This window comes from Perca fluviatilis, chromosome 1 (assembly GCF_010015445.1).
Source record: "Perca fluviatilis chromosome 1, GENO_Pfluv_1.0, whole genome shotgun sequence".
Taxonomy (NCBI): domain Eukaryota; kingdom Metazoa; phylum Chordata; class Actinopteri; order Perciformes; family Percidae; genus Perca; species Perca fluviatilis.
Genome location: NC_053112.1, coordinates 18,080,719 through 18,332,847, shown reverse-complemented (window position 1 = coordinate 18,332,847; position 252,129 = coordinate 18,080,719). Strand labels below are relative to the sequence as shown.

The window sequence follows — 252,129 nt, the reverse complement described above, 5'->3', positions numbered from 1 at the left end:
CGCAAATGCTGTATAAAAACAGGGCGGACCCGTTGCTCTGCTCCCAACATCAGCTTTTTCTTCAGCTAATGCAATAGGAGCAGGTGGCCCGAATCTTAGAGGGCTACGCCTATACTCATAGAATCTGGAGTTACAATAACGTAACTATCGTTCTATTTCGTATAGGCTTCGCCCTCTAAGCCACGCTATGGGTTAGGGCGAAGCTGATGTAGTCAATGCCACCTGCGACAGATCCCACAAGTGGAACATAGACTATAGACTATTTTCCCTTACTGTCACTTATCTCTCATGTGCCGCCATGGCAACGACCTGTTAGCTGGCTGAAAGCCCAAGCCGGAAATGCAGGTGCGCTGATTGATGAGGGAAATACATGATTGATAATATGGGACCGCCGAGTTCCTCCCAGACACCCAGAGTGGGGGAGGGAGGGGCAGGAGAAAACATAAAGCGGCATATGTCGTGATTGTATAATAGTGACAAAAACATATACATATGTACATAATATATACAATTATACATACGGCGGGGGGCCCTCAATCGTCCCGTGAAAAAAGAGAGACCAAGTGAGTCAGGGAGGGCTCAGACACATCCCGCAAATAGAAGCGGATGAAAGGGCATGGAGATGCCCAAGAGGCCGCAGCACAGATTTCAGCCACTGACATGCCTCTGAACAGGGCTGTCGATGCAGACAGAGCCCGTGGTAGAGTGTGCCCGATGCCCTGGGGGCACCCCGGGTGTTATAGGCCTGGGTGATAGCCTCGCACAGCCAGTGGGACAGGCGTTGTTTCGACAGGGCCGCCCCTTGGGAGTGTTCCCTGTAGTGAACAAACAGCTGCCGTGTCCGCCTTATGGCCGCCGTGCGTAAAACATACTGAGATAACGCACGCACCGGGCACAATCTGTGGGAAGCCTCCTCCGCGTCGTTGTTATGAGGCGGGGGGAAAAAACCCTGGAGGGAAAAAACCCTCGACCGAAAGGAATTTGTTAAAATTTTTGGTGTGAAGGAAGGGTTGGGCTGTAGGGTGGCTGCGCTCCCGTCCCCTCTGATTGAGAGACAGGATGGCGATACTGACAGATAAGTCGCTCACTCGCTTGGCTGATGTCAGTGCAAGGAGGAGCGCCGTTTTTAGAGACAGCAACCTGAGAGGGGCTTGTGCCAGGGGCTCGAAAGGGGGCTTCCCCAGAGCTCGGAGTACCAGGGCCAGATCCCATTGGGGCGTGAGAGAACGCACGGGGGGTTTCTGCCGTCGGACCCCTTTCAAAAATCGTTTAACTAGGGGGTGCGCAAAAACCGTTCTCTCTCCATAGCCTTCGTGGCAAGATGAAATGGCCGCCGCGTAGGCTTTGACCGTGGATGGGGCCAAGTCGTTATCTACCAGTGTTTGGAGATAAGTCAGTACGACGGGCAGGGGGCACGATATGGGGTCTGACTCCCTCTCTGTGCACCAGCGCTGGAAAGCGGACCAGCGCGCCGCGTAACACGCTGTTGTAGAGGGGGCTCTCGCGCTCTGAATGGTGCGCACCACGGCAGGTGGCAAGCCTAACCTCTGCAAGCGTGCCTCGGCCACAGCGCAGCCCCACAGCCGCTGGGTTATCACCGGGGTGGGCTATCGCCGCCTCCAGCTGTGACAGGGCGCCCTCTTGCCACGGCAATTGCCAGGGGGAGCCGCCAGCAGCTGGACCAGCGTCGGGAACCAGGATGCGGTCGCGGCGCTCCGGTGCCACCAGGATGACCGTCAGGCCTTCCTCCTGGGAATGCTTCCAGGAGGCGCGAGGGATCAGAGGGACCGGGGGAAAGCGTAAAGGAGGGTTCTGGGCCAAGGATGGTGGGAGAAAGCGGCCGCCGCCCCAGGGGTGGGTTGTCCCGCGAGCTCAAGGAAAACCACAGAGCGCACTGTGTGTTTTCGTCGTGAGGGCTAACAGGTCCACCCCTCCGCCTCCGAACCTGCTCCACAGCTTCCGAACGATAGTGGGATTCAATTTCCACTCGTTGTGAGAGGGTCCCCCCCTCGACATTAGGTCTGCCGCCCGGTTTAGTATCCCGGGGATGTGGACGGCCCTGAGGGACAGCAGATGACTGTGAGACCACAGCAGGAGGCTCCTGGCTATTTCCAATAGCCGGGCCGGGCCGCAACGCCCTGGCGATGGCTGAACGCCGCCTGTGACATTGTCTGTCTGCACCACCACATGTCTCCCCTGCTACCTTCGGCGAGTGAGGCTTCAAGACCTTCAGCACCGTGGACAGCTCCAGGCAGTTTATGTGTTGGAGGGAGGAGGGGGCCATTCCCTCCCCACCACCTGTGATTCGCACATTCCTCCCCAGCCAGTGAGGGACGATCTGTGTATACTGTCACGTATGACGTCACTTCGCCCAGGGGAACCCCAGCTGACAGGGTCTGGGGGTTTCCCAGTATGACAGGTCTGACTGCAGAGAGGGAGGGATAGTCAGCATTCGCCACTTGTGGTGGTGGGGGCGACGGCTGACGAAGGAACCACCTCTGGATTTTCCTTATGTGGAGAAGCCCCAGGGTACTACCATGTAGCCCGCCGGACATCATGCCCAGAAGGCGCATGATAGACAGGCGCCTGACACGGGGCGCGGGCGTAGTGCGCGACAGGAGAGAAAGCAGCGTTTCTTGCCTCGGCGTTGACAGCCTGGCCCTCATAACAATCGAGTTAGCACTACGCCCAGATAAACTATCGATTGTGAGGGAACCAATGCGCTTTTCTGCCAGTTTATGGCGAAAACCGAGTGTCTGCAGGTGCTGCAGGACTGACACGGTGTGTAAGCGCCGCCGTTTCCCGAGAGGGAGCCAGGATGAGCAAATCGTCCAGATAAAACAGGACTCTGCGCGGTTTTTTCCGCAACGGCTGAAGTGCCGTCTCCATGCACTTGGAAAAGTGCGAGGGGCCAGTGAGTAACCGAATGGCAGTCGGTTGTACTGAAAATGAGCCCCTTGGAAAAGAAGCGCAGGAATTTCCTGTGTCTGGGGATGACTTGGATGTGAAAGTAAGCGTCTTTCAGATCCACGGACGCGAAACCACTCTTGGTGGCGACGCATTCCAACACATGTTTGGTAGTCAACATGTGGAATGGACGTACCATGACGCACCCGGTTGAACTGGGACAAGTCGAGGATGGGGCGCTTAAACCCGCCTGACTTTTTGGAGTGAGAAAAGTATCGGGAGTAAAACCCTCGTTCTCCTCCCCGGAGGAACTTCGGAAAAATTGCTCCTTTTGAGAGCAGTTCCCGTAATTCTGACGTCATGGCGTCTGATTCCGCCTGGGAACGACACAGTTGTCTCCAACACCCGCCGCCCGCATAAAGGAAAAGAACGGGAAAGCGTAACTGGAGTGTGTAGCCCCGTGATATCAGTTTTGACATCCACGAGTCCATGTGTGTCAGTCTGATCCATGCCGCGCTGTGCTCTGAGAGCGGTGGCGCGTGATCTGTGTGTTGTTTACAGACATAGCTAGCAGGAAGCGCAGAGCCCGTCCCGCCGCTGGGCGAGACGTGGGTAGAACGTGTCGCCCAGCCCATGGTAGGGCCCTGTCGAAAGGGTGGCGGGTCATCGTCGTCCTCATCCCGCGGTGACATAGCGGTGCAGCCCCGCGAGCAGCGGTGACCTGGTGTGTGTTTGTGCTTGTGTGGGGAACATCTGTCATATTATCAGCGTAATGTTCATTGGGAACAAGGGCTGCTAGGTTGAGGGGAAACTGCTCTTTAGAAAGACTTGAGTGGCCCTTAAAAGGGCCGTTGTGTTTCCGGTTTTTCAACCATGGAGGGACAGACGTTCCCCGCGCCCGTCATTGCCACCGTCGCCGCTGCTTGGTGGGTGGCTCCGGGGCGGTTAGACCAGGTGGGAGCCGCTTTCATGGTCCCTTCGACCCCGTGAAGCCTGCCGGTCGGGGGCGGCTGTCGCTGCGGTGGGGCGTCGAGGCCGAGGAGTCCGAAGCCTGGGAGGGCGCAGCCGCAGCAGAGGCTGTGGGGCGTTTCCTCTTATGGCGGTTGGTGGAGCGGTGGCGCTGATGTTGAGGCGCCGCCTTCCAGGAGCCCAGCTGTCGAAGCCGCTCTGCTTCTTCGGCTGCCTGGTGGAGGTGGGAAGTGGCTGTCTGTAAACGAGGTCCGAATAGTCCATCGGGAGCTATGGGACCGTACAGTAGCTCGCGCCTGACCTCCGTGGGTAGCTGGGACATGTGGAGCCAGATATTTCGCTGGGCCACAGTCTGCCACGCCTGGATCCTCGACAACGCCACAGTGGTCGCCGTGGTGAGGGTGAGGATGGCGGTCATAGCCTTGCCGATCTCCGTAGCTAGCTCCGGAGGAAGCGCCTCGGGTTGGTGGCCATGGCGGAGACGGACGGAAGCTAAGAGCTATGTTGTTTTGCGCCGCTAAGCCCTGGGCTGCACACTGGTGAGACCGGTCAGTGACTTGGGCGCAAACCTGGTCCTGGGGGACGGGGGGGTCGGCTTCCGGTGGCCGAAGAAGGTAGCCTTCGGAAGCAGGATCGACGCCAGGCTCTGCTCCAGAGGGGGGACCGAAGGAAAACCTGCCTCTGTGTCGCCATGAACCCGTGTGAACGGGGCATAGCGCGAGACTGGCGCCCTCAGTTTCCCTGGCTGAGAGAGAGCCTCCTCCACGAACGGCCGAAGCTCCGTGAAGCGCGGCCAGAGTGGGGCCCGTTTGGACGGCGGCTCCTGAGAATAGATGTCACCGCTCAGGAGGCCGCGAGAGGGGGCTGGAGGCTCCGCTGGAAGCGCTATGCCCCTCTGGTCCGCCGCTCTTTTTATGATCTCCGGCAGGTCCATAAAAAGAGCCTTGGTGGTGGAGGGTGGAGCCACCTGCGGCAGAGGGGAAGACCGCTGAGGCGGTGCCCCTGGCCGTTCTGGGGACTGGGAGAGCCGTAGCGGAAAGGCGTCGATCCCAGTCTCCAGATCCAGTCCTCCCAGTGGAGAGGAAGGAAACCCGGTGAGAGAGTCGTCGTTCGGGGGAGACGAGTCATCAGACTCGTGCCCGTCCGAAAGCAGCTCTCTTCCGCGGGTTCCAGGGGCGTCGACGGTGTCGCGGTCCGCCCAGCTGCCGTCCCCTCTCCGTCGACCTCAAAGGCCAGAAAACGTCCGCCCGCCGTTGAAGCTCTTTAGAAGGCAGGCGGGCGCAGAACAGGCAGGAGGCGTCGGAGTGAGAGCCGCCGGCCGTGCGGGGCGGGCCGAGGCAGGTCTCGCGAGCGGGGTGGAGGTCCGGCGAGAAGATGTAGCCGGTCCGGCAGGTGGGGCAGAGGCGGGCGCCGCTGGAGCTGGTAGTCTTCATTACCTTCTTCATAACTGCTCTTGCTTGAAGAAAAAGTGGGAGCAGAGCAACGGGTCCGCCCTGTTTTTATACAGCATTTGCGGACGTAGTTGAAGCCCGTGCGGCACGCAAGGGCGGGAAAGAAAATCTTCACGACTGCGCATGCGCGAAGGGATAAACCCATAGCGTGGCTTAGAGGGCGAAGCCTATACGAAATAGAACTGGGAAAAACTGAACATTTATATGGGATGTGACCCCAACTGAACAAATGCCAAATGGAATAGTGGACTGAATAGTGGATCATCTCCAGACAGTTTGTTAGTGTTATTAGGGCCTGAGCGCCAACAGCGGCGAAGGCCCTATTGAAACTGAAGGAATTATTAGGGCCCGAGCGCCGACAGCGGCGAAGGCCCTATTGAAACTGAAGGAATTATTATTATTCTTTCTTTCTTTCATACTTTCTTCTATTATTTTCCCGTCAAATGAATTGGCTTTTTGAGGGGCTTAATATATTCAAAAACTCACCAAATTTGGCGGTCGCATCAAGTCTGGTGAAAATTTACGTATTTTAAGGGTTTCGGGAATAGTCGCACAAAAATGGCTCGCTAGCGCCCCCTAGAAAGATAAGATAATTGAGCCCCTGCAGTGCGTTTAACGTAGACTCATGAAACTTGGTAGACATATGTAACATGTCAAGATGTACAACAAACTTCATTAGAGCCATACCCTAAACCCAACAGGAAGTCCGCCATTTTGATCTCAAAGTTCGAAATTAGTGTGATTTTGGCCATTTCCACATGTCGTACTTTAACGAACTCCTCCTAGAGATTTCATCCGATCAACTTCAAACTCGGTCTGTACCATCTTAAGATGTTAAAGATGAAAAGTTGTTAAAAGAAAAACTTTCGTCATAGGACGCGGGCCGTGTGCGGCGGCATTTTGCGCGCTTCCCCGAAACAGGAAGTGGGTGTAAGTCGAAGTGTACGTTGTCCGATTACCTCGAAACTTTCAACGCATCCATAAGAGTCCAACCCTGAGGACAAATAAAGACCGATATTTACTTAAAGTCATAGGGCCCCTAGTGGCAACAGGAAGTAGGCCTAAAAGTCAAGGTGCTATACTTTTAACGAACTCCTTCCTAGAGATTTCATCCGATGGACTTCAAACTTGGTCTGTACCATCCCAACACCTTAACGATGAAAAGTTATTTAAAGAAAAACTTTCGTCCAGACGGTGTGGGCGTGGCGTGGCGGCCATTTTGAGTGTTTAGCGATGACCAAAGAAGTTGTTGTAACTTGAGTGTACGTTGTCGTATCTGCCCGAAATTTGTCAAGATGGACAAGGGTCCAGGCCTGAGGACACCTACAGGCCAAGATTGACTTTTGGTCATAGCGCCCCCCCCTGGCCACAGGAAATCTGCCTTATATGACAAACATCATCCGATTTACATGAAACTTAGAATGTGTGGTCTACATGTGATACTGAGCCGCCCTCATAATATGACCACGCCCACTTTACTCAGGCCACGCCCCTTTCATAACATTTGAACCGTTTAAGGTAGAGACTCGTGTGAGGTGTCATTGAACTCAGCAGAGACTTCCTTTTTAATTGGTTATGGTTTGACCCGCCCCCTATGCTTAAGCCCCGCCCCCTTTCATAAAATTTGAACTTTTTAAGATAGACCCTTGTGTGAGGTATCAATGAACTCAGCAGAGACTTCCTTTTTAATTGGTGATGGTTTGACCCACCCCCTATGCTTTAGCCACACCCCTTTTCACAGCTAATGAACCGTATGACGTAGAGTCTTGTGTGAGGTATCGTTGAACTCGGCGGGGAGTTCCCTTTTAATTGGTGACGATTTGCGGCGTCCGAGTGCCGCGCGAATGCACGGTTGCAAGGAGCGGCGTCCGCCGGTAACCCCGACGCGCGCAGATGCGCGAGGGCCCGTCCATCGCTGCTCGCAGCTTTAATTCTTTCTTTCTTTCTTTCTTTCTTTCTTTTTCCCGTCAAATGAATTGGCTTTTTGAGGGCCTTAACATATTCAAAAACTCACCAAATTTGGCGGTTGCATCAAGTCTGGTGAAAATGTACGTATTTTAAGGGTTTCGGGAATAGTCGCACAAAAATGGCTCGCTAGCGCCCCCTAGAAAGTTAAGAAAATTGAGCCCCTGCAGTGCGTTTAACGTAGACTCACGAAACTTGGTACACATATGTATCATGGCAAGATGTACAAAAAACTTAATTAGAGCCATACCCTAAACCCAACAGGAAGTCCGCCATTTTGATTTCAAAGTTCGAAATTAGTGCGATTTTGGCCATTTCCACATGTCGTACTTTAACGAACTCCTCCCAGAGATTTCATCCGATCAACTTCAAACTCGGTGTGTACCATCTTAAGATGTTAAAGATGAAAAGTTGTGAAAAGAAAAGAAAAAGAAAAGAAAAACTTTTCGTCATAGGGCGTGGCCGTGGCGGGGCGGCCATTTTGTGCGTTTCGCCACCGAAACAGGAAGTGGGTGTAACTCGAGTGTACGTTGTCCGATTACCTCAAAACTTTTCAGGATTCATAAGAGTCCAACCCTGAGCACAAATAAAGGCCGATATTTACTTAAAGTCATAGCGCCCCCTAGTGGCAACAGGAAGTAGGCCTAAAAGTCAAGGTGCTATACTTTAACGAACTCCTCCTAGAGATTTCATCCGATGGACTTCAAACTTGGTCTGTACCATCCCAACACCTTAACGATGAAAACTTTTTAAAAGAAAAACTTTTCGTCAGACGTTGTGGGCGTGGCGTGGCGGCCATTTTGAGTGTTTAGCGATGAGCAAAGAAGTTGTTGTAACTTGAGTTTACGTTGTTGTATCTGCCCGAAATTTCTCACAATTGACAAGGGTCCAGGCCTGAGGACACCTACAGGCCAAAATTGACTTTTGGTCATAGCGCCCCCCGCTGGCAACAGGAAATCTGCCTTATATGACAAACATCATCCGATTTGCATGAAACTCAGAATGTGTGGTCTACGTGTGATACTGAGCCGCCCCCTATAATATGGCCACGCCCACTCACATAGGCCACGCCCCCTTTCATAACATTTGAACCGTTTAAGGTAGAGTCTTGTGTGAGGTGTCATTGAACTCAGCAGAGAGTTCCTTATTCATTGGTGATGGTTTGGCCCGCCCCCTATGCATAAGCCACGCCCCGTTTCATAACGTTTGAACCGTTTAAGGTATACCCTTGTGTGAGGTATCATTGAACTCAGCAGAGACTTCCTTCTTCATTGGTAATTGTTTGGCCCGCCCCCTATGTTCAAGCCACGCCCCCTTTCATACATGCTGACCCATCCAAGGTAGAGTCTTGTGTGTGGTATCATTGAACTCAGCAGAGACTTCCGTTTTAATTGGTGATGGTTGGACCCGCCCCCTATGCTTTAGCCACGCCCCTTTTCACACTTAATGAACCATATGACTTAGAGTCTTGTGTGAGGTATCGTACTCGGCGGGGTGTTCCCTTTTCATTGGTGAAGATTTGCGGCGTCTGAGTGCCGCACGAACGCACGGTCGCAAGGAGCGGTGTCCGCCGGTAACCCCGACGCGCACAGAGGCGCGAGGGCCCGTCCATCGCTGCTCGCAGCTTTAATTACTATTGTTATTTTAATTTGTTCCTTATTTGCTCGCTCGGTTATCTAAACCTGACATGACATTATATACCATAGTTAAGCTTGCAACGTCTGACTTCACCACTGGAAATATTGTATGGTTGCCTATGAATTTAGTAAGAAATAATGTACATTGCCCACACACAAAAGCACCTATATAAAGAACAAAAAACCCAGGCCAGTCCCCCCACTACTTAGCATGCCCCTCCCCAACTGAGAGGCTGCTTCACCATCCCACAAAGTTGTAGCATGTAGCATACTAACAAAAAACCTTACTAGTGATTTTGAGCGTCATCTTAAATTGCTATGAAACTGTAAAATAACATTTGTATCTCTCTGCAAGCATAATGTATCTCAATTCTATAGGAATGACCAAACAAAAATATGCACCAATCCTGTATCAGCTGTAAAAATGAAATGGTCGTAAAGTATATTCAGATAATGCAGTGCCTGAAGAAAAACTTGGAATAGCAATATTGCCACTGAAACTGAAATAATGAAAGGCTCCCTGCTATTCCACATATTCCGTGTATTAGCCCACTCCCCGTTACACTAGACTGCCCCTTGTGTTTAATGGCCCTATTTTAACAATCTGAAACTGCTATTATAACGGCGGGATAAATGAGTCTTGCACCCGACGCAAATCTTAAATGGGTTGGTCTGAAGTAGCTAGGTGTGGTTTGAGTGTAACGTGAAATTAACCAATCAGAGCATCATCTCACATACCCTTTAAGAGCAGGCGTGCTTGTTCCATGGCAGAATGCTATTATGACGGCGGATTTGCCTGGCGCACGCCAGCGAGAGCTGTTCGATATGCGGCAAAGTAATAAATGCCCGTCTTGACCGAGTGCCGATGTTGCTGCGGCCTCTCGGGCACATCTCCTCAAGTGGATAGGATTGCTGCAGCCGGAGTGTCCAATCCCACCGTAGTTCAACATCACGTCTCCTTAAATCCTCTAACATTTCCTCATTTATGTCATCAACACATCCATGATTCATGGAAATGTGTGTAAAACACAACAAGCCACAAAGAATGCTTCGACTTTTTGAGGACTGTACTGTAAAGTGCCTCCTTATCTATCCAAACACCGCAGGGTACCACAGGCCTGCCTGTACCCCCTCGCAGCCCCGCAGCATTCCTCTCACCTCGCTGCGCTGCTCCATCACTGCTTGTGTGTAATCTGGAAAGATGCAGATTTTATCCCCCTCAGCCGTCAGAATTTGCTTCAGAGCTCTTGCTTTTCCCAGTATACTCTCGCAACCTTAGAAGTAATGGCATCTGATTATCCATGCCCTGAGAGGAAGCCCATCCTCCTGTCCCCACCGTAGCAACCGATGGGCCCGGTCCAACACCAGGGTCATAAACTCCACAGGACGCATACCATTCTCGCGTCCCTCTTTAATGCCGGTGACTCGTAGGTTACAGCGTCGTGAGTGGGCTTCGAGATCTTCATTGCATGCTGTCAGAATGTCAATCTGTTTTTTAATTCCTACCATGTCATTTTCCAGCTGAGTAATAGAATCAGAGTGGACGCTTCTAGCCGTCTCCAGCGAAGATACCTGCTTTCCCAGCGTTGCGTTTTCGGCTTTTGTTGCTTCGGTGGCCTGTTGCAAGTCTCGTCTTAGCTGGTCAATCCTGGCATTTTGACTCTCGGCTTTTTTCTCAATCTTAGCAAGTAGCTCTTCCTTCAGTTTCTCGATAGCACAGAGGATAGCCGACTCCACGGGCTGCGCGCCCTGTTTGTTAGCGAGGGAGCTAATGGAAGCTAACGCGCCTGTTCTAGTCTCTTTAGTTTTCCTGCTCATTTTTCTTTGCTCACCATCCAAAGCAGCCGAAAACGTGTTGTTGGTGTGCATTGTTCAAATGAGCTTTAGGTCGTCCTATAACTTTGGCGAGAGATAAGTTGAGTTGGTAATTTTAGCAGTTCAGGTGAGGAGCTCAGTAAGGAAGCATCCTCACATGTTCGCGGGCCGGAAGTCCTCCCCGATTTTGGTTCTTTAATAATGCATGCTATTTTGTTGATTTGAATTGTGTTTTGTTTATTTCTTTCCTAATATTCAATTATTGCTTTCTTTTAACATTAACGATCCTATCATTTTAAAAGACATATTTGAAACATAAAAGAAAATAAAATGATATATTTTTATAAATACATTATTGTCTCTGACGCCTAATTTTTGATAAACTGATCTGTGTGCTTTAAAGGTCTTGGGCCTATCCAAAGTGGCGTTGTCGGACATTTTTTGCTTCTCGAGTGTCAAATGCTACTCACACTGCCATACTCAGATTACATGTATAACCAAATTTTCATTTGAAACTGTACGTTCTGCTCTTTCAATGGGTTGTCTCAGTCCGTTTTTAGCACTAACAGTCGCGGAGATATTCAAGCAGGTTAGCACCATGGATTTTGTTTTCTAGTTTGTGCTCACCTTTCTTTGAAAAGAAGTCATTTACCAAATGTTTCCCCTCATTTTGTTTTCTCAACTTCTCCTGTCTTTCCTTTCTTTTTTGGTGGCATGATTTGTCTTTCTTTGAGAAAGACATTTCTACAGCAGAAGTTTGCACTCCACAAAACGCTCAACTGATCTAACGTAAACAAAATGCGTGCAGATGGACTAAACCATTAGTAAGGGGTGGGTGAGACCTTAGTCTTTTTTTTGTATACAAAATGTAGTCAGTCAATCAACAAAGTTATTCAGCCAATACACTAACTTTACATTTCCTCTGACATGCATTATGAAATTTAATTAGGAAATTAAAATATCCAAGTAAAATAAAATATGTTCCAGACTTTTCAAGGGCCCTCTCTCCCCTTGGGCCCTGGTAATCTGTATTGGTTTTACCCCAAGGCCGACGCCCCTGCGCCAAAGTGTCTACGTCGGTAGGATTAGTAGATAAAATGCCTTCTCCCAAAGCTGTGGAAGCTCGGTGCTCAGAAGCTCCACTGGCCGCTACGAGTTCATGTTGTTGACCAAGCCGTTGAACTGGTTCTCGCTGTCCGAACATCGGAGCGCCCCACTCAGTGTGTGTGCATGTTTGCGTGTGTGTGTGTGTGGTAGTAAAGAGAGAGATTGGGAGAAGGAAGTTTGTGTGAGGTGGACCTGGTCACCACTGACCCAAATCTTCTCAGCTGTTGCTATTGTCATATGCTGCACTGTCTCTTCATGTGGCACATTATGTTTGGCACATTGTATGGGTCACTTCAATAACAAGGTAATACAATGTGTATCATCACGTGATGACTGATTAACAGTAATCTAAATGCTAAATGCCCTAATCCCTGTTGATACTACAACAATGCAAAGTATAGGCTATTAACCTTGCAGTTTTGCACATATCATGTAAGAATTGATTTCTCCATTACTTTGCACAAAACTCTCCAGAAAGTGCCATTTAATGGTTTATTTTTCCAATTTTTTTCCCGGGGGGACATATCCACGGACCCGCCTAGGGAGAGCCCCCCCCACATGACATATCCCAATTTAACCCCTGGTTACTACTGATATAGACCCAACATTTCCTGATTTTTCTGCTTCATAAGATTTAAATTACAAATTAATGAAAGCTTTTATTGTGAAGAATTTATAAGAAATGAAATGTGTTTCCACAGTTTTATACAGGCTCCTTTGACAATAAAATCAGGCTTGCCGGCTTCCATATAGCAAATCAATCAAGTTTTTAAATACCATAACGGCCGAAATACAGTTACCATTCAGCAGAAAATTAAGAGATAAGTATGGTTGGTGTTCATGTAAACAAATAACAATAATGAATAGTACATATAATGAAGTAGAAAACAGTCAAATAATATGCAATATAAATACTAAATAATCCTATTTCATCACAATGTCCAAACTGTAGCAGACGGTTTCATTATTAAAAGTGGTCATTAAAAATTTTGATGAAATATTTATTCCCAAGGTGCTTGGTGCTTGATCAATATCTCCCTATCCATTCAGAGAATGTGCAGTCATTGGATTTAGTCTTGAGAGGACATTTTACCAAATTGAGTGGGAGTACTTGTTTAGGGTACTTGAAAGGTTTGGATTTGGATCCATAGCATTCCCATTGGATTAAGGTTCCACATGCATTTGTCTTGGTGGCTGTATGTGTACATAATATGTCTTGACAGTTGCAATTTCAGCATGGAACAAGGGTTCCCTATGGTGGCCCTGAAGTGCAAATCACGACAGCAAATAGGAAAACACAACAAATAGCAAAATATTAATGCAAATAGGAAAACACGACAGCAAATAGGAAAACACGACAGCAAATAGGAAAACACGACGGCACATAGGAAAACACTTCAACAAATCATAAAACACAATGGCATTAACTTCTACCGGAAAGGGTAGGGCCTATCTAGCAGAGGACGGACCCTCCTGATTGGACAGATGGACTGTCTGTCTTTTAACAGAAAAGAGAGGTGAAAACACGGAAAAGCGGCTATTTTGAAAACATGAATACTCCCGAAGATACTTTCGCTATTATTAAGAATTATTTTGATGCAGGGCATACATACGACGTGATAGTTGATATGTTGTCAACCAATCACAACATCAGGATAAGTATTAGCACTTTGAAGTCACGTTTGAGAGAAGCAGGGTTGTAAAGAAAGGAAAAACTATTCACAACTGGATGAGGTGAGACGTGCCATCCTTACAGAGCTGCGTGGACCGGGGCAACTATTCGGCTATCAGACTATGTGGCAAGTACTTCAGCAAAAAACATGCTACGTGTTAAACGACACACAGTGATGAGATTGTTGAAGCAACTAAATCCACAAGGAACAGATGCGAGAACACACCGGAGGTTTGTGAGGTGTACATATCACTCCACGGGTCCAACCTAGATCTGGCATGTAGATGGATATGATAAGCTGAAACCCTTTGGCTTGGCCATCTCAGGATGTATAGACGGGTTTTCAAGAAGGATCATGTGGCTTGTTTGTGGGGCTACCAACAACAACCCATCGGTCATCGCCCACAACTATATAAATTGTGTCAAGAGTGGTGGTGTGGTCCCAATGAGACTGAGGACAGACCATGGGCAATGGCACCATGGCTGCAATACAGTGTACCCTCAGACACAAGCATACACACTACTATGCAGGCTCCTTAAGCCACAATTATGGATCAACGGTTGGGAATCAACGTATCAAGGCGTGGTGGTCCATTTTGAGAAAAGGAAGGTAAATAATCCAGTGTTACGGTTCTGGCTGCATATAAGTGTAATTTTGTTACAGCAAAAAGTGTTCATCTGCCAAAAAGTGATTTCAGTCAAATAAAAGTATTTCAGCTGGTAAAACAGACTGGGTACACCACGTCCCAGCGGCCCTCAGGACTACAGACCGGTGGCTCTGACGTCCCACATCATGAAGACCTTTGAGAGGCTCGTCCTGGAGCAGCTAAGGCCTATGGTCAGGCCCTTCACTGATCCTCTACAGTTTGCCTACCAGCCCAGCCTAGGAGTTGAGGTCAGCATCATCTATCTGCTGAACAGAATCTACACTCATCTGGACAAGCCTGCAAGCACTGTGAGAGTCATGTTCTTTGATTTCTCCAGTGCTTTCAACACCATCCGTCCAGCTCTACTGGGTAAGAAGATGACTGCGATGCAGGTGGAAGCCCTCATTGTGTCCTGGATTGTTGTTTACCTGACGGGCAGACCACAGTACATACGCCTAAAGAACAGTGTGTCTGACAGGGTGGTCAGCAATACTGGGGCTCCACAAGGGACTGTCCTCTCTCCCTTCCTCTTCACCCTCTTCACCTCGGACATTAACTATTGCACTGAGTCCTGCCATCTTCAGAAGTTTTCTGATGACTCAGCAATAGTTGGCTGCATAGAAAAGGGTGATGAGAATGAATACAGGACTGTTGTGGGCAACTTTGTCACTTGGAGTGAGCTGAACCATCTGCAGCTCAACGTGACAAAAACGAAGGAGCTCGTAGTGGATCTGAGGAGGGCGAAATCACCTGGGACCCCTGTTTCCATCCAGGGGGTCCCTGTGGATACTGTTGAGGAGTATACGTATCTGGGGGTGTACTTAAATAATAAGCTGGACTGGACTAGAAACGCTGAGGCTGTCTACAAAAAGGGCCAACGTCGACTCTTTTTCCTCAGGAGGCTGAGGTCCTTTAACATCTGTCGGACGATGCTGAGGATGTTCTATCAGTTGTGGCAAGTGCTATCTTCTTCGCTGTCACATGCTAGGGCAGTGGGATGAAGGTCGCAGACACCAACAGACTAAACAAACTGATCAGGAGGGCTGGTGATGTCGTGGGGGAGGAGCTGGACACACTGACGATCGTGGCTTAGAGGAGGATGCTGTCTAGGCTTCAGTCCATCTTGGGTAATGTCTCACACCCTCTCTACGACACAATGGCCCAGCAGAGGAGCACCTTCAGCAGAAGACTCCTCTTACCCAGATGCACCACAGAGCGCCACAGGAAATCGTTCCTGCCTATGTCATTAAACTTTACAACGCCTCCCTTGGAGAGTTGAACACCACCTCTCTGTAATCTCTCAAACATACACAATCATTTCTCTTTTTTTATTGCACTATTTGCACATTAACACTGTACATTTGATCTTTTATATATGGTTACTGTAAATTTGTTTTGACATATAGTTGTTTATTTGCATATTATGATCCTGATAAAAGCAGTTGTCCACATAAAACTGGACAATGTAGCTTTAACAGGTTGTGCCCGTGGACTGAAATCACTTTTTAGCACTTTTTTACCGCATAGAAATATCTTTGTGTTATGTGTTAATTATTTTCTGTTCGAGAGCGCGCACAGTGTTTCTGTGAGATCTCAGGTAGATTAATTGACAGGTGCTTCAGTCATATTCACTCATGCATTATTGAGGGGCCATGCAGTGCCTTTCCACCTATGCATTCACACAATCAGATTTATTTTGCTGATATTGGCAGCAGCAACATTAATGCTTTTTGTAGTAGCCTACTTGTAGTTATTCAATAGTTATAATCTTTTCCTCTTGTGTAAAATAAGTAGCCTAACTTTGAATTTGAACTAGGGCTCAATTTTGGATGGACCTGTTCAGAGACCTGAGAGACTGTGGACACTTTAATGGCAGCCATGAACATCAAGGGCCCTATCTTGCACCCCGCGCAATTGACTTTGTACACCGACGCATGTATCATTCCTATTTTGCACCCGACGCACAGCGGACTTTTCCCTCCACAGACACACGTCTGTAAATTAGGGAATGAATTTGCGCTCCCGGGGGCAGTTCAGCGAAAAGAGGAGGCGTGTTCAGGCGCAAACGTTCCCTGATGCTATTTTGCAGTTTCAGAAAACAATTCCGCCACTGACCAGGAAAAACTTGGTCTAAAGTCAGTCTTATTCAGATTCTATTTTAGGCACATGCTTGGCCATAATGTAGCGTGCGCACAACGCGCATACACCTTGCTTCCCTCATCTACACTGACACAGCAGTTCCCATTTTTGCAAACCATACATAATTACAAGGAAAAATATTACTGAAAATGCACTTCAGGTGTTTGGATAGGTCAGGAAGCACTTTACAATACAGTCCTCAAAAAGTTTAAGCATTCTTTGTGACTTGTGTTTTACACAAAATTTCCATGAATCATGGATGTGTTGATGACATAAATGAGGAAATGTTAGAGGACTTAAGGAGACGTGATGTTGAACTACCGTGGGATTGGACACTTGAGGGTCCGGGAGTGGCAATGCGCGATGTGCTCCTGATGGAGTGGGTGGACGGAGATGGAGTTGGGGGAGGAGGAAAGGGCACAACAGGAGCAGGTGGTGCGTTTGAAGGCCCACGCTACATGGCTGCAGCAATCCTCTCCAGACTTGAGGAGATGCGCCCGAGAGGCCGCAGCAACATCGCCACCCAGACAAGACGGGCATTCATTACTTTGCCGCATCCCGGAAAGCTCCCGCTGGTGTGCGCCAGGCAAATCCGCCATCATAATAGCAATCTGCCATGGAACAAGCGCACCTGTTCTTAAAGGGAATGTGAGATGACGCTCTGATTGGTTATTTTCACGTTACGCCCAAACCACACCTAGCTACTTCAGACCAACCCATTTTAGATTTGCGTCGGGCGCAAGACTCATTTAATCCCGCCGGTATAATAGCAACAGCGCCCGAGATCCGCCCACAAAGCTACTTGTGTTTTGCGTTTCATACTTGCGTTTCAGATTGTTAAAATAGGGCCCCAAGACTTACTTGCTTCAGTGATGTTCTGCAAAAAGACCTCGATGATTGCACGGACCTCTGGAAAGACCCTCCAGACTTGCATCTGTCCTGGGGGAATTCCAGACAAACTCTATCTCTTGCCTCACAGGTCACTCCATATCAACTGACAATTAGCTGACTATATCCATTCTTACAAAAATATAATGTGTATCAAAGCATAAATTGCATCACACATTATTAGAAATTAGGGGTGGTAGGGTTCACAAAACCCACGGTGCGGTTCGTATCACGGTTTTAGGGTCACAGTTTTCGGTTCTGTACAGTTCTTGTTATTTTTTCTTTTAATCTTTAACACTCCAGAATATACTTCAGCATATAATATATAGCTAACATTAGCATATTGAATGCAGGTTGCACAATACATGCACACAGTGGCAGTTCTATATATTCTTTTATTTCATCATAGGTAACATGAAATCCAAAATGTTCCCACACACCAGACTATAAACGACGCTGGCGCATCCTCCAACTCCAGGCAGCCTCTATCCCACTTGACATTTCTGCATGTGACGTGACGTGACCTGCAGCAGCAGCAGCACCCCACTCCACTTGAGGAGAAGTCGGCTCGGTGTCTCTTAAAATCTGACGAAAATCTTTTAAACTGAACTTTGTCGATCTGAAATAAAGACAGATTCGGCAACTGCATGGCCTATTTCTCGCTTAAAATGTTTTCAGAAACTATTTTCGTAAAATACGAGATCGTATTTTGAAATTCAAGAGCAGCAAGACCCATGTGACGCGATCATCACATGGGTCTTCGTCAAACTCAACCCGCTCGTCATTTCCAGTAAGTGTTTTAACATAGGTGTCGAAAGTGGCCACTACGGCAGTAAGTGGTTAGTGCACATTAACAGTGTACTGACGAACCGTGCGGCACACACACATTCCGAACCGAGACTAGCGAACCGAGCGGTTCGGATGTTTTTTCATGAACCGTACCACCACTATTGGAAATATATTTGGATTTAGAGTCATGTTTTCCCTTTATGATGAATTATTGTGTCACTATGCAGGTTTGGTTCAAGGGACTGTGGATTGGCCGTTGAAGACAGGGAACTGGATACATTTCCAGAGTCAAGGCAAACTCTTCATTCATGCAGTGATCCAGACATCCAGGATTACCTTCAACAGACTGTTGAGCAAAATGGATTACAGCAGCCACATGATTGGGAGTCAGCCTCAGAACTATATGTCACCTTGAAAGAAATAGCTGGCCTATAAATATGGTCTACTGCAGCCCACTCTTAAAGGCCAGATGTTAAAGGAAAACATTCTCAAATGTGGCTTAGCTGTTTATTGATTATCAGGTTTGGCAAGTGCAGTTCAGTATATGCAGTGTCATACCAGAGTGGATACATACATTAAACTCAAATATCCCAAACTATATATTTTTTTATTTTCTGATTCACCATCAAGTTAACTGTGTATTAATTGTAGGTCTGAACAACCAAAGAACATGAACAATTTTCTTAATTTATTTTCAAGACGTATTGTTTGCAAGCACAAAATGTTATACACTGTTTCAAATATGAAACTACATATGTTTTAGCTGAATACAATTTTACTGTTACTGGTAATATGACCTGTACTTACCATCTGTTCTGTGATTTTTCATTCAACCAAGTAATGAACAGCAATAATAATCATTAAAATACTGTGAACTGAACTGAGCATGCACTCTTTCATGCTTTTATAAACTGCATGTTTAAAAAAATCCAGACTTGGTTCTCCAGGCTTTGGGAAAAGCCTGGAGAATTCTGTAAGCCAAACTCAATGTTTGTCTTAAAGACACTGTAGGTCTCAAGGAGAGGGAGCTTTAGCATATATTGCACAGGTGTTTGGGAATGGCGAATTTGTCAAGAACTCGATGCATGGTAGTGGTGTTATTCCAGCAGGTGGAAGGGATGCGAGCCCTGTAGCAAACATCAGTATATCCTCTAGGGACACAGCAGATGCTTTTTCTGAAAGGGAAAAGTCAACATTGTTTTAGTGTCTTCATCATCTAACAAGTAAATTAAGTTAACACAGTGTGAAAACGAAAGGTTTTCACTTTTTACAAACACCATATAAAAAAAAGCCATAACAAACCTTCACAATCAAGAAGAAAATCTGCCCAACATCCAAGTGCTTTGCCTTCTTTCTGCCGACTGTTACTTGCTGCAGGCATAAAAATGGGTCAGGGGGGAAAAAGGTGAGAAGGATATTACACCTCTGGGGGGGTCCGGGGAAAAAAAAAAGAAAATTTTAAATATTCCATATTTTAAAGCATCGATCTGATGCATTTTGAGATCCATTTTTTGCCAACCAACAGTGTAATATTTCAATATGCACTCATTAAAATTAATTTGATTGGCAAAACAGTTAAAGTCCTTTTGACATTACACAGTAATAAAAGTCATAATTTTTTAAAACTTGAAAAGTTTTGGATACATTTTTACTTCTTCCAACCATATGTTAAATTAAGAGTCAATGTAGAGTTACATATTGCCATAATATCATAATCCTACAATAAATCATTGTGAAAACTAAACATTACTACTTTAGCCAGGTCTTCATCAAAAAAGCGAATTAGTACATTCATGATTTTGTCCATGTTGATATTAGCTGCTTTATTTACATTTATTAAAAACGTTGCATTGTTTATCTTTTCATATAGCTGGACGTCTAAACTCTGGGACAAGGCTGTGCTAATTCCAAACAGACAGCTTTGTCAAGGCAGTTTGGGCTTCAGATAGCTTTTACACAATGGCCATCATTAATGACAAATCATGTTCCGCTGTGAACGTGCACACACGTATTGTTTGTATCACGGTCGGTCTCGGTCAGTAAAGAAACAGTCGCAGTCGCTACGGTAGCCGGTAATGTACTCGTATTACAGAGTGAGCTTTGTGACTAGCAAACACTTTCTTACCACTGCTGCCATACAGTATCTTCCTTGAACATGCGCTGCAGAAGCATACACCCGGCTCCCTCAATTTGAGGCACCAAGTGCTAAACGGCTTCCTGTCTCGACCCTTTTCCTCTTGTCCTCTATTCATGCCCAACGCCATTTATTTTAACTACTTTCTCAACTAAAGCTGCCTGTATCTACATGCTCCAAGTTTGATGAACTTTGCTTTGCATTTTTTTTAGCCGCGTTATCACATTTTGGCAAAGACCCGTCCTACTTTGCATCTGATTGGCTAGAACTCGTTTTAATTGGTAGGTCGAAGTTCGATGATTGGTTAAATCCAGCGCATCAAAACAAATCCCATGTGGACTTTTTAATTTATTAATTTTTCTAAAATATTTTCTCATCGAATCTACACAATTTACATAGATCACCTATTTGGGTTTCAAAACAGCGAATTTCGCCGAAAGGTGAGTGATTTTCATGTCTGTTCCTGCTGGACTGAGGTGTGGTCTAAACAGGCTTTCCATGTCAGCAACTGTCAGGTTCTTCTGAGAGTGGCACAAGAGTGGGGCCAACACACACGGATGCTGCTGGAGTGTGGTCAAAAAGTGACTTGCAAGTCCTTCTTTGAATCTATTAGGAACAATGATCATATAACAGATGGACAGTCTAAGTTACCAGTCTTTCTGGGACTGAAAATTCAAAATGAACAATCTAACTTTTCACTAAACCCGCTTTACCATTTGTGAATGTCACACAATCTTATCTGTAGCCACTTTTAAAGCATTCAAGTGATAAATCATGGGACTGGAAAGTATGTGGTTATTATACATGAGAATTAAATATGTTTGATGAATGGAGACAGAGAATGAGTCTTAAGAACTAGTAACTTTGAATAACACTCTGGTTTCTGTGTAGAATATACCATCTGAGGTATTCCTCCACAAGAGTTTGCTTGTCCTCAGAAGTCTTCACATGTAGGAAGCATCCAGCAGTCTGGAATTTGGAGCTGTTTTGCAAAAGTACATTTAGCAGAGATTCCACTGATTCTGCTTCCTGGACCTGTTTAAAAGACGTTTTAAGACTTAGCAAAACCCATCCCTGATAGGGTGAGAATCTTGCAATGGTCAGTCAAATGGTAAACCACTCAAACAAAACAAGGATCAAATTGTTTTTTACTTAAATGTTGTCTTACTGATAGAAATGGAGATCTGAAACTTCTGGTCTGTTCATTTCACTATGACCTTGCTCTAAATTAAATAATGTGCTCGCTTAGTAAACCCACTACTTGAATCAAGGTCACTTCATACCTGATAAAGAACTTTCCCTATCTCCTCATCTGTAATATCTTCCACAGTGGCACCGAAACTGGGATTCCCTACAATGTGGTTAACAAGGTCCTTTGACAGGAAATGTGGTGCTGGTCCCCTGTGTACTATAGACACAGCAATGATCTTTCCTGCCAGGACATATTCATTTTTCCTGACAGCTGTCATGCAGAGTACAGAAAAAATTACAGTTAATGGCCATCTTTATCTGTTTAGAGCGACTTTCTGTTAGATTTAGGCAAGTGGTGACCCAGGTTACATCACCCCTTTCTTTTCCATTCAGACTTTTTTGTAAAGATTCTATGTATGGCCAGAAAGTTTAACAAGACTAAAAGGGTCGTGCAGTGTTGACCTTTACTTTAAAGTGCTTCAATTTGGCAGAAAGTGGGACTTAATGTACCACAAAAATAATACTTTTATCAAAATATATTAACACTTGTTAACAAAAAACATAAACTGCCATGAAATAAAGAGACCTGTAGAGTTGTACACCAGGTAACGGCTTTCTGGCGGTCCGGTAAAAGCGCAATGCTTCAGATCATTCATCAGAAGCGTGAGGAATTCCCGCCTCGGTCCGCCAGTATCTAGGCCTTCTTCAGGGGAGCCAGTATCATCGGTAAACTTAACAAACATGTCATTCTCCTCGGAGTATGTGCAACGCTGAAAACCTCTGACAGTATGGAGGAAATATTTATTCATAATTCAAATTGAAAATCCAAAGAGAAATTGAAAGTCCAAAGAGAAAACAAACCAAGATCAAATTAAAAATATTATTATTTTTTTTAATTTTCCATTTGGCTTTGGCTTTTGAATTTAATATTTGGCTTTTGAATTTGAATTTAACATTCGCTTTTAATTTTCATTTAATATTTGGCTTTTGAATTTGAATTTAACATTGGCTTTTAATTTTCATTTAATATTTGGCATTTGAATTTAATATTGGCTTTTAATTTTCATTTAATATTTGGCTTTTGAATTTGAATTTAACATTGGCTTTTAATTTTCATTTAATATTTGGCTTTTGAATTTGAATTTAACATTGGCTTTTAATTTTCATTTAATATTTGGCTTTTGAATTTGAATTTAACATTGGCTTTTAATTTTCATTTAATATTTGGCATTTCAATTTCCATTTAACATTGCCTTTTCGTTTGGACTTGACACATGTCAATGTAAATGAGGAGGCGTGGCCCAAAGGCTGGTGGGAGGGTCTGAAAGCGGAAAGGGCGGCGGCACAGCTTATGAACAGCAGGGGGAGCTTACTGCTGGGGAGCATCTGTCTGCAGCTTCAGGCTTGATGGCCTCTTATTTCACATGATAGAAAATGATGATGTAGGCTAAACACAAACGACATTTCATGCAACAACCGTGAAGTTTTCATGTAGTTACTATAATTGGGCCCGTGTTAGTGAGGACTAGATTAGGACTGTATTTAAAGCTGATTCTGGTTCCCAACTTCGCCCCAGGTGTGTCTGTTTAAAACATGGACTCAGACAACTTCTCTCTTTTGATGTTATATTTAATTAAGCAACAGTAGAAACATGGGTGTGGGTAGCTCTGCGACGTGTGTTTGTGTGTGGTCAGATTTCGAGGACGCACACACACACACAATCTCAACCGGATAGTCATCGTCCGAACTGCGACCTCTCCTTTTTCTTTCTCTCACTTTTTTCTCCGGGTGGTGCGCGCGGTGTGAGGTGCGTGTCCGCGGTATTCTCCAACTTGTAGGCTACTCACAACAATCACTCCTTTAAAAATCTGAAATCTGACCACACACAAACACACGTCGCAGAGCTACCCACACCCATGTTTCTACTGTTGCTGTTTTTCGTTTTGCTTAAAAATAAATGTTTTTCCTTAAAATACAGGGGTCATAAGCATACAACCCCTATGTTAAATTCCCATAGAGGCAGGCAGATTTTTATTTTTAAAGGCCAGTTATTTCATGGATCCAGGTTACTATGTATCTTGATAAAGTTCCCTTGGCCTTTGGAATTAAAATAGACCCACATCATCACATACCCTTCAACATAACTAGAGATTGTCATGGTTTTATTTCAGTTAGCCTATTAGTTGGTTTGATTTGCATTGGCGTCCTTAATGGTTGGATTTTTTAATTTAGGCATTAAGATCAATTTCAAAAAGATGATTTTTTTATTCCTTTTTTAGTCAACTTTAGCAGGGGATCATAAACTTATGGGCACCACTGTAAACAAACTATACATTTTAGCTCTGTGTGTGAATTAACTTATAGCCCTCCTAACCCCAAAACCCACCGGCTGGTTTTAAAAATTATGTTTAAAAGATTGTCAATGAAAAACCACTTAACCTTTATTGTTCGTCGGATTGTAAATATTCCGACTGTCCCTGAATGAGTCTCTGCAAAATTCGGCGACATTATGTAAAAAAGCTCCAAAGTTAGGCCAAAAAAACACAAAGTGGATAAAAAACTCACATAGAACGTCCAACTTCAACAAATTATAAAAAGTGTTGAATTTTCTGATTCAATTGTTTTTCTATTTAAAAAAAATAATTATGAAATCAATCTACCTTACGTTTTTCCTTTTTTATGTTTTATGCCATTATAACTTTGTTATACAGCTCATGAGACATTAAGGAGCAATTCCTACTTCTGTTAATTTGAGATGCCAGACTTGCAGATAGAGTGAAAAATTAGCTCACAGTGAGTAATAATGTGACAGGAGCAAAAAACATTCAAAAATGGCTTGGGTTTCAGAGGGTAAAAGCACATGGGGGTAAAGGTAAGACAGATCTACTTACAATGGAGCTCCATCAGCCAGAGAAGTCAGAGAGAAAAAGGCCAGAGAGGCCAGCAGCCACAGCAGAGTCCTACTCATCCTTCAGCCTGATCCTGATGGCAATTTAGACTGTTACTCTGCAGCACCCTCCTTTTATCCACTCCACCCCCCCCCTCCTCCTGCACCTCACTACTGTCTCGCTCGTCCTCCTCCCAATTACAGATACATTCTGGGTGCTGTGTTGTTTGCATTTGTTTAACCCTCCTGTTGACCCAACGGGTCAATGTGACCTGGGAGGGTGTTGTGGCTAGGCCGGAGTGATGTCCCATCAGGTCAATTTGACCTAATACTAATAAGAATAAGAATAAAAATAAGAATGTGGATAAGAATAAGAATAAGAATAACACTACTGATAATAACTATACTGATAATACTAATAACAATAATACTAATACTATAATGATATAATAATATATAATATAATAATAATATAATAAATTATTAATAATAATAATGCCAATAATAATGATGATGATGATGATGATGATGATGATGATGATTATAATGATAATAAGACAATCACACACAATCAGGGAGTTGATCACAAGTTGATCGGCACGTAGGCCTACAGCTGCAGACGGACGACTCGCTGACACCTGGCAGTCTTCCACAAGTGTGTAGACATGTCTGCCTACAACGCCTTTGTGGTTTGGTGAGGAGCAACCCTGGATGGATGGCCGAAAAGTGGCACAGGAGGAGGGGATTCCTGGAGCAGCTGGGAAGGCACTCGTGACTCCATTCATCCTCCAGGCCCTCCGCTCCCGTGGTGAGAGCCGCTCAGCTGCAGAGTTGTGCGAGCGGATCTTGCGATCGACTCTAGGGTCCTGTCTCCTCATCCTCCACCTCCTCCTCGGCAGCTGCAGCCAGCAAGAGGAAGAGGTGTCAGATATGTCCACTGAAGGACAGCAAAACTCACAAGGTCTGTTGTTGGTGTAAGAAATGCATTTGCAAAGGCTGTGCACTGCGCTGGCCTGTTGCCCTTCTTGCGTGACAATACATGAGGTAGACCTCGCTTGTCAATGATTCAACGGGGTGGCTGGAAGCTACCCTCTCGGTCAGAAACAAGCGGCAGGTCGAGGTTTGCCTGTCACACACACGCACACGCACATGCACATGCACACGCACGCGCACACACACACACACACACCCACACACACACACACACTGGGTCTACCTGACCCAAAGGACACGGTGCATATGTTAAATGTGAAGGACATGTGAGGGTGAACTGCGGCAGGTCTACCTGACCCAAAGAATGTGTGTGCTAATGTGAAGGACGGGGCAGGGGGGCACTGGGTCAACCTGACCCAAAGGACATGGCATGTGTGCTAAATATAATGATGGGAGTGTTAAACCAATTGTCTTGGGAAGTGTTAAGTTCCGGACCCAGCGATAGTGCCTCTGCAAAAAAATCTGAAGAAGGAACTTGTTTTGGTGGAACATTTGCACCCTGCAAAAGAAAATGCCACACAAAATATTGAATGAAGTAAACTGTGAACATAGTAGGCTACAGTAGTTAGAAAGTAAATGCCGTAAACATATTCCATGTAAATCTTTACAATCATTTACCACAAGAACCAATCATGCCTGTCTTATTGCACAATCTAAATTTTCTTCAAAACTTGCCATTTTCAGTGTGTAGCTTTCTAGATCGAAGGTTGTTGTTTCCTGAAGCGAAGGGATTTTGTGAACGGCAACACACAAAGAATGTTATGTAGGAGGCAAATCCTGCTGGATATCAGGCTTTATTATAGACTGTAAAGAATAAGGACTTTACCCTAGAAATGTACTTCTGTTTATTCAGTACTTTTGTAGTTTTTAACTGAATCTCTGTGGTCTAAAGTTTAGTTTTTCTCCTGTGTCCCTGTGTGTACATTTACTAATTTCTGCTTTGTTTTACTGTTTCATGATCTGAGCCTTTTTAAGTTACTACCAGTGGTTAAATTGGGCCGGGGCTCAGGGACATAAGCCTACTCGTTTGTCTGGATGTGCCTGCTTGCAGTCTAAATATGTCACATACAATTTGATGAAAGTGATGCTTTTGAAAACATGGTATTTCTGACAATAAATGAAAGATGTTTGAAATGGCATGCCTATTGTCTCGGCGGAGCTGAGATGAGAAGAATCAGAACAGGGCAACAACCCGCGCAGCACTGCAATTCACCACTGCGGGTCAACAACATAACGCCAAATGTCTACGTTGGTAAGATTAGCAGATAAAATGCCTTCTCCCAAAGCTGTGGAAGCCCGGTGCTCAGAAGCTCCACCCGCTGCTACGAGTTCATGTTACTGACCAAGCCGTTGAACTGGTTCTCGCTGTCGCATCTCCTCCAGCGGCATGGCTCCGAGCCAGCCACGGCTCGCCTCCGAGCATCGGAGAGCCCCACTCAGTGCTGTGTGCATGTGTGTGTGTGGTAGTAAAAAAAGAGATTGGGAGAACGAAGTTTGTGTGAGGTGGACCTGGTCACCAATGACCCAAATCTTCTCAACTGTTGCTATTGTCATATGCTGCACCGTCTCTTCATATGGCACATTATGTTTGGCACATTGTATGGGTCACTTCAATAACAAGCTAATACAATGTGTATCATCACGGGATGACTGATTAACAGTAATGTAAATGCTAAATGCCCTAATCCCTGTTGATACTACAACAATGCAAAGTATAGGCTCTCAACCTTGCAGTTTTGCACATATAATGTAAGACTTGATTTCTCAAGACTTATCAAGTCTCCTTACTGTGCACAAAACTCTCCAGAAAGTGCCATTTAATGGTTTATTTTTCAAAATTTTTTCCCACGGGGACATATCCACGGACCTCCCTCGGGAGAGCCCCCCCCCCACATGACATATCCCAATTTAACCCCAGGTTGCTACTGATATAGACCCAACATTTCCTGATTTTTCTGCTTCATAAGATTTAAATTACAAATTAATGAAAGCTTTTATTATGAAGAATTTGGAAATGAAATGTGTTTCCACAGTTTTATACAGGCTCCTTTGACAACAAAATCAGGCTTGCCGACTTCCATATTATGGAGGAAATATTTATTCATAATTCAAATTGAAAGTCCAACAACCCTTGATTCTCCTTACAGAGCTACAGAACTATTCGGCTATCGGACTATGTGGCAAGTACTTCAGCAAAAACACATGCTACGTGTTAAACGACACACAGTGATGAGATTGTTGAGGCAACTAAATCCACAAGGAACAGATGCGAGAACACGGTGAGGCGTACGTATCACTCCATGGGTCCAAACTGGCATGTAGATGGATATGATAAGCTGAAACCCTTTGGCTTGGCCCTCTCAGGATGTATAGACGGGTTTTCAAGAAGGATCATGTGGCTTGTTTGTGGGGCTACCAACAACAACCCATCGGTCATCGCCCACAACTATATAAATTGTGTCAAGAGTGTCGGTGTGGTCCCAATGAGACTGAGGACAGACCATGGAACCGAAAATGGCACCATGGCTGCAATACAGTGTACCCTCAGACATATGGCGTTATATATGTGTCACATTCCTGAGCGAGTAATTGTATGTTTGGAGCACAGAGAACCATATTTTGCAAGCACATTACATTACATTTAGAACAGAAATTTACTCTCGCAAAAAATTATTTAGTTTAAGTAAACAAAAACCTATTTTGGGCACAATAAATGTAAGCTGCTGCGCTCCGGTCCTGTCTCCCTCGCTCTCAACCTCTTCTCTCTGCGCGCTCAACTCTAGACACGCTCGCTCAGATTTTCACAGCGTTACAAGTGTGCCACAAAACCAACCAATCGCAGAATCAAAAGGTCAATTCTGATTGGCTGTTCGTCTCCAATTAGATTGCAATATCAGGAAACAAAAATCTAGGAGGAACCGTCTTTTTCAGTCAACACTTGTTGGTACGGTAAATACCGTCTACAGTGGAGCTGTTCGACTAATGTTACTGGATTAAAACACATTTCGGTCAGTATTTTGTATTATTGACATAGCTATATCACAGAAATGTCTTAATATTTGTGTGTACTATAATGCCGTTGTTTTGTTTGACTCATATCTCCTTATGTTTGACTCATCCTTCACAAGCAATCTAGCTAGCTCACACACAGCAGCCGACATGTCATCTGAACAGGCCTCGCAGCACTGTAACTAGCTAAGTTAGGTCTTGCAATGCGTGACTGAACAGCAGTAGGCCTGTCACACTATAGCCACATGTAAGTAGTTTTTAATACTTTGGTTACATTACCGTATTTTATTAACCTGAATTATGTTGCTATATTAGCTTGCGAATGAGCTATCCATTGCTAATGCTAATTTATCTCAAAAAGCAGAAACGTTAGCTAACTACTGCCAAGATATGATTTCACGAGAGACCAGAGAGATGTTATAAGACTCGTCAAGTGTTGTCATCTGTCTTAAAATGAAATCATATCTTGGCAGTAACGTTCGTTAGCTACTGCTTTTTGACATAAATAAGCTAGCTAGCTAACGTTAGCAACGGATAGCTACTTTGCAAGTCAATTGAACCAACCTTAAAGAATTAAGGTTAATAAAACACCACATCGATGTAACCAGTATTACAAACTTCTTTTAAGTGGCTGTATTGTGACATTTTAGGTTTGCATAGACTGTATCCATGCTGGGCTAGCTAATGTTAGATTTCTTGTGAAGGATGATGTTAGTCACACACGGAGATATGTAATTCAAAAAACTGTGTCGTGATTAACACAACTATTAAGGCATGTCTGTAATATACCGGTAGGTCAATAATATAAAATACTGTGGATCAGTGCTTTCCAACCCTTCTGGTCTGAGGTTCCCACACATCCCTGTCATATTAACTCACATACCCACCCAGTCAATTCCCAATGTGTTCACACTATCCTATTAAAGTGAATATTCTTACATTTTCATGCAATTGAACTGTAGACATTTAGGTTGGTTTGGTCAGAAATTCTACTAGCTTGGCCTTTTACTTGAAGTGTGGTTAATGTTTTAAAAGTCATACATTACTTTTAACTAATCATTTAAACTGTTAGCTAAGTCAGTAGGCCACTTTTAGCTTTTTATTTCTACCATTGATTACTTCGCTATATGTTTAAACATGTGTGTTGAGCTGTTTCAGCTGATATATTGTTTTAAATCAATCATAATTAAATTATTTTGATTAGTTAAGCTGCTCCACAATCTTTCCAAGTACCCACTAGCTACAGCAGAGATACCCCTTGCTGGGGAATCACTGCAGGTGTTGTGTCAAAAACTGTTTCCCTGTAGATATGTCTTTCCTGCTACTTGCGATCTAATTGGAGGTGAACAGCCAATCAGAATTGACCTTTTGATTCTGCAATTGGTTGGTTTTGTGGCACACTTGTAACGCTGTGAAAATCTGAGCGAGCGTGTCTAGAGTTGAGCACGCAGAGAGAAGAGGTTGAGAGCAAGGGAGACAGGACCGGAGTGCAGCAGCTTTTACCTGCGAGCAGAGAAAGACATGCAAATACATTTATTGTGCCCGAAATAGTTTTTTTTACTCAAACTAAATAATTTTTTGCGAGTGTTAATTTCTGTTCAAAATGTAATGTGCTTGCAAAATATAGTTCTCTGCGCTCAAAACATACAATTACTCGCTCAGGAATGTGACACATATTTAACGCCATACAGACATGAGCATACAGACTACTATGCAGGCTCCTTAAGCCACAATTATGGATTATCGGTTGGGAATCAACGTATCGAGGCGTGGTGGTCCACTTTGAGAAAAGGAAGGTAAATAATCCACTGTTACGGTTCTGGCCGCATATAAGTGTAATTTTGTTACAGCAACAATGTGTTCATCCGCCAAAAAGTGATTTCAGTCAAATAAAAGTATTTCAGCTGGTAAAACAGACTGGGTGGGCTGTATCTGTCCCACATAAATATAAACAAGTAGATGCCATAATCATGAAATGTCATGCCTGATCACGCTATAAACTGCAAATTTGTTTGAATTAGATAACAAGAAACTTAACTTTCAAAAAGACATGTATTTGCTCTTACCACGGACATATAGTTGTCTATTTGCATATTATGACCCTGATAAAGCATGACAGTCCACGTACCATAATAACAATGTAGCTGTTTATATTAGGTTGCCGTGGACTGAAATCACTTAGTATCTAGTTTTACCAGAAATATCTTTGTTGTTATGTTTAATTATTTCTGCTCGTACTTATCGGCTTGCCCTGTGTTTCTGTGAGATCTCAGGTAGATTAATTGACAGGTGCTGCAGTCATATCCACTCATGCATTATTGAGGGGCCATGCAGTGTCTTTCCACCTATGCATTCACACAATCAGATTTATTTTGCTGATATTGGCAGCAGCAACATTAATGCTTTTTGTAGTAGCCTACTTGTAGTTATTCAATAGTTATAATATTTTCCTCTTGTGTAAAATAAGTAGCCTAACAATGAAATTGAACTAGGGCTCAATTTTTGATGGACCTGTTTGGAGACCTGAGAGACTCTGGACACTTTAAAGGCAGCCATGAACATCAAGACTTACTGAGATTCTGCTTCAGTGATGTTCTGCAAAAAAACCTGGATGAGTGCATGGACCTCTGGAATAAGCACAGGATTAGACCCTCCAGACTTGCATCCTGTCCTGGGGCAATTCCAGACGAACTCTATCTCTTGCCTCACAGGTCACTCCATATCAACTGACAATTAATTGACTATATCCATTCTTACAAAAATATGTGTATTAAAGAGCAAATTGTATCACACATTATTGGAAATATATTTGAGTCATGTTTTCCCTTTATGATGAATTATTGTGTCACTATGCAGGTTTGGTTCAAGGGACTGTGGATTGGCCGTTGAAGACAGGGAACTGATATATTTCCAGAGTCAAGGCAAACTCTTTATTCATGCAGTGATCCAGACATCCAGGATTATCTTCAACAGACTGTTGGGCAAAATGGATTACAGTAGCCACATGATTGGGAGTCAGCCTCAGAACTATATGTCACCTTGAACGAAATAGCTGGCCTATAAATATGGTCTACTGCAGCCCACTCTTAAGGCCAGATGTTAAAGGAAAACATTCTCAAATGTGGCTTTGCTGTTTATTGATTATCAGGTTTGGCAAGTGCAGTTCAGTATATGCAGTGTCATACCAGAGTGGATACATATGTGGCAAGTGGGACTCTTTTGGTGTGGAGCGCCTTTTTGGCCCGCTCAACACCCAGACCCAAGGAAGACACCGGCAACGCCACCCGGGGAATTTCACCCCGAGAATAGGATTTGACTAGTTAAATCATACCAAGGTATCTTAATAATAAGGTTTCAACAAAAATGAAAGTCTTTATCACAAAAGAAATATAAATTAACCAAAAATCACTAAATCATAATTTAACAAATAAACCCATAAACATAGACCCCAATCTCCATACACATATTAGCAACCACGGTCAAGCCAAATAAAGCAAAGCTATCGTCCGTGTCACAATCACTCAAATACAGCCCTGTCGGACACTTTGGGCCACAGATGCTGGCGCTGTGAGGCGCTGTGAGGCGAGTAGAGGCGTTCAAAGCCTGGAGTGAGCTTGTGTAGCTACAACCCGTTGACAGTGGTTGAAACAGAAGTCAGTTGAGACAAAACAGCAGCGTGGCAGGGAAGGGAGGGGCTAGTGCAGATACCAGCGCAAGCGAAGCAATTTTACAACCCCGTCAGGGAGCTGCGCACCAATACACCGACAGTGCCGAAAGTACAGCTACACAGAGCCTGCAGCAACACTCAACCCGGTTCCGTTACAGGAAGGATCGGGTTTGTAACAGGGAGACACTGTTGCACAACCATGACTGCACCACGCAAAAGGACCCAAAGTAGAAATGTGCTTCCAGCAACAAAGAGTAAAGAGTGTCAAGAGGTCAATCCCCCCTGCCTATATAGCATGCAGTTACTTCCTGATTGGTCCAGAGAGTGTGAGTGTGATTGAAACCACCTGCGACCAATCAACCTGCTACACATACATTAAGCTCAAATATCCCAAACTATATATATTTTTTTATTTTCTGATTCACCATCAAGTTAACTGTGTAAATTGTAGGTCTGTACAACCAAAGAACTATGAACAATTTTCTTAATTTATTTTCAAGAGGTATTGTTGTTTGCAAGCACAAAATGTTATACACTGTTTCAAATGTGAAACTACATATATTTTAGCTGAATACAATTTTATTGTTACTGGTAATGTGACCTGTACTTACCATCTGTTCTGTGGTTTTTCATTCAACCAAGTAATGAACAGCAAAAATAATCATTAAAATACTGTGAACTGAGCATGCACTCTTTCATGCTTTATAAACTGCATGTTTAAAGACTGGACCAAAGCCTGGAGAATTCTATAAGCCTAACTCCATGTTTGTCTTAAAGACACTGTAGTAGAGTTTAGATTCTCTGCCCGAGCCCGAGCCCGAGCCCGACCCGGGCCATTATTTTCCACCACTATCCTCGGCCGGGCCGGGCCATGCCGGGCCATGCCCTTGATCAAGCATTTGTGTTTTTTTTTAATCATTACTATAGCCTAATTGGGTGGGGAGGAGTGATGCCACGTAACGCGTTACTTGTAACGCGTTACTCTAATCTGACCACTTTTTTCAGTAACAAGTAATCTAACGCGTTACTATTTCCAAACCAGTAATCAGATTAAAGTTACTTATCCAAGTCACTGTGCGTTACTATTTTTGTCATTTTCCTTAGTAAAAATATATATTTTTGCTTTCTTCTTGCGTCTCGGGGAGTGAAGTCACGTATGCGACAAGTCACTTTTTCAGCATGTGGACAGTTCACGTGTACCACGCAGCGACACAAACATAAACAACAATGGAGGGAGGAGAGAGATGCGCGCTTTCTAGCTGGAAATACAGTCACTATTTTGAGTTTGTGTCAGCTAAAGACGGCAATATTAAGGTTCGTTGTACACTCTGTGCTGGTGGCGACAAAGTGCTATCTAGCTACGAAAACACTACGTCAAATTTGAAGAAACATTTGGAGTCGCAGCACTGCAGTCAAACTTACAGAGCAAGTGCCAGCAGGTGGTGCGAAGCAGAGAGCAGGAGGTCCCCCACCACCCAAACAACAAAAGCTGGACATCGGTGCAAAACCAGTAAGTGGGGGAGAGTTGAAGAAGTTGGTCGGGCAGTAGGCCTATGTTGTAGCGGAAATGCTGCCCTTAAACACAGTTTACTCGCTCTCTTTCATGCCATAATAAACCAGATCCCTACTACTGGCAACGCTGAGCTGCCTCACAGTAAACTGGTTGTCATTTTTATGTTGAGGCTGTGGGGGTGTTGACGGCAGTTGCTGAATGTAACTAATCAAGTAACTTGTAATCTAACTTCGTTACTTTTAAAATCAAGTAATCTGTAAAGTAACTAAATTACTTTTATAATCAAGTGATCTGTAAAGTAACTAAGTTACTTTTTCAAAGTAACTGTGGCAACACTGGTGGGGAGAAAGCGATGCCATAATCAGAAATATTATCAATATAGGCTATATTTAGGCCAAAGTAATGAATGTGTCCAAAATGTTTCACAAGTTAGACTACAGTTACAAAATGCAACATGTGTCATATCCGGAGTCTCCTCCTCTCGTGCAAATCACACCGGCTGGGCCTGCAGGCCTGTATTGTGGAGCTTAAGTTTAACATGGAGCTTGAGGATGTAAAGAAAAAAAGAAAAACAGGAGAATTACCTTTGAGCAAGTTTGGAGGAAAGTCTGAGGTATGGAACCATTTTAAAAAAGTCGTGGGAAGTGACAACATAAGTGTCGGCTTTGTCGAGTGCATTAAGTGCGGCACACTGCTCGCCTATGACAGCAAATAAAACGGGGACTTGGACGATGAACAGACACATAAAGCAGGATCGCCGTGGCAGGAAAGATGATAGTCAGCCTTCAATGTCCTCTTTTGTTACTTCTCCAAGCATAGACTACCCCTGAGGGCGAGGCAAGCCCTCACAGAGAAATACGTTGAGTTTTTTTTTCTTACGTTTCTTCATTCAGATCCATTTGCGATCCGTTCCATTCAAAATAAACAAACAGCGCAGTTTACATGCTTCGCTCTTGTTGCATTATTCATTAAGATCATTTTAAACAGATGTCTGCAATTCAAACAACTCTGAATTGTAGTTGAGAACGTCAGTTATAACGGCCCACGTACTAAAAAAGTGTCGGGTTGAAATCGGGCTCGGGCTCATAATTCCAGTTAATGTGTCGGGCCGGGCCGACTGCTACTTCCTGCTGGACTGAGGTGTGGTCTAAACAGGCTTTCCATGTCGGCAGCTGTCAGGTTCTTCTGAGAGTGGCACAAGAGTGGGGCCAACACACACGGATGCTGCTGGAGTGTGGTCAAAAAGTGTAGACTTGCAGGTCCTTCTTTGAATCTACAGTGCCTTGCGAAAGTATTCGGCCCCCTTGAACTTTTCGACCTTTTGCCACATTTCAGGCCTCAAACATAAAGATATAAAACTGTAATTTTTTGTGAAGAATCAACAACAAGTGGGACACAATCATGAAGTGGAACGAAATTTATTGGATATTTCAAACCTTTTAAACAAATAAAAAACTGAAATATTGGGCGTGCAAAATTATTCAGCCCCCTTAAGTTAATACTTTGTAGCGCCACATTTTTGCTGCGATTACAGCTGTAAGCGTTGGGGTATGTCTCTATCAGTTTTGCACATCGAGAGACTGACATTTTTGCCCATTCCTCCTTGCAAAACAGCTCGAGCTCAGTGAGGTTGGATGGAGAGCGTTGTGAACAGCAGTTTTCAGTTCTTTCCACAGATTCTAGATTGGATTCAGGTCTGGACTTTGACTTGGCCATTCTAACACCTGGATATGTTTATTTGTGAACCATTCCATTGTAGATTTTGCTTTATGTTTTGGATCATTGTCTTGTTGGAAGACAAATCTCCGTCCCAGTCTCAGGTCTTTTGCAGACTCCATCAGGTTTTCTTCCAGAATGGTCCTGTATTTGGCTCCATCCATCTTCCCATCAATTTTAACCATCTTCCCTGTCCCTGCTGAAGAAAAGCAGGCCCAAACCATGATGCTGCCACCACCATGTTTGACAGTGGGGATGGTGTGTTCAGGGTGATGAGCTGTGTTGCTTTTTACGCCAAACATAACGTTTTGCATTGTTGCCAAAAGTTCGATTTTGGTTTCATCTGACCACAGCACCTTCTTCCACATGTTTGGTGTGTCTCCCAGGTGGCTTTTGGCAAACTTTAAACGACACTTTTTATGGATATCTTTAAGAAATGGCTTTCTTCTTGCCACTCTTCCATAAAGGCCAGATTTGTGCAGTATACGACTGATTGTTGTCCTATGGACAGAGTCTCCCGTCTCAGCTGTAGATCTCTGCAGTTCATCCAGAGTGATCATGGGCCTCTTGGCTGCATCTCTGATCAGTCTTCTCATTGTATGAGCTGAAAGTTTAGAGGGACGGGCGGGTCTTCGTAGATTTGTAGTGGTCTGATACTCCTTCCATTTCAATATTATCGCTTGCACAGTGCTCCTTGGGATGTTTAAAGCTTGGGAAATCTTTTGTATCCAAATCCGGCTTTAAACTTCTCCAAACAACAGTATCTCGGACCTGCCTGGTGTGTTCCTTGTTCTTCATGATGCTCTCTGCGCTTTACACGGACCTCTGAGACTATCACAGAACAGGTGCATTTATACGGAGACTTGATTACACACAGCTGGATTCTATTTATCATCATTAGTCATTTAGGTCAACATTGGATCATTCAGAGATCCTCACTGAACTTCTGGAGAGAGTTTGCTGCAGCTGCTAAGTAAAGGGTCTGAATAATTTTGCACGCCCAATTTTTCAGTTTTTATTTGTTAAAAAAGTTTGAAATAGCCAATGAATTTCGTTCCACTTCATAATTGGGACCCACTTGTTGTTGATTCTTCACAAAAAATTACAGTTTTATATCTTTATGTTTGAGGCCTGAAATGTGGCAAAAGGTCGAAACGTTCAAGGGGGCCGAATACTTTCGCAAGGCACTGTATTAGGAACAATGATCATATAACAGATGGTTTCAGTTACCATGGTAACTATACCAGAGTCTAAGTTACCAGTCTTCCTTGGACTGAAAACTCAAACTGAACACTCAAACTTTTCACTAAACCCACTTTACCATTTGTGAATGTCACACAATCTTATCTGTAGCCACTTTTAAATCATTCAAGTGATAAATCATGGGACTGGAAAGTATGTGGTTATTAAACATGAGATTGAAATATGTTTGATGAATGGAGACAGAGAATGAGTCGTAAGAACTATTACCTTTGAATAACACTCTGGTTTCTGTGTAGAATATACCATCTGAGGTATTCCTCCTCAAGAATTTGCTTGTCCTCAGAAGTCTTCACATGTAGGAAGCATCCAGCAGTCTGGAACATGGAGCTGTTTTGCAAAAGTACATTTAGCAGAGATTCCACTGATTCTGCTTCCTGGACCTGTTAAAAAGACTTTGTAAGACTTAGCAAAACCCATCCCTGATAGGGTGAGAATCTTGCAATGGTCAGTCAAATGGTAAACCACTCAAACGCAGAACTTTCCCTATCTCCTCATCTGTAATATCTTCCACAGTGGCACCGAAACTGGGATTCCCTACAATGTGGTTAACAAGGTCCTTTGACAGGAAATGTAGTGCTGGTCCCCCGTGTACTATAGACACAGCAATTTTCTTTCCTGCCAGGACATATTCATTTTCCCTGACAGCTGTCATGCAGAGTACAGAAAAATTACAGTTAATGGCCATCTTTATCTGTTAAGAGCGACTTTCTGTAAGATTCAGGCAGGTGGTGACCCAAGTTACATGACCCCTTTATTTTCCATTCAGACTTTTTTTAAAGATTCTATGTATGGCCAGAAAGTTTAACAAGACTAAAAGGGTTGTGTACAGTGTTGACCCTTATTTTAAAGTGCTTAAATTTGGCAGAAAGTGGGACTTAATGTACAACAAAAATAATACTTTTATCAAAATACTGTATATTAACACTTGTTAAAAAATACATAAACTGCCATGAAATAAAGACACCTGTAGAGTTGTATACCAGGTAACGGCTTTCTGGCGGTCCGGCAAAAGCGCAATGCTTCAGATCATTCATCAGAAGCGTGAGGAATTCCCACCTCGGTCCGCCAGTATCTAGGCCTTCTTCAGGGGAGCCAGCATTTTCGGTAAACTTAACAAACATGTCATTCTCCTCGGAGTACGTGTAACGCTGAAAACCTCTGACAGCACCATCCCATTAGATCTGGACACTTTGAATCTGCTGACTTTCTTGTGGTCAATGGGAAGCGCCAAATTTGCAATTATTTCAGGTGCACTTATATGCCTAGAACAAAAAGTAGAAAAGTTACATTGTGTGTTAAAAAAAAGATCCTCCAAGCATAATTTTGTAGATTAGCTAAACACAAATGGGATCAAGCATTCCTTCTGTTCAATATTCATAAATTGTACTCCTAACACTTGATTTTGAGTCCTTAGGACACTCTCTAGGCAGTTAATAAAACAATAGGCTACATTTAATACATTAAAGTGGAGTTCCTTACAAAAAGACATCTCTCTACTGGACCTAGTACCAACAGTTTTTCTCGCCACAGTAACTGAAATTGGCGTTTCACCCTTCTTAATACAGTGATGTTTGTTTAATGACTACTCATACTCTGTCCATTCTACAAAGAGACAGGATGATGGATAATACTCCAATAATACACTCATGACTCACATTGGCTCTTTAGAAGATGCCTCATTTCTTTCTTTGACAGTTAGAACTTCATCTTCGTCATCATCATCATTAATGACGATAGGAGCATACATGTCTGTGTAGTTCCTCTAAAAACAATATGTACACAAAATCAAATATTAATGAAACATACATTGTGTCTTCTTATCAGTATTCAAGAGTTTTAATATTTAATATTCTAGACCATAGGCGCCGATTTATGTTTTCCTCCGTGGGTGCTCATGGGCGCACGCCCTTTAAAAATGTTTGCATTTCAGAACCTTAGGAAATGGACAGCGGTCGACACGAACACACACACACACACCTATTAACTCGATAATAAAGCCATAAAGTAGGCAAACTTTCAACTCAGCACAGCGTCACTTCTCACAAATACAGATATAGGCGCTGATTTCCGTGGGTGCTCAAGCTCCAGAGTTCTAGACCATTTAAAACAAAAGCCCCAAAACCATACCTGTAATAAGTTATCGTCATTCCAGGACATCCAGAGGTACTTGGACCAATATCCTTTGTATTCGTCTGTATTGGACTGCTTTCATGCAGAGATTCAAATGGTTGTAGACAAATGGAGGTTGATCAATACCTTTACAGCAAACAAAACTATTTTCATTACAAAAAACACCCAAATATGCTTTACATTGAACTCCCCAGTGTGTCAGCTAGGTCAAACTCTGTGGGGGTTCTTATTATCACAATCTCTGTGTCAGAGTCAGAAATGTCTGACACTTCCAACTGCAAAAAACAAAACAATTAAAGTTAGCTTGATTGGTGTCAGTCAAAGACAACCATTTAAAAATAAGTTAACTCCAGAAGAAAAAAATGAATGGAAAGCTGGTTTGAGACACCAGAAACAGCTGGTTTTGTACGGAGCCCCTAAGGGGACATGATAAAAAAAAAAAAGGAAATCCAAAGTTTAGTGTCATGTGCGCACATGAAAGTTTTGTGTGAGCACATGAAACTAAACTTTAGATAAACCCATTTGGCGCTGTTATGAACATTGCCAGTGCCACAGTCAGCAGCACTGCAGCAAAGAACTCCGGTTAGAAAGGATGGCGGCTAAAGATGAGTTTATATAGATGCCAAAGGCTTCAATTTGTCATAAGAGTCTACTAGGGTGACCAGACGTCCCGAAAAATTCAGAACAGTCCCAAAATCCAAGCAGTTGTCCCAGATCCCGAATCCTGCCCTAATTGTCAGACGTCAGGCTGCATGCTAACAGCAAACTACATATAACTAACAGCACAACTGTACACACCAACACTTTGTGTTTGTTTTATGTGTTTCATAATGACACTTGAGTTCATGATTTTAATGTTTTTTTTTATTTGTATTTTCAGGTTTACATGACAGACAGTTGAATTCCTGAATAAAAATATTTTTTTAATTCATGCCCCCCCCCCATCCCCCTCACTCTGAGTTCAACAGGGACATTCTAAAACTTATAAAACCCATGACAACCGTGGAGAGTCAACCCACAGCCGCTCCGCTGCCCTGCTGAAAATGTGAAGCAGAAATGCTTAATGTCAGATAACATCCATAAGAGTTGGACATTTGGATAGATTTTTTGACAGTTTTCAGTTGTTATGGAGGAGCAATATGAGAGAGAAATTTGGTAATCATTGATCATTGTTTAGGTACATTACAGTTTTTGCCCTTTGCTTGAACACATTTTGCAAAACTTTGTTCATTGTGCCAAAACACAAGTAAACATGACACAACACTGGGAAATATACCATTCACATCTGTGTCAAATTGAAACTCTACGATCAAAACCTAAACTCTGCTATCAAAACCTAACATTCCTTTGTCAAAATGTAACTCTGATGACAAAATGACACATACTTGCATCATACTTGCAACACTTTCAGATCAGGGGGAACACACTACTACTCTACTTTATATAAAACACTGCAGTCTTTGATTTTCAGTGTTTATTCAGAAGGCATATTTTCAGGAGGCACATTTTCAAACCAAAAAGCAAATAGGCCTACTCAATATTGTACATTGCAGCACTGTACATTGCAGTAACATGAATTCAGATAAAGCAAAAAAATAAAAAAAATATAATAATAATAATAATAATAATAATAGAAAAAAACACTATACTGTAAACACAGAAAATCATGGCAATTGTGCATACGTGGGCTCATGGATCCCGCCGTCTGTTGGGGTCTGGCCACAGGACCTCATCGACATCGCAAGCAATGTCTTCTCCCGGGGAGAAAACATCCCCTTGCATGCCGAAACCATCCATGGATTGCTGTCACCTGAATGTCGCCGCAGGCCTGTTCCATTGCCTGCAGAAGAGGCATGCGGGCATGTGGTTGGCGGTCATATACACGCCATCTCCAAGCCGAAAAGAATTCCTCTATAGGGTTTAAAAATGGTGAGTAAGGGGGCAAGTATACCACTTCAAATTGATTGTGGTTGATGAACCAGGCCTGGACCAGAGCAGCCCGATGGAAACTGACATTATCCCATACCACCACAAACCTGGGCTGATCTGGTCTGTTCTGCACAACTATATTATAGAGAGCATCTAGAAATGTGAGTATATGTTGGCTATTGTATGGACCTAGTTTTTCATGATGATGCAGAAGCCCTCGAAGGCTTATGGCAGCACATAATGTGATATTACCCCTGCGCTGCCCCGGGACGTGCACAATTGTCCTGTGGCCAATTACATTACGACCCCGTCGTCTTGTTTTGCTCAGGTCGAATCCAGCTTCATCAATGAAAATGAATTCATGAGGCTGTGCAGCTCCATCCATAGCCAAGATTCTCTGTAACAAAAAAAAAAAACATAGTACTGTACTACAGTGCTACACATACAGAACCCTCACCCCATCACACAAGTACCTGTGTAGCTCTCCGAATGGATCCATGTGGTACTGATATGGTACATATTCAGCTGCTACTGGATTTCACCAATACTATATTGTCAATGTAAAGGACAGTTACACTTACCCGTACATATTCAGCTCGAAGTCCTTTGACCCGGACACTGTTCCTCTCAAATGGGACCCTGTAGAGCTGCTTCATGGTGATGTTGTGTTTTCCCAAGATGCGTCTGATGGTGGTGATGCGCACATGGTTTATGTTGTTGAACACTTGCCTGTCTGCAAGTATTTTCTGTCGTAGCTGGTGGAGACGGATGGCATTGTCTGCCCTCACTAGGTCCACAACGGCAAGTTCCTGCTGTTGTGTGAACAGGCGTTGGCGTCCTCCCCCAGAAGGTCTTCTAGTCATTCTAGAGAAATACAACCACAAATTGTCATTGGTTTGCTTCTTTTTCTTACAGTACTTTACTGTATATACTGTATCATCCACTGTACTGAAAGATCTCAATATAAGTAATCATGGTATGTTTCACAAAAACTACCACTTTGGCTGCAAAAGGAGCATTAGCACCCTGCAATACCCTGTACACGTGATGTGGTAATGTGATATACTGTAGTACAGTGCTGTAAATACCATCTGAGCAGAGTAGAAGGTAGAGAGGTGAAGACATACCTGTATTCTAGTCGGAATGTTCTTATTACAGATGCCCCTGTGAAGCGGCTTAGATGTGGGAGGACTCTCTGCCCAGCTTCCCTCATAGTCAGGCCATGGTTGATGACATGGTCCACCAAAGTTGCTCTTATATCATCAGAAATAGGGGTCCGTGCATGGCCTCTTTGACCTCCTCCTCCTCCTCCTCTTCCTCCTCCTCCTCCTCTTCCTCTTGCTCTACCTCTGCCTCTTGCTTTTCCTCCATCCATGCTTGCAAAGTTCTTGAAATGGCTAAACTGAGGGCTTTTTGTAGCTGGCTGATTGGTGTTCAGTTTTGCAAGTAAGTGCCTTCAGGTGTGTATTTGAGTGGTTGCAATTACCCGATGTGTTTTGTATTTTGGATACATGTGTTTTCCAAATGGCACCCTGAGATTTCATTTTTGAACAAAGTGTCTTATGTATGAAATAGAGTGTAGTATGCAGCACCAAGTGTGTTGCATAAAGGAGTAAGTGTGTTGCAGAATTGCAACTAAAGTGCAAAGCAGCGCTTTTGTTTAAGGTATGGGTACATGTGTTTGAGGTATGGTAACAAAAGCTTCAAGTTGTGTTACTTTAGTCTAAGCATGGGTCTATAGTGTTCAAGCAACGGGCAAAAACTGTAATAAATCACACACACACACACACACACACACATATTCCTTATTCTAAAAATGATACCTTTCGTTTACATAGGTTTGTAGTTTTGTTTTCTTGTTTCATGCTACTGTATACAACACTGTGCTACTCTTACAAACGTTATGTTTTGCCCAATAAATATTTTCTGTTTTACTATAACATTACATTGTTTTTTACAGTGCACTTTTCAACCACTTTCAGCAAATTACTTTCTCTCTAGAACATTGTAAATGTAGATATAAGCCTATGAAAGACAAAAGAGCTTTAGATTTAGAACAACAGTGTGTACATGGTATATATAAAAATGTACTATTATGAAAAAAGTGTTTGCCATTTGATGCAAATGCTTCATTTTGAGATGTGTTCATGGTATTTTGAATGCAGTTTTTCATTTTGAAGGAGATGTGAGGCATTTTGCATTTCATGTGTGAAGTTTTGGGAATTGTGTGTCGAGTTTTGGAAAAAGGAGACATAGTTTTGAAAACGTGTGTAAGCAGTTGGAAAAAACTGTAAAAGACAGATAGTCCGTCTGTCCAATCAGGAGGGTCCAAGTTAATGCCATTGTGTTTTCCTATGTCATGTCTGCCAAAGACCAAAAACATGAAAAGCAATTTTTACACTTTTTTTGATTCAGAAAAACAACGTTTTTCTTTCATTTAGGCAATATTGTTGGAAAGGGATAAACTAAAGGAATTTATTAATTTAAAATTAGTGAGGAGCTTCTGCATGCATATTCTGAATCACAACCAATTTGAAAAATTGAAATTGAAATTAATGTCTTTGCATCACTCCATTGAGCTCAACATTGTCAATTTCAATCAATTATTTATTGAACTGAAAGCTGACTATACAGTAATCAACATAACAGTGATCAGTGTCTATTTGTCAAACACAGACAATATGATTAAAAACCATTACATTTTGACATAACAAGAATTATGCAAAATCTATATTTTTTTAAATGAACATTTTCTTTTCTTGAGTTTCACTACTGCTGACACCCAAAGAGTTGGTACTGATTAACCATCTCCTTAATGCCCAGACAGGTGATTCTGTGTTCCTCAGTTTGACACTCTGCTTCTGTTGGCCAGTACTCGATCCAGGTTCTCTCTCCGAATACATACTGAAACCTGAGGAAAGCAAAGTGAACAATACACATCTGTAACACTCTGAAACATAACATTAAAAGCCTCCTCACCCCTTCGCACAATTACTATCCATAGTGAGAGTAACACTTAAGCTAGACTACAAGAAAGCCTAACTTGATTTACTAATAGAAAACAGTGAAACTGTAAAAATGTTTAAATGCAAAATCCACAAACATTTACGCAAAGAAAAAAAAACGTACGATTGATGTTGGTCATCTCTGTGAATATCTTTGGACGTGCCCATGATAAGGTAGGTTTTTCCCGTCCCCAGATCTAAAGACTCCCTACAGTGGGGATAACTGAAGATTGTGCGCTGTTTATTCAGAGGACCCACATCAAGACTTCCTGTAATTCAAGTATAGGACAACAAAGAAAAGGTACTTTAGGATTAAGTTAAATGCATAGCTAAAGATGTAGTACAAAACATTAATGCTTTATTCTCATATATATCCAGTGGAATCACGCTTAAAAAATAAACATTTTAGGAAATATGCTTATTCACTTTTTTTGCTGAGAGTTAGATTGATAGCACTATTTTGTGTGATCAACTTTTTATTAGCACCTTCAGACATACAAAACAAATTCCACAATGTATAAAAGGTAATATCAGATGGTCAGGGGCGCAACTACCCAGTGTCAGAGGGGTATGCAGCAACAATTTTGCCGGACATCATCATGTATGTGCTTTGAACAATAAAGGTTTATTTTAAAGTATATCAGCCACTGTAAGCCTACCATAATTATAAATAATTATATGGTATATACAGTACAGGCCAAAAGTCTGGACACACCTTCTCATTCAATGCGTTTCTTTTTTTTTTTAGATTTTAGATTTTTAGATTCTTCAAAGATTCTTTTTTTAGATTTTAGAATTTTAGATTCTTCAAAGTAGCCACCCTTTGCTTTTTTATTAATAAGGGAAAAAATTCCACTAATTAACCCTGACAAAGCCCACCTGTGAAGTGAAAACCATTTCAGGTGACTACCTCATGAAGCTCATTGAGAGAACACCAAGGGTTTGCAGAGTTATTAAGATAAGCAAAGGGTGGCTACTTTGAAGAATCTAAAATATAAGACATGTTTGTTAAATACATAATTCCATTAAATACATAATTCCATATGTGTTCATTCATAGCTTTGATGCCTTCAGTGAGAATCTACAATGTAAATAGTCATGAAAATAAAGAAACACATTGAATGAGAAGGTGTGTCCAAAAATTTGGCCTGTACTGTATGTACATACATATATATATAACTACAGGTTCAACATTAACGGTTGCCCTTGGCAATCAAATTGTGGCAAGTGGCAACCTAATCATCACCACTGGTTGCCCTGTGGCAACCACATTATTGTAGCCCACTTTTTTCTTGTACTGTATTTTCATTACAATAAATAAATCATCATTGATGGCATTCGAGTATATGTGTTGCGAATGTTTAAATTTGCATTCTGATTTGTTTACTACGTTCCTGCTGTCAGACATAGGCTAATTGTTATATTTTCCATCTCTGTCTGCACTATTTTTTCCCCAAAAAGGACACAGTGAATTTGTTGGTCAACATAACTTCAAACTAGCCTGACGTGGTCATACTCAGATTCTAGTCAGAATCGAACTTCCCGACCTCGAATTTTGTGGGCGGGGCTAAGTTCGGCTGGCATCCAGGCTAACTTCAAACCATACTGGACATTTAGTTTTGTGTGGTCTAACTAATAGAACTCCTACCTGATGTCATCACTGGTCTCATCTCTACGTGATGCCATCGCCAACCTCATGTCTGTCTCATTCACTCCTTGCCTGTGTTCTTCTCCACTAAGACATATTGTCAAACAAACATTATGTAATTGATTCTAAACTAGCCGTGAACCCCCATTTGGCTGCTACATTCAGTGCCGGCCTGAGCATTTTGGGGGCCCTAAGCAGAATTTGATTTGGGGGCCCCCCCTCCCTGTACGCAGAGTCACCTGTGCTTGACGATTATTGACACAAATGTCACGCTATAATGTTACATTATAAATTAATACAGTGAGGTTATGTATCAATACAGTGACAGAGTATGAACTACTGTCCCCCTGGGCACAGATGCATAAGGACCGTCCCCCCCTACTCTATTTGTGCAAAAGTGGGTGCAAACCGTGATTGGGGGGGGGGGGGGGTCTGGGGGTGCTCCCCCAGAAAATTTTGAATGTGATAGATGTGATTTCCTGTATTCTGGTGCATTTTTGGGATGGTCAGCTTGAGAAGGGCAATTCCTAAATTTGTTCAGATTCATAGCCTTTTGCTTTTTGACTTAATAAGGTAGTGACTAGGGATGAGCGAGTACAGCATTATCTGTATCTGTATCTGTTTACCATATGAATTATTTGTATCTGTATCTGTACTCGGACTGGGCGGGGCCTAACCCGGAAGTGGGCGGGATTTAACCCGGAAGTGGGTCGGGTTGTCTTGAAATGGGCAGGGCTTTAACCGGTAGCCTATGTTATTTTAAGCATGCAATTGATATGGGTAGATCAGAAATTGTTATATTTATTGCAGAATAGAAAACTATTTACATGACAGCATCAGCACTGAGCTTCAGATCAATGGTTTTGATCACGATAACAAATGAACTATATACAGAACAAGTTCTGCAACAATGAATACAACACATGCGGTTGCAATTATGAAGTAAAATGTAATGAACAAGAGTTTTCTTACTCAACAAATTTTTTTTATGATCAGTGTGATTTTTTTTTTTTGTTTTGGTTCTTTTTTATTTTTTTTATTACCACACCAGGTATGTGTGAGTGTGTGAGTGAGTAACAGAGAGAGAGAGGGGCGGGGGGACTGTGTGTTTTATACCACTACTTCCTTTATTTTTTTAAAGAAATACAGCAAGAAAGTGTCAGACACATAGACAGTATATAAGTCAGACACTCAGTGCGTGAAGTAAAAAAAACTGGTTAGTGCCAGCTGACGGTTTAAAAAAATTAATAATCTGCGACAGGCAGAGACGCAACGCGAGTCGCATTCTAACAAGCACCATGGCTGAACAAACCCCACGTTTACCAGAACTCTACTGGTTTATAAGTAACTACAAACCGAAGTAAAAAACAAACATGAAGCTGAAGAAACCCTAACGTTAACGGTAGGGTTCCACACAGCGAAATTTCGCTTTGCTCTCATTGAGGTTGAATGGAGACGAAATTCGCCCTGATTGAGCGAGATGAGAGCGAATCGCCGAGGGGAGCGAAATAAAGTTGACGAAAGTTTAACTTTATTCAAATGAGGACCACTCGAGAACCAATCAGGTCCGCGTGTTTGTGTTTGGAGGCGGGAGTTACAAAAAAAGTCTGACCAAGATGGCGGAGGTCATCAGCGCAGTATCATGAAAATTTTGATGTGATTAAAATGTTTCTACATGAACATCGGTACTTCTATCAACACGAATTGTGTTTTATATGACACACAAACTTAATTAGGGCACATACACCACTAAATAGATCACTGTATATGTTAGTTTAAACACTCGAACTTTTCAGCTAGCCGACAGGCTAATCGCTAGCATGTTCGGACAGTGGATTTCATTGTAGCCTAGCCAGGCAGCTAGCTAGCTAGGCTACTTGTGCATTTGTTTGATTACATGTTTTATTGGCAAACATTGACGCTTGTAGCAACACGGATTGTTGTTTATATGTCACACGAACTTAAACAGGGCGAACACACACCACCAAATAGACCACTGGAGATAGTTTAAACACTCAAAATGATTCAGCTAGCCGACAGGTCACCCGCTAGCATGTTCGGACATTGCATTTCATTGTAAGCATAGCAAGGCAGCTAGGCTACATGGCCAGGTTACCAGAGCATTTATGAGCTAACATTTTACCGATGGTTTGCTGCTGTGCATTTTTACCGCCCTGTCTTCTGACAGCCCGGGACATTTAAAAAAATGTTGCGGTCTTGTGTGTTGTTTTCGCGACCACGCCTCCCGAGGCAAACTTTCGCTGGCCGAAATTCGCGAGGTGTTTCGCTGTGTGGAACCCTACCGTAACGGAAAAGACCCGCGAACCTGAGTGACTGCGGGAGAGACAGAGAGAGCTGTTCTCTTCTCAGTGTTCTGTGAGTGAGCAGAGCGGAGCGGGACACAGCAACACAATACATCTGTGTATGTGTGTAGGGGAGGGGCGCTGTGTGACTAGCCATTCACAGAACGCAGACACAGTAAGCTACCCAATGAGGATTTTTATTCAATCCGAGCACAGATATTGACTCGTATTACTCGTATAATACTCGTACTCGGCAAAAGTGCTTTATCCGTACCGGATACTCGTTTCAGCCGAGTATCCGGCTCAACTCTAGTAGTGACTTCACACAACTACTTGGGCTTCAGGGCCAAACAACACGTTCAATCCCACAGGACTTCATGTTCTCTATTTATCCTGATAGGGATGCATATTTAGATTTTTTGTCCTGACCGATAGCCCGCCCGTGTTAACCGCTTATTAACCGTTAACAATCAGCCGACTAAGTCCAAATCCACCCTTCTGGGAGAGTTAGCAACCACATCAATTAGTTTAGCTGCATGGTTGTCAGCTGTGGGTTTGCCGGACATACACTGTGTTAGTAGGAAATAGGGCTGGGCGATATGCCCTCAAACAAATTCCCTGATTTTTTTCACTAAAAATCTGATTCATGATTTAAATCGATTCTTCCCCCCTACTTAAAATCAATCTGCAGATGAATAAATGACAAGATCACACACACACACACACACACACACATGGGACATGTATACTATTATGATTATTCATGCCAATTTTATGCAAATTCATTTCAGTGTTTTCCCTACCATTGTATTGGGGGGGCGCCCTCCGTAAAAGAATGACAAAATGATATGCTATATATTCAACAAATTATATAATTATGCTATATATTCAACAACAACTAAACGGATGCATGAGATAAAGCTGTTTTCACACATACAAGGAATTCACTTCTCATTCCTCAGTAAAAGTTCAATTCATTTTGACTTTAGTTGTTTAGTAGTTTGACTTGCTCCTGTTCTCACCTGTTGCTGAGTAATGTACATTAACATGCCATGGTCTCATGAGTGTAGCATACCTGTAGCAAGCTCCTTCGTAGTAACTAGCGGTAAAAAACAAACATCCTAAACATTGAAGAGGAGCTCCGTGCTATAAAGCGGCGATTGCTAGTTGTTTAAGCCGCTACAGACCTCCATCACAGCTCGGTCGTATCAGCGGTTTAATGGTGCGTTCTAGTAGATGTGTTGAGCTGCAACCGAGTTCCTCAAGACCGGGTCTCAACCGCTGACGGTGCTCCATGGTGCTCCGTCCAATACTCGCTCCGTCAGGTCAGCGGTAGTTCGTGGTTCAGTATTTCTAGAATAGGTGACTTTGAGCCGGGTAAAGAGCACCATGTGCTGCCGGTCATTTCGGCGGAGATTACGGTTAAGTAAGTAATGAAACGACTAGTTAAGAAAATAACTAATATTAGCCGCTGTCGCTGCCATGTTGTTTGTGTATCTCTCTGACAAACGCGCGGGGGGAGGGCTGGGCCCATTCTGTACTACGGGAGCCCAGATGGGACTGTCGGCGAATGTTAAGGAGAAAAAACAACACTCGATTGGGGGCCCCCTGTTGGCCCCAAGATGCAGCTTAGTTCGCTTTTGCCTCGGGCCGGCGCTGGCGTCCACATACATCTGAAGAGTTTAAATTAACACAGATAAAAAAGCACAGCCTAAAACTGATATTAGGCCAACAATAAATCAACATTGTTCAATATGCCTCAAACATGACATCAAATCATGAAATTCCTTCAAACAATTCAAGTATAATAGTTCCTAAGTCAAATAATATTCTTCAAACATGCCTCACTTTTATGAGATAGAAACACATCCTTTAACCTTTCCGTCTCTTAAAGAACAAAACATATTCTTTAAGAGTAGCTGAATCCCACCACATTTGCTTATCACATGGAATGGAAAGTATATTTTGATATTTGTCAGTGTATTTGTAAGTGAATGTGTGCGTGTTTGAGAAAGAGTGAGTGAAAAGTTATTAATATTGGTGAGTGAATGTGCATGTGCGTGTGTGTCAGAGTTCAGTGTGTTGTATGTGTGCCTAGCTTTATTCACATACTTATGTCTGCGTGTGTGTGTGTTTATGAGAGAGAGAAAAAAAAAAAAAAAAAAAAAAAAAAGAGCAGTTTGTGTGGTGTGTGTGTATGTGTGCCTAGTTTTATTTGCTCTTACCGCCACCTTGAACAAAGAGGGGAGGGTGTGCTTATTCATGGCCAAAAACTGAAGGGAGTTCTGTCCATCACAAACGTCCAAATAGTAGTTCAGCTGAATATGGGGACTGGAACCCGAATCTCTCCCGATTTGAAGTGTCTGATGAAATTCGACGTCGGAAATGTTTGTACTGCAGACCTTGCAAACTGCCGTTTTTTTTTTTTGCCTGGTCAGATGTGTAATCCTTATTGCCAAACTTTATTATTTTCTGTGCAGAGGGAAATAAGCGCCGATTTATGTTTTCCTCCATGGGTGCTCACACGCGCACTCCCTTTAAAAAAAGTGTTTGCATTTCAGAACCTTAAGAAATGGACAGTGGCCGACACGTACACACACGCCATAATAAAGCCGTTAAGTAGGCCTAGCCTATAGGCTATCTGTCAACTCAGGACAGCGCAACTTCTCATAAATACAAATAGGATTGGAGATGAGAAGTTTAACTGGCACGTAACTGTGATCAGCTTCGTGGGAAATCAATGCCACCGACATAGCCAATCACACTATGACAGATGCTCCACAACTGCAGTGTTTAATTTTAGATTAATGTAAAAATGAACTGGTAGTCTGGCACACGTAGGTGGTCGGTATTTTCCGTAGGTGCTCGAGCTCCGGAGCACCCACGGTATCGGCGCCCATGAGAGGGATCCATGACGTTAAGTTACTAGCCACAGCGCCGGCCCGAGGGATAAGCAAACTAAGAGGCTGCTTGGGGCCCTATTCTCGAATAACTGAACCATGAACTACCGCTGACCTGACGGAGCGAGTATTGGACGGAGCACCATGGAGCACCATCAGCTGTTGAGACCCGGTGTTGAGGAACTCGGTTGCAGCTCAACACATCTACTAGATCGCACCATTAAGCGATGTCTATAACTGTCCAGAATAGACGTATAAAAAACTTTCATTCTGGCTCCTGTGAGGATGTCTTCTAGATGTCTAAAAATTACATCTTTAACACATCTTTAATTGACATCTATACAGCGTCCAGAAAAGACGTATAAAAAACTTTCATTCTGGCTCCTGTGAGGACGTCTTCTAGATGTCTAACAATTACGTCTTTAACACATCTTTTATTAAAGTCTATACAACGTCCAGAAAAGACATATAAAAAAACTTTCATTCTGGCTCCCCTGAGGACGTCTTCTGGATGTCCATAAATCACATCTTTTAGACATATTCTAGACGACTTTTTGCTCACTGGGATGTGGACTTTTTAATTTATTTATTTTTCTAAAATAGTCATACGCCAGAAATCAGGCACCAGGCCTGAGTACTTAACCCCCCCCCCTTAAACATTTTCTCATATAATCTACATGATTCACGTAGGTCACCTATTTTGGTTTCAAAACGGCGAATTTCGCCGAAAGGAGAGTGATTTTCATGTCTGATATCCATGCATCCATGTTAATTTTCTGCAATTTGGTTGAAACCCATATTTCTGATATAAAAAACTTTTTCAAAACGGTCAAATTTGACTCGAGGACAACACAAGGGTTAAAAGTCCATATACCTTGAGGATACTCAGAAACATGTAGCTATTTACCACTTCAAAAAAATGTATGTTGGAACGTGAGGACGCTGATGTGAATATCGCCGCTTCACAACCCGCAAAATTGATATTTTGTTGTGTTTTCTAGTAAATTAAGTACCCTAAGTTTTAGATTAGGTGTTGGTCATTCTCAACACCTTTCTATAACCTGCTGTGACTTAGCTATCCTAACCACCCGACCAGTGCCATGCGCGCACCCTCCCCCTCCCCCCCCAAAAAAAACAAGAGTCTCGTTTTCAAGTCGGAAAAGCCGGATTTACGGATTTATCCGGAAGAATCACACCCCTGGTTAAATAATTATATAGTTATATCATGTATTCATGCACAAACTGAATTTGACTTGACTTTAAGCACATTATTGGGACCATCTCTGAGGAAACGCTAGGTGAGATTTTGATACAGCAAGAGGGAAGACATTGATGATTTCAACATGTTTTTAATTTAGAATTAAAAAAAGGAGAATGTGGAATGTGTATTGCCATCTACAGGAACTTATGTGCCTTTTTAGCACATAAGTTTTATATTTAATATTTAATTTTATATTTAATATTACAGAATATCAATTGAAATATCTTGCATTTATCAAACTGCTATAGCAGAAAAAAACGCGTTTGACCCTATAACTCCCACACCGTTCACCGCACATTCAAAAACCATACATCCACGCGTTCCCTGGAGCCAACTGAATCACATGATATAGGCCACATATAGGCCAAAACGTTTATATCTCATGAACGGCTCATCTGATTTTTACAAAATTTGATGGGTACCATCTAGGGGCACCAACCCTAGAGTGGGGTACTGAGAGGTCAAAGTGGGCGTGGCCTATGGGACCCAAGTCTAAATTTACTACTTACACTAATGTGAACAACTTTACATTTACAGGGTAGATAGACAATGGGTCATGGACCACACCTACCAAAAAATACACATGTGGACCACCAAGTGGTGCTATAATCTTTTTTGCATTTAACTCCCACATTACACATTAGAAAACCTTACATCCACGTCTTCCTTGAATAAAGCTGAATCACATGATATAGGCCACACCCATTTCCGCTCAAATTTTCTTCGCAATATCACACACTGTGCAAAACCAACTTTTTCGAACTCGTCCTAGACCGTGCGACCAATCTGCATGAAACCTGGTAGATAGCATCTCCAGATGGACCTGACCAAAAGTTACTCAAGGAATTTTGTTATGTTTTCTGACTTGAAATCACTAAAAAATATTCCCTATGTCGAAGATTAAACTCTTAATTTATGAATGAACTTGTTTTCATGATATACTCTGGATTAAAGTATGCGCATTTCACAACCAAACTAATTTTCCTAGCTAGCATATCATATCATATCTCGGCCAAATTAAATGTTATCAGCAAATAACTTGAGATTGTTGTTCAACATCCCACTACGATGCTCTGTACCACATTTGGCGAAGTTCGGCCTTTAGGATGCATCCTTTTATTTGTTGAGCGTCTGTCATAGTGTGATTGGTTATGTTGGTGTCATTGATTCTTAATTTCCCACGAAGCTGCTCGCGGTTACATGCGAGTTAATCTTTTCATCTCCAATCCTATCTGTATTTGTGAGAAGAGGCGCTGTCCTGAGTTGAAAGCCTACTTTACGGCTAAATTATCAAGTTAATAGGAGTGTGTGTTCGCATCGGAGGCTGTCCATTTCCTAAGGTTCTGAAATGCAAAAACAATTTTTGACTACTTTTTATTTTTTTAAAGGGCTTGTGCCTGTGAGCACCCATGGACAAAAGTCACTTTCTCATTTCTCTCTGCTGTCCCCTGTGATCAGGGAGATTAAGAAGTTTGTTTATTGTAGAGAATTGTTAAAGGTAGTCTGTATATGTATGGAGATGAACTGTTAACCACTACATTTGCAATGGCAGAGTACCGCAGACCTTGTGCATCAAACCTCTCGATATTCACCAATGTTTGCCCCCCCCCACGTAATGCTTCAGGTCCCGAATTGGCGCAGCTCCCCGGGTCATTGGGGGCGACTGGCGCAGCTCCCCAGGGCATCGGGGGTGACTGGCATCAGAGGCTTGGGCCCCGTGATAACTGCTTGCAGTTCTAGTTATTTTAATAAGTTTTCATCATTAATGTCTTAAGATGGCACAGAACAAATTTGAAGTCGATCGGATGACATCTCTAGGAGGAGTTTGTTAAAGTACGACGTGTAAATAGCCAAAATTGCACTAATTTTGTACTTTCAATTCAAAATGGCGGACTTCCTGTTGGGTTTAGGGCATGGCTCCACTTAGCTTTTTTGTACGTTAGTCTACATTAAATGTACTGTAGGGGCTAAATTTTTTAAGTTTTGTAGGGGGCGCTAGCGAGCCATTTTTGTGCGTCTATTCCTGAAACCCTTAAAATACATACATTTTCACCAGGCTTGATGCGACCACCAATTTTGGTGAGTTACTTTTATTTTATTTTATTACATTTATATAGCACTTTATCATAGGCACTCGCTTTTTGGGGGGAGGGGGTGGGGACTGCTCTCTAACGTACTCTAATGTGTAGCACCCACCTGGGTTATGCCATACAACACCTTACGACGCCAGAACGCTCACCACACATCAGCTAGTTAGGGAGGGGGAGGGATGGGAACATATTTTTAGGGGTGGGGGAAACCAGAGAACCCAGAGAAAACCCACGCAGACACGGGGAGAACATGCAAACACACAGAAAGGCCTGGATTCGAACCCAGCTTCCTTCTTGCTGTGATGCCACAGCACTAACCACTGGGCCACTGTGCTGCCAGTTACATTTTGTTAGTCTACATTAAACGTACTGCATGGGTTAAATATTTTAAGTTTTGTAGGGGGCGCTAGTGAGCCATTTTTCTGCACCTATTCCAGAAACCCTTGAAATACTTACATTTTCACCAGGCTTGATGCGACTGCCAATTTTGGTGAGTTTTGGAGTATGTTAAGCCCCTCAAAAAGGCGATTAATTTGCCGGAAGAATAATAATTTCTTCAGTTTCAATAGGTCCTTCACCGCTGTCGGCGCTCAGGCCCTAATAATTCCTTCAGTTTCAATATTGCCTTTGCTGGTGTCGGCGCTCGGGCCCTAACAAGAACAAAAACCCACCGCCCACCCTCTGCGGTCTCAAGGAAAACAAAACAAACAAACAGAAAGCACACCTTGCCTAATCACTCTCCTCTAATTCTTTTGGGGTTCAGGTCATTAAGTCTGATATTTGTGCTGCTGCGCTTTCCCATAAACTGATAATTGATGATTTGGCTTTGTTAATCCTTAAAGGTCCCATGGCATGAAAATTTCACTTTATGAGGTTTTTTAACATTAATATGAGTTCCCCCAGCCTGCCTATGGTTCCCAATTGGCTTGAAATGGTGATAGGTGTAAACCGAGCCCTGGTTATCCTGCTCTGCCTTTGAGAAAATGAAAGCTCAGATAAGCTGTTCTGGAATCTTGCTTGTTATGAGGTCATAACAAGCGAGGTTACCTCCCCTTTCTCTGCTTTGCCTGCCAACGAGAGAATTTGGCCAACCCATGACATGGGTGAGACATCATGACTTTCAAACGAGAAAAGTGGCAGTTGGTCAAGGCCACACCCCACCCTCCACCTTGCCCATCCTTCTCTCCTCCTCAATAGCTACAGACACAGAAATGGCATGTTCTGAGGAAAGCTCGTTGTGGGACTGGCTCTAGTGTATCTACTGAATTTCGGGAAAGAGACTTCAGATACAGTATTAGGGGACCACTAAGGCCTATACAAAGCATCCAAAGAGCACCATGTCATCGAACCTTTAAGGTGTAGACACATTTAGCCGACGGCCGACCGTTGACAGAAAACCCCGTTGATATGATCAGTCGCGTCCCCGAGGTCCAAAAAACTGCCGCGGGACACACTCACCCGACACCAACTTGAGAAACGTAATACGTCTTGATAACAGCAGGCGGTGCTACTCTGTATTGTTATTGAAGTTACGCAACATCTTCTTCTTCTTTGGGAATTTACGGCAGCCGGTGACGGAACATCCCTCCCTACCATTGTCACTTCCGGTTTTCTCGTGCACTGGTTCGCTAGTGAAGTACACGGCGCAACCAATGGGTGCTACTCTGTGTTGTTGCCCAAGAAATAAAAGCCGGCAGCTGATAGGACGAATTATTCACGTGGATTTGTTTTCTCCAGAAATTTAAAGCCAGACTGTCATGGCGATCGTTCAGAATATGATCTCATATTGTACTAAAATAGTTCACTGAAACGTGTTTCTGAAAACATTTTAAGGAATAGGCCATGCAGTTGCTGAATCTGTCTTCATTTCAGATCGACAAAGGTCAGTTTAAAAGATTTCCATCACATTTTGAGAGACTCTAGTCACCTCATTCCGCTCGTCATTTCCGGGTGAGACCCGACGGCCCTGCCGCCGACCGAACATGTCAGGTCGGCCAAAATGAACGCCGACAGCATCTCAGACGGACGACGGCACGGGACACACCAAACAGATTTGAGTCACTGAGCTCGCCAGACTGTCCCATGGCAGATAATCGGCCTGGTGTGTCAGCGCCCTTACTGTAGAGAGCTCAAGCATAACTATGCCTAGAAAATACGCCAACCACTGTTTTATACAAAGTGAGTGAGGGGGGAGCCAGCGTTGAGCTATCATTTTCTTGGGTTGCAGTTGAGCTGGCTGGACAAATTTTCCTCTGTCTCCCAAGCAGGTGTAATTTAGAGTCATCATTATGTAACAAAACAATTGAATTCAACACTCCCAGACCATATGCAGGAAAGTTCCAGTTTGTTCAGGTTGACAGAACGTACAATAGGGAGTGGGAATGACTTTAGAGACGTATCCCTTCTGAGGAGTCCAATATGTCTTATGACATATGTTGAAGTGGATATACTGGTGATTTGGGTTCTTGGAACAGTGGAAAATGTTGTCCCAAACTGTCTCCCAATTAATTGCATTCCCCTCAGGGCTCAGCTCTCGCTGCCATTTCTTTACTATTCTTACTATTCTCCTATGGATACTTGCTAGCCTGACGTGGTCATACTCAGATTCTAGTCAGAATATGAGTCTGAAACCGCTCCATTGGGCTGTGATTATGGGGCGTGTTCCAACCGAACCAGGAAAAGAAATGCCTCTGCATTCATTGGATAGACCTACATCCAATCAGAGCAACGGAACTCAACTCAGCTGTCAACAGAACTCAACACTGTGTATCGTCTCCATAGCAACCACTCTTTGCACAATGCATTCTTTCTAACTTCCGACTTTTAGACCTTTTTGAAGCTGGATATATCATTTGTTACATGTAAATATAAATGTGGATAACGTTAGTAATAGTGACATGCTTGCTACAGTCGTATTTCTAGAGATGAATCGGCGAAAACACGTTTTATTTCTCTGATTCACGGCTTTGTTCTAGCGCCGCTGGGCGCTCCCTCTCTTCAGTCTCTCTCTATGTCTCTCCACCATATAACGCTCTCTCTCTTCAGTCTCTCTCTATCTCGCTCCACCATATAACGCTACCATGCTTTCGGGCAGTTGTTGAGGCTCCTCCGCTGAGGATTTTAAAATGAATGCGCTGTCGATATCTTCTGTAACAGACGCGATGGTGGAATCTACACATCTCAACAAATTCAACCCAAGCGTTCTTTGGTGACTTGGTTGATTCTGTTACTGTTGATCATCTGTCCGACAATCTGATTGGTCCGAACAGATCCTGTTCGGGCAATAATTTCTTCTCAACGGAGCGACTCCAGACCGAACTTCCCGACCTCGAATTTTGTGGGCGGGGCTAAGTTCGGCTGGCATCCAGGCTAGATACTTGCATCAGTTTAGCATAAATCTTGGACACTAAGAACACAAAGACACACAAACCATTTAATGACTGGGTGCGCATCAAGACTGTTTCCCCATGGCACTCCATAACATTTTAGGGCTGATCTTAAGCGAAGATAAAATTAGAAGGATGTCCTGGGGACCTCAAAACTAGCTCTCAGGTCTTCAAAACTCAACACACCTTTCTCATTGAATAGCTGGTCTAAAGTATAAATACCTCTGTCACTCCACTGCTTACAAGCAAAGGGTTTGTGACCAGACATTAAGTGTGTATTGTCATTGTAGTGTGATAGTTGTCTCGCTGTAGCAATGCATGTATGATGATGCCCAAATATGTAATTTTGCTCTGGGTTGGTATTGTAACACTAATGGCTGATGTCACATGCCTGGTGTTCAATAAAAGAAGATTAGATTTATTCCAGTTAATTTTATAGCCAAAGATTGAGCCAAATTCATTGAAGATCATAAGAATTTTTGGAATAGAGTCAGCAATATCAGAAATGTACAACAAAATATCTGCAAATAATGATATTGAGCTGTTATTGGATATAATCTGAACATTACAAATTTTATTTTGCCTTATGGCTTAGGCTAACGGCTCAAGAGAGATTGCAAACTGCATGGGGGAAAGCAGGCATCCCTGTCATTTTGGCTTCTTCTATTACATCAAATAGTCTGCGTACATTGTCTGCAGCATGACGCTTCGGTATAAAATCTGATTGGTTGGGATGGACTAGCTTCTCGATAAAGCGCCCTAGGAGGAGTGCCAAGACTTTGGAATAAAGCTTAATATCAGTCCCGATGAGGGTAATGGGCCTGAAATTTGAGCAATCCGTAAGATCTTTGCCCTTCTTGGGTATAACAGAAACTAGCGCAGGGTTGGTTTGTTGGTGAAAAGTACCTATCTTTATGGCTGAGGTTAAAGCTTGTAAGGTCCTAACATGTCAAAGTTCTGATGGAATTTCATCCATCCCTGGCATCACTTCCCTTTTTTTAAATGTTTCTAATGCTGATTTAAGTTCCTCTAACGTTATAGATTGACTCAGTTCTTCTCCCTCCTCTGGGTCAAGAAGAGGCAGGTTTAGTTCCTATAGGAACTCCTAGCACTGCGTCGGATCTGGGTTGCAGGAAGACTCATACAACTTTGAATAGAAGGATTGAAAAGTGGCGCTGATATCTTTAGGATTTGTTGAGATACCTCAGTCTGTATGGATGCTGTTGATAGTAGCTCTGATACTGATAGAGCAAGATATTTGCTTGGTTTACAGCCATTAAAATACTAATATTGCCTCACTCTGTGCATTATGAATTCAGTTCTCCTTCTTAGCAGATCATTCAGCTGTGTTAGACTTGTGACTAAAAGAGTATGTGTAGATTTAGAAAAACAAGTCTTAAGAGACTGCTCTAAAGATTTAGAGCATTTTTCCAACTCCGCAATCCTTGCCTCTCTTTTCCTCTTCAAGTTGACCGCGAAGGAAGATGTGAAATCTCTAATAAATCCTTTAATTGCCTGCCAAATAAATGCAGGGTCGGAAACTGAGTCAGTACTAATTGATGTATTGATAGCACTATTGATACCACTGTCATAGGAAATATGCAGCCAACAGCCAGATAATTTAGCTAAATCTTTACAATGGTAACAAAATCCACCCACCAACACCTCTAATCTCTATGTTTAATCCGCACAAAGAAATAAAGTGTAAAAACAACAATTCTTTTTTTTTTAAAGGGGTTAAATGGTGGACTATTTCTTGGCCAGGACAAAGAACTTCTTGGAGTATCTGCTGGTTTCCTGTCAATGCAAGATAAGTTAGATTCATACTTAGCGTACAAACATGATTGAAACATTAAGACCAATATTCTCATCTAACTTTCTGCAAGAAAGTGAATGAGCGTGTTTCCTAAATTGTTGAACCAAGCCAAGACTTTTTCTGTTTGACTGGAAACAACAATAATATTCAATAATATTTACAGTATGTATGTGTGAGTGTAGGTAAATATGTGTATGTAAATATATTTGACACAAAATTGTATATAGTTAGATGGGAGCATTCCAGAGTACTAAGGGTCAGGAAGGGAAGTGATATTGAAAAAAAAATTTTTTTATAATAATTAATTACTCAGCAATTTTTCAGACATCTCTATGTTGGTAAATGTTTCTTATTGTTTATTGAATGTTTTGCTTATTTGCTAATTTATTTGTACATGACTTTGATGTTTTGTTTAGTTTATTTTGTAAATGTCTGAAATACATTTCTTCATTCATACATTCATTCATTCAATGTGTCCACAATAATTCAGAAAGAGGAAAACAAATTGTTATGCCACTAACACATATAAGGCACATTAGAACATCAGTTTCTAGTAAATTTCAGGCAGTTCAATGATAAATACCTACCTTCTTTGATGACTTCCAGTACCTTCACTGTGAAAATGTCAGTGGACAAATCTTCTGTAAAATTGTGCAGTCTCACTTTGTACACTGAGGACAGAAAAGTCGCAGATTGTAAGCTCACTTGCTCCATCATAGTCCTACTGTACTTATTCTCTCAATCTCTATGTCACACAAACATACACATTCATACCGTTTTTGTGTGATATGAATGCCATTCATTTACACTCTTACCAAAATCAATTATGCTGGTCTGTGTAGTCTCACAGACCTTAGCTGTTCGCTGATCATTGGTGATTTTGTCCTTGTTCTGCATACTGCAGTTCTCTGGAAATATACAAGAGGCACAAAGTATACACAACTGGTTAAATAAGCACATGGGGATGTGTGTGGATGGATTGAAGGGTGACTGCAGCTGTATCTTAGTCACATTTTAAGTATTATAATGAGCTAATCTTTAGCTAGACCACTGCTCTGATCATACTAGATCCTGCAGGTGCTTGTTGCCTTGATGGAATATTCATAAAGTTCGCTGACAACACCACTGTCATCGGCCTGATCACCGACGGTGCCGAGACCAGGTCAGGGCCCAATGTCCATCCCAACGTAAAACAAAGAAGCTGGTTGTACTCTACAGAGTACAATATATGATAAAACTGTTTTTTAATTGAATTATGGGGACATATACAACATGTATCAATTTGATAGGAGAAGTCAATGAAGCTGGTGGGAGTCACAGACTTTCTCTCTCCTACTGCTTCCCGCGGCTGCCTTCCTCACTGCTACACATAGACTCTCCCCTCTTTTGCAGTCCTCATTAGAAGCTACATAGCCGCAGAGAGAAAGACTGGTGCGGAGCCCATGCCCTAAGCATGAACTTCAGAGACAGCAACCTCAGCTAAAAATAAGCTGAATCAGCACTTCAACAAGTGGAAATTCACCAAAATAGAAGGGTCTTAGACTCAAAGTTAGCCAATTGAATTGTTACACTACATGTTTGAAGGTGGTCATTGGAAGGTTTTGATAGTCTGTCTTGGCAAAATATAAGATGCAGCAGAACAAAGAAATCTTTAGCAAGCTTACCGGTACTTGCTCAGGGTTTTTCTGTGTTATCTTTCTTGCACATTAAAACTTATTTTTCACATCTGATTCCAACTATGTGTGGATTTTTCTAAGACCTTTTTTGAGATCTTTTCATACTTTGAATAGAACAGGAAGAGAATGGATGGATAGCATTCAGCAAGGTTTGGAAGTAGAAGGTGTCTCCCCCCAGACAAATATGATGCTGGAAGGACGTTGCTCAGCTGACCCCCCTTCTTACAACCAAAAAGAGTACAAATATAGGCTCATGGAACGTTAAAACAATGTACCAAGCTGGTAAAGCATCTCAAATAGCAGCATAAATGAATCAGTACAACCTCTCCCTAATAGAACTGTGAAACTAGGTGGACTCAATCAGGAAAAACTCAACTTTCTAGTGGTGAAACAATAATAGTGCGCGGGACATGACCAGGATAATGCCCCACAAACAGAAGGGGTGGGAATTATGCTCTCAAGAGAAGTAGCCAGGTCATTGATGGAGTAGGAGGCAGTAAATGCACGTATCATCACTGCAAGGTTCTATATCAAGATAAATAAACTCACCATCATCCAGTGCTATGCACCTACAAACGAAGCAGATCAGCAATCAAAAAACAACTTCTATAATGTACTACAGCAAGTCATCAAGAAACAGAGGAAGAAAGACATCATCATTCTGACAGGAGACTTCAATGCCAAGATAGGCCAAGACAACATGGGCAAAGAAAAAATAACGGGTAAGCACGGTCTAGGGGAAATGAACAATAACGGAGAACAATTCTCAGATTTCTGCGCATTCCATAATCTAGTTATAGGAGGTAGCGTATTTCCACATAAAAGAGTGCACAAAGCCACGTGGGTCTCCCCAGCCCACAAAACTGAAAACCAGATTGATCATATATGTATCAGTAAGACGTTCAGGAGGTCCCTCCTAGATGTCAGGGTGAAAAGAGGAGCTGATGTTTCCACAGACCACGACCTTCTAATGGGGACACTTCTCCAAGATCGGAACATCAGAGACAAATTCCAAATCACCCTCTCAAACCGGTTCCACCCCCTGAGCAGACTGAAAGAACACCAAACCTTGGACCATAATGGCAGAACATGAAGAGGGCATGATAAAGGCATGCGAGGACACATGCAGGAAGAAGAGAAGGCAACACAAGGAGTGGATCACAGGAGAAACTCTACAGAAAATACAAATGCGCAAACAGGCAAAAGACACTCTTAACTGTCAGGGTCCCACCGGCACTCACTCCTCCCCCGTCACTCACTCCCCTCATCCGCTCACAATCTCCTCAGTACTGATTGCACACACCTGCACTTCATTACACCACATCATCAGTTCACCACCTGCACCTCATTAGTCCACCACCTTATAAGCAGCACACACACACTCACTCCTTGTCTGGTCTCATTTGTAGCATGACTCACAGACTCGCTCTCGCCAAACTACCTGTTATCCTACGAAGTACTTACCTGTTGAAGATCTGCCTGTTTGTTCCTGCCTCTGTGTTCCTCCAGTTGGATTTTGCAATAAAAGTCAAACTTCACTCACCTTCAGTCTGACTCCTGGTCTATCTGTGACAGAAGACCAGACCAGCATGCAAAACCCAACGGAACCCGTGGAGAATCCAGGTCGAGATCCATTCACCAAGCTGGTGCAGGTGGTGCGTCAGTCACTCCTTCCTTCTCCGCCTGTAAATCCACCCACCGTTCCCGAACAGATTCTCCTCTCAGCACAGCGGCATCTACTTCCGCAAACACCCACTGCTTCGGCTGCTGCCGCTGCCGCGGCGACTCCCATTGCCAGACCAGCGACATTCTCTGGAGAAGCGGAGGATTGCAGCGGCTTCCTGCTCCAAGTGTCGCTGTATTTCCAGAGGCAAGCTCATCTATTAAACAACGATACGACACGAGGGGCCTTCGTGATCTCTCTGTTGTCGGGCAGAGCTCTCCAGTGGGCCCAGTCGCTGTGGAATTCGAAATCCCATGTGGTGACATCATTGTCGAACTTTATTCAACACTTCAAGGAAGTTTTCGGGCAGGTGGTGGCAGATCTCACCGTTCATGACCAACTCTATCGGCTTCGCCAAGGACAATCTTCAGTGAGTACCTATGCTCTTCAGTTTCGCACTCTGGCGGCAGCTAGTGGATGGAATGAGATTGCTCTTATCACCGCCTTCAGACATGGACTCAACCCTGATATCCGCCAGCTAGTGGTGGTATATGATGACACGATGGGACTAGAAAGCCTGATTCAAAAGACTGTTTCTTGTCTCCCAACGTTTGTCTGCCTGTGAAGATTCTGCCACTGCTGTTTCTCCTTCACCCCTGGTACCGACTGCCGTTTCTCCAGCCACCGAGCCCATGCAGATTGACTCCAACCGTCTGTCACCTACCGAGCATCAGCGCCGTAGACGACTCAGGCTCTGTTTATACTGTGGAGACAGAAAACACTTCATCAGAGACTGCCCCGTTCGACCCCAGCGCCCTGCGGTGAGTTCCATTCAACTCCCACCAAGGATAGAAACTCTGATTCATACTCCAGTAGTAAGTGTTGACTGCGCGTATCTGTGTTACAGCGCAAGCCCTCATTGACTCTGGCTCAGCGGGGAACTTCATCTCCACTCCACTCCTACAAACGTTAGGGGTCAGAAGACGTTCACACCATTCAAGGAAAACCGCTGGGCAAGGGACGGATTCGCCACTTCTCCACCACTCTGACGCTCCGTATAGGCAGCCTACACTCCGAAGAAATCACGTTTATTGTACTGGAGGACTCCACTGCTGAGCTCATCTTGGGAAGGCCATGGTTAGTGCAACATCAACCCACCATCGACTGGACAACCAGTGAGATCCTTCAATGGGGTGAGGGCTGTTTTCATTCATGTGTCACACCACTGCAGAGGATTCCCCAGTCCAGCCCTGTCAGAAAACCCTGGTTTCCCGTTTCACCTCCATCGAAAGTCCCGAGGTCCAACACCAAGTGGAACTGCCCATTGACTACGAGGATTACGAGGATGTGTTCAGTAAACAGCTGGCTACTAAGCTACCTCCTCATCGGCCTTGGAACTGCGCCATCGACCTACAACCTGGAGCCATTCCTCCTAGGGGCCGGGTCTATCCCCTCTCCATTCCAGAACAAAGAGCCATGGAGAAGTATGTGAAGGAAGCACTTCAGCAGCAGTTCATTCGCCCGTCTACCTCTCCTGCCGCTTCCAGCTTCTTCTTTGTGGCCAAGAAGGATGGGGGCTTAAGACCGTGCATAGACTACAGATCCCTCAACTCACAAACAGTGAAGTTCAGATATCCCCTTCCTCTAGTCCCTGCCGCACTGGAGCAGCTGCGTGGAGCCCGCATCTTCACCAAACTGGACCTACGCAGTGCATACAATCTGGTCCGCATTCATAAAGGAGACAAATGGAAGACGGATTTGTCACAACCTCTGGACACTATGAATACCAGGTCATGCCCTTCGGACTGGCCAACGCTCCAGCTGTCTTCCAGGGGTTCATGAATGAAGTTCTCCGGGAGTTCCTCAACAACTTCGTTGTGGTCTACATAGATGACATTCTCGTGTATTCTTCCTCCCTCTCTGAACATCAACGACATGTCCGTCTGGTTCTGGAGAAACTCAGAGCATACGAACTGTACCTGAAACTGGAGAAATGTGAGTTCCACACCCCCTCGGTGCAGTTCCTGGGCTATATCATCGACCAACAAGGTGTCCAGATGGATCAGAGGAAGGTGGACACCATTCGACACTGGCCTCATCCCTCTACTGTAAAGGACCTCCAGCGGTTTCTCGGTTTCGCCAACTTCTATAGGAGATTCATCAACAACTACAGTCTCATCAGCGCTCCTCTAACCTCGGCCCTCAAGGGGCAGCCCAGAACCCTGTCCCTGTCTCCAGATGCCCTCTCCGCCTTTGCACGCCTTAAGGACGCCTTTTCTACTGCCCCCATCCTGGCTCATCCCAACCCAGAACTACCTTTTGTTGTCGAGGTCGACGCATCCTCCACCGGTGTTGGTACGGTGCTTTCTCAACGCCAGGGGACACCTCCCAGACTCCATCCATGTGCCTTCTTTTCCAAGAAACTTTCCCCGGCAGAGCAGAACTACGATATCGGAAATCGGGAGCTGCTGGCCATAAAACTGACTCTAGAGGAATGGAGGCATTGGTTGGAGGGAGCCGATCACCAGTTTGAAGTCATAACTGATCATTGCAACCTGGAATACATCAGAGAAGCAAAACGGTTGAAATCCCGCCAAGCTCGTTGGGCCCTTTTCTTCACTCGCTTCGACTTCCACATTACCTACCGACTGGGCAGTAAGAACGGCAAGGCGGATGCTCTCTCTCGTCTTCACCAGTCCGCATCAGAGGAGCTCCAACCTGAACCCATCCTCCCTCCAACCATGTTCGTCAGCCCAATCATCTGGGACATCGATGAGCAGATCACTCAGGCGAACCTTCTCCATCCCGCTCCGCCAGGTGGCCCGGAAGGAGTAACCTTCGTCCCTCGTCAGTTTCGGACCACCCTGCTAGACTCTGCTCACACTGCTCTGGGTTCAGGACATCCAGGTAGCAGGCGTACCCTCTCGCTCCTCAGCCAACGATACTGGTGGCCGTCTATCTCCCAGGATGTTTCTCGGTATGTCTCAGACTGCTCAGTTTGTGCCATAATCAACACTCCCAGACGGCTACCAGCAGGCAAACTCATGCCGCTCTTCCCTCCTCCCCGGCCGATCCCGGCATCGATTTCATGACCAACCTTCCCCGATCCAACGGCCACACCTGTATCCTTGTTGTGGTGGACAGATTCTCCAAGGGGTGTAAGTTGATTCCCCTACCCGGACTCCCTACTGCTCTCGTGACCGCAGAGGCTCTTTTTGGCCATGTGTTTCGGAACTTCGGCATTCCTGAGGACATTGTATCGGACAGAGGATCGCAATTCATCTCCAGAGTTTGGCAAGCTTTCTTCAAGCTCCTCGGGGTTACAGTCAGCCTGTCTTCAGGATATCATCCCCAGACTAATGGACAAGCTGAATGGAAGATCCAGGAAATCTGACGGTATCTACGGACATACTGCCACCAGAACCAGGACAGCTGGAGTCGTTTCCTCCCCTGGGCAGAATACGCCCAAAACTCCCTTCGTCAGACCACTACAGGACTCACCCCGTTCCAGTGCATCCTGGGATACCAACCACCTCTCTTTCCCTGGTCGGGTGAGCCCTCAGAGGTGCCTGCCGTTAACTACTGGTTCCAGAACAGTGAAAAGGTGTGGGATTCGGCCCACGTACATCTCCAACCGGCAGTACGCCAGCATAAGACACAAGCAGACCGACGTCGGTCCGAAACCCCTCAATACCAACCTGGCCAAAAGGTGTGGCTTTCCACTCGGGACCTTTGCCTCCGCCTACCTTGCCGTAAGCTGAGTCCACAATACATCGGACCCTTCACTGTACAGAGGCAGCTGAACGACGTTACCTACAGGCTACACCTTCCACCTCATTACAGAATCTCACCATCATTTCATGTCTCTCTTTTGAAGCCCTTCACTGACTCTGTCTGTCCTCCTTCCACAGACCCTGACACCGAGGTGCCTCCTCCTCCCGTTCCCGTTGACGAGGAGGCGATCTATCGAGTCCGCACCATCATGGACTAACGGCGGCGAGGTCCTCGCCTCGAGTATTTGGTCGACTGGGAGGACTACGGTCCTGAGGAGAGGTCGTGGGTTCCACGGTGCGACATCTTGGACCCCGCTCTCCTCGTCCAGTTCCATGTTGACCATCCTGATCGCCCCGCACCCAGGGGTCGGGGCAGACCTCGTCGCCATGTTCGCCCCTCTTCTTGGTCGTCGGGAGCCTCCTTGGGAGGGGGGGGGGTACTGTCAGGGTCCCACCGGCACTCACTCCTCCCCCGTCACTCACTCCCCTCATCCGCTCACAATCTCCTCAGTACTGATTGCACACACCTGCACTTCATTACACCACATCATCAGTTCACCACCTGCACCTCATTAGTCCACCACCTTATAAGCAGCACACACACACACTCCTCCGTCTGGTCTCGTTTGTAGCATGACTCACAGACTTCGTCTCGCCAAACTACCTGTTATCCTACGAAGTACTTACCTGTTGAAGATCTGCCTGTTTGTTCCTGCGTCCGTGTTTCAGGAGCTCCCTTAGTCTGGGACTTAAGCCTCACTTACATTAAGGAACTGTAAAGCATAAAGAATTAACAAAAACAGACAAACTTATTATAAAGAACATACAAGAAAGATAAAAAAAATTTAACAAAAAGAAAGAAGCAGCAGCTCAACACAACATGAAGGAGCTTTATGATACCATATGGAAATTAGCTGGTAAACGCAAAAGCCCAGATAGGCCAATACTAGACAGAGATGGAAAAACACTCACAAAGCAAGAAAACCAGATGAAGAGGTGGGCCGAGCCCCTGGTGATACTTCAAGCAAAGTTTCATGTTGTGTCGAGCCTTCTTAGTGTTTGAAAAATAGAAATTTTGAGGCTAGCATAAAAGTGCCCCTACCACGCCCATTCAAAAGGCCATTTGACCGAAAAACGAGAATACGGTAAATATTAAAAGTGGCTCTTCCGTCATGAATATGCTTTTAAACGAAAGTTTGACTCGGGTACATTCACAAAAAGACCCAAGGTTGCATTTTGGCGAGAGTTACGCTTTAAGAGACATACTGAACAAACCCATACCAACTGAACTAGATGAAAGATTGTAACAACATCAGGAGCATCATGCTTACATCTGTGCCAGGGAAGATTTTAAGCAGAATTGTTCTGGAAAGACTCTCAAAAGATCTGGATAAACAACTCAGAGAGCAACAAACAGGCTTCCGTCAAGATAGATTGTGTGCATCGATCACTGTGCCACCCTCCGCATCATCATAGAACAGACCCTGGAGTGGAATACATCTCTCAACCTCACATTAATCGACTTCCATAAAGCATTTGACAGACTAGACAGAGAGACTTTACGGAGACTCATGGCACATTATGGCATCCCGAAGAAGTTCATAACCATCATCCAGCAGCTGTATCTACAATCATCCTGTAGAGTGATACACAATGGAAACCTCACAGACAGCTTTACAATAGAGACAGGAGTCCGACAGGGCTGCTTACTGTGCCCTTTTCTTTTCCCTTTGGCAGTTGACTGGATTATGAAGGCAACCACATCTGAACAAAACCTGGGCATTCAATGGACAATGTGGTCCCACCTAGAAGATCTAGACTTCGCCGATGATATAGTCCTCCTGTCACACACCGAAACACAAATGCTGACCAAACTCACAACACTTGCCAGAATTGCAGCTACCACAGGACTTCACATCAATAAAACAAAAGCCAAAGTGATGACCATAAACCACAAAATAGATGCCATTAAACTGGATGGAGAAGCACTAGAAGAGGTGGACATATATACATACCTGGGAAGCGTTGTCAGAAAAGATGGAGGTAGTGACAGAGACATACAAGCAAGAGTAGGGAAGGCAAGAACATCCTTTATAATACTGAGGCCAATATGGAACGCAAAATACATCTCCACAAATACGAAACTCTGCATCTTCAACTCCAATGTTAAATCAGTTTTATTATATGGGGAAGAAACTTGGAGAACTACAAAAGCATCATCAAATAAGCTCCAATCATTCATTAACAGATGCTTACGACACATCCTGGAAATTTACTGGCCTAAATTTCCAAATGGGGGTGGCAGTAGCTCAGTCCGTAGGGAGTTGGGTTGGGAACTGGAGGGTCGCTGTTTCAAGTCCCAGTATGGACCAAAAGTAGCTGGAGAGATCCCACTTCACCTCCTGGGCACTGCCAGGTGCCCATGAGCAAGGCACCATACCCCCCCAACCGCTCAGGGTGCTGGTCCAGCCCCGGCAGCCCACTCACTCTGAAGTCTCTACATTTGTGCATGAACAGGTCCTGAGCATGTGTGTGTGTATTTCAGGCCTGTGTGTAGTGATTTCTAACAAACATGTGAATTGTAATTTTCACTCTGTGGATCAATAAACAGTATAAATTATTATGAAATTATCATTTAACACAATTACAAATAAAGAGCTGTGGCAAACCACAAAACAAGAACAAATTGAAACCCAAATCAAACGCAGGAAACGGGGCAGGATCGGGCACACCTTAAGAAAACCACCCTCCAACACGACCAGACAGGCCTTTACCTGGAACCCACAAGGTAAAAGAAAGCTAGGAAGACCAAGGAACAGCTGGAAAAGGTCTGTTGAGGCAGAACTAAAGACAGCAGCAACATTGTGGAAGGAAGCAGAGAAGATCTCCCAACACCGAACCAGCTGGAGGAAGTTCATGAATGACCTATGCTCCCAAAAGAGCAAAAGGGTTTAAGTCAACTAAGTCTATAAATCTGGCCTTGGGTAGCGGACCTATATTTTATTTCAACACAGTAAGGTACAAAGAGAAGGACACATCCCCATCTCCATCAATAGGACTGCAGTGGAGAAAGTCAGCAGTTTCAGGTTCCTCAGGGTTATCATCAGTGAGGAACTGACCTGGACTCACGACACCAACACCATCACTAAGACTGCTAGACAGTGATTATTCCTCCTCCACAGGCTGAGGAGGTTCAACATGGACTCCAGGATACTCTGCAACTTCTACCAGTGCAACATTGAGAATATGCTGACTGGTTGCATCACTGCCTGTCATGGAAGTTGCACTGCAATCAACAGTAAGTCTCTACAAATGGTGCTGAAAACTGCTAAGCATATCACCATGGCGCGGTTGCTATCCATGGGGGGACACCTACACCCAGCGGTGCAGGAAGAAAGCCAAAAGGATTATCGAAGACGCAAACTACCGCAGCCACAAACCAGGCTCAGGGAAAGCTTCATCTCTTAGGCCATACGACTGTTGAGCTCTGACCACATCACATTACCGTCACGTCACTTTATCTTTCAAGTGTCACGTTATCTTTATATACTTACTGTTATCTTTATATACTTAAGAACTGTTTACACCTTACACCTCTGTCTGTCTGTCTGTCTATATATATATCTATTCTGAATGTCCCTTGATTTCTTTTTGTCCCATTATTTTTTCTCATTGTAATGCTCTTATCAACATGATACAACGATACTTTTAAAATGGTGCCTGAACCGAAAGATTTATTTATATACACTACCGGTCAAAAGTTTTAGAACACCCCAATTCTTTTAGTTTCTTATTGAAATTTTAGCAGTTCAAGTCCAATGAATAGCTTGAAATGGTACAAAGGTAAGTGGTGAACTGCCTGAGGTTAAAAAAAAAAGTACATTTCAGTATTTTACAAAAAGGCCTTTTTCAGGGAACAAGAAATGGGTTTACAACATAAAGCTGTTCTGCAGCAATGGAGGTTGATCAAGCTTTGAAAGTTGGTGCTACCAATTCCCACAGGTGTTCCAACTTGTCTGGATTACTTACAACCTCCTCTTAGTAGAGGAGTAGTGTGTTGCCATAAAAATGGCGGGAAAAAGGCAATTAAAGGGGTGATAGAATGATTATATAGCGTATTTCACAGTGTTCCTTAAGGTCTCCTAATGGGGTATTTAACATTGGTTGGGCTGAAAATGGCCTGGTTGATATTTTATTGGCCCTTATGCATCCCTGTGTTTTGGCCCTATTTGTAACAAGAGCTTTTCTTCCAAATATGGTATGCTCATGAATATTTAGATGAGCTGCGCACTGATTGGTTGAGCGAATCTCCATACACACACATTAGAGACGCGACAATCTCATATTCCAGACACTGCGCAATGTTTCATTACCAAATTCACTTCTGAGACTTTTTTATACGAGAAATCAACTATATAAAGCTCAAATATGGGCCTTTTTATGAAAATCTATGGCTAATTGCAAATCTGGTAAGACGTGTCTGACTTTAGGAGCTCCACACAGTCTGACGAGAAAGCGGCAGCCTGCTGGGCTCCATACCCAGGGCGAAGTTACCCTTTGTGGATTACTGCACTACCGGGGCTCCGCTAACTATAATATATTTACAGTTTGAATTTCGTCATGACACTTATATCACAGCTACCCCAAGGTCTTACAAAGCTAACAAAAACTAACAGTCCAATTTGAATTTAAGGCATTTTTAGGAACGTGAGGGGTCTTGTTAGGAGGAGCTGATAGCTAGCTATGTGTCCCATTAAATACAATGGAAAAATATTGCGGCTAGCTAGCTACACTTTCGGCATAACTATAGTATTTTACAGTTAGAATTTCGTCACGCCACTTATATAACATCTACCCCAAGTCTTATGAAGCTAACAATGGTGTCAGATTTCAATTTAATGAATTTTTGTGAACACTAGGGGTTTCGTTAGCTGCGACTGTCTCTTCAATCCTATGTGTACAGATTGTGGCTAGTTAGCTTCATTTTCGGCGTAATTAGAGTATATTTACAGTTTGAATTTCATCACGCCACTTATGTAACATCTACATAAAGCTAACAATGGTGTCCGATTTCAATTTAATTAATTTTTGTGAACACTAGGGGTTTCATTAGCTGCGACTGTCCCTTCAATCCTACAGTACAGGCCAAAATTTTGGACACACCTTCTCATTCAAATGCGTTTCCTTTTATTTTCATGACTATTTACATTGTAGATTCTCACTGAAGGCATCAAAACTATGAACGAACACATATGTAATTATATACTTAACAAAAAAGTGTTAAATAACTGAAAACATGTCTTATATTTTAGATTCTTCAAAGTAGCCACCCTTTGCTTTTTTATTAATAAGGGAAAAGAATTCCACTAATTAACCCTGACAAGGCACACCTGTGAAGTGAAAACCATTTCAGGTGACTACCTCATAAAGCTCATTGAGAGAACACCAAGGGTTTGCAGAGTTATCAATGCGGTGAGTGGGCCCAAAGATTGCGAGGCATTTCGTTTTAGAAAAGAGAACCACAACAACTCACAATACGTTTGTTAATTGGGAATACCGTGTCCCGCGGGAGTCTCGAAAAATGTTCACTACCTAACCCTAATGCACCCAGCAGTAAGAGACAAACGGCACTGCTCTGCAGCGCTGCATTCACACAACATCAGCGCAGAAGAACAGAGGAGCTGCTCTCGCTCGCTTGGGCCACCGCTGCAGCTGTGCACAAACACACACACAGACACACACACAGAGTCTGATAACTTTAGACAACATAGGGAACGAAACGCGTGCGGGACGGGATTCAGGAGTCTTTCTCTCAGGATTTAGCAGAACAGGATTTTTTTTTTTGGGGGGGGGGCAGTCATGTGATCGGGATGTGACGGGAGTATTTTCGTAGGCTCGGGATGGGATGGGAGCGAGAATTGATTCCCATATCACCCTCTACTTTCCAGAGAAATACAGTCACACTTTACAACGTTTAGCTGTCAGCATTTAAACCGTGTTTACTCCAGCTGCTAGCTAACGGTAGGCTAACATTACTGCTGCTAAGTGTAGTATTTGTCGGTACACGATCCGTGCTGCCTGCACGATCCGTTCTGCGCATGTGCAAGATGTTAAGCGCATGCGCAGATGAAAATCCTGTTTTACGAGGATTTATGCGATTTACGACGTTGCACTAGCGGTAAGCCAAATTAGCTGTTAGCTATATAAACTAAAGTTAGCTTCCCAGTGGAGGCTAACAGCAAGCCGCTACAACTACGACCGGAAGCATGGAACAAATCGTGCAGTGTCTGCATCCTCGGTAAAACCATGTGTAAAGCAGGATTACACTGCACGATCTGTTCCACGCTTCTGGTCGCTGGTTTAAACGTTAGTTTAGCTAGCTAGCTAACAGCTAATTCAGCTAACTGCTAGCTGAGACAGCATGTCATAATTTTAAAAGAACCTCAAAATAAAACCTGAAAATAACCTTTAAAATATATAACAGCTGTAATGTCAGTTCTACTTTACTTGTGCTCATTCATTTAAAATACAATCAATCAATACTTGTCTTTATTGTTATTACTGTAAAGTCTTAATTTAGCTGTTGCCTGCTTTTCCCAGTGTTTAGCTTGAGTAAACGTTATTTTAGACTCAATCAAGCTGTCAGCTAGATAGCAGTTAGCCAAATTAGTTGTTAGTTTTGTTAAACTAACGTTTAGCTTCCCGGCGGAGGCTAGCATGGAACAGATCATGCTGTGTAATCCTGTTTTACACATGGTTTTACCGAGGATACTGCACACTGCACAGTTTGTTCCACGCTTCCAGCCGTAGTTGTAGCGGCCTGCCGTTAGCTTCCACCGGGAGCTTCCACTGGGAAGCTAACGTTAGTTTATATAGCTAATAGTTGGGGAGCCAAAGTCTCAGAAGCTCAATAAAATGCGTTGAACCTGAAATGGTCTGCCATACTTTTTATTTGTGTTTTTTCTGTTAACTTTGACCGTAAGAACCAATAATTGGAGGGTCTGCTCTGCCAGAAATATCGCGAAAAAAAACTGTGGCCATTTTAGTGTACATGCACCCTTCATTTTTTATCAGAAAAATGATTATTTTTTCCTCAAATCCTCAGTGGGTTGGGTAGGCTGTCAATAAATGCATTCCAGATACACATGTGCTGACAATATCCACTGAAAAAATAACTCTGAAAACTTGATTTTTGCTCAATTTTATGCAAAACAATTAAGCGTTATCTCACTTTTTTCCAATATTTTCATCTTTACTTCATTGGAAAGCAACTATTCTCTCAAGTTATGACATCCGTCAATATGCCATTCTTTTCACCAAACAGAATACTCATTCCACAGAAAGAAAATATAAAAATCCAACTAAAATCAATGGATCTGTGATGATTTCACTACTAGTTGGCGATCAACAGGCTCAGAGCTTCAACAGAATTTTAGACTACTCTCAAAATTCTGAAAAACATACTAGATATTTAACATCATGGCACACTTACACACACTCACACACACACACAATCTTAGTAATTTGAATGAGTTTTGAACAACCAACCAACGGTTACCAATGGACTTCGAAGCTGCTCATCATTGTCTGTGGTAAGTGACAGTGACTTTAGTGAATACCGGTAGGTCAGCGTTTTGCGAAAAGAATGTTAATATGGATATTGTAATGGTAATTAACTGAAAGGATCACGGCAGTCTTCAAACAAGTATATTTCTGATGCTTCCTCATCCCAAATGTATCCCTGTACCAGCAGCATTCATTCTCTACTAGCTTAGTTAGCTAGCTTTAGCTGTTTTAGCTAATTTTGGTGGTTTCTGTAGTGCCCATATTATGAAAAAACATCTGCAAATCATTTTGGGGTGTTATTTTGTGTCTCTGGTGCTTCCACACGCATACAAACTTTGAAAAAATAAACATCCATGCTGTTTTGAGGGAGATACGGGTTTCTGAATGTGTCTTGCCTTCAGTCTCCGGGTGAGCTGGTCAAAATCTGCAGGGTCACTTACCACAGACAATGATGAGCAGTCCGTTGGTAACCGTTGGTTGGTTGTTCCAATCAAATTACTAAGATTGTGTGTGTGTGTAAGTGTGCCATGATGTTAAATATCCAATATCCATATCATAGTGTCAAAGTTAACAGAAAAAACACAAATAAAAAGTATGGCAGACCATGTCAGCAGGGCTCTCAAGTGTCACGCATTGAGCGTGACAGTCACTCGTTTCGGTCTTTTGTCACGCACTCCCGCCACACGTTGTATTTCTCACGCGGAAAAACTATTTATAATAAATTGAATATGCCACAGTGCCCCAAATTTCTCTGGCCGCACCGCTCTCACTATGGAACCGGCAGGAATCTAGCGCATCTCCCCTGGAGTTCTTAGTCGAGCCGGCCACTTATCAGCCAATCAAAAAAAGAAAGGGGCTACACAATAGCCAATCAGAAAATAGCATTGTATCTGGGTAAGATTTAATGCAACAACCAATGAAAGAAAAGCATAGCGCAGCGTACAGCCACTTCCCTAAACGTTCGCTCATTCAGAGACCAGAGACCCAAGCGGGGCTCTGTGTCTGTCAGATGGTCTGAGATCTACCCTATCAGCAGAGCAATCACGTAATACACAGCAGACTATGGTGCAGGTAGATTATTTTCTGAAATATATTGACTATTATAACTTTATTTTTCTCAAAATATCACGACTGCTCCAAAACTCAGATAACACAGATATATTTTGAATGTGCACAAAGTTTTGGACATGAGCAGAACGTGAATAATTGTCATATGCACATTTAAGGAGGTTACTTCCTCAACAAAAGATGCAAAAGAAAAGGGAAGAGTAAATGATGCCTAGGTTAACATGTGTGCTGACTCAGATATCATCAGAAAAGCTGATCTACAGGATAATAAATAGATGAAAGCAATTCAGAATGCCTGAGAGCCTTACTGCCATATATTCCATTATGTTTTATATTTGGATTATAATCTATGTTTACCTTTATATCATAGGCGGAGTTTGACATTCGAGCCAGGGGGGGCAAAAAAAAAAAAACTCATTGTAGCAACTGAGACCTGGGGAACACAGCACGATCACATATGGACAAAACAAACATGCTAAATAAACATATGTTTATTTTTTTAAGCAGATTTGAATTTACATTGTAACAATTTAAAACCTCGAGCTCAATTTAGTTAAAAGAAGAAGTCCATAACACATATAATTCTTGAGCGACAGATGCAAAAAATCCACAACAATCTCTGTCCCCACAGGGCAGGTACAGACACAGCCGCTCTGCTGCTGCGCAGGCTGCACGCTTCTCTGTTCACAACGCTGTCTGTTCTGCTTAACGTGAAAAAGCTTAACGTGGTTTAATGTACCTCAACAACGATCACCAAATTTATCATGGCCATATCTTGAAATGAACACTTATGCCTGTCAAAAGAACTTGACAGGCTATGGTGAGGAAAAAGCTTGTACCTAAACAATGATTACCAAATTTCGCTCATATTGCTCCTCATAACCACTGAAAACTGTCAAAAAATCTAACCAGAAATGTGGTGATGATTGATCGTTGTTTAAGTATATTAAACCACGTTAAGCTTTTTCATGTTAGGACTTATAAAGCCCATGAGAACCCGTGGAGTCAACCAACAGCTGCTCCGCTGCCCTGCTGAAAATGTGAAGCAGAAACGCTAAATGTCAGATAACGTCCATAATAATTGGACTTTGGGTTCTATTTTTGACACTTTTCCGTGGTTATGAGGAGCAATATTAGAGAGAAATTTGGTAATCATTGGTCATTGTTTACGTACATTAAACCTGACCTGCGAAGAAAAAAAAACGTTATGCGTCATTGTACCCAGCACTTCTGGAAATGTACCTCGAATGCTTCTCTGTCCCCAGCACATTTCAAAACCAAACTGACGCCCGTGGGAACGGCTGTGTTGGAGCACAATAGACAGACGGTGGCAGAATGCCCCGACACTTAAATTCAACTAACATGTAGGCTAACAGTGAACAATCAGTATTGGACCTCCAGTCTGTTGAGATGCCTCTCCAAACGCAGAAACCAAGCGCAGTCGCACCATAAAACCAGGGTGCGAACTACGGGGGAGCTAGGGGGAGCTCGGCTCCCCTTAATAAGACATGGGCTCCCCTGAAAACGTGATTTGTGGAAATTTTGGGGGGTCTCTAAAAATATTGACAATGTGTCATTTTGACGTGCAATTTCAGTTTTGTGTAATGTGATCATCGTGAATTATAATGTGTAAAACTGCAAAAATATAATTCATGCGTGATGGTGATTTAAACCCAATTCACTTCAATAAAGAAAACTATACATGTTATTCTTGTTATGAGCATCAAGGCGTGGCGGCGCTGCGGTGCAAATCCAACTCATGTTTAGTACATTCTCAAAAGATTCGTAGAAAAAATATAACCGATTAAAGGCCATTAATCGGTGCGCAAAGTCCTTGAAATCCATTCTGCAGTAAGCATCATATAGCCATGGCAAAAGGAAAACAAGGCAGTTTAATTAATTTTGGTTTTACTAAGAAACTGTGTAGCGATGACGTTAATAGCACAACTAATTCACCTGCTGCAAGCCCTGTTAGCACACCTCCCACCGGGGTGACAACGCAAGAAGAAGCTGAAGAAATAATGTCCTCTCTGGCTGAAGATGATCCTAACCCCTCTCGCTCCTCTCTCCCGTTAAATTGGAACAGCCAGCAGTGGAGAGCCTGGAAGAGCCCATATACATGGCTGTTTGTTAAGGATGGAAGCTTGGGGTGCGTCGCTATGGTCTAATTGAACGGAGGAATTCTGGTATTCTTCTTATTGTTTATATATTTGTGGGTGGCTGTTTGCCCTATCTATTCCTGTCGATAAAGTATGATAGGGTAAATCCTGTATAGTGCATACACTTGTAGCTGTTATGTATCTTTGGAAGTCATTGTAAGTTGCAAGCGCACGAATATTAATGAAACACCCCTATTCCTGCGACTCGTCCAGCCCGCCACCAATCAATTTTTTTTTTTGTTAGAGGGGGGGAGATGTCACTCTTGCCTGTCTTCAAAACTTGAGAGCCCTGTGTCAGGTTCAACCCATTTTTGAGACTTTGGCTCCCCGACTATAACAGCTAATGTCGTAAATCCTCATAAAACATTTTCATCTGCGCATGTGCGGGAATGTTTCAGTTCCCTCTAACGTCTGTTGTTAGAGGCAGGCATTTAAATGGCACCTAAATAAGGCACCGAAATCCACGTTGCTATTCGGTCCGGTAGATAACGGTCGTTAAGGCACCGGTGCCTAAGCACCGGGTCTCAGACCCCATTTGAAATGGCGATTTTCACCAAAAATCGAGTAGTTTGCAGATATGTACTACTTTTTGGCCGGCTCACAAGCCCAAACAAGTGTGTGCAGCGTGCCTGTTGTTTTGTTTCCGGTCTAGCTAGATCTGGTGTGGTGTTGTAGTTTTTCTAACGTTACAAGTTGTTGCAATCAAGGGGGTAAACTTCGCTTCAGAACTCGAACCTCCTATGGTGCCATTTTGATGCTACAAAGCGATCCCCTCCCGTTAGCATTCCATTGACTGCCATTCATGTCGACGTCACTTGACGGCGAATAACTTTACATCTGAAGCGTTTAAAGACTCTATTTGTCCGTTGTTTATTTCTAAAGAAACACGACAATGTATAAAAGGTTCCATTACCTTGTACCTCACGTTATGGCTCTGTAGCAGATGTTTTTGTAAAAATAGGCTAACGATTGTGTCACATAGAAGAGGAATTACCGTATAGTACAGGAGAAGCTTGTAGGCAGTTTCAACTTACATGAGCTGTTTAGGTTTAATTACTAATGTTAACTAGCATTTTAATTAGCAATAATTAGCCTGTGCCCATGTTATCTCCTTACATATACCTACGCTCTCCGTCTCTGAATGATTGAGATTTCTCTTGGCACAGCTACCAGAACACTTACAACTTTCAGACACGTTGCTCACGTCACATTTACGTTGTCTCTCTCAGTTGGAGGCTGCGCAGTAATGCTAGCGCTCACCGGAAAAATGCTTCTAATAGCCTTCACTGGTCTCCATCCAGATCAACGGGATCTGTTGGTCCATTCTTATATACTGTCTATGGTTGCAACAGTATGTGAAAAAAGCTACAAAGTTTGCTAGGCCAAAAGGAAAGTTAATCTTGCGCTAAAAAAACTTTATGCCATTAAAATGGGTTTGAGTTAACGCTGTTAATAACATATATATGAATATAACTTACAGCATGTAAGCATTGTCATTTTGAGCATATTAACATTAAGCCTAAAGTGCTGTTGTGCATAAGTACAGCCTCTAAGAGCCATTAGCATGGCTGTAGACTCTTTATCTTGTTTAATCTTCTCTTGGCCTTAAGTCCCCAACTTTATTGAGGTACAATAATACATTTCTGCAGTTTACAGACCATGCAGGATAAGCCCCACATGATGGATTAATGCTTTATCTCTATGAAGCACAATGTTAGTGTTGGGTTTAGGTGTTCGTTCAAGAATTTCAGATATAATATATTTATGTTTACAGACAACGGATAAGGTCAGTTTGACATCATCCTAATTACCTTCTGCACATGTGCATTCATCACTTGTACACAGCCGCAGCAGCTTTCCAGCTTTCCTCTCTGGATGGTAGAATTTCAAACAATTTGTTTCTGCAATGGGAAAGAAAGATTTCAGAATATGTACGTAAAAAGTATATAATAATTATAATAATGCCTGCATTTCCTGTGTTATCTACTCTTACATCTATTGGCAGCAATGTACATGGAGGCATCATTTCAAAGTGTGTCTAAGACTCACGGTCATAGTATTCATAGACAGACACAGCAGCTGGTTGTAAGACTCCCACTTTCAGCTTCTGATGGATCCTAAAAGTGATTTCCTCTGGTCGTGTGTGAGAAACCTGTGGACAAATGTGAGATAGAGATAAAGAAAGGAAGAACAAGGCAGAGAGAAAAAGTACAGAGGTAGGAACCAGTGATGTCTAACCTTATCCAGGTAGATGATGAGTGAGCCTCTTTCTGACAGGACTGTGTTCATCTCATATTTTGCAATAACGCGGGCTCGTCCTTTAGACAGCTACACACACACACACACACACACACACACACACACACACGTGCGCACGCGCCACACACACACACACACACACACGCACACACAGTCAAAACAACTTCCTAAACATTTAAACAGATTTTTATTTCTATGTGTATCTGTACAAGTTCTTACTAAGTCCAGGTCATTTGTGTTAACGGTGAAGCCAGATAGCAAGCCAATATCCAGGATTGACATGGTTGCATCACTGTCATTGTCCTTATACCTGCACACAGAATGAACAGAATAATTAAATAACAGAAAAGGGTAATGTAGGGGCTAGCTGGTTATAAATGTCCATGTTACTATAACTGTCATTATGATGTCTAGATTATACTTACATAACCTCTATTCTGAGCTTGTATATGTTCTCATCCTCATCCATTTTCTCTGCAGGAGGAAAATAATGTATTAAGTAGTTGAATATTTTGTTTATTTGTTTCTCATAAGGTAAGGTACTTTGCAGAAGAAAAAACAACAACAGAGAGGGTACCAAATTACCTGGGAGGAGCTGCACTGACAAGTTAAACTTCTGACAGTCACTGTCCTTTTCTGTAGGCAGAGCGTAATACAGCGACACCATCTGTCAGACAGATAAAAGTGCTGTATATGTGATGAACTGATAGACATCTACATTAAATATAATAATTGTATATAATAATATATAAATTATATCTAAAATAAGGTTTTGGTCTTTTCAGAGATTCAAAAAAGACACAATGATGGAGAAATAAAATGCTACTTTTCAGGTTGATTCTTTTATTTTAGGGAACTTATAGAAACATTTTCTACGTCTCTGTCACATAATGTTAGCTTAGTATTTATGCATACAAACTCTGTAAACTGTAAACATACACTCTGTTTTACATTTGTCTTTACAGCATACCTGCCAAGATTTAGGTTGGGGGGGATAAAAATGGGAACTATTCAGTTCTACTGTACTTAAATTTGGTGGTGTATTTAAATGTTCCGTCCTGCCCTGCTGTTTTGACAACAGCTAAGCTAACAGCTATGTTAGGTTAGCTGGCCAGAATCCTTTCTGTTTCACAAAATGAGACATTGAGAAATACTAAATTACTGTAAAATACTGTAGGTCACCTGTCACAAAAGATGATAAAACTCAGAACAATGACAAATTGTACTTACTGTTACCGTTGCTTCTCCTGTGCCCGTGGCAATTACTTTTACATTCTGGTTTATACCGTTGATCTGGTGGATTTAAATACACACACACACACACAAGCAGAAAAAAATCATACAGAAAACATCAGGCATAATGATATTAATGAGCCACTATGCATTTGTTTGTGTGTCTTCTCACTTTAGATGTTCTGGTGTCGCCGATGTTGTCCTGGTTGAAGTTGTACTTGTCAGGCTTTGACTTGTCCGGCAACAATATGTCCACATTAAGATCATTTTTCCCAGATTGATCTTTAGCATTAGTCCAGTACTCTGCTAAAGCCTGGTACACCATTATAGTAGCCTAGAGAGAGAAAGAGTGAAAGGACGGGAACAAGTTAAGAAGAAATATAGGTTAGGAGCTAACATAAGCTGCAGGTATCAAGATGAAGAGAGGGGTCTGTGTTACCTGAGTTGAACCATAGCCTCCACCATCCTCCACCTCGGTTTTGAACCATTTCACAACAGGTTTGGCGTCTTGAAATGCCTTTATTAGCAGAAGCAAAGTCAATGGTTGAAATGGTCTATGGTTGACTTAACTTTGATAACTTTAGTACAACTAGATATAAGTCCTGATTATTTTATAGTTATACTTTAGATTTTAATCTGCCAGTTTCCAAGTCTACCATAGAGCTTCTAAATCATTTGTTTGTATGACACAATCAAACAGCAGAGACTTGAAACTTGCCTGATAAAAGCAAACAATGACAAACTAAATGTTTTTGCCACATTGATGTCATTATTGTGAATGACATCAATGTGATTATGCAGAGCAGGATGTTCAAATCAGTCCCTTGTTTTTATAAATATGTCATGATATATATAAAACATTTATTTTTCTAGGAAGTCACATTAAGATTAAAACCTCTTTTGCAAGTAAGACATGGCCATGACAAGGTCACATAGCAGTATCTAACAACAATAAATTACAACAGCAACAATAGGTTCCACAAAAATTATTTCAAGTTTAAGTTTAAAATCATTTAAAGAGATAAGTGTCTCAAGTTTGAGCTTGGCCTGCAGACCGTTCCAGGAACAAGGACCGTAGTAGAACAGGCTTATTTTAGCAGACTCTGTACTGATAAGAGGTACTTTGAACTGGAGACATCTACAAGTCAACTCAATACTAAGTCACTGCAAAAGGGGAAGAAAAATAGATGCCTTCTATATATCTATACATAATCATAAGATTAGTAACTGGAAAAATATGGTTACTTAAAAAGTGTAAAACTGAGGCAGTTAGATTGAGAGACACTTTCACCGACTTTTGTTTGCAAACCCCCTACCCTTTCAGTGAGGTAGCATGGATGAGGACTCAGTTGTATGTTTTCTGTCAGAGTCCTGAGTAGACATACTCAAGTGGGACATACTCACCTTGGCCTTGACCAGAGCGAGAAGAGCGTAAGCTGTGGCCTCCCGTGCGTAAACGTATCCCTTAGGTGTCGGCCAGTGGGACAAGTCTGAGGAAGACATACACAAAAATCTTTATATGACTTACCTGAAATAAGATTCTTACACTAATAATTCCCCAATTCCTCATCTTAAAATATTGAATTGTATAGAGATAAAATACAAAATAAAAGCACCGACATAATTACTGGGAAATCTTGCCGAAGATGACTACAGCAAGGACAAGCATTAGGAGATGGTTGGAGGCAACAGCAAGAAAAATCTGCTGTGTCCACTTTTTAGAAGCAGGAGAGCCACGGGAAAAGCCAGGCCGAATAGAGGTAAACTGTTTTTAGTTAAAGATAGTTGGATTCAATGCATCTAGCTAAAATCCCATATTGTGTCTGCTCTTTTCAGTATTGAGAATTACTACTGCTAATCATTGTTATTACCCATGCTACATTCAGATATCAATATTTGAGAGATTACAATCTGAAATATATTATTTGTTATTGAAAGATTCTTACCAATATGTACTAAGCAGGAACTATGGCTGAAAAATAACATTATCAGTTCTGGTGGAGAATCTATGAAAATGAGAATTCTTTTCTAAAACAGCTCAAACACATTTTTGATATGTCGGGCTCTAATAATCCTATTATAGTTATTATTCATGGATGTGTAGTATTTTTTAATCTATTTATCACACCATATATTCTGTTTCTGAATTTTAGTTTAAGAATTTTGCTGTGTGACGACACCTGGGGAAGCAAACTTGTAGAGGATCTGCTTGTTCAATTTGTTTTCATTGGCCAAGGCACATGACGTCATGGCAACAGCATATGAGTTGGTGAGGCTGGGAAGACAGCTTTCCAGATAATTCACTGCTTTGTTTATACTGCCTGGCAGACTCTGGACAGAAGGAAAAAACAAGGTCAGATAACAGTAGTGAATCTATTTCAAATATATATCTACTTCTGTTCAGGAATGCCGTATAAATTTAACCATCGACAATAGCTGAGACTGGATTGAAAGGCAGCAAGATATTTTAGTGCATCGCTTCGACATGTCAACAATCAAACTGACAAAAATGAGGCCTCATTAAGCACCTCTCATGCCAGAGAGGTGTCTGTAGTGTGAAAATGGGATGTCTTTGTTAATCTGCTAACGATTGTTATTAGTGGGAATGCTGTTCTACAGCATTCCAACTATTGTTATCCTGTTCTTTATTTTTATTATTCCGTACGTTTTTGGCTCTGTGTAACTTCTGCATACTTTCACCTATTTAAACCATTCAACTTTTCAAATGTTCAGCTCTTTCAGCTAATGATGGGACTTCTTCAACTTTTTTTCTACTGTTTATACTTTTTAAAATTTTAAGCTTTTAACATATTAACATTAAAGTCAATGAGAGCAGGCTTCAACTCCTTAAAATCTTCTTCCGCTCCCAAAAGTTTCAGCTCCTTCATACTTTCAACTACAGACGCCAAAAAAACTTTAAAATGTTCACAAAATATTCAGCTATCTGGCTTGTGCTTTTCAGTTTGATATCTTTTACAGTTTCTGTGAAAAAGCTGTTTAGGTTTAGTGATCTTTTCAGGATTTTTCTGCGTTTCTAATGAGTGTGTATGGGGCAGCTCAGAGTGATGACATCATCATTCTAGAGTGTGAAGCTTCGAAAAAATTATCTTAGTTCCTATAAATTGCTCTCACGCCCACAATATCTACTTGTCATACACAGTTTATACATCAAAACGTAGGTATTTTTGTCTAGTTTCAGACAATTTGCTCAGTTGAGCCATATGTCTTATACTTTGGGCTCAGCAAGCTTCCAAATGATGAGAGTTCTAAATTTTCCTCCATCTGCAGCAATGGTAAACGTCCTGCATAGTTCCCAGCGAAACTCTGAATGAACCACTTTTTTTAAATCGCTGATATGCCCACATTTCTAAGTTTATCAACATAAATTTTATACCGATACGTTCACAAAGGCCTTGTGGTGCTCAGGATGACATCATTTGACTGAATTTTAGTCAAAGTTGTTCTCGTTCTCAATGTTACTATCTTTCCTCTCTTTTTTCTCTCCTCTTTCCTCTCTCTCTCCTTCTCTCTTTATTCTCTTTCTCTCCTCTCTCTTCCCTCATCTCCTCTCTTCTCTCATGCTCTTCTTTCTCTATTTCACTCCTTCTCTCTTTCCTCTATTTCTTCTTGTTCAGCCCCATTCTTTTCACCTAATATATTTCACATCTCATCTCAGCTAAATTGATGCTTTTTTGTTCTATGCAGTGTATATGTCTGATAAAGTATATTCTTCTTTCAACCTTTTCAGGTAATTCATTTCAACTTTCATATTTGACAGTATTACAGTTCAGCTTCCAGCTTTTCTAACAATGTATTTTAGCTCTTCACTTATTTAGGTAATGCAGTTTAGCTTCCATCTCTGACAATTTTCCAGATTTTTCAGCAGTGCGGTGCAATGCATTTGGGCTTTAAGATTTTTCATACAATTTGTTTCATATTTCTGCATATGTGAATCATTGTCAGTTAGAACATACACTCAGATCTCACAATGTTGTACATATTTTGTCATTTTTCAAATTTTCTTTTATGTTTTTCACAAATTTCCACCGATTTAAGCTATTCATCTAGTTTAGCTTTAGCAATTCAGCTATTCAGCATTCCCTCACATTTTCTGCAGGAACTGCATTTTCTAGTTAGCAAATTTGTCTCCAATTTGAATGTGTCAATTGATTCATAAGAATCGTTTTAGCAAAATTGACCATTCACTAAACCCCTCGCTCTGGGGAGCTGGGAACCTTTTGATCCAGCATGGCAATGTGGTAGGAGTGTATGGAGGATATATTTATTAATAATTCAAATTGAAAGCCCAAAGAGAAAACAAAGCTAGATGAAATTAAAAATATTATTATTTTACTATGCTACTAGGAAAAATCATGCCATAATTGAATGTAAAAAAGAAAAAGGAAACTGAAAAAGCAAAGTTGAAACGTAAAATGATTTATCTTTTGAATTTTCCATTTGGCTTTTCCATTTGGATTTTCAATTTGGATTTAACATTTGGCTTTTCCACTGACAGATGTCAAAATTGGAGGCGTGGCCCAAAGGCTGGTGGGAGGGTCTGAAACGAAAGTGGTGCAGAGGCACCTTATACTTTTTCATTCATTTGATTTCCGATTTTGAAATGATATCCAAATTTGAAAAATGGGTCATATTGATGACAATGTTTTCAAACTGGTTCAAATGGAAAACAAGCCATATTCCAATGGAAAATCCAAATGGAAAAGCCAAATGGAAAATTCAAAAGATAAATAATTTTACATTTCAACTTTGCTTTTTCAGTTTCCTTTATCTTTTTTAAAATCAATTATGGCATGATTCCTAGGTCCGTGTACTTTTTCGTTCATTCGATTTTCATTTCATAAACAGACTTAAAAAACAAAAAACGAATGGTTATTTGATTTTCGTTTTAAAATACAACAATTGATATTGAAATACAAGGCATTTTTTTCCTTTTCATGGTCAAAAGGGGATGGGAGAAATTAAAAATATGCTGTGATTTTCATTTTCTATTTCATATAACAAAAATAAAATCACTCGGAAATAGAAATGAAAAAAGGTTTGTTTTTTCATATTCAGAGACCAGATGTTGTCATTTCCAAGGCAACAGCGCCAGCCTAGCCTACCCAGTGTTGCTTTCAGCCCAGGCTAAAACTACTTTGGAAACCTATACTCTTGATAATGCTTGGGGGGAATTTTATTTCATAATGTCACATGTATTTATTCCCCTCTCTCCCTGCCTCCCTCTGACTCTGTCTCTACCCGCCGCAGACAACTTCGCACCAATCGAACCACCTGAGGAAACAGACTTTCGGTACCGTTACGCCACCGTTAACAATACCAGCAAACTTTCTGTTGCTGATCTGGCAGAGTCACCGGCGGTTCGGGATCAGATCATGGGAATCAGACCTCCGGTGCTGGGTCTATTCTAATATTAGCTGCTGCTGCAGCTAGCTAGCAGCTAGCCACCAGCCCTGTAACCTCGGTCCCCGCGGTTTGCTTCCCGGGAAGACTGACTCGATCTGGTCCGTCTGCAGAGCTGCGTTACCCGCTCTAGCTGAGCTGGGAATCTGCCACGCTCGTGATTTATTCATATTTTATTTTATTTGCAGATAGTGATATGCTATGATGCACTTATATGCACTAGCTGCTTTTAGTCTGAGTCTGTGAGATAACCAAACTTCCTTTAAATATAACGTACATATAAATAGATGGAATAAATAAAAGTCCCTCGAAATAAATATAAGTAAAACATACATGTATTTAGGCTATTTAACTATTATGACTAATGCCTATGTTCATGTGTATTTCCTCATTTATGTATTTCATGATCTATTTCATAGCCATATGTATATTTATGTAAAGGGGCCACAAAGCTACAGATCCCCTCAGCTGCAGCAGGGACATTCTAAAACGCTTAACGTGAAAAGCAACTTTAATGTACCTAAACAATGATCAATCAGATATCAGTCAGTTATCAGTCAGATATCCTACGCCGACTTGGGTTAGATTTTTTGATCACTGTTTAGGTACATTGCTTTTTCCTTACAATATCCCTTAATGAAGCAGAAACCCTTAATGTCAGCTACGTCCATTGGGTTAGATTTTTGACAGTTTTCAGTGGTTATGAGAGAGAAATTTGGTAATCCTTGATCATTGCTCATTGATCATAGAGCGGGTAAAGCCAGCTCTGCAGAGTCAGTCCGGGGAGCAAACCCCGAACGAAACCGAGGTTACAGGGCTGGTGGCTACCTGCTAGCTAGCTGCAGCAGCAGCTAATATTACAATATTAGACCCAGCACCGGAGGTCTGATCCCCATGATCTGATCCCGAACCCCCGGTGACTCTCTGCCAGATCAGCAAGCTTAACGGCAGCAACAGAAAGTTTGCTGGGATTGTTAACGCTGGCGTAACGGTAACGTTACAGCCGTGAACTGAAATTCTGTTTCCTCAGCTGGTTCGATTGGTGCGAAGTTGTCTGCGGCAGTTAGAGACAGAGATTCAGAGGGAGGCAGGGAGAGAGGGGAATAAATACATGTGACATTATGAAATAAAATTCCCCCCAAGCATTATCAAGAGTATAGGTTTCCAAAGTAATTTTAGCCTGGGCTGAAAGCAACACTGGTATAGCTTTTTGGATGAGAAAACATCCGTCTCTGAATATGAAAAACAAGACGTTTTTCGTTTCTGTTTTCGAGTGATTTTATTTTTGTTATATAAAATAGAAAATGAAAATGAAAGCATATTTAAACTTTCTCCTATCTTATTTCGACCATGAAAAAGAAAAAACGCCTTGTATTTCAATTTCAAATGTATTTTAAAACGAAAATCAAATAACCATTCGTTTTTTGTTTTTTAATACCTGTTTATGAAATGAAAATCGAATGAACGAAGAAGTACACGGACCGTTTTCTCTTTGGACTTTCAATTTGGATTATGAATAAATATGTCCTCCATCGGAGGGACAGTCTTCATACAAGCAGTTTTTTTTTTACAATTCTAAAACTAAAGAAACAAAAAAAAATCTAAGGAATCAATAAAACAATGTCTGTCTGGTCTAACGGTGGCTGCAATCGTTAGCATGTCTGTGTAACATTACCTACAATGGTAACTAAATGGTAATTCCAAGGCCAAGAAGCACATCCTTAGTGTGGAGACAGTAAATGAAGAAACGAAAGAGATGAGGGAAAAAGAGAAAACATTGTTTGCAGATGAAGTACTCACATTAACACTGGCAGAACATATTTTGTGAGTCTCTTGCATGGCAATGAGGCAGAATGCCGTCATGGAGGCATCTGAATCTGTGCCTGCCACATCACCCTATACACACACACACACACACACGCATACACAGACATATTTTTTCATATTAATTTATGTAATTGTATTCATCTCGATCAGCTGTTTTGGTAGCACCAAGGTTAGGATTAGATGTCAATGAAATCATTATACGCACAATCATCTCTCCATGGATAACCGTTCCAATCTCTCTAAACAAGCCGTCAGGTTGCTGTGCGTTGAGAATCAGAAACCTGATGGCTTCACAGATGTGTTGGCTTTGCAATGCCACCAGATTGTTAGCCATGGCAAACACCTTGGCAACATAAGCTGTCAGCCTTGGAGAGGAGAGGAAGCTTAGTTTCATTTATTCACACATGAAAAAAACCATCCACTCATTGTCAGAATCTAAGTTAGAGGAGGATGTGCAAACAATTACATATGACTTCATGGATGTTTGGATGCCTCACCAGGTGCTGCTCTTTTGATCTGGCCAAGCAGCAAAAGACCCATCCTTTTTACGGAAGACAAGCTCATTCTTGTAGCCTGGACACAAACAACACACAACGATTTTTGAGAAATCCTGTTTCATTCTGTGATCTTTCAAATGATTCTGCTGGCATTGGTTTTTGTTTGTACTGACAATCCTGGTTAAAACATCTGTGGAAATAAATACATCTTTGAGCCCACCGTCTTTGATGTATTGGAGGGCTTCAACACGTTTCTCAGGTCCCACTTTTTCCCACTGGTTGAGTTTGTCCAAATATATGACTGCAATGACTGGTAGGGTCATGCTGACCATGTTCTGCTCTCCACAGCCGCTAGGCTGGACGATCATAGTATCCACAGAGTCCACACTAACGGTCCTCACCAAATGATGAACTTGATTTTTCCCTACACACAAAATATACACCACACACAACAATTTACACCTATGCAAATTTGTACAGGCAGTCAGGGCTTAACTTGAGCCGGAACATGCCAGAACATGTTCCGGCACCTCCATTGTTGGATCTGAAACCTTTTTTATTGGATCCGGCACCTCCTGTGTCACTATGAATATTTAATCGCCTAAATGAATGAAATAAATTACTGTTTGTGGTGTTCAATGTTGTTATCTGTCTTGTTAGTCTTTATTCCCCATTGAAGTTCCACAAAAATCTTGTGTTTGCATTTTCAATGCATTTTGAGGGTGAATTTTCAGGGTAAGATGGAGGGGGTAGAGGGACGGAGGAAGGGGAGGCACTTCATCAGTGCGGCGCTGCACTTCAAGTGACACAAATGCTTTTGCTGGTTGAGATTGCTGTTATAGCCTCATTTCACTCAGGGGAAAAATGTCAAAAAGACAACAAAGTTTGCTTAACTTTTTCAAATACGCTGGCCAGTCGGATCCCAAATAAGTAAAAACAGTTTCTGCCGATCAAGAATGTGGAGACTACGGTGGGTTTTTTGGTTAATTTAATAGTATAATAATTATAGTAGGATAATTGCTGCTTGTGAAAACGATTGTTGCAGTGTATTTATTTTTTTTAAATTTCGCACCGATGCAGTGCATGTTCTGAAATAGAAATAAACATTGCCCTGATGTACACACAGCGTTGTTTATGTTTTTTTAGTCAGAGAAGCTATGTAGGCAGTGTAATTCTTTTTTTGTTCTGTTACCTCCAACCCCCGTTTTTAGTCGCCTGATCCAGTCGCCTGATCCAGCCCCCTTCTGCGCTCCGGGACCTTCCACTTTACAAATTAAGCACTGCAGGCACTGTATGACATAACCCAATATGCCCAAATATAACATAATATCTGACCTGTCACAGAGATATGTGTGCTAGTAGGTGTGTTTCGGACCACATCCTTTATAGGAATTCCACTGTTGAGAGTTACTTCTTGTTTACCAGCTAAAGGGAGAAACAGTGGGAAAGTTGGGGGATCAGGTAGAAAGTGGTAAAGGCATTACTAAATTACTACATAATGTGGCTAATTAATGGGTAAACTCACCTACACCTTTAATAGTGGGGTCTAGGAGTATAATCTGAGAAGATTTAACCAGTACGCCTTCAGGCTGAAAAAAAACATTAGACAAACATTAGAAATTACAACTATTTTGTAGCAATCTTGTCTGTCTGATGACTCATTCCTTTAATTAACACAGGAGTTTGCTCTTGGTTTACTGTTTCCAACCAGTGGCAGTCAATGTTTTTTTCCACACGTAACAACAATAATTCCCTAACCTTTAACTCATGGTTTTCATTGTAACCACAACGACGAAGTTGTAGTTGTACCCCAAGTACTTATTTGAACCCAAATCTTTTACACAAAACATGATTATTGTCCTACAACTAACAAAGTAATTTTTTTGCCTAAACCTAACCAAAACAATAGCGTTGTCATATCATAAAATGGATTGGATGGAGTTATTTTGGATAGCCCAGACAAATCAAGCAAGTGGCTGTATACAACATCCCAGCTGAACATCAGTCCAAATTGGTGGCAACAGCCTGAAAGTAGTACCGTACATACTGTACATTCCAACCATAACGTTGTAAATGTAAATGTAAAGTTTAACTTTTTTATTGCAGATTGAACATTTAAGTGAACAGTTCTTATATGTTATAAATAAGCTTCACACCCCCTAGATGGAGTCTGTTTATTCTTACCACCACCTGCAGCTTCTTCATGATTCCATCATTGAGCGAAGAATCTTTAACAGCTGCTTTGACCTCAATGCTATATTTTCCTTCTTTCATAGGAATAATGATAAAGGGTACAACTCGTGTAGTTTGGGCCCCCATTTTAACCTCCTGGCGATACCTTCCACGGTTAGAGGCTGAACTGCACACATGCTCCTCATCAGTCAGATCCACATGCACCTTGAAAACAAGACAAAGATGGAGAAAGAGAGTGAAGTATGTGCAGTTTTTAAAAACACAATGGAGTGAATAATAGGATCATAATCATCAGTTTTATTTTAGGTCGCCTAACAAGGATGCATCCCTAATTTAAAGAAATGTAATGCTTGATGTTGTTTTCTTCAGAAAAAAGAGCAGAGTAACACTGACTTACGGTGGCAGGATTGGGGCTGTAGTTGTGGAGGATTGCCTTAATTTCCAGCTGTTCTCCACGGACAGCAGAGTACGGCAGCCTGAGATCAATGAAGAATTCCTTCCGGACAATGACCTCTAATGGCTCGCCAACACAGATTCCTTTAAGATGAGAGGGACAAAAAGACGATGAAACAGATAGAAAGGGGGTGAACTGTAAGGGATGGGAACAGTTTAAGGCTAGAGGTGCAACTACAGCACAAGAAATCTTTTATTCACTGAATCCTAGTCTATCCACGACGTTCCACTTCCGGGATTACGATGTTGCCAACAGAAATTCGGCCAGATTTCACTCATTTAGGCCGGATATCCGTTGCCTTGGGCTTCCTTTGTGTTGGCATTTTTCTCCGATCGATTTATGAGGATTTTGGTTAACCTTTTTCTCAGATCTCTGCAAGTTAAATCCTGACAGCTAGCTGTCCATTCTGAGTTTTATCTTGCACGACTAAAACAACTTTTGAACACACCACCAAAACAAGTACCTTCTTGAGTCTATTTTGCAGAGGCCCCGTTGCTGCTTACGGTGCGTAGTGCCGCCCAAAACGATTGTGATTGGTTAAAAGAAATGCCAATAAAACTGGAAATGTTTTGTGGACTTGCCAGACCAACCTCCGCAGCGCTGTGGAGGAAGGTTTGGCAATGCAAGACAACTCTGAATCCTCACCGTGAGTTCTTGACAGACTAATGCCAGTGAACTGCCAGGTTATGATTGAGTCTTTCAAAGGAACATTTTTCGTCAATGTCGTGGTGTCACTGAAACAAAGAAAAGTTTTAACACTTTAGAGGTAAAGAATAGCTCTACATCCTAATGTTGTCATTATGAAGTAATCAGTGTATTGTTTGTGTCTATATTTTAGTTGACTCACCAGTTAGGGTTTTCCTGAGGGCAAGCAGGCAGTTTGATGTCTGTCCACAGCCAACTTTCAGGGAACCCGGTGCGAGAATTAATGTCCCTGCTGTCCATGTAATTGTCATCCTCCTCACCTAAAGTGTCATCAAAAATGTTATTATTTTGACTGTTTTCTAACTACCAGTATGACCTTGAATAACAACCCAGGGCTACCCCCCATCCCTTGTCCCTGTGTCTTACTGCGAGCCAGTATGAGGCTTTCCTCCTTCCTCTCAGCTCGCAGGGTTTCCATCTCCTTGCAGCAGTGCAGGAAGACTGCGGCACAGACTGCACCATCACTGATGTATTCGCTGCGCCTCTCACAGGTGTATGAGAGGGGGGTGTTCCTCATGCCATCCAAACAACAGTCACGTTGGAGTTGGTCTTGATATTGACTCACTGGAAAGAAAGAGGGTTGTGGGGGAACGACAGAGTTAAGAAGATATGGAGGGGAAAAGAATGGTGAACTGGAAAGCTGTTTAAAAATGTTATATTTCTTATTCAATAAAATATTTTTTCTACTCAAGTCAGTTTTAATAAAATAGAGCAAAATCACAATCAGTACAACATGTGACACACTATCCTAGGACAAAAAAATTGAAAAGGGAGGGTAAAACCTGCAAGAAATGAGGGGTCCCTCTCTCTTCAGTATGGAAAGGAGCAGTATGAAGGAACATATTGACATATAGAGTAAATGGCGTAAGAAGTAAAAAGTCTCTCATTTTTATATTTCCACTAATGTATAGCATGCTAAAGATAAGTATTGTAAAAGTCAACAAAGATGACAGCGAAGATGGCTGTATGTGGTTATTGGGTAGTTTAGAGATATGGTTCTTACCTAAGCTGGTTGTGACGTCCATAATAGTTGCAGCTCGTTTCCTCCTGTTGGGGGCTGGACATCTCAATTCTGGAAACACAAAAGACAAGTTCTTTAGCAGAATCCAACAAGGTTGGAACTAGACTTGAGTTTTGTACTGTATAATGTTTTGCAACCTCTGCTGTAATGTGCCCACAAGGAACCTATCAGGGGGGAATCATATACAAGCAGGATGCACAGACAGAGCATAGACATCACTCACATGTTTCTCTGTTGCTAACACCATAACCCTGCGCGGTCTGTGGTGCCCTATTTTAACGATCTGATTTGCCTGGCGCACGCCAGCGGGAGCTGTCCGGGATGCGGCAAAGTAGTAAATGCCCGTCTTATCCAGGTGCCGATGTTGCCTCTCGGGCGCATCTCCTCAAGTTTGGAGAGGATTGCTGCAGCCATGGAGCGTGGGCTTTCAAAAGCACCACCTGCTCCTGTTGTGCCCCTTCCTCCTCCCCCAACTCCATTTCCGTCAACCCGCTCCATCAGGAGCACATCGTGCATTGCCACTCACGGACCCTCAAGTGTCCAATCCCAACGTAGTTCAACATCACGTCTCCTTAAGTCCTCTAATATTTCCTCATTTATGTCATCAACACATCCATGATTCATGGAAATGTGTAAAACACAAGAAGCCACAAAGAATTCTGCGACTTTTTGAGGATTGTACTGTAAAGTGCCTCCTGACCTATCCAAACACCTGAAGCACATTTTCAGTAATTTTCTATCTATTCTATCCTTGTAATTATGTATGGTTTGCAAAAATGTGAACTGCTGCTTCTGTGTAGATGAGAGAAGCAAAGTGTATGCGGGTTGTGCGCACACTACATTATGGCCAATCATGCACCCCTAAAATAGCATCTGAATAACGCGCTACTGACTTTAGACCAGGTTTTTCCTGATCTGTGGTGGAATTGTTTTCTGAAACTGCAAAATAGCATCAGGGAACATTTGCGCCTGAACACGCCTCCTCTTTTCGCTGAACTGCCCCCGGGAGCGCAAATTCATTCCCTAATTTACCGACGTGCGTTTGTGGAGGGAAAAGTCCGCTGTGCGTTGGATTCAAAATAGGAATGATACATGCGTCGGTGTACAAAGTCAATTGCACTGGGTGCAAGATAGGGCCCTCTGTGTTAAACTCACTCTTTTCCTTGTTCACCACAAAACCCAGATCGGCCAGATGTGCCAGCACAATGTCTGAGTGTGCCAGCAGTAGCCAGTTGTCCAGATAGGCGGCCAGGTGGATGCCCTGCTCCTTAAGACTGCCTGCCTCGACACATTTATGATGACAATTTTGTTTTCTTGTCTTTTTTTAACAGCTAGCATCTCGTCATTGTTCAATATACTTGCACTGTTTGTTTTTTTCTCAACCCTAATCCGACAGAACAGCATTGGTAGGCAGACTGTATGGAGGTGGAAGTTGTTTTTTGAACAAAATAATTTAGAATTATTTTATATTGGGTGGCACAGGCATACCTCTGGTGACAGTATGATTGCAGGGCCCTGACGCGTTATGATATATTAGTGTATCTGTGAATATGTGAGGGGGCTTATAGTGAGACATTAAAATGAATGCTATGAAAGAGAACCACAAACTTTTACACCCTCTTTTTCCTACTGTAATTACGGATGTTTCAGTAGTACAATATCAAAGCCTAAAGAGGGGTATGTTCTGGGAAGGGAAGAGAAAGTAGTAGAAAGTAGTGTCACCTAGTCTGTAGGGAGTCCCAAAAGCTGTGTTGGACTCAAACAACAGCCCAGCATCATAGAACACACCCATACCATCCTTCCCTCCACCTGGTGTGCAGCCTGTGTCGTACTCCTCTACAAGATCCCACACCTGAGCAGACAAGACATAGGGTTATACTAGTTACACAAGTTAAACAGACATAGTGTAGGTGAGACTAAGTGGTTCAGTTGTAGTAGCTATCACCACAGTTTGTTGTTCAGACACAGAACTTTCCTTTCTCCAGATAATTTTGGTGGGAGTGTGAGTGTGGTGTGGTCAAAATGGGAAAGATACATAGAAATTAGCCCATTTATATTAATAATAGACTCTGCTCTCTTAGTGACCATTCAGTATTTTTGGAATGGACCACTGGAGGAAAAAAGGGGAGGGTCATGTCTTTTTATTCTTTGTTGATGGGGGGGGTCATCCAATTTTTTTTAGTCTAGGGGGGGAGGGTCACCCAACTTTTGTATTTGTGAGAACAGCAAAATTTCAAAGTGGCTTGATTGGTTTATATTTATCCATGTAGCTCCATATATCTCTCTCTGTCTCTGCCCCTATCACTAGCAGTCAGACAGACAATTTTGAATTGTAGCTTTAGAGACCGTGGGATTTCCCAAACTGAATAAATTCCGAATTCATTCCGAATCTTGCAGAGACGGAGAGCATAGGTATATGTAAGGAGATAACAAAGGCACAGGCTAATTATTGCTAGCATTAACTAAGATGCTAGTTAACATTAGTAATTAAACTTAAACAGCTAATGTAAGTCAAAACTGCCTGCGAGCTTCTCCTGTACTATACGGTAATTCCTCTACTATGCGACAGTAAGTTGCGTGGTTATGACACAATCGATAGCCTATTTTTACAAAAATGTCTGCTAATGAGCCATAACATGAGATACGAGGTAATGGAGCCTTTTATACATTGTCGAGTTTCGCAGCTGTTGCTACTGTCATATGTTGCACTCTTCATGTGGCACATTATGTTTGGCACATTGTATGGGTCACTTCTTATATCATAACAAGGTAATACAATGTGTAATCAAGTGATGATTGATTAACAGTAATGTAAATGCTAAATGCCCTAATACCTGTTGATACTACAACAATGCAAAGTATAGGCTCTTAACCTAGCAGTTTTGCACATATGTAGCACTCAATTTCTTTGCACAAAACTCTCCAGAAAGTGCCATTTAGCGGTTTATTTTTCAATTTTTTTTCTCGGGGGAGGGGGGCATACCCTTGGACCCCCCTAGGGAGAAACCCCCCACATAACAAATCCCAATTTAACCCCTGCTGATAAGGCATTAAATAAAACTATACTGTACTGTACTTAGCTACTCTGGATGGTATTGCCCTGGCCTCCAGCACTACTGTCAGAAATCTAGGGGTTATTTTTGATCAGGATATATCCTTTAACGCCCATCTAAAACAAACCTCAAGAACAGCCTTTTTCCATCTTCGTAACATTGCCAAAATTAGGAATATCCTGTCTCAAAACGATGCTGAAAAACTAGTCCATGCATTCGTTACTTCCAGGCTGGACTATTGTAATTCCCTACTGTCAGGTTGCTCAAATAAGTCCCTTAAAGGAATATTTCACCATTGGAAAGATGAATATATATTTAAATTGGGTCACTTATGTAGTAGAAATGTGAAACTTTTTTAGAAATTTGTTGCTTCTAGGCCGAGAAAAGACAGAAAATGTGTTTTTGGCTCATGTGGATGAAAGACACCAAATCCCAGAATGCACTTGCTTCACTACTTCAGCGTCTACTCCCAAACCATGCCTACCCTTTACAGACAGACAGTGAGACGATCAACTCAACAAGTGTGTTTTATTGTCATTTCAACCATATACACGAAAAAACGTTTCACCGTGGCTCAAGTGGTGTTACACATTTAAAACATATACTTTTTTGCCACAGCTGGTACATTATCCGGACTTCTTTCAGCGGATTGATTGATAGCTCCAGAGGGAACAGAACTGTGTCCATGGCAACGCTCTGCTATGCATGGCAACAGTGTTTTATCCTTAGCAGCGGTCTGTTATCAAGAAATAACAGACCGCATTCTACATTAGAATTCAACCAAGCCATAAAAGAAGGCTAACAAATAGCTACTAGCATTAGCTCTTGGTGGGCTGTGGTATAAACATCACAAACACAGCCGTAAATTTGCGTGGGATGTAGCTAGAATGGTCGGCATTTTACAGTCACAAACTCCACCAGCAGTTAGCAGTTAGTTGGATACAAATAACCCCATTTCTGCAACAGGCAGTCCGGGGTAACGCAGCCCACCTCCACTAGTAGTCTTACCCGGTGACAGAGCAGCAGGCTGGATTGTCCACAGCAATATTTCCACAACTACAAAAACACAGCTGTCTCTGAACTCACGTTGGGAGTTTCATTGAAGTTGGACGTAGTCCAGTTTGTTTAATGAGCGGATACTTGCAAGCAGTATTGGTGGAACAGGTGGCCGGCTAGCGTTAGCTTTCCACTGGCACACTCGTTCAACGCTCCCCGCTGATGAGGTCTCCGGCCAGAGGCATCGAGCACCACCGCTGGTCTCCATGCAGGCGAAGCTTGCGTAGTGTGTCGAGTATTGAGTCTGTAATAAAGTGTCCTGCATATTCTCCGATGTGTTCCAATGTATCGCGGTGGTACACGTGTGCGGTAGTTTGAATGCACATAATTGTTGTTCTAAAATTTCCGTCGGGATGAACAGTTTCTTCTCCTGCTGAGAAGCTAAGCAAGGATTCAAGATGGCTGACACTCGTTTTTTCCTCGGCAATCTCCGGAAAAAGCCGACAGTCCAACCCAGAGATCTCCCTTCTCAGGGAGACATGAGGGAGGGAAGCACGGTCATTCAAAAATACTACCGGGTTTCAACCGATACAAAGCTTAATGCTAAATCTGTGAAGTTTCCCTTTAAGACTCTCCAGCTGATCCAGAATGCTGCAGCACGTGTTCTCACAAGAACTAAGAGAAGAGATCATATTTCTCCTGTATTAGCTTCTCTGCATTGGCTTCCTGTAAAATCCAGGATTGAATTTAAAATCCTTCTCCTAACCTACAAAGCTCTAAATGGTCAAGCACCCTCATATCTAGAAGAGCTCCTAATACCTTATTGTTCCACTAGAGCACTGTGCTCCCAGAATGCAGAGTTACTTGTAGAACCTAGAGTCTCTAAAAGTAGAATGGGAGCCAGAGCCTTTAGTTATCAGGCTCCTCTCCTATGGAACCAGCTCCCAATCTGGGTTCGGGGGGCAGAAACTGTCACCACATACAAGAATGAACTTAAAACTCTCCTATTTGATAAAGCTTATAGTTAGGGAGTGAGGAGTTGCAGTGTCCACCTAACTGGCCCACCTGCTTCTCTTCATAATTGTTAGATTAATAATATATAACAAAAGTAGAGGGAGGCAGGCCAGCACAGCCCGATCCGGCAGGGGAGAGTTTCAAGCCCGAACAGGCCACCTCTCCTTATGACCTGTCTCTCTTAGTTACGCTGTTATAGTTGCCGGGGGACTTCCTTCCTTTGACACACTGAGCTGCTCTCTCCTCTCCCTTTCTATTACCATTTGTGTGCATCCCGTTCCAGAAATGCTTGTTATTAATCCTAGCTTCTGGGGAGTTTACTCCCCGGAGTCCTTATGTTTTTTCCCCCAGCGTATTTCCTTGGAGAACGTTGGCACCAAGATGTCATCCTGCGTCCTGCTGAACCCTGCTGCTTCCTGCTACGTCCATCCATGCTCTGCTGGGCCACGCTACATCCTGTAACGCCCTGCAGCGCCCTGATATGACATGAACTACTACAACTACCATTTGAAGTCACTGTTCCATTATTAATGTGACTGTTATCGCCACTGTTCATCACATCCCCAACAGGCACCGTCAGACACTGCCTACCAAGAGCCTGGGTCTGTCCGACGTTACTTCCCAAGAGGGAGTTTTTCCTCGCCATTGTCGCACTGGTCACACTGCTTGCTCTTGAGGGAATTACTGCAATTGTTGGGGCTTTGTAAATTATAGAGTGTGGTCTTGACCTACTCTATCGGTAAAGTGTCTCGAGATAACTCGTGTTATGATTTGATACTATAAATAAAATTTAATTGAATTGAATACTGTACGAAACGGGCCACGTTGATTTTGAATAATGACGATGTCCTAGACAGAGTTTACTATAACAGCTATTCTTTACTATTCTGTATAACAGAGAAGAAAAAGCCTTCAGATTGGGGCAATTTAAGACATTTCAGTTTGTAATTCCAGAGTTATTAATAGGTGCAAAGAAAATAGTTTTTTAAACTTTTGACCTTAAAATGGTCTTTTCTATTCTGATTCTTTTTCAAAACTGCCATATAAATACAGAAGCATCCGTATCGATCAGCCCGGTCTCATGGAAGTTCGTGTAAATGTGACGTTATTTGAATCTATTGATACGTGTTCACGGAGACGTGTTTGTCGTTTTTTACGTGGTGGACAACACGAAAATGTGAAGTAATGTATTTCAATGGGAAGCATATTTCGTGGCCACAGAATGAAATTGTAGGGAGTAATATAAAAAGCCGAAAATCCGCGTAGGGAGGTTGATCGGGGGTGGATGGGTCAAACAACACAGGACTTTCACCGGGAGAGAAGCGGTGTGGCGTCCCGTTCGCGCGCTTTGATTCCGGGATGGCGTCCCTGCGGTGTGGCGTTTTGTCCCGCGTGTTACTGTGGCGTGCGCGGTAGCGTCTCCCGCGTTTAAAGCCCTCCGTTTAAAGTCCGCTCCCGCGGCGTTTAAAGCCTTTCCCTCGGCGTTTAAGGCGCCCTTTCTCCGGCGTTTAAGGCCTCTCAACGCGTTAACCCTTCCCCGTAAGTTTTTCCTAAACCCAACCTCCGCCATCCCGTTATTGTGGGCGTCCCCAGTGGGCCCGCTCGTGCCGTCTGCGGGGCCTCCGGCTTATGGACGGTCCTTTCCGACCGCCTCCCGCGGGCTAACCAGGGCCTCTCGGCTTATGGAGCGACGGCGCCGCGCCTCCGCGTCCTTTCCCCGAGAAAATAATGTGACATTTACACGTAAAAAATAACGTGACAGTTACACGTAAAAAACGAGAAAAACGTCTCCGTGAACACGTATCAATAGATTAAGAAAAACGTAGACATTTACACGAACTGCCGTGAGTCCGGGTTGTATCGATACACGTATCAGAAAAGAATGTGTCACAATATATTGATATTTTGTGCACAGCCCTATTTAAAGCCTTGTTCCATGTGTCCCTTTTATACTTTGAGCACCTGCCCCTCCAAAGATCTCTGCACGGCCCTGTCGGTGATTATTTGTGAAATTGTGCAAACGACAGCCTTTTCAAGGCATTTGAGAAGGGAGGAGTGGTAGCATGCAAGCTCCCAAATTGACGCTTGTCTAATAAATGGAGTTTTGGATAATGTTCAGCTTCAGCAGCTTTACCTTATGCTAAAGTCGAGTCCATAGCAACCAGTTATTACCCAGTGTGCTTTGTTGAATGGTCTCAATGTTGTATTGTTTTATTTCATGTGAATACTAGTTTACTAGATGAGTAACTTAGTATTTGAAGTAATGCAGTAATCCAGGAAGTGTGCCTAATCTTTATCAGTAGCAGTGAGAGTGGCTTCCTCACGTCTTAGTCCCTATCACCGAGGAGGCGCAGGAGAGACGCAAGGAAATCATCAGAGGAGAGAGACAATGAGCAAATGTGTTGTAGAGGGATGAGATGTCCTTTGCTCTTAAGCTCGGGGCAGAAATGAGAGCATTGAGACGGCATTCACCGAGGAGGGACAGAACAACTCAGCCGAGGACCGAGGAGCTATCAAGCAACAGCCATGAGATGCAGCTCTAGTTAGTCATCGAGGTCAGAGCAGGAGAGAAAACGGGAGTGAATAGTGGACAGTAATAATTTGTGGAGGATCAGTCTCAGAATTCTGACCTTTTTTTTTTTTTTACTTAAAAATGTTAGACTTATAATTATATATAATATCCAGTATAAATTTGTCCTGCAGTATTTACATTGCATGCGTAAATGTGTCTCGTATGTAATGTGTTTAATGCCATATGAGAACTGCCATGTATGATTTTTTTAGAATAAAGTCAGAATTCTGAGAAAACAGTCAGACTTTAATCTAAGAACTCAAATACAATCCCTAATCCTCTTCCATACTCTACAGAGTCTCTTAAACACATATCTATAAACTCACATGACATTTTTCATAATGAAATGCAACGTGTGGCGGCAGGTGTTGATTGTGCGGCGCACCGCCACAATATAGTCTATTTGTGGGAAACACTGATAAAACAAACATGACAGTTAATGTGTCATTTTTTATACATACATACATACATACATACATATATATATCAAATTAAATCACTGTCACACATTATATTTGTTAAATATAAAATTAAGAAATTACTTTTTTCTGGGTGAGACGGTGCTTGTTGTTTAGGACATAGACGCCTTTGTCAACTGCCACCAGTCCCACTGTGGCCCCTGGGTCTCCAGTGACCTTAAGACCAAACGACCTGCGAGGCTCATAGGATGGAGCGGGACTGGATGATTCCAGCCTCAACTAAATGTGAAGGTTAGGTCAATGAATGAGGCAACGTTAAAGCAGTTAGACTATATAAAATAAATCGTACTATCTGTGTCTCACCGAGCCCATGCAGGAGTCCTTTACATCCACCCAGACAGAGTCTGATACCACTTCATTGCCATCTGTGTGGTAGTAGGCTATGATGCGGAATGATGGCAGCATTTCTTTGGTAACAGTGACTGTAAGGGGAATCAGTATTTGGCCTCTTGTCGTCTTGTAACGCCCATTTTTTATCAGTTGACCTCTGCTCAGGATCTTTGGACATAGATAACATCAGTTCTTATCCGACATGTATAGACTACACAGGTTGTGGGATGCAACAAAAAAAAGTTATATATGCACACATGCAGGTGTAAGACATCTCTCACCAGGTAGGTGATCTCGTTGTCTTGATTTTCCTGCCTCTTGAGGATGAGGCTGATTTTGAGGTTGTTTCCTAATTCCAGCTCAGCTGTATCCACACCTGCAAATGTGACATGTTGTGGTGAGTGTTGGACACTGAAAAGATGTAGTGCATGGTGCATACTCTGCCAATTCCACCACCTTTTTAATGTTATTTCAGGATGTCCCTTACCTATGTGAATGTAGCTGTTGCTTCGAGTGGTATATGGGAGAGCTACCATGGTGGCTGATGCTTGCTTTTCATTTGAAATATGAGGATCATTGGTCTTTACCTGCAATTAGCGACACACACAGGTAAGCATACACAAACAGATGATTAAATAATACATTAAAAAGTCTCAAGTCTATCCTATCCTATGAAGACCTTGCCTGGCAGTAGCCTAGCAATAAAAAAACACTTAATGGACTAACAAAAAGACATACACTGACAAGAATTGATATTGATGTTCAATAGCTTGAATAGTACAACATAAAGCCGGCCATTGGTATGCTTCATTGTTTCGTTTTATTGCATAGCTGTATTAAATATTGTCATTTAATTGAGCAAGATTCAGGTTAAACACTTTAAATTAACATCCAATAAGCATCGGCTCAAACTACAACTCAACTCAGTTTGTTACTTAGAGCTGCATTATTCGATTTTTGGCCACCATGGGGAAGAATAACATTAACATGCGTGACCTCTAATTTTTGCATCATGGGCTTAAAAAAGCTGTTGTGGCAACATCTTCAGACACAGAACATTAGCATTAATGTATTGCCAATATTTTCTTTCCTTTTATCTCTGTTTTGGAGAAAGATATATTGGTCTTGCTTGAAGATGCTCAACTACAGTATCAGGGCTCTCAAGTTTTGAAGACAGGCAAGAGTGACATCTCCCCCCCTCTAACAAAAAGAAAAATTGATTGGTGGCGGGTTGGACGAGTCGCAGGAATAGGGGTGTTTCATTAATATTATTAGTAAAGATTTGACACATGGCACTGACAATTCAACAAAATACAAAGTATTTATTAAATTTACGCATGGTGACTTATGATGTGGGGGGGTCTGGGGGTCCTCCCCTTGAACATTTTGAGCATTAAACTGCATTCTGGTGAATTTGTATGCACCTATTTATACCTTTTTCTGAATCAATTTATGATGGAAATCTTTATATAAAGCATGCGCGGAGTTTGCGGGGGGGGGCTACCAGGGGGGGCAGTGCTCCCCCTGCCCCCCCTGGTAGCTGAAACGGGTAATTGCATTGTTTCAAAAATGAGTGGAATAATTACTTCTGACATAACCAGATATTTTATAAATACTTTAAAAACACAAAACAACTAAATGGGGATAGATAATACATCTGATTTCATATACTTATTTAGTAAAAATTATATTTTTTCAGGGCTCTGCCTCTCACCTGAGACCATTGTCGACGCATATGCAGGACGCAAAAAACAATAATTTGTTGCACTAGTCGGGACATCTTACCGTGCCAACGTTACAATAAAGGTTGCTTAAATGCCATGTATATAAATTTGTGTGTCAGCTTACTAATTGAATGCACGTTTTGTGTAGATTTGGACTTTGATACGTTTTATTCCACTTTGTTTAAACGGTGAGTTCACCTCGTTCACCTGTTTGGAGCTGACTGGTGAATGTGACGCGGTATAGGCCCCGCCTTGCGGATACACCGTGACTCTGTTTGTGAATATACTGATCGCTGTGGATGACTTGTTTTCATGTCATTGGATTACGGCAAAATACTGATCTTTTTTCTTAACGTGTCTTAACGTTTTATGCAGTGTTCGAACTAAACCGTGGCCTTCGGGGGAGCCCACTTTTTTGCCACGCGGGGGGGGGCGCTTGCAACTTACAATGACTTACAAAGATACATAACAGCTACAAGTGTATGCACTATACAGGATTTACCCTATCATACTTTATCGACAGGAATAGATAGGGCAAACAGCCACCCACAAATATATAAACAATAAGAAGAATACCAGAATTCCTCCGTTCAATTAGACCATAGCGACGCACCCCAAGCTTCCATCCTTAACAAACAGCCATGTATTGGGCCTCTTCCAGGCTCTCCACTGCTGGCTGTTCCAATTTAACGGGAGAGAGGAGGCAGAGGGGTTAGGATCATCTTCAGCCAGAGAGGACATTATTTCTTCAGCTTCTTCTTGCGTCACCCCGTTGGGAGGTGTGCTAACAGGGCTTGCAGCAGGTGAATTAGTCGTGCTATTAACGTCATCGCTACACAGTTTTTAGTAAAACCAAAATTAATTAAACTGCCTTGTTTTCTTTGCCGTGGCTATATGATGCTTACTGCAGAATGGATTTCAAGGACTTTGCGGCCGATTAATGGCCTCCAATGTTTATATTTTTTCTACAAATCTTTGAGTTAACATGTACTAAACATGAGTTGGATTTGCACCCCACGCGCGCCCCGCCACACCTTGATGCTCATAACAAGAATAACATGTATAGTTTTCTTTGTAGTGAATTGGGTTTAAATCACCATCACGCATAATTATATTTTGCAGTTTTACACATTATATTTCATGATGATCACATTACACAAAACTGAAATTGCACGTCAAAATGACACATTGTCAATATTTTTAGAGACCCCCAAAAAATTTCCACAAATCACGTTTTCAGGGCCGCCCATGTCTTATTAAGGGCCGGCGAGCTCCCCTAAGCTCCCGTAGTTTGCACCCTGGTTTTTAGGTGCGATTGCGCTTGGTTTCTGCGTTTGGAGAGGCATCTCAACAGACTGGAGGTCCAACACTGATTGTTCACTGTTAGCCTACATTGTTAGTTGAATTTAAGTCGTGGGCATTCTGCCACCGTCTGTCTATTGTTCCCAACACAGCCCGTTCCACGGGCGTCAGTTTGGTTTGAAATGTGCTGGGGACAGAGAGCATTCGGATTCACATTTCCAGAAGTTGGCGTACAATGACGAATACTCTTTCTCTCTTTCGCGCGGGGTCAGGTTTAATGTACGCGAAACAATGACCAATGATTACCAAATTTCTCTCTAATATTGCTCCTCACAACCACAAAACTGTCAAAAATAGAACCCAAGCCAATTCAATTATGGGCGGGTTATCTGACGATTTAAGCGTTTCTGCTTCACATTTTCAGCAGGGCGGCGGAGCACGCTGTTGGTTGACTCCCAACGGTTCTCATGGGCTTTATAAGTCCTAACATGAAAAGGCTTAACGTGGTTTAATATACTTAAACAACGATCAATCATCACCACATTTCTGGTTAGATTTTTTGACAGTTTTCAGTGGTTATGAGGAGCAATATGAGCGAAATTTGGTAATCATTGTTTAGGTACAAGCTTTTTCCTCGCCATAGCCTGTCAAGTTCTTTTGATAGGCATAAGTGTTCATTTCAAGATATGGCCATGATAAATTTGGTGATCGTTGTTGAGGTACATTAAACCACGTTAAGCTTTTTCACGTTAAGCAGAACAGACAGCGTTGTGAACAGAGAAGCGTGCAGCCTGCGCAGCAGCAGAGCGGCTGTGTCTGTACCTGCCCTGTGGGGACAGAGATTGTTGTGGATTTTTTGCATCTGTCGCTCAAGAATTATATGTGTTATGGACTTCTTCAATTGAGCTCGAGGTTTTAAATTGTTGCAATGTAAATTCAAATCTGCTTAAAAAAATAAACATATGTTTATTTAGCATGTTTGTTTTGTCCATATGTGATCGTGCTGTGTTCCCCAGGTCTCAGTTGCTACAATGAGTTTTTTTTTTTTTTTGCCCCCCCTGGCTCGAATGTCAAACTCCGCCTATGATATAAAGGTAAACATAGATTATAATCCAAATATAAAAACATAATGGAATATATGGCAGTAAGGCTCTCAGGCATTCTGAATTGCTTTCATCTATTTATTATCCTGTAGATCAGCTTTTCTGATGATATCTGAGTCAGCACACATGTTAACCTAGGCATCATTTACTCTTCCCTTTTCTTTTGCATCTTTTGTTGAGGAAGTAACCTCCTTAAATGTGCATATGACAATTATTCACGTCAATGATGAATTCATTCATTTTAATGAATTAATAAACCCCTGGACTGTAATATTTCAGATGTGTTCTGCTCATGTCCAAAACTTTGTGCACATTCAAAATATATCTGTGTTATCTGAGTTTTGGAGCAGTCGTGATATTTTGAGAAAAATAAAGTTATAATAGTCAATATATTTCAGAAAATAATCTACCTGCACCATAGTCTGCTGTGTATTACGTGATTGCTCTGCTGACAGGGTAGATCTCAGACCATCTGACAGACACAGAGCCCCGCTTGGGTCTCTGGTTTCTGAATGAGCGAACGTTTAGGGAAGTACGCATGCGCGCTCGCTATGCTTTTCTTTCATTGGTTGTTGCGTTAAATCTTACCCAGATACAATGCTATTTCTGATTGGCTATTGTGTAGCCCCTTTCTTTTTTTGATTTGCTGATAAGTGGCCGGCTCGACTAAGAACTCCAGGGGAGATGCGCTAGATTCCTGCCGCTTCCATAGTGAGAGCGGTGCGGCCAGAGAAATTTGGGGCACTGTGGCATATTCAATTTATTATAAATAGTTTTTCCGCGTGAGAAATACAACGTGTGGCGGGAGTGCGTGACAAAAGACCGAAACGAGTGACTGTCACGCTCAATGCGTGACACTTGAGAGCCCTGCAGTATCTTCACCATTAAAAATACTTAAAATACAATAAATGAGTGAGCAGCATAAACATGAAAATCAGCTATGAAATCTTAAAATCGGCATAGAGCTGGAAGGCTGGGGGACAGCTCTACTTGATTAGATAGAGCTGTCATCCAGGTAGGAACGTCATACAAAATATTTTCAAAAATAGGCAAATGCTTATTTTTTTTAAAGTAAGTGCTGTAGTACAACTAGCAGGAGACAAGTTATAATTGAGGCAAGTTTGGAGACACTACCTTATTTAATCATTAAATTAATACATATTTTTGTTGATTCTCTTTTCGGTGTTGTAGTTTGTAGAAGGTCCCTAACTCTTGCTGTCTCAACACCAGAACTAAACAGAGCTGAATTAGCAAAACTTTTATGCATTTCCTTCACATCTACTGCAGTCAGATTCACTGTGTTCACTCGGAAGGAATCACTTCACATGGGTAGGCACTTGTAATGACATCTCGAACATGTTAAGAGGCTAAAAGCAAAACGTTAAAACATGCCCTGTTTCAGCCTCCTGGGTGCAAAAAGCACATTTAAAACGTGCCCTGTTTCAGCCTCCTTTTCTCGCTACTGACAGCACTCCAAATTTACAAACAACAGAGCTACGTGTTGAAATCGACCGGAATTCTCCTTTAACTGATATAATGGGAAAGATTCCCAGCATCCTTGCCAATCATCCTCACGCCTGTGACATCATTCTTCATGTTGGTTGTAATGAATTTTCCAGTCAGTCCTTTTTTTGAAACATGATTTCATTGAGTTCCTTGAGTCCCTCGCCTAGGAGGGAAAACATTTTTTTATCTCCGGTCCTCTGCCTCTTCTCCGCGGTGTGGGCCATTTTAGTCGTTCTTTTAGCCGCAACACCTGGCTTCAATCTGCCTGCGCAGTCCACAACGTAGCTTTCGTTGACAATTTTAACATCTTCTGGAAACGCCCAGCCTTCTTACGTCGCAATGGCATACTCCCAAATTGCCTCTGCGCTCGTATTTTAACCGACAACCTTTTCTACATAATTAGGAATAAGACTCTCCTGCCCCTACAAACCCCTCTAGCTCGCCCTTGCAGTTAAAATGACTCAGGACATTGTTTGTAACGTTACTGTCAGTCACTGGCAATAACACAATCTATGTTTTATTCCCATACACAGACTATTGCAACAGTACGGCCATTTACTCCGAGGAAACTTTTCGCATTGTGCGGCGGATCAGTTTCCAAGTATCTGCACCGCCTAACCCAGGCCTCTGCTGTGCCTCAGTGGGTCTGTGCCTCCATCACTAACAAGTATTTTATTCTGAATGATTTATTTACTGATTAATGCCTTGATTTCTTCTTGCTGACTGAGACTTGGCATAGGAGCATGGAATACGGCCTCATTTGAACTCATTTGACACACATGTGCTCAGAGACAAGGGGACATGTGGCCAAGACAAAGGAATCTTGGCCTGTACGTAAACCTCAAAGCCTGGTTAATTCACACCTCTATGTGAAAGTGCCAGCCAGAAGGGAAACGCCTCACTACTGGCAGGAAGTCAAAGGACTACAAGACTGTAGTTTTCACCCTTTCAAGAGTTTCAAGTCTTCCTATTGGTTCAGCGGGACCATAAACACAGAAGGGGGGTCTGAACCTATAAATAACCTGACCCTAGGAAACCCCCTCGTCTTCACCTGCAACTCCCGTTGCTGACAGGAGGCGCGCAAGCGCTTGTGCTCAACTTCTATTTTCTGGAGAAAGTGGATTTAATTTCGGAGGATCCTATGAAAAACGCACCAGTGTTTTTCATAACTGCAGTGAGAAGGAAACAACGTTTTTCTTCTCAAAGTCGACCAAACTATTCCCCTTACTGCCTTTTTGGAGGGGAGTTTCTCCGTGGCCCTGACGTGCGCCCGGGATTCGTTCTGTTTCATTTCTGTGGGAATCTATGGACAGAAACAAACGGACTGAACACACCGTAAAAAGGCTGACGTCTGGGCAGAGATAAGTAGTGTGTTTACTAATGAGCAAAGGGTTCAATACCATTGTTGCCATTAATGTGATCTGATTTAATCATGTACTGGTCCATATGTGATTATTAATCTGTTCTGTGAATGTGTAATAGATCAATTATACCGTTGATTTATGTGGTGTTAAGTAGCTGGGTATAACTGTAATCGCTACCTGCTAAGTCATTCCTTTCATGGAATTTAGTTACTGTCTGCGATAGAATCGCGAAAATCAGCTGTTAGCTACTGGAGTGGTTATAGTGACGTTTCCCTCAGCAAAACCAAAAGTCTCAGTCTGTAGGACAGAGTGGCTGAGGGGAACTAGGTCATTATCGATAATTAAGATCAAAGTGCCTCTTTTCTTCTTTCTCTTTCTCCTCTTCCTAACACAACACACACACACACACACGACACAGGCTAGCCACGCGCTTCCTAGCTAGCGCTGTAGGCTAGTTTCACACGTGGAGTCGCACCACCTTGTACAGAGCTAACACATGACCTAGCATAATAGGCTAAGCGTGCGAGTTGCCTAGCAACCCCTCGGCTTCTTCAGCTCCTCCCCGTGCACGCAGCACCGCTACCGCCCTCTTGAGGCTAAATAGTTTTGTGCAGCTCACAGGAGTAGCCAGTTTGGTTTTTGTGTTAGGAATACAATTTGACACCGCCCCTCCTCCTTCGCTCACACACACACACACACACACACACACACACACACACACACACACACACACACACACACACACACACACACACACACACACACACACAGACGTGTCCATGACACATGCTGCTTTGTTTTTGCTTTGTTTTGGTTGTGATATGGTAAAAGATATATATAAGTTTATTATTGAAGGATTATTGATTAGCTACTGATAATTGTGACGTTAATAAATCTTATTATATTTAATTAGCAGTTGCTTGTGATTAGTTGTGTACTTGTTGTAATAATCGCTGGTCGATCAGGTCCGTGCTTGGATTCACCCCTTCCTTTATTTCCTTTTTAAAGGATTACCACAGAAATGAGACTGTTCCACAGTTTGATTATTGGTCCCTGACTAGCAGGGTGATGCCCCGTTTTGATTGTTTGTCGATTTGATACAATTATTAATAACCATATTCATAACTTTATTAATATTAATAAAACATCTTTGATAATTTGCCAATGAACAAATCTGTACCCTACGAGAATCCTACAAAGGATATTGAAAAGAGCAAGAGACCGGCATCATCAGAAAAAAGCGTGAAGGCTACCGTAGCTGTAATACGTACTTTGAACTGCGTGGCGCGAGAGAGTTGATTGCGATATATGATCTCAACGTTAGATGGGAGAAATTCCCACACATTGGACCTTAACAAACATGTCTATCTCTGTAGGGATCCTTACCATAATGTTGTTTAGTGGACGAAAATTAATGGCACGCTTTCAGGATTCCATTGCAGCCCTATTTGTGGCTGCCGGTTAAAGCTTCCTGCTTATTACTTGACCAGTTTTTAAGATGTTTCTTCACATTAGTCACTTAGATATTAGTCTATATCCTCGACATTCCACTTCTGGGATTGTTCCGATGCCACAGGAAATTCCGCCGGATGCATGTATTTTCGCTGATGTCCGTTTCCTTAAAGCGAGACTACTTAGATATCAATGCATGGGAAAATAGGGTCCAGTTCATAGGCGGCGTTAGGCTATTTTTTGCACCCTTGAAAAATAAAGTCCTCACCATTGTGATTTTGCGAAATCGTTTAGTGCTCAAATGTTATTACTTTTGCAAACCTGATTTTAGCGATGGAATAGGATAAATGACGACAGGCTCAGCTCAGTTGTAACTGAAGTCAACAGCCTATCTGCAATTCACTGAACAAGGGCGCCTCAGTCTACCGTTCAGTCTGCGCAGATGACTTTGGGGAATTTGGTCGTCAGAGTATGGCTACTTTCAACCACTGAAAAGGTATGGCTAATGGAGTGAAAATTAAATCTAATTGAATTAACACATTACGTAGGCTACAGGTGTAGTATTTGTGGAACCAATCTGATTCCCTGATCACAATGATGGCAATTATATTTGAATTAGCCTAGCTTATTCACCACGGGGTCCAATTTTGTTGTGCAACCTTAGACAAAATTGCTAACTAAAAATAGCCTAGCGCCACCGCTGCAGTTACCTCCCTACCAGACACTTTCTTATTTTTAACTGTCAATGCCAATGAAAAATAAATAATTCGACCTGACGGATGGTCCGTGTACTTTTTCGTTCATTCGATTTTCATTTCATAAACAGACTTAAAAAACAAAAAACGAATGGTTATTTGATTTTCGTTTTAAAATACAACAATTGAAATTGAAATACAAGGCATTTTTTTCCTTTTCATGGTCAAAAGGGGATGGGAGAAATTTAAAAATATGCTGTGATTTTCATTTTCTATTTCATATAACAAAAATAAAATCACTCGGAAATAGAAATGAAAAAAGGTTGTTTTTTTCATATTCAGAGACCGGATGTTGTCATTTCCAAGGCAACAGCGCCAGCATAGTCTACCAGTGTTGCTTTCAGCCCAGGCTAAAATTACTTTGGAAACCTGTGCTCTTGATAATGCTTGGGGGGGAATTTTATTTCATAATGTCACATGTATTTATTCCCCTCTCTCCCTGCCTCCCTCTGACTCTCTGTCTCTACCTGCCGCAGACAACTTCGCCCCAATCGAACCAGCTGAGGAAACAGACTTTCGGTTCACGGCTGCAACGTTACCGTTACGCCACCGTTAACAATCCCAGCAAACTTTCTGTTGCTGATCTGGCAGAGTCACCGGCGGTTCAGGATCAGATCATGGGGATCTGACCTCCGGTGCTGCTATTATAATATTAGCTGCTGTTGCAGCTAGCTAGCAGCTAGCCGCCAGCCCTGTGACCTCGGTCCCCACGGTTCGCTCCCCGGTGCTGACTGACTCTGGTCCGTCTGCAGAGCTGGCGTTACCCGCTCTAGCTGAGTTGGGAATCTGCCGCGCTCGTGATTTATTCATATTTTATTTTATTTGCAGATAGTGATATGCTATGATGCACTGATGTCAGGCAGGCTTGCTGCTGCTTTTAGTCTGAGTCTGTGAGATAACCAAACTTCCCTTAAATATAACGTGCATATAAATAGATGGAATAAATAAAAGTCCCTCGAAATACATAGTAAAACATACATGTATTTAGGCTATTGAAGTATTATGACTAAAGCCTGTATTTCATGATCTATTTCGCCATATGTATAGCGTATATTGTAAAGGGGGCAAAAACGGAAGTTATAGGCTACAGATTCCCTCAGCTGCAGCCGGGACATTCTAAAACGCTTAACGTGAAAAAGCTTAACTTTAATGTACCTAAACAATGATCAATCAAATATCAGTCAGTTATCAGTCAGATAACGTCCATAACGACTTTGTGTTAGATTTAAAAAATCGCTTAACGTGAAAAAGCTTAATGGTTAACCACGTTAAGCTTTTTCCTTACAATTTCCCTTAATGAAGCAGAAACCCTTAATGTCAGCTAACGTCCATAATAATTGTACTTTGGGTTAGATTTTTTAGTTTTTCAGTGGTTATGAGGAGCAATATGAGAGAGAAATTTGGTAATCCTTGATCATTGCTCATTGATCATAGAGCAGGTAACGCCAGCTCTGCAGAGTCAGTCCCGGGGAGCGAACCGCGGGGACCGAGGTCACAGGGCTGGTGGCTAGCTGCTAGCTAGCTGCAGCAGCAGCTAATATTAGAATATTAGACCCAGCACTGGAGGTCTGATCCCTATGATCTGATCCCGAACCCCCGGTGACTCTCTGCCAGATCAGCAAGCTTAACGGCAGCAACAGAAAGTTTGCTGGGATTGTTAACGGTGGCATAACGGTAACGTTACAGCCGTGAACCGAAGTTCATTTGCTCCGCTGGTTCGACTCTCTTCGGGAAGGTTGTTCGTGTGGGTCGAAAAAAAGAAGGCAGGCAGAGGAGAGGGTAATAAATACATGTGACATTATGAAATAAAATTCCCCAAGGATTATCAAGAGTATAGCTAGCGTGTGTTTCCAAAGTAATTTTGGCCTGGGCTGAACACTGGTAGGCTAGGCTGGCTTGCTCTGTAAATGACAACATCCGGCTCTGAATATAAAAAACAAGCCTTTTTTCGTTTCTGTTTTCGAGTGATTTTATTTTTGTTATATAAAATAGAAAATGAAAATCACAGCATATTTTAAATTTCTCCCATCCCATTTCGACAATGAAAAAGAAAAAACGCATTGTATTTCAATTTCAAATGTCATGTTTTAAAACGAAAATCAAATAACCATTCGTTTTTTGTTTTTTAATACCTGTTTATGAAATGAAAATCGAATGAACGAAAAAGTACACGGACCACGGATCATCAGACTCATTCATATCAGAACTGAAACAGTGGAACAACAGACAGTGACCCACAGTCTGTTTCCCCATAGATGGATATACGTTTTCTTTTTTTAAAGAAAAAAGCCAGGTTCTATGGAGGAAATATTTATTCATAATTCATATTGAAAGTCCAAAGAGAAATTCTAAGTCCAAAGAGAAAACAAAGCGAGATCAAATTAAAAATATTATTATTTTTTTTAATTTTCCATTTGGCTTTTGAATTTAATATTTGGCTTTTGAATTTCAATTTAACATTGGCTTTTAATTTTCATTGAATATTTGGCTTTTGAATTTCAATTTAACATTGGCTTTTAATTTTCATTTAATATTTGCCTTTTGAATTTCAATTTAACATTGGGTCCGTGTACTTTTTCGTTCATTCGATTTTCATTTCATAAACAGACTTAAAAAACAAAAAACGAATGGTTATTTGATTTTCGTTTTAAAATACAACAATTGAAATTGAAATACAAGGCATTTTTTTCCTTTTCATGGTCAAAAGGGGATGGGAGAAATTAACAATATGCTGTGATTTTCATTTTCTATTTCATATAACAAAAATAAAATCACTCGGAAATAGAAATGAAAAAAGGTTTGTTTTTTCATATTCAGAGACCGGATGTTGTCATTTCCAAGGCAACAGCGCCAGCATAGCCTACCAGTGTTGCTTTTAGCCCAGGCTAAAATTACTTTGGAAACCTGTGCTCTTGATAATGCTTGGGGGGAATTTTATTTCATAATGCCACATGTATTTATTCCCCTCTCTCCCTGCCTCCCTCTGACTCTCTGTCTCTACCCGTCGCAGACAACTTCGCCCCAATCGAACCAGCTGAGGAAACCTGGGATTGTTAACGGTGGCGTAACGGTAACGTTACAGCCGTGAACCGAAAGTCTATTTGCTCCGCTGGTTCGACTGTCTTCGGGCGAAGTTGTCTGCGGTGGGTAGAGACAGGGAGGCAGGGAGAGAGGGTAATAAATACATGTGACATTATGAAATAAAATTCCCCCCAAGGATTATCAAGAGTATAGCTAGGTTTCCAAAGTAATTTTGGCCTGGGCTGAACACTGGTAGGCTAGGTTGGTGCTGTTGCCTTGGAAATAACAACATCCGGTCTCTGAATATAAAAAAACAAGCCTTTTTTCGTTTCTGTTTTCGAGTGATTTTATTTTTGTTATATAAAATAGAAAATGAAAATCACAGCATATTTTAAATTTCTCCCATCCCATTTCGACTATGAAAAAGAAAAAACGCATTGAATTTAGCCCAGGCTAAAATTACTTTGGAAACCTGTGCTCTTGATAATGCTTGGGGGGAATTTTATTTCATAATGTCACATGTATTTATTCCCTTCTCTCCCTGCCTCCCTCTGACTCTCTGTCTCTACCCGTCGCAGACAACTTCGCCCCAATCGAACCAGCTGAGGAAAGTTCAATTACGTTACGCTGTAACGGTACGTTTAGTACACCACCGTTAACAATCCCAGCAAACTTTCTGTTGCTGCCGTTAAGCTTGCTGATCTGGCAGAGATCACGGGGTTCCGGGGGGGGATCAGATCTGTGGGATCAGACCTCCGGTGCTGGGTCTAATATTCTAATATTAGCTGCTGCTGCAGCTTGCAGGTAGCCACCAGCCCTGTAACCTCGGTCCTCGCGGTTCGCTCCCCGGGACTGACTCTGCAGAGCTGGCGTTACCTGCTTTATGATCAATGAGCAATGATCAAGGATTACCAAATTTCTCTTTCATAACCACTGAAAACTGTCAAAAATCTAACCCAATGGACGTAGCTGACATTAAGGGTTTCTGCCTCATTAAGGGATATTGTAAGGAAAAAGCTTAATGTACCTAAACAGTGATCAAAAAATCTAACCCAAGTCATGGACGTTATCTGACTGATAACTGACTGATATCTGATTGATCATTATTTAGGTACAATAAAGTTAAGCTTTTTCACGTTAAGCGTTTTAGAATGTCCCTGCTGCAGCTGAGGGAATCTGTAGCTTTTTGCCCCCCTTTACATAAATATACATATGGCTATGAAATAGATCATGAAATACATAAATGAGGAAATACACATGAAAATAGGCATTAGTCATAATAGTTAAATAGCCTAAATACATGTATGTTTTACTTGTATTTATTTCGAGGGACTTTTATTTATTCCATCTATGCACGTTATATAGGAAGTTTGGTTATCTCACAGACTCAGACTAAAAGCAGCTAGTGCATAAGTGCATCATAGCATATCACTATCTGCAAATAAAATAAAATATGAATAAAACCACGAAGGGCAGATTCCCAGCTCAGCTAGAGCGGGTAACGCCAGCTCTGCAGACGGACCAGATCGAGTCGTCGTTCCGGAAGCAAACTGCGGGGACCGAGGTCACAGGGCTGGTGGCTACGCTAGCTAGCTGCAGCAGCAGCTAATATTAGAATAGACCCAGCACCGGAGGTCTGATTCCCATGATCTGATCCCGAACCGCCGGTGACTCTGCCAGATCAGCAACAGAAAGTTTGCTGGGATTGGTAACGGTGGCGTAACGGTAACGTTACAGCCGTGAACTGAAAGTCTGTTTCCTCAGCTGGTTCGATTGGGGCGAAGTTGTCTGCGGCAGGTAGAGACAGAGAGTCAGAGGGAGGCAGGGAGAGAGGGGAATAAATACATGTGACATTATGAAATAAAATTCCCCCCAAGCATTATCAAGAGTACAGGTTTCCAAAGTAATTTTGGCCTGGGCTGAAAGCAACACTGGTAGGCTAGGCTGGCGCTGTTGCCTTGGAAATGACAACATCCGGTCTCTGAATATGAAAAAACAAGACATTTTTTCGTTTCTGTTTTCGATTGATTTTATTTATTTTTTTATATAAAATAGAAAATGAAAATCAAAGCATATTTTAAATTTCTCCCATCCCCTGTTGACCATGAAAAGGAAAACATGCCTTGTATTTCAATTTCAAATCTTGTATTTTAAAACGAAAATCAAATAACCATCGTTTTTTGTTTTTTAAGTCTGTTTATGAAATGAAAATCGAATGAACGAAAAAGTACACGGACCGTGCCAACAGATGGATTCTTCTTCCCATTTCTCTTATTGGTCGAATTAATATTTACAAAATGAATATACTTCCAAAACTGTTGTATGTTTTTCAGAATATTCCCTTGCCACCCCCTGCTGTCTGATTTAAAACATTTAAGAAACTGCTTCTTGATTTTATATGGTCAAACAAACGTGCTAGGATAAGACTGTCGTTACTCTATTTGCCCTACCAAGAAGGAGGCTTGATGTGCCCAAACTTAGTATGGTATTACTGGGCAGCTCAGCTTAGATCTATAGGGTACTATTTTAGCAAAAATGACACCCCCATTGGACAGAAATGGAAAGTAACACTTTGAGCCCTCTGTTACCCTTGTACCTTTTTCTGATACAGAAGCTAATTTGATGAGGAAAACTAAAAATCCAATATTTAAAAACATGGTTAAGCTGTGGTATAATGTTAAAAGATATATTAAAGAACCAGTTATTTTATCACGGCTAACCCCAATTTGGGGAAATCAGAACTTCTCCCCGGGGAGAGCCGATGCAGTGTTTAAGCAATGGGCTTTAAATGGATTGGAGAAAATTCAAGATCTATATCCAACAGACTCAGACAACATGATGTCATTTGACATGCTTAGTCACAAATTCAACATTCAAAGGAAATATTTGTTCAAGTATCTACAACTTAGAAGTCATATAGGAACAAAACAAAGCAATTTATGGAAACCACCCAAATCTAAGTTAGAAGAAATGATGTTGTGAAAAGTGAAAATAGCTTTAAAAAGGGAGCAGTTTCTCATCTTTATAAACTACTGTTATCACACTCCCCAGATAATTCAATCTTAAAATTAGAAGCCTGGAAAAAAGATCTGCAAATAAATGTATCACTAGATGAGTGGGAATTGGCTTGTAGTAAAGCGCATAAGCAAACTATAAATTCTAGGTTGAGATTATTACAATACAAGTGGCTTATGTGTGTTTATGTCACTCCTGCTAAATTAAACCAATATAATCCAAATATCCCAGACACATGCACAAAGTGTGGAGAAGGAAAGGAAACATTGTTCCTTTGTTTTTTGGAATGTGGAGAAATTAGGACATTTTTGGGGTGCAATAAAGCAAACTGTGAAGGATATTATTTCTAAAGACCTTCCTCTGGAACCTTCTTTTATAATTTAGGCTTATATCCCAAGCACACAGGATATACAAAAAGCGAGAAGCTTTTCATTGATATATGTTTATTACAAGCTAAAATGTTGATTGCACTGCACTGGAAAAGCATAAGAAGACCAAATATTGGACAGTGGGTTAAGCAGATGTTGGCTACTCTTCCATTGGAACGCATCACATACTTGCTAAAACTTAACTTAACAGAAGATGAAGAGGAGGACGACGTTCATGAATAATTTTACAGTCAGCAATCTGCTTGTTGGGATATGGTTGGTCTCTGTTACTTTGTGTCAAAGAGCATTATGGATATTTCATTTTATATATGGTAACATTGTATTTTGTGTCTGAGAGGGAGTTCTGTTTCATGTCATTTCAAATTCTAAAAAAGACGATTAAACATATTGTTGGAAAAAAAACATTGCCTTTTCGTTTGGACTTGACACGTCAATGTAAATGAGGAGGTGTGGCCCAAAGGCTGGTGGGAGGGTCTGAAACGAAATGGGTGCAGAGGCACCTTATGAGCAGCAGGGGGAGCAGACTGCTGAGGAGCATCTGTCTGCAGCTTCACCACCAGGCTGCCTTAGCCTCTTGTTTCACATGATAGAAAATGATGATGTAGGCTAAACACAAACAACATTTCATGCAACAACTGTGAAGTTTTCATGTAGTTACTATAATTAGGCCTGTGTTAGTGAGCACTAGATTAGGACTGTATTTAACGCTGATTCTGGTTCCCAACTTCACCCCAGGTGACCCCATGCCCCTGGACTCCCCTAGCTTAACTGCTATCAACTTTTCATCAGGGGCTGAGCCCCCCCAAATGTCAGATCCTAGAATTGCCCCTGGTCCAGTTTGAAAAATACCGAATTACCCATTTGCTATTCGGGTTGTAATACAAAAAATATACATAAAAAATAGAGACTTACAGTGATTGCCAGACTTGCACCTGCATTGATGGTAATCTTTGCCATGCCGTTGGCTGCGGTTAAAGCCTGCACATGGCCCGGGTCAACCACCACTGCAACACCTTTTGCCGGAGTGCCGTCAGGATTCCCAACTTCAACCTGCCATCAGAGACACAAACAGCTAAACAATCAGAAAAATGTCTTATTAAAACATATTAAGTTGATTCATGATATGACATTATTTTTCTGCAAACAACACTAGTTGTGCACTAAGTATATGATTTAAAGTAAATAGTATATAGTGTATATACATATATATATATATGTATATATATATATTGTATCATGAATTTTTATTTTTCTCTGGAATCTCATCTGTTTGATAAAATATTTGATTCATAATGAAAATCCATGACCGATAGACAGTTTTGCAACTTTTATATTTAGAATATATTATTAATTATTAGAGTAATAAATAATAAATTAGAGTAAGGAATTTTCTTATTTAAGTAGAAATAAAAAATACTTTTATATATTTTATATAAATCTAAATAAGTACTTTACCGCAACATCAAAGGACATTCCTGGTTTGAAATATTTGGGCGTTTTCTTAAAGGTGATAGTGTAAGGTGATGTAACAATCTGGATACTTCTCAACGCTGCCTCCACCATTTCACCACCTGTGAATGAATGCAGAAACACACAACAGATTTGAACATCTGTTTACTTTCTTTTAGATTAATTGATACAAAGCAACATATCCTGATATCTGTATTTTTTTTTTTTTCCTCTCGTTCTTGTTTGGGAAATTATTATGATTATTGTAATTATTATTATTATTATTATTATTATTGTCCACATTGCTGATATGAGTTATTTTGTGGGGGAGGACAACACTCTGGTTGCCATTGCTAGCCAAAGAGCAACTAGTGTGTACATAGTTCAAAAGGTGATCCCTATGTTGCCCAGGCTGCTATAATAAAAATAAAAAATAACTAGAACTTCAAGGAGTTATGACCGGGTCCAAGCCTCTGATGCCAGTCACCCCTGATACCCCGGGGAGCTTCGCCAGCTTTTTTATGCGAGAAATTAATTATATAAAGCTCAAATATGGGCCGTTTTACGAAAATTGATGGCTAATTGCAAATTTGGTAAGACGTGTCGGACTTTAGGAGCTCCACACAGTCTGACGAGAAAGCGGCAGCCTGCTGGGCTCCATACCAAGGGCAAAGTCACCCTTTGTGGATTACTGCACTATTTACAGTTTGAATTTCGTCATGGCACTTATATCACACATACCCCAAGGTCTTACAAAGCTAACAAAAGCTAACAGTCTGATTTGAATTTAAGGCATTTTTATGAACGTGAGGGGTCTCGTTAGGAGGAGCAGCTAGCTAGCTATATGTCCCATTCAATACAATGGGAAAAGATTGCAGCTAGCTAGCTACACTTTCAGCATAACTATAGTATATTTACAGTTTGAATTTTGTCACGCCAATTATATAACATCTAGACCAAGGTCATATAAAGCTAACCGTTGTGTCCGATTTCAAATTAAGGCATTTTTGTGAACGTCGGGGGTCTTGTTAGGAGGAACAGCTAGCTTGCTATGTGTCCCATTCAATACAATGGGAAATGATTGCGGCTATCTAGCTACACTTTCGGCATAACTATAGTATATTTACAGTTTGAATTTCGTCACGGCATGTATATTATAGGTTCCCCAAGGTCTTACAAAGTTTAGCTAACACTTGTCCGATTTCGGATTTCAATTTAATGCATTTTTGGGAAATTCTGAGGTCTCGTTAGGAGGAAGCTAGCTAGCTCATTGATGGACTCCATCTCACTGCCATAAATAAATAACTCAACACACATATCCATTATAAGATTAACTGGAACCTGCGGTAAGAGATTCGGGCTCAATCGAGCTCAAAGCAGGCCGGGGTCTGTGAAGGACAGGAAGTGCGGCAATGAAGCAACCCAGGCAGCACCAGCCACTGAATTCCGACACACAGTTGGACAAAATTTGCAATTTGCCATCCATTTTTGTAAAACGGCCCATATTTGAGCTTTACATAGTTGATTTCTCGCATAAAAAAGTTTCAGAAGTGAATTTTATAATGGAATAGCAGAGATCTTTGCGACCTAGATTCAGAAGACTACCTGATCTCAGGTCAGTTGTGTGGCCTATGTAAATGTTGGGGCGTGACCGTTCTCTTAATACATCCATGGGCGTGCAAAGGTACAGGTCTTGGGATGCTTACATCAACTTCCAGCTTTGTTGAGATTCACCCTTTTTCAGCGGCAGTAAAATCGGTTTTGCATTCTATCACCCCTTTAAGAAGTATGTTTATTGTAGAAAACCAGGGGAGCAAAAACCAAAATGTAACGGTATAATGCAAACATCAGTAAATATTGAGAAGTGTGAGCTGCAAGGTCTGTGGTACATTCACATTGCAAATATGCCATTAATATTGAATAAGTAAAATGGCCAAAACTCTGTGTTGATTATAGCGCCACCTAATGGCCAATCTTCGCCAAATTTGGTACAGAGCCTCAGAGCGGCATGCCAAACAAGCATCATAAGTTCCGTGTTGATAGCTTTTACTGTGGCAGAGATATTGCAATTACAGTCATCGGCCAAAACAAATAAACATTGATTATAACGCCCCCTAAAGTCCAATCTTTGCCAAATTTGGTACCGAGCATCGTAGTGCGATGCTGAACAAGTATCCAAAGTTCTTTAGTGATAACATTTAATTTGGCCGAGATATGATATGATATGTATGTGGTAGGTAGCTAGGAAAAATTGTTTGGTCGTCAAATGCGCATACTTTAACGTAGCAAAATTCTTTATACAAATTTTGGTCAGGTCCATCTGGGGATGCTATCTACCAGGTTTCGTGCAGATCGGTCGCACGGCCTAGGACGAGTTCCAAAAAGTTGGTTTTGCACATTGCGCGATATTGCGAAAAAAGTGTGTGTGTGGCCTTAGATGGTACCCATCAAATTTTGTATAAATCGGATGAGCCGTTCATGAGATATAAACTTTTTGTACTTGTAGCGCCCCCTAGTGACCAATTTTGTAAAACGCATGGGGGACCTCCAGAGGGTCACAAGTTTAGACCAATGGCGTTCTTTCTGAGGTATTTTCGTTAACCCGTGGTACTGCTCAAGGCTGTCCATTATCTCCAGCGTTGTTTTCGATGGCTATTGAACCCTTGGCTGAGAAAATAAGACAGACAGATAACATTACTGGTATCACCATAGGCAAAAACGAATATAAATTAAGCTTATTTGCTGACGATTTGTTGTTGTATCTAAGTGATGTAGACATTTCAGTCCCGGGTGTAATTAATATAATGACTCAATTCTCAAAAATTTCAGGTTATAAAATTAATAGTGAAATTTTGACTTTAGGTCAAAAACAAATAAACCCAGAAGTATTTAAACAATTTAAAGTACAAAGTGAAATTAAATATTTAGGTTGTTACATAAGCGCAAACAAAAAACAATTGTATAAAAGTACTTTTGTAACATTGAAAAATAATCTAAAACATAATCTAAATAACTACAGTGATCTCAAGATTCGACTCGAGATTGGTACTCCAACACATATTAAGATTTGGAATAATCCGTCTGTTACAATTCAAGGTACTGAATTAAGGTGGAAAACTTGGATGAATGGAGGTATTGAAGCATTATCGGATATCATTAGCTCAAATAATATATCTTCTTTTGATACACTAAAGGATAAATTTAAACTAAAAGACTCAGATATATTTAAATATATGCAGTTAAAAAACTGGGTCAAAGAGAACTGTGATATGAATGATGTTCCAGAAAAGATAAAGACCCTCTTGGAACAAAGTAAGGGAAAGAAAAAATGTATAAGTGTTATGTATGATTATCTCAATAATGTAGTAATCAATTGTAATCTGTTAACTAAAATATATGAAAGCTGGGACAGAGATACAAAGGACTTCAATGCTAAAACAAAATGGAAGGAGTGCTTAAATCTAACATATAAAGCAACAACCAATGAAAATCTTAGATTGATTCAATATAAATTAATGACTAGAATTTATTGTAGTAGGGATAAAATTCATAAGTTTGATGCATCTCCCCCCCCACCTGTTTAAAGTGCGGTAGCAGTGGCTATCTCACTCATTCATTTTGGTACTGTGAAAAAGTAAAGAAAACCTGGCTTGATATTGAGAGATGGCTCTCTTAACATTTGTAAGCAGAAATTTGTATTTACACCAGAAGCCTGCTTACACCAAAATGTAACAAAAATGAAATATCCTATGGGATGGCAATTAATATTTTCCTTATTAGTTTATAAGAAGCTGTTGTTACAAAATTGGAAAAATACAGATACTCCAGGGTTGGAAAAATGGAAAAACGTAATGAAATATTATCTAAACATCGAGAAAACTCTGTCAGTGGACAAAAATAAACAAAAACAATTTTACTCTGTGTGGAAACCAATATTTGACGCTCTGTAATCAGCCCAACGCTAGCTCTGCTCAACTCATTCTGTATTTTACTTTATTTGATTGTAAATCTAACATGGAAACGTTAAATTATTCATATTTAGTTTTTTCTCTCAACAATTAACTTAAGGAGCACCATAAGTGTAATTTGTGTGTGTGTGTGTGTGTGTGTATGTGAATGAGACATTATTATTATTATTATTATTATTATTTCGGTTGGTTAGATTTTGATTTTATTTTATTTTTTTCTTTGTTAGTATGACTTGTTCTGTGCGTTGTAACTTGTCCGGAATGTGTCTAAATACTTGTTTTGTTTGTCTTGTCGCCTGTTTCTTGTCTTGTGTGCAAAAAAAAGAAAAAAGAAAAGCGTACTGTATGGATAAAGTAAAAGGGGAATGAGCATTGTGAATTATTTATTTTCTTCCCCTACTGTAAAGAGGATATTGTTTAACACTGGTTAACACTTGGATAGACTTGGACTGGAAACCAGGGGCCTGTTTCACAAAAGCAGAACATATAAAGCCAGGATAACTGATAAAGCGAGGCTTGACCTAGTCTAATCTGTGCATCCTGGCTTGGTGCGTTTCACAAAGGCCGAGCCAGGCTGAGGAGGAGCGACTAGGTCGAGCCAGGCTGAAGTCATTCAGATAGATGTGCGTCCACGGCTTTCCTCAAAAGACCGCAAGGTCGATCACAGATTTACTAATGCCAAAATGGAGAATACGCATTGTACATACTTTATACAGAGTGAGCAGCAGCTTCTTGTGGAAGTATGATGACGTGATACACATTATTTGTATAAAAAGAAAAGAAACACGGCCGCTGTAATGAAACAGCGAGAAAAAGCACAGCAGACGATCACGGACCGACTGAATGCGTAAGTAGCCTAAACATATACATTAACTAACCACTGCTCTGAATTGAAACCGTCATAATCATACCATTCAAGGATTAGGCTACTAATCATTTTCACAAATTAACAGTGGTACTCTTTGCCATGAAATTTACCATCAAGATCAATTTTCTACAACGCTAAAATATGATGCGTAAATATCTCTTTCACTCTGTTCCTCCCTCTTTCTCTCTCTCATGGGCTAAAATATAAATTTCCTAAGTCATATTAACTTCCACTGCTCGCTTTTAATGCAAGTGTAGCATACAATTGTTCGGTTTTGCAAATGACATTGACTCCTTGAATGGTTTCAGTAAAGAGCAGTAGTTCATAAATGGATAGTTTTAGACTAGCATTCAGTCTGTCCGCTATTATCTGTGTTTTTAAATTTTTTATAGAGGATGAGTTTCTTTCTCTACATATTATATGCCTTGCTCCCTCATATACTGTATGGACATAGAAAATAAAGACACTGAAGAAAGTGGACTAAAATCTAGAAACTATAAAGATAATTAAGTGATAAATTCCATGCACACTGTAAACATGAATGGAACAGAGTATATTCATCAGTTATTTCCCCCCAGCAAAAAAGTTCAAAAACCATTGAAGTGTCCTCTCCCTGTTGTTACATGAATGTACAGTAGCCTACATCACTCACTAGATAGGTATTGGTGCAGTGAACTAAGACTATAATTTGGGAGGATTGTACAATAAGAATATGTTCTTAAAATTGTTCAATCCTCCCAAATTATAGTCCCAGTTTACTGGACAACACAAATTGTGTGCTAAGAATTCCAAATTCAATGCACATGGAAGAGGAATAAACATGATCCTTATTGTTAAAGAATAAAAAAAAAAATTCTCAACTAAAACAATTCAAGGTGCATTGGTCAACTATAGAAATGTACAGCATTGTATGTATTGCCCTTAGTAACAGACTTCATTTAAAACACATTTTAAATTGCATCAGCCTTTTCTAATTATCTCAACAACTGCCATAATACCATCAAACTTCTAACAACAATATGAACAGCAGTCTTCATACCAGCAATATAACAGTAACAATGACTGTCACATGAATAATTATAAAAAAATAATGGTCACAACTTTAACTAATAACAGTACTTAAATGAACAGCAATATGCACCTGTTGTATTTTAATCAAGGATGATAACAATATGGTAAAGCCACTGCTGGGTGATCAGAAAAGGCTCCAGGATTAAATAAATCCTGGCTGTTAGCCTGGTCGGGACCAGGCTAGCTGTACAGAATAAATCTCCAAGGTGATTTATGTGCCTCCGCTTTTGTGAAACCGAGTCAAGGCTAAATTGAGCCAGGATAACTGGGAAATCCCGTCTTAATCCCTTATCCTGGTTTTGTGAAACAGGCCCCAGGTTGACCAGGGGCCTGTTGCACAAAAGTAGAATAAAGAAATCCAGGATAACTGAAAAAGCGCAGCTTGACTTAGTGTGATCCGCTCATCATGGCTTAATCGGTTGCTCGTTTGCCGAGCCAGGATAAGTAGGTGAAGCTATGTCAAGCCAGGAGTAGATAGCTGGGATAAGTGCACGTTCACGGATTTCTTAAATAGACCATGGTATCGATCACAGATTTACTGATGCAGAAATGGAAAAGACGTGTGCAGCATATGTTTCACCCGCTGAGCAGCAGCTTCTAATGGAAATTTACGAGGAGGTGAAGCATATAATATGCAAAAAGGGAAATACGGCTGTTATCAAACGGAAAAAAAGGCCGACAGACAATAGCGGACCGACTGAATACGTATGGATTTAAAAAAAATCTACTCAATCACTCCACGTTTTAATTGCTTTAATATGCTTGTTTTATGTGTTGGTTTTATTGCTGTATCTGTTTTTATGCGCTAAATGTGCTGGTTTTAGTGTAAAGTAGCCTGTAAAGCACTATATAAATTAAAAAATAATTCTTGTTCCTGGGAAATTTATAAGGACTAGGCTTAATTTCGAAGCTTATTCATAATGCGAGAATATGTTTTAGAACCATATGCACAAATCTCCATAAGCTATGTCTAATTCTAAATATCTTTCTACAAATAATGTTCATACAGAACAAGCATGACTGGACAAAAACTAGAAAAAGAAGTGACTTCAATACACGCTGTAAGCATATCTGTAAAACAATGTAGCCTGTTATTATTCATGTTTTTTTTTCTCACTCCCAAGATGACGAGTGCCCCAAAATAAAATGATTAAGAAACTTTATGGCATTCCAACACATTCTCACTCCCATTTGGTAAAAAAAGGACGTTTGATCAGGTGCCATTTACGTCGTTATTGATGCTAAAAGTCCGCTTTTAGAGTCCGCTGCACGGTGTGGGAGGATCCCCCTGCCTCCCCCTGCCTCCCTGCGTTGCACGGGCGGGGGCACATTTCACGGAGACAGCAGCGGAGGAAAAGACCATTTCCTCCGTATCATCCCACTTTTTACCATTACCATCTCAATAACTGCAATCGTAGGATTTAAACCAAACTCGTGACAGCAATAGTGACAAGTAATGCATGTTAATAAAATGAAGCAGAACACATTCAGAAGACAACGGAATAACTGTTAAACACGTTTATTTCTGATCAGAGCGTCAGCTGATTTAACACATCAGACTCCAGGATTAATCTTAGCCTGGCTGTTAGCCTGCTCTGGACCAGGCTAGCTGCAAAGAATAAATCGCCATGGTTACTTGGCTGGGTTTAATTCAACCTGCTTTTGTGCAACCAAATCAAAGCTAAATTCATCCAGGATAACCTGAATATCCCGACTTAATCCCTTATCTTGGTTTTGTGCAACAGGCCCCAGGTTGTTTGCCTCTCTGTTTTTCATTGTACTTGCATAATAAAAAAAAAAAAAGACAGAAAATGGCAACCCCACACCATGGACGGTTTAGGCTGTAGTCTGAGTTTTAAGCGGAGAAGAATAATAACATGAATATGATGATGATGGTGATTAATCCTTAGAAAAACAATAGGGTTCTACAGCCCTGCTGTGCGAATGGCATAGCTCTGCTACCGCCGGTTCTTCCAGACTCGGGCTTGGACCCCTAACGATAGTTAATTCAACCCACACATGATCAAACATAGTGAACAAGCACAAACACACAGTCTCTCTTTCTTACCACTCCCCGTCAGCACACTGGCAGCTACATATATGGAACTCCCCACCAGTTCAAGGATGTTTGGGTAGGTCTGTGTGATGTGCTCTCTCTTCAGTTTGACCACTCCAATACCTCCCTCTATCTAATGTGACATAAAAGAAAAATGCATCTTGAAATAGAGTACAGTGGTACAGTAATACAGTCAGTGAACAGATGGAGATATACTAAAGGTGTAAATTCTTGTCAAACTAGCATCATTCTAAACCTCAAAAATACTTTCATTGTTACATTCCTATTTCAATATATTCACTAAAATGGTGACGGGCAGCTTAGAAATCCTAGACATTTTTCATGTTTTAGAGTCTTGCAGATTTTGTATCACTGGTAAAGGCCAATCTGTACGTTTGTATAACATACAGCATACTGCATACGCCAAAATGACCAATCAAACATGCAAGTATGACCTCACCTGCACTCTCTGAAGAGAACTTGGAAAGCTCTTCTTTCGACTCTCTTGCATAACCCCAAACACCACGTAGGCTGTCCCATCCACATTCATACCAAACAGATACCTAAATCCACAAGAGAGGGAGAAGTTTAGACCCACAATGAAGTAAACAAGGACAGTAAAAAAACAAAACACATCAAATGACTAACAGACTAAAAGAGTAAGAGGCCTCTGAACATCACCCTTTATTTTCTCCTGCAATCTATCTCCCAATCAGGTCTCTAAAGCCACAAAACCAAAACCTTCACATACGTAGCTTTGATGTTGACGGTGAGCTCTAGACTGTCAACGTAGAAGAAGGAGCTAACAGGCATCAGTTTAACTTCAAAACTGGGCAGCACTGAAAAATCAAGGGAGTTTTATTGTGAGTCTAATCAAATAAATAATGAATGTTATTGACTTTTAAATATTAAGTATACATACATTAATATGTTACAGTAAATAAAAGTGCAGATCATGAGGCTCACCATATTCTTTGACCTCGAACTTTGCAGAATAGCTCTGCTGTGGGTTGCTCTGGAACTTCGCTACCACTTTCCACAGTCCGAGACTACACACACACACACACACACACACACACACACACACACACATACATACACATACACACAATAAAGCAATATATATATATATATATATATATATATATATATATATATATATATATATATATATATATATATAAGTTAGAAACAAAAGTGATTCTGAAGCTATTTCTATCTTACACAAATTGAGATATACTTGACGTTTATACTACAATACAGAGGGCAACATGGCCGTTGAGTAAAACAAACGGGTTTAAAGTTTTCAGGTTGGCCAGCAAACTGCACAATAGATACTGTAGAACGGTGTTTTGCATTATTAGGATGATTATTTTAGTCCATTGGTCTCCAAGGTATTTATCTTGTCTTTGCCTCCAGACACCCAGAACCTTCTCACAGAAAACAGGCTATGTGTGAAGGATTCTGACTTCATGTTTAATATATCTCTACCACAGAAATAAATCAATTTGGATTAGTAGGTGTCCAAACACTATATTGGCAACATGGAAAATAATCGTAGAAAGATAAAATACACATATTGAAATTTGCTTTGTACAATCTTAAATGATTTAAGATACTACTGTAATGTTTTGAATTAAGGTCACCTATTTTTCATGTTAAAGGTGCCGTAGGTAGGATTGTGAAGATCCAGGACTTATCCAAAAATTTGAACATCGACAAATTCTAAGTCCCTCCCCCCTTTCTGCTAAAGCCCAAAACGGTCTCCTAAGCCCCTCCCCCACAAGGAAGAATGAATGTGTGTGCATTAGCAGTGATTATACCAATGTCTGGGTGAATACTCGATTCTGATTGGCTGCAGGGTGTCCATTAAAAAGTGATATAGGACACCTACTAAAGGAGTTCGGTGAAACTGACTGTTTACTGTTCTAAATGAATGCGCTACATTAAATCAATAAGGAAATGTGGATTTATTAATTCCAAATCGTCCTCTGAACACCACAGGATGGCGCTAAAACACACAGGCTGCAAGAAGTAAGTTATACTGGCCCTCTGGACTGACTTTGTTTCACAGCGAATAACGTTATCTCACATCCCGTTCACTGTTCAGCTCGCTGCTTCAGACATACGCGTTGGACGGTTCACGCCTTGCCGTCGTCCATTAATGCCTAACAATGGACACCTCGTCGGGCATTAGCCCTTACTTTACACGCAGTTAGACACCCCCCCGGCCCTGATTGGTGCATCTGAACAGGGAGCGGTGGATTTTTGCAAATCGCACTACAGGCTGTAGTTGGTGCCAAAGGAGTCAGATTTTTTTTTACTTGCTTCATGTAGTTCTACTTGAACATAGGGTCAGTTTCAGCAATATGACACAGAATGTTAGTTTTATAAGTCTAACTTACTGCACATTTAACATCTAAATACACCACTAAAGAACAGAATGTATAGAAATGAAATGAAAATAAACTACTAACCTGACAATTTCAGCGAGTTTGAAATTGCCAGAGTGGATCCCTGATTTCAAAGAGACTGGATCAAGTGGTAAAATGATGCCTTCAGGGGTCTAAAAATAAACAATATTAAACAAACATGAACAGAGAGCTGTGCCAGTTTAAGAAATTGCTTTGTCCATGCTATATTTTGTGTATGTCCTTTGTCTACAATCCAGCAGCCTGGTCCATGTCTAGATTGACTCTTTTTCAGATATTTTTGAAAAGTTCTGGTGTTCCACTGAGGGAATGTGCAACTCGACCAATGCATTTATTTTTCTCACATTTCCAGTAAGTAGTAGGACATGTTTTACTAGAGTCAGACAACCTAACAAAGACACAAGGTTAACTGATGTGTATTTTAATTTAATTTATATAATAATCACCTCACTAAGATAAGCTCTCAGTTACAGCTGATTATTTACAAAATATTACATTCAATTATTTGCTTATCAAAGATAAATACAATTCCACAACCTCCATGGCAATAAAAGCATCAGTTTGAGTTTCGGCATCCCTCTCTACGGACTCCATACGGGGCGTCACTGCAAACATCCTGTAATGAACTGACAGAGAAAGAAAGAGGTTGATTTTGCTGCTGAAGGTTGGGGAGAGGTGTATCTATTTTTGACCTGACTATTCTACTTATTTCAAAAGAGAGACTAATTTTACTGTAATTTACAGTAAAATCATTACATTCTGGAAAAAACAAAGGAGTAAGTGTGTTTCTTACGTAGCTCAGTATTGAACTCACCTTTGCTGTTGGGGGTGTAGAGGGTCTTGTCAGTCTGGATAAAGATGTACCCGGACTGGAAGGACACTAAGACGACTTTCTCCAGCAGTTGGTCAGGGAACTGAGCTTGCAGGTATACATACTGCTTTATGGTAGGATCCTTACTGAAGCTTTCAGCAGGGATCTGAAACCAGTTTGATGAGCAGTATGTGCATCAGGATGTACATTTCTGGATTCATTTCTAGATTATTTGTGGTCGTGTTAGAAAATGAAGCTAAGTTACAGTAACATGCATATACTGCCACGCTGTATATGCATGTTACTGTAACTTAGTTTCATTTCACTTACCGTTATCTGTCCGAGCTCCTGGAAGTTTCTTGCACTAGTAAGGGTCACAGATGTGGATGTCAGCTTTGTGTTTTTGTATGGATGGTTTATCACGTTGATGTCGACCGGTATGTTTTCCCCGGTGCAGTCTTGACATTCCACAAAGACGTTTTCTGCTGTTCCTACCCGCAACAAGTTAGGGGCAGACATCACCTTCCTGCAGAGCAGTGGTGAGATAGAGAAAGATATTGTTGTGAATATATTGCAGTCAATGTGCAGAAGTGACCACATGCTGTTTATGATGTGCTGACAAACATTACCAACCTTTTTTTGTGTGTGACCCCTTAAAAAGAAAAAAGATAAGTGCTTGTACGGTAAACCCTCATCACAGGTATTAGCCTTACCAAGTGTGACTTTTTTCTATGAGATTTTGATGTTTTTGATGATGCGAACTTATGTATTTGATGATGGGAACATTTTAGTATTTCACAAGTAAAGGAAAAATGGTAGAAAATTCTAACATAATTTAATTAAACATCAATGCCCCCCCTTACTTATTCCTTTACTTGCCTCTGGGTTCCTCAGTTTTATGTTGGGACCCACACCCAAGGTTGAGAATCACCGTCATAGAGTCTGTGAGTTAAAGTTTCAATTGACCTAGTCTATATCCTTGACGTTGACTGGGATTGCTCTGGAGCTGCAGGATGCATGTATTTTCTGTCTATTTCCTTCCGCTTTCTTTGTGTTGGAATTTTAAACTCCGGTTGATTTATGAGGACTATGGTTGACTGCACCTCTCTATGGTAAATCGGGACAGCTGGCTTGACTATCTTCATGACTATTGTGATAAAAAATACCAATAAACCACAGCACGTTTTTCTCCTATCCCGTAATGCTATGTGGACTAGCCAGACCCTCCTCTGCTCTGCAGCGTGTGGATGGTCTGGCAAAGCGAGACTACAATTCACCCAAATTACCAAAGAAAAAAAATCTACTTGCTCAGATGACGATCATGAGCTCTAGCATGGATTTCACACACAATGAGTGATCAATTGATTACCTTGACAAAGACACTGACAAAGAACTGGATCAACAAAACATTTCATCATGCCTCTGGACTTTTGCTCTGTCTGGTTTAATGCATCGTTGTGCAAACTCTGAACAAGAATCAGGTCAACTCACTGGCATCATTTCAAAGACCACAGTACTTTGACTTTTGTGACACAAACTGGACTTGACTTCTTATTATGTAAGACAGAAGTTAAACTAATATTTGTATCCATACACTTTTTTTTTATTTAATATACTTTACATGCAGAGGACCCTAGATATTTGTGTTGCTCCTATTGCAGTTTAACCAATAATAATTTCAACATCAGGAAGATAAACAAACAAACAAACTATATATTTTAGCTCTGTGTGTGAATTAACTTATAGCCCTCCTAACCCCAAAACCCTCTGGTGGGTTTGAAAAAGCATGTTTAAAAGATTGTCAATGAAAAAACACTTAAAGGGGCGCTATGCAGTTTTGGAAATTTCTTCGCTGTTTCCTCACTTTTTGCTCGCAGGTTTCTCTATAGAGCTCCCCCTACAGCTTCGGAATAGATATTTGGCGACACTGTTGAAAAAGCTCGTTGCCGACTCTCCCCCCTCCCATCTTCTCCCTCTGGTCATGTGCATTTTTTTTCAAAGAAGCTGGCGAACGCATAGAGCCATGTCCACTGTGGTAGACAGCTAATAATCTATTTAGTTAGCCCATAACAGACAGCGATCATAATAAAAACCTTTAAAGGGGTGATAGAATGAAAATATAGGGTATTTTACACTGTTCCTTAAAGTCTCCTAATGGGGTATGTAACATTAGTTGGGCTGAAAATTGCCCGAATGCTATTTTATTAGGCCCTTAACTACCCTGTGAATATGGCTCTATTTGGAACAAGAGCTTTTCTTCCAAATATGGTATGCTCATGAATATTCCGAATGAGCTACGCGCTGATTGGTTTGAGCAAACTACATAGAAACATATGGGAGAATGGACAGCAGGTCTCATATTTCAGACACTGCAAAGTTATACATTGTTTGTTGGGCTATTTCATTATTAAATTAACTTCTGAGACTTTTTTAAGCGAGAAATCTACTATATAAAGCTCAAATATTGGCCATTTTACGAAAATTTATGGCTAATTGCAAATTTGGTAAGACTGTGTGTCGGAGTTCAGCCGCCGGTGCTGCCTCGCCGCCCGCCGGTGCTGCCTCGCCGCCCGGCCTGCCTTCCTTCACAGACCCCGGCCTTCTATGAGGTACTTGGCGCTCCGTCACGGCTGGCAGCCCACAGCAGGGACTACCAAACTTTTTTATGGGAGAAATCAGCTATGTAGAGGTCAAATATGGGCCGTTTTACAAAAATGTATGTCTAATTACAAATTTTGTCCGACTGTGTGTCGGAGTTCAGCTGCCGGTGCTGCCTGTGTTGCTGCCTCGCCGCCTGGCCTGCCTTCCTTCACAGACCCCGGCCTGCTGTGAGCTCGATTGAGCTCCGTCAAGGCTGGCAGCCCACGGAACTTCATACAAAGTCATGCAAAGTCACTGATTTGTGGGTGAATGACTACTAAACGCCGCTGCCCTGACAGAGCTCCAGGGCCTGCAACTCCCCTCTTCCTGCTAGCTAAATGGCCTGTTGTGTGAGAGTGAGAGCGCGGCCAGCGAGCTTGTTACACCAGCAATCTCTTACCACATGTTACACACATATCACGCCACTTATACAACATCTAACTAAATGTCTTATAAAGCTAACAACGTGTCCGATTTCAAGTTAATGAATATTTGTGGAGACTAGCTAGGTGTTTCGTTAGCTGTGGCTGTCCCTTCAATTCTAGCTATATGTAGCTACAAATCACGCATAGTTAGCTTCATTTTCGGCGTAATTCGAGTGTATTTACAGTTTGAATTTCGTCACGCCACTTATACAACATCTACCTAAGGGTTTTATAAAGCTAACAATGGTGTCCGATTTCAAGTTAATGAATTTTTGTGAATTCCAGAGGAATTCTAAGAGGAGGCTAGCTAGCTCTCATTGACAGAGCTATATCCAGCCGCAGGCTCTATCAATGAGACTAGCGGACAAGCAGCGTTTAATTCCCCAATTGTTTGTTTAAATAACTCAACACATTATAATTACACACATTAAAAGATTAAGTGGAACCTGTGGTAACAGATTGCTGGCGTAACAAGCTCGCTGACCGCGCTCTCACTCACACACACCTGGCATTAGGAAGAGGGGAACTGCAGGCCCTGGAGCTCTGTCAGGGCAGCGGCGTTTAGTAGTCATTCACCCACAAAGCAGTGACTTTGTGCGGGTATGAAGTTCTGTGGGCTGCCAGCCTTGACGGAGCTCAATCGAGCTCACAGCAGGCCGGGGTCTGTGAAGGAAGGCAGGCCAGGCGGCGAGGCAGCAACACAGGCAGCACCGGCAGCTGAACTCCGACACACAGTCGGACAAAATTTGCAATTAGACATACATTTTTGTAAAATGGCCCATATTTGACCTCTACATAGTTGATTTCTCCCATAAAAAAGTCTCAGAAGTGAATTGAATGGTAAAATAGCAGATGAACAACAGACGAAATACTGTATAATTTCTGAGATCTGCACGACCTAGAGTCAGAAGACTAACTCATCTCAGGTCAGTTGTGTAGCCTATGTAAATGTTGGGGCGTGACAAGGAGAGAGACTAGAGCCAAATGAGGAGGAGCCGCAATAGTTGACGTCAACTATGGGGCTTGTTGAGATTCGCCCGTTTTCAGAGGCAGTTTCAAATTTTTAGATTTGCACAGAAAAGAGGTGTCAATGGGATTTAGAGGTTCTATGTATGTCCTAGTTACCCACTAAACTGTCATTATTCAACTATGACAAGGTAAAATCGGTTTTGCATTCTATCACCCCTTTAAAGACAGAAGCAAACATCCTTAGGAACACAATAAGAAGAATTACAAAGATTAAACAGAGTTTATCCCAAAGATACTTACAAGTGCAACAGCAAGAACGCCAGGTCAGCATCAGATTTGCAGGCTTCTGTTTGTCTCAGTTCTCGCCATTCTGAAAACGCTGGTCCGATGTTTACTTGTGTCTGACTCCTCCCTCGTTCAGTCTGCCGGCCCAAAGTTGCAAGGGTGGTTTTTCCATTCACAGGCGCTAGGGGGGAGCGAGACGACCACCATTCAACTCGAAAAAAGTCATATAACCATTCCAATGACTCCGAAGCTGTTCAGTTAAGGTAAATTAAGCTAAAAAAAAAACTGCATAGTTCCCCTTTAACCTTTATTGTTCGTTGGATTCTAAATATTCCGTGACATTATGTAAAAAAGCTTTAGCCTGGTCCTACCAGGCTCTCGTACGTATTTCATTTGTACAGAGAGTCTGGCCACTCTCCATTGACAAGTGTTAACTTCCTTGAAGACGGGTACTCTGTTGAAGTTTACAGTTTTTTACGATCACTTTGCTACTAATTTCAGAACTGTGATGTCATTTTTCAAAACTCTAGACACAAAACTCAAAACGGTCATCACTTGTAAGACAGACTGTCCAATGTTCAAAACATTGCATTGTGCATTCATATCTTTAAAGAAATCTTGCACTTGCACAATCATTGGTTAAAAAAACGAATTGATTGTGAAATACCATTGAAACGTTACTTTAGATCACCCACACACAAGCTACCCATAGTTTCACTGTGGCATTGTTCGTACAATCATTCAATATTGTAGTACAAAATAGGTGATACATGTTTCATTATGGTACTAGATGTAAATACATCCCTGTAAAAGTACTGCAGTAGTAGAGAGAATACTACAGACACAGTGGAATCATTGAACAAAATCTGAAATGTATTGATGAAAAACAATACAGTACGATCACAACATACGTTTATTTGAATCAAAGCAAAATAATTAGCTACAAAATAGAAAAGAAAATACAATACTGTAAAATATCAAATGCAGTGTTCCTCAACTTGCTTGTACTGTAAAAAGCTAAAAAAAGAAGTGATTACTGCACTTCTACATCTTCATCAACTCTGTCTTGTGGATTTGGCCACAGGTTCTCATCTACATCGCAATTAGCCAAACATCTTGGAAAAAACCAAACAATGTGGTTAGGAATATATGTATATGTATATATACAGTATATATATATATATATATATATATATATATATATACATAGATACAACTATGCATTAAGAGTAATGCAACAGTTACTTATCATTTTGAGCAGTTGTATGAATTGATAGTTAGATGATTGTAATGGAATGAATAGACATCATCTGAAATGTAATGTGTGAATTGCTTTTTGAAATAGTAGTACTTTGATGTTAAGTTGTATCATATTGAACACGTGATCTCTGTTAAATGAACAAATCATCTTTCGTTTATTTGTATTGTATCCAAGCAATTGAAACAAGTGTTTTGAAAAAGTTTTGAAAAAATGTGTATTTTGATCATTGGTTGTGAGTTTTGTGTCTAGAGTTTTGAAAAATGATGACAAGGTTCTGAAATTAGTGCCAAAGTGATTGTAAAAAACTGTAAAACTAATGGATTTGCCCAGAACCACTCTGGATCTGCCATAACCAATCACTAATGTTTGGTCATGACGTCGCCTTAGCATTGCTAGCGTTCGCCTTAGCATCGCTAGCGTTCGCCTTTGCCAACTCCTTCACCACTAACGGAGCGAGCTAGAAAATCAAATTTTTCCCGAACCCCGTGGGGAGGAGGGCCACAACATCATGGCCACCAACAAAACTCAGCAAAGATTGTTCTTGCTCGGGCTTTAACTTCTGGATATTCGGCAGCATTGCCAGAACTTACTGAATGGCTCCTCTCACATCTTTCTCCACCGCCATTACGGAACTCCAGTTCAAACTAGCGCACAACCTCAACGTCATCGTTCATAGCCACTCCCTCTGTTCATTGATTGGACAGGTAAAGATGGACCAGAGAAAACCTGCGAATATACCACAAACCCAACCAACGTACTGAAGGAAAATGAAAAGTGAGCGGAAGTACGTAGGAGGACGGAGCCAGGCTAAAAAAGCTCCAAAGTTAGGCCAAAAAAACACTAAGTGGATAAAAAACTCACATAGAACATATCCAATTTCAAAAAATTGTTAAAAGTGTTGCATTATCTGATTCAATTGTTTTTCTATTTAAAAAAATTAAAAATAAATCTAACTTACGTTTTTCCTTTTTTTATGTTTTATGCCATTATAACTTTGTTATACAGGAGCTATAAGGAGCTATTCCTACTTCTGGCCATGGTTGTGCCTGTTAATTTGAGATGCCAGACTTGCAGATAGAGTGAAAAATGAGCTCACAGTGAGTAATAATGTGACAGGAGCAAAAAACGATCAAAAATGGCTTAGGTTTCAGAGGGCAAAAGCACATGGAGGTAAAGGTAATACAGGTCTACTTACAATGGAGTTCCATCAGCCAGAGAAGTCAGAGAGAGAAAGGCCAGAGAGGCCAGCAGCCACAGTAGAGTCCTACTCATCCTTCAGCCTGATCCTGATCCGCTGGCAATGTAGACTGTTACTCTGCAGCACCCTCCTTTTATCCACTCCCCCCTCCCCCCCACACTACTGTCTCGCCTGTCCTCCTCCCAATTACAGATACATCCTGCGTGCTGGGATGTTTGCATTTGTTTAACCCTCCCATTGAACCATTGGGTCAGTATGACCCGGGAGCACATTGTTGCCACTGTGCACACGTGGCCAGGCCAGAGTGACGTCCCATCAGGTCAATTTGACCTAATACTAAGAATGGGAATAAGAAAGGGGATAAGAATAAGAAAAACGCTACTGATAATAATTATAATACTAATAACAATAACAATAACAATAACAATAATACTAATACTAATACAATTAATAATAATAATAATAATAATAATAATAATAATAATAATAATAATAATACCAATAATAACGATGATGATGATGATGATGATGATGATGATGATGATAATAAGACATCGGGGAGAGCTTTGAATACTTTGCTTGTAGGCCTATTTAAAGTTTATTTTTATAGTGAGGTGAGGAGGAACAAGGCTAGCTCTCATCCGCGCTGATCCTGAGCATGCTGCACGCAAACGCCGAGATCAGTAATTGTTGTGATGGGAAGCGGGTCATCGTCCTCCACTACAATAGCAACATGGGCAGCATGGAACAACTTGGATTAGAGGATCTGTACTTAGCGGTACGTAGGCTTCTCATCTGCAGACGGATGACCGTTCGCTGCCCCCTGGCCGTCTTACACAAGATCGTAGACGTGTCCGCCTACAACTCCTCTGTGATTTTGTGAGGACCAACCCCGGATGGATGTCCGACAAGTGGCATGTGGAGGAGGGTGTTGTTCCTTAGTATTACTGACTCACACAATCTAAAGCAGCATGTTCACGGACCCACACATGCTGGTGGTCATACATTAGACCTTGTTTTCACAATTATATTTCAATCAGGAGACTTCGTTTCAGATATGTGATGATTTATTTTACGTGTGCGTGAAATGTACAGTACAGTCTTTGGAGATTAGACTCCACCAACATTTAAAAAATTCTGAGGAGCTTTTAAAAGGGGTAGGGCCGAAATATGAACCCCCCGATGGAGCCTAGACACTGATGGTGGCGTGAGCCGGAGACCAACACCGAAGGCCGCCGGGAGAGAACCGCCGGAAGAGGCCCGCCGGAAGAGGACCCAGGAGCCGTGAGGGGCGAAGACCGGAGGAGCAGGGGAGGAGAGGGAGGTGCGTTTATCCTGAAATGACAACTGAGCAGCAGAGAGAGAGACAGGTTTAAAACAGGGATGTCGTGCAGTGATTGGCTCGTGATTTTCATGGCCGCTTCTGATTGGTTAAGACTAAAGTGAACACCTCTACAGCTGATCCATTCAGAGGAATGAGACGTGATTATATTTAAGAAGTTGTCCTGAAAGAATTTGTGCTCAGCTCCATTTCAATCAGGAGACTTTGTTTCAGATATATAATCTATTGTACATGTGCATGAAATGTACAGTACAGTCTTTGGAGATTAGACTCCACCATCATTTAAACATTCTGAGGAACTTTTAAAAGGGGTAGGGCCGAAATATGAACCCCCAAAAAGAACGTGGTGAGAACTGGTTGAACGGAACATTCCTATCTGATGTCATGATGAAACTGAGAATGATACAGCATGTATTGTAATTAGGCCGCAATTGAGGCCGGTAGGAGTAGCCGACCAAGAAAATAATACAACGAGAAATGAATAAATTGATGACGATGATGATGAAGATAAAAAGTATGATGTTAGTGACAATGACGAAGTGATATTAAAAGCATAATTAAGACAAAACGATAATAATAATGCAAAGAAGATGATGATAAGGAGGATGAAGATGACGATGATTACATGGAGGTGTTTCGCGACTTAACCCTTGTATTGTCCTTCGTGTCACGGGAACTTGTTTAGTTTATTCACGTTTTGTATTAGCCTCGCGGCCTCGTCCTTCGGGTCCCGGGGACCCTGGCTTATTGTGATTCTATGCATTTGCTACTAGCCTCGCGGCCTCTGTCCTTCGGGTCCCAGGGACCCTCGCTTATTCTATGTTATTCCATGTCACACGCTCGCCTCGTCCTTCGGGTCCCCGGGACCCTGGCCTACTATTTGACCGCTTTGCCACGTCAACTACCGCGGTGGCAACTACTTGGCCCTTGGGGTCTCCGGGACCCTCGCCTAGTCAACGGCATGCATTTTTTTGTCTCTCGCTACTGGCCTCGTGGCGGCCTGTGTCCCTCGGGTCCCCGGGACCCTTGTTGCTGTGGAAAAGTTGATGTTGCTGTGCAGCGTAAAGTCAAAGACGAAGCTCAAACCGCCGCGTGACTCAAGAGGCTAATGTCTCACGCAGTCCGCGCAGTAGGGCCGTGTGCAGCTCCCGCAGATGTATCTCTGGCAGCCACCGCACACGGTGTGTGTCTTGCGGTCCTTTTTCTTTGCACAGAGCTGACACCTCTTTCGCTTGCTGGGCACTCTCGGTTCCGCTTCCTCGTCGTCGTCTTCCTCCTCCTCGTCTCCTCGCTGGTCTTGTCGGGCTCGCGTGACACCAGTGCCTGACCTGGGCGGGCCTGACCTTGCCGCCACGGCTTGGACGAGTGCGGCGGACGCCTGCGTGCGAGGCAGACACGAGCGTCTCTCGATGAGCAGATTGACGAGCGCCCTGCCGTTGAGCTTGCCGCGCAGCCACTCGGGCCTGAGCTCTCGCCACAGCACAAAGGCGTTGTAGGCGGACACGTCGAGAATGTTGAGGCCAGCGCGCCGTCTTCCTGCGGCAGCTGTACGTGCCGACGAGCTTGTCCAGGTTGTCCACGCCGCCCCTGGTGCTGTTGTAGTGCAGGATGATGTCGGGATTGTTGGCCCTCAGCAGCACCACGTTCCTGTTTTTCTTGGGCAGGTAGGACACCAGCGTGACGGTGGGCGTGAAGGCAAACTTGGACGAGAAGACCGCGCGGCCCTTGGTGTCGAGCAAGGCGCGCGGCAGCTCGGGCTTGTTTTTGCGCATCGTGCCCACCACGGTGAGGCGCCTATCGTGGAGGAGCCGCCGGGCCAGCTCGTAGGAGGTGAAAAAGTTGTCACATGTGACGTTGCGCGGGTCCCGCAGGCCCTCGGTCAGGTCCATCACCACGCGGGCACCCTGATTCCTCTCGGGCTTGCCGCTCACAGACTTGCCCATGTAGACCTGCATGTTCTATGCGTAGCTGGAGCCGGCGTCTCAGGCCACCCACGACTTGAGTCCGTACCTGGCGGGCTTGCTGGGCATGTACTGGCGGAAGGAGCATCGACCTTGGTGTGGAGAATGAGAAGGAGGAAGGGAAAGGACTCGGCGGGAGAGGAACCAGAGTGCAAAGATGAAATGAGAAGCAGAAAGAGATAAAAATAAACAAGGATACCAAAAAGAACAATAAAAAATTTAAAAACATCCGTGTGCGCATATGCACACACACACATAAGCATTGTAAACTACGGGGGTAGCACGCCACAGGGTCGGGAGTCGGGCAACTCCCGTCCGTTTGGAGGGCTTTTGAGCAGCAGCGCCAGCTGGATAAACAGCAGCAGCAGCGGCCGGAGAAACCAAACTCTGGTCAGGTGGCCACACGCACACATTATGTAGCAGTACAGCGTCTGTGGGAGGGCTGCGCTGCAAGCTATCCGACCACTCTATCCGACCACTCTGTGAAAGACAACCGCCGCTGCTGCTGCTGTTTATCCAGCCGGCGCGCTCGGATTGAGCCCCTCCGCCGATGGCCAGCGAGTTCCCAGACCCGACGACGACCTCGAAAGGGAACCAGCTGCTCGTCCACAGTCACGTCGGGGCCCGGGTTGTAGAGGCGAGGCAGCTGCCGCACCCAGGCGTCCCACATGTCTCGTATGGCCGCCAGTTTGTCCGAGGCTCGTCTGGCGCCTCTCGTCTCGCGGTCGTCGAATCGCAGCAGTCGCGAGAGCGCGTGGAATCGCTTCAGCGACATTGTGGCGCGGAAAATGGCCCTGCCGCTCTCCTCGTGCCCAGGCTCTCCAGGGCCTTGTTTTGAACGCGGCAGCAGCAGCCCGAGGTAGCCGCGCAGCTCATAGTCCGTCGTTTTCCGAGTCGTTGCCGCATTTCCTGGGGCCTCTCAAGGTTCGTGGCGGTCACCACGATCTCTAGTATGCGCCCGTGACCAACAGGTCGAACGTGGAGAGAGAGTATGTCTCGAGTTGCCCGCGGTGATTCCGGTGGGTCCGGGGCTCTCAGGAGCCTGTTGTTTCGCGCTCGTCGTCTTGGTCATGTTGTTCCGTTCATCGCGTCCAGTTGTTGGTCCTCGTCCTCCTCTTCGTATTCGGTCGGCGCCAGTCGAGGGGCGTGATAGTCGTCGTCGAGGACCATTCTATTTCGCCGTTTTTGGACACAAACCTTTCGCTCTCCTCCTCGTCCTGCTCATCCTGCTCCTCGTCTTGCTCCTCCTCGTCTTGGCCCTCTTTGTCTTCTTCTTCTTCTTGTTCTTCTTCTTCTTCTTCTTCTTCTTCTTCTTCTTGTTCTTCTTCTTCTTCTTCTTCTTCTTCTTCTTCTTTGCCGTACACCCTCTTGGGCTGCTGCTGCCATGTCTTCTCCTCGTTCTTGTCCTCGTTGGTCTCGGTTGTCAGCAGTGTCGTAGTCCTCTTCTCCCGCGTCGTGGCCGGCGGCGTCGCGGCAGTCCTTTTCTCCGCGGCAGTCTTTTTCTCCGTCCGCGGCGTCATGTTTGTCTCTGTCATCTTCTGACGCACACCCGCCGGATGACCATTTGTCTTCCTCGTCAGAGTCGCTGTGGTCATCATAATCTTCTTCTTCTTCTTCTTCTTCTTCTTCCTCTTCTTCTTCCTCTTCTTCCTCTTTTGTGTTTTTTTCTTCCATCTCTTCCACTTGGGGGACATGCGTGCTGCGCGTGCCGCGCGTGCTATGCGTGTTACGCGTGCTACGCGTGCCGCACGTGCTGAGCGTGCCGCGCTTGCCTCTTGTTCCGCGTGTTTGAGAAAATGATGCAGCTCCAAATTTAGAGTCACACAATGGGCCATGCCGGCGTCACAACCGGCTGCTGAACCGAGTACAAAGAGTACAAAGGTCCAAAAGAAGAAGAAGAAGAAGCAAAGATGACAAAAACAAGAAGACCAATGTGAACAGTGTATATGTGTGTGTGTATAATAAAAGTGTTTAGTAGGACGAGGATGAGGTTTGTCTCTTTCCCCCTTTCTCTTACCATTTCTGTGTTACTACAACGAGCCAGGCCGGAGTCCCCTGAATACCATTGAATACCGTATGGGTCAGAGAGACCCGAAGGCCAGAGCCGCTGTAGCAGAAAATACCACGGAATAAGGTATGGGTCCCAGAGACCCAATGGCCAGAGCCGCGGTAGCAGAGAAATACCATTGAATAAGGTATGGGTCAGAGAGACCCGAAGGCCAGAGCCGCTGTAGCAGAAAATACCATTGAATAAGGTATGGGTTCCAGAGACCCGAAGGCCAGAGCCGCGGTAGCAGGAAATACCATTGAATACCGTATGGGTCAGAGAGACCCGAAGGCCAGAGCCGCGGTAGCAGGAAATACCACGGAATAACGTATGGGTCAGAGAGACCCGAAGGCCAGAGCCGCGGTAGCAGAAAATACCACGGAATAAGGTATGGGTCCCAGAGACCCGAAGGCCAGAGCCGCGGTAGCAGAAAATACCATTGAATACCGTATGGGTCAGAGAGACCCGAAGGCCAGAGCCGCGGTAGCTGAAAATACCACGGAATAAGGTATGGGTCCCAGAGACCGAAGGCCAGACCCGCTAAGCAGAAAATACCATTGAATACCGTATGGGTCAGAGAGACCGAAGGCCAGGAGACGCGGTAGCAGAAAATACCATTGAATACCGTATGGGTCAGAGAACCAAGCCCAGAGCCAGCGTAGCAGAAAATACCACGGAATAAGGTATGGGTTCCAGAGACCCGAAGGCCAGAGCCGCGGTAGCAGAAAATACCATTGAATACCGTATGGGTCAGAGAGACCCGAAGGCCAGAGACGCGGTAGCAGAAAATACCATTGAATACCGTATGGGTCAGAGAGACCCGAAGGCCAGAGCCGCGGTAGCTGAAAATACCACGGAATAAGGTATGGGTCCCAGAGACCCGAAGGCCAGAGCCGCGGTAGCAGAAAATACCATTGAATACCGTATGGGTCAGAGAGACCCGAAGGCCAGAGACGCGGTAGCAGAAAATACCATTGAATACCGTATGGGTCAGAGAGACCCGAAGGCCAGAGCCGCGGTAGCAGAAAATACCACGGAATAAGGTATGGGTTCCAGAGACTCAAAGGCCAGAGCCGCGGTAGCAGAAAATACCATTGAATAAGGTATGGGTCAGAGAGACCCGAAGGCCAGAGCCGCGGTAGCAGAAAATACCATTGAATACCGTATGGGTCAGAGAGACCCGAAGGCCAGAGCCGCGGTAGCTGAAAATACCACGGAATAAGGTATGGGTCCCAGAGACCCGAAGGCCAGAGCCTCGGTAGCAGAAAATACCACGGAATAAGGTATGGGTCACAGAGACCCGAAGCGCAACGCCAGGCCAATACCAAAAGTCAAATAAACTGAACGGGTCCCTGTGACCCAAAGGACAACACAAGGGTTAAACCTCGGCTGATGCGTCCGTGTTAGGCTACCCTGGATGTCGGCATGGCGACTTAAGGGACAACGGAAGACTTGTTCAGGCTAGCTTTTGGTTAGCCTATATCTTTAATTTATTGATAATTGTATCTGTTGTATTTGTATTTTATTCTTTTGACTATTTTACCATGTTTTTATTGTCTATGCATATTGTAAAGCACTTTGTGACCTTGTCTGTGAAAAGCGCTGTATAAATTAAATTGACTTACTTACTTATTTAAAGGACTACGACTTTTGGGATATTTAGTCAAAACAGACTTAACCCTCCCTTTGCCAGCAATATTTTTTTCTATGAGCCTCCAAAATGATTGGGAAAAGAGGCATGACCCTCCCCAACAAGTTGGCAGATTTGTGGATTTTAATGTTGTCTCCCTGATGTTAACGTTTCTTGTTTATTTGATGAAACCTGCGATGACTTTAAATTTTTTTAATTAATACTTTATTTGTAAATTCATAACAGTAAAATAAAAGAACAAGCGTAACATAAAAACATATAAAAAATATAGCTCAGCAATGAAGCCACCCACATAATACTAATATTAATACACTTTTACAAGTATAACATATGAGATCACAGAAGAGTAGGCTACAATAAAAAGGTTTTCATGCCTCCCATTAGAAGGGGATCTGATATCTAAAATTTAGATAAGAGAAGGTTAACCAATATTTTATTATAGGCTAAATCTTTTTAATCTTCTATAATTTCAAAAGCTGCATTTATGGATATGAAATTTGACAACAAACATTAGGATTAGTATAAAATATTGGTTAACATCGTCCTTTCTGAAATCATAAAACATTTAAAACTTCATCAGAGTTTAACGTTGATGTTTGTTTAAGCCATATTACATGAGAGGGTTTAATTTCAATGTCCGAAAGGCGCATCACTAGGCCTCCTCAAGTGTAATATTGTGATTATACAACAAAGGTTACCAATAAAATAAGTGATAATCAATCTGTATTCATATTGTGGAGCAATTCACTCTTGAAATACAAACAAACAGAAAGGATTTCTAGTCCCTCCCTGTTTAGTCAGCTAGCCAATTTGAACTAGGCCTATAGCTTTGTAGAGACTGTGGGATTTCCAAAACTGAGTAAATCCCGCCCGGACATATAAACACAAAACAATTCACTCTTGAAATACAAACAAACAGAAAGGATTTCTAGTCCCTCCCTGTTTAGTCAGCCAGCCAATTTGAACTATAGCTTTGTAGAGACTGTCGGATTTCCAAAACTGAATAAATCCCGCCCGGACATATAAACACAAAACTGCTCTGCTAGCTTCATCGTGTTGTAACTACATCTGCTGACAAAATAATTGTATTCATTAGCACAGTTTTTCAACCTTTTTTGAGCCACGGCACATTTTTTACATTAAAAAAATCCCGCGGCACACCACCAACCAAAAATTTTACAAAATGACACATTGTAGCCTAATAAGATCCAAATCAGAATTTTTCCTTTTAAAAAATGTATCCATCGCTTTTGCAGGCTTACATCGATGATCTCGGCCCTACTGTTTACATCCTGTCACTGCGGGATGCGTGGGAAAGTAGTGGCAGTAATTCTATTGTCTTAAATCAACAAGGTCATTATTGCGCTATACTGCCACCTACTGATACAGAATAGTATTTAATTTCTCTGCCAGTCATATTGCGAGGTGCATATTGCAGGCACAGATGCGCAACAATGGCAAATTATTTGCAGTAACTCAATAAAAAAAATAGTTGGACCAAATAAGTAAAATCTGATAATTTCTCACGGCACACAGGACGATCTCTCACGGCACACTACTGTGCCGTGGCAAAGTGGTTGAAAATCACTGCATTAGCATGATTGCCATACTGTTCAGTTCAAAAACATCCAAAACACCAAAGTACAAAGACATAGCGGACCAGACGCAAGCTTTTATTTTGAAAAGTCAAAGCTCGGGGACAGCACCAGCCGGGAGGGCATGAGACGGGAGGCATGAGACCGGAGGTCAGTCAAAATACGCTGCTAGTCTGAATTGATTTTTATTTAACCTTTTAGTGGTACGACCTCAGGCTTCTCCAAAGGGCGAGGCTGTTTCATACCATATGTATTTCGTCCATAGCAATCCTCTCAATCGGTCCCCCGGTCCCAGTTAGAGAGTAAATGCCATAAACATATTCCATGTAAATCAATCATTTATCAAAAGAACCAATCATGCTCTTGTTGCACACACATCTAAAGTTTCTTCAAAACATGCCATTTTCAGTGTGTAGCTTGCTAGATCGAAGGTTGTTGTTTCCTGAAGCGAAGGGATTTTATGAACAGCAACACACAGAGAAAGTAAGGTGAGGGGTAAATCCTGCTGGATATCAGGTTTTATCATAGACTGTAAAAAATAAGGGCTTTATCCTGGAAATGTACTTCTGTTTATTCAGTACTTTGGTAGCTTTTAACTGAATCTCTGTGGTCTGAAGTTTAGTGTCCCTGTGTGTACTTTTACTAATATCTGCTTTGTTTTACTGTTTCATGATCTTGAGCCTTTTTAAGTTACTGCTGATATAGACCCAACATTTCCTGATTTTGCTGCTTCATAATAAGATTGAAATTTCAAATAAATGGTGGCTTTTATTGTGAAGAATTTATAGGAAATGAAACGTGTTTCCACAGTTTTATACAGGCTCCTTTGACAACAAGGCTCGCCGGCTTCTATATAGCAAATCAATCAAGTTTTTAAATACCATAATGGCCGAAATACACAGTTACCATTGAGCAGAAAATTTAAAGATAAGTATGGTTGTAGTTTATGTAAAGGAACAATTAACAATAATGAATAGTACATATAATGAAGTAGAAAGCAGTCAAATAATATGCAATATAAATACTAAATAACCCTATTTCATCACAATGTACAAACTGTAGCAGACAGTTTCAATATTAAATGTGGCCATCAAAAGTTTTGATAAAATAATTATTCCCAAGATGCTTGATCAATATCATCCTATCCATTCAGTGAATTTGAAGTCATTGGATTTAGTCTTGAGGACATTTTACCAAATTGAGTGGGAGTACTTGTTTAGGGTACTTGATTTGGATCCAAAATCATTCATTGGATTAAGGTTCCACATGCATCTGTCTTACTGGCTGTATGTTTACATAATACCATATCTTGACAGCAATATGTAGCAATTAGCCTATAGAAATATAATAAAATAATATATAATATAATAATTTCCGAACATAAGGTTTTGTTATGTGCAGATGAAATGCTTCTTTATATATTAAACCTATGTCATGTGTGCCAAAGACCAAAAACATGAAAAGGAATTTTTATATTTTGTTTGACTGAGAAAAACAAAGTTTTTATTGCATTCAGGCAATATTGTTGGAAAGGGATTAACTAAAGAATTTGTGATTAGCTTCTGCACACATATTCTGAATCACAACCAATTTGAAATTTGGTTTATTTTAAATTGAACTGTCTATGCATCACTCCACTGACCTGAACATTGTCAATTTCAATCAATTATTTATTAAACTTAAAGCTTATTATACAGTAATCAACATAAAGAAATTCAGTGTCTATATGTCAAACACAGACTATGAGATTATAAACTACATTACATTTTAATCAATACAGTGCGACATTATAAACCCTAATGTCCCATACCAGGGACATTATGACATAACAAGAATTATGCAAAATAAAAACAATTTAAAATGAACATTTTCTTTTCTTGAGTTTCACTACTGCTGACACCCAAAGAGCTGGTACTGCTGAACCATTTCCTCCATGCCCAGACAGGTAATTCTGTGTTCCTCAGTTTGACACTCTGCTTCTGTTGGCCAGTACTCGATCCAGGTTCTCTCTCCGAATACATACTGATACCTGAGGAAAGCAGTGAAAAATACACATCTGTAACACTCTGTAACATGTCATGAAAAGCCTCCTCACCCCTTCCCACAATCACTATCAATAGTGAGAGTAACACTTAAGCTAGAGTACAAGAAAGCCTAACTTGATTTACTAATAGAAAACAGTGAAACAGTAAAAATGTTTAAATGCAAAATCCACAAACATTTACGCAAAGAAAACAAAACGTACAATTGATGTTGGTCATCTCTGTAAATATCTTTGGACGTGCCCATGATAAGGTAGGTTTTTCCCGTCCACAGATCTAAAGACTCCCTGCAGTGGGGATAACTGAGGAATGTGCGTTGTTTATTCAGAGGACCCACATCAAGACTTCCTGTAATTCAAATATAGGAGAACAAAGAAAAGGTACTTTAGGATTAAGTTAAATGCATAGCTAAAGATGTAGTACAAAACATTAATGCTGTATTCTCATACTGTATATACCCAGTGGAATCATGCTTAAAAAATTTATATTTTGGGAAATATGCTTATTCACTTTTTTGCCGAGAGTTAGATTAATAGCACTATTGATACCACCATTATAGGAAATATGCAACCAACTGCCGGCTAATTTAGCTAAATCTTTCCAATGGTAACAAAATCCACCCACCAATGCCTATAATCTCCATGTTTAATCTGCACAAAGGAATAAAGTGTAAAAACAACAAATTTTTTTTACAGGAGTTAAATGGTGGACTATTTATTGACCAGGACCAAGAACTTCCTGGAATATCTGCTGGTTTCCTGGCAATGCAAGAAAAGTTAGCTGGCTGCTAGAGGTAGCTTCATACTTACATGAAAATGTGTGAAACATTAAGACCAATATTGTCATCTACCTTTCTGCACAAAAGTGAATGAGCAAATTTCCTAAATTGTTGAACAAAGCCAAGACTTTTTCTGTTTGACTGGAAACGCCATTAATATTCGATTATATTTTCAGTGTGTATGTGTGAGTGTATGTGAATATGAGTAGGTAAATATATTTGTGTATGTATATTATTTGTGTATGTATATTATTTATGTGTATGTGTTAATGTTGATATATATCTGTATATGGATTGTACATTCAAAACACAAAATTGTACATAATTAGATGGGAGCGTTCCACAGTGCTAACGGTCAGGAAGGGAAGTTATATTGAAAAAAGATAAATTAATTTCTGAGACATGGAAAAGGGGTAGGATTTAGTAAGTGAATACTTCATCCTACTCCTTTTTAGACATCTCTATGTTGGTTAATGTTTCTTATTGTTTATTGAATTTGCTTATTTGTTAACTTATTTGTACATTTCTTTGATGTTTTGTTTTGTTTATTTTTGATATGTCTGAAATAAATTTCTTCATTCATTCATTCATTCAATGTGTGTCCACAACAATTCAGAAAGAGGAAAACAAATTGTTATGCCACTATCACATATAAGGCACATTAGAACATCAGTTTCTAGTACATTTCCGGCAGTTCAAAGATAAATACCTACCTTCTTTGATGACTTCCAGTACCTTCATTGTGAAAATGTCAGTGGACAAATCTTCTGTAAAATTGTCCAGTCTCACTTTGTACACTGAGGACAGAAAAAAATAAAAGTTGCAAAAAAACATTGCAGATTGTAAGCTCACTTGCTCCCTCATAGTCCTACTGTATATTCTCTCAATCTCTATGTGACACAAACATACACATCCGTTTTTGTGTGATATAAATGTAATTAATTTACACTCTCTTACCAAAATCTATTATGCTGGTCTGTGTAGTCTCACAGACCTTAGCTGTTCGCTGATCATTGGTGATTTTGTCCTTGTTCTGCATACTGCAGTTCTCTGGAAATACACAAGAGGCACAAAGTATACACAACTGGTTAAATAAGCACATGGGGATGTGTGTGGATGGGTTGAAGGGTGAGTGCAGCTGTATCATAGTCACAATTTAAGTATTATAATGAGCTATTCTTTAGCTAAACCGCTGCTCTGATCATACTAGATCCTGCAGGTGCTTGTTGCCTTGACGGAATATTCATAAAGTTCGCTGACAACACCACTGTCATCGGCCTGGTCACCGACAGCTTCGAGATGGCCTGCAGAGAGCAGGTCAGAACCGCGACATCTGGGTGCATAGACAACAAACTCCATCCCAACGTCAGTAAAATAAAGAAGCTGATTGTACTCTACAGTAAGGGACAGAGAGAAGGACACATCCCCATCTCCATCAATGGGACTGCAGTGGAGAAAGTCAGCAGCTTCAGGTTCCTTCAGGGTTATCATCAGTGAGGAACTGACCTAGACTCAAGTCACCAACACCAATCACTAAGACTGCTAGACAGCGGCTGTTCCTCCTCCGCAGGCTGAGGAGGTTCAACATGGACTCCAGGATACTCTGCAACTTCTACCAGTGCACCATTGAGAGTATCCTGACCGGCTGAATTACTGCCTGGTATAGAAGTTGCACTGCCATCAACGGTAAGGCTCTACAGATGGTGCTGAAAACAGATAGGCATATCACCAGGACAGAGTTGCTATCCATGGGGGACCTCTACACCCAACGGTGCAGGAAGAAAGCCAAAAGGATTATTGAAGACGCAAACCACCGCATCCACAAACAAGGCTCAGGGACAGCTTCATCTATATATATATATATATATATATATATATATATATATATATTTTACAGCATGTAAGCATTGTCATTTTGAGCATATTAACATTAAGCCTAAAGTGTTGTTGTGCATAGGTACAGCCTCTAAGAGCCACTAGCATGGCTGCAGACTCTTTATCTTGTTTAATCTTCTCTTGGCCTTAAGTCCCCCAACAATAATACCCCCAACAATAATACATTGCTGCAGTTTACAGACAATGCATGATGATAAGCCCCACATGATGGATTAATGCTTTATCTCTATGAAGCACAATGTTAGTGTTGGGTTTAGGTGATCGTTCAAGAATTTCAGATATAACATATTTATGTTTACAGACAACGGATTAAGTCAGTTTGACATCATCCTGGTTACCTTCTGCACATGTGCATTCATCATTTGTGCAGAGCCGCAGCAGCTTTCCAGCTTTCCTCTCTGGATGGTAGAATTTCACACAATTTGTTTCTGCAATGGGAAAGAAAGATTTCAGAATATGTATGTGACGCACACAAAATGTATGGTCACATTTGATGTAATTTTGTCTGTTTTATTGTGGGATAGACTCTTTATAATACAGCATTACAGTGCTGCCAGCAGGGGGCAGTGTAGCACTGTGCTTCGCACTCACGGACACTCTTTGTGAGTGGACTCTCGGTGCTTCGTCATTGTGCTGAGCGAAGAAGCTGCATTGAAAGCAAGCACTCGTCTTCTGTCTGATATTTTCTCCTGTTATACAGGTTTGTGAAGCTTTAAAACTTGTATACCTATACAGATCTTGTTAAGCAGTTACATTTGTAACGTTAGCTCAGTTTGGTGGAGGGAAGATTGTACATTTATATGGTTTGTGTACAAGTAGAGAAAAAGTATTGTTGTCCTTGTTGTCGCGACTGGCTCAAAATGGCGCCGGCAGTGAACTTTCCATTGAGATCAAAAGAGTAAAGTAAGATTTAAATATTTCTTAGTTTTTGGCTCCAGCGTATTTTAGGTTGGTTTTAAATGCATATTTGTGATGATATAGCAGCTCGTTTTAAATTAATATGTTGTTGTTGTAATCTGATGTATATTTTTGGTGAGCTAAAACTTCACCAGTCTTCAGCTCAAGCAATTGTACAGTACTGACAGCCGTCAGTGGCAATGTAGAAGGTGTGTTTTCTTTATTTTACATTTTAAGAGGTTAAATAAGTGAACAGCCTAAAGATGCTATGTTTATTGAATGGTACTTTCTTTTAAGTGGTTGTTAACCAACTGAAATGCTAGCTCAGTTATAGGTCTGAATGAGGATAAATGTAGTAGGACATATAGAAATTGTAAATGAATTGTTTCATTTGAAAGCTAAGGAGAAGGCTAACTAGCTAGCTAAGGTATTTTGCTTTGTTTCTTTTGGATTTTGTGTTGACGTTAAATGTATAAAAGTGAAAGAGAAACAAAAAGAGAAATATTTTTGCATATTAGCAAATAAAGGATTCTGCTGAGCGAAGCTGCATTGAATGCAAGCACTCGTCTCCTGTCTGATATTTTCTCCTGTTTTACAGGCATTCTTATCTGCTTACGGGTTCTCAATCTGAGACCTGTAACATGTACGCAAAATAATTTAAACTAGAACTGCAAGCAGTTATCACGGGCCCAAGCCTGTGATGCCAGTCGCCCCCGACGCCCCGGGGAGTTGCGCCAGTCGCCCCCGATGACCTGGGGAGCTTCCCCAATGCGGGACCTGAAGCATTACGTGGGGGCAACCGATTGGTGAATATCGAGAGGTTTGATGCACAAGGTCTGCGGTACTCTGCCATTGCAAATGTAGTGGTTAACAGTTCATCTCCATGCATATACAGACTACCTTTAACAATTATCTACAATAAACAAACTTGTTAATCCCCCTGACCAAAGGGGACAGCAGAGAGAAATGAGAGAGTGACTGAGAGGGTGTAGGGGGGTAGGCAGGTGTGGTGGTTGAAAGAGCAGGGGAGGTGGTCAGGTTGTTGTAAATGGTGTCATAGGCGCAGATTTATTTTTTCATCCGTGGGTGCTCACAGGCGCAAGCCCTTTAAAAAAGAGAAAAAAGTACTCAAAAATAGTTTGCATTTCAGAACCTTAGGAAATGGACAGCGCAAAAACCCACACGCCTATTAACTCGATAATTTAGCCGTAAAGTAGGCTTTCAACAGCGCCACTTCTCACAAATACAGATAGGATTGGAGATGAAAAGATTAACTGGCACGTAACCGTGAGCGGCTTTGTGGGAAATTAAGCACCAACTGCAATGTTTAATTGCACGGTATCAGCGCCTATGAATGGTGTTGATTTTGGATTGAAAAAGTGGGAGAAAAGAGTTACATTCGTCCACTCTGAAGGTTGTAGAAACTTTGTCAGGTGGGTTAAGAAGTTTGTTTATTGTAGAACACCAGGGGAGCACGCGAAAGCCAAAACCCAAATGTAACGGAAGGAGGTAAACATCAGTAAATATTGAGAAGTGTGAGCTGCAAGGTCTGTGATACATTCCCATTGCAAATATTCCATTAATATTGATTAAAAGGGCCAAAACACTTATAGGTTGATTATAGCGCCCCCTAATGGCTCCGGTACAGAGCCTCAGAGTGGCAAAACATAAGTTTCGTGTGGATTTCATTTACTGTGGCAGAGATATTGCAATTGCAAATTTCCCATTGAAATGCATTGAGTTATTGGCCAAAACAAATAAACGTTGCTTATAGCGCCCCCTAAAGGCTGATATACGCCAAATTTGGCAAAGAGCATCGTAGTGGGATGTTGAACAAGGATCTCAAATCCTTTGCTGATAACATTTAACTTGGCAGAGATATGATAAAGTTAGTGTTTAGTAGCTAGCTAGGAACATTTCTTTGGTCGTCAAATGTGCATACTCAAAATCCTTGAGTAACTTTTGGTCAGATCCATCTGGAGATGCTATCTACCAGGTTTCGTGCAGTCACACGGCCTAGGACAAGTTCGAAAAAGTTGGTTTTGCGCATTGTGCGATATTGCGAAAAAACTTTTGAGCAGAAATGGGCGTGGCCTATATCATGTGATTCGGATTTATTCAAGGAAGACGTGGATGTAAGGTTTTCTAATGTGCGATGTGTAATGTGGGAGTTAAAGGCAAAAAAACATTATAGCGCCACCTAGTGGTCCACATGTGTAATTGTTGGTAGGTGTGGTCCATGACCCATTGTCTATCTACCCTGTAAATTTAAAGTTGTTCACATTAGTGTAAGTGGTAAATTTAGACTTAGGTCCCATAGGCCACGCCCACTTTGACCCCTCAGAACCCAACTCTAGGGTTGGCCTCAGGAATGCCCCTAGATGGTACACATCAAATTTTGTAAAAATCGGATGAGCCGTTCATGAGATATAAACTTTTTGTACTTGTAGCGCCCCCTAGTGACCCCTTTTCGCAAAACGCGTGGGGGACCTTCAGAGGGTCATGACGAACAAGAATCAAAAGTTTGGCATTGATAACATTTATTTTGGCCGAGATATGGCAAAGTTGGTGTTTTCATAGTTAGCTACACAAATTAATTTGTGCGTAATATGCAAAATTTTTATCCTATAAAAATAATTTTTATTAACTTTTTGTCAGGCCCATCTGGAGATGTTACCTGCCAAATTTCGTGCAAATCAGTTGCACGGTCTGGGAGAAGATAGAAAAAGTAGGTTTTTGATTCATTATGATTTTTTACGATAAAAGGCAGAAATGGGCGTGGCCTATATCACGTGATTCAGTTGGATCCAGGGAACGCGTGGATATATGAATTTTGAATGTCCGGTGGGAGTTATAGGGTCAACTGCGTTTGTTTCTGCTATAGCGCCACCTAGTGGTGGAAGTGGGTCAATTGTTGCGCCTGAGGTCCTTGCGGAGTTCTGGAGTTTGGAGTTCCTGAAAATGCCAACCCCCCACCATGTACGGTTTAGGCTGTAGTCTGAGTTTTAGGCAGAGAAGAATAATGATTAATCCTTAGAAAAACAATAGGGTTCCACAGCCTGCTGTGCGAACGGCGTAGCTCTGCTACCGCCGGTTCTTGCAGACTCGGGCTTGGACCGAAAAGCATATAATAAAAAAAAGAAAGCATATAATAATTGTAATAATGCCTGCTTTTTGTGTTATCTACTCTGACATCTATTGGCAGAAATGCAAATGGAGGCATTATATGTTTCAAAGTGTCTCTGAGACTCACGGTCATAGTATTCATATACAGACACAGAAGCTGGTTGTAAGACTCCCACTTTCAGCTTCTGATGGATCCTAAAAGTGATCTCCTCTGGTCGTGTGTGAGAAACCTGTGGAAAAATGTGAGATAGAGATAAAGAAAGGAAGAACGAGGCAGAGAGAAAAAGTACAGAGGTAGGAAACAGTGATGTCTAACCTTATCCAGGTAGATGATGAGTGAGCCTCTTTCTGACAGGACTGTGTTCATCTCATATTTTGCAATGATGCGGGCTCGTCCTTTAGATAGCTACACACACACACACACACACACACACACACACAATCAAGACAACTTTCTAAACCTTAAAACACAGACTTTTATTTCTATGTGTATCTGTACAAGTTCTTACTAAGTCCAGGTCATTTGTGTTAACGGTGAAGCCAGTTAGCAAGCCAATATCCAGGATTGACATGGTTGCATCACTGTCATTGTCCTTATACCTGCACATAGAATGGACAGAATAATTAAATAACAGAAAAGGGTAATGCAGGGGCTAGCTGGTCATAAATGCCCATGTTAATGTAACTGTCAGTATGACATCTTGATTATACTTACATAACCTCTATTCTGAGCTTGTATATGTTCTCATCCTCATCCATTTTCTCTGCAGGAGCAAAATAATTTATTGAGTAGTTGAATATTTTGTTTATTTGTTTCTCATAAGGTAAAGTACTTGGCAGAAGAAAAAACAACAACAGAGAGGGTACCAAATTACCTGGGAGCAGCTGCACTGACAAGTTAAACTTCTGACAGTCACTGTCCTTTTCTTTAGGCAGAGCGTAATACAGCGACACCATCTGTCAGACAGATAAAAGTGCTGTATATGTGATGAACTGATAGACATCTACATTAATAATATCTAAAATAAGTCTTTGGTCTTTACAGAGATTCAAAAAGGACACAATAATGGAGAAATACAATGCTAATTTTCAGGTTGATTCTTTTATTTTAGGGAACTTATAGAAACATTTTCTATGTCTCTGTCACATAATGTTAGCTTAGTATTTATGCATACAAACTCTGTAAACTGTAAACATACACTCTGTTTTACATTTGTCTTTACAGGATACCTGCCAACATTTAGGTTGGGCGGGGCTAAAAAGGGAAACTATTCAGTTCTACTGTGCTTAAATTTGGTGGTGTATTTAAATGTTCTGTCCTGCCCTGCTGTTTTTACAACAACTAAGCTAACAGCTACGTTAGGTTAGCTGGTCAGAATCCTTACTGTTTCACAAAATGAGACAAAATGATTCAGAAATACAAAATTACTGTAAAATACTGTAGGTCACCTGTCACAACAGATGATAAAACTCAGAACAATGACAAATTGTACTTACTGTCACCGTTGCTTCCCCTGTGCCCGTGGCAATTACTTTTACATTCTGGTTTATACCGTTGATCTGGTGGATTTAAATATGCAAGCACACATGCACGCACACATGCACGCACACACGCACAGACACACACACACACACACACACACACAGACACACACACACACACACCCACACACACACACACACACAGGCATCCGCAAAAAAAAACATACAGAAAACATCAGGCATGATGATATTAATGAGCCACTATGAGTTTGTTTGTGTGTCTTCTCACTTTAGATGTTCTGATGTCGCTGTTGTCCTGGAAGATGAACGAGTCAGTGGTTGGGTCCAAGAAGATCTGCATATTCAGAACGTGCCCAGATTGATCGTCAATACTAGTCCAGTACTCCGCTAAAGCCTGGTACACCATTATGGTAGCCTAGAGAGAGAAAGAGTGAAGGACAGGAACAAGATTTAGAAGAAATATAGGTTATGAGCTAACATAAGCTGCAGGTATCAAGATGAAGAGAGTGGTCTGTGTTACCTGAGTTGATCCATAGCCTCCGTCAGTCTCCATCTCGGTGGTGAGCCAATTCACAATAGGGCTGGCGTCTTCAAATGCCTTTATTAGCAGAAGGCAAGTCAGTGGTTGAAATGGTCTGTGGTTGACTTAACTTTGATAACTTCAGTATAACTAGAGATAAGTCCTGATTCTTTTACAGTTATACTTTAGACTGTAATCTGCCAGTTTTCCAAAGCCTACCATAGAGCTTTTAAATCATGTGTTTGTATTATGACCAAGCATAGGCGTAAATCCCAGGGGTCGGGGGGGGGTCAGGACTGCCCCCCCCCCATCTAAGGGTTGTCCCCACCTAGAAATATCATTAAAAACCATGCTGTGTATTGTGAATAACATAATAATGTATACTTAAAATATCTGTGTAAGTAGTAAAACAATACAAACCCCCAAAAATGCTTTTTAAGTTTAGACACATTTTTAGTCCCCCCTCCTTTGCCTCACAGAAAATACATAAATACAATTGTTAACAGAATAGGATGTGGCATTGCAATAACAAAGAAATGTCAATATGTAAATCAGGAAACTTTAAAAATAATAACAGAGTCATTAATATTATGTCATTTGTCATATTGCACCGAGGTGTGGTCCTCTGCAACTAAAAAGGACTTAACTAAAATTTAGGTCGCGCAAAATAAAGCAGCGAGACTTGTACTGGGCTGCTCAATTAAAACAAGTAGAGATCAGATGTATTCCACTCTTTCATGGCTCACTTTACACCAAAGAATAACAGTTACTTTAGGTACTATGATATATAACACATTGACAATGAAAATCAATGTCACTAATCAATTAGTGTATTGCAACTCTGTGCATAATCATAACACTAGAAAGGCAAATACTGGTCATATAACAATCCCTTATCCAAAAACAAATTTTATGATGAAAACTGTCCTGTATAGAGCTATTGTCATCTGGAATAACATTCCTATTGAAGTGTGTCAGCTTTGTAATAAGCAGTCATTTAAAAGAAATCTTAGATGTTTTGTGTTGATGTAGGTTTTTATATGTTTTGATTAAAGTAATTATATTAATATTGTATTAATATTTAGTCCTACTATGAATGGAAACTATATTGTATGTATGTATGTGTTTGTGTATGTATGTATAGATATGAAATGTGTATATGCGATTTTGTTATGATTGAAATGTGTATATTGTTGTTGTAATGTAATGTAATTATTTTTTAGAATGGACCCCAGGGAGACTAGCTGATTGCATAGACTTTCAGCTAATGGGATCCTCAATAAATAAACAAAAAAAAATAAACAGTGGTTTGGTCCACTGCATGCTTTACACACACACAAGTCCGGCGGACCACGGGAGTGAAGGTGTTTAATAGCTTGTTGGATAGAAATGCACCCACTACAACTAGCGTTAACACAGCGATAAGCCTAAAGTTATGTTTGTGAACTGATATTAGGGTTAATATTGAAGATCTACAGTTGTGTTTTGCTCAATATAATGTTAAGTGGCAGATCGGTAGGTTTGCTGCAGTTAAATATATATCCTATGTCCCAGACGAAACGTGGAGGACGCAAGATCATTTTATAATTATAATATGACCACGTGGTGAACCTATGAACCTAACTCACAGACATCTGAGATTTGTGTTGTTGTTAACCAGATAAACTGAGAGAGAAAACAAAAACAGACATAAGATCCTTTTTCAGTACACCAAAACATCAGTACAATAAGTCCTCATATAAAGACAATTTGGTAACATCTTTATAAGAATAGGTACTTATGGAAATACTAACGTCGCTATGTCACAGGCAAAGGAGAAAGAAAGAACTGAGGAACAGGGAGACCAGGGACAGTCAGGTGTAGAGTCTCAGGTAAGTGTGTTGAGTTTAGTTCATATTTTTGGAGGTGTGTGGCTGTCAGGGTTAGCAGATGAGCTTTACCAGTAGCTCACAAATATACATTATGATCAGCTAATTTAACACGTGTACAAAAGCATTGTATTTCTTTTATATGGGGACACTTTTGTGGCTTGATTGTAAACTTAAAAATAAATTAATGGTTTTAAAGAAGAATACTTTGGTCAATTTAGCCAGCTTTTTCATTGAATCAAGAGAAACACTGAAAAGAAGGATAATGGTACAATCTCCATGCTACACTAATGATAGTGTTAAGGCTTTCCTCTGTGTACACATATCCTTTACAAGTATAATTGTGGCTGTATTATTTGTGTCCCCTTCAAAAATTGCTCTTCAGAAATTTTTTGTTAAATGAGATTTACGCCCATGTGACCAAGGTTATAATTGTTAACGACAACTAACGAAATAACGAAAACTAGGTGGGGAAAAAAATTGTCGTTAACTGAAATAAAAATAAAAACAAGGCATTACAAAAAACTTGGGAACCCAGATATTCCAACATTCCATGTCAAATTGAACACAACATAGTCCATGCCTCTCGCCTGGCATCAGGGCGGTACCGAAAGTTGGAAGAAAGCAGCAGAGTCCTATTTGATTATCAGTGTCAGATAAAAGCAAGTGCCTTGCAGTGGAAGGTGGTAAAATGTGTAGACAATTTACTAAAGAGAAAAATCCCACGAATTTGAAAGTACATTTGAGAAGCGTGCACAAGGAGTGTAACCTAGCTTACCTTAACAAGGTAAAGGAGAATGCAAAGCCTCCTTTCCCCGAAACAGAAGCTAACCCCGGTATTGGTTAGCTTTGTATTGGTACAGGGCCTGGCAGCATGACGGAGACAACCGCAGGACATTTAATGTACCGGTGTTATTGTTGTTGAATACATTGTGAATACATATTTCTAAAATTGTATGATGTTTTTGTTGAGTTATTATTACACAATACTTTTTCTGACCTTTTTGAATCTTGCCCCTGACAAATAACCCATATTACAAAAAAGACTAAAACTAACACTAAAACTAATAAAAACTAAACTAAAACTAATAAAAACTAAACTAAAACTAAGCATTTTCACAAAATAAAAATGTTACTAAACTAGCAAACCCAGTTTAAAAACTAATTAAAACTAAACTGAATTTGAAACAAAAAGTCAAAATGAAATAAAATAAAAACTAATGAAAAATGCAAAACTATGATAACCTTGATTATGACACAATCAAACAGCAGAAACTTGAAACTTGTATGATAAAAGCAAACAATGACAAACTACATGACTTTGTTTTTGCCACATTCATGTCATTATTGTGTGATTATGCAGAGCAAGATGTTCAAATCAGTCCCTTGTTTTATAACTATGTCATGATATATATATATATATATATATATATATATATATATATATATATATATATATATATATATATATATATATATATATATATTTAAAAGGCGTTTGACACAAACCTTCTCATTCAATGTGTTTCTTTATTTTCATCACTATTTACATTGTAGATTCTCACTGAAGGCATCTAAACTATGAATGAACACATATGGAATTATGTACTTAACAAAAAAGTGTGATATAACTGAAAACTTGTCTTATATTTTAGATTCTTCAAAGTAGCCACCCTTTGCTTTTTTTGATAACTCTGCAAACCCTTGGTGTTCTCTCAATGAGCTTCATGAGGTAGTCACCTGAAATGGTTTTCACTTCACAGGTGTGCTTTGTCAGGGTTAATTAGTGAAATTTTTTCCCTTATTAATAAAAAAGCAAAGGGTGGCTACTTTGAAGAATCTAAAATATAAGACATGTTTTCAGTTATTTCACACTTTTTTGTTAAGTACATAATTCCATATGTGTTTATGCATAGTTTTGATGCCTTCAGTGAGAATCTACAATGTAAATAGTCATTAAAAGAAAAAGGAAACTCACTGAATGAGAAGGTGTGTCCAAACTTTTGGCCTGTACTGTATATATATATATATATATATAAACCTTTATTTTTCTAGGAAGTCACATTAAGATTAAAACCTCTTTTTGGCCATGAAAGGTGTGATGTGACTTCCTAGAAAAATAAAGGCTTTATATATATATATATATATATATATATATATATACATATATATATATATATATATATATATATATATACATATATATATATATTATATATATATATATATATATATATAAACCTTTATTTTTCTAGGAAGTCACATTAAGATTAAAACCTCTTTTTGGCCATGAAAAGGTCACATAGCAGTATCCAACAACAATAAATCACAATAGCAACAATACACCACAAAAATGATTTCAAGTTTAAGTTTAAAATAATTTAAAGAGATAAGTGTCTCAAGTTTTAGCTTGGCCTGCAGACCGTTCCAGGACCAAGGACCGTAGTAGAACAGGTTTGTTTTAGCAGCTTATGTACTGATAAGAGGTACTTTGAACTGGATCTGTCTATAAGTCAACTCAATACTAAGTCATTGCAAAAATGGGAAGAAAAATGCTTTCTATATATATATATATATAATCATAAAGGGCTCTGTGAAGTGGTCACCAGTAATGTAACATGAGCCAAATTAATAACTGGAAAAATATGGTTACTTAAAAAGTGTAAAACTGAGGCAGTTACACTGAGAGATACTTTCACCGACTTTTGTTTGCAAACCCACTACCCTTAAGTTGCTTACACACTGACCAGACGGCCGACCGTTGACAGAAAAGCCAGTCAAAATGATCAGTCTCCCCGTGTGCAAAAAGTGCACACCAACAACAAGACGAGACGAGACGAGACAAGACATAATACATCTCTATAACAGCAGGCGGCGCTAATCTGTATTATTGCCCAAGAAATGAAAACCGGCAGCTGATTGGACGAACGCGTCACATGGGTTTGTTTTCTCCGGAAATTCAAAGCCAGACTGTCATGGCGGCCGTTCAGAATACGATCTTATATTGTACTAAAATAGTTCACTGAAACATGTTTCTGAAAACATTTTAAGCGAGGAAATAGGCCATGCAGTTGCTGAATCTGTCTTCATTTCAGCTCAACAAAGGTCAGTTTAAAAGATTTTCGTCAGATTTTGAGAGACTCTAGTCACCTCATTCTGCTCGCCATTTCCAGGTCAGTCCCGACTGCCCTGCCGACGAATGAACATGTCAGGTCGGCCAAAATGAACGCCGACAGCCCCCGGACGACGGCACGGGACACACCGAACAGACTCGAGTCACTGACCTCGCCAGACTGTCCAACGGCCGATAATCGGCTGTGTGTAATCGGCTGTGTGTCAGCACCTTTAAAGTGAGGTAGCATGGATGAGGACTCAGTTGTATGTTTTCTGTCAGAGTCCTGATTAGACATACTCAAGTGTACATGCTCACCTTGGCCTTGACCAGAGCGAGAAGAGCGTAAGCTGTGGCCTCCCGTGTGTAAACGTCTCCATTATGTGTCGGCCAATGGGACAACCCTGAGGAAGACATACACAAAAATCTTTATAATACTATGCTTTACCTGAAACAAGGTTAATTCACTAATAATTCCCCACTTCCTCATCTTAAATATTGAATTGTATAGAGATAAAATACAAAATAAAGTAAAATCTGCTTACTTTAAAGAATTTTAAAGGGTTGATAGAATGACCTTGTCATAGTTGAATTACGACAGTTTGGTGGGTAAAATAGTCATACAGAGAACCTCAAAGTCCCATTGACACCTCTTTCCTATGCAAATCTCACAATTTGAAACTGCTGCTGAAAACGGGCGAATCTCAACAAAGCTACTACTTGATATCAACTCGGTGGCTGTACCTTATTTGGCTCTACCTTTGTCACGCCCCATAATTTACATAGCCCACTGATCTGAGGCCAGTTAGTCTTCTGAATCATAGGTTGCGTAGATCTCAGAAATTGTATACATTGTTCGTCTGCTATTTCATGACTAAATTCACTTCTAAGACTTTTTTAATGCGAGAAATCAACTATGTAGAGCTCAAATATGGGCCATTTTACGAAAATTGATGGCTCATTGCAAATTTGGAAGCTCCACAATCTGATGTGACGGCTGCCTCCCGGGTTTGCTGCCCTCCCAGTCGGCCTCTCCACCTTCACAGACCCGCTATGAGCTGGAGCTCTGTCAGGATCTCACACACGAGCTTAGCTGCAAGCTGCGCTGTGTACTTTAGAAAGAATAAAGTTTGGAAGTTTTTCAAGGATATTGAAAATGAACCACGTCGTAAATGCAGTGTTCCAGGCTGTACAACGGAAAAGAACGAGTAGATATCGGACAATGGAGCGGGACTTTTGGATCTCGGCGCAGCGGCGCAGTGATGCAGCGGCGCAGAGGACGTGCCTGCAGGGCTTCACTCTCCGCTAAATGTCCCCGTGCTGAGACACTAGCTACAGGTGAGTTGTGATTTCTCGGTGGAGGTTTTTTATGTTCGAAGGGTAACGTCAACACTAGTTGTAATGAAAGTGTCTAGGAAGTCTATAGGTAACATTAACAGACAGTGTATGCCTGTGTCTATGTGCCTGTGTGTGTGTGTGTGTGTGTGTGTGTGTGTGTGTGTGTGTGTGTGTGTGTGTGTGTGTGTATGTGCTGTTCTGTGCTGTGCGCCGGGCAGTTTTGTGTGTGTGTGTGTGTGTGTGTGTGTGTGTGTGTGTGTGTGTGCTGCGGGGCAGTCCTGTGTCTGTGTACAACCAATCAGCGCGCAGCTCATCTAAATATTCATGAGCATACCATATATGGCAGAAAAGCTCTCGTTGAATGTCCCACCAATTTGGAACAAAAGGGTTTGTTCTGAGGTGGGACATTCAGTGGAGAACGCGTTCACTGAAAGCCACGTATTGCACACCGTCAGACTGGCTGACAAAATCTCCCAGGACTCTTCCCATGTGTTGCATGGGGAGTACCAACTCCTGCCCTCCGGGAGATGCTTTAGGGTCCCAGACTGCAGAAAGAACAAATATAAACACTCATTTGTTCCTCTGTCAATATCTCTGCTGAATCAACACAGGAAAGCAAAGAAGTGATAGTTCTCCCTATTTTTACTTTTATGTAATTTTACCTTTATCTATATATGTATGGCTATTTAAGACCACTCTTGCAGGGCAGGGCCCCCCTTATATTAATTAAGTATCTATGTTTTATTGATGCCTATATGTTTTTAGCTTTTGTTTTTAGGTTGTTGTGTGGTGATTGTTGGAGCTTGTATTGCAAGACAAATTTCTGTGTACACGGACAATAAAGTGCTATCTATCTATCTATCTATCTATCTATCTATCTATCTATCTATCTATCTATCTATCTATCTATCTATCTATCTATCTATCTATATATCTATTATTCTAAAGCCAATTCACAGTGTTGCATTAGGGAGCATAGAACAGCACCCGAAATCTACCAAAGTACCTGTTCTTAGTTAAAGATAGTTGAATTCAATGCATAGCTAAAATCCCATATTGTGTCTGCTCTTTTCGGTATTGAGAAGTACTACTGCTAATCATTGTTATTATGCTACCTTAGATGTAAATATTTGAGAGATTAAAATTTGATACTTAAGATTTGTTATTGAAAGATTCTTACCAATGTACTAAGCAGGACATTATATGGCTGAAAAATAACATCAGTTCTGGTGGAGAATCTATGAAAATAAGACACTTTTTCTAAAATACCTCAAACATATTTTTGATATGTTGGGTTTTAATACCACTATTACAGTTATTATTTGTGGATGTGTGGTATTTTTTAATCTATTTATCACACCATATATTCTGTTTCTGAATTTTAATTTAAGAGTGTTGCTGTGTGACGATACCTGGGGCAACAAACTTGTAGAGGAGCCGCTTGTTCAGTTTGTTTTCATTGGCCAGGGCATATGACGTCATGGCAACAGCATATGGGTTGGTGAGGTTGGGCAGAATCTTTTGCAGATACTTCACTGCTTTGGCTATACTGCCTAGCAGACCCTGGACAGAAGGAAAAAACAGGGTCAGATAACAGTAGTGAATCTATTTAAAATATATCCACTTCTGTTCAGGAATGCTGTATCATTTTAACCGTGGACAATAGCTGAGACTGGATTGAAAGGCAGCAAGATATTTTGGTGCCTCGCTTCGACATGTCAACAATCAAACCGAGAAAAACGAGGCCTCGTTAAGCACCACTTGTGTCAAAGAGGTGTCCGTGTTGTGAAAATGGGATGCATTTGTTAATCTTCTACATTATTTAAAAGATGTAATGTAGATGTAGACTGAGGGGTCACTTTTTATAATACAAACTTTATTAGCAAATTTCACTCCAATTTGAATGTTTCAACTGTTTCAAAAGAATCATTTTAGCAAAATTGACCATTCACTAAACCCCTCGCTCTAGGGAGCTGGGGACCTTTTGATCCAGTATGGGAATGTGGTAGGAGCGACAGTCTTCATACAAGCAGTTTTTTTTAACAATTCTAAAACTAAAGAAACAAGAGAAAAATTTAAGGAATCAACAAAACCATGTCTTTATCTGGTCTAACATAGGCTGCAATCGCTAGCATGTCTGTGTAACATTACCTAAAGTGGTAACTAAATGTTAATTCCAAGGCCAAAGAGCACATCATTACCCAAATACATTAACTTAAGTGGCTAATGATAATGTTAAGACTAAGATGACTAACACATGATTAACAAGATGATTAACACATTTGTGTTGCTCAACAGTAGTGTGGAGTCAGTAAATGAAGAAATGAAAGAGGTGAGGGAAAAAGAGAAAACATTGTTTGCAGATGAAGTACTCACATGAACACTGGCAGAACATATTTTGCGAGTCTCCTGCATGGCAATGAGGCAGAATGCTGTCATGGAGGCATCTGAATTTTCGCCTGCCACATCACCCTACACACACACACACACACACACACATACACACACATATTTGTTCATACTCATATATGTAATTGTATTCATCTCGATCAGCTGTTTTTGTAGCACCAGATTAAGATTAGATGTCAATGAAATCAGTGCACGCACAATCATCTCTCCATGGATAATCAGTCCAACTTCTTTAAACGAGCCGTCAGGTTGCTGTGCTTTGAGAATCAGACTCTTGATGGCGTCACAGATGTGTTGACTTTGCACTGCCATCAGATGGTTTGCCATGGCAAACACCTTGGCAACATAAGCTGTCAGCCTTAGAGAGGAGAGGAAGCTTAGTTTCATTCATTCACACATGACAAACACCATCCTCACATTGTCAGAATCTAAGTTAGAGGAGGATGTGCAAACAATTACATATGAGTTCAAGGATGTTTGGATGCCTCACCAGGTGCTGCTCTTTTGATCCGGCCAAGCAGAAAAAGACCCATCATCTTTAAGGAAGACAAGCTGATTCAGGTAGCCTGGACACAAACAACACACAACTAGTTTGAGAAGTCCTGTTACATTCTGTGATTATAGCATCTTTCGAATGATTCTGCTGGCATAGGTTTTTGTTTGTACTGACAACCCTGGTTAAAACATGGTCTATGAGTCTATGTTTTGCATTCAGACTATTAATTCTCAGTGTCCCTAGCTTGTGTATGTGGGGCAAGGATATAACATACATTACTGTCTACCACACTGCCTTTTTGATATCAATTCTACCAATCAGAAGCTTTAAAATCCCACACGGAGGGGAATCAATCAATTATTAAGATTTCTGGTATGTGTGCAAATAAATACATCTTTGAGCCCACCGTCGTTGATGTATTGGAGGGCTACTTCACGTTTCTCATGGCCCACTTTTTCCCACTGGTTGGTTTTGTCCAAATATATGATTGCAATGACTGGTAGGGTCATGCTGACCATGTTCTGCTCTCCACAGCCACTGGGCTGGACGATCATAGAACTCACAGCGTCCGCGTTAACGGTCCTCACCAAACGATGAACTTGATTTTTCCCTACACACACAAAACATACACCACACACAACAATTTAAACCCATGCAAAAGTGCATTGTACAGGCACTGTATGACATAACCCAAATATAACATAATATCTTACCTGTCACAGAGATATGTGTGCTAGTAGGTGTGTTTCGGACCAAATATTTTATAGGAATTCCACTGTTGAGAGTTACTTCTTGTTTACCAGCTAAAGGGAGAAACAGTGGGAAAGTTGGGGGATCAGGTAGAGAATGTTAAAAACATTACTAAATGACTACATTATGTGGCTAAGTAATGGGTAAACTCACCTACACCTTTAGTAGTGGGGTCTATGAGTATAATCTGAGAAGATTTAACCAGTACGCCTTCAGGCTGAAAAAAACAACAGTGAGGACAAACATTAGAAATAACAACTATTTTGTAGCAATCTTATCTGTCTGATGACTGATTCATTTAATTAACACAAGAGTTTGCTCTTGGTTTACTGTTTCCAACCGGTGGCAGTCAATGTTTTTTTCCACACGTAACAACAATAATTCCCTAACCTTTAACTCATGGTTTTTATTGTAACCACAAGGAAGAATTTGTAGTTGTACCCCCAATACTTATTTTAACCCAAATTTTTAACACAAAACATGGTTATTTTCCTAAACCTAACCAAGTCGTTTTTCTGCCTAAACCTAACCAAAACCACAGCGTTGTCGTGTCATAAAATGGATTGGATGGAGTGATTTTGGATAGCCCAGACAAATCAAGCAAGTGGCTGCATACAACATCCCAGCTGAACATCTGTCCAAATTGGTGGCAACAGCCTGAAAGTAGCCGCACATACTGTACATTCCAACCATAACGTTGTAAATGTAAAGTTTAACTTTTTTATTGCAGGTTGAACATTTAAGAGAACAGTTCTTATATGGTATAAATAAGCTTCAAACCCCCTAGATGGAGTCTGTTTTTCTTACCACCACCAGCAGCTTCTTCATGATTCCATCATTGAGGGAAGAATCTTTAACAGATGCTTTGACCTCAATGCTATATTTTCCTTCTTTCATGGGAATAATGATGAAGGGTACAGCTAGTGTAGTTTGGGCCCCCATTTTAACCTCCTGGCGATACCTTCCACGTTTAGAGGCTGAACTGCACACATGCTCCTCATCAGTCAGATCCACACGCACCTTGAAAACGAGACAAAGATGGAGAAAGAGACTGAAGTATGTGCAGTTTTTAAAGATAAAAACCCAATGGAGTGAATAGTAGGATCGTAATCATCAGTTTTATTTTAGGTCACCTAACAATGATGCATCCCTAATTTAAAGAAATGTAATGCTTGATGCTCAGAAGAATGGAAAACACACTGTATACATTAGTACTAGTTAGTGTTGTTTTCGTCAACAAAAATTATGACAAAATATCGTCGTCAACGAACCTTTATCATGTCATGACGAAAACGAAACGAGAAGCAACATAAATGCTGGTCATGTGACAATGACTATAATTAAATGTATAATGCAATATTGTTGATGAATAAAAACGAGACTAAATGTTTTTTTATCTATTGCTAAAATGTCTCTTCATTTTTGTTGACCAAAACGAGATGAGACAAAATGTTATAACGTAAGTAAGTAGTAAGAACACTTTATTTATATAGCACCTTTCACAGACAAAAGGGGTCACAAAGTGCTTTACAGTAAAACAAAAACAGAGCAAAGACAACACATACAAAGCTATATGGCTAATAAAATGCTTGTCTAAAAAGATGAGTCTTCAGGTGTTTTTTAAAGGTTTCCAGAGAATCCAAAGCTCTCAAGGCTAAAGGGAGAGAGTTCCAGAGCCCTGGGGCCACCACCGAAAATGCACGATCACCTCTTGTTTTAAAATGTGTTCTAGGAACAATTAAGAGCTCCTGGCTTGAAGACCTCAAAGAGCGACCAGGAGTGTGTGCGTGCAACGTCAAAATGTTATAACGTTATTTTGTCGCAGATGACGTTACTTCTTAAGTCCTACTCGCAGCATTATTTAGAATATGCAACTGCGGTGAGTTAGCTAGCGTAAACGACAAAAAAGTCTGACAGAGAAAGGGACCGATGACCGGCCAGCCAGGTTCATCTTTGGTAACGACATTTGGAAGTAAGAAATTGAGATAAGTCAAGACATAAACGTAACGTTACTTTCTATTTTAGAAAGCTAATGCCAACTCATGATGCTGTGGTTAATGTGTCTCATTTTAACGTTTGCTTTAAACGTTAGCTACTGGAGCTGAAAACGACTATCTGGTGTGTGTGTGTGTGTGTGTGTGTGTGTGTGTGTGTGTGTGTGTGTGTGTGTGTGTGTTTGTTTGTTTGCATGAGAGAGTGGGTAAAGTGGGTTCTTCCTACCTGACTGACTGACTCCATATGTACTAAGCATCCCTTGTTGGCCAAATACTGTAGCTAGTTTTGTCATTCACATAGCAATCTGAATTTGGCAACAACATGACTTTGAATATTTTATTCTAGACCAATACATACATTTAAACAAATGGTATTGGCATTAACATGCCTCCTGAGACTACTGCTTAGACCACTTCTGTTTTGATTATGTAGACTTTTTTTTCTTTTACGGACAGTCAAGTCACTCACTAAGAGGTTGATTTACTGTGGTAAAAATCATAGCAAGGATTTATGGTACTTAATATTTACAACAGTTAGATTTTACAGAGGCTGCATCTGTCCTGCCATTGTGTCTATTTGTGTGCTAGATTCCAGAAATGGCAACAGTTAAGCAAGTCCCACCCAAGAAGATGGACAAGCCAACTAGTGCTCAGGATTTCTTTGCCACAAGGAGGTACAACTTTAATGTATTATTTTTTTCCTGGCATTGTCATGTGATGCTGTTTTATTTTAATTAAATGTATGTGTGTGTACTTCTAACATGTTTGGTTGGTAAAATAAATATGTTGTAAATTCAAATCAGAGCGTCTTCCGTGTCTGGGATGGATGTATTCTTGAGTCTATAAGGTAACAATAATATAATAAGATAACCTTGTTTGAAATGGGTTTGGCTAAAAGAGTTTTTTTGTTTTGTCTGTACTACAAGGTATTTATACTATGTTGACTGGGTTAAATAGAATTGCATTACTAAAAAGAGACTAAAACTAGTCTAAATGTCGTCAGTTTTTGTAGACTAAAACTAGACTAAAATGTTATCAGTTTTCATCGACTAAAACTAGACAAAAATAGTCATGGATAATTCTGACTAAATTAACACTAAAATGCTCAGACTTATAGTCAACTGAAACTTGACGAGAATAAAAGGAGTATGAACGTGACTAAAACTAATAAAAATAAAAATGACAGCTGGACACAAAGACTAGACTAAAACTAAAATTAAAACAGGCCGCCAAACATTAGTACCAGTAAGGTTGCCTCAGTTCTGGGCCCGACCACCATGTGAGCAGCTAAAAATTGACGCCTAACAAAAAACATAAATACATGTCGTTATAAGCTGCTTGCACAATCGCCTTAACGGTCGTCAGTTCTCTGAGGATGGTCTGGAACTGGAAACACCAGAGCAGAGTAAAGGCGCTGACACACCAAGCCGATAATCGACCATTGGACTGGCGAGGTCAGTGACTTGAGTCTGTTCGGTGTGTTCCGTCCCGTCGTCCGTCCGAGGGGCTGTCGGCCTTGATTTTGGCTGATTTGACATGTATAATCGGTGGGGTGGGCCCTGCTGCCAGTCAAACTCAAATGACCCATCTGATTGGTAGAGTGCTAACACGGAAATGGCGAGCGGAATGAGCTTGACTAGAGTCTCTCAAAATCTGATGAAAATCTTTGACACCGACTTTTGTCGATCTGAAATGAAGACAGATTCAGCAACTGCAAGGCCTATTTCCTCGCTTAAAATGTTTTCAGAAACACGTTTCGTGAACTATTTTAGTACAATATGAGATCTTATTTTGAACAAGCCGCCATGACAGTCTATCTTTGAATTTCCGGAGAAACCAGACCCACATGACGCGTTTATCCGATCAGCTGCCGGTTTTCATTTTTGGTAAACAATACAGATTAGCGCCGCCTGCTGTTATGGAGACGTATTACGCCTCGTCGCTTTGGTGTGTTCCGAGGCACTTTTTTGACCAACTCGGGGAGACTGATCAGTCCAACTGCCTTTTCTGCTGAGGGTCGGCCATCTGGTTAGTGTGTCTGCAGCTTTACACTGACTTACGGTGGCAGGATCGGGGCTGTAGTTGTGGAGGATTGCCTTAATTTCCAGCTGTTCTCCACGGACAGCAGAGTACGGCAGCCTGAGATCAATGAAGAATTCTTTCCGGACAATGACCTCTAATGGCTCGCCAACACAGATTCCTTTAAGATGAGAGGGACAAAAAAACAATGAAACAGATAGAGAGGGGGTGAAATGTAAGGGATGGGAGCGGTTTAAGGCTAGATGCACAACTACAGCACAATAAATCGTTAAGTCACTGAATCATAGTCTATTCACGACTTTACACTTCCGGGATTACTGCATTGCCAAAAGAAATTCCGATTTCACTCATTTGCCCAAGACGATTGTGATTGGTTAAAAGAAATGCCAAAGAAAACAGAGCACGTTTTTCTCCCATCCTGGAATGTTTCGTGGACTTGCCAGACCCTCCTCCGCAGCGCTGTGGAGTAAGGTCTGGCAATGCAAGACTACTGTATCCTCACCGTGAGTTTTTGACAGACTAATGCCAGTGAACTGCCAGGTTGTGACTGAGTCTTTCAAAGGAACATTTTTCGTCAATGTTGTGGTGTCACTGAAACAAAGAAAAGTTTTAACACTTTGAGAGGTAAAGAATAGCTCTACATCCTAGTGGTGTCATTATGAAGTAATCAGTGTATTGTTTGTGTCTATATTTTAGTTGACTTACCAGTTAGGGTTTTTGTGAGGGCAAGCAGGCAGTTTGATGTCTGTCCACAGCCAATTTTCAGGGAACCCGGTGCGAGAATTAATGTCCCTGCTGTCCATGTAACTGTCATCCTCCTCACCTAAAGTGTCATCAAAAATGTTACTATTTTGACTGTTTTTAACTAGCAGTATGACCATGAATAACAACCCAGGGCTACCCCCCATCCCATGTCCCTGTGTCTTACTGCGAGCCAGTATGAGGCTTTCCTTCTTCCTCTCAGCTCGCAGGGTTTCCATCTCCTTGCAGCAGTGCAGGAAGGCTGTGGCACAGGCTGCACCATCACTGATGTATTCGCTGCGCCTCTCACAGGTGTATGAGAGGGGGGTATTCCTCATGCCATCCAAACAACAGACACGTTGGAGTTGGTCTTGATATTGACTCACTGGAAAGAAAGAGGGTTGTGGAGGAATGACAGTGTTAAGAAGATATGGAGGCGAAAAGAATGGTGAACTGGAAAGCTGTTAGAATTTTTTATATTTCTTATTTAATAAATACAAAATATTTTTCTAGTCAAATCAATTTTAATAAAATAGAGCAAAATTACAATCAGTACAACATGTGACACACTATCCTAGGACAAAAAAATTGAAAAGGGAGGGTAAAACCTGCAAGAAATGAGGGCTCCCTCACTCTTCAGTATGGAAAGGAGCAGTATGAAGGAACATAGACATATAAAGTAAATGCCGTAAGAAGTAAAAAGCCTCTCACTTTTATATTTCCACTAATGTAAAGCATGGCAAAGATAAGCATTGTAAAAGTCAACGACAATGACAGAAGATGACTGTATGTGGTTATTGGGTAGTTTAGAGCTATGATTCTTACCTAAGCTGGTTGTGATGTCCATAATAGTTGCAGCTCGTTTTCTCCTGCTGGGGGCCGGGCATTTCAATTCTGGAAACGCAACAGACAAGATCCTTAACAGAACCCAACAGTTTGGAACTAGACTTGAGTTTTGTACTGTATAATGTTTTGCAACCTCTGGAATGTGCCCACAAGGAACCTATCAGGGGAGGAATAGTATACAAGCAGGATGCACCAGACATCCTAGACTCAAGTCTAACTCGAGTCACATGACTTGACTCGAGTTAGACTTGACTTGAAATTTTAGGACTTGAGACTTGCTTGATAAACTTTCATAAAAGACTCGACTTGACTTTGACTTGACATTCATGACTTGAGACTTGACTTAGACTTGAGTCAAATGACTTGAAATTACTTGACTTTGTGTGTATTTCTGATACTGAGGAGGAGTTAACTTTACGATTTTAGAAAATCCATATACAGATGAGAAAATTTGATTAGGTGATCTGATTGGGTGCTGTTGAATGCGCGGCCGGGAACCCATTTATAATATTACCAAGTGACGCGGCAGACCAGCAGTAAACGAGACTGGCTACAGCTACTAATTTAACGTCATGGATCCCTTTGCACCGAAAATAATAAAGTTTGTCTATAAGGATTACACATCTGACCAGGCAAAGAAGAAACGAACGGAGACTTGCGTTGCCTGTAAAGTGCTACCAACACACAGCAACGCATTTGTAGTAGGGTTTAGCGAGCTGCTGAGGGAGCTTGGCGTTGAGGATTTGATCTGCGACTTTGCAAAGAAAAGACAAGAAATTAGAACTTCTAAAGGTAAGAGCTATTATGCTATCTGTAAATTGAGTAGGTTAATATAATCTGTTGTGACAGTGCGACCAGATAATGTACATATTTTGTTTAGTTTATCGAAATGCCATGCATATCAGACGTATTGCATCATAATTTTGTGATGCTGCTATAGGCCTGTGTGAGACTTAGTTGTCAAGTGCAGTATATGTTGGCTTTTGCAGTTTGTGAAGTTGCCAGCTGACTAAGTGAATGATATTTTGCAACCTGCACTCAGCTGTGTTGTGTGATGGCATTGTTGTATCTTCAGTCAATCACGTTTCAGAATTACTATTGTGCTTTGTGATTTTTAGTGAATACTATATTGCCATAGTCTTGAGCCATACAATGCTTTGGTATGATTTAATTCATTGTAACATTGTCTTGTGATGTGTGAGTCAGATGGCACTACATGGTTTATTGAACTGGAAAGGCATTCTTGATGCCTGCTCAGCTGGACTAGTCATTCATCTCTTTTTTTATTATTTTTTATTCGATAGTGACAGTGGATAGACAGGAACGGGGGAGAGAAAGAGAGGGAATGACACACAGCAAAGGGCCGCAGGTCGGATTTAAACCCGGGCCGCTGCAAAGAACTCAGCCTACATGGGGCGCAATCTAGCTGGGGGAGTTAGAGGCCCCCCCAAGTCATTCATCTTTTGACCAGTAGTGATTTGGCATGTGATTTACGTATGTATACCTATTTAGTTCGCTGTGCAGTACGCACCGTACCATGTAGCCTACTTCATGGAGGAGGATTAAAACTAGGCACACACACACACACACACACACACACACAACACTGCACTCTCTCACACACACCACACACATACACACATTCACTCACCAATATTAACTTTTCACTCACTCTCTCTCTCACACATGCACACATTCACTCATAAATACACCCACAAATATTAACATAGGCTATACTATCCACTCCATCCATGTGATAGCTAAATACAGTCAGTCATAAAGTCAATCCCTCCAAATTATGCAAAGGTGGGGAGATTCAGCTACTCTTAAAGATTTTTTTTTTCTTTAAGATAAGGAAAGGTTAAAGGATGCGTTTCTGTCTCATAAGAGTGAGGCATGTTTGAAGAATATTATTTGACTTAGAAACCATTATACTTGAATTGTTTGAATGAATTTCATGATTTGATGTCATGTTTGAGGCATACTGAACAAATATGTATTTTGATTTATTGTTGGCCTAATATCAGTTTTAGTTTTTTTATCCGTATGAATTTAAACTGTTCAGATGTATGTGGTTTGGACAGAATGTCAACAACTAGCACCTCGTCGTTGTTCAATATACTTGCACTGGTTGTTTTTTTTCTTCACCCTAATCCGACGGAACAGCAATGGTAGGCGGTGGAAGTTGTTTTTTGAACAAAATTAATTTAGAATTATTTTATATTGGGTGGTACAGGCATACATCTGGTGACAGTATGAATGCAGGGCCCTGACGCGTTATGATATATTAGTGTGTCTGTGAATATGTGAGGGGGCTTATAGTGAGACATTAAAATGAATACTATGAAAGAGAACCCCAAACTTTTGCACCCTCTTTTTCCTGCTGTAATTAGGGATGTTTCAGTGGTAAAATAGCAAAGCCTAAAGAGGGGTATGTTCTGGAAGGGAAGAGAAAGTAGTAGAAAGTAGTGTCACCTAGTCTGTAGGGAGTCCCAAAAGCTGTGTTGGACTCAAACAACAGCCCAGCATCGTAGAACACACCCATACCATCGTTCCCTCCTCCTGGTGTGCAACCTGTGTCGTACTTCTCTACAATATCCCACACCTGAGCAGACAAGACATAGGGTTACACTAGTTACACAAGTTGAACAGACATATTGTAGGTGAGACTAATGGTTCAGTTTTAGTAGCCATTGCCACAGTTTGTTGATCAGACACAGAAGACACAGAACTTCCCTTTTTCCAGATAATTTTGGTGAGAGTATTTGTGTGGTGTGGTCAAAATGGGAAACATACACAGACAGCAATTACACATAAGGCTGCCATTTATAATAGCACTAAATGGCTTATAGCTAGAAATTAGCTCATTCATATATGCTCTCTTACTCTTGTGCACAATAAAGACTAATAAACTGTAGTTATTCTCAAACATACCCTTCATTTACTAATGTGTTGTGTGTCCCTAAATATACAGTTGTATATTCAGTATCTTGGATATAATAAACATTAAACACACTAAACTGAATGAAACACTGCCACAGCAATGATCTAGAAATAATTTCATATATCACTCTGCTCTATGACACCAAAAAAAAAAACATTGATTACTCCAAAATAAGCAGTCACTTAAATGAAGAAAGTACACATATCTGTGTAACATTTCAGTAAGGCTACTGCAATATATGAACTATAAACTGTAACCTTCTAACATTTTAACACAAGCATCATCTTTAACAAGTTTAGCTCAAAACTTAAAGCTTTCTGATGAACATTTAAACCTGTGGTCATATAAATCCACACATGAAGACAAAGGGAAATAATAAAGGCAATTACTTTAGTATAATTTACGCACACAGGTAATCTACAGGTAAAACAAAACTAGCTGTAAACTGTTAAACTCAATCCTCCACAAATTATTACTGTCCACTATTCACTTCCGTTTTCTCTCGTGCTCTGACCCCGGTGATTAACTAGAGCTGCATCTCATGAGTTGCTAACTCCGCCCAAACAGCTGATGGATTCATGTGATGCTTCAGAGGAAAGGATGTCTCATCCCTCTAAACAGCCCACTCTCACTGAAAAGCGTACAAATAACACGGGTTTGCACTTTGAAAATACGTGCAATGTGTAAGTAAAATGCGAGTAATGTACGCGCAGTAGATACATGGAGCGCTCCACTTACAGTAATGGAGACCGGTGCGTTTATAGTATAAAGGGACGCAGGACCACGTAAGGAGGTTGGTTGGAGTGGCGGATGGGTAAAACACAGGAGGTTCACGTGGGAGATCAGGGTTTGTGTCCCGCGTGTGGCGATTTTCAGCGCTTTTGTAGCGCGCTGTTTTTTGTGTACGGTGTTTTTGTGCGTGGACTGTTTTTTTTAACCCTTCTATACGTTTTTTTGAACTTTTTGTGTTACTAAAGCCTTTCCCTGCATTCTTTTCCTAAACCCAGCCATTTTTTTCTTTTTGTTTTTTGTGTGACGCTGTTCTCTCAATAACACACAACGTGGCAACGCGAGCCGCGTGCATATAAAATGCACCGGGCGCGTGCGCGTATAAAACGCACCGGTGTCCCTTACTGTAATTGGAGCGCTCCACGTATCTACTAGACGCACTATTTGACTTTGGCGTACACATTGCACGTTTTTTAAACCCGTGTTATTTGTACGCTTTTGAGTGAGACTGGGTTGCTCTAAAACACATTTGATTGTTGAAAGCCACTCTGACTACTACAGATTAGGGCCACAAAATGTTTTTTTAAGTTTATAAACATTTTGTGGCCCTAATCTTTCTCCGTAGCAGTGAGAGTGGCTTTGATCATGAGCTGAGCAAGAGCTGACCACGCCCACCTGGAGGTGCATCCCATAGCCCTGTAATTGCATCCCCGACTCCTCCACTTGCTTCCCTTCCTCACGTCTTAGTCCATTTCACCGAGGCGGCGCAGGAGAGACGCGAGGAAATCATCAGAGGAGAGAGGCAACGAGCAAATGTGTTGTAGAGGGATGAGACATCACATGAATCCGTCAGCTGTTTGGGCGATGTTAGCAACTCCTTCAACTGCATGACTCGGGGCAGAAGTGAGAGCATTGAGACGGCCTTCACCGAGGAGGGACAGAACAACTTCCAGTTCAGCCGAGGACCGAGGAGCTATCAAAGCCGGTCAACGGAAAGCCTTTCCACTCCCTATTCAGTCTCATTGTAGCGAATTTGGTTGCAGTTCCACCAGAGTTCCACTGGGGGTGATTGCAGGCGAGTGCAAAATGAATGGGACTCTCTGGAGCTAGATGGCTAAATTTGTCTCTTTCGCCTGATTGTCGTTGAGAAATTTCAGATTTGATTGTAGTTGTTGCAAGTTCAGCATGGATTATAGGTCGAAAGTTGAATGAACGAGTACTTATGTCCTTTCGATTTCTTACAGGTTGAGTCATTGTTGCCCATAGCATGCTAGCATTCTGCTAATTCTGCTGATTGGTCAGTGAAGGACTGATTAAGACCAGAGGTCCCGCTTGACGGCATCCCAAGTGGAACCAGAATGTCAGAGTGAATATTTTGGGGTGGTCTTTAAAACATTAGCAAACCTATTTCTAGAGTGTATTGACAGGGAGAGCCTAACCTGTCAGCTGTGTTGTCGATGCGGGAGATAAAAGGAAGTGACTCAGAGCAAAGGAAATGACTCAGAGCTTGCTGTAAAGCAGTATCTCAGGCCGTATATGTGTATGACGTCATTGACATTTTAAAAGGCCTTTTAGAACAAAAAAGCATATTTAAAAAAATCTAACACCCAGCAGTGTGTATTTTCTTAGTCTCCCCTTTCGAATGCAACATTCAAATTACTTGTCGAAAAATAATAGCCTGAGAAAAGTGGATTTTGAGAGGTATAGCTCCATAGATTCCCATTAATTCTGCACTCTTGTGCCTATATGGAACAAGAGTGGAACTGCAACAAGTTCAGAAGCCGGAAGTAACGAGAGAGTTGAAATTCTTCCCTTATTAGAACTTTTTTGGAGCTATCAAATAACAGCCATGCGATGCAGCTCTAGTTAATCGTTGAGGTCAGAGCAGGAGAGAAAACGGGAGTGCATAGTGCACAGTAATAACTTTTAGAATAATAACCAATAAATAACCATTTTAGACTTATTAGAGTATAATTATATATGATATCCAGTATAAATTTGTCCTACAGTATTTACATTGCATGTGTAAATGTGTCTCGTAAATGTGTTTAATGTCATATCAGAACTGCCATGTATGTTTTTGTTTTAGAATAAAGTCAGAATTCTGAGAAAAAAACTTTAATCTAAGAACTCAAATACATTTTTCACATTTGGCCCTAATCCTCTTCCTTACACTACGGAGTCTCTTAAACACATATCTATAAACTCACATGACAGTTCTGATATGGCATTGAACACATTTACGAGACACATTTACACATGCAACGTAAATAGTGATGCAATGTATTTACATGCAATGTATTTACTGCAGGACAAATTTATACTGGATGATATTTTAATCCAAACGCTAACAAACATGAAAGTTAATGTGTCATTTTTTATACATATATATTTTTATAAGTTAAATCACTGTCACACATTATATTTGTTAAATATAAAATTAACAAATTACCTTTTTCTGGGTGAGACGGTGCTTGTTGTTTAGGACATAGACGCCTTTGTCAACTGCCACCAGTCCCACTGTGGCCCCTGGGTCTCCAGTGACCTTAAGACCAAACGACCTGCGAGGCTCATAGGATGGAGCGGGATTGGATGATTCCAGCCTCAACTAAATGTGAAGGGGAGGTCAATGAATGAGGCAACGTTAAAGCAGTTAGACTACATATAATAAATCTTACTATCTGTGTCTCACCGAGCCCATGCAGGAGTCCTTTACATCCACCCAGACAGAGTCTGATACCACTTCATTGCCATCTGTGTGGTAGTAGGCTACGATGCGGAACGATGGCAGCATTTCTTTGGTAACAGTGACTGTAAGGGGAATCAATATTTGGCCTCTTGTTGTCTTATAACGCCCATTTTTTACCAGTTGACCTTTGCTTAGGATCTATGGACATAGATAATATCAGTTCTTATCCGACATGTATAGACTACACAGGTGTGGGATGCAACAGAAAAAAGTTATATATGCACACATGCAGGTGTAAAACATCTCTCACCAGGTAGGTGATGTCATTGTCTTGATTTTCCTGCCTCTTGAGGATGAGGCTGATTTTGAGGTTGTCTCCTAATTCCAGCTCAGCTGTATCCACACCTGCAAATGTGACATGTTGTGATGAGTGTTGGACACTGAAAAGATGTAGTGCATGGTGCATACTACCAATTCCACAACCTTTTTTTCAACATCTAATGTTATTTCAGGATGTCCCTTACCTATGTGAATGTAGCTGTTGCTTTGAGTGGTATATGGGAGAGCTACCATGGTGGCTGATGCTTGCTTTTCATTTGAAATATGAGGATCATTGGTCTTTGCCTGCAATTAACGACACGCACAGGTAAGCATACACAAACAGATGATTAAATAATATATTAAAAAGTCTCAAGACTATCCTATCCTAGGAAGACCTTGCCTGGCAGTAGCCTATCAATAAAAAAACACTTAATGGACTAACAAGAAGACATCATTTTCATACAATAGCTTGACAGTACAACATAACACTGGCCGTTGGTATGCTTCATTGTTTCGTTTCTTTGCATTGCTGTATTAAATATTGACATTTAATTGAGCAAGGTAAAGAGTGTTTTTCTAGGAAAGACACCTTAAATTAACATCCAATAAGCATCAGCTCAAACTACAACTCAACTCAGTTTGTTACTTACAGCTGCATTATTAGATTTTTGGCCACCATGGGGAAGAATAAAATTAACATCCGTGGTCGCAATTATTGCATCATTGGCTTAAAAAAGCTGTTGTGGCAAACACGTAGGCCTACTTTCAACATCTTCAGACACAGAACATTAGCATTAATGCTTTGCCAATATTTGCTTTCCTTTTAGCTCTGTTTTGGAGAAAGATATCTTGGTCTTGCTTGAAGATGCTCAACTACAGTATCTTCACCATTCACATACTCTACAATAAATATGTGAGCAGCAGAACCAAGAAAATTAGCTATGAAATCTTAAAATCAGCATAGAGCTGCAAAGCTGGGGGACAGCTCTACTTGATTAGGTAGAGGTAGACGTGCTAGATCACCCAGGTAGACATTTCCACTTCTTCCTGGAAGCCATGCAGTTGAAAGAGTTGCTAACTCCACCCAAACAGCTGACGTATTCATGTGACCCTCTTCCAGCCATACCTGAGCGCTGGAAATAACACAATCTATGTTTTATTCCCATACACACACTATTGTAACAGTAAGGCCATCTCTCCCAGGGAAACTTTCCATATTGTGCGGCGGATCAGTTTCCAATAATCTGCACCGCCTAGCCCGAGCCTCTGCTGTGTCTTAGTGGGTCTGTGCCTCCATCACTAAAAAGTATTTTATTCTAAATGGATTATTTACTGATAAATGTCTTGATTTCGTCTTGCTGACTGAGACTTTGAAAAGGAGCATGGAATACTCATTTGAACTGCAGGTGACAAAAGTCGGTCGTTAAAACCGGTTTTATTGTATTTTAATTAACCCCTGGTTCAAAAAGTTAGTTTATGTCTGAATTCTGAGATTTTTTAACCTCTATTATTGGGTTGGAAAAAGTGGTTATGGTTGGCGATATCTTATTTTGATGACATGTCTTGCCCCTTTGTTGCTGATTTTCTCAATGTCACTAAGTCTTTTAATTTTATCCAACATGTGTCTGGTCCCACACACCCGTTATTGGTCATACTTAGGACCTTGTTTTTACACTTGGTCTTATGACTATTTGCACTGAGGAGCTGCATGTTACTGACCTGACTGTGTTTTGTTCAACCTTTTGCCAATATAATTTAATCACCAAACCCACCAGACTGAATTTAACAGTAATTTTATCATCGTAAAACATACTTCATTCAAAGTTGACAGAAATAAAATAAAACAAAACTCAAAAGCTGTCTTTGTTTGTCTTTCCACCGTTCCAACCATCACCACTCTGGTTCGGCTGAAATCACCCCCTAATTCACCATTTAAATATGAAAATATGCTGGATCTATACACGCTAGCTAAAAGTATTGATTATTTAAATAGAATCTGGTGAGTTTGGTGATGGCAATATCGTGTCTGTATCTGGGTAAACAAAAAGGACCTTTCTCTTTAAAGGTCCAATGTGTAAGGTTTATAGTTGTTCATTCTCAAAATCTGTGTTGCCCATTCACAAACTTGTCCTTTTCATGCATATTTACCACCACCATCAATTCCAAGTACTCCTATTAGCTTGAAATTTTACATTTGCATTTGCATGAACTGGGGTAGATGCTCCACATTCATGCGCCATCTTGAAATACGTTATCCGTTAAGGGACATACAGGACATACTGCTCCGCTTTTCGCATTTTCGCTGTCACGTGATAAACTCACAGGTGCTGCTAATGGGTATCGTCACTTCCCGTCCCCAGCAAGTTTGAAGAAGGGAACATGGAGGACCACATGTATTCAAAATCCAAATTTCAGGAAAAGAAAAAGGATATTGAAAAGAGCAAGAGACCGGCGTCATCAGAAAAAAGCGTGAAGGCTGCCGTAGCTGTAAAAGGTACTTTGAACTGCGTCGCGCGAGAGAGTTGATTGCGATATATGATCTCAACGTTAGATGGGAGAAATTCCCACACATTGGACCTTTAACAAAGATGTCTATCTCTGTAGGGATCCTTACCATAATGTTGTCAGATACTTAGAATGACAATCTGAGCATGTCAATGGCAAAACCAGCACTTTTAGTGGATGGAAATTAATGGCACGCTTTAAAGGTCACATGGCATGAAAATTTCACTTTATGAGGTTTTTTAACATTAATATGCATTCCCGCAGCCTGCCTATGGTCCCCCAGTGGCTAGAAATGGCGATAGGTGTAAACCGAGCCCTAGGTATCCTGCTCTGCCTTTGAGAAAATTAAAGCTCAGATGGGCCGATCTGGAATCTTGCTCCTTATGAGGTCATAAGGGAGCAAGGTTACCTCCCCTTTCTCTGCTTTGACCGCCCAGAGAATTTGGCACGCCCATGAGAAAGAGAGAGACATCATGGCTTTCAAACAAGCAAAGTTGCAGTTGGTCAAGGCCACACCTCCCAACCTCCACCTTGCCTCCCTCTCTCCTCCTCAATAGCATTTAAAGCTACAGACACAGAAATGGCACATCCTAAGGAAAGCTCATTGTGGGACTAGCTCTAGTGGCTGTAATTCTGCACCAAGGCTGAATTTCTGCAAAGAGACTTCAGATACAGTATTAGGGGACCACTAATGCCTATATAAAGTATCCAAAAAGCAGCATGTCATAGGACCTTTGCAGCCCTATTGTGGCTGCCGGTTAAAGCATTCTCGCTTATTACTGGACCAATTTTTAAGATTTTTGTTCACACTAGTCACTCAGATATTAGTCTATATCCTCGACATTCCAATTCCGGGATTGCTCCGATTCTGCAGGAAATTCCGCCGGATGCATGTATTTTCGCCGATGTCTGTTTCCTTAAAGCGAGATTACTTAGATATCAATGCATGGGAAGATTGGGTCCAGTGTGAAAAATACTGAATTACCCTTTAAGCTTCCATTTTCTTATCGGGTTGTAATGCAAAAAATATACATAAAAAATAGAAACTTACGGTGATTGCCAGACTTGCACCTGCATTGACTGTAATCTTTGCCATGCCGTTGGCTGCGGTTAAAGCCTGCACATGGCCCGGGTCGACCACCACCGCAACACCTTTTGCCGGAGTGCCGTCAGGATTCACAACTTCAACCTGCCATCAGAGACACAAACAGCTGAACAATCAGAAAAATGTCATAATAAAATATATTAAGTTGACTCATGATATGAGATTATTTTATCTGCAACAGCACTAGCTGTGTCCTGCATATTTTGATTTAAAGTAGATAGTATATAGTGACCCAAACGGGTGAATTTTTCTTTTTCTCTGGAATCTCACCTGTTTGAGAAAATATTTGATTCATAATGAAAATCCATGACAGATGAAAATATTTCATTTAAATCAGTTTTGTAACTTTTATATTTAGAATGAACCGCCATCTGTGTTTGTATCTGTGTTTTTAGAGTAACTGTATTTAGTAATTAATTGTTTCTGTAAAGGATTTTTCTTATTTAAGTAGAAATATAAAAATAGTTAATATATAAATATATGAATCTAAATAAGTCATTTACCGTAACATCGAAGGACATTCCTGGTTTGAAATATTTGGGCGTTTTCTTAAAGGTGATAGTGTAAGGTGATGTAACAATCTGGATACTTCTCAACTCCGCTTCCACCATTTCACCACCTGTGAATGAATGCAGAAACACAAAACTGATTTCAACATCTGTTTACTTTCTTTTAGATTAACTTATACAGAACAACATATCCTGATATCTGTATTTTATTTTTTTTCCTCTCGTTCTTGTTTGGGAAATTATTATTATTAGCCAAAGAGCAACTAGTGCATGGTTCAAAAGGTGATCCCCAGGTTGCTAAAATAAAAATAAAATGATAGTTAATTTAACCCACATATGATCAAACATAGTGAACAAGCACAAACACACAGGGCCCTATCTTGCACTCAGCGCAATTGCCTTTGTACACCGACGCATGTATCGTTCCTATTTTGCACCCGACGCACAGCGGACTTTTCCCTCCACAGACGCACGTCGGTAAATTAGGGAATGTATTTGCACTCCAGGGGGCGGTTCAGCAAAAGAGGAGGCGTGTTCCGGCGCAAACGTTACTTGGTGCTATTCTGCAGTTTCAGAAAACAATTCCGCCACTGACCAGGAAAAACCTGCTCTAAAGTCAGTGGCGCTACTCTAAAGTCAGTATTGCGTTATTCAGATGCTATTTTAGGGACGAATGATTGGCCATAATGTAGCGTGTGCACAACGCGCATACACTTCTCTCATTTACAACAGATCCCATTTTTGAAAACCATACATAATTACAAAGAAAAATATTACTGAAAATGCGCTTCAGGTGTTTGGATAGATCAGGAGGCACTTTACAGTACAGTCCTCAAAAAGTCGCAGCATTCTTTGTGGCTTGTGTTTTACACAACATTTCCATGAATCGTGGATGTGTTGATGACATAAATGAGGAAATATTAGAGGACTTAAGGAGACGTGATGTTGAACTACGGTGGGATTGGACACTCCAGCGGAATCTGGTGAATATGGAGTAGCCTAATGCGCGATGTGCTCCTGCGGGTGGACGGAGATGGAGTGGGGAGAGGAGGAAGGGGCACAACAGGTGCAGGTGGTGCGTTTGGAGGCCCACGCTCCATGGCTGCAGCAATCCTCTCCAGACTTGAGGTGATACGCCCGAGAGGCCGCAGCAACATCGCCCCCCGGCCAAGACGGGCATTTATTACTTTGCCGCATCCCGGACAGCTCCCGCTGGCATGCGCCAGGCAAATCCGCCGTCATAATAGCAGTCCGCCATGGAACAAGAGCGCCTGCTCTTAAAGGGAATGTGAGATGACGCTCTGATTGGTTATTTCCAAACCACACCTAGCTACTTCAGACCAACCCATTTAAGATTTGCGTCGGGCGCAAGAGTCATTTATCCCGCCGGCATAATACCGAGATCCGCCCACAAAGCTACTTGCGTTTGGCATTTCATACTTGCGTTTCAGATCGTTAAAATAGGGCCCACAGTCTCTCTTTCTTACCGCTCTCTGTCAGCACACTGACAGCTACATATATGGAACTCCCCACCAGTTCAAGGATGTTTGGGTAGGTCTGTGTGATGTGCTCTCTCTTCAGTTTGACCACTCCAATACCTCCCTCTATCTAATGTGACATAAAAGAAAAATGCATCTTGAAATACAGTACAGTGGTACAGTAATACAGTTAGTGAACAGATGGAGATATACTAAAGGTGTAAATTATTGTCAGACTAGCATCATACTGAACATATTAAATACTTTAATTGTTACATTCCTATCTCAATATATTAACTGAAATAGTGATAGGCAGCTTAGAAATCCTAGACATTTTTCATGTTTTAGAGTCTTGCAGATTTTGTATCACTGGTAAAGGCCAAGCTGTATGTTTGTACAACATACAGTATACTGCATACAGCAGAATGACCAATCAACAGCAAACATGTAAGTATGAGCTCACCTGCACTCTCTGAAGAGAACTTGGAAAGCTCTTCTTTCGACCCTCTTGCATAACCCCAAACACCACGTAGGCCGTCCCATCCACATTCATACCAAACAGATACCTAAATCCACAAGAGAGGGAGAAGTTTATGCCCACAATGAAGTAAACATCACATGACTAACGGACTAAAAGAGTAAGAGGCCTCTGAACATTTTCTCCTGCAATCAATCTCCCAATCAGGTCTCTAAAGCCTCAAAACCAAAACCTTCACATACGTAGCTTTGATGTTGACGGTGAGCTCTTGACTGTCCACGTAGAAGAAGGAGCTTACAGGCATCAGTTTAACTTCAAAACTGGGCAGCACTGAAAAAATAAAAAGGAGTTTTATTGTGGGTCCAATCAAATAAAAAATGAATGAATGTCATAGCTTTTTAAATATTAAATATAAATACGTTAATATGTTATAGTAAATAAAAGTGCAGGTCATGGGGCTCACCATATTCTTTGACCTCGAACTTTGCAGAATAGCTCTGCTGTGGGTTGCTCTTGAACTTCGCCACCACTTTCCACATTCCGAGACTACACTCACACACACATGCACACACACACACACACACACACACACACACACACACACACACACACACACACACACAAATGAAGCAAAAATATATCTCAATCTCAATTTGTGTAAGATATAAATAGCTTCACATTCACTTTTATTTAGAAACTAAAAGTGAATCTGAAGCTATTTTAGAGATATACTTGACGTTTATGCTACAATACAGATAGCAGTAATTACAGAAACATGAAAGGTGAGGGAAGAAAACTGTTTTAAAGTTTTCAGGTTGGCCAGTAAACTGCACAATAGATACTGTAGAACGGTGTTTTGCATTATTAGGATGATTATTTTAGTCCATTGGTCTCCAAGGTATTTATCTTGTCTTTGCCTCCAAACACCCAGAACATCCTCACAGAAAACAGGCCATGTGTGAAGGATTCTGACTTCATGTTTAATATATCTCTACCAAAGAAATAAATCATTTTGGATTAGCAGTTGTCCAAACACTATATTGGTAACATGGAAAATAATTGTAGAAAGATAACATAAACGTAATGAAATTTGCATTGCATAATCTTAAATGATTTAAGATATTAATGTTTTGAATTAAGGTCAGCTGTTTTCCATGTTAACATCTAAATGCACCACTAAAGAACAGAATGTATAGAAATGAAATGAAAATAAAATATTAACCTGACAATTTCAGCGAGTTTGAAATCTCCAGAGTGGATCCCTGATTTCAAAGAGACTGGATCAAGTGGTAAGATGATGCCTTCAGGGGTCTAAAAATAAACAATATTAAACAAACATGAACACAGAGAGAGCAGTGCCAGTTTAAAAATTGCCTTAAGTCCATGCTATATTTTATGTATGTCCTTTGTCTACAATCCAGCAGCCTTCTCCATGTCTAGATTGACTCTTTTTCAGATATTTTTGAAAAGTTTCTGAGTTCCACTGAGGGAATGTGCAACTCGACCACTGCATTTATTTTTCTTGCATTTCCAGTAAGTAGTAGGACATGTTTTACTAGAGTCAGACAACCTAACAAAGACACAAGGTTAACTGTGGATGTGTATTTTAATTTCGGTCATTAGTATGAATATTATCTATTGTTAAGCATTTTGTAATGTCACCTCACACACTAAGAGGCGTCATGCTCTCAGTTACAGCTGATTATTTACAAAATATTACATTAAATTATTTGCTTATCAAAGATGAAATACAATTCCATAACCTCCATGGCAATAGAAGCATCAGTTTGAGTTTCTGCATCCCTCTCTACGGGCTCCATACGGGGCGTCACTGCAAACATCCTGAAATGAACTGACAGAGAAAGGAAGAGGTTGATTTTGCTGTTGAAGTTTGGAGGACGGTGTATCTATTTTTGACCTCACTATTCCACTTATTTCAAAAGGGAGATTAATTTTACTGTAATTTACAGTTTCAATTCTGGAAAAACAAAGGAGTAAGGGCCCTATCTTACACTCAGCGCAATTGCATTTGTACACCGATGCATGTATCATTCCTATTTTGCACCCGACGCACAGCGGACTTTTCCCTCCACAGACGCACATCGGTAAATTAGGGAATGAACTTGCGCTCCCGGGGGCGGTTCAGCGAAAAGAGGAGGCGTGTTCATGCGCTAACGTATACACTTTGCTTCTCTCATCTACACGACGCAGCAAGTTCCAATTTTTGCAAACCATACATAATTACAAGGAAAAATATTACTAAAAATGCATTTCAGGTGTTTGGATAGGTCAGGAGGCACTTTACAGTACAGTATAGAGTTAGAATCATGCCAAAACCTCACACACACACAAAATGTGTTTTACTCATGCCCAACGATTCACAAACAAACTCAGTGTGGTTTGTAAATACAAAACATCATTCACAAACTAATGTATTTTGTTCTGCAAATAAGAAACCTACCTATCAAACAAATACAGTATGTTTTACACATACAAAGAAACGTATTTCTTCAATGACAAAAAATATCCTCCAAGTACAAACTAAAATCTTTCAAGTACAAAAAAAATTCCTTCAAGTACAAAAAAAAAATCCTGCAAGTACAAAAAAAAAATTCTTCAAGTACAAAAAAAAATTCTACAAGTACGAAAAACTGTCACATGACTTTTGACACTAATTTTCCGCCTTGCTGATCCACACACAAATGCCAGTACATTTTTTAACAAATGTCCTGTAATTCGCACTCCACAACAGCAGGTGGCGCTGTTAAGTCAATTTAAGCCTGCCAGGACCATATATATATATACACGCGGATTTTTTTAAACGTTATTACGGTGCATAACTTACTGGAACAAAGCTTAGCAACGTGTTGTTGCTGGTGACAAAACCACTGATTATATATATGTACATTCAAGAGATACTGGCGTTAAAGACCCGCTGATCATTGTCTGATTCTCTGAAATGAATGCCGGCATTGCATTGTGGGAAATCGGCTTTGCATGCGCCCAGCTCTGATCATATCGTGTTCTGTCTTACAACATACTGTAATATTTCACTGGTAATAAGACCAAAATAATATTATGAAAATAAAGAAATGCATACTATGATAATATCTACATAGGCTATATGTTGCTAGATGTAGTATTATAGTTTAAAAAATATCAATAAACAACCAAGCAATCCAGCTTCCCTGGCCGAAATAGACCGAAATAATAACATTAAAAGAAATACAATTAAACCATGATAAGATCTGGTGAATAAATGTTGATTAAAACAGCAGTTATTGGGCTAAAAATACCAATAATAGCAAAGCTGTATACATCTTCTCTGTACAGAAATAAACGTGCTGTGATCAGGGAATCTGTGCATAGCCTAGACCACGGATGATGCCGGTCATTGACCTACATAGGCATAGCATCCGTGGGCCCGTCACGGAATTTTCTGCGAATCTGTGAAACTGCCACAGATTTTGAGTTAAGGGGCTGTGTTCATTTCACAGAATTGACCGTTCGCAAAACCCCGCCCTCGAACGGTCCTCGTCCAATCCTAGCTCAGCAACTGTAACTAAGGAGAAGGACCCCCGTCAAACATTGCGATTTCAGCAAGATCGTGAAACGATGCGCCTATGGTACAAACGTACCCCAAACAACCTCAACGTTGTCCTTTTTGAACATTGATTAAACGAGAACTCCGGGCAATTTTTACGTTAATCTTGACCGCTATATGTATAGGAGTACTGTCGATAGCAAAAAAGACGAGCCGAATCGGTGCTAGCAACACGGAGCTGCTAAAGCTAAGCTCCCACTCAGCTAAAACGGCAGTTTTGTGGGCATAAGATAAAGAGTGCCTTTGTGCCTCTTAACAGACACAAAATGCAATTAAAATGTGCAACATGAACAGGGCCCTTACATGACAACAAGATGCGTTTAGCAACTTAGACATTGTTTAAATTCACCTATACCTCTTAGCTGCTAGCTGTCGTCTGGGATGAGTGTGTGTGTTCAGCCAGGCTCCGGTAATAATCATCACGCAGCAGTTCCATGTGTATTTGTAGCATATATATATATATCCATTTTGTGTGAATATGAGTCTCTGCAGTGGCGAATTGTGTGGTAGTTTCCTGAGCCAGGCTAGCAGCCCCGACCGGGCATCCTTCTACTTCCTCCCTCGCCTGCCGTGGCCAACAACAATCCACAGGCGGCCGCTGGTCTGGTGGATGTCCTCCAGAGGACAGTTCATGCTTTCGCGGCGATGTCCTCCAGAGGACAGTTTATGCTTTCGCGGCGACATTTTGAAGTTTATTACCTCCTCAAAAATAGGTATTTGAGCACTGTAGTGGTTATGATCATATCAGTGACTATGTAACTAGATGGAAACGGGCCAAATTATGCCTGTTTCTTGTACAGTAACAGGGCCACTGAAGGCTAGCTCTAGCTCCATAGTTACTTCAAGCTTCTTCCCTTGTGAACACCTCCGCTGTTCACTTTTCACACATTAAGCTCCGATCTGCACACTGCTGTTTACCTTTTCCTGCTACAACTGAATTCCCACGGGACTTAAGCGCAAGACTACAGCCTTCTGCAACGCTAGTTACTCTACAAGAAACAGGCATCACTTGGTCCGCCATGGCTATGTGTCTGGTTCTGAATTGTTTGACGGGCGTAGTAACAATAACTAGGGGGCGTTGCTTTTGCGAACGGTCAATTCTGTGAGACCGGCAGCCTGTACTACGAAGCAAGATCAACATGGCCTGGATTCCTTTCAGTTACCCGGCTTCACCTAACCTAACAACCGTTGTCCCGCATAAGCTGTGTCACAATGCTGGTTATCAACTAGTGAGAGAGTGACGGTGACGGTGGATTAGTTGTTACCGGGTTCAATCGCCGTGGTAACTTATTCTGAACACCTAACCTGGTCGGGAGCAGGTTAAGTTGGAGATCAGAGATCAACCGGTGTAAAAGCACTGCCTACTGACCAATCAATAGGCCGACTCGATTGATAACAGCGTCACCGTTCTAAGAAGATCAGGCAGAGCCAGGTGCGCAGAGAGAGAGAGAGAGAGAGAGAGAGAGAGATGCGCTCATAAAAGTTAAAACATTTAGAGACCGACAACCCCGTTAACGTTCCCTGATGGGTATTTTTATGAAATATATAGATTTTAATGGGAGGGAATTACATTGGCTGCTTGTTGGCTTCTTGAGCCGTGTGTCGCCAATGCGCACATCGGTTTGAATTATGTTTTTATATATTTTATTTGCTCTCACGATCGCTTCCACTGCCAGGGTTGCAACTGAAATAATAGGCTAAAGCATCGACAGTTTATGGAAAGCACAAGCACGTGCACAAGTGTAATTATGGTCAGATCTTGGTCCTGATTGATGTGGAAGTGATATAGGCCTATTTGTGATTTACACATGTACAGCGTCCGCTATTTTTTTGCCAGCTGTCCTCCTGTTTTAGGAAGCAGCGACTGTATTGCGTTTTGCCTATAAAACCATGTCTGTGTTCTTCATATTTATGTACAATTATAGTTTGCTCTTCTTATGTAAAATATGCGGCTGTTGGTCATGTTGTGCAAACACCGCCTCTTTTATGTGAACGCTTGCCCCTGGATTGGGAAACCCTGGGTTGATTGAACTAGTTGATAACCAGCATTGTGACACAGCTTATGCGGGACCGCGGTTGTTAGGTTAGGTGAAGCCGGGTAACTGAAAGAGATCCAGGCCATGTTGATCTTGCTTCGTAGTACAGGCTGCCGGTCTTACAGAATTCTGTGAAATGAACACAGCCCCTTAACTCAAAATCTGTGGCAGTTGCACAGATTTGCCAAAAATTCCGTGACGGGCCCACGGATGCGATGCCTATGTAGGTCAATGACAGGCATCATCCGTGGTCTAGGCTACGCACGGATTCCCTGATCACAGCACGTTTATTTCTGTACAGAGAAGATGTATACAGCTTTGCTATTATTGGTATTTTTAGCCCAATAACCGCTGTTTTAATCAACATTTATTCACCAGATCTTATCATGATTTAATTGTATTTCTTTTAATGTTATTATTTCGGTCTATTTCGGCCAGGGAAGCTGGATTGCTTTGTTGTTTATTGATATTTTTTAAACTATAATACTACATCTAGCAACATATAGCCTATGTAGATATTATCATAGTATGCATTTCTTTATTTTCATAATATTATTTTGGTCTTATTAACGGTGAAATATTACAGTATGTTGTAAGACAGAACACGATATGATCAGAGCTGGGCGCATGCAAAGCCGATTTCCCACAATGCAATGCCAGCATTCATTTCAGAGAATCAGACAACGATCAGCGGGTCTTTAATGCCAGTATCTCTTGAATGTACATATATATAATCAGTGGTTTTGTCACCAGCAACAACACGTTGCTAAGCTTTTTTCCAGTAAGTTATATTAGAGGACTTAAGGAGACGTGATGTTGAACTATGGTGGGATTGGACACTCCAGCGGGATCTGGTCCGTGAGTGGCAATGCGCGATGCGCTCCTGGTGGAGTGGGGGGAGGAGGATGGGGCACAACAGGAGCAGGTGTTGCGTTTGGAGACCCATGCTCCATGGCTGCAACAATCCTCTCCAGACTTGAGGAGATGCGCCGAGAGGCTGCAGCAACATCGCCACACAGTCAAGACGGGCATTTATTACTTTGCCGCATCCCAGACAGCTCCCGCTGGCGTGCGCCAGGCAAATCCACCGTCATAATAGCAATCTGCCATGGAACAAGCACGCCTGCTTTAAAGGGAATGTGAGATGACGCTCTGATTGGTTTATTGCACCTTACGCCCAAACCACACCTAGCTACTTCAGACCAACCCATTTTAGATTTGCATCGGGCGCAAGAGTCATTTATCCCGCCGGTATAATAGCAACAGCGGCCGCCCACAAAGCTACTTGCGTTTCACGTTTGATACTTGCGTTTCACATCGTTAAAATAGGGCCCTAAGTGTGTTTCTTCTAAGTATTGAACTCACCTTTGCTGTTGGGGGTGTAGAGGGTCTTGTCAGTCTGGATGAAGATGTAACCAGACTGGAAGGACACTAAGACGACTTTCTCCAGCAGTTGGTCAGGGAACTGAGCTTGCAGGTACACATACTGCTTTATGGTAGGATCCTTACTGAAGCTTCCAGCAGGGATCTGAAACCAGTATGTGGATCAGGATGTACATTTCTGGATTCATATCTACATTCTTTGTGATCGTGCTAGAAAATGAACCCAAGTTACAGTAACATGAATATACAGCGTGACAGTATTTCACTTACCGTTATTTGTCCGAGCTCCTGGAAGTTTCTTGCACTGGTAAGGTTCACAGATGTGGATGCCAGCTTTGTGTTTTTGTATGGATGGTTTATCACATTGATGTTGACCAGGATGTTTTCCCCGGTGCAGTCTTGACATTCCACAAAGATGTTTTCTGCTGTTCCTACTCGCAACAAGTTAGGGGCAGACATCACCTTCCTGCAGAGCAACAGTGAGAGAGAGAAAGATATTGATGTGAATATACTGCAGTTATGATGTACTGACAAACCTGTGTGTTAACTGTTTTGAAAAATGTGGAGTTTGAGTTGACTGCTGCATCAATGCAATCAAGAAAAATTGTAACTTATAAAAAGTATGTTTAAAAGATTGTCAATGAAAAACCACTTAACCGTAATTGTTCGTCGGATTCTAAATATTTTGACTGTCCCTGAATACGTCTCTGTAAAATTCTGCAACATTATTTAAAAAAGCTTCAAAGTTAGGCCAAAAAAACACTAAGTGGATAAAAAACTCACATAGAACATGTCCAACTTCAAAAATTATTCAATTGTTTTCTATTTTTTTTTAAATAAATTATCAAATAAATCTAACTTACCTTTTTCTTTTTTTTTTTTATGCCATTATAACTTTGTTATACAGCTCATAAGACATTAAGGAGCAATTCCCACTTCTGTTAATTTGAGATGCCAGACTTGCAAAATGAGCTCACAGTGAGTAATAATGTGACAGGAGCAAAAACGCTCAAAAATGGCTTGGGTTTCAGAGGGCAAAAGCACATGGAGTTAAAGGTAATAGAGGTCTACTTACAATGGAGCTCCATCAGCCAGAGAAGTCAGAGAGAAAAAGGCCAGAGAGGCCAGCAGCCACAGTAGAGTCCTACTCATCCTTCAGCCTGACCCTGATCCGCTGGCAATGTACTGTTACTCTGCAGCACCCTCCTTTTATCCACTTCACCCTCCCACCTCCTCCACTGCCCCCCGCTACTGTCTTGCCTGTCCTCCCAATTACAGATACATTCTGGGTGCTGAGTTTTTTGCATTTGTTTAACCCTCCCGTTGACCCAGCGAGTCAATATGACCGAGTGGGTCAATATGACCTGGGAGCGTGTTGTTGCCAATGCACATGCGTGGCCAGGCCGGAGTGGCGTCCCATTGGGTCAATTTGACATAATACTAAGAATAAGAATAAAAAGAATAACGCTACTGATAATTATAATGAGAATACTAATAACAATAATACTAATACAATTATTATTATGAATAATAATAATAATAATAATAATAATAATAATAGGTCTACCAATAATAAGGATGATGATGTTAATGATGATGATGATGATGATGATGATGATGATGATGATGATGATAAGACATAGGGGAGAGCTTTGAATACTTTGCTTGTATTTAAAGTTTATTTTTATTTAGGGCTTTACATATCAGCACTGTATGGTCTTAGTGGTCAGTTAGGCTTTCCTGTGGTTTCTTCACCTGGAAGGCCCGGGTTCGAGTCCCGTTATGGACACTTTGCTTTTAGCGAGACAGCTCCTGGAGAGGAACCTCACGATGGTCAGCACGGTGAGGAGGAACAAGCCTGAGCTCTCGCCTGGATGGCTTCCAAGGACACTCTGGTGTCCTACATCGCCAAGAAGAACAAGAACGTGGTGATCCTGAGCACGCTGCACGCAGACACGATGGGAAGCGACCGCATGTGCTAAATGTGAAGGACACCGGAGGGTGAACTATGGCAATTATAGGGTCTACATGACCTAAAGGATGTGTGTGCTAATGTGAAGGACAGAGGGGGCGGGGGGGGCAGTGGGTCAAAGTGACCCAAAGGACATGGCGTGTGTGCTAAATGCAATGACGGGGGGGGGTAAACCAATTGGTTTGGGAAGTGCTAAGTTCCGGACCCAGTGATAGTGCCAACATTTGCACCCTGCAAAAGAAAATGCCACATAAAATATTGAATGAAGTAAACTTTGAAAACAGTAGGCTACAGTGACGTGAGTTAATCAAATTTGCTAAAATGTAATTTGCTCTTATCAGCGTATCGCCTTATGTATTTCGTTGATAGCAATCCTCCCAATCGGTCCCAGTTAGAGAGTAAATGCCGTAAACATATTCTGTGTAATTATTTACAATCATTTACCAAAAGAACCAATCTTGTTGCACAATCTGAATTTTCTTCAAAACGTTCAGCATGTAGCTTGCTAGATCGAAGGTTGTTGTTGCCCGAAGCGAAGGGATTTTGTGAACAGCAACACACAGAGAACTGTAAATTTTAACAAGTTGACTTTACTTAAAAAATTTATGTGTTTTCATTGTATTTTTTTCATTGTGTCCAATGTATTTTCATTGCCTTGAAAAAAGTAAGTTCAATGAACTTAGTAATGGTAAATTAGTGCAGCTTAATTGTTCTGAGTAAACAATACTTAATAAACTTAAATTCTTTAAGTGAACACAGCTTGTTTATTCTGAGTAAGTAACACTCAATAAGCTTATACTTATTAAGTGAAGACAACTTGTTTATTTTAGGCAAGTGACACTGAATTAGCTTATGGTTTTTAAGTTAATGCAGCTTGCTTTTTTGAGTAAATATTAGCTCACATTTTTAAAGTGAGCTCTACTTAATACTACTGACTTTTTTTCTGGTTCAGTTTACAGACTGAAAATTACTATACAAGTAGCATATACATCTATTTAAAAAAAAATCTATCTAAAAGAATGAAATGAGAAGGTTGTTTTAGATGAATCATATAATTTCTTTATTTTTAATTATCTGACATTCACATAGAAAAGCACCCTGCCATTTAACATCTTTAGAGTACACTGTAAACCCGAATAAGTTACCGGAACTTAAATTATTTTCATTTAATATGACTTACAGTTTTGAGTTTTCAAACCACAGGAATAAGTTCACAGAACTTTAAACAATAAGTACACAACCAATAATTTTATGTTAACAAAACTCATTGTTTATTAGTTTGTGTTGTCATTGTTTAAAGTACACATTGGTCAAATATGTTGAGTTTGTTTACTTAAAAACATGTGACTCAAAACTTAAAATTTTTTAGGCAATTGATTGCCTCACTTACATTAAGTTTAACTAACTTAATATATCTAAAAGTCATGAAAGTCTGCTTTTGAACAGTTACATTTTAAAATGAAATAAAAAAATAAATAAACATTTATAAATTAAGTCTGGGAAGGCTGACCACGGCATCACTTTAAATGACGACTTGTTGTAGTGAACTGGACTTGCGTCATGGTCACTGATGAAAGTAATGAGGCCCACTGCAACACCATCAAGCTCTGGCTCATCGGGCTCATCCTGAATGAATGAAAAAAGAGATACTAATCACAAACTAACACATGGAACAGAACAGATTACATCATTTGTCTTTCCTTAACAAAGTCCCATTGAAATCCAACACCTCTTTTACAAAAGAGACCTGGGTCTCATTGTAAGAGTTGAAAAACATATGATCCATGTTCTGCACACAGGAATCAGCCAAATTGGTGACTGAAACCAAGGACATTTACAAGAAAATATTTTACTGAACATTGAATAAAATACCAATACAGTTCCTTTGTAGTTAGTATTTAGATGAACAGTTTAGATAATACACTGTAAAACGAGAACTTGAAATTGCTCATCTTACTTTGATTTTCAATTAAACAGAACAAAAAACACATAATTGCATTATAAACTTTGTTAAAGTAGTTACTTCAACTCACTGTATTAAGTTTATTGTGATAAGTTGGTCTCACTTCAAAATGTATGGTGGCGCAACTTTGAAATTGTAGTTAGACTCAAATTGAGGCCAGGTCAATTACTCTTTTCATGCTCCACGCTAAAACAGGGTTTCCTGGGCAGTTCTGCAGGGGTTTTCAGTTGCCTACCTTTTCGGCCTGCTCTATGCTTTGAACTCTGATTCGCTACTGCAGTCAGGTGGTTCATTGGCTGGTCAATTCCCATGATGCAAGGCAGTAAATGGTTGTGTCAAACTTTGCTGAAAAGTTTGCAGTTTGTTCGAAATACAAATGTAACTTTATGAATTCCGTTTATTAAACGTGTCTGCTTAGAATGTAATGTTTTGTTGCCTGGTAATTGTCATTGTTGTGCTGGTTTACATTTGTAACCATGAGGTAAGTGACTGTTACGTTTGATAAGAAGAGCTGGAGATTTGCAGTGTTAGACTTTGAGCAGTAATAGGCTTCCTTCAGCCAGTATTCTGCGGCGTGCGCACTTCACTAGTGGCCCTTTTAGTCAAGTGATGCAAGATCAGCAGCTTTAGATGGGGCCCCTATTTTGCACGGGGGCTTTTTAGAAGTCGAAACTTTAGTTTTTACACACAAAAGTTAATTATCTGAACAAAAGATAATTAGTTGACATGACTGTTTTTGAATTATTTAGTATGTGAAACTTAAGATTTTAAGTTTTTACATCTATGAAAGATAAATTATTTAAACAAAACATTATTAGTTGGCACAGCATATGAAAGTTAATTATTTGAACAAAACATTATTAGTTGGCTGAACTATTTTCAAAACGTAGGAGTTTGAGTTGGCCTCAAAACTCAAAAATCTAGTGCAGTAAGTTGCCTTGAAATTTTGGGTTTTCACAACATTTTCGTTTTACAGTGTACACAGTAGAATCTGTTAGTGACTTAAGGAGACTCACTGTACAGGTTCTTAAAAATCCAGAGACGTCCTCACGCAGATACACAGGAAGGGCGTGGAGAACAGTAGTGCGCTTGGTGTGGATGTCATGGATTTCATATTCAGATAAAAACAGAATTGTATATACTTAAGAGTTTACGGAACAACGCTGATTTTAAACAGTCCAATCAGAACATATGTCCACAAATAACCTGTTAACATCTTTAATGCAATCAGACAAATGGCAAACACAAAGTGGACTAATTGCAAAATTCACAAAGCTCATTTGAATCATTGAACCTGTTCAATGTTCCACTGGTTCAAGCTATGAAATGTGTAAAAATCTATTTACCTGTTCATCATGGATTTTTTAAATTTCAGCCAGAGCATCTTCTGTCTTCCCAGTTATTGGTGCCTTCTGTCTGAATAAGGTCATCAGTCGAGGAAGATGGCGGTTAAGCTCAGCATAGCACGTGTTGGACAGGTTCTCATTTAATCCGCTGGAACTCTGCATACAACTACATAGAAATAACAGGAGGAGAGAGGAGGAGGAGAATACAACAACACTTATCAAAAAAAGAGTTCAATTTGAAGAATCTTGCACACATTTATAAAGCAAAAATATTGGCCAAATGAGCAAGAATCACAATTTTCACTTTAAAAGAGAGAGCTGATCCATATTACCTCAGACTCTATTTTGAGAGCAGGCCAGAGGTCCATGAGGTCGTTCACTGGTGGCCAGGACATCACTATGGTCTGTCGGCTTAGGAGAAATGTGGTCTCCATCATCTTCAAGTAGCAAAAACAATATGTGTATGTGGGAGTGCATATGATTTAGGGTTACCACACTAAAACAGTGTCTGAGAACAATTTAAGTTATTGGTATTTAAGGGGGGGGGTTGATAGAAGAATTCACATTCATTGGATTACCTGGTATCGTTATCACATCTCCAGGTATCTTCCTTAACTTCCTGAAACTGGAACAGCAAGATGCAAAGACTGATCTGAAACTGAACAATTAAAAGCATTCAAAAAGTGTCAAATTATAAATACTTCCATTTATAAATGTTCCCTAATAATGATCTTTTCATTTGAGCCCCAAAGTGTCAAGTTACTAAAGCCATCAAGCAAAATTAACATTACTGTAAAGAAAAGCAGCCAGACTTGAACCTTACTGCATGGTTAATCAACAATAATGCCATTTCTACAAACCAAAGCTTTACTGTTAAGGGTTTTTATTTTATTCATCTTTATCATAAAAAGTATGAAGGACTGAAAATGACAGAAAATAAATAAATAAAAGTAGAAATAAATAAATAAATGCAGAAATATAGTGAAAATATATAAATGGCTATTTCTGTTTTTTACATGTATTTATTTATTTATTTATCCATTTCTATTTGTATTTATTTATGTATTCATACATTTATTTATATATTTATGTATTTATATATTTATTTATTTCTACATTTATTTATTTCTGTATTTCCACATTTCTACATTTATTTATTTCTGTATTTCTAAAGTTATTTATTTCTGTATTTCCACATTTCAACATATTATTTTTCCCTGCGCCTGTATGCTAATTGAGTGGGGGGTGCCAACATCAGTCTGAAGAAGGATTGGTTATCTGGGGGCCACATCGCTAACCAGACAGAAGCAAACGATCCATCTATCCATCTCTGGTCGCAGGCTACCTATGAATGCTGCGGCTAGTGTGTAATACAATCTATGGTAATGCATCGGGCAGTGCTTCATTGTGGATCGTCCGTTTTCAATATGGTGGTCGGGTCAGAAACTTACCCATTTTAGAGGTAAACAATACACTAAAATATATTTCTGAAAAGATTTAAGGCGAGAAATAGACAATCCAGCAACAGAATCTTGATTCATATTTGGTCAGCATTGCCTAGTTTTACAGTTTGTTGTGAGCTTGATGCTTTGCTTTGGACAGGTCCATCATGCACTGCGCAGTCGGATCTACTGATTGACATCTTCTTAATCTATGGTGACATCCATCAGCGGATCCCGGGTGTCTCCAGCATTTTATGCATGTGGGTTCTCCAGCTGGAGAGATGAAATGGCTTCAAGTGGGAGGCCGCTGGCCGACCTGTTGCGCGATGTGGCTGACCAACTTCCTTCAGATCGACCCCAACACCCAGTGCAACCACATAAAGTGATTTCACGTTAACAGACGCATTTGAATGACGTGAATGAATTAACTACCTAACTTATATTATCAGCAAACGTATTAACTTTAATTAAATTTACCAACCATGTGGCGTTCACTAAGTTAACATTGCATATCTTTTTGTGCAGCATCGGGTGGTGTAATGGCGGCAAATTCATCACCTCAGCCACCACATAGGCCTAATGTTAACGTTACACCCAACTTTACACCCAGACATGCAGTGGACGGTAGGTTTCTGCAAGAACATTTTGCTTAATTTCAGACTTTAATGCACCCACACTGAAGAATTTGTGCATTGAATATAATGTTAGAAAAATTAAACCAGACACTGTCAACTAATGATCTGTAGACCATCGTTCTTTTGTTACTCAGTATATTTTTTATTAGGGATGGGGATCGAGACCCGGTTCTGAAAGGACCCAAACTGTCTCTAAAATCAATAAGGTCCGAGCTTATACTGCTATCAATGTTTCTAATGATGGCACCGAAACGTGGTATTAAACGGGCCCGGGACTGTTTATTATCAGGCTGCAGCTTCCGCCTCCATTCTGTCACGCACACAGCGCCCTGCAAAGACACAGACGCCGCTTCGTCGCTGTGGAGACGGGGAAATTAAGTTAGCTCCAAACCACTCAATTTGCCGACAGCTACGCTCCTTATGTGCAATAAAACCTTCGCGAGTAAAAAGACAATACTTTATCAGTACACCTGTGTGTAAGGTAAACATGTAGAAAGGGTTAATTCTCTATATCCTCAGTCTTAGCACAGCTAACGCTAGCTTGCCAATTAGCCAAACATTAAAAACAGTCTAAATAGAAAGCTGTCTTTCTGGAGCATAGACTGGTCTGTAGTCTTAAAAACTCAGCTGCTGGCTGAGACAAACCAGCCGCTTCCTTCTACCTGGTAACATTACCTGCAGCCAGTGAATAATAATAGTAATGAGGAAGAGGAGGGACTGATACAGACTGATTTCTAAATGTCACTCAGTATTGTGATGTCAGATATTAAGTGACTTTGCTGTTGTAAATATTAATGTGCTGCTCTAGAAGCAACATTTAGCTGTATTTAAAACATTAAAGTCTAATCCTATAATTAATTTAAAAACAACCAGGCAGCTAATATGCACACTTCAATATATGTTTATTTATTGCAACTCATATGTCATCTCAATATATAACAATGTTATCGCATATTGAATATTTTCCTTATAGCGTGCAGGCCTACCTCATGCCCTTTGGGTCTGGTCTTACCAAATAACTGTCACCAAATAATAGTAAAGTATCGATAGTGGGATTGATAAAGACTCTGATCGTTAAGCAGGCTCATTATGGGTATCATTACCAATAAAAATTAACGATCCCCATCCCTAGTTATTATTATTTCCTACCATTCTTTTATAAATGTCTGGTCTCATCTTTTGAATCACAGCAAGACTGTTTGGCCAATACGCACGTGGAGGGAGAAGGTTGACAATGCTGCGATCCCCTGCTGTACCCGTACAACTTCACTCATACACCCATTCTGATGTCTTGACGATAAAAACTTGGAGTTAGTCCCCAATCGATGTGTTAAACAGAGGCTCGCTGCTGCAGGGTTAGGGGAGAAACGTCTTACATTTCAAGGTAAATAAGACATCATGACTACAATGTAGACTCTGTTTAAGTGGATGTCTTTATAATGTATATGAATTCATGATTCCAAAAAAAGTCACCTTGAAAACATGAATTACTTTTTATGTGAGAAATTTCAGTTGTTAGTCATAGTATGCCTTCTCTTTTCAGGTATTCAGACAAATCCAGAGGAGTTCAGAGAATTCCTTTTAGCGGCATATCCTAAGCTCAGACAGGGGGGTGGATTTGAACTGCTAAAAATATCTGGAACAACTCGGAGTCGTGAACTGGTCCTCATCCCCTGTCCCAATGATGGCTACCATGTCCGATATCTAAAGGAACCACAAACTCAGATTGGTCATGCAACAATTTTTATCCGACCACTTCAGATGAATCTGGATCCTGTAAGTTTCTACTACTGTTCTCTTCTTAAAGGAGAATTCCGGCCTATTTTTACGTTAATCTTGATCGCTATAGCTACGTGAGTACTTTCGATAGAAAAAACCCGACCCAAATCAGTGCAGGTAACACTAGGGTGACCAAACGTCCTCTTTTGCCCGGACATGTCCACTTTTTACATACTGTCCGGGGCGTCCGGGGGATTTTATAAATTCATGAAAATGTCCGGTTTTCACTGTTTTTCATGGGACCATTAAACGTGTACTTAAATTGACTGGCGCTTTGCACACAATGCTACGGTACTTTGTTTTGTGACATAATTCCTGAGAGGCTGCTTTGTGGGCGGCTCTGCGACGCGCACATACACAGGGACCAGAGCAGACAGCGGAGCAGCATTGCACACAAGATGCCGAAGCGTTGTCTGCTAAAGATTTCCCACCATGGTCAGAAAACACAGGGGAGACACTTTGTTTCTCTCACTATGACTCTAAAGTCGTCTCGCCCCCCACTCTCTCACCTTAATTCTCCCTCGCTCTATCACCCACTCCCCACACACACAGACTGCCGGCTCGACACAACACACCAGCGCACAAGTATTAACATCAGGCTACGGGGAAAGCTCGTGTAGCGGGCGCGTTACAACCATAAAATAACTTGTCCGGTCCAGGCGGAGTGCACCATGTGCAAAGCTGGCACATACGTTTCAGTGTCTTTATTATTTATCTTATTACACTGAAAAGGTATTAAGAGATATTTTGTTGAAGCTGGATTTTCTAACACAGAAGAGGTCATATTTACAACATTATTTCATATAATTTATTTATTTTAAAAGAGATATTATTTTGTTACAGGTTGTTACAGATTTTATTTTATTACAGAAGTTATTTTTGATCCATTGAGGCATGTTCATTAACCGTTAATTAAGCCTGTCTGAATTTGTGTCTCGAGGTCGGGCCGAGTGTCCTCTTTTTTTGGAATCAAAATATGGTCACCCTAGGTAACACGGAGAAGCTGCAGCTACGTACTACAAGCGTCCCCTGAGCTAAAACGGCAGTGGTCGGGGCGCTCGTGGATTTTTATTGGGATGATTATCACAGATGCCTGGCTGAATATTCTCCGGACAGCAGCTAGCAGCTAACGGCTAACAGCTATCTGGCTGTACACACTCACCGTAGGGCAGCTAACAGTTACTACCACACTACTGTTTTTTTTAGGGGGTAATACACTTCAAGACGTGACATGACCTGTCCTCTGGAGGACATAGCCACACCACCACCTCCGTGGATTGTTATTGGACAGACATATTAATTGCATTTTGTGTCTGTTAAGAGGCACAAAGGAACTCTAAAACTTGCCCCGACCACTGCCATTTTAGCTCAGGGGACGCTTGTAGTACGTAGCTGCAGCTTCTCCGTGTTACCTGCACTGATTCGGGTCGGGGTTTTTTCTATCGAAAGTACTCGCGTAGCTATAGCGATCAAGATTAACGTAAAAATTGGCCGGAATTCTCCTTTAAAAATGCAGACTATGAATGACGGTCACATTATTATTATTTTTTTTGTGGAATTTTAAAATGATCTCTCCTACAGATATGTGGACCAGAATGCAGCAGTGAGCTGGTTGGGCCAGTCCTGAAATGTGAGACTTGTGGAGAAGAATTATCTTTTTCAAGTATTAAGGCTCATAGTGATGAATGCATGAGGTACGTATCAGTTTATGCATATTGCCGTGTAGCCAGACATCAGACAAGGGGCACGAGGTCCACCATCAGCCAACAGTTGAAGAGCATCGTGTGTGTTTGTGTGTGGATGTTGAATCAACCTTGTAGTGCAAAATGTATAACAAAAGAAGAGGGCAAATGTTATGACATAAATATGAGCCCATAAGTTCCTCTTTAAATAAATGGAAGAAAGATAAATTACAAACTTCGTGTGAAATGTTAAGAGACTCGCTAGGTAAATTCCAACAGGCTGTAAAAACGGCTAGGTTCAGATTTTTCTCAGATATTATTGAGAAAAATCGTCAAAATCCAAGAATCCTTTTCTCAACCATTGATATATTTTTGAACCCCAGATTAGAGGTGCCGGGAGTTATACCCACGGAATTATGTGACAATCTGTTGGAGTTCTTTGTCGGACGTATAACGGATATCCGCAGGAATATACAACAGTGTTCCTATGAGCCTGCGGATATACCTGTAATTCATGCTGTGTTGTCTGATTTTGAGCCTATCTCTTTACCCACACTTTTAGATATTGTTGGTAAATTAAAGTCGACAGTCTCTCCTCAAGACATTGTTCCTACAAGGCTGTTTAAGAAAGTTCTCGAATTGATTGGTCCATTTATATTATCAATAATTAATAAGAGTCTTCTATCTGGAATTGTTCCAACTTACTGTAAACATGCTATAGTGCATCCTCTACTGAAAAAAACAAACTTAGATAAGAGTGTAATGTGCAATTACATACCAATCTCAAAGCTACCCTATCTAGCAAAGATTCTGGAAAAAGCAGTCTTCATTCAACTTGAGTCCTTCCTTATTAACAATTCTATCGGTGAAGTTTTTCAGTCGGGGTTCAAAAACAACACAGTACAGAATCTGCATTATTAAAAGTTTTTAATGACGTTTTTATGGTCACAGACAGTGACGTGGACCGTGACTCTTCTTCTATTGGATCTTACAGCCGCGTTTGACACAATCGACCACAATATTTTAATTGCGCGCTTAGAAAAGTATGTAGGTATCCGAGGTAATGTCTTAGACTGGATTAAATCTTATTTTCAAAACAGAAGTTTTTCAGTGCAAATGGGAGAATATACGTCAAGCTCAGCATCTTTATCATGCGGTATTCCACAAGGATCTATTTTAGCACCAGTCTTTTTTTCCTTATATATGTTGCCTTTAGGTCAGATTATGAGTAAATATGATGTCTCCTTTCACTGCTATGCGGATGACACGCAGTTGTATCTTCCCTTACAACCAGCTGTCCCTGCTGCTGTTGAAAGGTTGACAGAGTGTTTTGGGGAGATCAAAAGATGGATGTCGGCAAACTTTTTATGTTTGAATGAGTCAAAAACTGAAATGATTTTATTCGGTCCTTCAGAGTCCGCAAATACATCTAAAATTGAATTGGGCACATTATCCCCCTATCTGATGAATCAATTAAAAACTTAGGTATAATCTGCGAGTAGTGCACTGAAAATTGATAAACAGATAAATCAAGTAGTCAAAATTGAGTTTCTTCCAGTTAAGACTAATCGCTAAAATGAAGTCTTTTGTAACACGGAAGGATCTGGAAAAGATAGTGCATGTGTTTATTTTCACAAGACTGGACAACGGTAATGCATTGTATTATGGTGTTCATCAGAAAACCTTAAACAGACTGCAACGGCAAAATACGCGCCAAAAGGCGCTACTGACAGGCACTCGGAAAGTGAACATATCACTCCTGTATTAAAAAACTACACTGGCGGCCGGTTTTCTACAGGATTAACTTTAAGATACTCCTATTTGTTTTTAAAGCACTGCATGGCACTGCTCCGACATATATAGCCGATCTAATCCAGGTGAATAAACCAAAAAGAGCACTTCGCTCGGAATCATTAAATCTCTTGGTAGTTCCGCGGACATACAGAAAAATGAGAGGGGATCGCTCTTTTGCGGCTGCTGCTCCCAGGCTGTGGAATAGTTTACCTCCCTATATTAGGGAATGTTCTTCTCTTATAGAATTTAAACGACATTTGAAGGCTTACTTTTTCACTCTGGCTTTTGATCATCTATGAGTGCTGTGTTAATGATGTGATATGATTTTAGTAGTATTTATTAGTGGCAAGGTCCAGACTTTAATTGTCTTGGAGATTGTTTTATTTTATTTGTTGTACAGCACTGTGGTCAACTTTTGTTGTATTAATATGTGCTTTATAAATAAATTGAACATTGAACATCTTTGTATTCCAAAATGCCAAAAGCCAAAATGTGGAGGTCTGCATATCCTGAATATTGATCAATTTAAAGGTCCAGTGTGTAACAATTAAAAGGCTTTATTTACAGAACATGACAGAAATAGAATAAAATCATCATAACTATGTTTTCATCCGTGTGATCACCTGAAAATATGTTACCTTAGAATGACCCTTTGTTTCGAAAAGAAAAATGGATGTTAAAACAGTGACAGACAATTATGTGGCGGTGGCACAATGGATAAGACTATACCTTTGGTGTGAGAGACCTGGTTTCAATCCCCCACTGTGACCCATCCACCGTTGTGTCCCTGAGCAAAATACTTAACAACTAGTGCGACCTCTGACATATATAGCAGCTGTAAGTCACTAAATGAATAAAATACGGACTCCATCGGTCCTCACTCATGGAGTCTGTCATGTTGAACATACATGTTTCTACAGTAGCCCAGAATAGACAAACAGAATATAATATATATATATGGCATTTTATTTTTTTGTGCATTTTTCACGGCCAGCTTTTCCTTCTTGTTAGGAAGGAGAGAGTGAGGGTAAAGCAAGGGGGTTACACTGATAGATGCCACTAAATCCTACACAACTGTCCTTTTCGATGTTTTATTTTAATATGACTTTCCTTTTCAACTTGTAATAGCACATTGCATTCTTTATTTAAATTTGTCTTGCAATATAAAAAATACACTAACCAAAAAAAGCGTAGCTCATTTCTCTTTACATAAATATTTTTTTCTACTACTATGGGCCAACAGTTAACATAGAAACGATTACACATACATGTAAATGCCCTCTGTAAATGGTGTCCTGCTGGTAGGTTTTACAACTTGACCTACTTTCACTTAAGTACGGTGCAGTAAAGTCAATCAGATGTCCGTGATCTGCGTAACGACAGTACAGTGGGACGTTTGCCTTCAACAGAGCAACAGTAATAACCTAATATACCATCATTACTGAGTTTAAACTACATTCTCAGTTATGTTTGCCCTGAATAACGCATTCAATAAACAGAAACATAACTTTTGCAGCGCACATGAACAGATGCGCAATATTAGCTCACACATAAAATAGCACCCTTGGGAATTAGCCTTCTGTTGCGTACGTACATTCATAAATCTTGCATAACGTCGTCCCGTACCTACAGGACCTCAGACTTACTTATTGATGCACGCACAGAGTAGTGTCGACAAACTTAGTCCAATGAGGGGAGAAAGGAAAGTGTGATAGCGTTCCACATTAACCCTTTTTTCTCTCTCACTCGAGACCGCTGTGTCCAACGTTACTAGAGCAAGCTACAACTGACAGGGAGAGAGAGAGAATGTATCACTACAGCCAATCCAGTCTGCTCAAAGCCATGGTCTTTTTCACAAATAATGTAGGTTGCACGTAAAAGGGGAAAAAGTAGCTTCCACTTAAGGAGCCCTATGTCTTGTCTTTGTGTCTTTGCTAGTTTAAGACCGACGCACTTGTCAATTTCCCGCCCAGCACCCACGACTATAGGATTAGTGTGTTTGACAGGGTGGGGGGCGTGGCATCACGATGGTGGCTCTACATCGTGATGTCGGCCAGCCATCACGACCTAATGCCAGCCTCAGTACCACGTCAGGGACATGTGCCTACTTCTCAGACCAATGATCTACTTTCCTTTGAGGAAGGAGGCTTTGCTGGTCTGTTAACTTAAAATTACACATTGCATGATTTATTTTAGTAATTTGTTGTTCTCAACATATATGGATTAAATACTCCATCTATCAAGAGAGAGAAAATTATATATATTGTGTGTATATATAATTGATGTTTTTGTGTTTGTTTTTTTACCATGTTGGGAAATTGAGCCAGATCCTGCAAAGGCAGCAAAGATAGGAAGATAACAAAGCTAGACAAACACGTGCAATGTGCAAGCTTAGTGAAAGCAGTCACAAGCATGTGTAGAACAGTTATTGGGAATGATCTTTAAGTTATGGACAGGTAGAGGTGTTTATATCTTTAGTTGACATAGCGATTTCTGCACTAAAGCAAACTACATTTTAATTTTTTTTTACTGACCTATATAAGCTGTGTGCTTTGTCTGCTCAGGAGGTCCAGCAATTGGTGATGGCGTGACTCACCATTTCTTTGCAACAATCATGTCCAAACTTCAGCATGGTTTTGATGTCAGTTTTGGTGAGCAAACATTTGTATTTTTATTTGATCCATTTATTTCACACTTTTTATGATGCATTCCTTCACTGTAAATCTTGTTTATCAGCCCTGCCTGATACCGAAGAGGTACATGTGAATATAGCCATTTTTAACCTATTGCTTTCTTAAAGGTCCAATATGTAATATTTGTACTGTAATAAATCCAATGCCTCATCAGATATTAAGGAAACATGTTAAACTGAAATACTATCTTTTCTGACAACAATGCTAATTTCAGTATTTTTTCTTTTTGAAATTTACATTCCGTGACGGAATTTGTGTTTATGTTTTGATCTGTGTGTTGTTATCAACTGCCCAGTTTGACAGCCAGGCCGGGTTGCCAGATATACCTGTAAAAACGTAAACCCAGCGCTACAGCTGTAACGCTTAGTACAGCCATGAAAGCAGCACACAAACAAACAGGATCAACGGAGATAGATTCTACATGACATTAAAAAAAAAAAAACAGCATGTTTCTAACAGTTGCGTGACCAGAGACGTAACAACCCCCTGGTAAATATTGGAGATTTATTTGAAAGATGGAGACAGCTTAGAGCCCAAAAGGACGCAGAGTTGGCTTATTTTCTCCTGAACAGGTAAGCATTAGCTTCACGCTAATTTATCACAGCTACTAGGGATGGGCATTTTTTGTCATTTCAACATTTGTGTACTCACATTGAATTATATAGTTAGAGTAGCCGAGTTGGTTACTCGCAAAAACAATTGAGACACAGCCAGTAAAGTCCCGACTGGTCCTGGCTAACGCCGCCATGCTAACCCTGCTACCTGTTAACGTTAGGACCAGGCAAGCAGCCCATGGCTGTTTACAGCGTGTAGCCTCTTCAGCGGCTGGAGCCGACAATGGTGAGTTATTTTAAACCACGAGAGGGGGGCTGTAAATCGGAAAGAGGGGACTGTGAGTTTGCAGTGTGTTTAGCGATTGTTGCCGTAATTCTAAGCCAATGAAGTGTGTTCCGTCGGCAAGGTAGCTAGTGGTATTTTTAGCGGTTCGTATTGTAATTCTAAGCCGAGGAAGTGTGCCTGACTCGCGTGTGGAGAGGACAGTGAAGTTGTTGTGTTTTTAGCGGTTCATACTGTAATTTTAAGCCGAAAAGGTGTGTCTGTCAGTTGGTTACAGAGCTCCGTGTAAGCACGGGCTTTTATGACTGTCAATATAGCCAGCATCTACCGTTAGCTACTCCGCTGTGCTGTGGAGTAATGTCTGGCTATGTGAGACAAGAGTCTAGCAACGTTGTTGTGAATGCTGCGGTCTCAGCCTGGCAACCCCCGTGAACTTCAAGTCTGAGCAGGAGGGGGCGGGGGAAACGACGCTAGCTGCCAGTATTACACACAATATTACATATTGCACCTTTAATAGACTGCAAGATAAAGTTACCTTTAGTATCCAGTGGCTAGTACCAATGCTGTACATAGCATAATATCCTTATTCTTTACATTACCTTCTATGTGGTGTGACTTTTCTTTTTCATTGTAAGGGCCAGAGGGAACTCTTCTGTTTGAGGGTGAAAAAGATCATTTGATTCCCTCCACTTCCCATTTCCTTCTGGAGAGCAATTTTTTTGTTGTTGCTGGCCGAATGATTGGTCATTCATTCTTACATGATGGGCCATGTCTCGGTGGACTGAGCCTGGCAATCCTACATGTGCTCTTTAATGGATCCCCAGAAGAAGCCACAATAGATATTAATGACTGTGCTGACCTTGATATCTGTGAGACAATTAAGTTGGTATGATTACTTTTTTTCCAAAACATTTTAATGATAATATTTTAGATAGCTAAAATACTATCTATGGTGGCCCTGTTTTTATTTAACCTTTATTTTAACAGAAAAAGTCCCATTGTGACACCGTATTTTTTACAAGGAGGTCCTGAGAGCTCAATGCACTGCAACTTAAGGAATCGTGCAAATATAACAGAAACAAAATTAGGAAAACCTCTTATCAACATGACAACACATGGGCAGTATTTAGAAAAACACCCTGCAAGACAACACATTTCAGAAATGCTCTGCAAATACCGAAAATGACAATATGCGTGTTTCCAGAGGACACTGAATACACCTGGACTCGCTTGTTGCTATGTGTTTGTGGCCTTTGTGACTAATAAAATCACAAGAGGTCTGTGTAACATCTGTTATGTGTTGAAAGCAAAGTGACAGCATGGAACTCACAGGACCTTGCAGAGCTAAAAAGTGGAATTCTATCAAGTCATTTTAATTTCTGAGGAGATTTCTTTGAATTTTGCTATGTTTTGGTAATGTGTATGAAGTAAAAAACATATTTCAAGTGTGAAAACTAAGTCGTCTTAAGAAATCAAGTATTAATTCCAACTTTCATTATTAGCTTGATGGCTATGGGATTAGTTTTGTGACTTTAATTCCAAGCAAAACTTCTCAAGTATCAAACAAAAAACACTAACTCAAGCAAAAAAATTGTCACCTCAAAGGTAAAACTTAAAACTTGCAAACAAAACATTTGTGTAGTCGTATTTTATTTGTTTGATATTATGTCCTTTTGCTTACAGTTCCCTCTGCTTCTTTCTCAATGATCAGTCTTTTGCTCTCTCCATCACGTTTGCAGTCATGCTCCCAGCTTTCTCCTTTGTGCTCCCTGAGTTTTTGTTTGCAATTCTGACACAGAAATGTCGCGTGGGCGGGTTTTACAGTGGTGCGTCCCCATTGGCTAATGAGTTTTCGGAGTGAGTTTCAGTGACAGCTCAGTGCCTGCCTGCCCCCTGACGTTTCAGTGCAGCTGAGCTAACTTTGGAGGACACACTAACACTCCACACAGCGGACTTCTACAAGATTAATAAAGTGTAAGTATTGATCATATATATTGTCAGTGATCTACGTTAAAAGCATGGTTACTAGATGTTTGTTGTTTTCGTTGTGTAACAAACTCAGTAATGTACATTTACAGCCAAGAGGATGACAGAATGAACAATGAGAGAATGTTCATCTGTACTTTCCTAGTTATGACAAAGACTGGCTATCCTAACTCTAATTACATGTATTCTGTTGCATTTGCAAGCAGGTCAGCATAAGGAAAGTGTTCATAGGGTTTTTAAAGCCTACACATTTGCTAATGGCTACTTAAAAGCAAGTTATTTTAATTGTAAATTACCCAACCTAGGAAGCCTCAGTTATCATTAAGAACTTTGTTACCATTTGATTTGTGTAAGGAACTTTGTTATAATTTTCTATCGCAGCTCACATCGGGCAGCAGGCAGACCAACCAGGAGGACATGGGAGCAGCAGAGGGAGAGGAGCCTTCGGTCTCTCTGTAGAGGAAACGCGTGTGCTAAGGCTTCAAACAGCCAATAGCGTATGCATTGATCATATTTTGCTGAGATACTCAATTAACACTTACAATAACCTTTTTCTTAAGTTTATTTTCATTTGTGTACTTGCAGTTTCTAAGTCCATTGTATGTCAATATATCCTACTACAGTATACTGTTTAATTTGTGTTTAAATTGTTTTACTGTAATTATATTTGAAAATGCACATAATATATTAAAACACTTTTTTACATTCACCCATGTCTGTTTGGTCATTATATAAAACAGGAAATAAGGTTGAGACTGTTATAATGCTTTATTTTTAGACCAATATAAAACTTTACATACATAATGGATATTTGAACATATTTTGCTGGGGCCCCGGTGGTAGAAGAAGTTGGAACTCATTATTTGCAGTACATCACAGGCCAGGATCAGTTTTTCATCACCAACAATACAAAAACTGAGTAATTGTGTTATGTAAATATTTCACCTAAGGCAAGCTGTATTTCTCTGCTGACTTGTGTCTGCAACGACACTTCTGGGGGTGGTGATATTACACACAACTCCTGGACGGCTGGAATCATCTGGTCTCCTGAGCTCACCTCAATTATCTTCCATTTTTCTCTCTTACAAATAACAGGTGAATATGTTTTGTAATAACAATACAATAGTGAAATAAGCCAATACATTTTCCAAATTCAGCTGAAAGGCATGACATGTTATTTACTCCTGCTTCTCACAATAACAAAAGTTTATAGCAGGTAATTTAATTTTTCTAGATACAAAAGGCCCCACCTGAATTATCCTGCATCGATCAGTAAGTTCTTTTGGAGACAGACAAGTACTTCTGCATGTACACTTTAAAGTTAAACTGGTCCACCCTCTCTCTGATGACTGCTTTTACTGCCGGCTCAACCTGGATACGCTGCACCAGCATGTCTTCCTGAGCACAAATCACAAAGTCACACCATTGCAGGCCAGTGATTAACAGTTGACCCTGCACCTGCCAGTAGTAAGAGTGACTTTTACGAAGAGCCAAAGTGCCTTCCTGCATTTGAAGGTATTTACAGTCCACATAGTTCTTCACATTAGGGCACTTTATCTCAACCAGTCCAAACGGTGGCTGTGCGAATGGATCAAAAATCAAGCCATCTGCCCAGCTGGCCACCGACGTCAATAGACATTGATCTTTGGTTGGATATAGGTTGTGACGTCGGATAACCAAATTCCAACATCAATTCAACGTCTAATGCCAACGTCAACTTGATGTAGAGTATTGACGTCAACTGACATAGATTTTTTGTTCGTTTTAGGTCGTGGTGTTAAGTTAATCCAACGTCTTCCAAACGTCTTGTGCCAATGTCATATTGACGTAGAATACCAACATTTAGTCATGATACGGGAACCAAAACCCAACATTTGCTAAACGTCATATTGGAAACGTCTACACAACGTTAAATTACAATGTCATTAGATGTTGATATTTTGTTGGTTTTAGGTCATGGTGGTAAGTAACCACAATCCAACGTCTTCCAAACGTCTTGTGCCAATGTCATATTGACGTAGAATACCAACATTTAGTCATGATACGGGAACCAAAACCCAGGGTTTGCTAAATGTCATATTGGAAACGTCTACACAACGTTACGTTACAACGTCATCAGATGTTGATATTTTGTTGGTTTTAAGTCATGGTGTTAAGTGACCACAATCCAACGTCTTCCAAACGTCTCATGCAAACGTCACATTGATGTAGAATACCAACATTTGGTCATGAGGTATGGGAACCAAAACCCAACGTCTGCTAAACGTCATAATGATAACATCTACACAACGTTAAATTACAACATCATCAGATGTTGATATTTTGTTGGTTTTAAGTCATGGTGTTAAGTTACTAAAATCCAACGTCTTCCAAGTGTCTCGTATCAACGTCATATTGAAGTAGAATACCAACCTTTAGTCATGAGGTAAGGAAACCAAAACTTAACGTCTGCTAAACGTCATAATGGTAATGTCTACACAACGTTAATTGATATTTTGTTGGTTTTAGGTTTTGGTGTTAGGGTTAGGTAACAACAGTTGTTGGACAAGTGCTTCACCGCAAGTGTGGTGATCAAAAAAAAAAAAAGAAAAAAACAAAAATTTTTTAAAAAAAAAAAAAAAAAAAAAAAAATTTTTTGCAGCAACCCAAAACTTTTGAAGACAGCACAACAATACACATTGGTTTAGGGTTCATTATTAACCTCAAGATCGTATCAACGGTTGTCAAAATCTCTCAAATGTCACAATGCTTCTACAACATTGATCTTAGATAAATTCAATTCAATTTTATTTATAGTATCAAATCATAACATAAGTTATCTCGAGACACTTTACAGATAGAGTAGGTCTAGACCACACACTATAATTTACAAAGCCCCAACAATTCCAACAATTCCAGTAATTCCCTCAAGAGCAAGCAGTGCGACAGTGGCGAGGAAAAACTCCCTCTTGGGGAGTTTTTCTTGAAATGCAGGTTGTAATTCAACATCTAACACGCAAATGTTCAAGAGCTCCATGACCAAATTTGAATTTGTTTCAGGGCTACAACCTGTTGTACCAATTGAGCTACTAGGCCACCTAATAGCCCTGAAATGTTTGTTATAGCAAAAATGTATAATCCAACCACTGTATCACCGTGGCGCGGTGGCCTTTCTATGTGGAGTTTGCATGTTCACCCCGTGTCTGCATGGGTTCTCTCCGGGTGCTCCGGCTTCCTCCCACCCTCCAAAGACATGCAGGCTAGGTTAATTGGTGTCTCTAAATTGTCCTTAGGTGTGAATGTGAGTGTGATTGGTTGTTTGTCTGTGTGACCCTGCGATGGACTGGCGACCTGTCCAGGGTGTCCAGGGTGTACCCTTCCACCCAATGTAAGCTGGGATTGGCTACAGCCCCCCGCGACCCTGTACGCAGGATAAGTGGTTAACGATGGATGGACAATGGATGATGGACTTTGCACCATGACAGTATAGCTGTCAGACAAATGCCAAAACACACAACAAGAGGTGTCAGCCTATCTGGCAGCCATCATTGGCAGTGCAGCCCTTGAGAGAGTACAGTCATCCAGTTGGTACTGGGGCACACGCCAGCAACTTACCTGATGGTGAACCTGGGGCTGTTGCATATGAGACGGATACACAGTTGCTTTGCCAGAATGTCATCTAGACTTGAACAGTAAATATCAGCTATATTTTTGGCAGATGTTGGTTGTCGGTGATCAGCCAGCTACCTCCAAGAGGGATATGCCTTGGCTTGCAGTGGTTGAGGTAGCCACCAAGGCAAGTCCTGTTTGGATTTCCTAGACTGCTTGGTTAAAGTAAATCAGTTATAAATATGTGTTTTGTCTTTTGGTGTTTTTGGGTCAAACTTGATCTATACATGACAGGCAATGACCTACCTACCTATTCTGGGCCACTGATGGCTTGGTTGATGAGAGGGACCTCCTATGATAAGCTGTTTTTGTGGCTTGGTAATCAAGCACTGATGATAAACTTTTATAACTGGTGAATCACATTGAAACCTCAAATAGATTTTATCTATGTTGAAATCTATCAATGGTTGGGATATTACTTATTATGTTTAATTTCAATGCGTTCATTTGGGGATAGTAGCACTGTAATCCTTGAAGGGACCCCTCTTTAATTTGCTAAGAAAAGATATAATAAAGGTCAATTAAAAGATCTATCGTGCATTCAGTGTTCCTGGCCATAAGGGGTTGATTGGCATTAGCCCATGTTTATCATATGTATGCATCCAGAACATCCCATCCCTTAATCACCAATAATTTTCTTTTAATCAGTCTATCTCTAACATAATAATAATAATAATAATAATAATAATAATAATCCATCCATCCATCCATCTTCGTCCGCTTATCCGGTGTCGGGTCGCGGGGGGAGCGGCTCCAGCAGGGGACCCCAAACTTCCCTTTACCGAGCAACATTAACCAGCTCCGACTGGGGGATCCCGAGGCATTCCCAGGCCAGGTTGGAGATATAATCCCTCCACCAAGTCCTGGGTCTTCCCCGAGGCCTCCTCCCAGCTGGACATGCCTGGAACACCTCCCTAGGGAGGCGCCCAGGGGGCATCCTTACCAGATGCTTGAACCACCTCAACTGGCTCCTTTCGATGCAAAGGAGCAGCGGCTCTACTCCGAGCTCCTCACGGATGACTGAGCTTCTCACCCTATCTCGAAGGGAGACGCCAGCCACCCTCCTGAGGAAACCCATTTCGTCCGCTTGTACCCTGGATCTCGTTCTTTCGGTCATGACCCAGCCTTCATGACCATAGGTGAGGGTAGGAACGAAAACTGACCGGTAGATCGAGAGCTTTGCCTTCTGGCTCAGCTCTCTTTTTGTCACAATGGTGCGATAGATGGAATGTAATACCGCACCCGCTCGCGCCGATCTCCGACCAATCTCCGCTCCATTGTCCCCTCACTCGCGAACAAAACCCCAAGGTACTTGAACTCCTTCACTTGGGGTAAGGACTCATTCCCTACCTGGAGAAGGCATTCCATCGGTTTCCTGCCTTGGCCTCCGATTTAGAGGTGCTGATCCTCATCCCAACCGCTTCACACTCGGCTGTGAACCGATCCAGTGAGTGCTGAAGGTCACAGGCCGATGATGCCATCAGGACCACATCATCTGCAAAGAGCAGCGATGAGATCCCCAGCCCACCGAACTGCAACCCCTCCCCACCCCGACTACGCCTCGATATCCTGTCCATAAATATTACAAACAGGATTGGTGACAAAGCGCAGCCCTGGCGGGAGGCCAACCCTTACCTGAAACGAAGTCGGCTTTACTGCCGAGAACCCGGACACAGCTCTCACTTTGGTCGTACAGAGATTGGATGGCCCTGAGTAGAGACCCCTGACCCCATACTCCCGCAGCACCTCCCACAGTATCTCCCGGGGGACCCGGTCATACGCCTTCTCCAAATCCACAAAACACACATAGACCGGATGGGCATACTCCCAGGCTCCCTCCAGGATCCTTGCGAGAGTGAAGATCTGGTCCATTGTTCGATGACCAGGACGGAATCCGCATTGTTCCTCCTCAACCCGAGGTTCGACTATCGGCCGAACCCTCCTTTCCAGCACCTTGGAGTAGACTTTACCAGGGAGGCTGAGAAGTGTGATACCCCTGTAATTGGCACACACCCTCTGGTCCCCCTTTTTAAAAAGGGAACCAACCCCCCCAGTCTGCCACTCCTTTGGCACTGTTCCAGACTTCCACGCAATGTTGAAGAGACGTGTCAACCAGGACAGCCTCTCCACACCCAGAGCCTTGAGCATTTCTGGACGGATCTCATCAATCCCCGGGGCTTTGCCACTGTGGAGTTGTTTGACTTCATCAGTGACTTCCGCCTGGGAAATCAACGACAATCCCCCGTCATCCTCCAGCTCTGCCTCTAACATAGAGGGCGTATTAATCGGATTCAGGAGTTCCTCAAAGTGCTCCTTCCACCGCCCTATTACCTCCTCAGTTGAGGTCAACAGTGTCCAATCCTTACTGTACACAGCTTGGATGGTTCCCCGCATCCCCCTCCTGAGGTGGCGAACAGTTTTCCAGAAGCACTTTGGTGCCGACCGAAAGTCCTTCTCCATGTCTTCTCCAAACTTCTCCTCTGGGATAACATATCCCGGAAAGACCACCGGTGTCCACCACGGTGTTCGTGGGTTACCACCCCTTGAGGCACCTAAGACCCTAAGACCACAGCTCCTCGCCGCAGCTTCAGCAATGGAAACTTTGAACATTGTCCACTCGGGTTCAATGCCCCCAGCCTCCACAGGGATGCACGAAAAGCTCCGCCGGAGGTGCGAGTTGAAAGTCTGTTGGACAGGGGCCTCCTCCAGACGTTCCCAATTTCCCCGCACTACACGTTAGTGTAGGCTTACCAGGTTAGTGTAGGCTTACCAGGCTTACCAGGTCTGTCCAGAGTCTTCCCCCACCCCCTGACCCAACTCACCACCAGATGGTGATCGGTTGACAGCTCTGCCCCTCTCTTCACCCGAGTGTCCAAAACATACGGCCTCAGATCAGATGAAACGATTATAAAATCGATCATTGACCTTCGGCCTAGGGTGCTCTGGTACCAGGTACACTTATGAGCATCCCTATGTTCGAACATGGTGTTCGTTATAGACAATCCATGACTAGCACAGAAGTCCAACAACAAACAACCACTCTGGTTTAGATCAGGAGGCCGTTCCTCCCAATCAGCCTCTCCAGGTGTCTCCATCATTGCCCGTGTGCATTGAAGTCCCCAGCAGAACAATGGAGTCCCCCACTGGCGCCCCATGCAGGACTCCACTCAAGGTCTCCAAGGAGGCCGAATACTCGAACTCCTGTTTGGTGCATATGCACAAACAACAGTCAGAGTTTTCCCCCACAACCCGCGCGAGTAGGGAGGCGACCCTCGTCGTCCCACCGGGGTAAACTCCAACGTAACGGCGCTCAGCCGGGGGCTTGTTAGTATCCCCACGCGCCCCGCGCGCCTCACACCCTGGGCAACTCCGGAGAAGAAAAGAGTCAAAACCCCTATCCAGGAGTACGGTTCCAGCAACCGAGACTGTGCGTGAGGTGTAAGCCCCACCAGATCTAACCGGTAGCGCTCCACCTCCCGCACCAGTTCCGGCTCCTTCCCCCACAGAGAGGTGACGTTCCACGTCCCCAGAGCCAGCGTCTGCCGCCCGGGTCTGGTCCGTCGAGGCCCCTGACCTTCACTGCCACCCATGTGGCAGCGCACCCGACCCCAGCGGTTCCTCCCACAGGTGGTGGGCCCATGGGCTGGAGAGATGGGAGCCACGTAGCTTGTTCGGGCTGTGCCCGGCCGGGCTCCGTGGCAAACCCGGCCACCAGGCGCTCGCCGACGAGCCCGCCGTCTGGGCCTGGCTCCAGACGGGGGCCCCGGGCTTCCTCCGGGCAGGGTCACTCCATCTCTACCTTGTTTTTCCATAGGGTTTTTGAACCATTCTTTGTCTGGCCCCTCACCTGAGACCACTTTGCCTTGGGAGACCCTACCAGGAGCACAAAGCTCCAGACAACACAGCCCTCAGGTTCACAGAGACACACAAACCTTTCCACCACGATAAGGTGATGGTTCACGGAGAGTAATAATAATAATAATAATAATAATTAATTTAATAACAATAACAGAACATTTTTTGAAAAAGATTTTGCTCGCGTGTTTTAAATACATCCCACTGCGCAAAGACACGTCCAAACGACGTGTTGTCTACGTCGTTTTTGCACGTCCAATTTTGCTCCCCTGAAGGTGCAGACTGTGACGCCAGATGACGTCTTTTTTCCGACGTCTACCGAACATCCATTATTGACGTCGCAAGGACCGCTGTATAAGGGCTAATTGCAGTCCAACTGTGGTCATTGTGGAAGTCTTTTCTACGTCAAATTCAAACTAATTTCAGACATCATTTTTAATGCTTCTTAGCTCTGTGCATAACTGTAGTACCATTTCAGAAGGTGGCATACGGTTTCAGTTTATTTTCCTACAGCTTAATTTGTCTCAGCAGCAGATTATAACAGGCAACACTTACAAAGGTGTAATGCATTTCCAGTTCAATCCTGCTGCAGCTGCTGAGTCAGACGAAGCTACAGGGAAATTAACCATTACAGGAAATGGGTCTCCCACCTTCTGGAAAAATGGCACTACAGTTATACACAGAAGCTTATAAATAAATAATAATTCAATCCCCACTCATTTATTTCCATCTTTATTTTTGTTAATCACAGGTACAATGTTTTACTTTTGTCTGCCAAACTGTTCTGATGGATTAAAACACAAAATAAACATACAATTACACGCCCCCTTGCTTGGGTCTGTACCATAACAAATACAATAAAAATAAAATAAAAATTAAAGTGCTAAACTGAATGTGCTTTGAGGTAAAACTCCAACCAGAACCAACTATACTGAACACAAAGGATTGACAAGATTCTCCGCAATGGATAATCATTGACTGTTGTCTGTCCTCAATCAACACTTCTTTGTGGTGATAAAACTACACAGCCCACCTTGCTTGGCTCTGTACCACAACACAATAAAAATAAAATAAAAGTTAAAGTGCTAAACTGAATGTGCTTGAGGTAAAACTCCAACCAGAACCAACTATATTGAACACAGAAAGAATTGACAAGATTCTCCAAAATGGATAATCATTGTTGAGTGACTGTTGTGTGTCCTCCACCTCCACTTCTTTGCGGTGCATGCTTCAGGTGCTCTGAAGCATGCATTCTTATGAAGCCCTCTGTGGCTTTGTCATCACATTTCATGACTCCATCTGCACAAGTAGAAAAACATATTAGAAATATGCAAAGGCAATCTACAGTCATACACCAAGTCCCTGAATTTGTAAGTAAAAATATGTTGCCTGTGCATCCACTACCAATACTGGATGAATACGAAACTCAACAAGTGTTGATAGCTATAGCATTACATTTTAAATGTCAAAAGGGAAGGACATTTTCTGTCCAATCAAGTAATTATTTACAGATTGGTAAAAGCAAATTGTCTTTCCTTGGTCAACATATTGGCTTACCTTGTATTGCTCTATACATCTTTGTCTTCTCCAAAGCTTTCTTGCCCTTTCTCCCCTTCCCCTTCATGTTGAATTTTGCCATCAGGGGAGTTACTGAAGAGCCTTATAAAAAATAAATTACATTTATAAATCAATGTGAATGATATGTAGGAAAAATTACTCAAGTCATAAACCCTTTAACCCCCTCAGGGCATTTAGATTTTTACATGTTTTTTTTTTTAATTCACCTTTTAAAAAAGGTACTTGCACATAGCATGATACCATGTGTATATCAGCTCTGTTATACTGAGGTCACAATCTGACAGAGCACTGTGTAAAGCGGTAATTGGGCCCAAATGAAAGATGTAAATGAGTTTCAGAAATTCTTCAGATCTATTGTGAAAACATAGCATATTCATATGGATGAATTGTCTTGGTGCTTGAATGGGTTTACTAAAGTGTTAGAATCACAACAGTAGAATAATGTGAAAGAAATTGTTGGCATTTTGACATACATGCACAAAAAAACAATGACTTAGTACATACCAAGCTTTATGGGATCTATGCAAATAAAAAAAAGCAAAGAAAAAAAAGCATTACAGACAAGATTAAGTTGTCTTGTGGTTTAAGACAAAACCATAGGACAAAACACTGACAAACTCCATGTTCCACCACATTTTGGACATGCAGTTGGATGCTTCGACCCCAGAGGGTTAAACTACATTGATAGTGTCTTCTAGGGTGGTCACCTCTTTTTATCCCTCTACAATGCCACTATTTGGGAAATTAGCTCATTTGCCATCTTCTCCAGAGTTAGACAATTGGATATTACCTTTCTCATTTCCATGCAGCCCATGTCCCAGTCTTCTAGGAACTACACCATCTATCCACACACAACTCAGGGTTGCAAGTCAACCGGAATGAGAATATACTTCCAAGTCATATTATAAATTTCCACATTCACAACAGGTGAAAACTAGCCTTTTTGTAAATCTAGCATATTTACAGAAATGTTAATATGCGCTGTTCCTATCAAATAAAATAATAAATTAATTTAAAAATTAAATCTTTTGACCAACTTTTTGCTTTGTCCTGATCATAAGTACTATAGGGATATTCCACCTTCTGTGGAAATTGGCCCTTTGTGGAAATTGGCTCATTTGCGAATCTACCTTAGAGTTAGACATGAGAATGCATATACAAGTGCTATTAAAAATAATAAAATGTTCAGACATTGAAAACCATAGAGCACCTGAACGTCAAACACAATTCATACTGTATGTAGGAACATACCTGTCAAGGACTTTGTGGACACAGTCTTTGGTGTTCTTCCCTCCGATTCTTGCAATTTGCAGCACCTGTTGGAATAAGTCCATGATAAAGTTGACTGATCCCTAGAGGAACCTAAAAGTGTGTGAGTGCACTGTATTGTGTTATGCTAGGCCAGGGGTCGGCAACCTTGGAACGCAGCGATGCCACCATGGGCACGCGGGACCTTAACCAATGGCACGCTGGCAATGTGTGTGCAAGAGAGTTATTGATGTGTTGAAATCATGGTTGAAATGCTGAAGCACTCTCTCATCCGCATGCCAAATTACAACTTTCACACTTGCCGACCTCATAGGTGCCGATACTGTGGGTGCTCCGGGCTTGAGCACCCACGAAAATACTGAGCACCCACGTGTGCCAGACTGCCAGTTTATTTTTACATTAATTTAATATTAAACATTGCAGCGGTGCTTAGTGGAGCGTCTGTCATAGTGTGATCGGTCATGTCGGTGGCATTGATTTATAATTTCCCACGAAGCTGATTAAACTTCTCATTCCCAATCCTATCTGTATCTGTGAGAAAGTGGCTGTCCTGAGTTGAAAGAGAGCTTACTTTGCGGTGGCTGTGTGTTGTTGCCGCCTGTCCATTTCCTAAGGTTCTGAAATGCAAACATTGTTGACTACTTTTTTTTTTTTTTTTTTAAACTGTGTGCGCGTGTGAGCACCCACGCCTGTGCGCAACCTGTTATTTACGGTAGTTTGATTGACTTGTATCTCTGACTGGGAACAATACAAAGAGGATTACCAACGGCCGCTGGGGCAGATGAACTAACGTTAGTCTCGTTAGTTTAAGTAGGCTACATTTAAACCCGTGAGTTAAAAGTCAATACTTATCAACGCACTCACCTGTGTAGACCGGCATAAACATGCAGAAAGCGATATTTCAATCTGCTCTGTCTGCTCAGTCTGCTCTGTCTGCTCAGTCTACTCTTGTCCACCGCACTCCTGTTTTACGCAAACACAGCTCTACTCTGCAAATAGCTAATTTTTACAAAACAAGCTAAAAGAAAAGCTGTCGGTTTGTAGTCTATTTATCTTAGTTTGCAGGGAATCTTGAATTTTGGACAAATTATTATAAACTTAAGCTGTCTGAAGAAACCATCCTCTCCGCTGGAGCGGTAAATATGGATGCATTATTAGACCAAAATAAATACATGTGGCTACTTAATATGCACGTGAATGACACAATCGTTAGGTTAGTGTTCTTCATTCTTGATAATGATGCTGGTTGTGTTATTATTTTGCCACCCCACCGTTTCATTGAAAATGAGGCATACAGGACCTGCTTATCAGTCCATTCGTCTTTAAAGCTGGGCTTTTCCACAACTAAACTTCAGGCGCTTTGACAGTGATATTTTTGTCAGCCCATTTTCCACCAATCAGGACTGCATACTAAAACCATGTTTCCATAATAATATACAATAATAATAATAATAATAATAAGGTCCTGATTATTACAAATTCCCTGGATATTACATTTTGATGTGAGGTCATAAAAAACAAAAAAATAATGTTAACATGGCACACTTATAAACAAGAAATTTTGAAAAGGGCACTTCATATTAAAAAGGTTGCCGACCCCTGTGCTAGGCTATACATTACTTCCAGACTTGTGAAACCTACCAGGGTATCAAAGGCTTGTGCATCACAGAGGTCTTGCTCCGCTCTCTCGAAATCCTCCATGGTCTCCATCCTCTCAATGTGCAAGGCAGAAGAGGCAGGTTGTGCTCGTTTATGGAGATTACGAAGGTCAACCAACATGTTTAAGACCTTTTTCTGGTATACTGAAACACATTTGATTACAAGGATTACCTCCAATTAGAATAGCAAGGCTAGCTAGCTGGTTCACAGTTGTTTTTGTAATCCGCTTCAGTGTTTTTTAATACAGTAGTAATTACTGTTGGAGAAAGGGAAAAAAGTTCTAACTAATGTTATCTGACATGATAGAAACCACCCTACAATTGACGGTAGAAAAACAAGCCACTACTATAACTGAAAAGCTGTTTGTGTGAACAGAGAACATTAGAGGAATAGAGAAGATGGTACTATTAAAATGGTCTCTCTTGCTCAGTGTCCTGTTGTCTCACACTGCCAATAGATCAATACTTACCATCCCAAGGCAATGGGAATGTCCATCTTCCATTCTCAGTCACTGCATCTACACAACAGAAAGTCTTTTTTAGAAATTACCAAAATGACAAAGCTTTCAACAGTACGTTAACTTGCGGACTAAGAGTCATTAGAAGAGAAATAATAAATCTGTAATATTGTAGCGATTAGGGGTGCATCGATACTACTCACTGAATTTCAAAGTGCTTTGATGAAAATTGCGGTCTTTAGACAACTCACCATGCCTTGGTCTGTCATAGGGGGCGCTGGTGAGATCACTGTGCTGTGATCTCACATTATGTCTGGACCTGGCAGGGGTCCTGGAGGGATCACTATTGCGTGACCTGCCATGTCTGGACCTGGCATGTCTGGACCTGGCAGCAGGGCTGGAGCAGTCACTGTGCCTTGACACTTCATGTCTGGACTTGGCGGTGTACCTCGAACCATCACTGTGCAAGGACTTGGACCTGGACCTGGAGACATCGCTGCGTTTGGACCTGATGCTGGATCCACCGCTGGACCTAGTACCATTTTATATATGGCATAATACACTGAAACAGACTAACCCCTATTGATTGGCCAACAGTAAGGTTGGGAGACCAAACAGTAGAAGTCAGCCGTTACTGAAGCTGTGCCTTATCCTGTTTCTTTACCTGGAGCGATAGCCATCCCTGGCACAACCTCTTGTTGCATTACGAGATCCTGAAAAACAAAGAATGTTCTTACATTTCACAAGGCCTGATAAAATACAAGTCAAATAAAAGTGACCGTTTAAAGTGTGATGAGATGAATACTCACTGGATGGCGACCGGTATCTGTGCCGAGGTGCTGTGCTTGCATATTGAAAGTCTGAAAAAGACAAAAGAACATTCATAGATGCAAAAATATTTAAATGATAAAAAGTGTGCATTAGCTGTAATGTATACTTACTGGGTGTCGATGTTTCCCATCCCCGAGATCCATTGGCACGCTCCACCAGGCCAGAAAAGTCTGAAATGTGATCAAGACTTTAACTACTGTCTTGTGTGTAAAGAAATCATTACCAAACTTTCTCAAGCACTGAGTAACACTTTGTCCTGAATAGACTTGGTCTGTGAGATAACAAGGAAAGGGGAAGAACTGACAATGTCACCTGTCCCACCTCCTGTTGCTCCGACATAGTCTGCCAAAAAGAATATTTTATTATAAGCCACATTATGCGGCAAGATGCAAGACCCGAGTCAACACCGGCTCGGCTTTCGAGCGATGGCGGAGGCTAATGCAGCGTCATCTGAAGCTAAAAAGATATGAGATGGTTGCAGAGTTTCTGCTTGACAGGTACTTTAGGTACCTTCACTTTCACACCTCAAGTGTCAGGGGAGGAGGGGCGTGTCGGAGGTCAGGCAGGGGAAGTGGGTGGGACTTGAGGGTGGTGGAGTTGTTCATGGTCAAAGTACTGTGTAACATGCCAGAAAGGTAAGAATTGCTTTAAGTTTGTGCAGTGGGATAATTTGTGCAAATGGAAATGTAATTATACTCACGTGGAGCGGTCATCTCCCTACCATGAGATCTATCGGCAGGCTTCACTTGGTGGGTCGAGGATCGATGTCCAGAGTCTGAAACACATGAAACAACCAGTAACTATAATGTTGTGAATACTTAAGTCATTACTATGCTTAATTCACAAGCAGTGAGAAACTAGCCATCATGAATGGACTTTAACTTTGCGGAATGGGATGGTTGGTATAAGGGGAGAAGTACTCACGAGGAGTGGACATTTCGCTGCCCCGAGAACTGTCAGCATGCTCCGCATGGACAGACATGTCTTCATCTTCAGAGGCTGAAACACATGAATCCACCTGTAACGATCATGTTACATACATAACCATGCTTCATAAGTTGTCATCAGTACTCACAAGCATTGTGCATCATGTTGGGGTCCTGAATGGACTGCAGCTTCCTTGGTGGAGTAGGGCATTTGGGCAGATTGTCACCTATACAGAGGTAATATAAAGTAAAAATAAGCATATCAATTCCCCCCCCCAAAAAAATGTTATATTAAAGAATTTGATTCATTTTGAAACTAGAATTATAAGTTTATTATAGAAAATCATTACCCCCAACATTCTCCACCTCATCTGAATCTGTTAATTCTGAAAAAAAAAAAAAGTTTATAAACACTGATGCTTAAAATTTGAGGCCCAATTTGTGTCAGATTACTAATTTATTTATTACTTGAGAAAGAGAAACATACACTTTCTTACAAAACCATCCGGAGGTCCTTTTTTAGTGCGTTTTCTCATCAATTTAATCAGCCCCTCATCATCCTCATCGTCCTCCTCTGCCTGACTGGTCAGGTTGTAGTTGTTGCATTCACAACGCTTAGCTAGAAGTCAAGACAATTCAGCTTTAAAAATATACATTATTTTGACTTGGATATACATTTAATTTTCTATTCAAACCAAAACTTACCTGAAGTCATTTTTATTTTGATTAATGGGAACGTCATCCAGTCATCCTGGGGGTTAATTTTGTCCCTTAGAGCTCTTTCCGTTTTTGTGGTGCTCATATTATGTGGCCATCTAAGGGTTCTCTTGTTCCTGTCGATCCAATTGTCAGGAACTACACCCTCCTCCTCTTGTTCACCCTCCTTCCAAACAGCCCTTGCGTACATGACCTGGAAAGGACAGCATATGCATGTTACTAGAAGTATTTAACATTTTCATTTAGCTTATGCGTTGAGTAGACCAGTGTTTCTCAAACTTTACAATTTCAAAGTCCCTCATAACTCTGAATGTACAACTGGAACCGAATGGACCCTTATGGTTGATTTTTACACTCAAGGTTACAGACCTGTAAGCTTCCAATTTAGAACCCAATTAAGGAAGTCAGAGGGTCCCTGGAACCCATTTTGAGAACCACTGTAGCAGACAATCTTATACAAAGCGAATTACAGATGCAATAGCATAGAAAATGACATGAACCCTATTCAACAAATCACCAATTGTCTTGTTAGAAGAGACTACTCTGAGCTGGAGGTGGCAAAAATGAATATGCGACGACGATTCTCATTAGGAGTGACAAGATCACTAATGACTACATTAGAAGGTAAGCCCGGGTTAAATTTGTGCACAAAGCAAGAGAGGTGATGTTGAGAGGATTTGGACATGTGCAGAAGAGGGATGAGTGTTACATTGGGAGAAGGATGTGGCAAGAGGAGGGAGGGAGGTTTATGGATGTAGTGAGAAAGGACATGCAGGGGATAGAAGTCACCAAAGAAGATGCAGAAAATCAGATGGAAACAGATGACCCCTGCTGGGATCTAGCTAAAAGCTAAATTCAACCTTTAGTATTTGTGTTCCAGACCATGGCGAAGGGGTATGAGGACAGAACCACCAGTTTCTAGTGGGAGGCAGGCCACCTTGCGGAACAGATCCCTTTCGCGCAGTAATCCATTTTTCATCCCGACCTGACCATTTCCTATGCACACAATATTCAGAAGTCCAGAGCTACATGGTTGGCGAAATAATGGTGAAGTATGACGCTGGTGCAGGATTTCACAATCAAAGGTACCGTCTGCATTTTTCTGTTTAACAAAAGCAAATCGGTCGTCTTTCAAGAGAAAACAACTGTCTCTTTCTTTAACAGAAGCAAACACTTCAGCGGGCATTTTGCTTACGTCCACTTCTGATTGTTCAATTTCTGACAAACGCGCCTGGTGACTTGTTCCAGGGGACTTCTTCCGCTCCTCACGTGTTTCTTGATTTGTTGCAGGTAGTTTTCAAATGGAAAACAGGAAATGTCATTTAAGGAAGAGTTGAAATGGCTGGCATCTTCATGGAGATGAATTAGTCCATGTATATTATATACAGGAAAGGTTTTGCCATACAGGTCAGCACAGCACATGACAAAGTGTTTGATTACTTCATGAGCATATTGGAGATAGGCATTTCGAATCCTATCATCTGACTCCAGCATTATCGACATGGCTACTGTGAAGGACAGGAAATGTTTGTATCTTTCAGGGGACAACACCGTTTTTAATACCACAGGTCCTGTGTTAAGCAAAAACTGCCGTAGTTCAGTGGCTTTCCACCTATCTAATTCATGTAAACCCCGCGGTTGCCGAGCAAATTCACTCGGCATCTTCCCTCTAAGTGCAATTAGTTTTTGAGAAATTGCATCCTTTTGTCTCACAGATAAACGGCAGATTTTTGGGCCACGAGTTAAGTAAATTAACAGACGTCTAACTACTCCCAAGCAGACCATATGCATATAATCTAGGACAAATGAGCTAACGCAAGGAATTCCTGCAGCAATGAAGGGGCTGACATCAGTTTGGTGGTTCCTGTACTCTCCTCTAGAGAAACCGTCATCTGTTCGAGAAGTGCATTCTTGTTCACTGAAAACTATTCTTCCCTCAACACGAGCACCTCTGATTAAACATCTTTCACAACTCTCATAAGAAGTATGACCCTTAATACATTTTAGATATGCCCTTGCTGGTGCGTCACAGATCACAGCATTAATATTTACTGTGTAAGTCTGGCCTTTATGAACTATACCATTCTCTTTGAGATGTTTGTACTCTGTCACAAAGTCTTTAAGATACTCCTCAAGTGGACTTGGCTTCCTTTGTCCACTAAACATAGCTACAAGAAATGGATCAAAACGGCCACACTTCACCAGTATTGGCCAGAATTGGACACCACTACTTTTGAAAAGTGGGATGCCATCAACGTTTACACTGAGGTGCACATCATTATTCTCCATCTGACTTAGATAACAACAGATCCCCTTTTCTAAGCCGTAGTACTTGTACTGCCCGCCACATTTAGACTCTGTTGTGTTACGTTGTGGTGTAGCAAGGAGTGTCCAGCAATCCACAGGCAATAGGTGCCCTTGCTTCCTTAATATGGACAATAAACCATTAAGCGCCCTGTGTGTCAATTTGTGCTCTAAAGCCCACTGTCTCAGGTCGTCTTCAAAGCTGCTGGTCATCTCAGCTTCATCATTTGGTTCCTTTTCTGAGTCAGTAGACCAATAGTCCACATCAGTGTCAAAGCCAAAATCATCTGACGTCCCAGGAACACTGTCACTGATGAAACTGTGTGGCATCCCAGGCACATCATCACTGCTACAACTACTTGGAGTCCCAGGCACACTGTCGCAATTATTTTGAATGCCCTGATGTTCATCATCGGTGTCAGAACACCGTAGAAGTAGATCGAGTTCTCTTTGGCGTTTTCGCCATTCTCTCATTCTCTTAGCCATCTGTAAACACAGCCGTGAGTTTAAGTTAGTTTTACTGTTTATTTGACTGGGGCATGTGCGAAGGGAAGGAGGAGATGGTCACAATACGTACCTTGTTTAGCTCCTTAAAAAGGCAGGATACCTCAATCCACATCCAAAATGAAAAGGACACTGCACACCACCCGATAGAAAGAAAAGACTGGTTTAGAAACCCCCAACTAAACCTTTACAATACTTGCATACTTTGACAGCTCAACATACCAGGATATTAGCTGCAGCATTTTTTGACACCGTGCTAGGCGCGCCCCCTATAGTGAAGTAAGGTAGACTATAGCCTAGGCTATAATGAATGATAATTCACAACTCAAAAAGGGCGATTGTTATGCGAAATTTAAATCGGTGGCTGCATGAATGTAGCCTAATATAATGTCTTTACTCCTAACGCTATGTTGCAGTTTTAAACATTTGGCATAGCCATCTCATCGTTTGGTTGGCTGCCTAACGTTCATGTAAAATCCACTGCTTGAATGTAGCTTACAATTAATGTTCGCTGATAAAAGAAAGCCTACTGTTCCAGAGTTGTTCTCTCGCCCCCTTCTCCAAACTCTTGCTCATCACCATACACTGACAAGTTCAAACTACCTCGTGCTTGTCTCGGAGAAGACGTTATACGTTAAAATACGAATTTCGCCTCAAATATTATTTTTAGTTCAATGAAATGACAGGAGGTCCGGACCTCGGTGACCTCATAACTGGCTATGGCCATGTCCGGAACATGAGGCCGCAATTTGTATTGAGATATCGCACCCATTACTTGTTAAACAAAAACATATCCCCTGCTATGTGGGAGCAGTAGCTTGTAGTTAGTAGCGAACTTAACTTAGGTTAGCTAGCTACCAGCCTAGCTCTGGTTAGTGAGTGACTCGACCGAGCTGCACGTTAAAGATTCGGTTAACATGAATATTTTTAGGCACTATGGTCGTTTTCAAAAGTAGCTAATTCCAATTAAATTTTAACTAGCTAGCTAACATTAGCTGATGGGAAGATGCAATGCCAATTGTAGCCACAACAGGTTTAGATAGTTTAAGACAACAACACTATAAATACATAAATGAACATAAAATGAACTAAGCTGACCGAACTTACCTTCAACTTAGTGGAAACCGATGGTTTGATCCAGAGACGGCTTAAAACGCTTTGGCTAAACAGAGAAGAGCGGCCTTTGCTTCCATGAAACCAAAGCCAAACAGGCGCCAAATGCTTGGTGTGTTGCCTCGGCCAATCAGATTGGCGTTTAATGCTTGGGTCATGATAACGTGCTGCCTCAGCCAATCAGAGTGACGTTTACTGCTTGGATCATGATAACGTGCTGCCTCAGCCAATCAGAGTGGCGTTTACTGCTTTGGTCATGATAACGTGCTGCCTCAGCCAGAGTGGTGTTATTTATCTGTTAATTATTTAAATTGCATTTCCAAATAAATAAATAAATACATTTATTAATTAATTATTTAAAATAAAATGAAATAAACCAGTAGAGGGAAAACAGGAATATGTAAAATAACAGAATATAATGTACTCAATAAATAAATAATGTATAACAAATAATGTTTAATCACAAATCATCATATTCATATTCATTAATCATATTGTTGACAACAATGTTGATATTTGTCATAAATAAACAATATTACATTAATAAATGTCAATTTCCCACACATGTTTAAGATGTCCACATGACGTCCAAAAAAGTTACCTAGTCTGACGTTCAAATGTTGAACTGCATATTGACGTCCAAATGGGGTCGTTGTTAGACGTTCAAATAGCAGACCTAGTTTGCACGTCGTGTAGACGTCAAGAATTGGTCTGGACCGACGGACGCAATTTAGACATGATCTGCACGTCCATCAGACGTCTAATGTTTAGTGGGATAGTTGCAGGTATATCTTCAAAAAAAATTGAAACACAATTCTAGCCAATCACTGTGAATGTGCCGCAAGGCTTCCACCAGAAAGCCAGAAGAAGAAGAAGAAGAAGAAGAAGAAGAAGAAGAAGCCAATCCGACTCCTACGCGCTCCGACCATATGTCAATGGCTCCGACACCTACCTACGCTCTATGGTCTTGCAGCGGAAAGATACCGGAGTAAATTGCCTGTCGGACACCTTTCATCTGTACGTCGACGGTTACAATTGTTTGGTGGACGGTCACTGCGAGCAGAGGTACGGAAAATATATATCAATTTTGGCCATAAGAACGTTAAGTTGGTTAGTTAACCTTATTTTTTTTCAGTCACACAGAGTTTGTATTGTCAAGTATCTTGTCAGAATTGATTTTGTGAACTGGCGCCTTTTCCCACCTAGCTTAAAATTACGTTACTTTAAGTTTGACTGCATTGCAATACTAATATAACAATGATGTAAGAGTTAGTTTACAGAGATTAAAATCGTGGAATATAGCTAGTAAAAATAGTGACATGAATAAAATCGCCGCCGGGCACTGAGTTTTTCGACTTTGAAGCAGACAGCCAAAGCCCTGTGTACTTGAATTTCCCCTGACAGAAAGTGTTCCCCCGGTTGCGTGAGCGCGTGTGCATTCAGCGGTGAAGCGGACCTTCGACTTAACCAAAGTAAATGAAAAATATAACATGTGGATTGTTTAATCAAACGTTTAAGTATTGTTGTTTTATGAACGAGTTTTTTTGCACAGCAAGCTAGCACTTATCTGTCAAAATAAAGGCTTCTCCTGTAGGCTAACGTTAGGTGTTATGAACTTCGTATTAGTCATTGCTAGTGATGCACCGAAATGAAAATTCTTGGCCGAAACCGAAAACCGAAAAAAGAGGAAACCAAGACCGAAAACCGAAACCGAAACACCGAAAGAAATTAAGCCAATTATTAGTACCATTGCATTTATGGCTATGACTGTGTACTAACTTTACTAAAATCAAGGCATTGCAATTGTATAAATTAATATTAAAGTTTAATTAAAAAATATCTAGCAGAAATATGGCTACAATCTGATAGTCACAGTATACAGTAGCCTAAGAACAGAATAGCATACTTATTGTTTTATTATTATTAATTATTGAGGCACTTTCTTGCAGGATTTCACTGAACATATCAGACAACGAAGGGTGCATGCCCCTCATCTGGTGCAGCGAGACAAGTCTTTTTTCTGCGCTCTTGATCTCCTCCTGCGCGCCGGCTGCTCCGTCTCCGTCTCCGCGCGGTTCTCCGCATCCATCGCGGCCTGGATCATTTCGTCGCGCCCGCTGCTTTATTTCCGCATCCAAGTAATGGTCTTTATAACGCGGATCAAGTACAGTCGCGATGAAGTGCAGAGGATCCGAACAGATCTCACTGAAACGTGTGCTGACAGACTCTAAGCGCGTACTTTTCATTGTTTTCACTCCGTGGTCCGTCTCAACCTCGTTGCTTAGGAGACGCTTTGCAGGTGGAACGGATCGGGTACTGACACCGCGTGCGGTGCGGTTTCTGTTTACGTCATCACAACATTTCGGCCCGTATTGTTTCGGTTGATAAAAGTATTTCGGCCGAAAACCGAAAATGCCCTTTTGGGCCATTTTCGGACGAAAATTTTCGGTGGCCGAATATTCGGTGCATCCCTAGTCATTGCACCGAATGTCTAAACAAGACGACTAGCTAGTTATATATTTTCCCTCGTAAAGCAAACCGTTATTTTGCGATAGTCTGATGATGTTATAACTGACCACGGAGTTGACTACTTGGTCATCCGTGTTACGTTTTGAAAGCTGGATCCAGACCCGCTGTAACTTTTTGTAAGGAAGCTGCATCTACTAATATATATCGTAGATACTGTAAAATCAAGATCATTGTAATACGTTTAACACTTTACTCAATTACATCTACTTGACTCGAAATGTAAATTAAACTGAATGCCACATTGTAGACAATAACATTGTATTTTGTCCTTACAATCTATGTGTGATTGCCTTTTGATATTGCTGAAAATCTTTTTAACCATTAATCGGTTATAACTTTCCATAGGTGAAGATTTTATGGAAAGTATAGAGTACTCTTTACACAATGTACAGCTGTAGCTGGTGGGCACTGCATATGATAGGGGAAACACTGGCTTAAGTGATAAACTTCTTTTAAATAATTGTTGGCAACATTGTAGTGACGAGGCTTAGCCTATGTTAGTATGCATGTCTAACCCTCTGATTTTTCTTGTGGTAAATCATTGTATTTTTTTATTTCCTTGATGTAGACCTAACTGCTGGGTTTGTCATTTTTTTAGAACACGGTATGTCATATCTGAGTCGCTGGAGAAAAATCCACTCAGAAGCTGCAGCAATCGCACTGGAATGTAGCAGCAGTGAAGATGGTTGCCGTGGAAATTTAAATCCTAATCAGTGTAATGTAGAAGATGAAAGTGAAGATCTAGCAGAAGAGGGAAGTAGTTGTTTAAATGAAGCAGATGAAATTGGTGATGCGGATTCAGATTGTGGATACAGAGAATATGTGTCAACTGATTCTGAAGAAGTCATAGAATCTGCAAAAGAAGACGAGGTAACCTTGCAAGAAAAGCTTGCTTCCTGGGCTACACGAAGTAAATGTGGAAGAAGCTAAATTGATGAAATGCTTGGTATCTTGAAGGATGAAGGTTTAGAATTACCTCCTTTCCCTGCTTCCTCCAACGTACTTCCTGGTAGAAGAGTGACGGTAGAAGAGGATGGGAAAGTAGCAATATAAAGGATGCATGCATAATTGTACATACCTACGTCTCTTCTATCACAACTGCCTTCCTTTCATGCACTGCACCAGCTGACCACAATCACTAAAAATTGCACTTTTTTTTTATTTCTTTCTGGAGCAGAATTAATTTTTTGTTAATTTGTGTCTTGAACTAGATGATAGTGGTCACAGTGAGGTAGAATTTGATCAAGAAGACCTCCAAGGAAATTGTCGACATCTCAACCGTGATGAAGGTTAGTTCTAATATTAGCAGTACGTTTTTGTCTGGTAGTAAACGTGCAGCGTACTCCATCCCCCCAGAGATCTGAAATGCTCCCTGTCTGGACACTTTAAAAAAAATCTACTAAAAACCCAGCTCTTTACCAAGGCATTCAATCCTGAATTACTTTTTGTTGTTCTGTCACTGTAACTATGTTTAAAGCGTCCTTGGGTCCTGTGAAAGGCGCTAAAAATATTTATTTGTTACGTTAGCAAAATTAGTAACAAAGTAACATTAATTATCAGCTGTATGTCATTACTAACTAACCTACTAGTCAAGTGTTGAGGACATCAGGTACAAGCTTAGACTAAACTGGTGTACAGCTCTGTCCTGTACACATACTGTACGTTACATCCTGATAATTATATTTCAGTGTTCAGAGGAGTCTGACAACTGGTTGTTAATGAAATGAAGGACCATGGAGCTGAGGTTAATGAAGTAAATTAGGGATTGAAACTAGTCCTTTTTAAGCTAATTGGGAGATGTTTCTTTTGGATTTTAATGCGTAAATGAAATGCTTAGTAATTATCCAGGGATCCTATTTAGAAAAAATGATGCATCGATAATCGTTTTATAATCGAATCACAGCCCTCTGAATTCCCACCCATACTGATGTCTGAGTTGTTTATTCTTTCTAAACTTCACTCAGTATCTTGATGTCAGCAATATGATTTATTCTTTGATGATTATGTAGTTTATATAGTGATGTTGCTGATGTAAACATTGCTCTTGCTTCTCTAGAAACAATATTTACTTGTATTTAAAATCCAAATAAATTCTAATCCTGTACTGAATGTTTTTATTTTAAAATAAATTAAAAATAATCAATTCTTAGTAATATAAAAGAATCAACAACAGCATTGATAAAGAACCAAACCAATAAAGATGATTGATAAGAGTAGTTGTAGTATAGATAAAATCTTAATGATTCCTATTGCTAGTAATTACATTACTTTTACTCTTCCCCAATACACACAGCCAGACAGATGTCAGCTGTGTGGGGCAGCAAGGCATCTGTTAGCAGGCAAATGTGGTAAAAGCCCAGACTTGTTCACTCATTGTGGAATGTCATAATCATAGTACACTTTGGCTGGGTGAAATAGATTGTAAATACAATCTCAATATTTGTAGGCTATATATTATAAATTATTTATATCTCAATATAGCATAAATTTAATATAGGCGTCAGTTATTGGCTGTCTATGGAATCAAATAGCAGCTGTATTATCCCATTAACATCCAGGAATTGTGCTAAAATAAGGGGATTTGCCTTTTTTTGAGCTTTATGCAAGTAAAGTTCTGAGACAAAACCCCTATTTGGATTAAAAAACAATAGCCTCCCAAACAAAAACATAAGGACAATAAATTATGACAGTTATCAGTAGTAGGTTGTGCATTGACATACCATTTCTAATTATGGTAATTATTTGTTTCACTGCATTAGAATTTCAGAGAAAAGTGATGGAAATGCTAGTGGAAATGCATGAGGATATCCGCTCATTGAAGAAACGGGATGCAGAAAAGTACGAAGCAACTCATATTCAACAAGCGTCAACTGTTGAGGCTCTAAACCTCCTTGATAGATCCCTCGACTCCCTGGAAGAAAAACAGAAGCTGGTAAGGTTAACTGTAGTCATAGCAACATAATTATGCATATTTGTCTCTCATGTGTAATGTGTCACTGTTTACTTCTTTTTCTTTTGTTAATAAAACTGAAATATTGTTCCTCTAATTTCAGATGAATGCCTTGTCCAGGGTGGGAGGAGTCCACTTGAAAGACAATGTTAAAAGGGTCATGGAGAAGTAAGTGTTTATATCTCAGTGTCAATTAGATGTCAGTTACTGTTAGCATCGATATAATAGAGTGGAATTAATATTGTATAGGGGACTCGACTGTTACCACTGGGCCAACTGGCAGCCTTCTTTAGGGATCTGAAAGTCACAGGGTTCAGTTCATACCCCGGTTTAGAAGTCACAAGTGGGTATGAGTTTCGTACATAATTAAAATTATTAAAAGTTTAATTATGTCAAAGATGAAATGAACAAAATGAATGTTTGCACCAGATTTCCTGACATTAACAGCCATGTGTGGTGAGTTAAACATCAAGTACAAATGTATTATATACAGGCTTCATACGGTCATGAAAAACCCAAGAGGGTCTAACTGCAGACCTCCACTGTCAGGCCGGTCAGGACAGGAAATAACCATAAATAAACAACAATACAACAATAAGCAATACGTTTTTACGTCCCCCACAGGATGTAATGTGATGCATTCTCGGTTGTTTTGCTACTCTACACATTGCGAGAACGGTAGGGGACTGGTTAGCATTATCCAAAACATTGCTCTTTGTCTGTGTTCGCCGTCGATACCGCAGCCAATATTGTACATTTAAATCACACAAATTACAGAATGTTACACGTGTGTAAGTTAGGTAATTTGTCTTTCTACATAGGCAATGTTAGGCTACGCCAATGGTGGCTAGCGTCAGCTCCTGAAGTAGTATTTCTTTCTTTGGATAACATACTCATAGACTGTATGAAGCTACTGTGTGTTCAGCTTTATTAAACTTTTTTTTTAAAGCATTTAACAAGGGCATAGGTTTGCATATGTCTTAATATGTTGACTATGACGCTCAGGTTATTTATATGTCCAAAAGAAGATAAAATACAGTTCTATATCATTTAGACCGTTCAGTGCAGCTTTTTCACACTTAAACAGTGTGCAAACACTTCGATTGCTGTATGAATCTATCTTAGTTGAATTGAAGTTTATGTAGCGTTATTACGACAGTGTTTCCCCATCCCTCTACTGGAGAAAGTTACCCCCTGTCCTGCATGATTTAATCTCTCCCTGCTTCAAATTCAGGCGACTCGGCAAATGTTGCAACAAATTCATTTTCCACACCAACTGGAGTGAATTTCAGTCCCTCCAGGATTTCGCAGCCTTTTTTTGAGATTGTTGCGGTCCAAAATGACTGATTTCACGGGAGCTTTTGTAAAAAAATTGCGATAAAAGTTGCGATGTATTTTGTATGTTTGTTGCAATGAAGTTGCGGGAAACAGTTAAAGTTGCAAAAAAGTTGCAATTTTTTTTAATATATATAGTTCTTTAAAAATAAAAAGGAAACATGTTTTGGGGAGAATAAAACTATCCTGGGCTGAGTTTTCCTAGGAACCTTACCAAAAAAGCTCAGGATGCTGCAAATGTTGGTATAATATGAAAATGGCTGGTGGATTTAAGACAAAAAATAATAATTTATTGAATGAATCAAATTTGAAAATATCTATCAGTGGCTTGTTGATCTTTACATTGTTAGTTAATTTCCTAACCTGGCCTGGGACTCACATTCATACAGTTTGATAAAGTCCTGACTTTGACTTATCATTGCACTTACAATAACGAGCGTAGCTGTCCTCAATTTAGGTCATCGTGTCGTCTCATCTCCTTTTTCTCCTGCATCCACCGTGTGTGTTGTTTGTGTGTCTGTGTGTGTGTGTGTGTGTGTGTGTGTGTGTGTGTGTGTCTGTCTGTGTGTGTGTTTGTGTGTGTGCAAGCGTCAGTCGCGGAGGGAACGGAGCAGTAGCCCCACCCGCTGCAGAGAGCTGACAGCCAGGATTGAAACGGCAGCAACTTCAGCGACTTTTAAATCGTTAAAGTCTAACAAATCGTTGCACATCTTGCAAAACAGTTTGCCCCCGCTTTCGTAAAGAACATCTGGATACTGTTTTTCACGGTCCTTTGCTGTTATTTTTGTAAATGTGAGACGTTGGCAGCACACGTGTCTGCTGCGCATGCTGCAAAGTGAGTTTGCTGACGTATGACGATGCTTTGCAGGAGACCGCGATGATTGGTCAAAGTAGCGAGTCGCACCAAAGTCGCGGTGATTGGTTGAATTTGCGTGAATTGGCACGATCGCGAAATCCTGGAGGGACTGGAATTTGCATCTTTGCATTGACTTTGTGTGTAATCAAGACGCGTGAAACACTGGATTTGCTTTCAGTGTGAACCCACCATTGCACACCATTGCACTGCCCCCCCTGGTAGCTGAAACGGGTAATTGCATTGTTTCAAAAATGAGTGGAATAATTACTTCTGACATAACCAGATATTTTATAAATACTTTAAAAACACAAAACAACTAAATGGGGATAGATAATACATCTGATTTCATATACTGCTTTAGTAAAAATAATATTTTTTCAGGGCTCTGCCTCTCACCTGAGACCATTGTCGACGCATATGCAGGACGCAAAAAACAATAATTTGTTGCACTAGTCGGGACATCTTACCGTGCCACGTTACAATAAAGGTTGCCTAAATGCCATGTATATAAATTTGCTGTCAGCTTACTAATTGAATGCGCGTTTTGTGTAGATTTGGACTTTGATACGTTTTATTCCACTTTGTTTAAACGGCGAAGTTCACCTCGTTCACCTGTTTGGAGCTGACAGGTGAATGTGACGCGCGTATAGGCCTTGCTGGATACACCGTGACTCTGTTTGTGGATCTACTGATCGCTGTGGATGACTTGTTTTCATGTCATTGGATTACGGCAAAATACGGGTCTTTTTTCTTAACGTGTCTTAACGTTTTATGGTGTGATTGCGCTTGGTTTCTGCGTTTGGAGAGGCATCTCAACAGACATGAGGTCCAACACTGATTGTTCACTGTTAACCTACATGTTAGTTGAATTTAAGTGTCGGGGCATTCTGCCACCGTCTGTCTATTGTGCTCCAACACAACCGTGCCCACGGGCATCAGTTTGGTTTGAAATGTGCTGGGGACAGAGAAGCATTCGGAGGTACATTTCCAGAAGTGCTGGGTACAATGACGCATACGTTTTTTTCTCTTTCGAGCAGGTCAGGTTTAATGTACGTAAACAATGACCAATGATTACCAAATTTCTCTCTAATATTGCTCCTCATAACCACGGAAAACTGTCAAAAAATAGAACCCAAAGTCCAATTATTATGGACGTTATCTGACATTTAGCGTTTCTGCTTCACATTTTCAGCAGCAGCGGAGCAGCTGTTGGTTGACTCCCAACGGTTCTCATGGGCTTTATAAGTCCTAACATGAAAAAGCTTAACGTGGTTTAATGTACCTAAACAACGATCAATCACCACCACATTTCTGGTTAGATTTTTTGACAGTTTTCAGTGGTTATGAGGAGCAATATGAGCGAAATTTGGTAATCATTGTTTAGGTACAAGCTTTTTCCTCGCCATAGCCTGTCAAGTTCTTTTGACAGGCATAAGTGTTCATTTCAAGATATGGCCATGATAAATTTGGTAATCGTTGTTGAGGTACATTAAACCACGTTAAGCTTTTTCACGTTAAGCAGAACAGGCAGCGTTGTGAACAGAGAAGCGTGCAGCCTCGCAGCAGCAGAGCGGCGCTGTGTTCGCCCCCACCTGTGGGGACAGAGATTGTTGTGGATTTTTGCATCTGTCGCTCAAGAATTATGTGTGTTATGGACTTCTTTTTTTAACTAAATTGAGCTCGAGGTTTTAAATTGTTACAATGTAAATTCAAATCTGCTTAAAAAAATAAACATGTTTATTTAGCATGTTTGTTTTGTCCATATGTGATCGTGCTGTGTTCCCCAGGTCTCAGTTGCTACAATGAGTTTTTTTTTTTTTTTGCCCCCCTGGCTCGAATGTCAAACTCCGCCTATGCAGCCATCACGATGATATCGTCCACCAGCACAAGCCTAATATCCTCAGTGTTTTCTAGTGTCTATTTTGGGGGTTTAGTAAAAACCAGTAACCACAATTGCCACCTATTAACAACCTGGCCGCTACCTGCAAGAAATGTCAGATTTTCTTTGCACTAAATTATTTTCTACTGCTTAACATGCTGGATAGATGTCTTTTACATTTTTTGATATTTTTAAAACAAAGAAATTTGCTGGAAATTTTCTGCCAGTATGTAGCCAGCTGCAGCTTGCAGTTTAGGAACACCATCTAAAGTTGAAATGGCTTTAAAACATGTACATGCAAAAAAGAAATGCATGGCCCTTGAGAATGTCTGCATCTTAATGTTTTTTACTGCTTCCTGTATTCCACTACATTCTATATGCCCCAAAGATTTACAGTTTCAAATATTCCTTACAGAGAGTGTCCAGAGGACGACTGCAGAAATGGAGGCAAGCATTGCAGCGGCTGCCGCCTTCTGTTTCAAATATGCCCCAGACAGGGTGGGTGGAGGTGGAAGAAAAAATAATGTTTCTGAAGTTTAATTTTTTTTTTGTTCATAAGTGGGGTCTGTTGAGTTTTGTTAAAAATTTAATTTTCTTTCATTTTTCAAACATTATACCTGCTAAACACCTGAATGTTAGCATTGAACTTGTGAGCATGTTTCCATGTTAGCATTAAATTCAAAATACCCAAGTGCCCCCTATGTAGACTACAGCTTCAAGGAGCATTTTCATTATGTTTGCCACCATAAGTAGCTACTGAGCAAAGTCTTTTAAAACTACAAGTTTTAAAATAAAGAGGTTATTTTCTTAACTCAATGAATGTCTTTGTCTCTGCTCGTGACTTAAAATGTGGGTCTGTCCAACTTTTGATTCTGACATCTGTCTAACCTTAGGACATTATCCCAGTTTCTCAATATGTAGACTTTTTATTTACAATAAAAACCAAGCTCTGTAAAAGTTTATCATGCCAACAAAATCCAAACTAACTCTTAATTTTTTGGGGGGGGATTTGACGTTAACTCGATTTTCATTTCCAACTAAAATCTAACTGTGCAACGTTAGAGGATGATGTCAATCCAACGTTGGGTTTTGACGTTAACACGATTTTCATTTCCAACAACAATCCAACGTCTATCTAACATTGGAGATTGATGTCAATCCAACGTTGGGTTTTGACTTCAACCCGATTTTCATTTCCAACAACAATCCAACGTCTATCTAACATTGGAGATTGATGTCAATCCAACGTTGGGTTTTGACGTTAACACAATTTTCATTTCCAACAACAATCCAACGTCTATCTAACGTTGTAGGTTGATGTCAATCCAACGTTGGGTAATGACGTCAACCCGATTTTCATTTCCAACTACAATCCAACGTCTATCTAACATTGGAGATTGATGTCAATCCAACGTTGGGTTTTGACGTCAACCGGTTTTTAAAGCGAAAAATATAAAAAAAAAAAAAAAAAAAAAAAAAAAAAAAAAAAAAAAAAAAAAAAAAAAAAAATTTTTTTTTTTAAACCTTAACTTTTTTTTTTTTTAAACAAAAAACAAACGTCAGTCCAAAGTTGGAGTCCAACGTTGATATGATGTTGAACTGACGTCCGGTGCCTGCTGGGTGGCGAGGCACCAAGCCAAGGGGCATCTGGGTAGATGACGAGGCCACAGGGTGTGTAGTTGAAATTTGTCATCCGGCAGTACTCCCTTGCCACCTCAAACTCCATGTCTGCACCTCTTCTCATTTCTGCAGTCTGCCTTGTTCCTTTGAGGATTCTTTCTGCAAGAAAATCTGCAGAGCTCACTCCCCTCACAAAACACACATCTCTAAAACGTGAGGAGGTGATCCTAGGCCTGCGGAGCTGATGCCACTCCTGGTCTGTTGCCTGCTCTCTTTTCGCTGCCTCAGTCTTATAGACCATGTCCAGTGTGACATTCAGGCTTTTAAGGTGGAAGTGCTCCTCCTCAGTGCAAACATGCACACAGTCTGTCGGGGCAAGCTTGCACTCCCCAATAGGCAGCGGTGGGTAAGGTGGAGGATCCTGGTTCATCTTGACTGACTTTGTGGGCAATACAGGTTGATTTGAGCTAAGCCAAAAGCTGTCTCAACAAGGGTCTTCTCGTCACTGATGCCCATAGTTGCTGCTAGAGGTTTCTCTCTAATGCTGAAGTCTTTGTACATGTCTCCAATCAGTAGCAAAGAGATGTCTAGTGGGTCCCCAACCAAGCCCTTGTAGAGTGTACTCCTGTGAAAGAATGTAATAGTGTTAGTAATATTAGTGTTAGTAGTGTAATTAGTGTTAGTAATATTTGCAGGTTACTGACACCTATGAAATCTCTCTTGTATTTATTTGTGTGTACACATGTGTGTGTATACTGTGTGTGTGTGTGTATGCATGTACATATGTGTACATGAGTGTGTGTGTGTGTGTGTGTGTGTGTGTGTGTGTGTACACACACACACACACACTAATTGTAAGTTGCTTTGGATAAGTAGACTGTATGATGCAGTAATTGCAATAGCAGCTCACTACTTCACCTGACTCCTCCTTCCGTGAGCCGGTTGAGTCTTGGTCTGCCGATGACGTTTACTATATTGGCCCAGGTTTCACTCCCTGACAAAAAAAGGACAAACAACATACAATCCACACACACACACACACACACACACACACACACCTAACTAATCTGGCAAGTAGTATTATAAAATAATAATAAAAAATGGCTAAAAAATGTAATTTCATTAAGATTTTTGCCCTTTACTTTCAGTGCAGCAAACTCTCTCCAGAAGTTCAGTGAGGATCTCTGAATGATCCAATGTTGACCTAAATGACTAATGATGATAAATAGAATCCAGCTGTGTGTAATCAAGTCTCCGTATAAATGCACCTGCTCTGTGATAGTCTCAGAGGTCCGTGTAAAGCGCAGAGAGCATCATGAAGAACAAGGAACACACCAGGCAGGTCCGAGATACTGTTGTGGAGAAGTTTAAAGCCGGATTTGGATACAAAAAGATTTCCCAAGCTTTAAACATCCCAAGGAGCACTGTGCAAGCGATAATATTGAAATGGAAGGAGTATCAGACCACTAAAAATCTACGAAGACCCGACCGTCCCTCTAAACTTTCAGCTCATACAATGAGAAGACTGATCAGAGATGCAGCCAAGAGGCCCATGATCACTCTGGACGAACTGCAGAGATCTACAGCTGAGGTGGGAGACTCTGTCCATAGGACAACAATCAGTCGTATACTGCACAAATCTGGCCTTTATGAAAGAGTGGCAAGAAGAAAGCCATTTCTTAAAGATATCCATAAAAAGTGTCGTTTAAAGTTTGCCAAAAGCCACCTGGGAGACACACCAAACGTGGAAGAAGGTGCTGTGGTCAGATGAAACCAAAATCGAACTTTTTGGCAACAATGCAAAACGTTATGTTTGGCGTAAAAGCAACACAGCTCATCACCCTGAACACACCATCCCCACTGTCAAACATGGTGGTGGCAGCATCATGGTTTGGGCCTGCTTTTCTTCAGCAGGGACAGGGAAGATGGTTAAAATTGATGGGAAGATGGATGGAGCCAAATACAGGACCATTCTGGAAGAAAACCTGATGGAGTCTGCAAAAGACCTGAGACTGGGACGGAGATTTGTCTTCCAACAAGACAATGATCCAAAACATAAAGCAAAATCTACAATGGAATGGTTCACAAATAAACACATCCAGGTGTTAGAATGGCCAAGTCAAAGTCCAGACCTGAATCCAATCGAGAATCTGTAGAAAGAACTGAAAACTGCTGTTCACAAACGCTCTCCATCCAACCTCACTGAGCTCGAGCTGTTTTGCAAGGAGGAATGGGCAAAAATGTCAGTCTCTCGATGTGCAAAACTGATAGAGACATACCCCAAGCGACTTACAGCTGTAATCGCAGCAAAAGGTGGCGCTACAAAGTATTAACTTAAGGGGGCTGAATAATTTTGCACGCCCAATATTTCAGTTTTTTATTTGTTTAAAAGGTTTGAAATATCCAATAAATTTCGTTCCACTTCATGATTGTGTCCCACTTGTTGTTGATTCTTCACAAAAAATTACAGTTTTATATCTTTATGTTTGAGGCCTGAAATGTGGCAAAAGGTCGAAAAGTTCAAGGGGGCCGAATACTTTCGCAAGGCACTGTATGTATACTTAAATATCACTAATGCCAGGAGTATTAGGCCTAGGAATTGTGTCTTAACACTTACCGCTGTTCTGGGCTTGTGCCATTGCTGCTCTGTCTCAGTGCAGGTGTGGACAAGTGGCACAACCTGCACATTCAACTCTGAATAGTGTGCAGTTTGAAACAGCAAAGCAATGTGTGGTTACACATTGCAGTGCTAGCCACACATGAGCACAGATTTGATGTGAGGATGACAGGGTCTGAATCCCGAAGCACTATCTGTAAAAAAGTGTATGGAGAGAAATTTTTACAAACATCGACAAAGATTTGAGAGTGTGGTTAAGCTTTAATGTATCATATTTGAGCAGTGGTTCAAACAGATGCCACTGATTTGAGTAACAGTCTAGTTAGGTTGCTGGGGCAAGTTTGGCAATGACATTATTACAACAAACACAATAACAGAATTTGTTCATGCTGTAATAGAGGGATTTTTATAGGACGTATTATGGATAACATGGAATGATTGCACTCAAGAATCAAGGATTTCCAATCAGAGTCACCTATACCCCAGTAACCTCACTATACACATATTTTAACAAGTAGACAAACAACAACATTGAACATGGAACAACTGTGCATGCATTTACCAAGCATCTCAAGACTAAAGCAGCTCTTGCAAGTCTGTCCATGGTGATTAGACAGTCAAGGGGACCCGGTCATGATCACTGAATAGTCCACTCTTACTTACTCCTACCCTGAGAGGCTTGATAAATATTGTCCCTAAACTGGAACAGATTGAGAACCCGAACAGAACACCCAACCCATCCCTAACTATATATAACCTATGTAGGTAGCAATCATAACTTTGCAGAGCGTGACATTTTTTTCTATCAGCTCAGATTAGTAGGTTAACGTTATCGTTAGTTTAGCTACCATAGAGACATACTGCTGTTGGGGACCAAGAAGCTGGTTAAATCTGATTTTAACCAAAAGTAAACTGACCTCTAGATACAGGACACACGTGTTCCAAGACAAAGAAATCTTGGCCTGCATGTAAACCCCAATGCCGGGGTAATTCACACCTCTATGCAAAAGTGCCAGCCAGAAGGGAAACGCCTCACAACTGGCAGGAAGTCAAAGAACTACAAGATTGTAGTCTTCACCCTTTCAAGAGTTTCGAGTCTTCCTATTGGTTCAGCGGTACCATAAACACAGCAGGGGGTCTTAACCTATAAATAACCTGACCCTAGGAAACTCCCTCGTCTTCACTTGCAACTCACGTTGCTAACAGGAGGCTCGCAAGCGCTTGTGCTGAACTTCCATTTTCTGGAGAAAGTGGATTTTATTTCGGTGGATCCTTGAAAACGCACCAGTGTTTTCATATCTGCAGTGAGAAGGAAACAACGTTTTTCTTCTCAAAGTCGACTAAACTTGCCCCCCCTTGCTGCCTTTTTGGAGGGAAGTTTCTCCGTGGCCGCTGACGAGCGCCAGGGACCCGCTCTGTTTAATTTCTGTGGAAATCTATAGACCGGAATAAACGGACTGAACACACCCGTAAGAAGGCTTACGTCTGGGCAGAGATAAGTAGTGTGTTTTATTAATGAGCAAAGGGTTCGCTACCACTTGTTGCCATTAAGGTGATCTGATTTAATCATGTACTGGTCCATATGTGATTATTAATCTGTTCTGTGAATGTATAACTGATCCATTATACCGTTTGATTATGTTGTGTTGAGTAACTTGGTAAAACTGTAATTGCTACCTGCTTAACCACTCCTTTCACGGAGTTTTAATTACTGTCGGCGAGAAAATCGCGAAAATCAGCTGTTAGCCACTGGAGTGGTTATAGTGACGTTTTCCTCAGCAAAACAAAAGTCTCAAAGTCTGTCCTAACTACACGTTAGCCCAGACCTGAGTGGCTGAGGGGAACTGGGTCATTATCGATAACTAAGATCAGAGTGTTTTCCCTTCTTTCCCCTGTCTCCTTTTACTAATTATACACAGACACACACGCACATACACCTACACGGACACAAGCTAGCTTGTAGCTCCCGAGCTAACGGGGCTAGTTTCACACGTGGAGTCGGCATCACTTTGTACAGAGCTAACACATGACCTAGCATACTAGGCTAAGCGTGCGCGTTGCCTAGCAACCCCCTCGGATTCTTCAGACCCTCCCCGTGCACGCAGCACCACTACCGCCCTCTTGAGGCTAAATAGTTTTGTGCAACTCACAGGAGTAGCCAGTTTGGTTTTTGTGTTAGGACTACATTTTGACACCGCCCCTCCTCTTTCGCTCGCTCACACACACACACACACACACACACACACGCACACACAGTTGTTTTTGCTTTGTTTTGGTTGTGATATGGTAAAAAGTTTATTATTGAAGGATTATTGATTAGCTACTGATAATTGTGACGTTAATAAATCTTATTATACTTAATTAGCAGTTGCTTGTGATTATTTGTGTACTTGTTGTAATAATCGCTGGTCGATCAGGTCCGTGCTTGGATTCACCCCTTCCTTTATTTCCTTTTTAAAGGATTACTACAGAAATGAGACTGTTCCACAGTTTGATTATTGGTCCCTGACTTGCAGGGTGGTGCCCCGTTTTGATTGTTTGTCGATTTGATAAAGTTATTAATAACCATATTCATAACTTTATTAATAATGATAAAACATCTTTGATAATTTGCCAATGATCAAATCTGTACCCTACGAGAATCCTACACTGCATTCTTCCTGTTCGGTAATGCTAACATGAGCTATCGCTAGCAGATACAAACCTTCGTAGTCAAATATGTATAAGGAGGCGTATAGCTTAAACCCCTTGTCCATTTTGGAGGCAAGAGTTTTAGATGTCAACCTGCATATGTGATGGACATCAATTATGCTCATTTTGGGTAATTCCTGAAGGCATCTGGAGTACAACCGCGCCATATTCAACGTAGCGTGGTACAGCCAGGTACAGCGGACCTGAACCGAATGTGATGACACCTGTTTCGGAGAATGCGGAAGTGCGTTGCGCATAACCCCTATTAAGTGGCCGCATGGCTTTGACAATTATGCGGCTCTCTGATTGGCCGGCCGGCCCAAACGGCCCATGAGGGCCCGCGGCCCCTCTGGCATCTGCCCAAATGCCAGATTACCAGTCAGTCACTGGTTAAGACATCAGGAAACAAATACTTAAGAGGAAGACAAAGCCAAACAGTAGGTGGATGAAGGATGTGGAAGAGGATGAAAGGCCAACAAAACAGGTAATTCACTTATTCATTATTGATGTGCAGAAAACTGAAACTGAAAAGTAAAACCTTCCTTCCCAATGTCCTGACCTCACTTGATGTCTTCATCGAAAAACAATTGATGAGGAATTATTTTATTTAACGTAAATGCTGAATTTTTTTAAAATTTGCCTAACTTCATACACTGAAAAAAATGAATCATTGACTTTAATTAAATTTATTAAGGCAACCGGTTCCACGTATTTTTATTCGGTTAATTAAAAGCAAAAATATTAAGTTTGTTTAATTTAACTAACTTATGTTACAGTAACACAATGATTGTTAATGCAGCTAATTCAAATGTTTTACTTCTGATCAACAAGACATATTTAAGCTTAACCAAATTAAGTCAGTTATGTTATAGTAACTGAAATAATATATGTACAGGCTACATATTTTACATTTGTCAATTCAACATATATCTAATTTGTAGTCATTAAATAATAGATTTACGTTCAGTTAATGAGAACATTAGGTTTTCATCTAATATAAGTTTTACTATTTACTTTGACATAATTAAAGTTTGTCAACAGGTTCCACACAAATGAATTTGGTACACCCAACATAGTTTTCTTATTTCCTTTATTCACCAACAGTGTATAGAATTGCACCAAAATGTTACTGAATCACTACAGTAACATTGTATACAATAAAATAACATTTCAATGCATGTACACATTTGTAACACATGGAATTACAGCTGAAAATATTAGTCGATTGATGGATAGCAAATAATTCACACTTTAATAAATAACTTGTACTTTTTACGGTTTAATAAATAATACTTAAAAAAAATTGTCTCTCCATGTAACAGCCTTGCCACTGGAAACTTTATTTTAGATGTTAACACTTAAACATCTACTTTCTGTTAAAGTAGCATTTCTTTAACAGCCCGGGTATACGAAAGATGGTATGATGATTCAACTTCCTTGCAGTTTGATTTTGATGCAGCTTAGTTTTAAAACATCCACAAAATATCCATAGTTCTATATCAACCGTTTTTGCACAGCATGGTCTCTCAATTCTACATCACTTCTCTAGTAGTGACACTCAACTACCACTTTTCATGTATGGTAAGTTTTTCAAAAGTTTGCAAAGAAATTGGTTGTTTTCCTCAAGTGTAGTTTCTCTGCTCTATTTTCAAACAGGTAATTTTTTTTCAGTTTCGGCCCAAAATATTTCTCCTGTTCTATGGAACATTCAGCATCCAAATCAGATATTGTCTCATTTGTACAGTTGGTTCTTGAGCAGCTGTACCTTGGTTGAGAGTCTGCAAGCATCCATTTGAAGGAAGAACTTTTGAAGTACTTCAAAGAAGGCTTTCAGTCTGTTAGGATAACTGAGGGCACATGCAGAGGCAAAGTCTCCCAAGTCGTGCAGAACTTCAACGCGCTGAATCACAATTCCAACATCGGCTGGAAGAGTGGCGGTATCACCTCCCTTAACATCGATGCTGTAGATACCAAAGGTGACTTCTCAAGCTTCCTCTCAACAGCTGTACCATCGGCTTCCTTTACAGAGGAGAAAGAGCAAGGAGAAAAACAATTAAATTAGAAAATGTTTTACCTCTGCAATTCAGATTTCCTGTATATAATAGTGTTATTAGTATCACACCTTAAACAGTATGTGTAAAAATAATAAGATGAAGTAATGCTGGGTGATTGTAACAAACTAGAGATCATTTTTATCATTTACATTATTTAATAAACACTGACCAAGCACTTTATTAGGTAGGGCAATCTAATGCAATCCAACAGCTCTGCTATAGATTCTCTTTAACTATAATTAGATATGTTCAGTTTTTTTTGCATTGTGTTCCTGATATTCTCATGTAGGTAGACAATAATAATACTAAAACATTTGTACATTAAAACTGTACACCGCCAACACCCACTACAACCTCAGTAATTAACTGGAAGTAAAATGATCACCTTACTGTTAATGTTTGAAAAAATCTCTAGATGTACAAGTTTAATACAATAATGCATACACAAACCCACACCTCACATTTCTATAAACATGTGATTTGGACAGTGTTGGGAAGGATACTTTCAAAACGTATTTCGTTACAGAATACATGCCCACAAATGTAATTTGTAACGTATTCCGTTACTCAATCTGAGTAACGTATTCTGAATACTTGGATTACTTCAGGACTTCATTACTTCCACATTGAATTGCGTTTTATAAGTGTAGGAATGCAGCTATCACATCCAGCTTACAAAACAGGCCTATAATGGTGTGTTCTTTTTATTCCAACTAGCTGAATGTGTACCTGAACAAGCAGATAGATTATTGTATTGGTAGTCCCGAACTGCATACTACAAAAATCTAACCGCAGTCTTGCTACCACGAGCTAATTTTAGCTAACGTTAGCTAGCATGTCAAACGGGGCTAGTCAGTCTTTAAACGGCTCTGGAGCTAGTAAATCAGCACGTAGGAGAATGTAAAGTCGCACGTCAATTTTAAAATAGCAAGGTGACCAGTAAAACTACAGCAGACGAATTACACCTGGCTAATTAAAAAAATAGCTTACTTTAAGATGCTTCTTCAAGTTGGAGGTGGAGTAATTTGGACGCTGAAAGGAGGTTGGTTGCTGGCAAGCACAGGTTGCACTGCACAGTTATATTTCATTCTCCCTGTTCGTTCTTCAATGTGAAATGCTGTTTGAATTTCCAAGATAGAAACTTATTCCTGCCCTGGCTTTGTCGTGCCGGTTCCGACTCCATTGTGACTGATCACGCAAATACAGCATTTTTTTCGATTTCATGGGCTATCGGGGCTTCGGAAAATGCATAGAGTTGCCTTAATTTAGTCAGAGTGAATAAACTCGTGAAACAGAGAAGTATCGTCATGTAATCCATTGATTTCAACAATGTAACTGTATTCTAAATACCAACGATTTAAATTGTAACTGTAACGGAATACAGTTACTCATAATTTGTATTCTGAATACGTAACGCCGTTACATGTATTCCGTTACTCCCCAACACTGGATTTGGATGACATCTCAAACAAGGTTACCACCACTTTGTAGACGTCAACATTTAACAGGGAAGGGAAAGAAGAAAACAGTAAAGAATCTTGTTTGTTTTAAATCTCTTTCACGTACGAAAACTGAAGTTTTTGTCCCTTAGCTTTTCACAACACTCACTAATAGGTAAACCGGCCTCAATTGTTTGAGTGATCAGTGCTGTATGTTGAGAAGCAAACTTCTGTTTCTCATTCCAAATATCAATACATTTGATCCCTAAACACAGCTACATTGACTGATCTGTGTTTATATTCAGAGGTGGCTGCAAATAAAACATAATTTGAAAGAAGCACAAGAGGCAACTATCAAAACCCAACTTCATAGCCTACTCTTAAGGGTGCATTCACAGATACTGTCTAGTCAGTCAGATTCACTAGTCAACATCAACTTATAATTCCATAATATTTTCTACCAACAGCAAAACATACCTGTGTCATTGGGGCCATAATGATCCTGATTTTCCTCCCTGCAGAGCCTCCTTTGTTCTTCAACACTTTCATGAGCTGCTCAGTGCGTTGGTCAAGTTGTGTAAGGAACTTTGAGAGAAGGGGAGTAGTAGTAGTAAGACAAAGTCTGCATCCATCTGAAAACATGTCCACGAACACAAATTATATTAATGGTACCTACTAAAACAGTCAACATTCATTATTTTAGTAATACCTCATAAAAAGGTTTTTCTATTTTCTGCCATAACGTACCACATGAAAGCTCCGCAGTCCAGCTATAACACATCAATACAGAGGGAGTTGACAAAGGCTATCCCAGCCAGGACCTGAAATTCAACAGATTAACAGAAGCCATCAACTACTGAAATGCATTACTTGCATTTAAGAGAGCTCTATACCTTAAAATAAAAAAGATAATGAAGCTGTCATCTAATAGATGTTCCTAAAAATATACAAAAGCCGATTTGCAGTAACTAGGTAGCTAGTTACGATCTTACCTTTTTTTGAGTAGGTCTTATCCAGACATGAACACAAATCATCATCGAAGCAATTTTTCCAGGATCTGAAATTTTGCAACATAATGATTACTAAAAGAGACAAATAAACCTATAAAGATGTTAACAGATCAATTATTGGGGCACATTTTACATGGTTCTTAAAGCAACACTATGCAACTTTTAGCTGCAGCTGTAGTTCCAATGAGACAACCAGTAGGGGCACCGAAGTGGAGGGTAGCGTGAGATGTAGTTCCAATGAAACAACCAGTAGGGGGAGTGGAGGGTAGCGCGAGCTGTAGTTCCACTGAGACAACCAGTAGGGGGAGTCGAGGTTAGCGCGAGCTGTAGTTCTAATGAGACAACCAGTAGGGGGAGTGGAGGGTAGCGAGCTGTAGTTCCAATGAGACAACCAGTAGGGGGAGTCGAGGTTAGCGAGAGCTGTAGTTCCAATGAGACAACCAGTAGGGGGAGTCGAGGTTAGCGCGAGCTGTAGTTCCAATGAGACAACCAGTAGGGGGAGTGGAGGGTAGCGCGAGCTGTAGTTCTAATGAGACAACCAGTAGGGGGAGTGGAGGGTAGCGCGAGCTGTAGTTCTAATGAGACAACCAGTAGGGGGAGTGGAGGGTAGCGCGAGCTGTAGTTCCAATGAGACAACCAGTAGGGGGAGTGGATGGTAGCGCGAGCTGTAGTTACATAGTGTTGCTGAGCTACAATATGACAAAAATGTCCTCAAAGCTTGCTTTTACATCATTCCTTAACATGACTTTCACACACTCAACCTGATTAAAACACAATGAAAAAATAACTAATGATTTGGCTGAGGGGGGGGGGGGGTTATATATTTTATACTCTAAATACATGTGCAAAGTAAACTTTCAAATTCACCACAAATAAGTGAATGAGTCCTGCCCAATTGCTTTGAAATTAAACATGAGTAACATGCAGTGTTGCAGCTAACCATACCTCAGGTCCACAAATGGGCACCTTTTCTATTGTTTATCTGTATTAGCTAAATGCAGAAATGGGTCATACATATATAGTCTATGGTCATACAGCTAACGTTAGCTAACTAGCTAAGTTTTATAGCAAACCTGTCGAAGGCCCACCTGCTTTTACAGCAGTTTGCATCACAAACACAAAGTACTATCATGCTCAACATAAAAATATTACAAAACAGGTTTGAGTGAAAGAAAATGTCCTCCTACCTTTTCCATATCAGATACCAAACACCAACTGGAACTTTTTTTCTGACAGAATTACCGAAATTAACCGAAGGAGGGTCAGGCGTGGTCCGGTCAGGAATTCAAAACTAAACGCATGCGCAGTCTGAAGCATCTCAGTCTGCTTATCCTGTTTTGGTTTAAATGGTAGCTGGTGTTTTATACTGCCGTCTTCAGGATGTAACAAGTATTGCAATGCTAATTCACTTAAATTAAATGTTTTGGGATTTATCAACACATTCATATTTTATACAGGTAACAATAGACACAATTACATTGACTTTATTTGAAATTAACATTTTAACCTAACAAATACATTTATTTTAAGTAAACTGAACATTAAACAACTATTTAAAGTGCACAACCCCCCTGATTCAGTTTTTTTAGTGTATTTGCAACAAGTTGTCCATTCATTCCAGTAAAAAGAATTGTGCCACATTTAAATGTAATCAGGGTTTTTATGTCACTAATTAAAAGTAATGCCATTTTCACTGTTATGATTGCTTTATAACAGTAATATTCAACAGGGGGTCCGTGACCCCTAAGGGGTCCTCAGAGTAAGTGCAGGGGGCCGCCAAATTATGTCTAAAATGGTTTAGAAAGTTTCTTTTTTTAAAATTCAAATATGTCTGAAAATATACAATAATATGAATCCAACCTATTATTAGGAAACATAAGTTGGCCTATTTGTGAAAAAACATTTAATTTACACATACAGACAACCGGCGCAACATCATAGAATGTTTTTTAACAGATTCATGCCCACTTTTAAAGGAAAACAATCCTGAGTTCCCCATAGACGACAACAGCGCTCCAAACTTTTACTTTAAGAAACCGTTTTGAATTGATAACTATGCCGAAAGGTTGCAGAGTAGTTTGTTGCACCAACAATACATCCAAAACCCCCGGTCTTCAATTTGTCCTCTTGCCATGTCCTAAAATAGATCCTGATACATGGGCTTTGGCTCTAGGCCATAGACAAGACCGGTACCACCGAGGCTCCTTATGAGAGGGAAGAATCGCGCTCGGGAGAGAAACAGGAAAATGCTGAAAAAGCTGTTGTGTAGCGGGTTTATCGAGACTTTCACACTTATATATGAGGCTCATAAGAAACGTGAATATTGTCAGTGTGGTAAATGATGCTGCTGACAGTTACTACTGATGGATACCTAGCTAATGTTAGCTTTAGTGGGAAGCTGCTAGCTATCAGTTTAGCAGCATCAGACTGTCATCTCCAACTAAATCTCAGCTTATAGATCGAACAGTTGGTTATTAATAACAGGTTGATTAATTACAGATGACACTAAGCCTAACAATAGTGATTTAATCAGATATGTATTTCTACATTTAGCAGTATGTGGCCACCATGTTGGGTCACTGATCTACTGATACAGGGGAAAACAGGGGACATGACAGCAATCAACCTTAGTTTATTAAAGTATCGTGGATGCTCAGGTTCAGACAAGGTCACACAATAAACATTAGATGTGTATGAAACAAACCATCTGTTTAACAAGAAAAAAAATCCACATACATTTGTCAAAATTATGGTCCAAACACACGTCAAATTGCATTGACTTCTATGGGATCGTCTGTTTTCTATCACCCAAAAGGGGGCGCGGCCTTGAGTTTTAGTGAAGAACCCGTGTGCCGGTTGTGCGTATAGCAGATAAGCTTATTATAGGTAAATTAGCCACTATGGTAGCCAGAGTTAAGCTTAAGGATTTACTGGGCCTTTCACATGTACGTTTAACATTAAAACATGATGTATAAATAATATATATCTATTCATTTTCATCCAGTCCAACTCAGTTTTATACAATATATGTACAGTATAGGGGGTCCCTTCTCCGTCTCTCTTTCAGTTAAGGGGTCCTTGGCATAAAAAACATTGAAGACCCGTGCTTTATAAGATGCTTTATGAAAGTTAGGATATTTTGTATATGTGGTAATGTTTGATTTTAATTCTAAAATGACTAAATCCACCATATATTGATGATGATGCATTAAATCAGTGTGTGATGCACAGTGCTCAAACAATAATGTCAGTGGTGTGGAAGTATTTCACCATTTCTGAAAAAGAAACATTTGTAAATTTTTTTTAGCTAATATGTATAGGTGGGGTGCATCATCAAAACCTTTAAACCTTCAGATTTTCAGCCATCACTTGAAAAAACATTAATTGGCCAATCTTAGTCTCACATTTTGGTTATTTTAGTAAACTATGGAGCTAGATCAGAACTCTCTGTGGTAGGCTACAGTTGATTCTTGTAACAACTAAATAGTTTTTAGAATCAATGGGCCTCATTCACCAATATCTTCCTAAGTTTTCTCTTAAATATGTTCTTAAGAAAGTTTGTAAGAGAAGTCTACG

General features: G+C 41.2%; 3 protein-coding genes and 2 long non-coding RNA genes across 10 annotated transcripts; 1 reads left to right on the top strand and 4 right to left on the bottom strand.

The window, feature by feature from the left end:
• Nucleotides 1–18,205: 18,205 nt before the first annotated feature.
• Nucleotides 18,206–24,292, bottom strand: LOC120565798. The gene is made up of 3 exons (XR_005640323.1): nt 24,203–24,292; nt 19,289–19,357; nt 18,206–19,161 (listed from the first exon to the last, which is right to left on the bottom strand). It is a non-coding gene; the product is annotated as an uncharacterized LOC120565798 (long non-coding RNA).
• A 15,837-nt stretch (nt 24,293–40,129) lies between these two features.
• On the bottom strand, nt 40,130–42,210 carry LOC120561068. The gene is made up of 3 exons (XM_039804400.1): nt 41,546–42,210; nt 41,000–41,282; nt 40,130–40,815 (listed from the first exon to the last, which is right to left on the bottom strand). The coding sequence occupies exons 1-3, from the start codon at nt 41,791–41,793 to the stop codon at nt 40,219–40,221; spliced, it is 1,128 nt and encodes a 375-aa protein (XP_039660334.1). The 5' UTR covers nt 41,794–42,210; the 3' UTR covers nt 40,130–40,218.
• Nucleotides 42,211–43,027: 817 nt separating this feature from the next.
• LOC120556976 (complement C3-like) lies at nt 43,028–135,944 on the bottom strand. Of its 4 annotated transcripts, XM_039797312.1 has the most exons (44): nt 135,848–135,943; nt 133,407–133,572; nt 129,403–129,598; nt 129,076–129,238; nt 128,799–128,887; nt 128,307–128,395; nt 126,796–126,878; nt 126,581–126,668; nt 126,290–126,392; nt 125,842–125,962; nt 117,873–117,988; nt 117,330–117,467; nt 101,274–101,373; nt 101,068–101,162; nt 100,760–100,954; nt 100,520–100,675; nt 94,065–94,194; nt 92,325–92,393; nt 91,688–91,885; nt 91,464–91,581; nt 91,262–91,350; nt 90,560–90,699; nt 90,154–90,366; nt 89,495–89,558; nt 89,305–89,394; nt 88,190–88,393; nt 87,970–88,045; nt 87,678–87,837; nt 87,446–87,541; nt 82,405–82,555; nt 81,629–81,714; nt 80,664–80,741; nt 80,397–80,558; nt 80,222–80,284; nt 79,577–79,658; nt 79,417–79,465; nt 79,211–79,301; nt 78,971–79,060; nt 78,782–78,884; nt 78,544–78,633; nt 59,643–59,735; nt 59,415–59,498; nt 43,548–43,692; nt 43,028–43,329 (listed from the first exon to the last, which is right to left on the bottom strand). In XM_039797312.1, exons 1-44 carry the CDS (start codon nt 135,858–135,860, stop codon nt 43,188–43,190), a joined length of 5,067 nt encoding a protein of 1,688 aa, XP_039653246.1. In that variant the 5' UTR covers nt 135,861–135,943; the 3' UTR covers nt 43,028–43,187. The 4 variants fall into 4 exon arrangements, with proteins under 4 accessions (XP_039653246.1, XP_039654886.1, XP_039654096.1 ...); XM_039798162.1 differs by lacking the exon at nt 133,407–133,572 and having other exon boundaries at nt 43,029–43,329; nt 135,848–135,944; XM_039798952.1 differs by lacking the exons at nt 59,415–59,498; nt 59,643–59,735.
• A 10,341-nt stretch (nt 135,945–146,285) lies between these two features.
• On the bottom strand, nt 146,286–191,757 carry LOC120560388 (complement C3-like). The gene is made up of 43 exons (XM_039803248.1): nt 191,659–191,757; nt 190,854–191,049; nt 190,566–190,728; nt 185,324–185,412; nt 184,783–184,871; nt 184,024–184,106; nt 183,803–183,890; nt 183,546–183,648; nt 183,092–183,212; nt 181,599–181,714; nt 181,042–181,179; nt 177,689–177,788; nt 177,475–177,569; nt 177,168–177,362; nt 176,928–177,083; nt 173,278–173,407; nt 170,782–170,850; nt 170,144–170,341; nt 169,921–170,038; nt 169,718–169,806; nt 169,236–169,375; nt 165,989–166,201; nt 165,335–165,398; nt 165,145–165,234; nt 164,838–165,041; nt 164,426–164,501; nt 164,134–164,293; nt 163,903–163,998; nt 162,939–163,089; nt 160,507–160,592; nt 155,209–155,286; nt 154,957–155,103; nt 154,683–154,745; nt 154,061–154,142; nt 153,901–153,949; nt 153,695–153,785; nt 153,502–153,591; nt 153,313–153,415; nt 149,501–149,590; nt 148,224–148,316; nt 147,980–148,063; nt 146,692–146,836; nt 146,286–146,475 (listed from the first exon to the last, which is right to left on the bottom strand). The coding sequence occupies exons 1-43, from the start codon at nt 191,733–191,735 to the stop codon at nt 146,334–146,336; spliced, it is 4,950 nt and encodes a 1,649-aa protein (XP_039659182.1). The 5' UTR covers nt 191,736–191,757; the 3' UTR covers nt 146,286–146,333.
• Nucleotides 191,758–228,505: 36,748 nt separating this feature from the next.
• Nucleotides 228,506–237,938, top strand: LOC120566281. 3 transcript variants are annotated; one of them, XR_005640430.1, is made up of 6 exons: nt 228,506–228,638; nt 230,701–230,972; nt 231,314–231,391; nt 232,862–233,034; nt 233,156–233,220; nt 237,538–237,938. It is a non-coding gene; the product is annotated as an uncharacterized LOC120566281 (long non-coding RNA). The 3 variants fall into 3 exon arrangements; XR_005640502.1 differs by lacking the exon at nt 230,701–230,972; XR_005640460.1 differs by lacking the exons at nt 228,506–228,638; nt 230,701–230,972 and having other exon boundaries at nt 231,291–231,391.
• Nucleotides 237,939–252,129: the final 14,191 nt, after the last annotated feature.

Excerpts from the sequence above, each read along its gene's own strand:
- LOC120556976 (XM_039797312.1), bottom strand. Across the intron at positions 80,742-81,628 it reads TCGCTCTGGTCAAGGCCAAG|GCATTTCAAGACGCCAAACC; the intron begins GTGAGTATGTCC and ends CTGCTAATAAAG. Across the intron at positions 43,330-43,547 it reads AGAGATGACCAACATCAATC|GTTTCAGTATGTATTCGGAG; the intron begins GTACGTTTTTTT and ends TGCTTTCCTCAG.
- LOC120561068 (XM_039804400.1), bottom strand. The coding sequence starts at position 41,793 with ATGGATGGAGGAAAAGCAAGAGGCAGAGGTAGAGCAAGAGGAAGAGGA. Across the intron at positions 41,283-41,545 it reads ACATTCCGACTAGAATACAG|AATGACTAGAAGACCTTCTG; the intron begins GTATGTCTTCAC and ends GTATTTCTCTAG. Across the intron at positions 40,816-40,999 it reads TTCGAGCTGAATATGTACGG|AGAATCTTGGCTATGGATGG; the intron begins GTAAGTGTAACT and ends TTTTTGTTACAG.
- LOC120560388 (XM_039803248.1), bottom strand. The coding sequence starts at position 191,735 with ATGAGTAGGACTCTACTGTGGCTGCTGGCCTCTCTGGCCTTTTTCTCT. Across the intron at positions 165,042-165,144 it reads CACACATATCTCTGTGACAG|GGAAAAATCAAGTTCATCGT; the intron begins GTAAGATATTAT and ends TTGTGTGTGTAG. Across the intron at positions 153,786-153,900 it reads AAGCTCAGAATAGAGGTTAT|GTATAAGGACAATGACAGTG; the intron begins GTAAGTATAATC and ends TTCTATGTGCAG.